The following is a 243,793-nucleotide window of genomic DNA, read 5'->3' on the forward strand; positions in this document are numbered from 1 at the left end:
GAGGCCTAGTGGAAGGAGTGACCGCAGACAGGCATCGAAGGCCTAAAATAATAACACATGGCTGTAGGCAATTTTAAATTGGTTCCAGGGGTACACGGGCAGCAGTGGTGTGGTCAGTGGAGGCCTAGTGGAAGGAGTGACCGCAGACAGGCATCGAAGGCCTAAAATAATAACACATGGCTGTAGGCAATTTTAAATTGGTTACAGGGGTACACGGGCAGCAGTGGTGTGGTCAGTGGAGGCCTAGTGGAAGGAGTGACCGCAGACAGGCATCGAAGGCCTAAAATAATAACACATGGCTGTAGGCAATTTTAAATTGGTTCCAGGGGTACACGGGCAGCAGTGGTGTGGTCAGTGGAGGCCTAGTGGAAGGAGTGACCGCAGACAGGCATCGAAGGCCTAAAATAATAACACATGGCTGTAGGCAATTTTAAATTGGTTCCAGGGGTACACGGGCAGCAGTGGTGTGGTCAGTGGAGGCCTACTGGAAGGAGTCACCGCAGACAGGCATCGAAGGCCTAAAATAATAACACATGGCTGTAGGCAATTTTAAATTGGTTCCAGGGGTACACGGGCAGCAGTGGTGTGGTCAGTGGAGGCCTAGTGGAAGGAGTGACCGCAGACAGGCATCGAAGGCCTAAAATAATAACACATGGCTGTAGGCAATTTTAAATTGGTTCCAGGGGTACACGGGCAGCAGTGGTGTGGTCAGTGGAGGCCTAGTGGAAGGAGTGACCGCAGACAGGCATCGAAGGCCTAAAATAATAACACATGGCTGTAGGCAATTTTAAATTGGTTCCAGGGGTACACGGGCAGCAGTGGTGTGGTCAGTGGAGGCCTAGTGGAAGGAGTGACCGCAGACAGGCATCGAAGGCCTAAAATAATAACACATGGCTGTAGGCAATTTTAAATTGGTTCCAGGGGCACACGGGCAGCAGTGGTGTGGTCAGTGGAGGCCTAGTGGAAGGAGTGACCGCAGACAGGCATCGAAGGCCTAAAATAATAACACATGGCTGTAGGCAATTTTAAATTGGTTCCAGGGGTACACGGGCAGCAGTGGTGTGGTCAGTGGAGGCCTAGTGGAAGGAGTGACCGCAGACAGGCATCGAAGGCCTAAAATAATAACACATGGCTGTAGGCAATTTTAAATTGGTTCCAGGGGTACACGGGCAGCAGTGGTGTGGTCAGTGGAGGCCTAGTGGAAGGAGTCACCGCAGACAGGCATCGAAGGCCTAAAATAATAACACATGGCTGTAGGCAATTTTAAATTGGTTCCAGGGGTACACGGGCAGCAGTGGTGTGGTCAGTGGAGGCCTAATGGAAGGAGTGACCGCAGACAGGCATCGAAGGCCTAAAATAATAACACATGGCTGTAGGCAATTTTAAATTGGTTCCAGGGGTACACGGGCAGCAGTGGTGTGGTCAGTGGAGGCCTAGTGGAAGGAGTGACCGCAGACAGGCATCGAAGGCCTAAAATAATAACACATGGCTGTAGGCAATTTTAAATTGGTTCCAGGGGTACACGGGCAGCAGTGGTGTGGTCAGTGGAGGCCTAGTGGAAGGAGTGACCGCAGACAGGCATCGAAGGCCTAAAATAATAACACATGGCTGTAGGCAATTTTAAATTGGTTCCAGGGGTACACGGGCAGCAGTGGTGTGGTCAGTGGAGGCCTAGTGGAAGGAGTGACCGCAGACAGGCATCGAAGGCCTAAAATAATAACACATGGCTGTAGGCAATTTTAAATTGGTTACAGGGGTACACGGGCAGCAGTGGTGTGGTCAGTGGAGGCCTACTGGAAGGAGTCACCGCAGACAGGCATCGAAGGCCTAAAATAATAACACATGGCTGTAGGCAATTTTAAATTGGTTCCAGGGGTACACGGGCAGCAGTGGTGTGGTCAGTGGAGGCCTACTGGAAGGAGTGACCGCAGACAGGCATCGAAGGCCTAAAATAATAACACATGGCTGTAGGCAATTTTAAATTGGTTCCAGGGGTACACGGGCAGCAGTGGTGTGGTCAGTGGAGGCCTAGTGGAAGGAGTGACCGCAGACAGGCATCGAAGGCCTAAAATAATAACACATGGCTGTAGGCAATTTTAAATTGGTTCCAGGGGTACACGGGCAGCAGTGGTGTGGTCAGTGGAGGCCTAGTGGAAGGAGTGACCACAGACAGGCATCAAAGGCCTAACATAACAAAAATGTCAATACAATGGTATTGTCAGTGGCAGGCATTGAAGGATGTCAGCGCATAGACTAAACATTGGTGGAGCTGTGAGATAATTTTGCAAGTGGTAGAGCACTGTTTGAGCTGGGGTGGGGGGAAACTGTCTTGTGGCCGGCGGTACAGGCCCAGGGCCCCTCATATTACAACGGTGTGTCTGACGTTGGGTGCGCACCACCACCGCCAGAGACACTTTATTGTACTAGGAGGGACCCAGTGGCAGTGCCGTCGACCAAAAGCGGGCTCACCCACCTCTTCAGACAAACTGCACTCTCACGGGTGCTGTCGCCAAGTGTCGATACCACGGCCCCGTGTGGGGAGTTTGGCCATTTAGTGAGGTGTAAACATGTCGTATGCTGGACAATCAGGTGCAGAAAATTACGAGATTGGAAAAGGCATTCAGAATAGTCCACAGGCAAGACCTTTTCATAGGAAAGCTAGGTGTCAGCCGGGCAAGGTGGGGCAAAAGATTTCGAAATCCAGTTGTGGTTCATTTTAATGAAGGTTAGATCATCTACATTTTGGGTAGCCAGACGAGTCCTTTTTTCTGTTAGTATTGAACCTGCAGCACTGAATACTATTTCTGATAGGACACTAGCTGCCGGGCAAGCAAGCTCCTGCAATGCATATTCTGCCAATTCTGGCCAGGTGTCTAATTTGGATGCCCAGTAATCAAATGGGAATGACGGTTGAGGGAGAACATCGATAAGGGATGAAAAATAGTTTGTAACCATACTGGACAAATGTTGTCTCCTGTCACTTTGAATTGATGCTGCAGTACCTGTCCTGTCTGCGGTCATAGCAAAATCACTCCACAACCTGGTCAGAAAACCCCTCTGGCCAACGCCACTATAGGCTGGACCACGGTGAGTCATTGGACGTGGTATATCTTGATTTTTCCAAAGCGTTTGATACCGTGCCGCACAAGAGGTTGGTACACAAAATGAGAATGCTTGGTCTGGGGGAAAATGTGTGTAAATGGGTTAGTAACTGGCTTAGTGATAGAAAGCAGAGGGTGGTTATAAATGGTATAGTCTCTAACTGGGTCGCTGTGACCAGTGGGGTACCGCAGGGGTCAGTATTGGGACCTGTTCTCTTCAACATATTCATTAATGATCTGGTAGAAGGTTTACACAGTAAAATATCGATATTTGCAGATGATACAAAACTATGTAAAGCAGTTAATACAAGAGAAGATAGTATTCTGCTACAGATGGATCTGGATAAGTTGGAAACTTGGGCTGAAAGGTGGCAGATGAGGTTTAACAATGATAAATGTAAGGTTATACACATGGGAAGAGGGAATCAATATCACCATTACACACTGAACGGGAAACCACTGGGTAAATCTGACAGGGAGAAGGACTTGGGGATCCTAGTTAATGATAAACTTACCTGGAGCAGCCAGTGCCAGGCAGCAGCTGCCAAGGCAAACAGGATCATGGGGTGCATTAAAAGAGGTCTGGATACACATGATGAGAGCATTATACTGCCTCTGTACAAATCCCTAGTTAGACCGCACATGGAGTACTGTGTCCAGTTTTGGGCACCGGTGCTCAGGAAGGATATAATGGAACTAGAGAGAGTACAAAGGAGGGCAACAAAATTAATAAAGGGGATGGGAGAACTACAATACCCAGATAGATTAGCGAAATTAGGATTATTTAGTCTAGAAAAAAGACGACTGAGGGGCGATCTAATAACCATGTATAAGTATATAAGGGGACAATACAAATATCTCGCTGAGGATCTGTTTATACCAAGGAAGGTGACGGGCACAAGGGGGCATTCTTTGCGTCTGGAGGAGAGAAGGTTTTTCCACCAACATAGAAGAGGATTCTTTACTGTTAGGGCAGTGAGAATCTGGAATTGCTTGCCTGAGGAGGTGGTGATGGCGAACTCAGTCGAGGGGTTCAAGAGAGGCCTGGATGTCTTCCTGGAGCAGAACAATATTGTATCATACAATTATTAGGTTCTGTAGAAGGACGTAGATCTGGGTATTTATTTATTATGATGGAATATAGGCTGAACTGGATGGACAAATGTCTTTTTTCGGCCTTACTAACTATGTTACTATATGTTACTATGTTACTTCTGATTTCTGCCCCTCTAACTCCTCTGGTCTGCTGGCCCCTGCAGCTCGTGTGAGAACGATCACGGGCGCTGTGTGCAGGGAATGCCAGAAGCAAACGGTCAACAAGAGTTGATTGTTTGGTTGCTAATATTAGTTCCAAGTTCTCATGTGGCATTATATTTTGCAATTTGCCTTTATAGCGAGGATCAAGGAGGCAGGCCAACCAGTAATCGTCATCATTCATCATTTTAGTTATGCGCGTGTCCCTTTTGAGGATACGTAAGGCATAATCCGCCATGTGGGCCAAAGTTCCAGTTCTCAAATCTGCGGTTGTGCTTGGTTGAGGGGCAGTTTCAGGCAAATCCACGTCACTTGTGTCCCTCAAAAAACCAGAACCCGGCCTTGCCGCGCCACCAATTTCCAGTGGCCCCGGAAAAGCTTCCTCATTAAAAATATAATCATCCCCATCATCCTCCTCGTCCTCCTCCTCCTCTTCGCCCGCTACCTCGTCCTGTACACTGCCCTGGCCAGACAATGGCTGACTGTCATCAAGGCTTTCCTCTTCCTCAGCTGCAGACGCCTGATCCTTTATGTGCGTCAAACTTTGCATCAGCAGACGCATTAGGGGGATGCTCATGCTTATTATGGCGTTGTCTGCACTAACCAGCCGTGTGCATTCCTCAAAACACTGAAGGACTTGACACATGTCTTGAATCTTCGACCACTGCACACCTGACAACTCCATGTCTGCCATCCTACTGCCTGCCCGTGTATGTGTATCCTCCCACAAAAACATAACAGCCCGCCTCTGTTCACACAGTCTCTGAAGCATGTGCAGTGTTGAGTTCCACCTTGTTGCAACGTCTATGATTAGGCGATGCTGGGGAAGGTTCAAAGAACGCTGATAGGTCTGCATATGGCTGGAGTGTACGGGCGAACGGCGGATATGTGAGCAAAGTCCACGCACTTTGAGGAGCAGGTCGGATAACCCCGGATAACTTTTCAGGAAGCACTGCACCACCAGGTTTAAGGTGTGAGCCAGGCAAGGAATGTGTTTCAGTTGGGAAAGGGAGATGGCAGCCATGAAATTCCTTCCGTTATCACTCACTACCTTGCCTGCCTCAAGATCTACAGTGCCCAGCCACGACTGCGTTTCTTTCTGCAAGAACTCGGACAGAACTTCCGCGGTGTGTCTGTTGTCGCCCAAACACTTCATAGCCAATACAGCCTGCTGACGTTTGCCAGTAGCTGCCCCATAATGGGAGACCTGGTGTGCAACAGTGGCAGCTGCGGATGGAGTGGTTGTGCGACTGCGGTCTGTGGACGAGCTCTCGCTTCTGCAGGAGGACGAAGAGGAGGAGGAGGGGGTGCGAACGGCTACAGCCAATTGTTTCCTAGACCGTGGGCTAGGCAGAACTGTCCCAAACTTGCTGTCCCCTGTGGACCCTGCATCCACCACATTTACCCAGTGTGCCGTGATGGACACGTAACGTCCCTGGCCATGCCTACTGGTCCATGCATCTGTTGTCAGGTGCACCTTTGTGCTCACAGATTGCCTGAGTGCATGGACGATGCGCTCTTTAACATGCTGGTGGAGGGCTGGGATGGCTTTTCTGGAAAAAAAGTGTCGACTGGGTAGCTCGTAGCGTGGTACAGCGTAGTCCATCAGGGCTTTGAAAGCTTCGCTTTCAACTAACCGGTAGGGCATCATCTCTAACGAGATTAGTCTAGCTATGTGTGCGTTCAAACCCTGTGTACGCGGATGCGAGGCTAAGTACTTCCTTTTTTTAACCATAGTCTCATGTAGGGTGAGCTGGACTGGAGAGCTGGAGATCGTGGAACTAGCGGGGGTGCCGGTGGACATGGCAGACTGAGAGACGGTGGGAGATGGTATTGTTGCCACTGGTGCCCTAGATGCAGTGTTTCCTACTACGAAACTAGTGATTCCCTGACCCTGACTGCTTTGGCCTGGCAAAGAAACCTGCACAGATACTGCAGGTGGTGCGGAAAATGGTGGCCCTACACTGCCGGAAGGGATGTTGCGTTGCTGACTAGCTTCATTGGCCGAGGGTGCTACAACCTTAAGGGACGTTTGGTAGTTAGTCCAGGCTTGCAAATGCATGGTGGTTAAATGTCTATGCATGCAACTTGTATTGAGACTTTTCAGATTCTGTCCTCTGCTTAAGGTAGTTGAACATTTTTGACAGATGACTTTGCGCTGATCAATTGGATGTTGTTTAAAAAAATGCCAGACTGCACTCTTTCTAGCATCGGATACCTTTTCAGGCATTGCAGACTGAGCTTTAACCGGATGGCCACGCTGTCCTCCAACAGGTTTTAGCTTTGCCACGCGTTTTGGGCAAGATACGGGCCCGGCAGATGGAACCTGTTGCGATGTTGATGCCTGCTGCGGCCCCTCCTCCTCCGCTTCAGAACTGCTGCCGCCTGCACCCTGTTCCCCCAATGGCTGCCAATCGGGGTCAAGAACTGGGTCATCTATTACCTCTTCTTGTAGCTCGTGTGCAACTTCGTCTGTGTCACCGTGTCGGTCGGTGGTATAGCGTTCGTGATGGGGCAACATAGTCTCATCAGGATCTGATTCTTGATCAGCACCCTGCGAGGGCAATGTTGTGGTCTGAGTCAAAGGACCAGCATAGTAGTCTGGCTGTGGCTGTGCATCAGTGCACTCCATGTCAGATTCAACTTGTAATGGGCATGGACTGTTAACTGCTTCACTTTCTAAGCCAGGGACGGTATGTGTAAAGAGCTCCATGGAGTAACCCGTTGTGTCGCCTGCTGCATTCTTCTCTGTTGTTGTTTTTGCTGAAGAGGACAAGGAAGCGACTTGTCCCTGACCGTGAACATCCACTAACGACGCGCTGCTTTGACATTTACCAGTTTCACGAGAGGAGGCAAAAGAGCTAGAGGCTGAGTCAGCAAGATAAGCCAAAACTTGCTCTTGCTGCTCCGGCTTTAAAAGCGGTTTTCCTACTCCCAGAAAAGGGAGCGTTCGAGGCCTTGTGTAGCCAGACGACGAACCTGGCTCCACAGCTCCAGACTTAGGTGGAATATTTTTTTTCCCACGACCAGCTGATGCTCCACCACTACCACTACCCTCATTACCAGCTGACAATGAACGCCCCCGGCCACGACCTCTTCCACCATACTTCCTCATTGTTTTAAAAACGTAAACAAACTAACGGTATTTGTTGCTGTCACACAAATTACACGGTGAGCTATAACTTCAGTATGATTTAGCTACCCCTTTACAGGTGAGTGAGACCACAACGAAAATCAGGCACAATGTTACACACTCTGTTGTTGGTGGCAACAAATGAGAGAGATGCCACACACGCAGGACTGTCACTGAAGCACAAATGTAAATATTAATCTCCCACTGATTTGATTTTTTTTTTTTTTTTCAGGGAGAATTTAGAAAACAAATAAAACAAAAAAAGGCTTTCTATGGCCCACTGAGTGAGAGATGACGCACACAGGAGTCAGGAGTGGCACACAAGCCCAGAGGCCAATATTTATCTCCCACTGATTGATGTAGTGATTTTTTCAGGTAGATTTTGGAACCCAAATCAAGCTAAAAAAAATAATAGGCTTTCTATGGCCCACAATTGGAGAGAGAGAGAGAGATGGCACACCCAGGAGTCAAGACTGGCACACAAGCAGAAAGGGCAATATTAATCTCCCACTGATTTTTTTTTTTTTTTCAGGGAGACTTTAGGAAAAAAAAAAATAGAATAAAATGATTTTTTCAGGAAGAATTTAGAAACTAAATAAAATAAAATGATTTTTTCAGGGAGAATTTAGAAAACAAATAAAACAAAAAAAGGCTTTCTATGGCCCACTGAGTGAGAGATGACGCACACAGGAGTCAGGAGTGGCACACAAGCCCAGAGGCCAATATTTATCTCCCACTTTTTTTTTTTTGTTCCAGGGAAAATTTATAAACCCAATAAAAAAAATAATAAATAGGCTTTCTATGGCCCACTATCTGAGAGACAGAGAGAGATGGCACGCTTAGGACTGGCACACAAGCCCAAAGGCCAATATTAATCTCCCACTGATTGATTTATTGATTTTTTCAGGTAGAATTTAGAACCCAAATAAAGCAAAAAAATAAAAATAAAAAGGGCTTTCTATGGCCCACTGAGTGAGTGATGATGCACACAGGAGTCAGGAGTGGCACACAAGCCCTGAGGCCAATATTTTTCTCCCACTGATTGATGTAGTGATTTTTTCAGGTAGATTTTAGAACCAAAATCAAGCAAAAAAATAAATAGGCTTTCCATGGCCCACTGAGTGAGTGATGATGCACACAGGAGTCAAGAGTGGCACACAAGCCCTGAGGCCAATATTTTTCTCCTACTGATTGATGTAGTGATTTTTTCAGGTAGATTTTATAACCCAAATCAAGCAAAAAAATAAATAGGCTTTCTATGGCCCACTGAGTGCGAGATGACACAGACAGGGATGGCACTCTAGCAGAAATGTCAATCTTAATCTCCCACAAAAAAAAAAAAAAAACAGGGAGTGTCCTTCAATTACTATCTCCCTGCAGTAATCTCAGCCAGGTATGGCAGGCAGCAATAAGGAGTGGACTGATGCACAAATTAAATAAAAAGTGTGTACAAACCAAAAAGATAGCTGTGCAGAAAGGAAGGAACAAGAGGATTTGTGCTTTGAAAAAAGCAGTTGGTTTGCACAGCGGCGTACACACAGCAATGCAGCTATCAGGGAGCCTTCTAGGGCAGCCCAATGAGCTACAGCGCTGAGGGGAAAAAAAAAAAAATGTAGCTTCCACTGTCCCTGCACACCGAAGGTGGTGTTGGGCAGTGGAAATCGCTACAGCACAAGCGGTTTGGTGGTTAATGGACCCTGCCTAACGCTATCCCTGCTTCTGAAGAAGCGGCAGCAACCTCTCCCTAAGCTCAGATCAGCAGCAGTAACATGGCGGTCGGCGGGAACGCCCCTTTATAGCCCCTGTGACGCCGCAGACAGCAAGCCAATCACTGCAATGCCCTTCTCTAAGATGGTGGGGACCAGGACCTATGTCATCACGCTGCCCACACTCTGCGTTTACCTTCATTGGCTGAGAAATGGCGCTTTTCGCGTCATTGAAACGCAACTTTGGCGCGAAAGTCGCGTACCGCATGGCCGACCCCGCACAGGGGTCGGATCGGGTTTCATGAAACCCGACTTTGCCAAAAGTCGGCGACTTTTGAAAATGAACGACCCGTTTCGCTCAACCCTAGTGGTGACTTCTTTCCGACTATTTAAAAGGGTAGATATGAGAGCCTCTGAAAACCCTCTTCTCCTCAATAACTCCCTCTCAAATTCCACGCCGTCAGATGCAGGGATTCCACATTGGGGTAACTGAATGGACCCTGAGAAAGAAGCTCCGGGCTGGTCGGCAGTACCCAGGGGTCGGACACAGACATTGCCCTGAGTAACGAGAACCATGCCCTCCTGGGCCAAAAGGGGGCAATCAGGATCACTCTCGCCCTGTCCTCCCTGATCTTCCTGAGGACTAACGGGATCAGACACATTGGAGGGAACGCGTAAGCTAGAGGAAAATTCCAGTGTATTTGAAGGGAGTCTATTATACAGGGCTTGTCCGCCACCCGAAGAGAAGCGAACTTCCTGGTCTGCCTGTTCTCTCTCGTTGCGAATAGATCGATTACTGGCAATCCCCACAGGTCCACTATTTGTCTGAACACCCGTCGATCTAGAACCCATTCTCCCTGACGTAGAGAATGACGGCTGAGGTAATCTGCCTCTGTGTTGAGCTCTCCCCGAATGTGCACAGCTGATAGAGAACGAAAGTGGGCTTCGGCTATTTCTAGTATGTCTGTGGCGGTGTTCATTAGGGATCTTGACCTTGTACCCCCTTGATGGTTGAGATACGCCACTACTGTTGTGTTGTCTGTCTGGATTCTTACATGTGAATCCAGCAGAGATGGAAGCAACCTGAGTAAGGCTTTCTTTACTGCCGTGAGCTCCTTCCAGTTTGAGGACTCTTGAGCCTCTAAGAGAGACCATTGCCCTTGAGTCCAGACATCTCCTATGTGAGCTCCCCAACCTATAGGACTAGCATCGGTTGTGACCGTGTTGTCTGGTACTATACTCCAGCGTACTCCTTTTCCTAAATGTCTTCTGTTCAACCACCATCTCAGACTGTGTAGAGTGGCGGTGGACAGCCTGAGTTTTCCGCCTAATTGCCCTTGAAGACTCCTTTCTGTATCCAAGACTTGGGCCTGCAACACTCGAGTGTGGAATTGAGCCCACTGGACGGCTGGTATGCAGGACGTTAGGGATCCCAGAAGGGACATAGCGTCTCTTAAAGTCAGATCTGGCTTCTTTGTTACCGTACTGACTTTGTGCACAATCCTCTGCTTTTTCTCTTCCGGAAGGAAACACTGTTGCACTTCCGAATCCAGCAGAATACCTAGGAAAGTCTGAGTCGTTGATGGTTCGAGTCTTGACTTTTCCATATTGACTATCCAACCCAAGTCCTGTAAGGAAGATATTACATGATTTAGGCGAGTACTACACTGGCAAAAAGAATTTCTCACTACCAGGAAGTCATCCAAGTAGGGTATAATTAACGTATCCTGTTCTCTGACATAGGCCATTACTTCTGCCATGACTTTAGTAAACACCCTCGGTGCCATAGATAGACCAAAGGGCATTGCAGCAAACTGAAAGTGTCTGACCTGGTCGTTTAAGCGCACCGCCATTCTGAGGAATTGTTGATGATCCTGGTGAATGGGCAGATGGTAATACGCATCTTTTAAATCCAGGACTGTCATATAACATCTGGGAAAGAGAAGTTTAGTTGCCGTTTTAATCGACTCCATCTTAAAGGCATGATACTCTAGATGTTTGTTCAATCTCCGTAAGTTTATGATGGTTCGAAAGGATCCATCTGGCTTGGAGATTAAAAATAAAGGGGAATAGAACCCTTTTCCCTGCTGATGTTTTGGAACCTCCACTATGACTTTCTTCCGTCTTAACATTTGGACCTCTTTTTCAAGGGCCTTTTGTTGGTCTAAGGAATCAGGGGCAGTCAAGATATAAAATTCAGAAGGTCTTTCCCGGAACTCTAATTTTAACCCTGAATTAATTATACCCAGAACCCAATTGCTCGAAGTTATTTTGGCCCACTGAGCATAGAAGTAATTTAATCTGCCCCCTACTGGAAGATCATTATTAACGATAATTCCTTCTTCTTCTTGAGGAAGATGTTGAAGCATTAAAGTCCGAACCTTTCTTTTTCGGGTCTGATGGTTCCCAGTCTCGGTTTTGGTAGGGTCTTCTGTATTGGAAGCGTCTCCTGAAGGTATTCCTAAAGGTAGGATTGAAAGCTTTAGGAAAACCTTTCTTCCTATCCTCAGCCTTAGCCAGGATATCATCCAATGCCAAACAGGTACTCACCCCTACACGGTATTGTACACAGTTTAGCTTTCGCCTGGGCATCCCCTTTCCAGGTCTTAAGCCATAAGGCACGGCGAGCAGCATTTGAGAGACCTGCTGATCTTGCCGCCAATTTTAATGAATCCACTGATGCGTCCGCTAAATACGCCACCCCTTCACGTATTTGCGAAAGGGAATTCAGCATCTTGTCTCTGGGCACCTTGGACTTCAGCTGTTCTTCCAGTTGGGATATCCACACCATGACGGATCTAGCTGTACATGTGCTAGAGATAGCAGGTTTGAACGCCCCGGCAGTTGACTCCCATGTTTTTCTCAAAAACATGTCCGCCTTCCTATCTGACGGGTCTTTCAAAAGGCCCACGTCCTCCAGCGGCAAAGTACCGGCTTTAGATGTTGACGCCACCGCTGCATCCACTTTCGGGACTTTCATCCACTCCGCCAGCTCATTGTCATCAAAGGGATACCTTCTTTTGGCTGATGACGGAAGGAAACCTTTGTCTTGCTTATCCCATTCTCTCTTTATAAGAGTCTTGACCGTATCCACCACCGGAAAAGCCTTACGACTCCTCTGGCACAAGTCCGCAAACATTATGTCCTGTGCGGACCTTGGTTCTTTGCTCTCTGCAACACCCATGGTAGCTCGGACTCCTTTAACTAACATGTCCATGTTGTCTACCGAGAAACAAGGCCTTCCCTCTTCATCTGAGGAGGATGGGGATGAAGATCTGGAACATTCCCCTTCTTGCAGGGACAGACTAGATCCTGGCGATATGTCCCTGCCCGACCTTTCCTGGCGGCTGCCTCTAAGGGAATAGCTTATTTCCTCCCTGATGACCGTTCTAAGGTCTGATGACCGAAGGGGAGCTTCCTCTTCTAAGGTCTGAGATATGCAAGCCTGACACAGCCTTTTGGTGTAACTGTCAGGCATTGGAGTCATGCATAGAGCACATTGCTTGTGCTTAGACTTAGTGGTCTTTTTCCCCTAAAACAAAGCACAAATAACAGACCATATCAGCACCAGGTGTCTGATTTAACACTCACCATAAGGCTGACTCCGTGAATACCGGTTCTGGAGGAGTAGGATCCAAATGTGACGCTGAGGCGCTTGCACGCTGCTGCCCCCGTACCACGCTGCTGCTGCTTCTCCCTGAGCGACTACCATTCTTACTGTGCTGTTCCGTTCCCTCTCCATGAGGGTGCTCGGCGTCCCCTACTGAGGACATGGTTGCGCGCCTCCTACCATCAGCGTCGCTCTTTTACAGCGCTCCTCCCCCGGCTTACCCCGGAAGCGTATCAACTACTTCCGGGTTCACCAGCGCCGGTGTGGACGCTGCACACCGCGCTTCACCGCGGACCAGGACGGCACTGCCCGACTCCTGGGACGCGCTCCTCACGGCCAGACGAGGGGGGGTCTGCACGCAGGACACCCCCGACGCTGCTTCCGAGCCCCTGATTCCGCCATTCCTAACAGACACCGCGCGGAGGCATGGAGGCCCGGGTAAGACTGCTGCTGCAGGCTCCCGCCGTCCGGACAGGAACCCAAACTGGAGTGGTGAGGGGGACCGCCCCTTTATATTCTGTAGGTTCCTGTCCGGAAGGTGGGCGGATCCCCTCTCTCGTAGGGGTGCTGTCGTGGCGATAGGAAAATGCTGCATTACTTCTACGCCAGATGTAATGAGACGTACACCTGCTAAAAAGTTCAACTTTTGTCTCATCAGTCCACAGAGTATTCTCCCAAAACTCTTGGAGATCATCAAGGTTTTTTCTGGCAAAACTGAGACAAGTCTTTATGTTACTATTGCTCAGCAGTGGTTTTTGTCTTGATACTATGCCAGGCAGGCCATTTTTGCCCGATCTCTTTCTTATGGTGTTATGAACATGCATCTTAACTGAGGCAAGTGAGGTCTGCAGTTCTTTGGATGTTGTTGTGGAGTCTTTTGTGACATCTTGGATGAGATGTTGCTACATTCTTGGGGTAATTTTGGTCGGCCTGCCATTTCCTGGGAAGTTTCACCACTGTTCCATGTTTCCACCATTTGACTAACGGCTCTCACTCTGGTTTGCTGGAGTCCTAAATATTTAGAAGTGGTTTTATAACCTTTTCCAGACTGATAAATCTCAATTACGTTGTTTCTCATTTGTTCCAAAATTTCTTTGTATCGAGGTATGATGGTTAGCTTTTGAGGATATTTTGGTCTACTTCACCTGGTGAGGCAGCTCCTATTTAAGTGATTTCTTGATTGAGAACAGGTGTGGCAGTCAGTCATGGGTTGGGCTAGGGAATTGTATCTCAGCTCCCAAAGAAGTGATAAACCAGCTGAAGAGTTGAAACAGCGGCCCACGGGCCGCCTCATGGCCCGCCCAACCGTGGCCGCCTGCTGTTACCACTCTATGCATCCTCAGGATATCTGTGGTGAATACATTGGTGACTCCATCTTCCAAACACCGTGTGAGACAGCAGACATGATGACATTACATCGCGTCAGCTGTGCACTGCGGACAGTCAGTGGATCAGAGAGAGCAGATAACGGTGTAACTGGAGCGAGGGGAGTACATGTGGTAGTTTTTTCATGTGTATGCGAGGGCACATACTGTATATAGGATGCTATGTGGGGCTCATACTGTATACAAAAGGCTATGTGGGGGGATCATACTATATAAAGGAGGACATGTGGGGCTCATACTATACATAGGACCCATGTGGGGCTCATACTGTATATAGGCGGCCATGTGGGGGCTCATACTATACATAGGTCCCATGTAGGGACTCATACTGTATATAAGAGGCTATGTGGGGGCATACAGTATATAGATGGCAATGTAGGGGCTCAATGTATATAAGAGGCAATGTTGGGGGCTCATCCTGTATACAGGCCATGTGGAGACCCATACTGCATATAGGAAACTATGTGGGCACTCATACTAAATATAGGCCATGTAGAGACTCAAACTGCATATAGGAGGCCATGTGGGGGCACATACTGTTTATAGGATGCTATATGGGGTCTCGTACTGTATATTGGAGGCAGTATGAGGGCTCATACTGCTTATAGGAGGCTATGTAGGGGCTCATACAGCATGTAGGCTATGTGCGGGATCATGCTGCATATAGGAGGTTATGTTGGGGCTCATATTGTATGTAGGAGGCTATGTGAGTGCTCATACTGCATTTAGGAGGCTATGTGGGAGCCAATATTGTATATAGGTGGTCATGTATGGGCTCATAGGAGGCTCATACTGTATATAGGAGGCTATGTGGGGGCTCAGACTGCATATAGGAAGCAATGTCGGGGTATATACTGTATAGAGGCAACGCATGGACAGTGTATAGAGGAGGCAATGTGGGAGCTCATACTGCATATAGAAGGCTATGCGAGGGCTCAATCTGCATACAGGAGGATATATGGGGGCTCATGCAGTATATAAGGGTTGTCAGCATACATAATTCTGCTCAATATTAAGTGATACAATTATTAATATAATTAATATGTTAATATTAAACAGATGAATTAATTTCAGCCTATTGGTTCGGCCCTCCACAACAGTCACGGTGTCTCATGTGGCCCCTCAGGAAAATTAATTTCTCACCCCTGGTCTAGGGTATAAGTGCTACCTGATGATCTACGGCAGTGGGCACAACATTTTTTTGGTCCAAGGGCCACATTGACATACTGAACCAATCCCAAGGGCCACATAAAAATTTAAAGGGATAATTACATGAATACATCACCAGAACAACCGTTAGTACATTAATACACACCCAGAACCAAGTGTGTATTTAAGAAGGATTTTGAGAGTTTCTGCTAAAAAACAAAATCAGTGTAAACACACGCTAACTTAAACTGAGTTTTTGGAGCAGAAGTCAAATCCTATTCATAATACAGGAAACACAGTTCTGAGACGCAGACAGGATCACATATTATCATACAAGTACTTTATAGGCGACTTCTGTTCTCATTTAAGTCGCTCCTTTTTTCTTCTCCATTTTATCCAAACACCATGATGAGATTTCATGCCCAAAGCTTGTATCTGCAGAATTCCCTCTTCTCTCTCTCTTCAGCAGCACTTCACGATACGGTGCTCTTAAAAAAAAAAAAAAGAAAAAAAAATGTATCATTATACTGCCCCATAAATATCTCCTATACTGCACCCCTGAATAATGATTACTCCTCATTGTGCTTCTTGCACAAAATATCCCCCCAAACTGCCCCTCTATAATATCCTCACACTGACTCTCTCTATAATAGACTCCAACACTACCACTCTCCATAATATACCCTAACACTGCCCCTCTCCATAATAAACTCCCACACTGCCACCCTATAATATACCCCCACACAACCACTCTCCATAATATACCCTTACACTGCCCCTCTCCATAATAAACTCCCACACTGCCACCCTATAATATACCCCCACACAACCACTCTCCATAATATACCCTTACACTGCCCCTCTCCATAATAAACTCCCACACTGCCTCCCTATAATATACCCCCACACAACCACTCCATAATATACCCTTACACTGCCCCTCTCCATAATAAACTCCCACACTGCCCCCCTATAATATACCCCACACAACCTCTCCATAATATACCCTTACACTGCCCCTCTCCATAATAAACTCCCACACTGCCACCCTATAATATACCCCCACACAACCACTTTCCATAATATACCCTTACACTGCCCCTCTCCATAATAAACCCCCATATTGCTCTTCTACATAATATAACCCTATCCATAATAAAAACTCCACATTGCCTCTCTCCATAATATACCCCAACACTGCCCCTCTATTATATACTCCAAAACTGCCCCGTCTCCATAATATACCTTTACACTGCCCCGTCTCCATAAAATACGCCCACCCTGCCTCTCTTTATAACATACCCCCATACTGCCCCTCTCCATAATGTTCACCCTCACAGCCCCACTCCATAATAAACCCCCCACTCCATAATAAATCCCCCACACTGCCCCTCTATAACATACCCCTACACTATACCTCTCCGTAATATACACCCAGACTGCCTCTCTCAGATCGTATATATAACAAAACAACCACAATGCCCCTCTACATATTGTCCCCACAGCCCCTCACTATACTATACACCCTTTCACAATCTGCCAATTGCCAAATAATGTCCTCTGCTTCCCATTTATGTGCCCTCCCCCTGGACCACTCATCTAAAATAAAATCACATTTCTTCAGCTCCTCTATGGAGCATTTACCAGCACGACATCTCTTCAGCTTGCCCAGCCCCGGCAACAGTATGATGATGTCACCGGTGTGCTGACCTCATCACGCTGCCGCATATCGGCTTCCCGACGCGCGCTGCTCTGTCTAGGTCTCGGCAATGAAGTGTCCAAATGTATTTGAGTCTGAAAGAATATATGTTTCCGGACAGCACAGCAGACCACACAACATCGCTTGGACGTATGCGACCCACGGGCCATAGTTTGCATAGGCCTGATCTAGAGTATAAGTGTGGGGTAATTCTTGGTATTCTTTAATATAAATTAAAACAACCAAAACCTGGCAGTCGAAGGAAGAAAATATTTTTTTGTTTTTTTAAACACTGGCGGTCTAGTGGTTTACCCAATTCCACCAGGGCCTCTTCTGGCATAAGATCTGTGGATATGACATTGTCTGTACCGGTAAATTTACATAATTTAGTAAAAACAGAATGTAATAGTCCAAAAGAAATATACAGTGAGTACGGAAATTATTCAGACCCCTTTAAATTTTTTACTCTGTTTCATAGCAGCCATTTGGTAAATTCAAAAAAGTTAAAAATTCTCATTAATGTACACTCTGCACCCCATCTTGACTGGAAAAAAATCAGAAATGTAGAATTTTTTGCAAATTTAATAGACCTCACAGCTCACAGTGCATGTCAGACCAAATGAGAATCATGAGGTCAAAGGAACTGGCCAAGGAGCTCAGAGACAGAATTGTGGCAAGGCAGAGATCTGGCAACGGTTACAAAAGAATTTCTGCAGTACTCAAGGTTCTTAAGAGCACAGTGGCCTCCATAATCCTTAAATGGAAGAAGTTTGGGACCACCAGAAGTCTTCCTAGACCTGGCCGTCCAGCCAAACTGAGCAATCGTGGGAGAAGAGCCTTGGTGAGAGAGGTAAGGAAGAACCCCAAGATCACTGTGGCTGAGCTCCAGAGATACAGTAGGGAGATGGGAGAAAGTTCCACAAAGTCAACTATCACTGCAGCCTCCACCAGTCAGGCCTTTATGGCAAAGTAGCTCGACGGAAGCCTCTCCTCAGTGCAAGACATATGAAAGCTGCATAGAGTTTGCTAAAAAACACATGAAGGACTCCCAGACTATGAGAAATAAGATTCTCTGGTCTGATGAGACGAAGATAGACCTTTTTGGTGATAATTCTAAGCGGTATGTGTGGAGAAAACCAGACACTGCTCATCACTTGCCCAATACAATCCCAACAGTGAAACATGGTGGAGGCAGCATAATGCTATGGGGGTGTTTTTCAGCTGCAGGGACAGGATGACTGGTTGTCAGTGAAGGAAACATGAATGCGGCCAAGTACAGAGATATCCTGGATGAAAACCTCTTCCAGAGTGCTCTGGAACTCAGACTTGGCCGAAGGTTCACCTTCCAACAAGACAATGACCCTAAGCACACAGCTAAAATAGCAAAGAAGCGGCTTCAGGACAACTCTGTGACCATTCTTGACTGGCCCAGCCAGAGCCCTGACCTAAACCCAACTGAGCATCTCTGGAGAGACCTGAAAATGGCGTCCACCAACGTTCACCATCCAACCTGACGGAACCGGAGAGGATCTGCAAGGAAGAATGGCCGAGGATCCCCAAATCCAGGTGTGAAAAACTTGTTGCATCATTCCCAAGAAGACTCATGGCTGTGCTAGGTCAAACGGTCAAAGGGTGCTTCTCCTCAATACTGAGAAAAGGGGCTGAAGACTTATGACCATGTGATAATTCAGTTTTTCATTTTTAATAAATTTGCAACAATTTCTACATTTCTGTTTTTTCAGTCAAGATGGGGTGCAGAGTGCACATTAATGAGAAAAAAAATGAAGTTTTTTGAATTTACCAAATGGCTGCAATGAAACAAAGTGAAAAATTTAAAGGGGTCTGAATACTTTCCGTACCCACTGTATATATATATATATATATATATATATATATATATATATATATATCAAAAAGTAATATGAATCAAATAATCAGTACAAAGCCTTATTTTAGAAAAATGAAAGCCGACTTTTATTTTCTTAACAGCCATCCGTTTGACATAAACATGCATACGTAATTCTGTTACGCACACATCACATTATTTTATGTTAGTCATCAAAGATTAAACACACAACATACGTCCTTACAAAAATTAGTCAAAATGCAACCTAAAAACATTTTCTTTTTTTCTTTCCTCAAGGTCAAAAAAATCATTGTGCTGGGTACCAACATATTTTTTTTTTTTTACAACAGTTAATTTAAACACATTCGCTCTTTTTTTTTTTTATTCTTGGCTGCACATGGAGAAAAAAAAAAGCTGAAAATGAAAAAAAAAAATCCAGTTGTATGTTTACATATAATTTTTTTTTTTTTTTTTACAGCAGAAAAAGGCAGATCCGCCATGCAGTTTAAGCAATATTAAATATTAGTATATTTTCTGGGATGGGGGAGGGGAAATAAAATAAAGTTTAAAAATATTTAGTTCAAGTCACAAAATTTTCCCCACATTCAGGGGGGGGGAAAAAAAAAAAAAAAAAATCGAATGCGATGCATAAATAGCTGCCACTGAAACGGCCATTGTAAAACTGTTTACACCGCCTTCCCAGGCTTCAATCCCATTGATTTTGGCACAAAAAAATAAGACGACATCAGAGCTTACTTAAGAACAAGAACACAGTTTAAAAAAAAAAAAAAAAGTTAAAGAAAGGGAAAGTGATCGAGAACCGGAGCGAGGAAATAAAACAGTAGAGAGGGGAAGCCGGGCAGAAATAGTCATTGCAATCACTAAAATCCTGTAAAGTCTCAGTCATTGCAGAATACTGTCTTGTGTCCACAGCAGATATGACCCGACGGTACTGTTATTGCAGCATTGCCTTGATTTGCTTCGAGGTAGTCTCATCATTCAAATGTTTCGTTGTGTACCTGGGGAAAGCAGAGAGCGATCACTAGTTACATCCTGTATTATACCCCAGAGCTGCACTCACTATTCTGCTGGTGCAATCACTGTGTACATACATTACATTACTGATCCTGAGTTACATCCTGTATTATACCCCAGAGCTGCACTCACTATTCTGCTGGTGCAGTCACTGTGTACATACATTACATTACTGATCCTGAGTTACATCCTGTATTATACCCCAGAGCTGCACTCACTATTCTGCTGGTGGAGTCACTGTGTACACACATTACATTACTGATCCTGTACTGATCCTGTATTATACTCCAGAGCTGCACTCACTATTCTGCCGGTGCAGTCACTGTGTACATACATTACATTACTGATCCTGAGTTACATCCTGTATTATACCCCAGAGCTGCACTCACTATTCTGCTGGTGCAGTCACTGTGTACATACATTACATTACTGATTCTGAGTTACATCCTGTATTATACCCCAGAGCTGCACTCACTATTCTGCTGGTGGAGTCACTGTGTACACACATTACATTACTGATCCTGTACTGATCCTGTATTATACCCCAGAGCTGCACTCACTATTCTGCCGGTGCAGTCACTGTGTACATACATTACTGATCCTGAGTTACATCCTGTATTATACTCCAGAGCTGCACTCACTATTCTGCTGGTGCAGTCACTGTGTACATACATTACATTACTGATCCCGAGTGTCATCCTGTATTATACTCCAGAGCTGCACTCACTATTCTGCTGGTGCAGTCACTGTACATACATTACATTACTGATCCTGAGTTACATCCTGTATTATACTCCAGAGCTGCACTCACTATTCTGCTGGTGGAGTCACTGTGTACACACATTATATTACTGATCCTGTACTGATCCTGTATTATACTCCAGAGCTGCACTCACTATTCTGCCGGTGCAGTCACTGTGTACATACATTACATTACTGATCCTGAGTTACATCCTGTATTATACCCCAGAGCTGCACTCACTATTCTGCTGATGCAGTCACTGTGTACATACATTACATTACTGATCCTGAGTTACATCCTGTATTATACCCCAGAGCTGCACTCACTATTCTGCTGGTGCAGTCACTATGTACATACATTACATTACTGATCCTGAGTTACATCCTGTATTATACCCCAGAGCCGCACTCACTATTCTGCTGGTGCAGTCACTGTGTACATACATTACATTACTGATCCTGAGTTACATCCTGTATTATACCCCAGAGCTGTACTCACTATTCTGCTGGCGCAGTCACTGTGTACATACATTACATTACTGATTCTGAGTTACATCCTGTATTATACCCCAGAGCTGCACTCACTATGCTGCTGGTGCAGTCACTGTGTACATACATTACTGACCCTGAGTTACATCCTGTATTATACTCCAGAACTGCACTCACTATTCTGCTGGTGCAGTCACTATGTACATACATTACATTACTGATCCTGACTTACATCCTGTATTATACTCCAGAGCTGCACTCACTATTCTGCTGGTGCAGTCACTGTGTACATACATTACATTACTGATCCTGAGTTACCTCCTGTATTATACCCCAGAGCTGCACTCACTATTCTGCTGGTGCAGTCACTGTGTACATACATTACATTACTGATCCTGAGTTACATCCTGTATTATACTCCAGAGCTGCACTCACTATTCTGCTGGTGCAGTCACGGCGTACATACATTACATTACTGATCCTGAGTTACATCCTGTATTATGCTCCAGAGCTGCACTCACTATTCTGCTGGTGCAGTCACTGCGTACATACATTACATTACTGATCCTGAGTTACATGCTGTATTATACCCCAGAGCTGCACTCACTATTCTGCTGGTGCAGTCACTGCGTACATACATTACATTACTGATCCGGAGTTACATCCTGTATTATACCCCAGAGCTGCACTCACTATTCTGCTGGTGCAGTCACTGCGTACATACATTACATTACTGATTCTGAGTTACATCCTGTATTATACTCCAGAGCTGCACTCACTATTCTGCTGGTGCAGTCACTGTGTACGTACATTACATTACTGATCCAGAGTTACATCCTGTATTATACCCCAGAGCTGCACTCACTATTCTGCTGGTGCAGTCACTGTGTACATACATTACTGTTCCTGAGTTACATCCTGTATTATACTCCAGAGCTGCACTCACTATTCTGCTGGTGCAGTCACTGTGTACATACATTACATTACTGATGCTGAGTTACATCCTGTTTTATACCCCAGAGCTGCACTCACTATTCTGCTGGTGCAGTCACTGTGTACATACATTACATTACTAATCCTGAGTTACATCCTGTATTATACTCCAGAGCTGCACTCACTATTCTGCTGGTGCAGTCGCTGTGTACATACATTACTAATCCTGAGTTACATCCTGTATTATACTCCAAAGCTGCACTCACTATTCTGCTGGTGCAGTCACTGTGTACATACATTACATTACTGATCCTGAGTTACATCCTGTATTATACTCCAGAGCTGCACTCACTATTCTGCTGGTGCAGTCACTGTGTACATACATTACATTACTGATCCTGAGTTACATCCTGTATTATACTCCAGAGCTGCACTCACTATTCTGCTGGTGCAGTCACTGTGTACATACATTACATTACTGATCCTGAGTTACATCCTGTATTATACTCCAGAGCTGCACTCACTATTCTGCTGGTGCAGTCACTGTGTACATACATTACATTACTGATCCTGAGTTACATCCTGTATTATACTCCAGAGCTGCACTCACTATTCTGCTGGTGCAGTCACATTACCCACATAATAAGAGGCGGCTCTCCACCTCTATGCTTCCATTAATAGGGTCACCATTTCTCTAGGATAAAGCTTATCTGGCCACTAGATGGCGCTCAGGAGCAGACTGATATGGTTATACATTGCATATTAGCTCCCTCTAGTGGCAGCACAGAATGTTACTGCAGAGGATTATCTCGGCTCAGAAATCTCAGCTCAGGCGGCTGTAAATGATGAGGATCTGTTCGGGAAGGTTTCAGCACAGAATGTTGGTCCTTAATACGATATGATGATGAAAGAACAATATAAGAAATGGTTAACATTGGCTACACAGACCGGCAGTGACGATGCTGACAAGCTGTAAATAAGCTTTTGTACTCGGTCTGTGCTCTCCGCTATGGATCCACGCTCCATTACCTCTGAGCTCTTCACTAAGCAGATGCTTCACATCTAGAGCGGAGGTGGTGTTGGGAAAAAACAAATGAGACAGTCAGGAGACTGCGGCGCCTCCCACAGAGCGCTGGGAAATGAGACGGTCACAGGCGGCTGGCGCTATAACTCACAACTCGCCCTATGGAAATCAGTGACCAAATCCTGACTCCTTCATGGCGGGTGGGTCGCTGCTGGGAAGTCCGTACCTGAGAGCGTTTAGGAGACCTTCTACACTGTTGGGGGGCTGTTCTTTGAGGACTTTAATGCAGCCTTTCATCTGAAACCAGAAAATAACAGCGGGGTTAATACAGTACGGCCCTAGTACCCCAACGTCCGTTCATTGCCATAGATGCATAACGACCTGAAAGTAAATAAATCATAGCAAAACGAGTCTTCGGATGCCAAAACAGCGCCACCCCTGTCCGTGGCTGTGTCTGGTATTACAGCTCAGCCTCATTGACTTGCCTGCTATGTATTGTCACTGTTCTAAGGGTTAAAAAAAATCCTGGACAATCCTTTTAAATATGACCCTCCCCTTCCACAGTCCAGTCAATTAAAAGAGGGTGAGGTTACATTTTAAAGGTACATTCCCTATAAAGTGATGGTTATCAATACCCCATTATAAAAGGGGTGACATAAAACGCATGCTGTTTTCACCCATTTTGATTCATGGGTTTTGTTGGATAGAGCTTATAAATAGAAGCAGTTTTGCAATTTTCTGCTTAGTAAAATTTTGAGCCGTTCTCGAGATACTAACACTTTTCTTTTGTTTACAGCTTGTTGTCTTGGAAACCGACCACCGCTGCTAAACAGAATATGAGCAGTGCTTACAAGCACTTTTCTATTGAGCTTGTAAACGCTGTTTTGAAGATGGCCAGAATCGCTGGAGCGAGCCGCCAACTCCTAATCTCGGCCAGATTCAGCGCTGCGCTTGCACGCTAGACAGCAGCGATGGTCGGTCTCCTAGACAACGAACTGCAATCAAAAGAAAAAGTGTTAATAACTCAAGAACGCCTGAAAATTTTAAGCTGTAAATTGCAAAAGCGTTTGTTTTTCAAAGTCGTATCCAACAATATATCCATCTAAGATGATGTGAATCACCCTTTAAGGTCTTTCACCCCCTCATTAATCTAATCGCAGGTGATAATTGTGAGACTAATTTGCATATACAGTCAGAACCTAATAGTGAGAACGGTGCAGCACCAGGGCGAAACGTCTGCCAGCTTCTTATGAACTCTGGGGGCTTTCCAGGCTAGCCCACCCATGCTGCTCTGCATCTGTAGCCGTCCTTCCTGGGGATACACTGACACCTGTAATCTTTGCATCTTGAGGACAACTAGAAATATTTTGGGGACCTTCCTACTAAAGAGAAAGTTGTGACGCGATATGAGAGAGCCGTAGATAAGAAGTACGTGTCGCCCGTTTCGACCTCACTTTGCCAATGTCGGCCTCAGTATACACAGTGCCTGAGCGGAGGTCTATCCTTTCAATGGAATCGCACCACAATTATCTACACTAATGTCTCCACGTATTTGTTACACCATACTGATTTGGTGAAGGGAAAGGAATTGCATAAAAGCAAAAAAGGAATATTATTTATAAGGTATTTTAAGGGGAATTTGTCATTTTATTTTTTTTATGCAACTATCCATATAAAAATTGTAATATATTAGATTGGCCACTGGAGCAGACACAATTGTTAGAGATTTCCTGTTTTCATCTCATCAGCTTTGCTGTATAGACTGGGGCAGCAGGACCAGAGTAGTCTCCTTTGAGGTAGATTGGGGCAGCATCATCTCATTTGCTGTATAGACTGGGGCAGTAGGTGCAGTGTCATCTCATTTGCTGTATAGACAGGCAGTAGGAGCAGGGTCATCTCATTTGCTGCATAGACTAAGGAAGTAGGAGTAGGGTCATATCTACTGTATAGACTGAGGCAGTAGGAGCAGGGTCATCTCATTTGCTGCATAGACTAAGGAAGTAGGAGCAGGGTCATCTCATCTACTGTATAGACTGAGGCAGTAGGAGCAGGGTGATCTCATTTGCTGTATAGACTGGGGCAGTAGGAGCAGGGTCATCTCATTTGCTGTATAGACTGGGGCAGTAGGAGCAGGGTCATCTCATTTGCTGTATAGACTGGGATAGTAGGGGCAGGGTCATCTCATTTGCTGTATAGACTGGGATAGTAGGGGCAGGGTCATCTCATTTGCTGCATAAACTAAGAGTAGGAGCAGGGTCATCTCATCTACTGTATAGACTGAGGTAGTAGGAGCAGGGTCATCTCATTTGCTGTACAGACTAAAGAAGTAGGAGCAGGGTCATCTCATCTGCTGTATAGACTGAGGCAGTAGGAGCAGGGTCATCTCATTTGCTGTATAGACTAAGGAAGTAGGAGCAGGGTCATCTCATTTACTGTATAGACTAAGGAAGTAGGAGCAGGGTCATCTCTGCTGTATAGACTGAGGAAGTAGGAGCAGGGTCATCTCATCTGCTGTATAGACAAAGACATAGGAGTATGGTCATCTCATCTGCTGTATAGACTGAGCAGTAGGATCAGGGTCATATAATTTGCTGTATAGACTAAGGAAGTAGGAGCAAGGTCATCTCATCTACTGTAAAGACTGCGGCAGTAGGAGCAGGGTCATCTCATCTGCGGTATAGACTGAGGAAGTAGGAGCAGGGTCATCTCATCTACTGTATAGACTGAGGCAGAAGGAGCAGGGTCATCTAATTTGCTGTATAGATTGCGGCAGTAGGAGCAGGGTCATCTTATTTACTGCATACACTTTGATCAGATGACTCTGCTCCTACTGCCCTATCAAGGAGTAGGAGATTTATTCACATGTCTATTTTATGGATGGAGGTCTATATTAGGCAGGACTGTAGCACTATGCACATATGCCCCCCATTGAGGAAGCCAGTCAGGCGAAACGGGGGGGTAGCTGTGGCGCAGCTCTACCCAGGATATGTACTATTATATACTATATGTACATTTTCTTCCATGATGTTATGGACAGCAGACTGCAGTAAGGCACTTTGCACTTTACAAATAGGATATCTAAAGCACCTTAAGATTTCTCAGGGTTTCTAATGGGTGTGGTACCACGGAATCCAATGTATCAGTCTATTTGAGAATTATGCAGTATACTTACATATGTGACATATATAAGTATGTGGATAATGGTCTCTGCTGTTATAAACATATATAAATCTGATTGATTTTTTTCCGGCTTTTGTTATTGCTCCCGGTTGTATGTATTTAGAGAACTCCCCTGTTGTATGTCACTTGTTTTAAATTATTATTACAATTATGCTTTTAATGAAATAACATCGCCTATGCCTTTTTTTGTCCCTGATGGACACATAAGGGATTTTTTTCTAATATGAGTATTTTGAGGTGTGCAAAAAACTTTGGACATTTGATAAAATTGCAGCACTATAAAGCTTTGTATGCTGCTCCCCGTCACTCCCTGATCTCTGGGTGAAGAGTCTATATCCCATCACTCTTGACACAGTAATAATTAAAGAGGATTATCGGGCCATTCATTTCAGCAGCCATAATGCAGATACCCTATTCCGCATTTTCCAAATAGACAATACAGGAAAGTTTAGTCCCGGATATGGCCATCTCAGAAAATAATTAAAAAAAAATTATATATATATTTTTTTATTTATTTTCCCTACCATTTTTTATTTCAATATACAGTCATGGCCAGAAGTGTTGGCACACTTAACATTGTTCCAGAAAATGAAGTATTTCTCTCAGAAAATGTAATTACACACTTTAGTATACACATTTATTTCCTTTGTGTTTGAGAAAAATAAAGGCAAATTGGACATAAATTCACACAAAACCCTCAAAATTGCGAGTAAACAACTTTGTTTCAAGCATGTGATGCTTGTTCAAACTCTCCTGTGGCAAGTAACAGGTGTGGACAATATGTAAATAACACCTGAAACTGGATAAAAAGGGAGAAGTTGACTCAATCTTTGCATTGTGTATCTGCCACACTAAGCATGGAGAACAGAAAGAGGAGAAGAGAACGGTCTGAGTACTTGAGAACCAAAATTGTTGAACAATACTAACAATCTCGACGTTACAAGTCCATCTCCAGAGATCTTGATGTTTCTTTGTGCTCAACAAAATAAATAAGTTAACAACCCATAGTACTGTAGCTAATCTTCCTGGACGTGGATGGCAAAAAAAAAATAAAAACATTGATGAAAGCTTGCAATGCAGGATAGTACGGATGGTGGATAAGCAGCCCCAATCAAGTTCCACAGAAATTCAAGCTCTTCTGCAGATGCATCAGAGTCAGCGTGATCTACCCATTGACATGTGAATAAAATTAAATGCTGTCAGGAAACCCAGGAGGACCCCACTGCTGATACAGAGACAAACTACACTGCAGTTTGCCAAAATGTACGTAAGCCAGAATCCTTCTGGGAAAGCGTCTTTGGACAGATGAGACCAAGATCGAGCTTTTGGGGAAAGCACATCATTCTAATGTTTACCGAAAACGCAATGAGGCCTATAAGGGAAAAAATACAGTACCTACAGTCAAATATGGTGGAAGTCCAGAGATATTTTGAGGCTGCTTTGCTGCCTCTGGCCCTGGGAGCCTTGACTGTGTGCAAAGCACCATCAAATATGAGAGACCTGGAGCAGTTTCCGAAACAAGAGTGGTCACAAATTCCAGTTGAGGGGTGTAAGCAGCTTGTTGATGGTTATAGGAAGCGATTGATTGCAGTTATTTATTCCAAAGAGTGCGCAACCAAATATTAAATTGAGGGTGCCAACAATTTTATCCGGCCAATTTTTAGGGTTTCGTGTGAAATTATGTCCAATTTGCCTTTTTTCTGTTTTTTTTTTTATCGTGCTGTTACTGTATATTAACACACAAAGGAAATAAACAAGTGTATAACAAAACATGTGCAATTGCAATAGTTTTCTGGGAAGGAAAATAGGGATTTTTGTGTGTACTCACCGTAAAATCCTTTTCTCCGAGCCACTCATTGGGGGACACAGGACCATGGGTTATGCTGCTGTCACTAGGAGGCTGACACTAAGCTGAGACAAAAAAAGGTTAGCTCCTCCCCTGCAGTATACACCCTCGTACTGGCTTCCAGATACCCAGTTTAGTGCAAAAGCAGTAGGATATTAACAATATAACAAGTAACATTAGAATATAACATGTCAAACAAACAGTCAAGATCAAAAAACAAGGTCACGAGCCGAAAGGCTACCAGGGTGGGTGCTGTGTCCCCCAATGAGTGGCTCGGAGAAAAGGATTTTACGGTGAGTACACACAAAAATCCCTATTTCTCCTTCGCCTCATTGGGGGACACAGGACCATGGGACGTCCCAAAGCAGTCCCTGGGAGGGAAACAATACAACCAAATAACTCCGTGTACCATCTGACTACAAATGCGCAACGGCCGCCTGCAGGATACGCCTGCCAAGGGCCGCGTCCGCAGAGGAGTGAATGTGAACATTGTAATGCTTTGTGAAAGTATGCAGGCTGGACCACGTTGCGGCCTTGCAAACCTGCTCCGCTGTTGCCTGGTGCCGGATGGCCCAGGAAGCACCCATCGACCGAGTGGAGTGAGCTCTAATCCCCGCCGGGATAGGACTGCCCCTGACCCGATAGGATTCCTGGATAGCAGATCGGATCCATCTGGCTATCGTGGATTTAGACGCAGCCAAACCCTTTCTGTGACCTTCCGGGAGCACGAAAAGGGAGTCCGATTTTCTGAAATGAGCCGTTCTGGAAATGTACCTCCTGAGGGCCCTTACCACGTCCAGGGTATGGAGGGCCTTCTCGACCCTATGTTTGGGCTGCGGGCAAAAGGAGGGAAGAATGATGTCCTCATTGAGGTGGAAAGATGAGACCACCTTCGGGAGAAATGCCGGAGAAGGACGTAGGACTACCTTGTCCTGATGAAAGGCAAGGAAAGGAGCCCGGCAGGATAAAGCGGCGAGCTCTGAAACCCTTCTGATGGACGTCACCGCTACCAGGAAGGAAACCTTCCAAGAGAGGACAGAGAGCGGAACGTCTTGAAGGGGTTCGAACGGAGGTTCCTGAAGAACCCCGAGGACCAAGTTGAGATCCCAGGTCTCTAGCGGCATCCTGTAGGGAGGAACCACATGGGAGACTCCCTGGATGAAAGTCCTGACTTGAAGGTTGGTGGCGATCCTACGCTGGAAAAGCACGGATAACGCTGAGATCTGACCTTTGAGGGAACTCAGGGCCAAACCGGAGTCCAGACCCGACTGAAGGAAATTCAAGATGCAAGGGATAGAGAAAACGAGCGGAGGGTGACCCCGGAGCCTGCACCATGAGAAGAAGGTTTTCCATACGCGGTGGTAAATGGAGGCGGAAGACGCCTTGCGAGCACTTAACATGGTGGGGATGACCTGCTGAGAGAAACCGGCACGAGTTAGAATCCAGGTTTCAACAGCCACGCCGTTAAACGTAGGGCCCCTGAGCTCTGATGGTAGATCGGTCCTTGGCGAAGCAGGTCTGGGCGGTCTGGCAACCGCAAGGGAACGTCGGCTACGAGCTGAACGAGCTCCGCGTACCAAGCGCGACGAGGCCAGTCTGGGGCGACCAGGATGACTGGAACTCCCTCCGTCTTGATCTTTCGGATCACCTTCGGCAGTAAGGGAAGGGGAGGGAAGACATATGGGAGCTGAAATTGATGCCACGGAGAGATCAGCGCATCCACTCCAATGGCCTGGGGATCCCGAGATCGAGCAATTAAGTTGTGGACTTTGGCGTTCAATCTGGACGCCATCAGATCCACGTCCGGGGTCCCCCAGCGAAGACAGATCTGGTGAAAAACCTCTGGGTGGAGTTCCCACTCCCCCGAAACAAGGCCCTGGCGGCTCAAGAAGTCCGCCGCCCAGTTCTCGACTCCCGGAATGTGCACCGCAGAGATGATGGAATGGTTGGTTTCGGCCCAACGAAGGATGAGGGAGACTTCCTGCATCGCCGCCCTGCTGCGGGTACCCCCCTGGTGGTTGATGTAAGCCACCGCCGTGACGTTGTCCGATTGGACACGTACTGGGTGACCCGCGAGCAGGGCGTGAAAGCGACTCAGAGCAAGTCTGATAGCACGAATCTCCAGGATGTTGATGGGGAGTTTGGATTCCCGAACTGTCCAGCGGCCCTGGGCAGAGTGGTGGAGGAACACCGCCCCCCAGCCAAGAAGACTGGCGTCGGTAGTTACCACTAACCAGCGGATCGGGAGGAAGGACTTCCCCTGGAGAAGAGATGGGCCCAGGGTCCACCATACGAGAGATTGTCTGACCCGCGGGGACAGGGGACAAGGGCGGTCGAGAGATGAGATACTCCTGTCCCAGCTGTCCAGCAAAGCCTGTTGCAAGGGACGGAGATGGAGTTGAGCAAAAGAAACTGCTTCGATTGTGGCAACCATCTTTCCCAGAATCTTCATGGCGAACCGAATGGTTCGCGGGCGGGGATGACAGAGCGTTCGGGCTCCCTTCTGAAGTGCTAGGGCCTTGGACCGAGGAAGCAAGACCAGTCCCCTTGAAGTGTCCAGGATCATTCCCAGAAAGGAGATCCGACGGGCCGGAACGGGAGCGGATTTGTCCCAGTTGATCAACCAACCTAGGCGCGAAAGAGAATCCAGGGTAATGTGGACGCTTAACTCGCAGGCTTGAAAAGACGGGCCCTTTATGAGGAGATCGTCTAAGTAAGGTAACACGACGACTCCTCGAGAATGAAGAATGGCCATGACAGCCGCCATGACCTTGGTAAATACCCTGGGCGCAGTGGCGAGACCGAAGGGTAAGGCCGTGAACTGGAAGTGGTCCTCCCGAATGGCAAAGCGGAGGAACCTTTGATGAGGCGGGAAAATCGGGATGTGAAGATAGGCATCCTTGATGTCTATCGAGGCCAGAAATTCCCCTCTTTCCATCGAAGAGATGACCGATCTGAGCGATTCCATCCTGAAATGCCGGACTCTTACGCACTTGTTCAGGAGCTTCAGATCCAAAATGGGCCGCACTTTTCCGTCCTTCTTTGGCACGACGAAGAGGTTTGAGTAGAAACCTTTGAACCTCTCGTGTTCCGGGACCGGGACAATGACCCCGCTCTGGCGGAGGGTGTGAATGGCGCAAAGAAGGGCGCGAGACTGAGCTGCCGAGCTGGGAAGACGAGAGGGGAAAAACCGAGTTGGGGGAGGAGAGGAGAACTCTATCTTGTAGCCTGACGATACCAGATCCCTGACCCATTCGTCGTGCACGACGGAGAGCCAGGCTTGCTGAAAAAGGAGCAGGCGTCCGCCTACTCTGAAGGTATCGACTGGCGTCGTTCCCGAGTCATTGAGACGGGAATCTGGGAGGTCTGGACCCTCGGGATCTGGGTTGTCTCGGTTTCCCGCGCCAGGAAGGAATAGGCCTGAAGGAGGGACGAGCGTCTCTGTCTGTGCGAGCGGCTCGGTCCGATCTTGGAAGACCGGTAGGATTGGACCAGGCTGGGCTGGTACGAAAGGGCCGAAAGCGAAAGTAAGGCTGGCGTTGGAAGGCCGCCTTGGGCCTCTGTTGGGGAAGGAACTTGCTCTTTCCCCCTGTGGCGTCGGAAATAAGCTGGTCAAGCTTTTCGCCGAAAAGACGCCCGCTTTGAAAAGGGAGGGAGATCAGAGATTTCTTAGAGGAGGAATCTGCGCGCCAATCTCTGAGCCAAAGAGCCCTTCTGATAGCGATGGCGTTGGAAGCCGCGGAAGCTGCGCAATTCGCCGCGTCGAGGGATGCGAACATCACATAATCGCTAGCCATGGCTAACTGCTTGGCTTGGTCTGCCATATCAGACGGGAGGTCCTGTTCGTTAATGGATTTCGCTAGAGCATCCGCCCAGGAAACCATAGCCTTGGACACCCAAGCCGCTGCGAAGGAGGGGGACAGGGAAGAGCCAGAGGCTTCATACACCGAACGAGCTAGCGAGTCTATCTGGCGTTCGGTGGGGCTCTTAATTGACGCGCCTTCCGGAACTGAGAGAAGCGTTTTAGAAGCTAGGCGCGAGACCGGCGGATCTACTAAGGGAGGATCCGTCCAGTCTTTCACGAGATCCGCTGAGAAGGGGTACTTTGATAGCAGATTCTTCTTACCCGTAAACCGCTTATCTGGATGCTCCCTGTGACGCCTGACTATATCCAGAAAGGCTGGATGAGAGGCAAAGGATTTGTGGGAACGTTTGGATCTGGTAAAAGAGACCGCGTGTTCCGGAGCGGAATTAGCGTCATCCTCCACTTTAAGAGCGTGATTGACTGCTACAATGAGGGAGTCGACCGTAGCTCTGAACTCCGGAGCCTCCGGGTCCAATGATACCTCGGACTCATGTTCAGAGTCGGGAACGCTGTGAGCCCCCAAAGAGGGTGAGCGAGAGGGGGAGCTGCCAGATTCTGAACGGTGAGGAGAGCGTTCAGGAGAGGTAGGGCGGATCCGCTTTCGGGATGACCGAGCCTCTTTATGGAGAGAGCGGCCCCTGCTGACCGACGATTCCCCTGCTATGGAGGGATCTCTTAACGCCTGTAACGGGTTGCCTCGTTCCCCGGGAGGATTTTGAATGGATTTGATGGCGTTGGCTAAAAAATCCACGGATTGAGAGAGAGAAGCGACCCACGGGGGGGGGACTAGGTACGCCAGAGTCGGAGGCGGTGGAGGGCTCCTGGGCACATGGGGCATCGCAGGCAGAACAGAGAGGGGAACTTTGAGGCCTAGGAAGAGGGGCCTGACAGGTGGTACACGCAGAAAAAAAGGTCGTATGCACCTTAGAGGATTTTTTAGATCTAGTCTGCGACATGACTCTAATGCACAAAAACCACAGGGGCTATAATCTGGCCTGGGAAGCAGAGGGCGGCGCTGCAGAGGAGAAGCTGACGATGTCTCCTTACCCCGGTCCTGTGTCCCGCTGTCCAGGAGAGCCGAGCTGTGAATCCAGAGAACTGAGCTGCCGAGCTAGAGCTGCACGTGGGCGCTGTGCCTCCGTGATGCGGCAGAGCTGGAGCTGCGGCGTGTATGTGTGGACCAAGATGGCCGCCGAGATCAGAGGAGAGATCTCGGCGGCTGCGAGAAGCGCCAGGGACCGGGGGGCGGCGCCGCCGATGACGCGCAGGAGTGGGCGGAGCCTATCGGCAGCGACCAGCGGCCAGGCCGAAGCCGGGGGCTAAATTTGCGGCCCCGGGCCGGCGCGCGGCCGCAAAAGGCCGACGTCTCGGCCCACCATACTGCGCTGCAGCCCGCCAATGTGCCAGATGAGGAGGAGCCCTCCGACCGCTGTGACCCCCCCATCCCCCACGGAACACTTACCCTATGGAGGTGAGAGGAACCTTAGGATGGCTGGGACGGTGCAGGGAATGGGAAGCCTCAATCCACCAGCCCCTGAGAGAGAGGGGGGTGGAGAGGAACCTTCCACCACCTGAGTCACACAGAACATTGGTGATGCAGTGTGGTCTGCACGGACGCCACGGGGATAGGGCCACTGTACAGCCGAGGGTAGAACCTGGTGGACAGGGCATATGTCCGGCATAAAAAAGGCCTGGCTGCAGAGGAGGATACTGGAGGAAAACCCAGTGCTCGTCTGTATAAAAAAGGGGAGATCGGGGCCCTATTAGGGGAGAAACCGTCGCCCAAAAAATGTCAGCTCAGGCAGTGGCTCCCACGTCGCAGGAGAGGATACGGAGAGGTAAAACTCCCGTGCTCGCCTGTTGTTGGTTCGGGGGAGATCGGACCTAGAAAGGACCCGTCGCCCCCTTCGTCCGGAATAGATTAAAAGGAAAAAATTCGTGAAAATAAAAATCAGTGTGCCTCCTACGGACACTAAGCTTAAACTGGGTATCTGGAAGCCAGTACGAGGGTGTATACTGCAGGGGAGGAGCTAACCTTTTTTTGTCTCAGCTTAGTGTCAGCCTCCTAGTGACAGCAGCATAACCCATGGTCCTGTGTCCCCCAATGAGGCGAAGGAGAAAATAATTTTCTGGAACAATTTCAAGGAGGCCAACACTTTCGGCCATGACTGTATGTATGTATTATATACACACACATTATATACAGATACATAATATAGATAGATATAAATATATAGATATATAGAAACATTTAAAAAACTAAAACGGTATTATTAAAAAAAGTAAGAACGTGTAGTATAAGAACCTGACCTCACCAATGTATTGTGTGAATAAATAAGACACGTTCCCTTTACACAGGGTGTGAGTTGGTGTTCAGGGTGATAAGTTCAGGGCCGACTGACGTGATAATGGAGGTTGTGATTAAAAATTTTTTTTTTTTTCCAGAGCAGCTTGAACATTTAAAAAAAAAAATAAAATAAAAATTTGCTGTCCTGGCTTTCCTATCATCAAACCGTCAATTTCAGATGAGCATTTCCTAAAAGTGTTTAGTAGCCGCGGTCACGGAGGGGGTGACCCTGAGCCGGCGGTCGGTGTGCCCGCCAGAGCGCCAGCTTAGTCTGTCATTTTTGATCAGGTCTCTTGACACCAGCGCGTCTTTGAGAACTTTCCTGCTGACTCTGTGTTGTGCTAATGGATACAGCGCGCGGACCTGCGGTGCTAATGCACTTCCTGATCCTGGCGAGGACGCGCCGCTCTTTAATATTCAAAGAGAACAAACATACATCAATCTTTGACATTTTGGCGAAGGCTCCCACGGGATGCACGTGGTCGTACAGGATGATGACTCCCACCATCACTCTCAGACAGAAGGACACGGTCTCTTCATTTGTAAACCGACTCCTGTATTCTCTGCAATGAGTAAGAGACGCAACCAGATAATTACTGTACAATCAAAATAAATACCGTATATCGACACATTCACATCTCTCAAAGTGAATCTCCATGTCATTTTTTAAAATATTTTTTCAGAACGGTTATAGCTTCATTTTTTTCTCATACAGACGCATTTAAAGGGAACCTGTCACCAAGTCAAAAGTGGCCGATTTTTGCGCTTATTTTATTTCCGCTGCTCCCGTTGAGTATTCCGCTTTTTGTTTTTTTTAAATCCGCCATACGGTTCCAGAGATATGGGTCTTTTACTCATTCAGTGCTGATTTTACGGCCCCTTACCAGGGGGTGTGTCTGACAAAATTCTACAGGGGCGTGTCTTTAGGCTGATCTGCATAATGACCGTGTGAGCTCCGCCCCCCTCCTAAAGACCATAAGCACTAGCGCTAACTAAAAAGGCCCATATCTCTGGATCCGTGAGAAGAATTTTAAAAAAACAAAAAATGTTAAACTCAGGGGAACAATGGGAATAAAGAGTTAATTAGTCGTCACTTCTGACCTGGTGACAGGTCTGCTTTAAATAATAAAAAAGGATTTTCCTGCTGTCACCACAATTGAGAATCTTAGGAGCTTACTGTATAGTCACTTTAAAGGAGCTGTCCACCTTTGGTAACCTTATTTTTTTTTTTGTTCAATGTATATATTTGGGGCTAAAATTCAAAAAAACAGCGAAATTGCAAAAAAAAAAGGTAAATTTCACAATTTTTTATTAATTTGTTTACCATGTTCACCAAATGCTAAAACTAACCTGCCATTATGATTCTCCAGCTCATTACGAGTTCGTAGATACCAAACATGTCTAGGATCGTTATTATTTAAGCGGTAAAAAAAAAGAAAAAAGTTTGTATAAATTTTTTTTTTTTAAAAAAGCGTCATTTTCCGAGACCCGTAGGTTGATCTGGGGTTGGGTGTGGTCTTATTTTTTACGCGCCGAGCTGACGATTTTATCAATACCATTTTGGAGTAGATATGATCATTTGATCGCCCATTATTGCATTTTATTGTAATGCTGTGGCGACCAAAAAAATCTAACATAATTCCAGGGTTTTTATTTTTTTTTCCCCTTACGCCATTTACTGATTGGATTGGTTCTTTTTATATCTTGATAGATCGGGCGTCTCTGAACGCAGCGATACCAATTACACGTAATTTTTAAAAAAAAATATTGCTTTATTTTGAATGGGGCAAAACGGAGGTGATTACAACTTTTATATTTTTTTTATAACTTTTAAAACATTTTTTTTTACACTTTTTAATTGCTTCAATAAAGTTGTGATCATCCAATCACCTCTGCTACAGACCTCGGTCACTGGGTGGCGCTCATAGCAGAGCGGCAATGACAACCACATGGGTCTCCTGCAGACCCTGGGTTGTCATGCCAACTCAACGGTACCCCCCAAATAATGTGACAGGGGCGCGGATGGGCGGGGTTAGTGACACACTTTCAGCACGGCCATGTTAAATGTCAATGTCAGACATTGACAGTGCCATTTACCATGTTAACAGTTGTGGGTGGATCATGAATCCACCCGCGGCTGTTAGGGGCACATGTCAGCTGATGAAATGAATTGTCTTGTGCAGGAAAACATGTGGCCTCAGCACCAGAGTCCACATGGATGCAGTGACATGACCGATGACGTATGTATACGTCATAGGTCCTGAAGAGGTTAATTAACTAATAGTACATATAATACAGTAGAAAAAAAAACACTAAAGAAAAATTTAATAATATAAAGAACTTACGGAGTTTCCAGCATTACCCGACACACACTGGCCATGGTGCTTAGACAATCAGTGGTATTTTCTATAGGTAGGTTCTTGTTCTATGAAGGGGGAGGAAAAGCCGAAAATCCAATGCAAGAGAAAAAAAATAATTAAACTGATGCAAAAAAATGTAAACATATAAAATGTGATCATAAGAAATTATCTCGCCATGTTGATGTCCCATTAGGGCAACCTTATAGGTGTTTTAAGGGGAGAATGGGTTCTCCTGACATTTGATCGTTTAATTTCCTGCTTTTTGCTCAAATCCAATTTAACATTTTTTTTTAAAGAAGCTATACATAGTTATACTTATTTTTAACTTAAGTTTACATAAAATTTTTCAAGGGTTTTTGTATGTAGTAATTTTTATTATCCTTGACCTAACCCTAAACCTAACCCTAGTCCTAAGTCCAAAATCTTACCTTAACCCTAACCATAACCCGAAATCTAACCTTAACCCTATGACTAGACCTAACCGTAGCCCTAACCCACGCTCTAACCCACGCTCTAACCCACGCTCTAACCCAAGCCCTAACCCAAGCCCTAACCCAAGCCATAACCCAAGCCATAACCCACGCTCTAACCCACGCTCTAACCCACGCCCTAACCCACGCCCTAACCCAAGCCCTAACCCAAGCCATAACCCAAGCCATAACCCAAACCCCAACTCAAGCCCTAACCCACGCTCTAACCCAAGCCTTAACCCAATCCATAACCCAAACCCCAACCCTAACCCAAGTCCTAACCCACGCTCTAACCCAAGCCTTAACCCAATCCATAACCCAAGCCTAAACCCAAGCCCTAGGCCAAGCAATAACCCTTACAACTGGCGAGCGCCAAAAAGGTTGTTCTCTCCAGTCAAAAATTTGAGTAACATTTCTTACGCAAATTACACCACATCCTTCGATGATTGAGTTGTCACGCGCCACACTGCCACCAACTACGCCCACTTTGGCAGAACTGGCATACAAACGAAAAAAGTTGCAAAAATATTGCGCAACTTCATGTTGCTCAAAAATATTGCACCATATGAAGGCGTTTTATAACAGTATTCTGGCAAAAACACGTTCATGAATTGGACCCTTAAAGTAGTAATATAATGTTTTATTTTTTTTGTTTTGACTTACAGGTGGACCTCTTTTTTTTTTTTTTTTTTTTTGTATTTAGGACAGCACCCTCACCCCACCGCCGGGTCTATGTCTCTACTTCCACAAAATTACAAGCGAGAGGAAAGGTTAGGAACTTTGGCAGAGCTCAGTGCAACATTTGTAACCTCTGTTGCTGACTATGCAGAGCGCAGCAGTCAAGATGAGTTTTGTCACTGGCTGCTGTGCTCTGCATAGGAGACGACCGAGATGACAAAGTTCATTTCACCAACCTATGAGCGCCGCAAAGGAACCTGGAAACCAGAAAATGCCCTCGGCCCCTTCTCTTACCTCTGATACAAACTTAGTTGTGGCATCGCTTAACGTTTTGAGCATGGGCGTGGCCTCAGCGTAGAATAGTGACATCCTATTGGCCAGTTCATTATTTACTTCGTTTTCTCCCTCTGCCTAGAATTAGAAGTGTGGAAGTGGGAATAAACATCATGTATATCCCGGAGATTCATCACATTACTCCTAAACACCGATTCATTACCCCGCCCTGAACAAGAAGGGGCTACATCGGAGACCTGCACTGAATCCGGGGGATGGAAAGGTCATTACTGGAGACATCTGGTCCCCTAATGAATCATCATCAAACTGAGAATCACTGATTAACCAAAGTCAGAAAAAAAAAAAACCCAAAAAAATATAAACACAAATTTAAAATTTTTAGCATTTTATGCCATAATTTTGTGATAATTGCAGCACAAAAAAAAAAAAAAAAACAGCATAGTGCAGCAGTTGTGAGCAAGGAGGAATTGAATGCTAAAAATCCTCAAGGCAGAAAATGAAAAAAAAAAAAAAAAAAAAAAAAGGAATAAAAATAATGGAAAAAAAGATGAGAAGATGATGACCAATAAAAATTGGAAAAAAAAAAATTATATATATATATATATATATATATATAATAAAATGTCATACAAGAGAAAAAAATAATTAGGATGATCATAACAATATCAAATGCTAAATATTAGAATAAAAAAGGTATTTACAGGTTCCTACCAAACCTAAAACCTTTATAAAAAAAAAAAAAAAAAAAAAAAACAGAACAGAAGAAATATTAATTTTTTTGAAACCACAAATTAAGTACCTATTTGAAACACTTTTTTCTTTTAAACACGACTGTTGACCCGGCTTTCATAAGAAAAAAAATAAAAAATTGACAATTGTTCTTTTTTTTACTTAAGCACATTAAAAAGGATTTCTCCACTTTTTGCTTTTTAACCAAAAGGTGGAGAGTCCCTTTAATATTTTCATTATTGGTATAAAAAAAAAAAATAAAAGTGAAGAACCCCCTTATACTTTTGGCATTATCCTGTAAGGTTTTTTTTCTCTTGACTCTGGTTTAGAAGAAAAAAAAAGTGGAGACCCTCCTTATATTTTTTGAAATATCCTGTAATATTTTTTTTTTTTTTAAATTAAAACGCAACTTTTGATCCAGAAGGGAAAAAAAACATATATAATAAAGATTTTAAAAAAAGGAAAAATAAAACATTACAAGACATGCCAAAAGTATAAGGAGGTTCTGCCTTTTTTTTTTGTATTTTTCAAATAATGTAAATATCAAAAGGGTTCTCCACCCTTTGGTTAAAAAACAAAAAAGAAGCAGAGAAATCCTTTAACGTCTCTATAAGTGATGCCTGAACGTGCTGGGATAAGGTGTTATCTGAGCATGCTCGGGTGCTAATCGAGTGACTTTGGCGTGCTCGAATAATATTTTTGAGTCCTGGCGGCTGTTCAGCAGCTGCGACACATGCAGGGATTGCCTAACAAACGAACTTTCGGACAGCCGCAACACATGCAGCCGCGGGACCTGAGCATGCCTAGATAACACCTTAGCCCAGAACGCTCGCTCATCACCAGTCTTTTAGCTAAAAAAAAAAAAAAGCAAATAATAAAGGGGTTCTCCACTTTTTTTTGCCATATTACATCACGGTGCCACCAGGGGGTCGCATGAAACCGTAATACGGTCGTGTGCAGGAGAAGAGAAGTGAGTGATGGCGGCATCTACTAGAAGGACGGCCCGCGCACAGCGTACCTACCGGGACATTGTTAATCCGCATGCGGCTCAGGGTTCGTCTGTAATAGCTGAAATCGTTCTGTATAGCGGGATTTGTCATCTAGGAGGAAGGAAAAGCGACATCAATCATTAAATGAACACAATACACGATAACTATAGCACACGAGAAAGAATGACATACAAGATGGCGGTGTGACAGCTGGCACAGTGCGGGGAGAACAACGTAGGGTGGAAACAGGTGGCCCCTCTGGCCGTGGCCACTAGAGAGGGTTTGTGGTCATTGCTCAGCCCCCCAATATCTTGGGCTTACTGGCAGTGGAGCACAGCATTCTTTATACTGCTTAGTCTGAGAAGAGCATGATGTAGGGGCAGAGAGCCTGATTCCGGAGAGGTGTCATTTTCTGGGCTGCTTGTTGTAGTTTTGATAATTTCCTGCAGATAAAACAGTGATTTGATCACTAGAAGTCTACTTGGCCTGCTGCCAGTGAGTCCAGCCAGGGCCCTCACCACTGATTAGCAGCTTTCTGCCTATGCAGATACCATTGGTGTGGGCGGGCTTATCCAGAGCCTCGGGCACTCCAAAGCCATCGGGGCACTCCAGAGCCATCGGGGGCACTCCAGAGCCATCGGGGGCACTCCAGAGCCATCGGGGCACTCCAGAGCCATCGGGGGCACTCCAGAGCCATCGGGGGCACTCCAGAGCCATCGGGGCACTCCAGAGCCATCGGGGGCACTCCAGAGCCATCGGGGGCACTCCAGAGCCATCGGGGGCACTCCAGAGCCATCGGGGCACTCCAGAGCATCGGGGCACTCCAGAGCCATCGGGGCACTCCAGAGCCATCGGGGGCACTCCAGAGCCATCGGGGCACTCCAGAGCCCTGCTAGATCTGCAGCAGAGACAATAGGTATTTTATCCAAACTGCAGCAAGCAGCCCAGTAATTGATACATTGCTGGAATCTGGGTCTCTGCTCCTACATCATGATGTTCTGAGATTACATATCAAAAAACGGTTGATCGTAAAATCAAAGGTTATAGGTGCAAAAAACTAATTTATTAATAAATGAGGACTGATTGTGGCGCTGCCCTCGTCATCGGTCAGGCACATTACGCAAATTGTCTTTTTCGTATCAGCTGAATATTAGATATTTTACCTTAAGCTCATCAAAACGGAGTGTGAAGTGAAGGATTTCGGCAAACTGTTTGGCAAGAGCCTGCTCTCGCTCCAGGTGCTGTGTTGGGGAGTAGGGAGTGCTGGTGAGGGCCCCCAGGAGCCCCCGTAATGCCGCCTCTAAACACACAACCGAAAAATACTGTAAGACATCACACAACTGTATAAGGCACAGATACCATAACTCATAACGGAAAACAAGAGGGTCCGGCCAAACCCGCGTAACACTCAATATTCCCTCGAGACTCTGGGATTTATGGAAGAAGCTGGCCGCGGTGCTCGGCATTCTGGGAGTACCCCCGTACACAGTCAATACGTACCTAGTCTTTGAGAAAATTCATAAAACTTTTTTAGTTTGCCGACTAGCGGCACCACGGCCCCCCAGGCTTTCTCCTGTAGTTTCTCATCAGTAGCATGCTGTATGGCCTGCAGGGCAAGAGAACAAGGCGATGAGCAGTATATCAGAGAGAGTCATAGTACGGGGGGATATTGGCCACCATTAAGTTTTAAGTTCTCCCACACAGCATGCAAAATTGAGGGGAAATTTCCCCCGATGCATAGGAAGTGACAGGCCGACAGTAAGACCGTTACCGCTGTTGGGCTGGACTAGAGCAGACCCGGGCACAGTGCGGCCCACATAGGAATAGCCAAAGGGTCAGACACAGTGGTCTTCTGCACCATGCGGCCACCCGACATTTCACCACTGACGGCATCCTCAGAACACAGACACACAAGGGGCCGCCGGCTCCACAAGTCATCATTTATCCTGTTGTGTGATGGAGTCTCAGCGGTCCTGATGACTTTACCAAAACGCGTGGCCTGTGCGGAGACTCCGTACACAGCGGAGCAGCACATCGCAGGGAATGGGGGAAGGGAGTAGTTGTATTTTGTGTTAATTATCAGTCAGTACTTGTGGGGGCTATAATACTATGTGAGGGGCTTTGGGGACATCTTACTATGAGGGCTTCATACTGCACGCGGGGGACCGTGGGGACATCATACTATGTGAGGGCATCATGCTGTGTGTGGGGGACTGAGGGGACATCATACTATGGAAGCAGGGCAGTGGAGGCATCAAAATGTATGTCAGGAGGCTGTGGGGACATCATACTGTGTATGGGGGACTGTGGGGACATCCTACTGTGTATGGGGGACTGTGGGGACATCATACTATGGGAGGGAATTAGGGGAATCATATGAGGGCATCATACCGTGTGGGGAAGACTGTGGGGTCATACTGTGTCAGGGCATCATACTGTGTGTGGGGGACTGTGGGGACATCATACTGTGTATGGGGGACTGTGGGGACATCATACTGTGTATGGGGGACTGTGGGGACATCATACTGTGTATGGGGGACTGTGGGGACATCATACTGTGTATGGGGGACTGTGGGGACATCATACTGTGTATGGGGGACTGTGGGGACATCATACTGTGTATGGGGGACTGTGGGGACATCATACTGTGTATGGGGGACTGTGGGGACATCATACTGTGTATGGGGGACTGTGGGGACATCATACTGTGTATGGGGGACTGTGGGGACATCATACTGTGTATGGGGGACTGTGGGGACATCATACTATGGGAGGGCTTCATACTGCGTGCGGGGGACCGTGGGGACATCATACTATGGAAGCAGGGCAGTGGAGGCATCAAAATGTATGTCAGGAGGCTGTGGGGACATCATACTTTGTGAGGGCATCATACAGTGTGGGGGGACTGTGGGGACATCCTACTGTGTAGGGAACTGTGGAGACATCATACTGTGTATGGGGGACTTTGGGGACATCATACTATGGGAGGGAATTAGGGGAATCATATGAGGGCATCATACCGTGTGGGGAAGACTGTGGGGTCATACTGTGTCAGGGCATCATACTGTGTGTGGGGGACTGTGGGGACATCACACTGTGTGGGAGACTGTAGGGACATCATACTGTGGAGGGACTGTGGAGACATTATACTGTGTGGGGGACTTTGGGGACATCATAATGTGTGTGGGGACTGTAGAGACATTATACTATGGGAGGAGGGCAGTGGAGGCATCATAATGTATCTCAGGAGGCTGTTGGGACATTATACTTTGCGAGGGCATCATACAGTGTGTGTGGGGGGGTACTGTGGGGACATCATACTGTGTAGGGAACTGTGGAGACATCATACTGTGTATGGGGGACTGTGGGGACATCATACTGTGTATGGGGGACTGTGGGGACATCATATTGTGTATGGGGGACTGTGGAGACATCATACTGTGTAGGGAACTGTGGAGACATCATACTGTGTAGGGAAATGTGGAGACATCATACTGTGTAGGGAACTGTGGAGACATCATACTGTGTAGGGAACTGTGGAGACATCATACTGTGTAGGGAACTGTGGAGACATGATACTGTGTAGGGAACTTTAGGGACATCATACTGTGTAGGGAACTGTGGAGACATCATACTGTGTATGGGGGACTGTGGGGACATCATACTGTGTATGGGGGACTGTGGGGACATCATACTATGGGAGGGAATCATATGAGGGCATCATACTGTGTGGGGAAGACTGGGGTCATACTGTGTCAGGGCATCATACTGTGTGTGGGGGACTGTGGGGACATCATACTGTGTGTGGGGGACTGTGGGGACATCACACTGTGTGGGGGACTGTAGGGACATTATACTGAGTGTGGAGGACTGTGGAGACATTATACTGTGTGGGGGACATCATACTGTGTGTTGGGACTGTAGAGACATCATGCTATGGGAGGAGGGCAGTGGAGGCATCATAATGTATCTCAGGAGGCTGTGGGAACATCACACTGTGTAAGGGCACCATACTGTGTATGGGGGACTGTGGGGACATCATACTGTGTATGGGGGACTGTGGGGACATCATACTGTGTATGGGGGACTGTGGGGACATCATACTGTGTATGGGGGACTGTGGGGACATCATACTGTGTATGGGGGACTGTGGGGACATCATACTGTGTATGGGGGACTGTGGGGACATCATACTGTGTATGGGGGACTGTGGGGACATCATACTGTGTATGGGGGACTGTGGGGACATCATATTGTGTATGGGGGACTGTGGAGACATCATACTGTGTAGGGAACTGTGGAGACATCATACTGTGTAGGGAACTGTGGAGACATCATACTGTGTAGGGAAATGTGGAGACATCATACTGTGTAGGGAACTGTGGAGACATCATACTGTGTAGGGAACCGTGGAGACATCATACTGTGTAGGGAACTGTGGAGACATGATACTGTGTAGGGAACTTTAGGGACATCATACTGTGTAGGGAACTGTGGAGACATCATACTGTGTATGGGGGACTGTGGGGACATCATACTGTGTATGGGGGACTGTGGGGACATCATACTATGGGAGGGAATCATATGAGGGCATCATACTGTGTGGGGAAGACTGGGGTCATACTGTGTCAGGGCATCATACTGTGTGTGGGGGACTGTGGGGACATCACACTGTGTGGGGGACTGTAGGGACATTATACTGAGTGTGGAGGACTGTGGAGACATTATACTGTGTGGGGGACATCATACTGTGTGTTGGGACTGTAGAGACATCATGCTATGGGAGGAGGGCAGTGGAGGCATCATAATGTATCTCAGGAGGCTGTGGGAACATCACACTGTGTAAGGGCACCATACGGTGTGTGGGGGACTGTGGGGATATCATACTGTGTGAGCGTATCAAATGGTGTGTGGGGACATCATACTGTGTGTGGGGGACTGTGGGGACATCATACCGTGCGTGGGTAACTCCACCCATCTCCTCCTCGTCCCATCATACATACATACTTCCCATGGGAGGAGGGTAGTGGAGGCATTATAATGTATCTAAGTAGGCTGTGGGGACATCATACTGTGTGCAGGTTTCTGAATGCAGCTATAGGAAATATGTGTATTTTTTATTGTTGTATTTTCAATGGGGCAAAAGGGGGGCAATTTGAACTTTCATATTTTTTAAAAACTTTTTTTTTTTTTAAACACTTTTTACTGGCTTCAATAGTCTCCATAAGAGACTTGAAGCTGCGATCATGCGATCGCTGTGTAGCAAAAATGATTATCGTCTATTGGAGATCTACAATGACAGGCACGGATCTGTCATGCCAACCCATCGGCAGCCATCACACAATGGTGGAGTTTCTGACGCATCTAAGACTGCACAGGTTACAACATGTCCTATGGTAATATGTATTAGCAGTAGCTGCTGCTCAACGTACATAATTCTGCTCAATATTAAGTGATGCAAGTATGAAATTATAATACACAGGAATCTGTCAGAAGTTTTTTTGCCATGTAATACTGATAGCAGCATGATGTAGGGGCAGACACCCCGATTCCAGTGATGTGTCACTTATTAGGCTGTGTTTTGCTGTTTTGATCAAATCAGTGTTTTATCAGCAGGAGATTATCACTACAGGACTAGGGGTCTCGTGCCTCCTAGTCCAACCACACCCCAACCACTGATTAGCAGTTTTCTGTCAATGTACACAGAAAGCTGCTAGTGGTGTGGGCAGGGCTATACACCGAAATCTGCCAATCAGTGATGTGGGCGGAGTTATACACAAAAATTTGCCAGTGTTGTGGGTGGGGCTATACACCGCTCAGCACTCTGAGCTCTGTTAGATCTGCAGCAGATAAAACAGGGATTTTATCAAAACGACATCAAGCAGTCGGGTAACTGACATCACTGGAATCAGGCTCTCAGCCCCTACATCATGCTGTCCTCAGATTACATAGCAAACACCTGTGGATAAATCAGTTGGTTTGACCTCTACAACAGTAAGGGTCTTTTACGTTGCCACTTGGGAAAATTAATTGCCCACCCCTGGACTAGAGTATAAAATACAACACAACCGTAAAAGTAATACCAAATAAATGAGTCATTATAAAATATTAGAAATGAGCCATTTACCTCTCTGATCTCCAGCCCTGCTCCGCGGTACGACTGTAGATCATCCAGGATTCCTTCCGCGTCCTTTAATACTACATTCACCTGATTATAAATATCTTTCTCGGATTCTGTAGGTTGAGCATCTAGACGGCATGAAATCATAACGACTGTTACCATCGATATCAGGATCCCCGACAACAGGGGCAACAACGGGGAGAAGGAGAAGCAGGCAACCCTGACGGGAATCTCATTACTTCAGCATACTGATTACTTAAAGGGATTGTCCACATTGGACCCGTCATGTCCATCTGCTGGGTAATTGTCCAGCAAGAATCACATGGAGCCAATAGTTACCAATGGGCACCCTGAAATGTGGGAGCACTGAAGACCCTCTGGAACAAGAGGTGACCTTAATAGAGGTGGGTCCCAATAAAAAGGCAGCCCCTGCTATAACTACCGCATAAAAAGGGAGATTCAAGGTGGACAACCCTTTAGGTTGTGTGGGTAGGACTTCATTTTGGGGATGACCCCGGTCACGATACTGGAATGGACCCTAAAAGGCTACGTCCATCTTTGGGCCATGAACAAAAACTCTACCCCAACCTTCTAATGGGCTAGAAAGCTTTTAGGAAGGACTACAATCTAATGTGATCTACCCAAGAGTCCCTACGCTGGCCCCTGCCCTAGCTGCTCGGGTCCCTGCGCTGGCCCCTGCCCCGGCTGCTCGGGTCACTGTGCTGGCACCTGCAGCTTGGGTCCCTGCGCTGGCCCCTGTCTGGGCTGCTCGGGTCCCTGCGCTGGCCCCTGCCCCGGCTGCTCGGGTCCCTGCGCTGACCCCTGCCCCGGCTGCTCGGGTCCCTGCGCTGACCCCTGCCCCGGCTACTCGGGTCCCTGCGCTGGCCCCTGCCCCGGCTGCTCGGGTCCCTGCGCTGGCCCCTGCCCCGGCTGCTCGGGTCCCTGCGCTGACCCCTGCCCCGGCTGCTCAGGTCCCTGCGCTGACCCCTGCCCCGGCTGCTCGGGTCCCTGCGCTGGCCCCTGCCCCGGCTGCTCGGGTCCCTGCGCTGGCCCCTGCCCCGGCTGCTCGGGTCCCTGCGCTGGCCCCTGCCCCGGCTGCTCGGGTCCCTGCTACACTCCGGTCCCTACGCCAGTCCTGCCTGCTCATCCGTCCCTACACTGGCTATGCTGTATAATCTACAGTCCATCACCAGGTACAGTCCATCCCTACACTGGACCCGTGGAGTCCGGCACATACTGGCGCAGATTTCCCAAGGTGTACACACATTTTGGGGCATAATGTTGTTTTGACTTTTTAGGTGTCAATCAGCAAAGATACAGCCCTAGAGGAGCCCACAACAGGAACGGGGCTGTGGCTGAGAAGGCGGGACAGGGCTTCAATGTGATAACATTTACCACAATTTTCATGTAAAATGAGACAGAAATTCACCAATTTATCATCCAGAGGAAACCAATGGGATAAATTTGGCGCAGTCTTAGGGTAAGTTCACACAGGGCGTTTTTTTGCTGCTTTTTTAATGCTAATTTTCAGCTGCTTTTACAATACCAGCAAAGCCTATGAGATTTCAGAAATCTCATGCACACACATTGGTTTTTTGTTTGATCAGTATTTTGTGCTTTGCTGCGTTTTTTGGACATAGATCACGTCACTTCTTTCAGCGTTTTTGCTGCGTTTTTTCACTCATTGACTTGAATGGGTGTTGAGAAAAACGCAGCAAAAATGCAGGTATCATTATTTGCTGCTGAAAATCCAAGGACGTTAGCATGGACAAAGAAAAAAATGCACACAAAAAACGCACCAAACACGCAACAAAAAAACGCACCTAAACCTGCGTTTTTGACGCAGCTTCTTTCCTGCCAAGAAGATCAGGTTTTGCTGCAGAAAAAGTAAAAAGCAGCAAAAACGCCATGTGTGAACTTACCCTTAGACCGTCATGTCTCAGTAGTGGGCAGAGGTAATAAATCTGTCCCAGCATGTCCTAAAGTCACTTCAACAATATTACATTATGAATTCCCAAGCAGGATATGCTCTCATATTGTGTCCTAGGGGTCCTCATAACAGTCCTTGTTCTAATACTATCTACTCTGGAGTTCCTAAGCAGGCTATCCTTCGGGGTCCCTATAACAGTCCCTTATATAGTCCATATTCTTATACTATCTACACATGAGTTCCTAAGCAGGCTATCCTCCGGGGTCCCTATAACAGTCCCTTATATAGTCCATATTCTAATACTATCTACTCAGGAGTTCCTAACCAGGCTATCCTCCGGGGTCCCTATAACAGTCCCTTATATAGTCCATATTCTAATACTATCTACTCAGGAGTTCCTAACCAGGCTATCCTCCTGGGTCCCTATAACAGTCCCTTACACAGTCCATGCTCTAATATTATCTACTTGTGGGTTCCTATCAAGGCTATCCGCTGGGGTCCCTATAACAGTCCCTTTCACAGTCCATGCTCTAATATTATCTACTTATGGGTTCCAATCAAGGCTATCCTCCGGGGTCCCTATAACAGTCCCTTTCACAGTCCATGCTCTAATATTATCTACTTATGGGTTCCAATCAAGGCTATCCTCCGGGGTCCCTATAACAGTCCCTTACACAGTCCATGCTCTAATATTATCTACTTGTGGGTTCCTATCAAGGCTATCCTCCGGGGTCCCTATAACAGTCCCTTACATGGTCCATGCTCTAATATTATCTACTTGTGGGTTCCTATCAAGGCTATCCTCCGGGGTCCCTATAACAGTCCCTTACATGGTCCATGCTCTAATATTATCTACTTGTGGGTTCCTATCAAGGCTATCCTCTGGGGTCCCTATAACAGTCCCTTACACAGGCCATGTGCTAATATTACCTCCTTATGAGCCTCTACACAGGCTATGCTGTAACACTGTAGGGCGTCCCTATGACACCCATACCCCAATACTATCACTGAGGGCGCCCTTACACAGACTACATTTTAGCACTATCTACCCACTAGTGCCCCCAGTGGACCCTCTGTATAATTACGTCCATCGTGAATTACTGGGAACGGAGTGGTAATTCTCCAGGTGAGAGCCATGGTGAGCAATAAGATGGACACATGAATGATTCTGCTCAGTGGTCCGGGTTATGAGGGTCTACGCATAATTCTATTATTAAGGGTCCGTCCCTGTGACCCTCGCATGTGGCTAATGCCACCCAGTGATATGTGAAGTGTAGGTCCTTTGTGTTCACAGATGTAAAATGCTTAATAGACGCTGACTAGAATTGAGAGGCCATCGCTTAAAGGGATGAGGGGGGAATTTGTAAGCTGCAGAAGACTGCTGTGCGGAGGACAGAAGCGGGTAAGATGGTACAGTCAGGAGCCACTGGTCATCAGCCCACGTCATGCACCGCACGATGCCCATCAGAGTCAGATCAGTCACATCATCAAGACTTGTTCTACCCCGGCAACAATGGCTGCAAACGCTGAGCCAAAAGGTCCAGCAAAGAGTGTCAGAATAGTATAACTGCGCGCCCATCAGATGCGGAATACAGGCTGCCACATGTGGGTATGTACACTGTGTGAGGAATACAGGCGGCCACATGTGGGTATGTACACTGTGTGAGGAATACAGGCTGCCACATGTGGGTATGTACACTGTGTGAGGAATACAGGCTGCCACATGTGGGTATGTACACTGTGCGAGGAATACAGGCTGCCACATGTGGGTATGTACACTGTGTGAGGAATACAGGCTGCCACATGTGGGTATGTACACTGTGTGAGGAATACAGGCTGCCACATGTGGGTATGTACACTGTGTGAGGAATACAGGCTGCCACATGTGGGTATGTACACTGTGCGAGGAATACAGGCTGCCACATGTGGGTATGTACACTGTGTGAGGAATACAGGCGGCCACATGTGGGTATGTACACTGTGCGAGGAATACAGGCGGCCACATGTGGGTATGTACACTGTGCGAGGAATACAGGCTGCCACATGTGGGTATGTACACTGTGTGAGGAATACAGGCTGCCACATGTGGGTATGTACACTGTGCGAGGAATACAGGCGGCCACATGTGGGTATGTACACTGTGCGAGGAATACAGGCTGCCACATGTGGGTATGTACACTGTGTGAGGAATACAGGCTGCCACATGTGGGTATGTACACTGTATGAGGAATACAGGCTGCCACATGTGGGTATGTACACTGTATGAGGAATACAGGCGGCCACATGTGGGTATGTACACTGTATGAGGAATACAGGCTGCCACATGTGGGTATGTACACTGTGCGAGGAATACAGGCGGCCACATGTGGGTATGTACACTGTGCGAGGAATACAGGCTGCCACATGTGGGTATGTACACTGTATGAGGAATACAGGCTGCCACATGTGGGTATGTACACTGTATGAGGAATACAGGCTGCCACATGTGGGTATGTACACTGTGTGAGGAATACAGGCTGCCACATGTGGGTATGTACACTGTATGAGGAATACAGGCTGCCACATGTGGGTATGTACACTGTATGAGGAATACAGGCTGCCATATGTGGGTATGTACACTGTATGCAGAACACAGGCTGCCACATGTGGGTATGTACACTGTATGAGGAATACAAGCTGCCACATGTGGGTATGTACACTGTATGAGGAATACAGGCTGCCACATGTGGGTATGTACACTGTATGAGGAATACAGGCTGCCACATGTGGGTATGTACACTGTGTGAGGAATACAGGCTGCCACATGTGGGTATGTAAACTGTATGAGGAATACAGGCTGCCACATGTGGGTATGTACACTGTATGCAGAACACAGGCTGCCACATGTGGGTATGTACACTGTATGAGGAATACAGGCTGCCACATGTGGGTATGTACACTGTATGAGGAATACAGGCTGCCACATGTGGGTATGTACACTGTGTGAGGAATACAGGCTGCCACATGTGGGTATGTAAACTGTGTGAGGAATACAGGCTGCCACATGTGGGTATGTACACTGTATGCAGAACACAGGCTGCCACATGTGGGTATGTACACTGTATGAGGAATACAGGCTGCCACATGTGGGTATGTAAACTGTATGAGGAATACAGGCTGCCACATGTGGGTATGTACACTGTGTGAGGAATACAAGCTGCCACATGTGGGTATGTAAACTGTATGAGGAATACAGGCTGCCACATGTGGGTATGTACACTGTGTGAGGAATACAGGCTGCCACATGTGGGTATGTAAACTGTATGAGGAATACAGGCTGCCACATGTGGGTATGTACACTGTATGCAGAACACAGGCTGCCACATGTGGGTATGTACACTGTATGAGGAATACAGGCTGCCACATGTGGGTATGTAAACTGTATGAGGAATACAGGCTGCCACATGTGGGTATGTACACTGTGTGAGGAATACAAGCTGCCACATGTGGGTATGTAAACTGTATGAGGAATACAGGCTGCCACATGTGGGAATGTACACTGTATGCAGAACACAGGCTGCCACATGTGGGTATGTACACTGTATGAGGAATACAGGCTGCCACATGTGGGTATGTACACTGTATGAGGAATACAGGCTGCCACATGTGGGTATGTACACTGTGTGAGGAATACAGGCTGCAACGTGTGTCTGCGCTTTTGCATGCAGATTACAGGCTGCCACATGTGTGTCTGGAACTCTCTATGAGGAATACAGGTTGCCACGTGTGTGTCTCTGTATGCAGAACACATGGTGCTGTAAATGCGACTTCTGCTTCATATGCAAAACACAAGATAACAAGTGTCTGCTGCTCTGTATACAGAATACAGGCTGCTACATACATGGCTGCTGCTCTGTATACAGAGTAAAGGCTGTACATACATGTCTGCTGCTCTGTATACAGAATACAGGCTGCTACATACATGGCTGCTGCTCTGTATACAGAGTAAAGGCTGTACATACATGTCTGCTGCTCTGTATACAGAATAAAGGCTGCTACATACATGGCTGCTGCTCTGTATACAGAGTACAGGCTGCTACATCCACGACTGCTGCTCTGTATACAGAATACAGGCTGCTACATACATGACTGCTGCTCTGTATACAGAATACAGGCTGCTACATACATGACTGCTGCTCTGTATACAGAATACAGGCTGCTACATACATGACTGCTGCTCTGTATACAGAATACAGGCTGCTACATACATGACTGCTGCTCTGTATACAGAATACAGGCTGCTACATACATGACTGCTGCTCTGTATACAGAATACAGGCTGCTACATACATGACTGCTGCTCTGTATACAGAATACAGGCTGCTACATACATGACTGCTGCTCTGTATACAGAGTACAGGCTGCTACATACACGACTACTGCTCTGTATACAGAATACAGGCTGCTACATACACAACTACTGCTCTGTATACAGAATACAGGCTGCTACATACATGGCTGCTGCTCTGTATACAGAGTAAAGGCTGTACATACATGACTGCTGCTCTCTATACAGAGTACAGGCTGCTACATCCACGACTGCTGCTCTGTATACAGAATACAGGCTGCTACTTACACGACTGCTGCTCTGTATACAGAGTACCCTGCTTTATTACGTTCCTGACGTGTCCTGTTTGACTACAGATGAGTATGATATAACACTGATTGTCAGAGGGCAGATTTCTACCAGAAAGTAGTCAGGATTCTTCATTTCATAAATGCAGCATCAATCGCATACGGGGAAAACAAGTCTTGATTCACAACTGTCTAAAATAAAAGTACGATACCAAAATCCCATAGAGATAAAAGGGAGAAAAAAGGAATAAAATATAATAGAAAGAGGTGGAAAAAAAGAGCGAGTAATTACAGGATGGAGGAAGAAATAAGCGCTCGCACATTGCCCCATAGAACGAGGAGTTGCAGGTGGACGCACAGACAAGAGACGAGACACAATGCGACAAGCAAAGGGCTTCCCAGGTTTATCCGCCATCATATTTTATTATTTAAAGGGACAGTAACATGGTTTAACAAGATTAGGGAGGATTTAGATAGGAAAAAGGGGGGAAAACTACAGCCTCCTCCGTGTTCCAATCTGAACTGAAGGTGGTGGCTTTATGTCCACGGTCGCGGTAATCATCCATTTAAGGAACAGCCGAGGATACGTCGTCTGTAGTGGCATCTATAAGATCACGGCTGAGCATGCCGAATAGAAGATGGTCTTTTTTCCTAAAAAGATAGGACTTAAAGGGGTATTCCAATTCCCTTAATTCGCTGGGAGAGGGGGAAAACTACTGCAAAGAAAAGACAGAGGAAAAACAAGGGAAGCCCAAAATAGCCAATTACAGAACTCAAATCCATCCATCTAATCAGTGATCGGCACCAAACCACCGAGTCTACAAGAAGTGCGCTAACATGGAGTCAGCTCCCCCTGCAGGCACTAGGAGGTAACAGCGGCCATGCAGAACACTGGACGTAAACTTGCAACATCTTTACCATAGACTTTGTGTTGGGAGGACTGTAGAAATCTTCCACTGACACTATGGCTACATCAGAGGTCTACAATCCCCTGTTATCTAGCTGGGGGGACTACAGCACTCAGCATGCCATGAAAGCAGTAGACTGTCAGGTCACGGTGAGCGTCATATCCTCATGATATACTGTGGTCCAGCAAAAAGTAATGCTGTGCTAAGTCGTCACCGGTCTTCACAGGGTTTTGTAATTTGGATGTAATTCCTGAATGTTTCCATTCATTGAAAGCAAGCGGAGGTTTTCAAAACAGAAGAAATTAGGTACAGTGGCATGTAAAAGTTTGTGCACCCCTGGTCAACGTTACTGTTATGCTGAATGGTTAAGCAAGTTGAAGATAAACTTACAGTATCTCAAAAAAGCTTAAAGTTACAGATGACATTTCCTTTGTATTTTAGGCAAAACATATATACTTGTGCTCAAAAGTTTACATACCCCGGCAGAATTTTTGCTTTCTTGGCTTTTTTCAGAGAATATGAATGATAACATCAAAACTTTTTCTCCACTCATGGTTAGTGGTTGGGTGAAGCCATTTATTGTCAGGCTACTGTGTTTTCTCTTTTTAAATTTTAATGACAACCCAAAATATCCAAATGACCCTGATCAAAAGTTCACATGGTGATTTTGGCCTGATAACATGCACAGAAGTTGACACAAATAGGGCTGAATGGCTACTAAAGGTAACATCCTCACCTCTGACCTGTTTGCTTGTAATCAATGTGTGTGCATAAAAGCGGAGTGAGCTTCTGGGATCCAGACAGACTCTTGCATCTTTCATCCAGCCACTGATGTTTCTGGATTGTGAGTCATGGGGAAAACAAAAGAATTGTCAATGGATCTACAGGAAAAGGTAGTTGAACTGTATTAAACAGGAAAGGGATACAAAAAGATATCCAAGGAATTGATGGTGCCAGTCAGCAGCGTTCACACTGTGATTAACAAATGGAAAATCAGGGGCTCTGTAAAAACAAAACCAGGTCAGGTAGACCAACAAAAATGTCATTCACAACGGCCAGGAAAATTGTTCAAGATACTAAGAAAAACCCACAAATAACATCAGATGAAATACAGGACTGTCTGAAAACTAGCGGTGTGGCTGTTTCAAGATGCACAATAAGGAGGCACTTGAAGAAAAATGGGCTGCATGGTCGAGTCGCCAGAAGAAAGCCAATACTGCGCAAATGCCACAAAGTATCTGGCTAACAATACACAGAACAGCACAGAGACAAGAATCAAAACTTCTGGAATAAGGTAATTTGGAGTGATGAGACCAAAATTGAACTTTTTGGCCACAACCATAAATGTTACATTTGGAGAGAGGTCAACAAGACCTATGATGAAAGGAACACCATTCCTACTGTAAAGCATGGAGGTGGCTCACTGATGTTTTGGGGATGTGTGAGCTACAAAGGCACAGGAAACTTGGTCAAAGTTGAAGGAAAGATGAACGCAGCACGTTATCAGCAAATACTGGAGGCAAATTTGCAATCATCAGCCCGGAGGCATGGGACGTAGTTGGATGTTCCAACATGACAACGATCCAAAACACAAGACCAAGTCGACCTGTCATTGCCTACAGCAGAATAAAGTGATGGTTCTGGAGTTGCCATCTCAGTCTCCTGACCTCAATATCATTGAGCCACTCTGGGAAGATCTCAAGCGCGCAGTTCATGCTAGACAGCCCAGAAACTTACAGGAACTGGAGGTTTTTTGCCAACAAGAGTGGGCAGCTTTACCATCTGAAAAAATAAAGAACCTCATCCACAACTACCACAAAAGACTTCAAGCTGTCATTGATGTTAGAGAGGGAAATACATGGTATTAAGAAATGGGGTATGAGAACTTTTGATCAGGGTCATTTGGATATTTTGGGTTATCATTATGATTTAAAAAGAGAAAATACAGTAGTTTCACAATAAATGGCTTCACCCAACAACTAACCGTGAGTGGAGAAAAAGCTTTGGTGTTCTCATTAATATTCTCTGAAAAAAGCCCAAGAAAGCAAAATTCTGCAGGGGTTTGTAAACTTTTAAGCACAACTGTATATATAAACACGCACACACACATTTTCATCTTTTACATTTTAAAAATTACAAAAAGGAAAATGGGTTGATGCAAAAGTCTGGGCACCCTGCATGGTTAGTACCTAGTAAAACCCCCTTTTGCAGGTATCAAAGCTTGTAAATGCTTTTTGTAGTCAGACAAGAGTCTTTCAATTCTTATCTGAAGGATTTTCATCCATTATTACTTGGAAAATTCCTCCAGTTCTGTGAGATTCCTGGGTCGTCTTGCATCCTCTGCTATTTTGAGGTCTAGCCACAGATTTTCAATGATGTTCAGATCAGAGGACTGTGAGGGCCATTGCAAAACCTTCAGCTTGCGCCTTTTGAGGTTGTCTGTTGTAGATTTTAATATGTGTTTAGGATCGTAGAAGCCATCCTCTTCTCACTTTCAGCTTTTTTACAGATGGTGTTATGTTTGGATCAAGAATTTGTTTAAATTTAATTGAATCCATTCTTCTCTGTACCCGTTAAATATTACCCATGCCAATTGTATACAACAGAACCCCAAAGCATGACTGATCCATCCCCATACTTAATGGTTGGAGAGATGTTCTTTCCTGAAATTCTGCACCCTTTTTTCTCCACACATACCTCAATACATTATCATTGTGGCCAAAGAGCTCTATTTCAACCTCATCAGTCCACAGGAAATGCATCAGGCTTCTGATGCTGAATTTATGGTGAGGATCTAGGAGAGGTTTTCTTCTGATGACTCTTCCACGAAGGACATTTGTGCAGGTGTCCCTTTACTGTATAACAATGAGCCACAACTCCAGAGTTTGCTAAATCTTTCTGAAGTTCTCTTGCAGTCAAGCAGGGGTTCTGATTTTCCCTTCTAGCAATCCTACAAGTAGATCTCACTGAAATTTTGCTTGATCTTCCAGACCTTATCTTGACCTCCACTGTTCCTGATAACTGTCATTTCTTAATTACATTTTGAAATGAGGAAAAGGCAACTTGAATACGCTTTGCTATCTTCTTGTAGCCTTCTCCTGCTTTGTGGGCCTCCACCATTTTCAGGGCGCTCAGCAACTGCTTAGAAGAACTCATGGCAGCGGTTTGTGGCAAAAGGTTAGAGGAGGCTGGGTTTTTAGAATGCTGGGAAATTTGCATCACCTGGCCTTTCCTGACAATGATCGTGAACAAGCCATAACCCTAACAGGCTAACTATGGGCTGAAACCTTGGTCAAAGTTATCTGAAAACACAAATCTCCAATCAGGGCCGGCTCTAGGTTTTCATGGTCCCCGGGCAAAAGAGTCTCAGTGAGCCCCTTTAACACATACCACTATTCATGATGAACAGATACAGCAGAGAAATACAGGTATAGTACAATGCCAAAGATTTCACTTTTTACATTACATGAGTGATATTAATAGCTCAGAAACCAGACAGTATAGTTCTCCGTACAGTATAATGGGCCCCATATAATGCTCCATACAGAATAATGGACCCCATATAATGTGCCATGCAGAATAATGGACTCCATATAATGCTCCATACAGAATAAGGAGCCCCATATAACACTCCATACAGTATAATGGCCCCATATAATGCTCCATACAGAATAATGGACCCCATATAATGCTCCATACAGAATAAGGAGCCCCATATAACACTCCATACAGTATAATGGCCCCATATAATGTTCCATACAGAATAATGGACCCCATATAATGTGCCATGCAGAATAATGGACCCCATATAATGCTCCATACAGAATAATGGACCCCATATAATGCTCCATACAGAACAATGAGCCCCAAATAATGCTCCATACAGAATAATGGACCCCATATAATGCTCCATACAGAACAATGAGCCCCAAATAATGCTCCATACAGAATAATGGACCCCATATAATGCTCCATACAGAACAATGAGCCCCAAATAATGCTCCATACAGAGTAATGGACCCCATATATCGCTCCATACAGTATAATGGGCCGGGCCCCCATAGCTTGCCGGTGTCCCCGCCTGCGCACTTACCTGGATGCGGACTCCGGCCCAGTCTCCATTGATGCCCAAACTTTTGCATGAGCCCATTTTCCTTTTTGTAATTTTTACAATGTAAAAGATGCAAATATATATATATTTTATTGCCTAAATACAAAGGAAATGTGCCATCTGTAACTTTGGGCCTTTTTAGGGGCATTCTTTGCGTCTGGAGGAGAAAAGGTTTTTCCACCAACATAGAAGAGGATTCTTTACTGTTAGGGCAGTGAGAATCTGGAATTGCTTGCCTGAGGAGGTGGTGATGGCGAACTCAGTCGAGGGGTTCAAGAGAGGCCTGGATGTCTTCCTGGAGCAGAACAATATTGTATCATACAATTATTAGGTTCTGTAGAAGGACGTAGATCTGGGGATTTATTATGATGGAATATAGGCTGAACTGGATGGACAAATGTCTTTTTTCGGCCTTACTAACTATGTATATGTTAGAGATCACAAATCTTCACAATAACAGTAATTTTGACCAGGAGCGCCCAAACTTTTACATGCCACTGTTTGATGGAACCAACTTTTACCTTAAATCTCCTCTGAAACTGCAAAAGCCGCCTATAAAAAAGAGGAGTAAAACTGATGATAACTGTATATAGCTTGAGCCGAGTCAGTGTTCACATACAGTCATGGCCAAAAGTTTTGAGACTTATACAAAGTTTGCTTTTTCGCTCTTTTGGTTGGATATTTCCATGGTTACAATTATCAGAAGTTTATACATTCTTATTGGAAAACGCTGTAAAGTCTCAATATTTCCAGTGCCCTTATTTCTCCAGTTTCGCCCCGGCAGTTGGATATCATTTTCTAGGCAGATCATGATTGATGGCCGCCAGTTCGCGTCTCATCAGTGCTTGGAGTTTATCACAATTTCTGGGGTTTTATTTGTCCTCCGATTTCTGAGGATGGACCACAGGTTGTCAATGGGAAGGTTCCTGCTCAATAATGCCATTGTTTTGCCCACTGAGCCACTTTAGTTATCACTTTTGCAGTGCGACCGCGTCTCTATTGTGCTGGAAAAAGTATCATCGCCACATTATTGAAGACGTTGCCTTTGGAGGAGATGAGGATCCTTTTCTTTATTTATGGTCATGTTCTCAGGCTTCATTACAGAAAATAACTTTACCCCGTCCTCTGCAGTCCGATCCCTGCACCATGTCAGTCTGTCCTTGATGGGGTTTCTTTGCTGCCCTTGTTGTCACCAGGCCGCCACCAAAAAGCCTTCTCCTCACTGCCCGCTGCCATCTTGGAGCAAGCTCTGCACTGGTGCCATTAATCCTCTTTATTTAGGAGACGTCCTGGCACTTGCTGGACTTTCCCGGGAGCCCTGCAGTCGCCTTCTCAGCCACTGAACCTCGCTCTTACAATGGGGCTTTAGTGATTACAGTAAGTTCATTTTCATGGCAAGGAATGTGTTTTGACATTCATCTGATCACTCGTCACAATCTAAAGTTTACGCAAATTACAACAGCATCAGTAAACAGAACGAATACCAAAATTTGTGTCAGTCTCAAAATATATCGCCATGCCTGTAGACCGTAATATACCGTAATTGCAATATCCCGGTATTACAGCCAAAAAACTGACACTAAAATGCATCACAATTATGGTTGACCAACTCTGCTAAGAGCTATCATTACACATGAGTACTCCAGAGCTGCACTCACTATTCTGCTGGTGCAGTCACTGTGTACATACATTACATTACTGATCCTGAGTTACACCCTGTATTATACTCCAGAGCTGCACTCACTATTCTGCTGGTGCAGTCACTGTGTACATACATTACATTACTGATCCTAAGTTACATCCAGTATTATACCCCAGAGCTGCACTCACTATTCTGCTGGTGCAGTCACCGTGCACATACATTACATTACTGATCCTGAGTTACATCCTGTATTATACTCCAGAGCTGTACTCACTATTCTGCTGGTGCAGTCACTGTGTACATAGATTACATTACTGATCCTGAGTTACATCCAGTATTATACCCCAGAGCTGCACTCACTATTCTGCTGGTGCAGTCACCGTGCACATACATTACATTACTGATCCTGAGTTACATCCTGTATTATACTCCAGAGCTGTACTCACTATTCTGCTGGTGCAGTCACTGTGTACATACATTACTGATCCTGAGTTACATCCTGTATTATACTCCAGAGCTGCACTCACTATTCTGCTGGTGCAGTCACTGTGTACATACATTACTGATCCTGAGTTACATCCTGTATTATACTCCAGAGCTGCACTCACTATTCTGCTGGTGCAGTCACTGTGCACATACATTACATTACTGATCCTGAGTTACATCCTGTATTATACCCCAGAGCTGCACTCACTATTCTGCTGGTGGAGACACTGTGTACATACATTACTGATCCTGAGTTATATCCTGTATTATACCCCAGAGCTGCACTCACTATTCTGCTGATGAAGTTACGGTGCTAGTTTTTGTACACTATTAGCTGGTTCTATCCAGTGGAAGATTTCTTGGTCTCCATAGCCACACAGACAAGTAGGAGCGGACAGACACCGAGTGCAGACGGACAGACACCGAGTGCAGACGGACAGACACCGAGTGCAGACGGACAGACACCGAGTGCAGACGGACAGACACAGAGTGCAGACGGACAGACACAGAGTGCAGACGGACAGACACAGAGTGCAGACGGACAGACAGACGCAGTCTACGGCAGGCAGAGAGAAGTAGATATATAAAATCATATTCTCACTTTCAAAATCAAGGAAAAAATTTGGCCCCTGCTCAAGATCTGTGCATGTCAAAACTTTAAGAAGGTTCCCCATGTTAAGATACCTGTCGAGACAAGAATGAGAAAAGACAAAGCATGTCTCCATCAGACAGAACACCCGATATACACAAGGAGAAAATGATTATGGAAGAGGAGGACGAGGCTTGGCACACGTGGCGGCCGTCCGCTCCTTGGAGAACCTGAGGAACAGACACTGAGGACATCACAGAGATTTTCACCCATTAGTTCCTTGGCAGGTCAGCAGTGGTGCCCCGTGGTCTTCTAACCTCCTTACGGGAGGGTGCAAGGCCACCAGAACCTCATCGGACGGCACAATGGGCAAGGCAATCTTCTCATACAGGTGAGGAATGGTGGCCCAAGCCTAGAAGACACTGCGGGCATCACTGCTGACTACACGCCTGTATTAATACAGAAGGGAATTGATCACAAAGGACCCTCAATGGCCTCGGGAAAAAAAATGAAAAAAACTAACCAAGGGTCGGCAAGCAATGGAGATGTGTCCACCAACTCCAAAGGGTCGGTCACATTGCGCTGGCCCATCCTTGGTGTTTTGGATGATGTAAATGTCCTCCCTGACAGCGACATGCCATGCACCCTCTTTCTTTTTTTTTTTGGGGGGGGGGGTGGGTTTTGTAACCTACAACAGTTCCCACCGGGTGGTGAATAATGAGAGGACCCCAGTGGGTTACCGGCCCCAGCTGTGGAGGAAGCGGCTGCGAGACTTACTTTCAAAATCCAAGAAAAAATGAGCGGCATTGTGGTCTAAGTCTCTGGTTAGCACCTTAATGAGATTACCCATGCCAGCCAAACCTAAAAATAAAAAATGGCAGTGTCATTTCCAGTAACAGAGAGACATGAAAGCCGGGTGTCAGTTACAGCTTCCTCCTCTTGTGGTTTCCTACGTGAGTGAGTGCACGTGGATGGAGACCAAGGCTGGTAGCTCCCTGGAGGAGTCTGGGCTAATCGTGTCCTCAGGAAGAAGAAAAAGTCATTACACAATATCTGACACAGGAACGGCAGAAGTCATGGACCCAGATGTCCGAGCCCCCTGGACCACTAAGGCCCTGTTCACACCTAGTGATTGCCGAGCATAAAAAAACATTAACCATGGATGCAGATTTCATATCTAAAGTGGAAACGGAAAGTATTCAGACCCCTTGAAACGTTTCACTCTTTGTTTCTTTGAGGCCATTTGGTAAATTAAAAAAAGTTCTTTTTTTCTCATTATTGTACACTCTGCACCCCATCTCGACTGAAAAAACACAGAAATGTAGACATTTTTGCAAATTTATTAAAAAAGAAAAACTGAAATATCACATGGTCAGAAGTATTCAGACCCTTTGCTCAGACACTCATATTTGTCACCTGCTGTCCATTTCCTTGTGATCCTCCTTGAGATGGTTCTACTCCTTCATTGGAGTCCAGCTGTGTTTAATTAAACTGATAGGACTTGATTTGGAAAGGAGCACACCTGTCTATATAAGACCTCACAGCTCACAGTGCATGTCAGACCAAATGAGAATCATGAGGTCAAAGGAACTGGCCAAGGAGCTCAGAGACAGAATTGTGGCAAGGCAAAGATCTGGCCAAGGGTACAACAGAATTTCTGCAGCACTCAAGGTTCCTAAGAGCACAGTGGCCTCCATAATCCTTAAATGGAAGAAGTTTTTTGACCATCAGAAGTCTTCCTAGACCTGGCCGTCCAGCCAAAATGAGCAATCGTAGGAGAAGAGCCTTGGTGAGAGACGTAAAGAAGAACCCCAAGATCCCTATGGCTGAGCTCCAGAGATGCAGTAGGGAGATGGGAGAAAGTTCCACAAAGTCACCTATCACTGCAGCCCTCCACCAGTCAGGCCTTTATGGCAGAGTGGCCCGACAGAAGCCTCTCCTCAGTGCAAGACATATGAAAGCCCTCATAGAGTTTGCTAAAAAACACATGAAGGACTCCCAGACTATGAGAAATAAGATTCTCTGGTCTGATGAGATGAAGATAGACCTCTTTTGGTGATAATTCTTAGCGGTATGTGTGGAGAAAACCAGGCACTGCTCATCACCTGCCCAATACAATCCCAACAGTGAAACATGGTGGAGGCAGCATCATGCTATGGGGATGTTGTACAGCTGCAGGGACAGGATGACTGGTTGTCATTGAAGGAAACATGAATGCGGCCAAGTACAGAGATATCCTGGATGAAAACCTCTTCCAGAGAGCTCTGGACCTCAGACTTGGCCGAAGGTTCACCTTCCAACAAGACAATTACAGCTAAAATAAAGGAGCGGCTTCAGAACAACTCTGTGACCATTCTTGACCGGCCCAGCCAGAGCCCTGACCTAAATCCAACTGATCATCTCTGTAGAGACCCGAAAATGGCGTCCACCAACGTTCACCCTCCAACCTGACAGAACTGGAGAAGATCTGCAAGGAAGAATGGCCGAGGATCCCCAAATCCAGGTGTGAAAAACTTGTTGCATCATTCCCAAGAAGACTCATGGCTGTACTAACTCAAAATGTGCTTCTACTCGATACTGAGCAAAGGGTCTGAATACTTATGACCATGTGATATTTCAGTTTTTCATATTGCAGCCGGTGCCACAACTAACTGCAGCCAGAGCTATAAGTGCAGTTTCTGGCTTGTGAAGGCGGGGGGCGCTCTGCTTTGCATCAGATGGAGAACCACAGTTTGGCGTCCATGGTCCTAAAACATGTCCTGGTTACACAAGCAACCACTGCAGGGGGGTGACCCAGAACAATGGAGGAAATCCCATCCATGGTAATAATCCCAACAATCTGTGCATGGTGAACAGGCAAAAGATACCGTGAACTCTTGGCACAATAGTTTGGAGGTTCACTGGGTATTGTTTTGTGATGACTGTTCTAATTACATGGAAACCATCAGCAGGCTGCTCTTGACTGATCTCCTATTCCAGCCATGTCTGTACAATGCCTTTTTGGGTATGCCCGGTAGCCTGCCCCCTAGTGGCCATGTGCAAGTGCTGATAAATAATGAGATGGGTCAGCTGCAGCATCATCTGCTTGTTGATGGTTTCCAGATTTTTTTCCCCCTGATCACTCCACAGATTAAATATATTGGAAATGCACCTTTCGATAATCTGGCACCTGGGGGAAGGGGACAATTGACTTTTACACCAAAATGTGGACTCGTTTCTCTGTGAACGAGGAAGACTTTTTTTTTTTTAAACAGTGGATGTTATAAAAATATCAGCGCCGTGAGAACTGCAGCACATACAGGGGGCTTTGATGTCACCATGCACTGTTATAGCACCTGCCATCCCCCCTAATATTCACACTGTCTGTATATTAGGACACCTGCCGGAGCTGCCTCCTGATAGCATCTCCCGTCACTACAGCGTGGCTGCGTGGTTATATAAGAATGGGTTAATAGGTCAGTGAAGGATGGCGCCTTATTACTGGTAGGGGTACACAGGCAAACTGGCATTTTTGGTTAAAAAAATAAATGAATTGTATTAGCAAAAAAATTGCTAAGGCGCTGCCCGCGGTCACCACTAGGGGGAGCTCACTGCATACAGAACTTTACCGCTCCCATTGAACAGAACAGTAAACCCATGCTCCCTCTAGTGGTGGAAAAAACAATTGCACCATTTACCCAACAGAGAAAGAGATCTAACCTGCTGCACTAATCTCTCCTGTTCTGATCGTTTGCTACAATGTGTCAGTCCAGGCACTTTCCACATTGGATAGAACTGCAGCAATTCCTGCAAATACTTGTAAACTTCTAGGTTTCCATTCACTGAAAGCAAGCAAGGAGAAACGGAGCTGAGCTTGTGTGGTGTCTGGTGCAGTCACGGCCGACATATTGACTATTGTCTGACTTTCAAAGAAATTGGAACGGTTTGATAAGACTGCGTAACTTTTTTTTTTTTTTTTTTTTAAAGGGAATACCCCTTTAACAACTTTTTAGAGGGGGTCTTCCAATCTAAAAAGTAACGGGGATAATCCGTCGCTTTATGATCAGTGGAGGCAGCACTGGGGTGGGGTTATACTGCAGTTCCCTGGAGAGCCTGGTGGCCGAGGGGGGCGCTAAGCAGTAAATCAATCAGACCAGACCCCCACTGATCATAAAGTGATGCCATAAATGCCCCCTTTAAGACTGAATATCAGGGGAGGGTTGAAATAGGCACCAGATGACCTTTAGTATGTTGAGGGTCTGTGGTCAGTCGGGGGTCTTCTTCAGCAGAGTAGCAGGTTGTGGGAACGTGACCCGCCGCCATTCAAGGACACCGTGATAAACTTGACCTACTTCTCCGGAGTAAGACTTGCGGCCCGCCGCGTCCTATTAGCATCACAAGCCCCGCCGCAGCCTTATGGGGATGGATGACGACGGGCTCCATGTCAGGACCGGACAGGCGGAAAGCAGATACGCCATCGGAAAACAAGCCTTGCACGCATGCCCTTCACGCTGCCAACATCCCAGCGTGATACCGGAGGGGGGGACTGCGAGGATTCGTCAGGGGCTTCACCGCCGCCGTGGAGCGAGATGCCCGGGGGTCAACTGGGCGTGAAATACCATAACAAGAGGGGAAACTGAGCCCTGGTGGCCGGAGGGTCCGCAAAGGCAACGAGCCGGGCAGGGAGCAAGTGGTTAACTAGAGGCTGCAGCATGGTTACGGGGGCAGCAGAGCCCCTCCGCACCCGCAACACAAGATGGTGCACCGTCACCCCTCCCAAAATCTTAATAGTCCAGTGTTTTAGCCATAACAGCATTAAAATAATCGGTACACGTGCATCTGGTCTTCATAAAGGGGTGGTCTGCACAAGGAGGTGGTCTTTGGAGAGGATTCAATGTACGCTGTGTAGAAAAGGTGTAAAACTGATACAGCTACGGCAAGCTGTGCTGGGTCCCACAGGGGGCAGCGACATGCCACCAGACGGCGGATGAAGCCCCCCATGAGAACGGTGGTGGAGGAACGCTGACATCTAGTGGCGAGAAAAGAGAAGGCGGCACGTGTGTGCGGCAAGTGTGAACGGTGTAACAGAAGTTGCAGACTACTGGACGCTGCGGCTGTATGTTCTGCGGACGTAAAGGCAACGTATCATCATTTTTACTTATTAAAACTAAAAAACAAAACATACTGGTACTATTATAAGGAGCCCTGGTGGTCTAGAGCAATGAAAGGGTTAACGTAAGGAGCCCTGGAGCAGTGAAGGGGTTATTGTAATGAATTTTGGTGGTCTAGAGCAGTGAAGGGGTTAATCTATGGAGCACTGATGGTCTGGAGCAGTGAAATGGTTAATGTAAGGAGCCCTGGTGGTCTAGAGTAGTTAAGGGGTTAACGTAAGGAGCCTTGGTGGTCTAGAGCAGTTAAGGGGTTAACGTAAGGAGCCCTGGTGGTCTGGAGCAGTTAAGGGGTTAACGTAAGGAGCCCTGGTGGTCTAGAGTAGTTAAGGGGTTAACGTAAGGAGCCCTGGTGGTCTGGAGCAGTTAAGGGGTTAACGTAAGGAGCCTTGGTGGTCTAGAGTAGTTAAGGGGTTAACGTAAGGAGCCCTGGTGGTCTGGAGCAGTTAAGGGGTTAACGTAAGGAGCCTTGGTGGTCTAGAGTAGTTAAGGGGTTAACGTAAGGAGCCCTGGTGGTCTGGAGCAGTTAAGGGGTTAACGTAAGGAGCCTTGGTGGTCTAGAGTAGTTAAGGAGTTAATGTAAGGACCTGGTGGTCTAATACAAGTAATGTAGAGACCTATGGAAGTCTAGGAGTAGTGAAGAGGTTAATTTAAAGCTCTCTGGTGGTCTAGAGCAGGGGTCCCCAACTCCAGTCCTCAAGGCCCACCAACAGGTCATGTTTTCAGGATTTCCTTTGCATTGCACAGGTGATGCAATTATTATCTGGGCAAGACTAAGGAAATCCTGAAAACATGACATGTTGGTGGGCCTTGAGGACTGGAGTTGGGGACCACTGGTCTAGAGAAGTAGAGAGATTAATGTAAGGAGCCCTGGTGATCTAAAATGATAACAAAAAGTTAAAGTAATGACATAAAAGCTTTAATGAAAGCATCTCTATTGGTGTAGCGTAATAAATGGGGTAATGATGGTACTCGTGGTGGTACTGACTGGTCATAGGGGTTAATTTAAGGATCTCTGATGGTCTAGAGCAGTAAAGGGATAAATTTAAGAATGTAAGGACCCCCTGATGGTCTACAGTAATAAGGGTTAATGTAAAGATCCCTTGTGGTATGGAGCAGTAAAAAATTTAATATAAGGACCACCTTGTGATGAGCAAAAAATGGAGTTTATGTAAGTATCCTTGTTCATCTGTGGGAATAAGACGCTTACTGTACGGACCCCCTGTGGTCTCAGGCAGTACAGAGGTTAACAAGGATCCCTGGTTGTCAAGAGTATTAATGGGGTTAATGTAAGAACTTTTGGTGGACTAAGGCAGTAAAGAAGTTAATGTAAAGATCCTGCTGGACTAGGGTGTTACAGGGATTAATGTAAGGACCCCTGAGGTGCTAGGGCAGTAAAGAGGTAAATGTAAGGCTCCCTGGTGGTCTAGGGTAGTAAGCAGGTTAATTAAAGAAAATCCTGGTGGCCTAGAGAGAAAAAAACCAAGGTGAATTAATCTAAGGTTTCCTGGTGGTATTGACCAAGGAAGAGGTAAAAGAGGAATTCCAGCCTTATACGTTCATTGATTTATGGCAAAGCCTTCCAATGGGACCAGTATCTATCTAAAACAGAGCGGTGAGGAACATCATTGCCTTCGGAGAGGTGGGCGGAAAATCATTGCTATGGTAAATCTGAATACTACTCTATTGAGAACAGAGTGCAGCAGAGTCCGGCATTAGAGATGGATGAGGGTCCCAATGGTGGAACACGGGTCTAATACACAGTCATGGGAAAATGTGTGGAGATGTGATAAAGGAACAAGATGGGACTCACTCTTCAATGTAAAGAAAGATCCTTAGAATTTTAAGGCAGTAATGGAGTAATGTAATGATTCCTGGTGATGTAGGGCAGTAATGGAGTAATGTAATGATCCCTGGTGGTGTAGGGCAGTAATGGAGTAATGTAATGATCCCTGGTGGTGTAGAGCAGTAATGGAGTAATGTAATGATCCCTGGTGGTGTAGGGCAGTAATGGAGTAATGTAATGATCCCTGGTGGTGTAGAGCAGTAATGGAGTAATGTAATGATCCCTGGTGGTGTAGGGCAGTAATGGAGTAATGTAATGATCCCTGGTGGTGTAGAGCAGTAATGGAGTAATGTAATGATCCCTGGTGGTGTAGAGCAGTAATGGAGTAATGTAATGATTCCTGGTGGTGTAGAGCAGTAATGGAGTAATGTAATGATCCCTGGTGGTGTAGGGCAGTAATGGAGTAATGTAATGATCCCTGGTAGTGTAGAGCAGTAATGGAGTAATGTAATGATCCCTGGTGGTGTAGAGCAGTAATGGAGTAATGTAATGATCCCTGGTGGTGTAGAGCAGTAATGGAGTAATGTAATGATCCCTGGTGGTGTAGGGCAGTAATGGAGTAATGTAATGATCCCTGGTGGTGTAGAGTAGTAATGGAGTAATGTAATGATCCCTGGTGGTGTAGAGCAGTAATGGAGTAATGTAATGATCCCTGGTGGTGTAGAGCAGTAATGGAGTAATGTAATGATCCCTGGTGGTGTAGAGCAGTAATGGAGTAATGTAATGATTCCTGGTGGTGTAGAGCAGTAATGGAGTAATGTAATGATTCCTGGTGGTGTAGAGCAGTAATGGAGTAATGTAATGATCCCTGGTGATGTAGAGCAGTAATGGAGTAATGTAATGATTCCTGGTGGTGTAGAGCAGTAATGGAGTAATGTAATGATCCCTGGTGGTGTAGAGCAGTAATGGAGTAATGTAATGATCTCTGGTGGTGTAGAGCAGTAATGGAGTAATGTAATGATCCCTGGTGGTGTAGGGCAGTAATGGAGTAATGTAATGATCTCTGGTAGTGTAGAGCAGTAATGGAGTAATGTAATGATCCCTGGTGGTGTAGGGCAGTAATGGAGTAATGTAATGATCCCTGGTAGTGTAGAGCAGTAATGGAGTAATGTAATGATCCCTGGTGATGTAGAGCAGTAATGGAGTAATGTAATGATTCCTGGTGGTGTAGAGCAGTAATGGAGTAATGTAATGATCCCTGGTGGTGTAGAGCAGTAATGGAGTAATGTAATGATCCCTGGTAGTGTAGAGCAGTAATGGAGTAATGTAATGATCTCTGGTGGTGTAGAGCAGTAATGGAGTAATGTAATGATCCCTGGTAGTGTAGAGCAGTAATGGAGTAATGTAATGATCCCTGGTAGTGTAGAGCAGTAATGGAGTAATGTAATGATCCCTGGTGATGTAGAGCAGTAATGGAGTAATGTAATGATCCCTGGTAGTGTAGAGCAGTAATGGAGTAATGTAATGATCCCTGGTGATGTAGAGCAGTAATGGAGTAATGTAATGATCCCTGGTGATGTAGAGCAGTAATGGAGTAATGTAATGATCCCTGGTGGTGTAGGGCAGTAATGGAGTAATGTAATGATCCCTGGTAGTGTAGAGCAGTAATGGAGTAATGTAATGATCCCTGGTGGTGTAGAGCAGTAATGGAGTAATGTAATGATCCCTGGTGATGTAGAGCAGTAATGGAGTAATGTAATGATTCCTGGTGGTGTAGAGCAGTAATGGAGTAATGTAATGATCCCTGGTGGTGTAGAGCAGTAATGGAGTAATGTAATGATCCCTGGTGGTGTAGAGCAGTAATGGAGTAATGTAATGATCCCTGGTGGTGTAGAGCAGTAATGGAGTAATGTAATGATTCCTGGTGATGTAGAGCAGTAATGGAGTAATGTAATGATTCCTGGTGGTGTAGAGCAGTAATGGAGTAATGTAATGATTCCTGGTGGTGTAGAGCAGTAATGGAGTAATGTAATGATCTCTGGTGGTGTAGAGCAGTAATGGAGTAATGTAATGATCTCTGGTGATGTAGAGCAGTAATGGAGTAATGTAATGATCCCTGGTGGTGTAGGGCAGTAATGGAGTAATGTAATGATCCCTGGTAGTGTAGAGCAGTAATGGAGTAATGTAATGATCCCTGGTGGTGTAGAGCAGTAATGGAGTAATGTAATGATCCCTGGTGATGTAGAGCAGTAATGGAGTAATGTAATGATTCCTGGTGGTGTAGAGCAGTAATGGAGTAATGTAATGATCCCTGGTGATGTAGAGCAGTAATGTAATGATTCCTGGTGGTGTAGAGCAGTAATGGAGTAATGTAATGATCCCTGGTGGTGTAGAGCAGTAATGGAGTAATGTAATGATTCCTGGTGGTGTAGAGCAGTAATGGAGTAATGTAATGATCCCTGGTGATGTAGAGCAGTAATGTAATGATTCCTGGTGGTGTAGAGCAGTAATGGAGTAATGTAATGATCCCTGGTGATGTAGAGCAGTAATGGAGTAATGTAATGATTCCTGGTGGTGTAGAGCAGTAATGGAGTAATGTAATGATTCCTGGTGGTGTAGAGCAGTAATGGAGTAATGTAATGATCTCTGGTGGTGTAGAGCAGTAATGGAGTAATGTAATGATTCCTGGTGGTGTAGAACAGTAATGGAGTAATGTAATGATTCCTGGTGGTGTAGAGCAGTAATGGAGTAATGTAATGATCTCTGGTGGTGTAGAGCAGTAATGGAGTAATGTAATGATTCCTGGTGGTGTAGGGCAGTAATGGAGTAATGTAATGATTCCTGGTGGTGTAGGGCAGTAATGGAGTAATGTAATGATTCCTGGTGGTGTAGAGCAGTAATGGAGTAATGTAATGATTCCTGGTGGTGTAGAGCAGTAATGGAGTAATGTAATGATCCCTGGTGATGTAGAGCAGTAATGGAGTAATGTAATGATTCCTGGTGATGTATAGTAGTAATGGAGTAATGTAATGATTCCTGGTGGTGTAGAGCAGTAATGGAGTAATGTAATGATTCCTGGTGGTGTAGAACAGTAATGGAGTAATGTAATGATTCCTGGTGGTGTAGAGCAGTAATGGAGTAATGTAATGATCTCTGGTGGTGTAGAGCAGTAATGGAGTAATGTAATGATCTCTGGTGGTGTAGAGCAGTAATGGAGTAATGTAATGATCCCTGGTGGTGTAGAGCAGTAATGGAGTAATGTAATGATCCCTGGTGATGTAGAGCAGTAATGGAGTAATGTAATGATCTCTGGTGGTGTAGAGCGTAATGGAGCAATGTAATGATCCCTGGTGGTGTAGAGCAGTAATGGAGTAATGTAATGATCCCTGGTGGTGTAGAACAGTAATGGAGTAATGTAATGATTCCTGGTGGTGTAGAGCAGTAATGGAGTAATGTAATGATCCCTGGTGATGTAGAGCAGTAATGGAGTAATGTAATGATCTCTGGTGGTGTAGAGCAGTAATGGAGTAATGTAATGATCCCTGGTGGTGTAGAACAGTAATGGAGTAATGTAATGATTCCTGGTGGTGTAGAGCAGTAATGTAGTAATGTAATGATCCCTGGTGGTGTAGGGCAGTAATGTAATGATCCCTGGTGGTGTAGAGCAGTAATGGAGTAATGTAATGATCTCTGGTGGTGTAGAGCAGTAATGGAGTAATGTAATGATCTCTGGTGGTGTAGAGCAGTAATGGAGTAATGTAATGATCCCTGGTGGTGTAGAGCAGTAATGGAGTAATGTAATGATCCCTGGTGATGTAGAGCAGTAATGGAGTAATGTAATGATCTCTGGTGGTGTAGAGCGTAATGGAGTAATGTAATGATCCCTGGTGGTGTAGAGCGTAATGGAGTAATGTAATGATTCCTGGTGGTGTAGAGCAGTAATGGAGTAATGTAATGATTCCTGGTGGTGTAGAGCAGTAATGGAGTAATGTAATGATCCCTGGTGGTGTAGAGCAGTAATGGAGTAATGTAATGATCACTGGTGGTGTAGAGCAGTAATGGAGTAATGTAATGATCCCTGGTGGTGTAGAACAGTAACGGAGTAATGTAATGATCTCTGGTGGTGTAGGGCAGTAATGTAATGATCCCTGGTGGTGTAGAGCGTAATGGAGTAATGTAATGATTCCTGGTGGTGTAGAGCAGTAATGGAGTAATGTAATGATTCCTGGTGGTGTAGAGCAGTAATGGAGTAATGTAATGATCCCTGGTGGTGTAGAACAGTAACGGAGTAATGTAATGATCTCTGGTGGTGTAGAGCAGTAATGTAATGATCCCTGGTGGTGTAGGGCAGTAATGGAGTAATGTAATGATCCCTGGTGGTGTAGAGCAGTAATGGAGTAATGTAATGATCCCTGGTGGTGTAGAGCAGTAATGGAGTAATGCAATGATCCCTGGTGGTGTAGAACAGTAATGGAGTAATGTAATGATCCCTGGTGGTGTAGAGCAGTAATGGAGTAATGTAATGATTCCTGGTGGTGTAGAGCAGTAATGGAGTAATATAATGATCCCTGGTGGTGTAGAGCAGTAATGGAGTAATGTAATGATCCCTGGTGGTGTAGAGCAGCAATGGAGTAATGTAATGATTCCTGGTGGTGTAGAGCAGTAATGGAGTAATGTAATGATCTCTGGTGGTGTAGGGCAGTAATGGAGTAATGTAATGATCCCTGGTGGTGTAGAGCAGTAATGGAGTAATGTAATGATCTCTGGTGGTGTAGAGCAGTAATGGAGTAATGTAATGATCTCTGGTGGTGTAGAGCAGTAATGGAGTAATGTAATGATCCCTGGTGGTGTAGAGCAGTAATGGAGTAATGTAATGATCCCTGGTGGTGTAGAGCAGTAATGGAGTAATGTAATGATCCCTGGTGGTGTAGAGCAGTAATGGAGTAATGTAATGATCCCTGGTGGTGTAGAGCAGTAATGGAGTAATGTAATGATCCCTGGTGGTGTAGAGCAGTAATGGAGTAATGTAATGATCCCTGGTGGTGTAGAGCAGTAATGGAGTAATGTAATGATCCCTGGTGGTGTAGAGCAGTAATGGAGTAATGTAATGATCTCTGGTGGTGTAGAGCAGTAATGGAGTAATGTAATGATCCCTGGTGGTATATAGTAGTAATGGAGTAATGTAATGATCCCTGGTGGTGTAGGGCAGTAATGGAGTAATGTAATGATCCCTGGTGGTGTAGAGCAGTAATGGAGTAATGTAATGATCCCTGGTGGTGTAGAGCAGTAATGGAGTAATGTAATGATCCCTGGTGGTGTAGAGCAGTAATGGAGTAATGTAATGATCACTGGTGGTGTAGAGCAGTAATGGAGTAATGTAATGATCTCTGGTGGTGTAGAGCAGTAATGGAGTAATGTAATGATCCCTGGTGGTATATAGTAGTAATGGAGTAATGTAATGATCCCTGGTGGTGTAGGGCAGTAATGGAGTAATGTAATGATCCCTGGTGGTGTAGGGCAGTAATGGAGTAATGTAATGATCCCTGGTGGTGTAGAGCAGTAATGGAGTAATGCAATGATCCCTGGTGATGTAGAGCAGTAATGGAGTAATGTAATGATCCCTGGTGGTGTAGGGCAGTAATGGAGTAATGTAATGATCCCTGGTGGTATATAGTAGTAATGGAGTAATGTAATGATCCCTGGTGGTGTAGAGCAGTAATGGAGTAATGTAATGATCCCTGGTGGTATATAGTAGTAATGGAGTAATGTAATGATTCATGGTGGTGTAGAGCAGTAATGGAGTAATGTAATGATCCCTGGTGAAGTAGGGCAGTAATGGAGTAATGTAATGATCCCTGGTGGTGTAGAGCAGTAATGGAGTAATGTAATGATCCCTGGTGGTATATAGTAGTAATGGAGTAATGTAATGATTCATGGTGGTGTAGAGCAGTAATGGAGTAATGTAATGATCCCTGGTGATGTAGAGCAGTAATGGAGTAATGTAATGATCCCTGGTGGTGTAGAGCAGTAATGGAGTAATGTAATGATCCCTGGTGATGTAGAGCAGTAATGGAGTAATGTAATGATCCCTGGTGGTGTAGAGCAGTAATGGAGTAATGTAATGATCCCTGGTGATGTAGAGCAGTAATGGAGTAATGTAATGATCCCTGGTGGTGTAGGGCAGTAATGGAGTAATGTAATGATCCCTGGTGGTGTAGGGCAGTAATGGAGTAATGTAATGATCCCTGGTGGTGTAGGGCAGTAATGGAGTAATGTAATGTTCCCTGGTGGTATATAGTAGTAATGGAGTAATGTAATGATCCCTGGTGGTGTAGGGCAGTAATGGAGTAATGTAATGTTCCCTGGTGGTATATAGTAGTAATGGAGTAATGTAATGATTCCTGGTGGTGTAGGGCAGTAATGGAGTAATGTAATGATCCCTGGTGGTGTAGGGCAGTAATGGAGTAATGTAATGATCCCTGGTGGTGTAGGGCAGTAATGGAGTAATGTAATGATCCCTGGTGGTATATAGTAGTAATGGAGTAATGTAATGATCTCTGGTGATGTAGAGCAGTAATGGAGTAATGTAATGATCTCTGGTGGTGTAGGGCAGTAATGGAGTAATGTAATGATCCCTGGTGGTGTAGAGCAGTAATGGAGTAATGTAATGATCCCTGGTGGTGTAGGGCAGTAATGGAGTAATGTAATGATCTCTGGTGGTGTAGGGCAGTAATGGAGTAATGTAATGATCCCTGGTGGTGTAGGGCAGTAATGGAGTAATGTAATGATCCCTGGTGGTGTAGAGCAGTAATGGAGTAATGTAATGATTCCTGGTGGTGTAGAGCAGTAATGGAGTAATGTAATGATCCCTGGTGGTGTAGAGCAGTAATGGAGTAATGTAATGATTCCTGGTGGTGTAGGGCAGTAATGGAGTAATGTAATGATCCCTGGTGGTGTAGGGCAGTAATGGAGTAATGTAATGATCCCTGGTGGTGTGGAGCAGTAATGGAGTAATGTAATGATCCCTGGTGGTGTAGAACAGTAATGGAGTAATGTAATGATCCCTGGTGGTGTAGGGCAGTAATGGAGTAATGTAATGATCTTTGGTGGTGTAGGGCAGTAATGGAGTAATGTAATGATCCCTGGTGGTGTAGAGCAGTAATGGAGTAATGTAATGATCCCTGGTGATGTAGGGCAGTAATGGAGTAATGTAATGATTCCTGGTGGTGTAGAGCAGTAATGGAGTAATGTAATGATTCCTGGTGGTGTAGAGCAGTAATGGAGTAATGTAATGATCCCTGGTGGTGTAGAGCAGTAATGGAGTAATGTAATGATCCCTGGTGGTGTAGAGCAGTAATGGAGTAATGTAATGATCCCTGGTGGTGTAGAGCAGTAATGGAGTAATGTAATGATCTCTGGTGGTGTAGGGCAGTAATGGAGTAATGTAATGATCCCTGGTGGTGTAGGGCAGTAATGGAGTAATGTAATGATCCCTGGTGATGTAGAGCAGTAATGGAGTAATGTAATGATCCCTGGTGGTGTAGGGCAGTAATGGAGTAATGTAATGATCCCTGGTGGTGTAGGGCAGTAATGGAGTAATGTAATGATCCCTGGTGGTGTAGAACAGTATCGGAGTAATGTAATGATCCCTGGTGGTGTAGAACAGTAATGTAATGATCCCTGGTGATGTAAAGCAGTAATGGAGTAATGTAATGATTCCTGGTGGTGTAGAGCAGTAATGGAGTAATGTAATGATCCCTGGTGGTGTAGAACAGTATCGGAGTAATGTAATGATCCCTGGTGGTGTAGAGCAGTAATGTAATGATCCCTGGTGGTGTAGAGCAGTATCGGAGTAATGTAATGATCCCTGGTGGTGTAGGGCAGTAATGGAGTAATGTAATGATCCCTGGTGGTGTGGAGCAGTAATGGAGTAATGTAATGATCCCTGGTGGTGTAGAGCAGTAATGTAGTAATGTAATGATCCCTGGTGGTGTAGGGCAGTAATGGAGTAATGTAATGATCCCTGGTGGTGTAGGGCAGTAATGGAGTAATGTAATGATCCCTGGTGGTGTAGAGCAGTAATGGAGTAATGTAATGATCCCTGGTGGTGTAGAGCAGTAATGGAGTAATGTAATGATCCCTGGTGGTGTAGAGCAGTAATGGAGTAATGTAATGATCACTGGTGATGTAGAGCAGTAATGGAGTAATGTAATGATCCCTGGTGGTGTAGGGCAGTAATGGAGTAATGTAATGATCCCTGGTGGTGTAGGGCAGTAATGGAGTAACGTAATGATCCCTGGTGGTGTAGAGCAGTAATGGAGTAATGTAATGATCCCTGGTGGTGTAGGGCAGTAATGGAGTAATGTAATGATCCCTGGTGGTGTAGAGCAGTAATGGAGTAATGTAATGATTCCTGGTGGTGTAGGGCAGTAATGGAGTAATGTAATGATCCCTGGTGGTGTAGAGCAGTAATGGAGTAATGTAATGATTCCTGGTGGTGTAGGGCAGTAATGGAGTAATGTAATGATCCCTGGTGGTGTAGAGCAGTAATGGAGTAATGTAATGATCCCTGGTGGTGTAGAGCAGTAATGGAGTAATGACCCCTGGTGGTGTAGAGCAGTAATGGAGTAATGTAATGATCCCTGGTGGTGTAGAACAGTAATGGAGTAATGTAATGATCCCTGGTGGTGTAGGGCAGTAATGGAGTAATGTAATGATCCCTGGTGGTATATAGCAGTAATGGAGTAATGTAATGATCCCTGGTGGTATATAGCAGTAATGGAGTAATGTAATGATCCCTGGTGGTGTAGAGCAGTAATGGAGTAATGTAATGATCCCTGGTGGTGTAGAGCAGTAATGGAGTAATGTAATGATCCCTGGTGGTGTAGAGCAGTAATGGAGTAATGTAATGATCCCTGGTGATGTAGAGCAGTAATGGAGTAATGTAATGATCCCTGGTGGTGTAGAGCAGTAATGGAGTAATGTAATGATCCCTGGTGGTGTAGAGCAGTAATGGAGTAATGTAATGATCCCTGGTGGTGTAGAGCAGTAATGGAGTAATGTAATGATCCCTGGTGGTATATAGCAGTAATGGAGTAATGTAATGATCCCTGGTGGTGTAGAGCAGTAATGGAGTAATGTAATGATCCCTGGTGGTGTAGAGCAGTAATGGAGTAATGTAATGATCCCTGGTGATGTAGAGCAGTAATGGAGTAATGTAATGATCCCTGGTGGTGTAGAGCAGTAATGGAGTAATGTAATGATCCCTGGTGGTGTAGAGCAGTAATGGAGTAATGTAATGATCCCTGGTGGTGTAGAGCAGTAATGGAGTAATGTAATGATCCCTGGTGGTGTAGGGCAGTAATGGAGTAATGTAATGATCCCTGGGGGTGTAGGGCAGTAATGGAGTAATGTAATGATCCCTGGTGGTGTAGAGCAGTAATGGAGTAATGTAATGATCCCTGGTGGTGTAGAACAGTAATGGAGTAATGTAATGATCCCTGGTGGTGTAGAACAGTAATGGAGTAATGTAATGATCCCTGGTGGTGTAGAGCAGTAATGGAGTAATGTAATGATTCCTGGTGATGTAGAGCAGTAATGGAGTAATGTAATGATCCCTGGTGGTGTAGAGCAGTAATGGAGTAATGTAATGATCCCTGGTGGTGTAGGGCAGTAATGGAGCAATGTAATGATCCCTGGTGATGTAGAGCAGTAATGGAGTAATGTAATGATCCCTGGTGATGTAGAGCAGTAATGGAGTAATGTAATGATCCCTGGTGGTGTAGGGCAGTAATGGAGTAATGTAATGATCCCTGGTGATGTAGAGCAGTAATGGAGTAATGTAATGATTCCTGGTGGTGTAGGGCAGTAATGGAGTAATGTAATGATCCCTGGTGGTGTAGAACAGTAATGGAGTAATGTAATGATCCCTGGTGGTGTAGAGCAGTAATGTAATGATCCCTGGTGGTGTAGAACAGTAATGGAGTAATGTAATGATCCCTGGTGGTGTAGAGCAGTAATGTAATGATCCCTGGTGGTGTAGAACAGTAATGGAGTAATGTAATGATCCCTGGTGGTGTAGAACAGTAATGGAGTAATGTAATGATCCCTGGTGGTGTAGAGCAGTAATGGAGTAATGTAATGATCCCTGGTGGTGTAGAGCAGTAATGGAGTAATGTAATGATCCCTGGTGGTGTAGAGCAGTAATGGAGTAATGTAATGATCCCTGGTGATGTAGAGCAGTAATGGAGTACTGTAATGATCCCTGGTGGTGTAGAGCAGTAATGGAGTAATGTAATGATCCCCGGTGGTGTAGAGCAGTAATGGAGTACTGTAATGATCCCTGGTGGTGTAGAGCAGTAATGGAGTAATGTAATGATCTCTGGTGGTGTAGGGCAGTAATGGAGTAATGTAATGATTCCTGGTGATGTAGAGCAGTAATGGAGTAATGTAATGATCCCTGGTGATGTAGAGCAGTAATGGAGTAATGTAATGATCCCTGGTGGTGTAGAGCAGTAATGGAGTAATGTAATGATCCCTGGTGGTGTAGAGCAGTAATGGAGTAATGTAATGATCTCTGGTGATGTAGAGCAGTAATGGAGTAATGTAATGATCCCTGGTGGTGTAGAGCAGTAATGGAGTACTGTAATGATCCCTGGTGGTGTAGAGCAGTAATGGAGTAATGTAATGATCCCTGGTGGTGTAGAGCAGTAATGGAGTAATGTAATGATCCCTGGTGATGTGGAGCAGTAATGGAGTAATGTAATGATCCCTGGTGATGTAGAGCAGTAATGGAGTAATGTAATGATCCCTGGTGGTGTAGAGCAGTAATTTAATGATCCCTGGTGGTGTAGAGCAGTAATGTAATGATACCTGGTGATGTAGAGCAGTAATGGAGTAATGTAATGATCCCTGGTGGTGTAGGGCAGTAATGTAATGATCCCTGGTGGTGTAGAGCAGTAATGGAGTAATGTAATGATCCCTGGTGGTGTAGAGCAGTAATGGAGTAATGTAATGATCCCTGGTGGTGTAGAGCAGTAATGGAGTAATGTAATGTTCCCTGGTGGTGTACAGCAGTAATGGAGTAATGTAATGATCCCTGGTGGTGTAGAGCAGTAATGGAGTACTGTAATGATCCCTGGTGGTGTAGAGCAGTAATGTAATGATCCCTGGTGATGTAGAGCAGTAATGGAGTAATGTAATGATCCCTGGTGGTGTAGAGCAGTAATGGAGTAATGTAATGATCCCTGGTGGTGTAGGGCAGTAATGGAGTAATGTAATGATCCCTGGTGGTGTAGAGCAGTAATGGAGTAATGTAATGATCCCTGGTGCTGTAGAGCAGTATTGGAGTAATGTAATGATTCCTGGTGATGTAGAGCAGTAATGGAGTAATGTAATGATCCCTGGTGATGTAGAGCAGTAATGTAATGATCCCTGGTGGTGTAGAGCAGTAATGGAGTAATGTAATGATCCCTGGTGGTGTAGAACAGTAATGGAGTAATGTAATGATCCCTGGTGGAGTAGAGCAGTAATGGAGTAATGTAATGATCCCTGGTGGAGTAGAGCAGTAATGGAGTAATGTAATGATCCCTGGTGATGTAGAGCATTAATGTAATGATCCCTGGTGGTGTAGAGCAGTAATGGAGTAATGTAATGATCCCTGGTGGTGTAGAGCAGTAATGGAGTAATGTAATGATCCCTGGTGGTGTAGAGCAGTAATGGAGTAATGTAATGATCCCTGGTGGTGTAGAGCAGTAATGGAGTAATGTAATGATTCCTGGTGGTGTAGAGCAGTAATGGAGTAATGTAATGATCTCTGGTGGTGTAGAGCAGTAATGGAGTAATGTAATGATCCCTGGTGGTGTAGAGCAGTAATGGAGTAATGTAATGATTCCTGGTGGTGTAGAGCAGTAATGGAGTAATGTAATGATCCCTGGTGGTGTAGAGCAGTAATGGAGTAATGTAATGATCACTGGTGGTGTAGAGCAGTAATGTAATGATCCCTGGTGATGTAGGGCAGTAATGGAGTAATGTAATGATTCCTGGTGGTGTAGAGCAGTAATGGAGTAATGTAATGATCCCTGGTGGTGTAGAGCAGTAATGGAGTAATGTAATGATCCCTGGTGGTGTAGGGCAGTAATGGAGTAATGTAATGATCCCTGGTGGTGTAGAGCAGTAATGGAGTAATGTAATGATCCCTGGTGGTGTAGAGCAGTAATGGAGTAATGTAATGATCCCTGGTGGTGTAGAGCAGTAATGGAGTAATGTAATGATCCCTGGTGGTGTAGAGCAGTAATGGAGTAATGTAATGATCCCTGGTGATGTAGAGCAGTAATGGAGTAATGTAATGATCCCTGGTGGTGTAGAGCAGTAATGGAGTAATGTAATGATCCCTGGTGGTGTAGAGCAGTAATGGAGTAATGTAATGATTCCTGGTGGAGTAGAGCAGTAATGGAGTAATGTAATGATCCCTGGTGATGTAGAGCAGTAATGGAGTAATGTAATGATCCCTGGTGGTGTAGCGCAGTAATGGAGTAATGTAATGATCCCTGGTGGTGTAGGGCAGTAATGGAGTAATGTAATGATTCCTGGTGGTGTAGAGCAGTAATGGAGTAATGTAATGATCCCTGGTGGTGTAGAGCAGTAATGGAGTAATGTAATGATCCCTGGTGATGTAGAGCAGTAATGTAATGATCCCTGGTGGTGTAGAGCAGTAATGGAGTAATGTAATGATCCCTGGTGGTGTAGGGCAGTAATGGAGTAATGTAATGATCCCTGGTGGTGTAGAGCAGTAATGGAGTAATGTAATGATCCCTGGTGGTGTAGAGCAGTAATGGAGTAATGTAATGATCCCTGGTGATGTAGAGCAGTAATGGAGTAATGTAATGATCCCTGGTGGTGTAGAGCAGTAATGGAGTAATGTAATGATCCCTGGTGGTGTAGAGCAGTAATGGAGTAATGTAATGATCCCTGGTGATGTAGAGCAGTAATGGAGTAATGTAATGATCCCTGGTGGTGTAGGGCAGTAATGGAGTAATGTAATGATCCCTGGTGGTGTAGGGCAGTAATGGAGTAATGTAATGATCCCTGGTGATGTAGAGCAGTAATGGAGTAATGTAATGATCCCTGGTGGTGTAGAGCAGTAATGGAGTAATGTAATGATTCCTGGTGGTGTAGAGCAGTAATGGAGTAATGTAATGATCCCTGGTGATGTAGAGCAGTAATGTAATGATCCCTGTTGGTGTAGGGCAGTAATGGAGTAATGTAATGATCCCTGGTGGTGTAGAGCAGTAATGGAGTAATGTAATGATCCCTGGTGGTGTAGGGCAGTAATGGAGTAATGTAATGATTCCTGGTGGTGTAGGGCAGTAATGGAGTAATGTAATGACCCCTGGTGGTGTAGAGCAGTAATGGAGTAATGTAATGATCCCTGGTGATGTAGAGCAGTAATGGAGTAATGTAATGATCCCTGGTGGTATATAGCAGTAATGGAGTAATGTAATGATCCCTGGTGGTGTAGAGCAGTAATGGAGTAATGTAATGATCCCTGGTGGTGTAGAGCAGTAATGGAGTAATGTAATGATCCCTGGTGGTGTAGAGCAGTAATGGAGTAATGTAATGATCCCCGGTGGGGTAGGGCAGTAATGGAGTAATGTAATGATCCCCGGTGGGGTAGGGCAGTAATGGAGTAATGTAATGATCCCTGGTGGTGTAGAGCAGTAATGGAGTAATGTAATGATCCCTGGTGGTGTAGAGCAGTAATGGAGTAATGTAATGATCCCTGGTGGTGTAGAGCAGTAATGGAGTAATGTAATGATCCCTGGTGATGTAGAGCAGTAATGTAATGATCCCTGGTGGTGTAGAGCAGTAATGGAGTAATGTAATGATCCCTGGTGATGTAGAGCAGTAATGTAATGATCCCTGGTGGTGTAGAGCAGTAATGGAGTAATGTAATGATCCCTGGTGGTGTAGGGCAGTAATGGAGTAATGTAATGATCCCTGGTGGTGTAGAGCAGTAATGGAGTAATGTAATGATCCCTGGTGGTGTAGGGCAGTAATGGAGTAATGTAATGATCCCTGGTGGTGTAGAGCAGTAATGGAGTAATGTAATGATCCCTGGTGGAGTAGAGCAGTAATGGAGTAATGTAATGATCCCTGGTGGTGTGGAGCAGTAATGGAGTAATGTAATGATCTCTGGTGGTGTAGAGCAGTAATGGAGTAATGTAATGATCCCTGGTGGTATATAGTAGTAATGGAGTAATGTAATGATCTCTGGTGATGTAGAGCAGTAATGGAGAAATGTAATGATCCCTGGTGGTATATAGTAGTAATGGAGTAATGTAATGATCTCTGGTGGTGTAGAGCAGTAATGGAGTAATGTAATGATCTCTGGTGGTGTAGAGCAGTAATGGAGTAATGTAATGATCCCTGGTGGTGTAGGGCAGTAATGGAGTAATGTAATGATTCCTGCTGATGTAGAGCAGTAATGGAGTAATGTAATGATCCCTGGTGGTGTAGGGCAGTAATGGAGTAATGTAATGATCCCTGGTGATGTAGAACAGTAATGGAGTAATGTAATGATCTCTGGTGGTGTAGAGCAGTAATGGAGTAATGTAATGATCTCTGGTGGTGTAGAGCAGTAATGGAGTAATGTAATGATCCCTGGTGGTGTAGAGCAGTAATGGAGTAATGTAATGATCCCTGGTGATGTAGAACAGTAATGGAGTAATGTAATGATCCCTGGTGGTGTAGAGCAGTAATGGAGTAATGTAATGATCCCTGGTGGTGTAGGGCAGTAATGGAGTAATGTAATGATCCCTGGTGGAGTAGAGCAGTAATGGAGAAATGTAATGATCCCTGGTGGTGTAGGGCAGTAATGGAGTAATGTAATGATCCCTGGTGGTGTAGAACAGTAATGTAATGATCCCTGGTGGTGTAGAGCAGTAATGTAATGATTCCTGGTGGTGTAGAGCAGTAATGGAGTAATGTAATGATCCCTGGTGGTGTAGGGCAGTAATGGAGTAATGTAATGATCCCTGGTGGTGTAGGGCAGTAATGGAGTAATGTAATGATCCCTGGTGATGTAGAACAGTAATGGAGTAATGTAATGATCCCTGGTGGTGTAGAACAGTAATGGAGTAATGTAATGATCCCTGGTGGTGTAGAACAGTAATGGAGTAATGTAATGATCTCTGGTGGTGTAGGGCAGTAATGGAGTAATGTAATGATTCCTGGTGGTGTAGAGCAGTAATGGAGTAATGTAATGATCCCTGGTGGTGTAGGGCAGTAATGGAGTAATGTAATGATTCCTGGTGGTGTAGAGCAGTAATGGAGTAATGTAATGATCCCTGGTGGTGTAGGGCAGTAATGGAGTAATGTAATGATCCCTGGTGGTGTGGAGCAGTAATGGAGTAATGTAATGATCCCTGGTGGTGTAGAGCAGTAATGGAGTAATGTAATGATCCCTGGTGGTGTAGAGCAGTAATGGAGTAATGTAATGATCCCTCGTGGTGTAGAGCAGTAATGGAGTAATGTAATGATCCCTGGTGGTGTAGAACAGTAATGGAGTAATGTAATGATCTCTGGTGGTGTAGAGCAGTAATGTAATGATTCCTGGTGGTGTAGAGCAGTAATGGAGTAATGTAATGATCCCTGGTGGTGTAGGGCAGTAATGGAGTAATGTAATGATCCCTGGTGGTGTGGAGCAGTAATGGAGTAATGTAATGATCCCTGGTGGTGTAGAACAGTAATGGAGTAATGTAATGATCTCTGGTGATGTAGAGCAGTAATGGAGTAATGTAATGATCCCTGGTGGTGTAGAGCAGTAATGGAGTAATGTAATGATCCCTGGTGGTGTAGAGCAGTAATGGAGTAATGTAATGATCTCTGGTGGTGTAGAGCAGTAATGGAGTAATGTAATGATCCCTGGTGGTGTAGAGCAGTAATGGAGTAATGCAATGATCCCTGGTGATGTAGAACAGTAATGGAGTAATGTAATGATCTCTGGTGGTGTAGAACAGTAATGGAGTAATGTAATGATCTCTGGTGATGTAGAGCAGTAATGTAATGATCTCTGGTGGTGTAGAGCAGTAATGGAGTAATGTAATGATCTCTGGTGGTGTAGAGCAGTAATGGAGTAATGCAATGATCCCTGGTGATGTAGAACAGTAATGGAGTAATGTAATGATCTCTGGTGGTGTAGAACAGTAATGGAGTAATGTAATGATCTCTGGTGATGTAGAGCAGTAATGGAGTAATGTAATGATCCCTGGTGGTGTAGAGCAGTAATGGAGTAATGTAATGATCCCTGGTGGTGTAGAGCAGTAATGGAGTAATGTAATGATCTCTGGTGGTGTAGAGCAGTAATGGAGTAATGTAATGATCCCTGGTGGTGTAGAGCAGTAATGGAGTAATGTAATGATCCCTGGTGGTGTAGAGCAGTAATGGAGTAATGTAATGATCTCTGGTGGTGTAGAGCAGTAATGGAGTAATGTAATGATCCCTGGTGGTGTAGAGCAGTAATGTAATGATCTCTGGTGATGTAGAACAGTAATGGAGTAATGTAATGATCCCTGGTGGTGTAGAGCAGTAATGGAGTAATGTAATGATCTCTGGTGGTGTAGAACAGTAATGGAGTAATGTAATGATCTCTGGTGATGTAGAGCAGTAATGGAGTAATGTAATGATCCCTGGTGGTGTAGAGCAGTAATGGAGTAATGTAATGATCCCTGGTGGTGTAGAGCAGTAATGGAGTAATGTAATGATCTCTGGTGGTGTAGAGCAGTAATGGAGTAATGTAATGATCCCTGGTGGTGTAGAGCAGTAATGGAGTAATGTAATGATCCCTGGTGGTGTAGAGCAGTAATGGAGTAATGTAATGATCTCTGGTGGTGTAGAGCAGTAATGGAGCAATGTAATGATCCCTGGTGGTGTAGAGCAGTAATGGAGTAATGTAATGATCCCTGGTGATGTAGAGCAGTAATGGAGTAATGTAATGATCCCTGGTGGTGTAGAGCAGTAATGGAGTAATGCAATGATCCCTGGTGATGTAGAACAGTAATGGAGTAATGTAATGATCTCTGGTGGTGTAGAACAGTAATGGAGTAATGTAATGATCTCTGGTGATGTAGAGCAGTAATGGAGTAATGTAATGATCCCTGGTGGTGTAGAGCAGTAATGGAGTAATGTAATGATCCCTGGTGGTGTAGAGCAGTAATGGAGTAATGTAATGATCTCTGGTGGTGTAGAGCAGTAATGGAGTAATGTAATGATCCCTGGTGGTGTAGAGCAGTAATGGAGTAATGTAATGATCCCTGGTGATGTAGAGCAGTAATGGAGTAATGTAATGATCCCTGGTGGTGTAGAGCAGTAATGGAGTAATGCAATGATCCCTGGTGATGTAGAACAGTAATGGAGTAATGTAATGATCTCTGGTGGTGTAGAGCAGTAATGGAGTAATGTAATGATCCCTGGTGGTGTAGAACAGTAATGGAGTAATGTAATGATCTCTGGTGGTGTAGAGCAGTAATGGAGTAATGTAATGATCCCTGGTGATGTAGAACAGTAATGGAGTAATGTAATGATCCCTGGTGGTGTAGAGCAGTAATGGAGTAATGTAATGATCCCTGGTGATGTAGAGCAGTAATGGAGTAATGTAATGATCTCTGGTGGTGTAGAGCAGTAATGGAGTAATGCAATGATCCCTGGTGATGTAGAACAGTAATGGAGTAATGTAATGATCTCTGGTGGTGTAGAGCAGTAATGGAGTAATGTAATGATCTCTGGTGGTGTAGAGCAGTAATGGAGTAATGTAATGATTCCTGGTGGTGTAGAGCAGTAATGGAGTAATGCAATGATCCCTGGTGATGTAGAACAGTAATGGAGTAATGTAATGATCTCTGGTGGTGTAGAGCAGTAATGGAGTAATGCAATGATCCCTGGTGATGTAGAAAAGTAATGGAGTAATGTAATGATCCCTGGTGGTGTAGGGCAGTAATGGAGTAATGTAATGATCCCTGGTGGTGTAGAACAGTAATGGAGTAATGTAATGATCTCTGGTGGTGTAGAACAGTAATGGAGTAATGTAATGATCCCTGGTGGTGTAGAACAGTAATGGAGTAATGTAATGATCTCTGGTGGTGTAGAGCAGTAATGGAGTAATGCAATGATCCCTGGTGATGTAGAACAGTAATGGAGTAATGTAATGATCCCTGGTGGTGTAGGGCAGTAATGGAGTAATGTAATGATCCCTGGTGGTGTAGGGCAGTAATGGAGTAATGTAATGATCCCTGGTGGTGTAGAGCAGTAATGGAGTAATGTAATGATCTCTGGTGGTGTAGAGCAGTAATGGAGTAATGTAATGATCTCTGGTGGTGTAGAACAGTAATGGAGTAATGTAATGATCTCTGGTGGTGTAGAACAGTAATGGAGTAATGTAATGATCCCTGGTGATGTAGAGCAGTAATGGAGTAATGTAATGATCCCTGGTGGTGTAGGGCAGTAATGGAGTAATGTAATGATCTCTGGTGATGGAGAGCAGTAATGTAATGATCCCTGGTGGTGTAGAGCAGTAATGGAGTAATGTAATGATTCCTGGTGGTGTAAAGCAGTAATGGAGTAATGTAATGATCTCTGGTGGTGTAGAACAGTAATGGAGTAATGTAATGATCTCTGGTGGTGTAGGGCAGTAATGGAGTAATGTAATGATCCCTGGTGGTGTAGAACAGTAATGGAGTAATGTAATGATCTCTGGTGGTGTAGAACAGTAATGGAGTAATGTAATGATCCCTGGTGGTGTAGAGCAGTAATGGAGTAATGTAATGATTCCTGGTGGTGTAAAGCAGTAATGTAATGATCCCTGGTGATGTAGAGCAGTAATGGAGTAATGTAATGATCCCTGGTGGTGTAGGGCAGTAATGGAGTAATGTAATGATCCCTTGTGGTGTAGAGCAGTAATGGAGTAATGTAATGATCCCTTGTGGTGTAGGGCAGTAATGGAGTAATGTAATGATTCCTGGTGATGTAGAGCAGTAATGGAGTAATGTAATGATCCCTGGTGATGTAGAGCAGTAATGGAGTAATGTAATGATCCCTGGTGGTGTAGAGCAGTAATGGAGTAATGTAATGATCCCTGGTGGTGTAGAGCAGTAATGGAGTAATGTAATGATCCCTGGTGATGTAGAGCAGTAATGGAGTAATGTAATGATCCCTGGTGGTGTAGAGCAGTAATGGAGTAATGTAATGATCCCTGGTGGTGTAGGGCAGTAATGGAGTAATGTAATGATCTCTGGTGATATATAGTAGTAATGGAGTAATGCAATGATCCCTTGTGGTGTAGAACAGTAATGGAGTAATGTAATGATCCCTGGTGATGTAGAGCAGTAATGGAGTAATGTAATGATCCCTGGTGGTGTAGAACAGTAATGGAGTAATGTAATGATCTCTGGTGATGGAGAGCAGTAATGGAATAATGTAATGATCCCTGGTGGTGTAGAGCAGTAATGGAGTAATGTAATGATCCCTGGTGATGTAGAACAGTAATGGAGTAATGTAATGATCCCTGGTGATGTAGAGCAGTAATGGAGTAATGTAATGATCCCTGGTGGTGTAGGGCAGTAATGGAGTAATGTAATGATCCCTGGTGGTGTAGAGCAGTAATGGAGTAATGTAATGATTCCTGGTGGTGTAGAGCAGTAATGGAGTAATGCAATGATCCCTGGTGGTGTAGGGCAGTAATGGAGTAATGTAATGATCCCTGGTGGTGTAGAGCAGTAATGGAGTAATGCAATGATCCCTTGTGGTGTAGAACAGTAATGGAGTAATGTAATGATCCCTGGTGATGTAGAGCAGTAACGGAGTAATGTAATGATCCCTGGTGGTGTAGGGCAGTAATGGAGTAATGTAATGATCCCTGGTGGTGTAGAGCAGTAATGGAGTAATGTAATGATCCCTGGTGGTGTAGAGGAGTAATGTAATGATCCCTGGTGGTGTAGAGCAGTAATGTAATGATCCCTGGTGGTGTAGAGCAGTAATGGAGTAATGTAATGATCCCTGGTGGTGTAGAGCAGTAATGGAGTAATGTAATGATCCCTGGTGGTGTAGAGCAGTAATGGAGTAATGTAATGATCCCTGGTGGTGTAGGGCAGTAATGGAGTAATGTAATGATCCCTGGTGGTGTAGAGCAGTAATGGAGTAATGTAATGATCCCTGGTGGTGTAGAGGAGTAATGTAATGATCCCTGGTGGTGTAGAGCAGTAATGGAGTAATGTAATGATCCCTGGTGGTGTAGAGCAGTAATGGAGTAATGTAATGATCCCTGGTGGTGTAGAGGAGTAATGTAATGATCCCTGGTGGTGTAGAGCAGTAATGGAGTAATGTAATGATTCCTGGTGGTGTAGAGCAGTAATGGAGTAATGTAATGATCCCTGGTGGTGTAGAGCAGTAATGGAGTAATGTAATGATCCCTGGTGGTGTAGGGCAGTAATGGAGTAATGTAATGATCCCTGGTGGTGTAGAGCAGTAATGGAGTAATGTAATGATCCCTGGTGGTGTAGAGCAGTAATGGAGTAATGTAATGACCCCTGGTGGTGTAGAGGAGTAATGTAGTAATGTAATGATCCCTGGTGGTGTAGAGCAGTAATGTAATGATCCCTGGTGATGTAGAGCAGTAATGGAGTAATGTAATGATCCCTGGTGATGTAGAGCAGTAATGGAGTAATGTAATGATCCCTGGTGGTGTAGAGCAGTAATGGAGTAATGTAATGATCCCTGGTGGTGTAGAGCAGTAATGGAGTAATGTAATGATTCCTGGTGGTGTAGAGCAGTAATGGAGTAATGTAATGATCCCTGGTGGTGTAGAGCAGTAATGGAGTAATGTAATGATCCCTGGTGGTGTAGAGCAGTAATGGAGTAATGTAATGATCCCTGGTGGTGTAGAGCAGTAATGGAGTAATGTAATGATCCCTGGTGGTGTAGAGCAGTAATGGAGTAATGTAATGATCACTGGTGGTGTAGAGCAGTAATGTAATGATCCCTGGTGATGTAGGGCAGTAATGGAGTAATGTAATGATTCCTGGTGGTGTAGAGCAGTAATGGAGTAATGTAATGATCCCTGGTGGTGTAGAGCAGTAATGGAGTAATGTAATGATCCCTGGTGGTGTAGAGCAGTAATGGAGTAATGTAATGATCCCTGGTGGTGTAGAGCAGTAATGGAGTAATGTAATGATCCCTGGTGGTGTAGAGCAGTAATGGAGTAATGTAATGATCCCTGGTGGTGTAGAGCAGTAATGGAGTAATGTAATGATCCCTGGTGGTGTAGAGCAGTAATGGAGTAATGTAATGATCCCTGGTGGTGTAGAGCAGTAATGGAGTAATGTAATGATCCCTGGTGGTGTAGAGCAGTAATGGAGTAATGTAATGACCCCTGGTGGTGTAGAGGAGTAATGTAGTAATGTAATGATCCCTGGTGGTATATAGTAGTAATGGAGTAATGTAATGATCCCTGGTGGTATATAGTAGTAATGGAGTAATGTAATGATCCCTGGTGATGTAGAGCAGTAATGGAGTAATGTAATGATCCCTGGTGGTGTAGAGCAGTAATGGAGTAATGTAATGATCCCTGGTGGTGTAGAGCAGTAATGGAGTAATGTAATGATCACTGGTGGTGTAGAGCAGTAATGTAATGATCCCTGGTGATGTAGGGCAGTAATGGAGTAATGTAATGATTCCTGGTGGTGTAGAGCAGTAATGGAGTAATGTAATGATCCCTGGTGGTGTAGAGCAGTAATGGAGTAATGTAATGATCCCTGGTGGTGTAGAGCAGTAATGGAGTAATGTAATGATCCCTGGTGGTGTAGAGCAGTAATGTAATGATCCCTGGTGATGTAGGGCAGTAATGGAGTAATGTAATGATTCCTGGTGGTGTAGAGCAGTAATGGAGTAATGTAATGATTCCTGGTGATGTAGAGCAGTAATGGAGTAATGTAATGATTCCTGGTGATGTAGGGCAGTAATGGAGTAATGTAATGATCACTGGTGGTGTAGAGCAGTAATGTAATGATCCCTGGTGATGTAGGGCAGTAATGGAGTAATGTAATGATTCCTGGTGGTGTAGAGCAGTAATGGAGTAATGTAATGATTCCTGGTGGAGTAGAGCAGTAATGGAGTAATGTAATGATCCCTGGTGGTGTAGGGCAGTAATGGAGTAATGTAATGATCCCTGGTGGTGTAGAGCAGTAATGGAGTAATGTAATGATCCCTGGTGGTGTAGAGCAGTAATGGAGTAATGTAATGATTCCTGGTGGTGTAGGGCAGTAATGGAGTAATGTAATGATCCCTGGTGGTGTAGAGCAGTAATGGAGTAATGTAATGATCCCTGGTGGTGTAGAGGAGTAATGTAATGATCCCTGGTGGTGTAGAGCAGTAATGGAGTAATGTAATGATCCCTGGTGGTGTAGAGCAGTAATGGAGTAATGTAATGATCCCTGGTGGTGTAGAGCAGTAATGGAGTAATGTAATGATCCCTGGTGGTGTAGAGCAGTAATGGAGTAATGTAATAATCCCTGGTGGTGTAGAGCAGTAATGGAGTAATGTAATGATCCCTGGTGGTGTAGGGCAGTAATGGAGTAATGTAATGATCCCTGGTGGTGTAGAGCAGTAATGGAGTAATGTAATGATCCCTGGTGGTGTAGGGCAGTAATGGAGTAATGTAATGATCCCTGGTGGTGTAGGGCAGTAATGGAGTAATGTAATGATCCCTGGTGGTATATAGTAGTAGTGGAGTAATGTAATGATCCCTGGTGGTATATAGTAGTAATGGAGTAATGTAATGATCCCTGGTGATATATAGTAGTAATGGAGTAATGTAATGATCCCTGGTGGTGTAGGGCAGTAATGGAGTAATGTAATGATCCCTGGTGGTGTAGAGCAGTAATGGAGTAATGTAATGATCCCTGGTGGTGTAGAGCAGTAATGGAGTAATGTAATGATCCCTGGTGGTGTAGAGCAGTAATGGAGTAATGTAATGATCCCTGGTGGTGTAGAGCAGTAATGGAGTAATGCAATGATCCCTGGTGGTGTAGGGCAGTAATGGAGTAATGTAATGATCCCTGGTGGTGTAGGGCAGTAATGGAGTAATGTAATGATCCCTGGTGGTGTAGAGCAGTAATGTAGTAATGTAATGATCCCTGGTGGTGTAGAGCAGTAATGGAGTAATGCAATGATCCCTGGTGGTGTAGGGCAGTAATGGAGTAATGTAATGATCCCTGGTGGTGTAGAGCAGTAATGGAGTAATGTAATGATCCCTGGTGGTGTAGAGCAGTAATGGAGTAATGTAATGATCCCTGGTGGTATATAGTAGTAATGGAGTAATGTAATGATCCCTGGTGGTGTAGGGCAGTAATGGAGTAATGTAATGATCCCTGGTGGTGTAGGGCAGTAATGGAGTAATTTAATGATCCCTGGTGGTGTAGAGCAGTAATGGAGTAATGTAATGATCCCTGGTGGTGTAGGGCAGTAATGGAGTAATGTAATGATCCCTGGTGGTGTAGAGCAGTAATGGAGTAATGTAATGATCCCTGGTGGTGTAGGGCAGTAATGGAGTAATGTAATGATCCCTGGTGGTGTAGAGCAGTAATGGAGTAATGTAATGATCCCTGGTGGTATATAGTAGTAATGGAGTAATGTAATGATCCCTGGTGGTGTAGGGCAGTAATGGAGTAATGTAATGATCCCTGGTGGTATATAGTAGTAATGGAGTAATGTAATGATCCCTGGTGGTGTAGGGCAGTAATGGAGTAATGTAATGATCCCTGGTGATGTAGGGCAGTAATGGAGTAATGTAATGATCCCTGGTGGTATATAGTAGTAATGGAGTAATGTAATGATCCCTGGTGGTGTAGGGCAGTAATGGAGTAATGTAATGATCCCTGGTGGTATATAGTAGTAATGGAGTAATGTAATGATCCCTGGTGGTGTAGAGCAGTAATGGAGTAATGTAATGATCCCTGGTGGTGTAGAGCAGTAATGGAGTAATGTAATGATTCCTGGTGGTGTAGAGCAGTAATGGAGTAATGTAATGATCCCTGGTGGTGTAGAGCAGTAATGTAATGATCCCTGGTGGTATATAGTAGTAATGGAGTAATGTAATGATCCCTGGTGGTGTAGAACAGTAATGGAGTAATGTAATGATCCCTGGTGGTGTAGGGCAGTAATGGAGTAATGTAATGATCCCTGGTGGTATATAGTAGTAATGGAGTAATGTAATGATCCCTGGTGGTGTAGAGCAGTAATGGAGTAATGTAATGATCCCTGGTGGTGTAGAGCAGTAATGGAGTAATGTAATGATCCCTGGTGGTATATAGTAGTAATGGAGTAATGTAATGATCCCTGGTGGTGTAGGGCAGTAATGGAGTAATGTAATGATCCCTGGTGGTGTAGAGCAGTAATGGAGTAATGTAATGATCCCTGGTGGTATATAGTAGTAATGGAGTAATGTAATGATCCCTGGTGGTATATAGTAGTAATGGAGTAATGTAATGATCCCTGGTGGTATATAGTAGTAATGGAGTAATGTAATGATCCCTGGTGGTATAGAGCAGTAATGGAGTAATGTAATGATTCCTGGTGGTGTAGGGCAGTAATGGAGTAATGTAATGATCCCTGGTGGTATATAGTAGTAATGGAGTAATGTAATGATCCCTGGTGGTATATAGTAGTAATGGAGTAATGTAATGATCTCTGGTGATATATAGTAGTAATGGAGTAATGTAATGATCCCTGGTGGTGTAGGGCAGTAATGGAGTAATGTAATGATCCCTGGTGGTGTAGAGCAGTAATGGAGTAATGTAATGATCCCTGGTGGTGTAGAGCAGTAATGGAGTAATGTAATGATTCCTGGTGGTGTAGGGCAGTAATGGAGTAATGTAATGATCCCTGGTGGTATATAGTAGTAATGGAGTAATGTAATGATCCCTGGTGGTATATAGTAGTAATGGAGTAATGTAATGATCCCTGGTGATATATAGTAGTAATGGAGTAATGTAATGATCCCTGGTGGTGTAGGGCAGTAATGGAGTAATGTAATGATCCCTGGTGGTGTAGAGCAGTAATGGAGTAATGTAATGATCCCTGGTGGTGTAGAGCAGTAATGGAGTAATGTAATGATCCCTGGTGGTGTAGAGCAGTAATGGAGTAATGCAATGATCCCTGGTGGTGTAGGGCAGTAATGGAGTAATGTAATGATCCCTGGTGGTGTAGGGCAGTAATGGAGTAATGTAATGATCCCTGGTGGTGTAGAGCAGTAATGGAGTAATGTAATGATCCCTGGTGGTGTAGGGCAGTAATGGAGTAATGTAATGATCCCTGGTGGTGTAGAGCAGTAATGTAGTAATGTAATGATCCCTGGTGGTGTAGAGCAGTAATGGAGTAATGCAATGATCCCTGGTGGTGTAGGGCAGTAATGGAGTAATGTAATGATCCCTGGTGGTGTAGAGCAGTAATGGAGTAATGTAATGATCCCTGGTGGTGTAGAGCAGTAATGGAGTAATGTAATGATCCCTGGTGGTATATAGTAGTAATGGAGTAATGTAATGATCCCTGGTGGTGTAGGGCAGTAATGGAGTAATGTAATGATCCCTGGTGGTATATAGTAGTAATGGAGTAATGTAATGATCCCTGGTGGTGTAGGGCAGTAATGGAGTAATGTAATGATCCCTGGTGGTATATAGTAGTAATGGAGTAATGTAATGATCCCTGGTGGTGTAGGGCAGTAATGGAGTAATTTAATGATCCCTGGTGGTGTAGAGCAGTAATGGAGTAATGTAATGATCCCTGGTGGTGTAGGGCAGTAATGGAGTAATGTAATGATCCCTGGTGGTGTAGAGCAGTAATGGAGTAATGTAATGATCCCTGGTGGTGTAGGGCAGTAATGGAGTAATGTAATGATCCCTGGTGGTGTAGAGCAGTAATGGAGTAATGTAATGATCCCTGGTGGTATATAGTAGTAATGGAGTAATGTAATGATCCCTGGTGGTGTAGGGCAGTAATGGAGTAATGTAATGATCCCTGGTGGTATATAGTAGTAATGGAGTAATGTAATGATCCCTGGTGGTGTAGGGCAGTAATGGAGTAATGTAATGATCCCTGGTGGTATATAGTAGTAATGGAGTAATGTAATGATCCCTGGTGGTGTAGGGCAGTAATGGAGTAATGTAATGATCCCTGGTGGTATATAGTAGTAATGGAGTAATGTAATGATCCCTGGTGGTGTAGAACAGTAATGGAGTAATGTAATGATCCCTGGTGGTGTAGGGCAGTAATGGAGTAATGTAATGATCCCTGGTGGTATATAGTAGTAATGGAGTAATGTAATGATCCCTGGTGGTGTAGAGCAGTAATGGAGTAATGTAATGATCCCTGGTGGTGTAGAGCAGTAATGGAGTAATGTAATGATCCCTGGTGGTATATAGTAGTAATGGAGTAATGTAATGATCCCTGGTGGTGTAGGGCAGTAATGGAGTAATGTAATGATCTCTGGTGGTGTAGGGCAGTAATGGAGTAATGTAATGATCCCTGGTGGTGTAGAGCAGTAATGGAGTAATGTAATGATCCCTGGTGGTGTGGAGCAGTAATGGAGTAATGTAATGATCCCTGGTGGTATATAGTAGTAATGGAGTAATGTAATGATCCCTGGTGGTGTAGAGCAGTAATGGAGTAATGTAATGATTCCTGGTGGTGTAGGGCAGTAATGGAGTAATGTAATGATCCCTGGTGGTATATAGTAGTAATGGAGTAATGTAATGATCCCTGGTGGTATATAGTAGTAATGGAGTAATGTAATGATCCCTGGTGATATATAGTAGTAATGGAGTAATGTAATGATCCCTGGTGGTGTAGGGCAGTAATGGAGTAATGCAATGATCCCTGGTGGTGTAGGGCAGTAATGGAGTAATGTAATGATCCCTGGTGGTGTAGGGCAGTAATGGAGTAATGTAATGATCCCTGGTGGTGTAGAGCAGTAATGGAGTAATGTAATGATCCCTGGTGATGTAGAGCAGTAATGGAGTAATGTAATGATCCCTGGTGGTGTAGAGCAGTAATGGAGTAATGTAATGATCCCTGGTGATGTAGAGCAGTAATGGAGTAATGTAATGATCCCTGGTGGTGTAGAGCAGTAATGGAGTAATGTAATGATCCCTGGTGATGTAGAGCAGTAATGGAGTAATGTAATGATCCCTGGTGCTGTAGAGCAGTAATGGAGTAATGTAATGATCTCTGGTGATGTAGAGCAGTAATGAAGTAATGTAATGATCCCTGGTGGTGTAGAGCAGTAATGGAGTAATGTAATGATCCCTGGTGGTGTAGAGCAGTAATGTAGTAATGTAATGATCCCTGGTGGTGTAGAGCAGTAATGTAGTAATGTAATGATCCCTGGTGGTGTAGAGCAGTAATGGAGTAATGTAATGATCCCTGGTGGTGTAGAGCAGTAATGGAGTAATGTAATGATCCCTGGTGGTGTAGAGCAGTAATGTAGTAATGTAATGATCCCTGGTGGTGTAGAGCAGTAATGGAGTAATGCAATGATCCCTGGTGGTGTAGGGCAGTAATGGAGTAATGTAATGATCCCTGGTGGTGTAGAGCAGTAATGGAGTAATGTAATGATCCCTGGTGGTGTAGAGCAGTAATGGAGTAATGTAATGATCCCTGGTGGTGTAGAGCAGTAATGTAGTAATGTAATGATCCCTGGTGGTGTAGAGCAGTAATGGAGTAATGCAATGATCCCTGGTGGTGTAGGGCAGTAATGGAGTAATGTAATGATCCCTGGTGGTGTAGAGCAGTAATGGAGTAATGTAATGATCCCTGGTGGTGTAGGGCAGTAATGGAGTAATGTAATGATCCCTGGTGGTGTAGAGCAGTAATGGAGTAATGTAATGATCCCTGGTGGTATATAGTAGTAATGGAGTAATGTAATGATCCCTGGTGGTGTAGAGCAGTAATGGAGTAATGTAATGATCCCTGGTGGTGTAGAGCAGTAATGGAGTAATGTAATGATCCCTGGTGGTGTAGAGCAGTAATGGAGTAATGTAATGATCACTGGTGATGTAGAGCAGTAATGTAATGATCCCTGGTGGTATATAGTAGTAATGGAGTAATGTAATGATCCCTGGTGATGTAGAACAGTAATGGAGTAATGTAATGATCCCTGGTGGTATATAGTAGTAATGGAGTAATGTAATGATCCCTGGTGATGTAGAGCAGTAATGTAGTAATGTAATGATCCCTGGTGGTATATAGTAGTAATGGAGTAATGTAATGATCCCTGGTGGTATATAGTAGTAATGGAGTAATGTAATGATCCCTGGTGGTATATAGTAGTAATGGAGTAATGTAATGATCCCTGGTGGTGTAGAGCAGTAATGGAGTAATGTAATGATCCCTGGTGGTGTAGGGTAGTAATGGAGTAATGTAATGATCCCTGGTGGTGTAGGGCAGTAATGGAGTAATGTAATGATCCCTGGTGGTGTAGAGCAGTAATGGAGTAATGTAATGATCCCTGGTGGTGTAGGGCAGTAATGGAGTAATGTAATGATCCCTGGTGGTGTAGAGCAGTAATGGAGTAATGTAATGATCCCTGGTGATGTAGAGCAGTAATGGAGTAATGTAATGATCCCTGGTGGTGTAGAGCAGTAATGGAGGAATGTAATGATCCCTGGTGGTGTAGAGCAGTAATGGAGTAATGTAATGATCCCTGGTGATGTAGAGCAGTAATGGAGTAATGTAATGATCCCTGGTGATGTAGAGCAGTAATGGAGGAATGTAATGATCCCTGGTGGTGTAGAGCAGTAATGGAGTAATGTAATGATCCCTGGTGGTGTGGAGCAGTAATGGAGTAATGTAATGATCCCTGGTGATGTAGAGCAGTAATGGAGTAATGTAATGATCCCTGGTGGTGTAGAGCAGTAATGTAATGATCCCTGGTGGTGTAGAGCAGTAATGGAGTAATGTAATGATCCCTGGTGGTGTAGAGCAGTAATGGAGTAATGTAATGATTCCTGGTGGTGCAGGGCAGTAATGGAGTAATGTAATGATCCCTGGTGGTGTAGAACAGTAATGGAGTAATGTAATGATCCCTGGTGGTGTAGAGCAGTAATGGAGTAATGTAATGATCCCTGGTGGTGTAGAGCAGTAATGGAGTAATGTAATGATCTCTGGTGGTGTAGGGCAGTAATGGAGTAATGTAATGATCCCTGGTGGTGTAGAGCAGTAATGGAGTAATGTAATGATCCCTGGTGGTATATAGTAGTAATGGAGTAATGTAATGATCCCTGGTGGTGTAGGGCAGTAATGGAGTCATGTAATGATTCCTGGTGGTGTAGAGCAGTAATGGAGTCATGTAATGATCCCTGGTGGTGTAGGGCAGTAATGGAGTAATGTAATGATCCCTGGTGATGTATAGTAGTAATGGAGTAATGTAATGATCCCTGGTGGTGTAGAGCAGTAATGGAGTAATGTAATGATCCCTGGTGGTGTAGAGCAGTAATGGAGTAATGTAATGATCCCTGGTGGTGTAGGGCAGTAATGGAGTAATGTAATGATCCCTGGTGGTGTAGGGCAGTAATGGAGTAATGTAATGATCCCTGGTGGTGTAGGGCAGTAATGGAGTAATGTAATGATCTCTGGTGGTGTAGGGCAGTAATGGAGTAATGTAATGATCCCTGGTGATGTAGGGCAGTAATGGAGTAATGTAATGATCTCTGGTGATGGAGAGCAGTAATGGAGTAATGTAATGATCTCTGGTGGTGTAGAGCAGTAATGGAGTAATGTAATGATCCCTGGTGGGGTAGAGCAGTAATGGAGTAATGTAATGATCACTGGTGGGGTAGAGCAGTAATGGAGTAATGTAATGATCCCTGGTGGTGTAGAGCAGTAATGGAGTAATGTAATGATCACTGGTGGGGTAGAGCAGTAATGGAGTAATGTAATGATCCCTGGTGGTGTAGAGCAGTAATGGAGTAATGTAATGATCTCTGGTGGTGTAGAGCAGTAATGGAGTAATGTAATGATCTCTGGTGGTGTAGAGCAGTAATGGAGTAATGTAATGATCCCTGGTGATGTAGAGCAGTAATGGAGTAATGTAATGATCTCTGGTGATGTAGAGCAGTAATGGAGTAATGTAATGATCTCTGGTGGTGTAGAACAGTAATGGAGTAATGTAATGATCTCTGGTGGTGTAGAGCAGTAATGGAGTAATGTAATGATCTCTGGTGGTGTAGAGCAGTAATGGAGTAATGTAATGATCACTGGTGGGGTAGAGCAGTAATGGAGTAATGTAATGATCCCTGGTGGTGTAGAGCAGTAATGGAGTAATGTAATGATCTCTGGTGGTGTAGGGCAGTAATGGAGTAATGTAATGATCTCTGGTGGTGTAGAGCAGTAATGGAGTAATGTAATGATCCCTGGTGGTGTAGAGCAGTAATGGAGTAATGTAATGATCTCTGGTGGTGTAGAGCAGTAATGGAGTAATGTAATGATCTCTGGTGGTGTAGAGCAGTAATGGAGTAATGTAATGATCTCTGGTGGTGTAGGGCAGTAATGGAGTAATGTAATGATCTCTGGTGGTGTAGAGCAGTAATGGAGTAATGTAATGATCCCTGGTGATGTAGAACAGTAATGGAGTAATGTAATGATCTCTGGTGGTGTAGGGCAGTAATGGAGTAATGTAATGATCCCTGGTGGTGTAGAGCAGTAATGGAGTAATGTAATGATCTCTGGTGGTGTAGAGCAGTAATGGAGTAATGTAATGATCTCTGGTGGTGTAGAGCAGTAATGGAGTAATGTAATGATCCCTGGTGGTGTAGAGCAGTAATGGAGTAATGTAATGATCCCTGGTGGTGTAGAGCAGTAATGGAGTAATGTAATGATCTCTGGTGGTGTAGGGCAGTAATGGAGTAATGTAATGATCACTGGTGGTGTAGAGCAGTAATGGAGTAATGTAATGATCCCCTGTGGTGTAGAGCAGTAATGGAGTAATGTAATGATCCCTGGTGGTGTAGAGCAGTAATGGAGTAATGTAATGATCCCTGGTGGTGTAGGGCAGTAATGGAGTAATGTAATGATCACTGGTGATGTAGAGCAGTAATGTAATGATCCCTGGTGATGTAGAGCAGTAATGGAGTAATGTAATGATCCCTGGTGGTGTAGGGCAGTAATGGAGTAATGTAATGATCCCTGGTGGTATATAGTAGTAATGGAGTAATGTAATGATCCCTGGTGGTGTAGGGCAGTAATGGAGTAATGTAATGATCCCTGGTGGTATATAGTAGTAATGGAGTAATGTAATGATCCCTGGTGGTGTAGAACAGTAATGGAGTAATGTAATGATCCCTGGTGGTGTAGGGCAGTAATGGAGTAATGTAATGATCCCTGGTGGTATATAGTAGTAATGGAGTAATGTAATGATCCCTGGTGGTGTAGAGCAGTAATGGAGTAATGTAATGATCCCTGGTGGTGTAGAGCAGTAATGGAGTAATGTAATGATCCCTGGTGGTATATAGTAGTAATGGAGTAATGTAATGATCCCTGGTGGTGTAGGGCAGTAATGGAGTAATGTAATGATCTCTGGTGGTGTAGGGCAGTAATGGAGTAATGTAATGATCCCTGGTGGTGTAGAGCAGTAATGGAGTAATGTAATGATCCCTGGTGGTGTGGAGCAGTAATGGAGTAATGTAATGATCCCTGGTGGTATATAGTAGTAATGGAGTAATGTAATGATCCCTGGTGGTGTAGAGCAGTAATGGAGTAATGTAATGATTCCTGGTGGTGTAGGGCAGTAATGGAGTAATGTAATGATCCCTGGTGGTATATAGTAGTAATGGAGTAATGTAATGATCCCTGGTGGTATATAGTAGTAATGGAGTAATGTAATGATCCCTGGTGATATATAGTAGTAATGGAGTAATGTAATGATCCCTGGTGGTGTAGGGCAGTAATGGAGTAATGCAATGATCCCTGGTGGTGTAGGGCAGTAATGGAGTAATGTAATGATCCCTGGTGGTGTAGGGCAGTAATGGAGTAATGTAATGATCCCTGGTGGTGTAGAGCAGTAATGGAGTAATGTAATGATCCCTGGTGATGTAGAGCAGTAATGGAGTAATGTAATGATCCCTGGTGGTGTAGAGCAGTAATGGAGTAATGTAATGATCCCTGGTGATGTAGAGCAGTAATGGAGTAATGTAATGATCCCTGGTGGTGTAGAGCAGTAATGGAGTAATGTAATGATCCCTGGTGATGTAGAGCAGTAATGGAGTAATGTAATGATCCCTGGTGCTGTAGAGCAGTAATGGAGTAATGTAATGATCTCTGGTGATGTAGAGCAGTAATGAAGTAATGTAATGATCCCTGGTGGTGTAGAGCAGTAATGGAGTAATGTAATGATCCCTGGTGGTGTAGAGCAGTAATGTAGTAATGTAATGATCCCTGGTGGTGTAGAGCAGTAATGTAGTAATGTAATGATCCCTGGTGGTGTAGAGCAGTAATGGAGTAATGTAATGATCCCTGGTGGTGTAGAGCAGTAATGGAGTAATGTAATGATCCCTGGTGGTGTAGAGCAGTAATGTAGTAATGTAATGATCCCTGGTGGTGTAGAGCAGTAATGGAGTAATGCAATGATCCCTGGTGGTGTAGGGCAGTAATGGAGTAATGTAATGATCCCTGGTGGTGTAGAGCAGTAATGGAGTAATGTAATGATCCCTGGTGGTGTAGAGCAGTAATGGAGTAATGTAATGATCCCTGGTGGTGTAGAGCAGTAATGTAGTAATGTAATGATCCCTGGTGGTGTAGAGCAGTAATGGAGTAATGCAATGATCCCTGGTGGTGTAGAGCAGTAATGGAGTAATGTAATGATCCCTGGTGGTGTAGAGCAGTAATGGAGTAATGTAATGATCCCTGGTGGTGTAGGGCAGTAATGGAGTAATGTAATGATCCCTGGTGGTGTAGAGCAGTAATGGAGTAATGTAATGATCCCTGGTGGTATATAGTAGTAATGGAGTAATGTAATGATCCCTGGTGGTGTAGAGCAGTAATGGAGTAATGTAATGATCCCTGGTGGTGTAGAGCAGTAATGGAGTAATGTAATGATCCCTGGTGGTGTAGAGCAGTAATGGAGTAATGTAATGATCACTGGTGATGTAGAGCAGTAATGTAATGATCCCTGGTGGTATATAGTAGTAATGGAGTAATGTAATGATCCCTGGTGATGTAGAACAGTAATGGAGTAATGTAATGATCCCTGGTGGTATATAGTAGTAATGGAGTAATGTAATGATCCCTGGTGATGTAGAGCAGTAATGTAGTAATGTAATGATCCCTGGTGGTATATAGTAGTAATGGAGTAATGTAATGATCCCTGGTGGTATATAGTAGTAATGGAGTAATGTAATGATCCCTGGTGGTATATAGTAGTAATGGAGTAATGTAATGATCCCTGGTGGTGTAGAGCAGTAATGGAGTAATGTAATGATCCCTGGTGGTGTAGGGTAGTAATGGAGTAATGTAATGATCCCTGGTGGTGTAGGGCAGTAATGGAGTAATGTAATGATCCCTGGTGGTGTAGAGCAGTAATGGAGTAATGTAATGATCCCTGGTGGTGTAGGGCAGTAATGGAGTAATGTAATGATCCCTGGTGGTGTAGAGCAGTAATGGAGTAATGTAATGATCCCTGGTGATGTAGAGCAGTAATGGAGTAATGTAATGATCCCTGGTGGTGTAGAGCAGTAATGGAGGAATGTAATGATCCCTGGTGGTGTAGAGCAGTAATGGAGTAATGTAATGATCCCTGGTGATGTAGAGCAGTAATGGAGTAATGTAATGATCCCTGGTGATGTAGAGCAGTAATGGAGGAATGTAATGATCCCTGGTGGTGTAGAGCAGTAATGGAGTAATGTAATGATCCCTGGTGGTGTGGAGCAGTAATGGAGTAATGTAATGATCCCTGGTGATGTAGAGCAGTAATGGAGTAATGTAATGATCCCTGGTGGTGTAGAGCAGTAATGTAATGATCCCTGGTGGTGTAGAGCAGTAATGGAGTAATGTAATGATCCCTGGTGGTGTAGAGCAGTAATGGAGTAATGTAATGATTCCTGGTGGTGCAGGGCAGTAATGGAGTAATGTAATGATCCCTGGTGGTGTAGAACAGTAATGGAGTAATGTAATGATCCCTGGTGGTGTAGAGCAGTAATGGAGTAATGTAATGATCCCTGGTGGTGTAGAGCAGTAATGGAGTAATGTAATGATCTCTGGTGGTGTAGGGCAGTAATGGAGTAATGTAATGATCCCTGGTGGTGTAGAGCAGTAATGGAGTAATGTAATGATCCCTGGTGGTATATAGTAGTAATGGAGTAATGTAATGATCCCTGGTGGTGTAGGGCAGTAATGGAGTCATGTAATGATTCCTGGTGGTGTAGAGCAGTAATGGAGTCATGTAATGATCCCTGGTGGTGTAGGGCAGTAATGGAGTAATGTAATGATCCCTGGTGATGTATAGTAGTAATGGAGTAATGTAATGATCCCTGGTGGTGTAGAGCAGTAATGGAGTAATGTAATGATCCCTGGTGGTGTAGAGCAGTAATGGAGTAATGTAATGATCCCTGGTGGTGTAGGGCAGTAATGGAGTAATGTAATGATCCCTGGTGGTGTAGGGCAGTAATGGAGTAATGTAATGATCCCTGGTGGTGTAGGGCAGTAATGGAGTAATGTAATGATCCCTGGTGATGTAGGGCAGTAATGGAGTAATGTAATGATCTCTGGTGATGGAGAGCAGTAATGGAGTAATGTAATGATCTCTGGTGGTGTAGAGCAGTAATGGAGTAATGTAATGATCCCTGGTGGGGTAGAGCAGTAATGGAGTAATGTAATGATCACTGGTGGGGTAGAGCAGTAATGGAGTAATGTAATGATCCCTGGTGGTGTAGAGCAGTAATGGAGTAATGTAATGATCACTGGTGGGGTAGAGCAGTAATGGAGTAATGTAATGATCCCTGGTGGTGTAGAGCAGTAATGGAGTAATGTAATGATCTCTGGTGGTGTAGAGCAGTAATGGAGTAATGTAATGATCTCTGGTGGTGTAGAGCAGTAATGGAGTAATGTAATGATCCCTGGTGATGTAGAGCAGTAATGGAGTAATGTAATGATCTCTGGTGATGTAGAGCAGTAATGGAGTAATGTAATGATCTCTGGTGGTGTAGAACAGTAATGGAGTAATGTAATGATCTCTGGTGGTGTAGAGCAGTAATGGAGTAATGTAATGATCTCTGGTGGTGTAGAGCAGTAATGGAGTAATGTAATGATCACTGGTGGGGTAGAGCAGTAATGGAGTAATGTAATGATCCCTGGTGGTGTAGAGCAGTAATGGAGTAATGTAATGATCTCTGGTGGTGTAGGGCAGTAATGGAGTAATGTAATGATCTCTGGTGGTGTAGAGCAGTAATGGAGTAATGTAATGATCCCTGGTGGTGTAGAGCAGTAATGGAGTAATGTAATGATCTCTGGTGGTGTAGAGCAGTAATGGAGTAATGTAATGATCTCTGGTGGTGTAGAGCAGTAATGGAGTAATGTAATGATCTCTGGTGGTGTAGGGCAGTAATGGAGTAATGTAATGATCTCTGGTGGTGTAGAGCAGTAATGGAGTAATGTAATGATCCCTGGTGATGTAGAACAGTAATGGAGTAATGTAATGATCTCTGGTGGTGTAGGGCAGTAATGGAGTAATGTAATGATCCCTGGTGGTGTAGAGCAGTAATGGAGTAATGTAATGATCTCTGGTGGTGTAGAGCAGTAATGGAGTAATGTAATGATCTCTGGTGGTGTAGAGCAGTAATGGAGTAATGTAATGATCTCTGGTGGTGTAGAGCAGTAATGGAGTAATGTAATGATCCCTGGTGGTGTAGGGCAGTAATGGAGTAATGTAATGATCCCTGGTGGTGTAGAGCAGTAATGGAGTAATGTAATGATCACTGGTGGTGTAGAGCAGTAATGGAGTAATGTAATGATCCCTGGTGATGTAGAGCAGTAATGGAGTAATGTAATGATCCCTGGTGGTGTAGAGCAGTAATGGAGTAATGTAATGATCTCTGGTGGTGTAGGGCAGTAATGGAGTAATGTAATGATCACTGGTGGTGTAGAGCAGTAATGGAGTAATGTAATGATCCCCTGTGGTGTAGAGCAGTAATGGAGTAATGTAATGATCCCTGGTGGTGTAGAGCAGTAATGGAGTAATGTAATGATCCCTGGTGGTGTAGGGCAGTAATGGAGTAATGTAATGATCACTGGTGATGTAGAGCAGTAATGTAATGATCCCTGGTGATGTAGAGCAGTAATGGAGTAATGTAATGATCCCTGGTGGTGTAGAGCAGTAATGGAGTAATGTGTGAGTTCCCTCTCACATTAATAAGCTGATCGCTTTTCTATATAATGGGGCTGTGGTCGGCAGATTAGATTGTCAGCTTCTGGGGACAGAGACTATCGGGGCAGAGCAGTTTAAAAAAACAAAACACAAACTCACCGAACGCCTAATACCCCGAAGCCAACGTGTCCTGCAACAAAAATAAAATGTCCGCCGAGAAGATAATCCATAATGTTCCTTGATGATCCTCATGACTTTGAGAGCAGTCGCTCATGTGACTGCTCTCAATCACAGCCGGCGATACACTGTCAGGAGGTAACATCGTTATTAAGGTTGAAGGAAGACTTTAAGTCCATCTAGTTCAACCCATAGCCTAACCTAACTTGCCCTAACGTGTTGATCCAGAGGAAGGCAAAAAAAACCCATGTGGCAAATAGTAAGCTCCACATTGGGGAAAAAAATTCCTTCCTGACTCCACATACGGCAATCAGACTAGTTCCCTGGATCAACTCCCTATCAAGGCATCTAGTGTATATACCCTGTAACATTATACTTTTCCAGAAATGTATCCAGTCCCCTCTTAAATTTAAGTAATGAATCACTCATTACAACATCACACGGCAGAGAGTTCCATAGTCTCACTGCTCTTACAGTAAAGAATCGACGTCTGTTATTATGCTTAAACCTTTTTTCCTCCAGACGTAGAGGATGCCCCCTTGTCCCTGTCTCAGGTCTATGATTAAAAGATCATCAGAAAGGTCTTTGTACTGTCCCCTCATATATTTATACATTAACATAAGATCACCCCTTAGTCTTCGTTTTTCCAAACTAAATAGCCCCCAGTGTAATAAGCTATCTTGGTATTGCAGACCCCCCAGTCCTCTAATAACCTTGGTCGCTCTTCTCTGCACCCGCTTTAGTTCAGCTATGTCTTTCTTATACACCGGAGACCAGAACTGTGCACAGTATTCTAAGTGTGGTCGAACAAGTGACTTGTACAGAGGTAAAATTATGTTCTCCTCATGAGCATCTATGCCTCTTTTAATGCATCCCATTATTTTATTTGCCTTTGTAGCAGCTGCCTGACACTGGCCCCTGAATATGAGTTTGTCATCCACCCATACACCCAGGTCTTTTTCATTGACGGTTTTGCCCAGAGTTTTAGAATTAAGCACATAATTATACATCTTATTACTTCTACCCAAGGTCATGACCTTACATTTATCCCCATTAAAGCTCATTTGCCATTTATCAGCCCAAGCTTCTAGTTTACATAAATCATCCTGTAATATAAAATTGTCCTCCTCTGTATTAATTACCCTGCAGAGTTTAGTGTCATCTGCAAATATTGAAATTCTACTCTGAATGCCCCCTACAAGGTCATTAATAAATATGTTAAAAAGAAGAGGGCCCAATACTGACCCCTGTGGTACCCCACTGCTAACCGCTACCCAGTCCGAGTGTGCTCCATTAATAACCACCCTTTGTTTCCTATCCCTGAGCCAGCTCTCAACCCACTTGCACATATTTTCCCCTATCCCCATTATTCTCATTTTATGTATCAACCTTTTGTGTGGCACCGTATCAAAAGCTTTTGAACAGTCCATATACACTACATCTACTGGGTTCCCTTGGTCCAGTCCGGAACTTACCTCTTCATAGAAACTGATCAGATTAGTCTGACATGAACGGTCCCTAGTAAACCCGTGCTGATACTGGGTCATGAGGTTATTCCTCTTCAGATACTCCAGTATAGCGTCCCTTAGAATGCCCTCCAGGATTTTACCCACAGTAGAGGTTAAGCTTACTGGCCTATAATTTCCAAGTTCAGTTTTTGTCCTCTTTTTGAATATTGGCACCACATTTGCTATACACCAGTCCTGTGGTACAGACCCTGTTATTATGGAGGCTTTAATCGCTCCCGCAGTGTATCACTGAGGTGCTGTGAGAGAGTTCTCACGCAGCGGTGCTGTAAGTGAGAGCATTGGAGCTGATGAACTCTGGTGACCTCTCTCACGGCAGCTCAGTGATACACTGCGGGAGCGATTACCTCCTGTCAGTGTATTGCCGGAGGGCGGGTAGAGCGGTCACATCTCCCGATATGACTGTTCTACACGTGAGATGGCATAAGGATTCCATAGCGTTTTTGGCCCATTTCCACACAAAAAAAAAAAAAAACATAGCATCAAAAACGCACTGTGTGCACATGGCCTTAATGTAGTTTCAAAGAGGAATTGTGCAATGCATTTGTCATTCGGATCCTCCACGTAATTATTAGAAGGTCCTGAACAGGGGACCCTTGAAATAAACCTGAAACTCCAAGAGAATTAATATAAAAAAAAAAAACATTTTTCCGTGTGAGATAAAGGCCTGGAGCCACACACTGCTATAAAGCCTCCGGAGCAGCGCTCACCTGAACCCACACATCTAGCTGCTGACAGTGAATGGAAACACTAATATTTATTTACAGATCCGGAGACTCAGAGCCAAAACAGATCTATAAAAATTAATAATATTTTTAATCACTACCTTTGAGTCACTTCGTACCTTATTAGGTAACTTTTTGTAAGCATCCATGATTGAAGTGCTAATTATGTGCCTATAAAAAACATTTGGATTATGTGATTAATTACTGATCCTGAGTCACATCGTGTGAATTAATTTAATGAAATGCATACTTCAGAGCTGAAATCATCCTGCTTTTAAATTTCCTATTGGTTTATTCTGGAAAGTGATGTCTTTACATGAGACATTATTCACTAACAAATCTGATGACCATTTCTAATAACCGGAAGTAAAATAATGAGTGCAGCTCTGGAGTATTTCTGTAGATTATTCTGTATATGACCCGCATTATGGTTGTGGGCAGAGGTGGTCGGCGGTGGTCACACTCCTCACACAAGGATATATACACAGCACACAGATTGTAGATGGACAGGTCGCTCACTTACTCCCAGTGTTGTAGTTGATATATCGGCTCCCAACCTGCAAAACACAAAACATGACGTCAGCTTTAAGACAGAAAAACATGATGGTGGTAACAAGCAGAAACTGAAGTGTAGCAGAGGTACAGGGGACGGACGCCTGGACCCCGCGCTCCGAGGGGCCCAACCCTGAGCTACTGCCACCATTACTACAAATCCCTGCACTATCATCGTCTGCTCTGCTGCTCTGTAGACCGGGGAGCACATGAGCAGATGCCCCCACCGGACGCTGACTGCCAGCACCGGACCTCTGTGGCTGTGCCCGCAGCAGAGACATCACCACGCAGAGCACCTTCCTGCCAGAGATGAGCAGGACAGGACACAGGATGGTGCTGTGCATAGTAGAGCATGAGGACACAGGATGGTGCTGTACATAGGAGCGCATGAGGACACAGGATGGTACTGTACATAGGTGCGCATGTGGACACAGGATGGTGCTGTACATAGGAGTGCATGAGGACGCAGGATGGTGCTGTACATAGGAGAGCATGAGGACACAGGATGGTGCTGTACATAGGAGCACATGAGGACACAGGATGGTGCTGTACATAGGAGAGCATGAGGACACAGGATGGTGCTGTACATAGGAGAGCATGAGGACACAGGATGGTGCTGTACATAGGAGAGCATGAGGACACAGGATGGTGCTGTACATAGAAGCGCATGAGGACACAGGATGGTGCTGTACATAGAAGCGCATGAGGACACAGGATGGTGCTGTACATAGGAGAGCATGAGGACACAGGATGGTGCTGTACATAGGAGAGCATGAGGACACAGGATGGTGCTGTACATAGGAGAGCATGAGGACACAGGATGGTGCTGTACATAGGAGAGCATGAGGACACAGGATGGTGCTGTACATAGGAGAGCATGAGGACACAGGATGGTGCTGTACATAGGAGCGCATGAGGACACAGGATGGTGCTGTACATAGGAGCGCATGAGGACACAGGATGGTGCTGTACATAGGAGCGCATGAGGACACAGGATGGTGCTGTACATAGGAGAGCATGAGGACACAGGATGGTGCTGTACATAGAAGCGCATGAGGACACAGGATGGTGCTGTACATAGAAGCGCATGAGGACACAGGATGGTGCTGTACATAGGAGAGCATGAGGACACAGGATGGTGCTGTACATAGGAGAGCATGAGGACACAGGATGGTGCTGTACATAGGAGAGCATGAGGACACAGGATGGTGCTGTACATAGGAGAGCATGAGGACACAGGATGGTGCTGTACATAGAAGCGCATGAGAACACAGGATGGTGCTGTACATAGAAGCGCATAAGGACACAGGATGGTGCTGTACATAGAGCATGAGGACACAGGATGATGCTGTACATAGGAGCACATGAGGAAACAGGACGGTGCTGAACATAGGAGCACATGAGGAAACAGGACGGTGCTGAATATAGGAGCACATGAGGAAACAGGACGGTGCTGAACATAGGAGCACATGAGGACACAGGATGGTGCTGTACATAGGAGAGCATGAGGAAACAGGATGGTGCTGTACATAGGAGCACATGAGGACACAGGACAGTGCTGAACATAGGAGCGCATGAGGAAACAGGACGGTGCTGTACATAGGAGCACATGAGGACACAGGACGGTGTTGTACATAGGAGCACATGAGGACACAGGACGGTGCTGTACATAGGAGCACATGAGGACACAGGACGGTGCTGAACATAGGAGCGCATGAGGACACAGGACGGTGCTGAACATAGGAGCACATGAGGAAACAGGACCTTCTATAAACAAAACATCCCCAGAGAGTTGTGGATGAATGAATATAATAAAGAGTCAAATAGAAGCCAATATACACAGCCAGCAGGTGCTAATGATTGGCGTCATTATACAGTGGGAGCTAATGCAGGGGCCATTATACAGTATGGGAGCTAATGCGGGGGCCATTATACAGTATGGGAGCTAATGCGGGGGCCATTATACAGTATGGGAGCTAATGCGGGGGTCATTATACAGTGTGGGAGCTAATGCGGGGGTCATTATACAGTGTGGGAGCTAATGCTTGGCATCATTATACAGTGTGGGAGCGAATGCTTGGCATCATTATACAGTGTGGGAGCGAATGCTTGGCATCATTATACAGTGTGGGAGCGAATGCTTGGCATCATTATACAGTGTGGGAGCGAATGCTTGGCATCATTATACAGTGTGGGAGCAAATGCTTGGCGTCATTATACAGTGTGGGAGCTAATGCTTGGCGTCATTATACAGTGTGGGAGCTAATGCGGGGGTCATTATACAGTGTGGGAGCTAATGCTTGGCATCATTATACAGTGGGAGCTAATGCAGGGGCCATTATACAGTATGGGAGCTAATGCAGGGGCCATTATACAGTATGGGAGCTAATGCAGGGGTCATTATATAGTGTGGGAGCTAATGCTTGGCGTCATTATACAGTGTGGGAGCTAATGCTTGGCGTCATTATACAGTGTGGGAGCTAATGCTTGGCGTCATTATACAGTGTGGGAGCTAATGCGGGGCCATTATACAGTATGGGAGCTAATGCAGGGGTCATTATATAGTGTGGGAGCTAATGCTTGGAATCATTATACAATATGGGAGCTAATGCAGGGGCCATTATACAGTATGGGAGCTAATGTAGGGGCCATTATACAGTATGGGAGCTAATGCAGGGGCCATTATACAGTATGGGAGCTAATGCAGGGGCCATTATACAGTATGGGAGCTAATGCAGGGGCCATTATACAGTGGGAGCTAATGCAGGGGCCATTATACAGTATGGGAGCTAATGCAGGGGCCATTATACAGTATGGGAGCTAATGCAGGGGTCATTATATAGTGTGGGAGCTAATGCTTGGCGTCATTATACAGTGTGGGAGCTAATGCTTGGCGTCATTATACAGTGTGGGAGCTAATGCTTGGCGTCATTATACAGTGTGGGAGCTAATGCGGGGCCATTATACAGTATGGGAGCTAATGCAGGGGTCATTATATAGTGTGGGAGCTAATGCTTGGAATCATTATACAATATGGGAGCTAATGCAGGGGCCATTATACAGTATGGGAGCTAATGTAGGGGCCATTATACAGTATGGGAGCTAATGCAGGGGCCATTATACAGTATGGGAGCTAATGCAGGGGCCATTATACAGTATGGGAGCTAATGCAGGGGCCATTATACAGTATGGGAGCTAATGCAGGGGCCATTATACAGTATGGGAGCTAATGCTTGGAATCATAATACAGTATGGGAGCTAATGCGGGGCCATTATACAGTATGGGAGCGAATGCAGGGGCCATTATACAGTATGGGAGCTAATGCAGGGGCCATTATACAGTATGGGAGCTAATGCAGGGGTCATTATATAGTGTGGGAGCTAATGCATGGAATCATAATACAGTATGGGAGCTAATGCGGGGCCATTATACAGTATGGGAGCGAATGCAGGGGCCATTATACAGTATGGGAGCTAATGCGGGGGCCATTATACAGTATGGGAGCTAATGCAGGGGCCATTATACAGTATGGGAGCTAATGCTAGGGTCATTATACAGTGTGGGAGCTAATGCAGGGGTCATTATACAGTATGGGAGCTAATGCTGGGGTCATTATACAGTATGGGAGCTAATGCTGGGGTCATTATACAGTGTGGGAGCTAATGCGGGGGTCATTATACAGTGTGGGAGCTAATGCTTGGAATCATTATACAGTACGGGAGCTAATGCGGGGCCATTATACAGTATGGCAGCTAATGCAGGGGCCATTATACAGTATGGGAGCTAATGCGGGGGCCATTATACAGTGTGGTAGCTAATGTGGGGGTCATTATACAGTATGGGAGCTAATGCAGGGGCCATTATACAGTATGGGAGCTAATGCAGGGGCCATTATACAGTATGGGAGCTAATGCAGGGGCCATTATACAGTATGGGAGCTAATGCGGGGGCCATTATACAGTGTGGGAGCTAATGCGGGGCCATTATACAGTATGGGAGCTAATGCAGGGGTCATTATACAGTATGGGAGCTAATGCTGGGGTCATTATACAGTGTGGGAGCTAATGCGGGGGTCATTATACAGTATGGGAGCTAATGCGGGCCATTATACAGTATGGGAGCTAATGCTGGGGTCATTATACAGTGTGGGAGCTAATGCGGGGGTCATTATACAGTGTGGGAGCTAATGCGGGGGCTATTATACAGTATGGCAGCTAATGCGGGGGCTATTATACAGTATGGCAGCTAATGCGGGGGCCATTATACAGTGTGGGAACTAATGTGGGTGCCATTATACAGTATGAGAGCTAATGCGGGGCCATTATACAGTATGGGAGCTAATGCATGGAATCATTATACAGTATGGGAGATAATGCAGGGGCCATTATACAGTATGGGAGCTAATGCAGGGGCCATTATACAGTATGGGAGCTAATGCTGGGGTCATTATACAGTATGGGAGCTAATGCAGGGGTCATTATACAGTATGGGAGCTAATGCGGGGCCATTATACAGTATGGGAGCTAACACAGGGTCATTATACAGTTTGAAGGTTACTGTGCGGACAATTATAGTGTGGGGGCTGCTTTGATGTCACAAAGGAGGCGTTATTACTATACAAGGGGCACAGTGGTGGCCATTATTATGTGGGGCGGTAGGAGGATCCCTGCTTTGTACCACACAGCAGGTGCAGTAATAGGGCTACATAGGGCAGCTGTGGCTCAGTATTGGGGTATCAGCAGGATGAGCAGTTTGGTCATCTGCTAAGGTTCCCCCACACCAACTTTTAGGGTGCGCCAGCTTATTTGTAATGAGGGTTAGGGGCCCACTCACATATTTCTCCCCTCCTGATCTGAAGCCCTAGCTGTACCTCTGAGCAGAACTCAGAATGGAGCTCCGTTAACATGTCTATATCTTACGCTCCACAGCAGCATTCACAATTCTGCCAGTAGAGACCTAATCAGTCAAAAGGTTTTTTTATACAATGTTTACATTATGGCAACTAGTTCTAAACATGTAGTAACCCAAAAAGACCACCAGGTGGCAGCAGAACACCAATAGACAACTCCATGGACCTGCAGTATTTGTATGGGTGTACAAGAAAGCGAGAATTCGAGCGAGCGGCTGTGTCAGCACAATGCCAGACTGCGCTGCAATCAGACGGCGCTATATCCCAGGATGCAGCAGTGCCCTTTACAGAAAAGGCAACCTTAAAATAGGGCAAATCATTATAACATCTCACCAAAATCAACACTTTTTTCTTATTTTTGGTGCGTAATTTGGGATTTTGGAACCAAATTTTCCAGTTTTCCATTAAGTAATTATTGTACTTGGTAAAATATTTATCTCAAGTGTTAACAGAGATCCAGTTCCACAGATCAGATGCGGCCGGCGTGTGGGACAGTCAGGTCACCATCAATCCCATTCACACGGTGCAGTACCGCACACTGACACCAGAGGGCAGTGTAAGACCACATGTGGCACAGCATACTGAGGAGAGGACAGAGGCGACCAGACAGGTGAGGAGCACAGGATAGGCTTAGATACACCGCAGAGAGTCACAGCATAGGCTTAGATACACCGCAGAGAGTCACAGCATAGGCTTAGATACACCGCAGTGTCACAGCCTAGGCTTAGATACACCGCAGAGAGTCACAGCATAGGCTTAGATACACCGCAGAGAGTCACAGCATAGGCTTAGATACACCGCAGAGAGTCACAGCATAGGCTTAGATACACCGCAGTGTCACAGCCTAGGCTTAGATACACCGCAGAGAGTCACAGCATAGGCTTAGATACACCGCAGAGAGTCACAGCATAGGCTTAGATACACCGCAGAGAGTCACAGCCTAGGCTTAGATACACCGCAGAGAGTCACAGCATAGGCTTAGATACACCGCAGTGTCACAGCATAGGCTTAGATACACCGCAGAGAGTCACAGCATAGGCTTAGATACACCGCAGTGTCACAGCATAGGCTTAGATACACCGCAGAGAGTCACAGCATAGGCTTAGATACACCGCAGTGTCACAGCATAGGCTTAGATACACCGCAGAGAGTCACAGCATAGGCTTAGATACACCGCAGAGAGTCACAGCATAGGCTTAGATACACCGCAGAGAGTCACAGCATAGGCTTAGATACACCGCAGAGAGTCACAGCCTAGGCTTAGATACACCGCAGAGAGTCACAGCATAGGCTTAGATACACCGCAGAGTGTCACAGCATAGGCTTAGATACACCGCAGAGAGTCACAGCATAGGCTTAGATACACCGCAGAGAGTCACAGCATAGGCTTAGATACACCGCAGTGTCACAGCCTAGGCTTAGATACACCGCAGAGAGTCACAGCCTAGGCTTAGATACACCGCAGAGTCACAGCATAGGCTTAGATACACCGCAGAGAGTCACAGCATAGGTTTAGATACACCGCAGAGTCACAGCATAGGCTTAGATACACCGCAGAGTGTCACAGCCTAGGCTTAGATACACCGCAGAGTCACAGCATAGGCTTAGATACACCGCAGAGAGTCACAGCATAGGTTTAGATACACCGCAGAGTCACAGCATAGGCTTAGATACACCGCAGAGAGTCACAGGATAGGCTTAGATACACCGCAGAGTCACAGCATAGGCTTAGATACACCGCAGAGAGTCACAGGATAGGCTTAGATACACCGCAGAGTCACAGCATAGGCTTAGATACACCGCAGAGAGTCACAGCATAGGCTTAGATACACCGCAGAGAGTCACAGCATAGGCTTAGATACACCGCAGAGAGTCACAGCCTAGGCTTAGATACACCGCAGTGTCACAGCATAGGCTTAGATACACCGCAGAGAGTCACAGGATAGGCTTAGATACACCGCAGAGTCACAGCATAGGCTTAGATACACCGCAGAGAGTCACAGCATAGGCTTAGATACACCGCAGAGAGTCACAGCATAGGTTTAGATACACCGCAGAGTCACAGCGTAGGCTTAGATACACCGCAGAGTCACAGCATAGGCTTAGATACACCGCAGAGAGTGTCACAGCATATGCTTAGATACACCGCAGAGAGTCACAGCATAGGTTTAGATACACCGCAGAGTCACAGCTTAGGCTTAGATACACCGCAGTGTCACAGCATAGGCTTAGATACACCGCAGAGAGTGTCACAGCATAGGCTTAGATACACCACAGAGAGTCACAGCCTAGGCTTAGATACACCGCAGAGAGTCACAGCATAGGCTTAGATACACCGCAGAGAGTGTCACAGCATAGGCTTAGATACACCGCAGAGTGTCACAGCATAGGCTTAGATACACCGCAGAGAGTGTCACAGCATAGGCTTAGATACACCGCAGAGAGTCACAGCATAGGCTTAGATACACCGCAGAGAGTCACAGCATAGGCTTAGATACACCGCAGAGTGTCACAGCATAGGCTTAGATACACCGCAGAGAGTGTCACAGCCTAGGCTTAGATACACCGCAGAGAGTCACAGCATAGGCTTAGATACACCGCAGAGAGTCACAGCATAGGCTTAGATACACCAGAGTGTCACAGCATAGGCTTAGATACACCGCAGAGTCACAGCATAGGCTTAGATACACCGCAGAGTCACAGCATAGGCTTAGATACACCGCAGAGTCACAGGATAGGCTTAGATACACCGCAGAGAGTCACAGCATAGGCTTAGATACACAGCAGAGAGTCACCGCACAGGCTTAGATACACAGCAGAGAGTCACCGTATAGGCTTAGATACACTGCAGAGTGTTACAGCATAGGCTTAGATACACCGCAGTGTCACAGCATAGGCTTAGATACACCACAGAGTGTCACAGTATAGGCTTAGATACACCGCAGAGTGTTACAGCATAGACTTAGATACACCGCAGAGAGTCACAGCATAGGCTTAGATACACCGCAGAGAGTCACAGCATAGGCTTAGATACACCGCAGAGTCACAGCGTAGGCTTAGATACACCGCAGAGAGTCACAGCATAGGCTTAGATACACCGCAGAGAGTCACAGCATAGGCTTAGATACACCGCAGAGTCACAGCGTAGGCTTAGATACACAGCAGAGAGTCACCGTATAGGCTTAGATACACTGCAGAGTGTTACAGCATAGGCTTAGATACACCGCAGTGTCACAGCATAGGCTTAGATACACCACAGAGTGTCACAGTATAGGCTTAGATACACCGCAGAGTGTTACAGCATAGGCTTAGATACACCGCAGAGAGTCACAGCATAGGCTTAGATACACCGCAGAGAGTGTCACAGCATAGGCTTAGATACACCGCAGAGAGTCACAGCATAGGCTTAGATACACCGCAGAGAGTCACAGCATAGGCTTAGATACACCGCAGAGAGTGTCACAGCATAGGCTTAGATACACCGCAGAGAGTCACAGCATAGGCTTAGATACACCGCAGAGAGTCACAGCATAGGCTTAGATACACCGCAGAGAGTCACAGCATAGGCTTAGATACACCGCAGAGAGTCACAGCATAGGCTTAGATACACCGCAGAGGGTCACAGCCTAGGCTTAGATACACCGCAGAGTCACAGCCTAGGCTTAGATACACCGCAGACGGTCACAGCCTAGGCTTAGATACACCGCAGAGAGTCACATCATAGGCTTAGATACACCGCAGAGAGTGTCACAGCATAGGCTTAGATACACCGCAGAGAGTCACAGCATAGGCTTAGATACACCGCAGAGGGTCACAGCCTAGGCTTAGATACACCGCAGAGAGTGTCACAGCATAGGCTTAGATACACCGCAGAGTCACAGCCTAGGCTTAGATACACCGCAGACGGTCACAGCCTAGGCTTAGATACACCGCAGAGAGTCACAGCATAGGCTTAGATACACCGCAGAGAGTCACAGCATAGGCTTAGATACACCGCAGAGAGTGTCACAGGATAGGCTTAGATACACCGCAGAGTCACAGCATAGGCTTAGATACACCGCAGAGGGTCACAGCATAGGCTTAGATACACCGCAGAGTCACAGCCTAGGCTTAGATACACCGCAGAGAGTGTCACAGCATAGGCTTAGATACACCGCAGAGAGTCACAGCATAGGCTTAGATACACCGCAGAGAGTCACAGCATAGGCTTAGATACACCGCAGAGAGTGTCACAGGATAGGCTTAGATACACCGCAGAGTCACAGCATAGGCTTAGATACACCGCAGAGGGTCACAGCATAGGCTTAGATACACCGCAGAGAGTGTCACAGCATAGGCTTAGATACACCGCAGAGAGTGTCACAGCATAGGCTTAGATACATCGCAGAGGGTCACAGCATAGGCTTAGATACACCGCAGAGTGTGTCACAGCATAGGCTTAGATACACCGCAGAGAGTCACAGCATAGGCTTAGATACACAGCAGAGAGTGTCACAGCATAGGCTTAGATACACCGCAGAGCATCACAGCATAGGCTTAGATACAACGCAGATAGGCTTAGATACACCGTAGAGTATCACAGAATAGGCTTAGATACACCGCAGAGTATCATAGCATAGGCTTAGATACACAGAACCACAGAGTATCGCAGGACAGGCTTAGATACACAGCTCAGCAGACCGTATCTCACTCCATTAGCTTGGATGCACACCCTGAATGGCCTGCAGCGGGGGAGGGGACCGTACACCCCTGTAATAAGAGACGATGAATCAGTGATGGAGGTTTTCTTTTCTCCACAATCGCTGCCGATCACCGCGTGCCGCACATTGTCAGTACCGCAAGGCACCGCTGCCACAGATCGAACTAGTCAGCCGCCGGCGCCAGTTACCATGAATTACACGGACGCGCTCGGCACAGCTGAGGGTTCGCTGCAGTTTTATCCTGTGCAGACAATGTATCAGTGCAGATCAGATGCATCAGTCGCAGACCGCAGGGGATACAATGGTAGGAAACACTGAACAGTCACTGCATTCACTGACAGGAGGCAGAGATCCTGACAATGGTGAGGAAGATGCACACAAATACACTGGAAAGCTGCAGAACTTATTTGCTTACTAATGGTTAAGGTTTAATTATTAAAAGTGGACAACCCCTTTAACTAGGGGGTCTCCTACAGGGGCGGAGGGGCGGGTCATACCCCCTTGAAATACATTTCCACATTCGTCACCCGCATCGGGTATATTTACTTCTCCCCCTACAGACGGGAGGGAGCAGCTCCGCAGCCAGGGAGCACGTAGAGTGGACAAGTCCCATCCTGCCGTTCTCGGTACGCAGCCCCACTTCTGAAGAGGGGACAGCTGAGCAAATATTTACCAGCAGATGAGAGGCTCCTCACACGTCTCCGAGAATCGCCTGTACGCCAGGCTCCGAGGTGCGGCAGCTCGCTCCTGAGGGTCTGGAAAGAACAAAACCAAAAGAATCGTTACTCCCCCCCACCAAAGCAAAACATTCCCAATAGGAAAATACCAAACATCAAACCGGAAAAAGAGCAGTGGAAGTTTACGGAGAGGAGCAGCGTGAGAAAGACACTCACAGATTATGCTGCTGCGTTCTGGTGTTTTATCTTAAGCATAGTGCTGGATTCACAGCTACACTGTTCACTACGGCTGTATGATGTCCTGCATGCTGCTACTGCTTCATGGTGTCTTATCTCATGCTACTGTTGCATTCACCGCTACACCACTCAATACAATTATATGATATCCTGCATGCTGCTACTGCTTTATGGTAACTTATCTCTTTCTAGTATTGGATTTACAGCTACACCACTCATTACAATTGTATGATATCCCCCACTCTTCTGCTTCATGGTTTTATTTCAGTCTAGTGCTGTATTCACAGATACACCACTCAGTACAATTATACAATATGCTCCATGCTACTACTGCTCTATGGTTGTCTTATTCCAGTGCTGGAATAACAGCTACACCACTCAGTACAATGGTATGATATCCCCCACTTTTCTGCTGCTACTTTATGGTTTTATCTCATTCTAGTGCTGGATTCATAGGTACATCGCTCAGTACCACTGTATGATTTCCTCCATTCTTCTGCTGCTACTTTATGGTTTTATCTCACCGTAGTGCTGGATTCACAGCTACACCACTCAATACTGCTGTAGAATACTCTCCATACTGCCACATTCTGGTCTTTTATCTCATCCTAGTGTTTGATTCACCGCTTCATCACTCAATACTGCTGTGGTATATTCTCCATTCTGTTAGTTTATGGTGTTTTATCCAATTTTAGTTCTTGATTCACAGCTACACCATTTAGTACTACTGTGTGACACCCTCCATGTTGCGGCTTCCTAGTGTTTTATCTCATCCTAGTGCTGGTGCACAACTACACAAAATCAGTACTTCTATATGATATCCTTGATTCTGTTGTTGCTTTGTATTAAGTGTTTATTTCTTCCCAGAGCTGGATTCACAGTTACACCTCTCATTACTGCTGTGTAATATTCACCATGCTGCAGCGGTTGTTGAAAGTTAGGGTACAAGCCATAAATACTATTATTCCTCATGCTTCTTAGAAACAACAGAATATTCTGAGAAGTCACACCGATTAATAAATGATATCAGCAACTTTACAGCAATACACATTACTTTGTTACTAATAGTGAATTCTTGAGAGCACCCATCACAGCATGTAGCTGACATCTGAGCTTGATCTTTAAAAGAAGAAAAAAAACAAAAAAACTTTTTTTTCATCCTGGACATCCCCTTTAAGGCCTGGGTTACAGGAGACCCTTTGCAGTGGTGCAATTTGGTCTTATAGTATTTCATTTTCTCCGCAGCGGATATCTGAAAAGGGTTTGATAAAATGTCACAAGTTCTGCTCTACCGGACAGCGCAAAATAGGTTAAAAAAAAAAAAAAAAATTATTGTCAGATTTAGTTTTTACCCTTTTTTTTTTTTTTTTTTTTTTTTTAACTCCACGTTGTAATTCGCCCTACAGTAAGAAGCCAGATGACAGCTCCAGCAGGATAACCCGAGGATACAAAGAAATTGGAGAAAGTCATCCCAGTTATGAGGAAGAACCAGTTTGTCTGTACGGCCTCCTCCCGCCACTCCCAAATTTTAGCTGCAGGGGTCTGTTCTCAGCAACGACAAGGACGACACTGGAGGTATTTACCGGGGGGAAAAGTCATACTGAACTTGCCACGGCCATGATCCACGAGCCTCCTTACACCGTAGTATCTAATTATCCAACATGCTACAGTCATCGTGGTCAAAAGTTTTGGGACTGCCACAAATTTTGGTTCTTGCAAAGCTTCACCGCTTCGGTTTTTATAGCAGCAATTTGCATTAATTCCAGATTGCTAGGAACAGTAATTGTAAAAGATCATTTCAGTGGTTAGCGCGGGAGAAAGTGTCAACGAGGACGAGGCAGCAGATATCACTGTCACGCAGATTAACTCCAAGGAAACATGTGCATTCATTATGGCTTTACAGGCAAGGACATTGCTGCTTGTAAGATTGCGCCTAAATCAACTAATTATCAGATCATCAAGAACTTTAAAAGGGATCAGGTTCAATTGCTTTGAAAAAGGCTTGAAGGCACCCAAAAAAAAAAAGCCCAGCAAGTGCAAAGACCGTCTCCTAAAATGGATTCAGGTATGGGATCGGTTCATCGTGAACGCAGAGCTTGCCTTGAGATGGAAGCAGGCAGGCGTCAGGGAGGAGAAGGCTTTTGGAGGAGGCCTGGTGACAAGAACGGCAGCAAAGAAGACACTTTTCTCCAAGGAAAACATCAAGGACAGAATGACAGAGGACGGGGTGTAAAGTTATTTTCTCTCATGAAGCCCCTTCCAACAGGAAGAATGATTGGAGAAGAAAAGGTCCTGTGTCTTAACAGTAAAGCCTCCTGAGATCATCCATGGAGGGGCTCACTCACAATTCTCCCCAGCAACACGACCATGAATAAAGAATGGGATCCAACCCTCCTCCAAGAACAACTTCTCCCATCATCCAGGAGCAATGTGGTGATGACTGCTTTTACCGCATGATGGATACCAAGTGATAGCTAAGTGGCTCGGTGAACAAAACATTTACATTTTGGGATTATAGGCCGGCATCTTCCCATCAGAGGGGTAGCAGGACCTCTAGTGCAGATGGGAGAGCAGACGTGGGCCCCCCTCTCCAGTGGACCCCAACATCAGCCAGGTGTAGCAACACTAACCCTTGACGTTCCCTTAAACACCGATTCAAACACTTATCTGATCCCATGCCCTCTTAACCATCTGTCCACCCGGCAGGTATGGCCCAAGGGGCATGTCCTGCCATTAGTATCAACTCAAAACCAGAGGGCTCCGGATAAGTAACAGGAGCAGCGGGGATCGGCCACATAAGCATTACATCTTTTCTTTTGGTCAGAGCAGGAGAATTCCTTTAAAAAGTGATGCTCCGTGAGACGCCAATGCGGGCGCCCCTGCTCGGTTCCCTTTCCTCCTCCTACTTTCGGTTTCTCTGTGAACGCCGCACTTCCCGGTGGCGCACCTAGCGCCTGTGCCCCTGCTAAGATGCAAATAGGCGGGAGGCACCTTGCATGAAAGGTGGGAACTCCCCAATAGGGAGCTGCCAAGCAACGTGTATTCATTAGTTTGTTAGGTCCCCTGGTCCGTGTGTGGCCAGTGCTTGACCCTCGTTCCCTGGTCCGTGTGTGGCCAGAGCCTGAACCTCGTCCCCTGGTCCGTGTGTGGCCAGTGCCTGAACCTCGTCCCCTGGTCCGTGTGTGGCCAGTGCCTGAACCTCGTCCCCTGGTCCATGTGTGGCCAGTGCCTGAACCTCATCCGATGGTCTGTGTGTGGCTAGTGTCTGAACCTCGTCCCCTGGTCCATGTGTGGCCATTGTCTGAACCTCGTCCCCTGGTCCGTGTGTGGCCAGTGCCTGCACCTCGTCCCCTGGTCCGTGTGTGGCCAGTGCCTGAACCTCATCCGATGGTCTGTGTGTGGCCAGTGTCTGAACCTCATCCCCTGGTCCGTGTGTGGCCAGTGTCTGAACCTCGTCCCCTGGTCCGTGTGTGGCCAGTGCCTGCACCTCGTCCCCTGGTCCGTGTGTGGCCAGTGCCTGCACCTCGTCCCCTGGTCCGTGTGTGGCCAGTGCCTGAACCTCGGCCCCTGGTCCGTGTGTGGCCAGTGCCTGAACCTCGGCCCCTGGTCTGTGTGTGGCCAGTGCCTGAACCTCATCCGATGGTCCGTGTGTGGCTAGTGCCTGAACCTCGTCCCCTGGTCCGTGTGTGGCCAGTGCCTGCACCTCGTCCCCTGGTCCGTGTGTGGCCAGTGCCTGAACCTCATCCGATGGTCCGTGTGTGGCCAGTGCCTGAACCTCATCCGATGGTCCGTGTGTGGCCAGTGCCTGAACCTCATCCGATGGTCCGTGTGTGGCCAGTTCCTGAACCTCGTCCCCTGGTCCGTGTGTGGCCAGTGCCTGCACCTCGTCCCCTGGTCTGTGTGTGGCCAGTGCCTGCACCTCGTCCCCTGGTCTGTGTGTGGCCAGTGCCTGCACCTCGTCCCCTGGTCTGTGTGTGGCCAGTGCCTGAACCTCGTTCAATGGTCCTTGTGTGGCCAGTGTCTGAACCTCATCCCCTGGTCCGTGTGTGGCCAGTGTCTGAACCTCATCCCCTGGTCTGTGTGTGGCCAGTGCCTGAACCTCGGCCCCTCGTCCATGTGTGACCAATGGATGAATGTAAATGACGTATATCCAGACTGCTGAAACCAGTGTGAATCCAGCCCTGTCTGTGCCTCGGTGTCAGTATCCGTCCTGCCTGAGTAGTGTGAACGGAGCCCAAGTCTGTGTCTGCGAATCTGACCCCTGGGGTCAGCAGCTGCAGGATCGGGGGCTGCCTAGGAGGCTACCTGGTGGCCACCTGCCACACAAGCCTGACTCCACCATCAGGAGCTGCAGTGAGCACAAGGTGGCCGCTTACCTACACCCCTCCTAGGTAAGCCCGAATATTGGGTCCACGAGCCATGTGCGCCACCAGCGGTCGTGGCTCCCCATAACCAAAACACATAAATGTACGATCGCTGGGGGTCCTAACGTCCCGTGTGTGAGTGATCCGCCCCTCCATCACTCCCATGGGTGCGGTACTGACCGTGTAACACCACTGCTCCCATACAGTAAATGGAGCACAGCGGGGGTCCCAGCGGTCCGACCCTCACCAATCACACATTTAAATAGGGGCTAAAAACTGTACCCCCCAGTAGAACATAGTAACATAGTAACATAGTTAGTAAGGCCGAAAAAAGACATTTGTCCATCCAGTTCAGCCTATATTCCATCATAATAAATCCCCAGATCTACGTCCTTCTACAGAACCTAATTGTATGATACAATATTGTTCTGCTCCAGGAAGACATCCAGGCCTCTCTTGAACCCCTCGACTGAGTTCGCCATCACCACCTCCTCAGGCAAGCAATTCCAGATTCTCACTGCCCTAACAGTAAAGAATCCTCTTCTATGTTGGTGGAAAAACCTTCTCTCCTCCAGACGCAAAGAATGCCCCCTTGTGCCCGTCACCTTCCTTGGTATAAACAGATCCTCAGCGAGATATTTGTATTGTCCCCTTATATACTTATACATGGTTATTAGATCGCCCCTCAGTCGTCTTTTTTCTAGACTAAATAATCCTAAATTCGCTAATCTATCTGGGTATTGTAGTTCTCCCATCCCCTTTATTAATTTTGTTGCCCTCCTTTGTACTCTCTCTAGTTCCATTATATCCTTCCTGAGCACCGGTGCCCAAAACTGGACACAGTACTCCATGTGCGGTCTAACTAGGGATTTGTACAGAGGCAGTATAATGCTCTCATCATGTGTATCCAGACCTCTTTTAATGCACCCCATGATCCTGTTTGCCTTGGCAGCTGCTGCCTGGCACTGGCTGCTCCAGGTAAGTTTATCATTAACTAGGATCCCCAAGTCCTTCTCCCTGTCAGATTTACCCAGTGGTTTCCCATTCAGTGTGTAATGGTGACATTGATTCCCTCTTCCCATGTGTATAACCTTACATTTATCATTGTTAAACCTCATCTGCCACCTTTCAGCCCAAGTTTCCAACTTATCCAGATCCATCTGTAGCAGAATACTATCTTCTCTTGTATTAACTGCTTTACATAGTTTTGTATCATCTGCAAATATCGATATTTTACTGTGTAAACCTTCTACCAGATCATTAATGAATATGTTGAAGAGAACAGGTCCCAATACTGACCCCTGCGGTACCCCACTGGTCACAGCGACCCAGTTAGAGACTATACCATTTATAACCACCCTCTGCTTTCTATCACTAAGCCAGTTACTAACCCAGTGACAATATAGATCAGCAAGTGGCATCCTGGCAGGTTTCAGTGGTCGATAAGTGGCGTGGCACGCTGGGATGTGTAGTTCCTCTATGGAGACTTCCGTATTCTGAACTGTCATACGTAGTGTAATCTCGGAGAAAGGGGAAGCCGGGAGCGACGGGTGAGGAAGCGCCAGCACAACGCCTTCCTCTAAATGCCGTGCAATTCGCTCGTGTCCCGTCCTGCACGTCTGCGCGAAGCTGCCGGCAGGGAAAGGGTTACGAGAATGTGCATTAATGCACAGGGATACTATGCAAAATAACCAGCGGGGACAGAAAACAGCACCACGCCGGCAGAAAACCGCACCACGCCGGCAGAAGACAGCACCACGCCGGCAGAAAACAGCACCACGCCGGCAGAAAACAGCACCACGCCGGCAGAAGACAGCACCACGCCGGCAGAAGACAGCACCACGCCGGCAGAAAACAGCACCACGCCGGCAGAAGACAGCACCACGCCGGCAGAAGACAGCACCACGCCGGCAGAAAACAGCACCACGCCGGCACACCGCGGCTCAACTAGGATTTCAGCTCTGGAGTTCTGAGCAAGTTCTTGAAATCGTGAAGCCAAATGCTCAAGGAAGACCCGAGACCTTGGCTTCACAAAGTCCGCAGCCTGCCGTGAGCGACGAACCGCGGCCGTGTAGCCCTTAAAGGTGAAGTGCAGACATAATTAAAGGGGATTCTTCTAGCTTTACGAAAATAAGGCTAATAGGATTCCTAAACACTTTCGCCGTCTTATCTGACAAGGGGGTGTGGTAGAAAAGCGGGAAAAGGGGGTCCCTCACAGAGATTTGTCCGGACCGGATACACAGCTGTGTGACGTCCATTGGGCCGCTAACATTTTACCTTTTTCAGCCGAGGACGATGCAATTTTCCTTGGAAAGAAGTTAATTTTCATGCACAGAGGGTTAAAAAATAAATAAAATAAAAAACTGGGAACAGAAATCCCGTCCCACTGGCTGCCCCCCCCGATTCGTCAGCACACGGGGTCTCTGGTGTTTAATTAGCCGTGTCCTCGGGGGCAGCTCGGCGCGCTCGCTGCTCATTAAGGCCGACTTCAAGGAGATGAAGCTCGTCAGCGATGGTAAATTCAATAAGCGCATGCATTAATGTCTTCCCTTTCATGCCCGATGCAGGAGGACATTTCTGAAGGTAACGCTATTGTGGTCATGATGTCGGGGTCACTGGGGAGGTAATGGAGACCGCAGACAGATCTGCACGGTAGCGGCGGCGTCCCCACAGAGCGCGGGGGCGTCACCACAGAGCGCGGGGACGTCACCACAGAGCGCGGGGGCGTCACCACAGAGCGCGGGGGCGTCACCACAGAGCGCGGGGGCGTCACCACAGAGCGCGGGGGCGTCACCACAGAGCGCGGGGGGCGTCACCACAGAGCGCGGGGGCGTCACCACAGAGCGCGGGGGCGTCACCACAGAGCGCGGGGGCGTCACCACAGAGCGCGGGGGCGTCACCACAGAGCGCGGGGGCGTCACCACAGAGCGCGGGGGCGTCACCACAGAGCGCGGGGGCGTCACCACAGAGCGCGGGGACGTCACCACAGAGCGCGGGGACGTCACCACAGAGCGCGGGGACGTCACCACAGAGCGCGGGGACGTCACCACAGAGCGCGGGGACGTCACCACAGAGCGCGGGGACGTCACCACAGAGCGCGGGGACGTCACCACAGAGCGCGGGGACGTCACCAGAGAGCGCGGGGACGTCCGGCTCCTGTGCTCTGTATGATTTCTCATCAGATGGACGTTTCCTCTGAGATCCCTCCCTGCGCCCTTTACCTTCATCTCGACTCAAGATGGTTTTTTCATGTCTGGCGAATATCATTCTACAACTGCAGTGAAGACTGGCACAAAAGGAAGAAAACGGCACTGCAAAACAAGGCCGACTGGTAGACAGCAGGGTGTGTGAAAAGCTGGGTGATGACCCCGATGAACCTGCGCTTTCCATCGTGGAGACTTCTCAATAATAAAGAATAATTGAAATCTCCATAGAATAGAGCAGGGGCCGGGGGCCGCACTCAGCACTTGTTGCTTTCTAGGACTGACGAGCGGAGGTTTTCCGGGGAAGCGAAAGAGCCAAAAAGAATAACGTCAGCGAGCAGAACATCGGCCTCCAGACATCAGCGTGCTGCGGTCCACCACCGACCTGCACGAGCAGAGACCCCGGCACTGAGAGATCACCCCCGGCACTGAGAGATCACCCCAGATCAGGCCTCTGCTATTCGCACACAGCTGGCACACTGTACAACGAGCCAAGCTACCCCCACACCCTGAATGAGGAGCAAAGCTACCCCCACACCGAAAGAAGGAAAGAAGGAAGGGAGTAAAAAGAAGATAAAAGAGGAAAAGGGAGGAAAAAGGAAGGGAGGAAAAGGAAGGGAGGAAAAGGAAGGGAGGAAAAGGAAGGGAGGAAAAGGAAGGGAGGAAAAGGAAGGGAGGAAAAGGAAGGGAGGAAAAGGAAGGGAGGAAAAGGAAGGGAGGAAAAGGAAGGGAGGAAAAGGAAGGGAGGAAAAGGAAGGGAGGAAAAGGAAGGGAGGAAAAGGAAGGGAGGAAAAGGAAGGGAGGAAAAGGAAGGGAGGAAAAGGAAGGGAGGAAAAGGAAGGGAGGATAAGGAAGGGAGGATAAGGAAGGGAGGAAAAGGAAGGGAGGAAAAGGAAGGGAGGAAAAGGAAGGGAGGAAAAGGAAGGGAGGATAAGGAAAGGAGGATAAGGAAAGGAGGATAAGGAAGGGAGGATAAGGAAGGGAGGAAAAGGAAGGGAGGAAAAGGAAGGGAGGAAAAGGAAAGGAGGAAAAGGAAGGGAGGAAGGAAAAAAGGAAGGGAGGAAGGAAAAAAGGAAGGGAGGAAGGAAAAAAGGAAGGGAGGAAAAAGAAGAAAGGGAGGAAAAGAAGGAAAGGGAGGAAAAAGGAAGGAAGGGAGGAAAAAGAAGGAAGGGAGAAGGAGAGGATGGATGGGTAGACAGAGTTGGGTGCATTGCTGTGGTGTTTCAGGGCACGGGGAGGACCGGCTGCCATAAGTGATGTACAAAATTTATAAAAACAAACACAGCAGAGAATTAAAATTCCAGAAGAGGAATGCAAAAAAAAAAGTAAAGGTTACCGCACAGAGGAGCATGGAAAATGGAGAAGTGAAGTAATTGCCTTCTGCTACGGTCAGTGAATGTAACCGCAGCTGTCAGACGGGGGCCGGGAACATCCCAGAGAAAGGGGCCGCGGACCCCGCACATACACCACAGTGTCAGGACCTTCACAGACCTGATGGTGGGGAGTCGCACCGGTATCGGATAAGTAACCCACAATGCTGGGCAGCAGGACACCACAAATAACCAAGAACAGCACCACACTTCTCTGTGGCATTGTCAGGTATTGCAGCATTCAGCAATCGATCGTATGGGATAACTTTTGGGATTAATCCTTTAAAGTCAGTCCTGTCCCTGGACACAACTCCACATATGTGGCGAGAGGGTGCGGCAGAGAGAAAAAGCACCCAAGCAAAAACCACTGCCGAATTCTGAATGCAGCTCTGGAGATGAGAAAACGTCAAGATGACAACAGGCAAAAAAAAAAAAAAATTCTACATTACAGACCACACTTAGAAAGTGATCCCAGCCCCCCAAGTCCTCCTCTGTGACCGATGCTCTGGATAAGTCTGGGCACTGCCACAACAGAGAGGGAGCAGCAGACAGTACCCGACCGATCCTGCCCTGATATGACCTCTTCCCATGCAGTGTATCAGCGGCACTAACACGTGGCTGACCCAATTAATCCCCCGCTCGTTATACACATCACTATCAATATACTGCACCAGGGACGGACGCCAGAGGCTGCGGGCCACTCCCGATCACCCGCAGCACACAAAGGGTTACACTGATCAATAGTGCAACCCCGGAAGGCAACAGTGGCACATGTACTGGGGTCAGCAATGTAACTATGTGTACACCGCACGCTACAGAGTGCAACTCAGGAAACTGCTGAAAGGAAAAAGGCAATGTGTCCCATAACTCAAAATATTGCATTTTTCATAACGATATCCATGAATTTGTTTGAATCGACCATTCCAACATACGTAAAGAATCCGTAGTCTCACGTCTCACTGCTCTTACAGAAAAGAATCCGTAGTCTCACTGCTCTTACAGAAAGGAATCCATAGTCTCACTGTTCTTACAGAAAAGAATCCGTAGTCTTACTGCTCTTACAGAAAAGAATCCGTAGTCTCACTGCTCTTACAGAAAAGAATCCGTAGTCTCACTGCTCTTACAGAAAAGAATCCATAGTCTCACTGCTCTTACAGAAAAGAATCCGTAGTCTCACTGCTCTTACAGAAAATAATCCGTAGTCTCACTGCTCTTACAGAAAATAATCCGTAGTCTCACTGCTCTTACAGAAAGGAATCCATAGTCTCACTGCTCTTACAGAAAAGAATCCGCTCTTAGGCTACGTGCACACGTATTCTGGTCTACTGCGGATTTTTCCGCGGCAGATTTCAGGAGATTTAATAAATCCGCAGTGGAAAACCGCTGCGGATTTATCACGGTTTTTCTGCGGTTTTACAACTGCGGAATTCTATTGGAGCAGTTGTAAAACCGCTGCAGAATCCGCAGAAAGTGACATGCTGAAGATTGTAAACCTCTGCGTTTCCGCGTGTTTTTTTCCGCAGCATGTGCACAGCGTTTTTTGTTTCCCATAGGTTTACAACGTACTGTAAACTCATGGGGAACTGCTGCGGATCCGCAGCAAAATCCGCGTCGTGTGCACATACCCTCACAGTAAAGAATCCATAGTCTCACCGCTCTTACAGTAAAGAATCCATAGTCTCACCGCTCTTACAGTAAAGAATCCATAGTCTCACCGCTCTTACAGTAAAGAATCCATAGTCTCACCGCTCTTACAGTAAAGAATCCATATTCTTACTGCTCTTATAGTAAAGATTACATAGCCACACTGCTGTTAAGTCCGTTGGTCACTGTTGAAAGCCTAGATGAAAGCACAGCTCATTATACAGATCTCTGTATTGTTTCTTTATAATGCACAATTATTAGATCGTCCCTTTAAGTCTCAGTCTTTCCAATCTGAAGAAACCCAAGTTTGGTTCTGCAGTCCTCCCACCCCCTTAAAGGGAATCTGTCATCAGGTTTTTGCTATGTAATCTGAGAGCATCATGATGTAGGGAGATCCTGATTCCAGTGATGAGTCACTTTCTGAGCTGCTTGCTGCAGTTCTGATTAAAATCCATTCTTTTTTTTTCTCTGCTGTAGATTTAGCAGAGCTGAAATGCTTAGCTCTGTAGAATCCCAACCCCACACCACTAATAGGCTGCTTCTGTGCACATTCAATCAGTGCTGGGGGGCGTGGATGGACCAGGAGGCACAACGCACCTAGTCCTGTAGTGATAATCTCCTGCTGATAAAAAGTGATTTTTATTAAAAAAAAAACTGCAGGAAGAAGCACAGTAAGTGACACATTGCTGGAATCAGGGTCTCAGCCCCTACATCATGCTGCTCTCACATTTCATAGCAAAACCTGCTGACTTATCACCTAAAAACACCTGCAAAAAAGTGGGGGGGAAGGGAGGGTTATCCTGCAGCCCACCGAGTACAAATCCAGCATAACTCCGGTTTATAGACATTTCTGACAACCAAGATGACAGGCAGGAGACTTCGCACAGTGGTAGTCAGCCTGCTGGTGACGCTGTCAGATGTAGCAGTGCTGGTGCGGTTCTCACCTAACCACAATGAATGCAGAAGCAACAGGGATGAGGGGCCAACAAACTCAGCTCTGCTACATCAGGAGAATCAGCTGTGGTGTGTATAATGACACTCCCTGTCCGGCAGCACGGAGCCCGTGTCCAGCGAGGACCCTGCACTAATCCATTTACCTAAGCAGAATTAAAACGATCCGAGTCAGAAGTGACACAATGTGGTGGTGATAATGATCGCGGGGGAACACCACGGCAAAAACAGGATGAGAGAGCGCTGTGGACACCATGATCAATAATGGGAGGGAGCGCTCCGCGCCGAATGCGCCGCACGAGGAAGAGGAGCGCTCAACGCCGACTATGCTGCACGAGGAAGAGGAGCGCTCCACGCCAACTATGCTGCACGAGGAAGAGGAGCGCTCCACGCCGACTATGCTGCACGAGGAAGAGGAGCGCTCCACGCCAACTATGCTGTACGAGGAAGCGGAGCGCTCCACGCCAACTATGCTGTACGAGGAAGAGGAGCGCTCCACGCCAACTATGCTGCACGAAGAAGGGGAACGCTCCACGCCGACTATGCTGTACGAGGAAGAGGAGCGCTCCACGCCAACTATGCTGTACGAGGAAGAGGAGCGCTCCACGCCAACTATGCTGCAAGAGGAAGAGGAGCGCTCCACGCCGACTATGCTGCACGAGGAAAGGGAACGCTCCACGCCAGCTATGCTGCACGAGGAAGAGGAGCGCTCCACGCCGACTATGCTGCACGAGGAAGAGGAGCGCTCCACGCCAACTATGCTGTACGAGGAAGAGGAGCGCTCCACACCGACTATGCTGCACGAAGAAGGGGAGCGCTCCTCGCCAACTATGCTGCACGAGGAAGAGGAGCGCTCCACGCCAACTATGCTGCACGAAGAAGGGGAGGGCTCCTCGCCAACTATGCTGTACGAGGAAGAGGAGCGCTCCACACCGACTATGCTGTACGAGGAAGAGGAGCGCTCCACACCGACTATGCTGTACGAGGAAGAGGAGCGCTCCACACCGACTATGCTGTACGAAGAGGAGCGCTCCACGCCAACTATGCTGCACGAGGAAGAGGAGCGCTCAACACCGACTATCCTGTACGAGGAAGAGGAGCGCTCCACACCGTCTATGCTGTACGAGGAAGAGGAGCGCTCCACACCGTCTATGCTGTACGAGGAAGAGGAGCGCTCCACGCCGACTATGCTGCACGAGGAAAGGGAGAGCTCCACGCCAACTATGCTGCATGAGGAAGAGGAGCGCTCCACGCCGACTATGCTGCACGAGGAAGAGGAGCGCTCCACGCCAACTATGCTGAACGAGGAAGAGGAGCGCTCCACACCAACTATGCTGAACGAGGAAGAGGTGCGCTCCGCGCCAAATATGCTGAACGAGGAAGAGGAGCGCTTCACGCCAACTATGCTGAACGAGGAAGAGGAGAGCTCCACACCAACTATGCTGAACGAGGAAGAGGAGCACTCCACGCCAACTATGCTGAACGAGGAAGAGGAGCGCTACACGCCAACTATGCTGCACGAGGAAGAGGAGCGCTACACGCTGACTATGCTGCACGAGGAAGAGGAGCGCTACACGCTGACTATGCTGCACAAGGAAGAGGAGCGCTACACGCCAACTATGCTGCACGAGGAAGAGGAGCGCTACACGCTGACTATGCTGTACGAGGAAGAGGAGCGCTCCACGCCAACTACAGTTGTGGCCAAAAGTATTGACACCTCTGCAATTCTGTCAGATAATACTCAGTTTCTTCCTGAAATGATTGCAAACACAAATTATTTGTTATTATTATCTTCATTTAATTTGTCTTAAATGAAAAAACACAAAAGAGAATGAAGCAAAAAGCAAAACATTGATCATTTCACACAAAACTCCAAAAATGGGCCAGACAAAAGTGTTGGCACCCTCAGCCTAATACTTGGTTGCACAACCTTTAGCCAAAATAACTGCGACCAACCGCTTCCGGTAACCATCAATGAGTTTCTTACAATGCTCTGCTGGAATTTTAGACCATTCTTCTTTGGCAAACTGCTCCAGGTCCCTGATATTTGAAGGGCGCCTTCTCCAAACTGCCATTTTTAGATCTCTCCACAGGTGTTCTATGGGATTCAGGTCTGGACTCATTGCTGGCCACCTTAGAAGTTGCCAGTGCTTTCTCTCTAACCATTTTCTAGTGCTTTTGGAAGTGCGTTTTGGGTCATTGTCCTGCTGGAAGACCCATGACCTCTGAGGGAGACCCAGCTTTCTCACACTGGGCCCTACATTATGCTGCAAAACTTGTTGGTAGCCTTCAGACTTCATAATGCCATGCACACTGTCAAGCAGTCCAGTGCCAGAGGCAGCAAAGCAACCCCAAAACATCAGGGAACCTCCGCCATGTTTGACTGTAGGGACCGTGTTCTTTTCTTTGAATGCCTCTTTTTTTCTACTGTAAACTCTATGTTGATGCCTTTGCCCCAAAAGCTCTACTTTTGTCTCATCTGACCAGAGAACATTCTTCCAAAACATTTTAGGCTTTTTCAGGTAAGTTTTGGCAAACTCCAGCCTGGCTTTTTTATGTCTCGGGTAAGAAGTGGGGTATTCCTGGGTCTCCTACCATACAGTCCCTTTCATTCAGATGCTGACGGATAGTATGGGTTGACACTGTTGTACCCTCGGACTGCAGGGCAGCTTGAACTTGTTTGGATGTTAGTCGAGGTTCTTTATCCAACATCCGCACAATCTTGCGTTGAAATCTCTTGTCAATTTTTCTTTTCCGTCCACATCTAGGGAGGTTAGCCACAGTGCCATGGGCTTTACACTTCTTGATGACACTGCGCACGGTAGGCACAGGAACATTCAGGTCTTTGGAGATGGACTTGTAGCCTTGAGATTGCTCATGCTTCCTCACAATTTGGTTTCTCAAGTCCTCAGACAGTTCTTTGGTCTTCTTTCTTTTCTCCATGCTCAATGTGGTACACACAAGGACACAGGACAGAGGTTGAGTCAACTTTAATCCATGTCAACTGGCTGCAAGTGTAATTTAGTTATTGCCAACACCTGTTAGGTGCCACAGGTAAGTTACAGGTGCTGTTAATTACACTAATTAGAGAAGCATCACATGATTTTTCGAACGGTGCCAATACTTTTGTCCATCCCCTTTTTTATGTTTGGTGTGGAATTATATCCAATTTGGCTTTAGGACAATTCTTTTTGTGTTTTTTCATCTAAGACAAAATAAATGAAGATTATAATACCAAAGAATTTGTGATTGCAATCATTTTCAGGAAGAAACTGAGTATTATCTGACAGAATTGCAGGGGTGTCAATACTTTTGGCCAAAACTGCATGCTGCAGGAGGAAGGGGAGCGCTCCACGCCAACTATGCTGAACGAGGAAGAGGAGCGCTCAGCACCGACTATGCTGCACGAGGATTGAGAGCGCTCCACGCCAACTATGCTGAACGAGGAAGAGGAGCGCTCCACGCCGACTATGCTGCACGAGGATTGAGAGCGCTCCACGCCAACTATGCTGAACGAGGAAGAGGAGCGCTCCACGCCGACTATGCTGCACGAGGATTGAGAGCGCTCCACGCCAACTATGCTGCACGAGGAAGGGGAGCGCTCCACGCCAACTATACTGCACGAGGAAGAGGAGCGCTCCTCGCCAACTATACTGCACGAGAAAGAGGAGCGCTCCTCGCCAACTATGCTGAACGAGGAAGAGGAGCGCTCCACGCCGACTATGCAGCACGAGGAAGAGGAGCGCTCCGCGCCAACTATGCTGAACGAGGAAGAGGAGCGCTCCACGCCGACTATGCTGCACGAGGATTGAGAGCGCTCCACGCCAACTATGCTGCACGAGGAAGGGGAGCGCTCCACGCCAACTATACTGCACGAGGAAGAGGAGCGCTCCTCGCCAACTATACTGCACGAGGAAGAGGAGCGCTCCTCGCCAACTATGCTGCACGAAGAAGGGGAGCGCTCCACGCCGACTATGCTGCACGAGGAAGAGGAGCGCTCCACGCCAACTATGCTGCACAAGGAAGAGGAGTGCTCCACGCCAACTATGCTGCACGAGGAAGGGGAGCGCTCCTCGCCAACTATGCTGCACGAGGAAGGGGAGCGCTCCACGCCAACTATGCTGCACAAGGAAGAGGAGCGCTCCTCGCCAACTATGCTGCACGAGGAAGGGGAGCGCTCCACGCCGACTATGCTGCACGAGGAAGAGGAGCGCCCAACGCCAACTATGCTGCACAAGGAAGAGGAGCGCTCCACGCCAACTATACTGCACGAGGAAGAGGAGCGCTCCTCGCCAACTATGCTGCACGAGGAAGGGGAGCGCTCCACGCCGACTATGCTGCACAAGGAAGAGGAGCGCCCCACGCCAACTATGCTGCACAAGGAAGAGGAGCGCTCCACGCCAACTATGCTGAACGAGGAAGAGGAGCGCTCCACGCCAACTATGCTGTACGACGAAGAGGAGCGCTCCTCGCCAACTATGCTGTACGAGGAAGAGGAGCGCTCCACGCCGACTATGCTGTACGAGGAAGAGGAGCGCTCCACGCCGACTATGCTGTACGAGGAGGAGGAGCGCTCCACGCCGACTATGCTGCACGAGGAAGAGGAGCGCTCCACGCCAACTATGCTGAACGAGGAAGAGGAGCGCTCCACGCCAACTATGCTGAACGAGAAAGAGGAGCGCTCCACGCCAACTATGCTGCACGAGGAAGAGGAGCGCTCCACGCCAACTATGCTGCACGAGGAAGAGGAGCGCTCCACGCCAACTATGCTGCACGAGGAAGAGGAGCGCTCCACCTCACACCCGATCTGTGGCGCCACATTGACAACATAGGATTTGTTTGGTAACAGATCTTCAACAACTTTCTATACTGTTGAGACAAACGTGTGACAATAATCCTCCAGCTTCTACCTGGAACCCGTCCACGAGCTGCCGCTATATAAACAGGTCAACACATTTTTGCAGTCAGCGGTAGAACCAGATTCGTCTCTGTAATGGAGCCGCTTCGGGCACCGGGTCTTCCCATTCAACAGAAAGGAAATGTCAGGAGGAAAAGCTGGATGACAACATGGCTCGGTCGGGGTTAATGGCTCAGCTCCTCTGTTATATAATCACCACTTTCACATTATACAGATCCGGCACATATAAGTCACAGACTATGTGCAGCCAGTGCAGAGGTCCACAAAGGGTTAAACAAAGCAGATTAGCGATCTACATCTAAGATAGGATTGCGATTGTGGCTACACCGTGCAGCAGCCGGGGAGTAGCCGTAACCATACCTTCCATTCACACCGAGGCTTTCCATTAGTATTCATGGCACAGGCTCAGACAGCGGCAGCCTGGCATTATCTGCCCAACATGTAATAGGGTAATAAGGCGCCACGCACACCAACATCACACGGTGGGTGGCCGAGCCTGGCATCACCGGAGGAAACTGCTAACCAGCGCCAGGGAAAGAACGGACCAGGAGACATTACTGCTGCCATGTCAGATAATGGAGACGATACAGGGGTGATGGTGCATAGGGACATAGAACAAGACCGCACACAGGGGAAAGTACAGGGAAATACTGCCCCTATACACAATAATATAACTACTATAATACTGCCCCTATACACAAGAAAATAACTACTATAATACTGCACCTATGTGCAAGAATATAACTACTATAATACTGCACCTATGTACAAGAATATAACTACTATAATACTGCCCCTATGTACAAGAATATAACTACTATAATACTGCCCCTATGTACAAGAATATAACTACTATAATACTGCCCCTATACACAAGAAAATAACTACTATAATACTGCACCTATGTGCAAGAATATAACTACTATAATACTGCCCCTATACACAATAATATAACTACTATAATACTGCCCCTATACACAAGAAAATAACTACTATAATACTGCTCCCTATGTACAAGAATATAACTACTATAATACTGCCCCTATACACAAGAAAATAACTACTATAATACTGCACCTATGTGCAAGAATATAACTACTATAATACTGCACCTATGTACAAGAATATAACTACTATAATACTGCCCCTATGTACAAGAATATAACTACTATAATACTGCCCCTATGTACAAGAATATAACTACTATAATACTGCCCCTATACACAAGAAAATAACTACTATAATACTGCACCTATGTGCAAGAATATAACTACTATAATACTGCCCCTATACACAATAATATAACTACTATAATACTGCCCCTATACACAAGAAAATAACTACTATAATACTGCTCCCTATGTACAAGAATATAACTACTATAATACTGCCCCTATACACAAGAAAATAACTACTATAATACTGCTCCCTATGTACAAGAATATAACTACTATAATACTGCCCCTATACACAAGAAAATAACTACTATAATACTGCTCCCTATGTACAAGAATATAACTACTATAATACTGCCCCTATACACAATAATATAACTACTATAATACTGCCCCTATACACAATAATATAACTACTATAATACTGCCCCTATACACAAGAAAATAACTACTATAATACTGCTCCCTATGTACAAGAATATAACTACTATAATACTGCTCCTATGTACAAGAAAATAACTACTATAATACTGCCCCATATGTACAAGAATATAACTACTATAATACTGCTCCTATGTACAAGAATATAACTACTATAATACTGCCCTAATGTACAAGAATATAACTACTATAATACGGCTCCTATGTACAAGAATATAACTACTATAATACTGCTCCTATGTACAAGAATATAACTACTATAATACTGCTCCTATGTACAAGAATATAACTACTATAATACTGTCCCTATGTACAAGAATATAACTACTATAATACGGCTCCTATGTACAAGAATATAACTACTATAATACTGCCCCTATGTACAAGAATATAACTACTATAATACTGCTCCTATGTACAAGAATATAACTACTATAATACTGTCCCTATGTACAAGAATATAACTACTATAATACTGTCCCTATGTACAAGAATATAACTACTATAATACTGTCCCTATGTACAAGAATATAACTACTATAATACTGCCCTAATGTACAAGAATATAACTACTATAATACGGCTCCTATGTACAAGAATATAACTACTATAATACTGCTCCTATGTACAAGAATATAACTACTATAATACTGCTCCTATGTACAAGAATATAACTACTATAATACTGTCCCTATGTACAAGAATATAACTACTATAATACGGCTCCTATGTACAAGAATATAACTACTATAATACGGCTCCTATGTACAAGAATATAACTACTATAATACTGCTCCTATGTACAAGAATATAACTACTATAATACTGCTCCTATGTACAAGAATATAACTACTATAATACTGCTCCTATGTACAAGAATATAACTACTATAATACTGTCCCTATGTACAAGAATATAACTACTATAATACGGCTCCTATGTACAAGAATATAACTACTATAATACTGCCCCTATGTACAAGAATATAACTACTATAATACTGCTCCTATGTACAAGAATATAACTACTATAATACTGCCCCATATGTACAAGAATATAACTACTATAATACTGCCCCCTATGTACAAGAATATAACTACTATATTACTGCTCCTATGTACAAGAATATAACTACTATAATACTGATCCTATATACAAGAATATAAATACTATAATACTGCCCCTATGTACAAGAATTTAAGTACTATAATACTGCTCCTATGTACAAGAACATACCGTAACTGCTATAATACTGTCCCTATGTACAAGAATATAACTACTATAATACGGCTCCTATGTACAAGAATATAACTACTATAATACTGCTCCTATGTACAAGAATATAACTACTATAATACTGTCCCTATGTACAAGAATATAACTACTATAATACGGCTCCTATGTACAAGAATATAACTACTATAATACTGCCCCTATGTACAAGAATATAACTACTATAATACTGCTCCTATGTACAAGAATATAACTACTATAATACTGTCCCTATGTACAAGAATATAACTACTATAATACTGCCCTAATGTACAAGAATATAACTACTATAATACGGCTCCTATGTACAAGAATATAACTACTATAATACTGCTCCTATGTACAAGAATATAACTACTATAATACTGCTCCTATGTACAAGAATATAACTACTATAATACTGTCCCTATGTACAAGAATATAACTACTATAATACGGCTCCTATGTACAAGAATATAACTACTATAATACGGCTACTATGTACAAGAATATAACTACTATAATACTGCTCCTATGTACAAGAATATAACTACTATAATACTGCTCCTATGTACAAGAATATAACTACTATAATACTGCCCCTATGTACAAGAATATAACTACTATAATACTGCTCCTATGTACAAGAATATAACTACTATAATACTGTCCCTATGTACAAGAATATAACTACTATAATACTGTCCCTATGTACAAGAATATAACTACTATAATACTGTCCCTATGTACAAGAATATAACTACTATAATACTGCCCTAATGTACAAGAATATAACTACTATAATACGGCTCCTATGTACAAGAATATAACTACTATAATACTGCTCCTATGTACAAGAATATAACTACTATAATACTGCTCCTATGTACAAGAATATAACTACTATAATACTGTCCCTATGTACAAGAATATAACTACTATAATACGGCTCCTATGTACAAGAATATAACTACTATTATACGGCTCCTATGTACAAGAATATAACTACTATAATACTGCTCCTATGTACAAGAATATAACTACTATAATACTGCTCCTATGTACAAGAATATAACTACTATAATACTGCTCCTATGTACAAGAATATAACTACTATAATACTGTCCCTATGTACAAGAATATAACTACTATAATACGGCTCCTATGTACAAGAATATAACTACTATAATACTGCCCCTATGTACAAGAATATAACTACTATAATACTGCTCCTATGTACAAGAATATAACTACTATAATACTGCCCCATATGTACAAGAATATAACTACTATAATACTGCTCCTATGTACAAGAATATAACTACTATAATACTGACCCAATGTACAAGAATATAACTACTATAATACTGCCCCCTATGTACAAGAATATAACTACTATATTACTGCTCCTATGTACAAGAATATAACTACTATAATACTGATCCTATATACAAGAATATAACTACTATAATACTGCCCCTATGTACAAGAATTTAAGTACTATAATACTGCTCCTATGTACAAGAATATAACTACTATAATACTGCTCCTATGTACAAGAATATAACTACTATATTACTGCTCCTATGTACAAGAATATAACTACTATAATACTGCCCCTATGTACAAGAATATAACTACTATATTACTGATCCTATATACAAGAATATAACTACTATAATACTGCCCCTATGTACAAGAATATAACTACTATAATACTGCTCCTATGTACAAGAATATAACTACTATAATACTGTCCCTATGTACAAGAATATAACTACTATAATACTGCCCTAATGTACAAGAATATAACTACTATAATACGGCTCCTATGTACAAGAATATAACTACTATAATACTGCTCCTATGTACAAGAATATAACTACTATAATACTGCTCCTATGTACAAGAATATAACTACTATAATACTGTCCCTATGTACAAGAATATAACTACTATAATACGGCTCCTATGTACAAGAATATAACTACTATAATACGGCTCCTATGTACAAGAATATAACTACTATAATACTGCTCCTATGTACAAGAATATAACTACTATAATACTGCTCCTATGTACAAGAATATAACTACTATAATACTGTCCCTATGTACAAGAATATAACTACTATAATACTGTCCCTATGTACAAGAATATAACTACTATAATACTGCCCCTATGTACAAGAATATAACTACTATAATACTGCCCCTATGTACAAGAATATAACTACTATAATACTGCTCCTATGTACAAGAATATAACTACTATAATACTGTCCCTATGTACAAGAATATAACTACTATAATACTGTCCCTATGTACAAGAATATAACTACTATAATACTGTCCCTATGTACAAGAATATAACTACTATAATACTGCCCTAATGTACAAGAATATAACTACTATAATACGGCTCCTATGTACAAGAATATAACTACTATAATACTGCTCCTATGTACAAGAATATAACTACTATAATACTGCTGCTATGTACAAGAATATAACTACTATAATACTGTCCCTATGTACAAGAATATAACTACTATAATACGGCTCCTATGTACAAGAATATAACTACTATAATACGGCTCCTATGTACAAGAATATAACTACTATAATACTGCTCCTATGTACAAGAATATAACTACTATAATACTGCTCCTATGTACAAGAATATAACTACTATAATACTGTCCCTATGTACAAGAATATAACTACTATAATACTGTCCCTATGTACAAGAATATAACTACTATAATACGGCTCCTATGTACAAGAATATAACTACTATAATACTGCCCCTATGTACAAGAATATAACTACTATAATACTGCTCCTATGTACAAGAATATAACTACTATAATACTGCCCCATATGTACAAGAATATAACTACTATAATACTGCTCCTATGTACAAGAATATAACTACTATAATACTGACCCAATGTACAAGAATATAACTACTATAATACTGCCCCCTATGTACAAGAATATAACTACTATATTACTGCTCCTATGTACAAGAATATAACTACTATAATACTGATCCTATATACAAGAATATAACTACTATAATACTGCCCCTATGTACAAGAATTTAAGTACTATAATACTGCTCCTATGTACAAGAATATAACTACTATAATACTGCTCCTATGTACAAGAATATAACTACTATATTACTGCTCCTATGTACAAGAATATAACTACTATAATACTGATCCTATATACAAGAATATAACTACTATAATACTGCCCCTATGTACAAGAATATAACTACTATAATACTGCTCCTATGTACAAGAATATAACTACTATAATACTGTCCCTATGTACAAGAATATAACTACTATAATACTGCCCTAATGTACAAGAATATAACTACTATAATACGGCTCCTATGTACAAGAATATAACTACTATAATACTGCTCCTTTGTACAAGAATATAACTACTATAATACTGCTCCTATGTACAAGAATATAACTACTATAATACTGTCCCTATGTACAAGAATATAACTACTATAATACGGCTCCTATGTACAAGAATATAACTACTATAATACGGCTCCTATGTACAAGAATATAACTACTATAATACTGCTCCTATGTACAAGAATATAACTACTATAATACTGCTCCTATGTACAAGAATATAACTACTATAATACTGTCCCTATGTACAAGAATATAACTACTATAATACTGCCCCTATGTACAAGAATATAACTACTATAATACTGCCCCTATGTACAAGAATATAACTACTATAATACTGCTCCTATGTACAAGAATATAACTACTATAATACTGTCCCTATGTACAAGAATATAACTACTATAATACTGTCCCTATGTACAAGAATATAACTACTATAATACTGTCCCTATGTACAAGAATATAACTACTATAATACTGCCCTAATGTACAAGAATATAACTACTATAAAACGGCTCCTATGTACAAGAATATAACTACTATAATACTGCTCCTATGTACAAGAATATAACTACTATAATACTGCTATGTACAAGAATATAACTACTATAATACTGTCCCTATGTACAAGAATATAACTACTATAATACGGCTCCTATGTACAAGAATATAACTACTATAATACGGCTCCTATGTACAAGAATATAACTACTATAATACTGCTCCTATGTACAAGAATATAACTACTATAATACTGCTCCTATGTACAAGAATATAACTACTATAATACTGTCCCTATGTACAAGAATATAACTACTATAATACGGCTCCTATGTACAAGAATATAACTACTATAATACGGCTCCTATGTACAAGAATATAACTACTATAATACTGCTCCTATGTACAAGAATATAACTACTATAATACTGCTCCTATGTACAAGAATATAACTACTATAATACTGTCCCTATGTACAAGAATATAACTACTATAATACGGCTCCTATGTACAAGAATATAACTACTATAATACTGCCCCTATGTACAAGAATATAACTACTATAATACTGCTCCTATGTACAAGAATATAACTACTATAATACTGCCCCATATGTACAAGAATATAACTACTATAATACTGCCCCCTATGTACAAGAATATAACTACTATATTACTGCTCCTATGTACAAGAATATAACTACTATAATACTGATCCTATATACAAGAATATAAATACTATAATACTGCCCCTATGTACAAGAATTTAAGTACTATAATACTGCTCCTATGTACAAGAACATACCGTAACTGCTATAATACTGTCCCTATGTACAAGAATATAACTACTATAATACGGCTCCTATGTACAAGAATATAACTACTATAATACTGATCCTATATACAAGAATATAACTACTGTAATACTGCCCCTATGTACAAGAATTTAAGTACTATAATACTGCTCCTATGTACAAGAATATAACTACTATAATACTGTCCCTATGTACAAGAATATAACTACTATAATACGGCTCCTATGTACAAGAATATAACTACTATAATACTGCTCCTATGTACAAGAATATAACTACTATAATACTGTCCCTATGTACAAGAATATAACTACTATAATACGGCTCCTATGTACAAGAATATAACTACTATAATACTGCCCCTATGTACAAGAATATAACTACTATAATACTGCTCCTATGTACAAGAATATAACTACTATAATACTGTCCCTATGTACAAGAATATAACTACTATAATACTGCCCTAATGTACAAGAATATAACTACTATAATACGGCTCCTATGTACAAGAATATAACTACTATAATACTGCTCCTATGTACAAGAATATAACTACTATAATACTGCTCCTATGTACAAGAATATAACTACTATAATACTGTCCCTATGTACAAGAATATAACTACTATAATACGGCTCCTATGTACAAGAATATAACTACTATAATACTGCTCCTATGTACAAGAATATAACTACTATAATACTGCTCCTATGTACAAGAATATAACTACTATAATACTGTCCCTATGTACAAGAATATAACTACTATAATACTGCCCCTATGTACAAGAATATAACTACTATAATACTGCCCCTATGTACAAGAATATAACTACTATAATACTGCTCCTATGTACAAGAATATAACTACTATAATACTGTCCCTATGTACAAGAATATAACTACTATAATACTGTCCCTATGTACAAGAATATAACTACTATAATACTGTCCCTATGTACAAGAATATAACTACTATAATACTGCCCTAATGTACAAGAATATAACTACTATAATACGGCTCCTATGTACAAGAATATAACTACTATAATACTGCTCCTATGTACAAGAATATAACTACTATAATACTGCTCCTATGTACAAGAATATAACTACTATAATACGGCTCCTATGTACAAGAATATAACTACTATAATACGGCTCCTATGTACAAGAATATAACTACTATAATACGGCTCCTATGTACAAGAATATAACTACTATAATACTGCTCCTATGTACAAGAATATAACTACTATAATACTGCTCCTATGTACAAGAATATAACTACTATAATACTGTCCCTATGTACAAGAATATAACTACTATAATACGGCTCCTATGTACAAGAATATAACTACTATAATACGGCTCCTATGTACAAGAATATAACTACTATAATACTGCTCCTATGTACAAGAATATAACTACTATAATACTGCTCCTATGTACAAGAATATAACTACTATAATACTGCCCCTATGTACAAGAATATAACTACTATAATACTGCCCCTATGTACAAGAATATAACTACTATAATACTGCTCCTATGTACAAGAATATAACTACTATAATACTGTCCCTATGTACAAGAATATAACTACTATAATACTGTCCCTATGTACAAGAATATAACTACTATAATACTGCCCTAATGTACAAGAATATAACTACTATAATACGGCTCCTATGTACAAGAATATAACTACTATAATACTGCTCCTATGTACAAGAATATAACTACTATAATACTGCTCCTATGTACAAGAATATAACTACTATAATACTGTCCCTATGTACAAGAATATAACTACTATAATACGGCTCCTATGTACAAGAATATAACTACTATAATACGGCTCCTATGTACAAGAATATAACTACTATAATACTGCTCCTATGTACAAGAATATAACTACTATAATACTGCTCCTATGTACAAGAATATAACTACTATAATACTGTCCCTATGTACAAGAATATAACTACTATAATACGGCTCCTATGTACAAGAATATAACTACTATAATACTGCCCCTATGTACAAGAATATAACTACTATAATACTGCTCCTATGTACAAGAATATAACTACTATAATACTGCCCCATATGTACAAGAATATAACTACTATAATACTGCTCCTATGTACAAGAATATAACTACTATAATACTGACCCAATGTACAAGAATATAACTACTATAATACTGCCCCCTATGTACAAGAATATAACTACTATATTACTGCTCCTATGTACAAGAATATAACTACTATAATACTGATCCTATATACAAGAATATAACTACTATAATACTGCCCCTATGTACAAGAATTTAAGTACTATAATACTGCTCCTATGTACAAGAACATACCGTAACTGCTATAATACTGTCCCTATGTACAAGAATATAACTACTATAATACGGCTCCTATGTACAAGAATATAACTACTATAATACTGATCCTATATACAAGAATATAACTACTGTAATACTGCCCCTATGTACAAGAATTTAAGTACTATAATACTGCTCCCTATGTACAAGAATATAACTACTATATTACTGCTCCTATGTACAAGAATATAACTACTATAATACTGTCCCTATGTACAAGAATATAACTACTATAATACGGCTCCTATGTACAAGAATATAACTACTATAATACTGCTCCTATGTACAAGAATATAACTACTATAATACTGTCCCTATGTACAAGAATATAACTACTATAATACGGCTCCTATGTACAAGAATATAACTACTATAATACTGCTCCTATGTACAAGAATATAACTACTATAATACTGTCCCTATGTACAAGAATATAACTACTATAATACTGCTCCTATGTACAAGAATATAACTACTATAATACGGCTCCTATGTACAAGAATATAACTACTATAATACTGCTCCTATGTACAAGAATATAACTACTATAATACTGCTCCTATGTACAAGAATATAACTACTATAATACTGTCCCTATGTACAAGAATATAACTACTATAATACGGCTCCTATGTACAAGAATATAACTACTATAATACTGCTCCTATGTACAAGAATAACTACTATAATACTGTCCCTATGTACAAGAATATAACTACTGTAATACGCTCCTATGTACAGGTGTATACACAGTGATGTATACAAGCGTATTACAGTACAGTAATATAGACCATGAGTTACGGTAGCTCCCACTTCAGTATATATCCCTTGGTCCCGTATCTCAGCATGACTATGAAAATCCACATATCAGGAGGCACAATACGCCCGGTACCCTTTCCCGCGGGACCTGTGACATCAGCGACACTTTGCCAGCTTTCCCAAGCACTGAACCTGTTATTGTAGGGTAGAGTTCAGCACAAATATACGGTATCACAGAGTGGTATGATATGGCGGTGCTTAGGATGGAGAAGGCATTCTGTGGGGGCTCAGCTCCTAACAAGGGGCAGATAAGTTGTGGTCAGAGTAGGTTGGCACATCAACAAGAGGCGGCAGCTGGGCATGATCTTGTGAGAAAATTTATGGTGAAAGTGGCATAGGGGCTGCTCTGACAGATGCCACAGGACTGTTGAGGGATAAGTCAGGTCCAAGGGCTAGAAGAGATGGCATCATTGGGATTGGGGGGTGAAGTTGGCACTAGAGGCAATATACGAAGAGTTGTACCCACAGAGTATGACCGAATGGTAACAATGACAGTGGCTGGAGAGGCAACATGGCACGAAGCCCACGAGGCACAGGCAAGGCCAGGTGGGAACACTGGAATCCGAGAAGAAAGCCAGTGGTGGCATGGCGGGATCAGGGTGACTGGTGAACGGAGGCTGGTGATAAACCAATGAGTGGTAGGTTGGCATAGAGGACAACATCAGGGAAATGACACCAGCCCGGATGGCACATAAGGAGGGGGGACTTTGACACTGGACTGGATAGCAAGCAGGGGGATGGGATGGAATATGGAGTTGGAAGGGAATGATGCCGGCGGGACGGCGCACGGAAAGAGGACAGGCGGGGGCAGGACGGCGCACGAAGGAGGACCGGCGGGGGCAGGACGGCGCACGAAGGAGGACGGAAGGAGGAGTGGCGGGGGCAGGACGGCGCACGGAAGGAGGAGTGGCGGGGGCAGGACGGCGCACGGAAGGAGGAGTGGCGGGGGCAGGACGGCGCACGGAAGGAGGACCGGCGGGGGCAGGACGGCGCACGGAAGGAGGACCGGCAGGGCCAGGACGGCGCACGGAAGGAGGACCGCCGGGGGCAGGACGGCGCACGGAAGGAGGACCGGTGGGGCCAGGACGGCGCACGGAAGGAGGACCGGCGGGGCCAGGACGGCGCACGGAAGGAGGACCGGTGGGGCCAGGACGGCGCACGGAAGGAGGACCGCCGGGGGCAGGACGGCGCACGGAAGGAGGACTTCCAGGGCAGGACGGCGCACGGAAAGAGGACCACTGGGGCAGGACGGCGCACGGAAGGAGGACGGCTGGGCAGGACGGCGCACAAGGAGAACAGTAAATAGGCTGGGTGACCAGTAGATAGAAAGAGAGGCAAATTGACAGAGATTAAGGCTGTGTGCACACGCTGCGGATTTTGCTGCGGATCCGCAGCGGATTAGACCGCTGCGGATCCGTAGCAGTTTTCCCAAAGTTTACAGTACCATGTAAACCTAAGGGAAAAAAACGCTGTGCACATGCTGCGGAAAATGCCACGCGGAAAATGCCACGCGGAAACGCTGCGGATTATTTTCCGCAGCATGTCAACTGTTTGTGCGGATTCCGCAGCGGCTTGCAACCAGCACCAATAGGAAATTGCTGGTGAAAACCCGCAGAAGAAACTGCAAGAAAATCCGCAGTGAAAACCGCAGTGGTTTTGCACTGCGGATTTTCCAAATCCGCTGCGGAAAAATCCGCAGGAAAATCCGCAGCGTGGGCACATACCCTTAAAGTGTAAAGTGGCTGAGAAGTGGATGATGGGCAGAGAAGTGACAGAACAGTGGCCAGAGGCTGCACCCAGGTGTCATCACAGGTGAGGTGACAATCAGCAAAGATGTAGAGGGAATGTTGTGTAGGCTGGCACATGTGGAGTGGTGGGCACGCTGGCACAGAGATGGAATGAGAGGTATGCTAATACATAGGGGGGCTGATGGAGACAGACAGCACGGTGCGCAGTCAGAGAGCTGACACCAACAGGCAACCTGGCACAAGGAGAGAGGCGGACAGCGACGTGCAACCTGGCATGCAGTCGGGGGCAGACAGCGTCGGGCAGCTTGTCACAAGGGGGGGCGGCGACAGGCAGCTTGGCACAATGTGGGGGCGGACAGCGACGGGCAACCTGTCACAAGGGGAGAGGCGGACGGCGACGGGCAGCCTGGCCAAGGGGGGGCTGATGGCGACGGGCAGCCTGGCATGCAGTCGGGGGCAAACAGCGACTGGCAGCTTGTAACAAGGAAGGGGGGGGGGGGGCGGTGGACGTTGACAGGCAGCCTGGCACAAGGGGGGGCAGACGGCGATAGGCAGCCTGACATGCAGTCGGGGGCTGACAGCGACGGGCAGCCTGGCACAAGGGGGGACGGCGACAGGCAGCCTGGCACAAGGGGGGACGGCGACAGGCAGCCTGGCACAAGGAAGGTGGGCGGACGGCAACTGGCAGCCTGGCACAAAGGAGGGGTGGATGGAGATAGGCAGCCTGGCACAAGGGGGGGGAATGACGTCACCCCCCATTTGAGCCAGGCTGCCCGTTGCCGTCCGCCCACCTTCCCTGTACCATGCTGCCCATCGCCGTCCGCCCCCTCCCCTTATGCCAGGCTGCCTGTCACCGACGGGCAGCATGGCACATGGGAGATGACAGCTGCGGGCGGCGTGGCACATTGGGGTGGGGGCTGACGGCGGCGGGCAGCCAGGCACAAGGGGTGATGACTGTGACGGGCTGCCTGGCACAAGGAGGGATGACGGCGACGGGCAGCATGGCACAAGGAGGGATGACGGTGACGGGCAGCATGGCACAAGGGGGGATGACGGCGACGGGCAGCATGGCACAAAGAAGGATAACGGCGACGGGCAGCCTGGCACATGGGGGTGGAGGCTGACGGCGACGGGCAGCATGGCACAAGGGGGGATAATGGTGACGGGCAGCATGGCACAAAGAAGGATAACGGCGACGGGCAGCCTGGCACATAGGGGTGGAGGCTGACGGCGGCGGGCAGCCTGGTACATGGGGGTGGGGATTGACGGCGGCGGGCAGCCTGGCACAAGGGGGATTACGGCGACGGGCAGCCTGGCACAAGGGGGATGACGGCGACGGGAAGCATGGCACAAGGGGGGATGACGGCGACGGGCAGCATGGCACAAGGGGGGATGACGGCGACGGGCAGCATGGCACAAGGGGGGATGACGGCGACGGGCAGCATGGCACAAGGGGGGATGACGGCGACGGGCAGCATAGCACAAGGGGGGATGACGGCGACGGGCAGCATGGCACAAGGGGGGATGACGGCGACGGGCAGCATGGCACAAGGGGGGATGACGGCGACGGGCAGCATGGCACAAGGGGGGATGACGGGGACGGGCAGCATGGCACAAGGGGGGATGACAGCAACGGGTAGCATGGCACAAGGGGAGATGACAGCGATGGACTGACTGGCACAAGAGGGGATGAAGGTGGCAGGCTGACTGGCACAAAAAGAGGAGGACAGCGACAGGCAGCATGGCACAAGGGGGGATGAAGGTGACAGGCTGACTGGCACAAGGGGGGATGACGGCGACGTGATGACTGGCACAAGGGGGGGATGACGGAGACGGGCAGCCTGGCACAAGTGGGGGATGACGGCGACAGGCTGACTGGCACAAGGGGGGGGGGGGGGGTGACGGCGACGGGCAGCCTGGCACAAGGGGGTAACTAGTAACTGGCAGACTTGCACATGGGGTTGACAACACAGCAGCAGGAATACATAGGTGGCTGATAAGCAGGTGGCACACTGTACCAGGCTGCTGCCCCCTCTTCCTGGTCTGAAGGTCCTCACCTGCTGTAGCTGGGGCAGGGACACGACAGGGAAGGACGCTCCTCGGGCCTACAGTCCCCGCTGCCGCATCTCCATTCACTGCTTCCTCCTCATTGAAGCTCCCGGCTCTGACACACACTGCTGCAGCAGCGGCGGGGGCCGACACCACTCTAGTCCCCGCCTACTCCTCCGCCTGCCGGGGACAGCGGCTTCACACAGGAGCCCCAAGATGGCGTAAGACTCATGACCATTTCCGGTCACCTTCAGATATCGCCCCGCCCCCTCCTCTGGCTCCTTCACATGAGAGCACAAAGATGGCGCCAGCCTGTGACGTCTCCTGTCAATCGCCATACTGTGACTGGCGAACGTCAAATTAAGCGCTGGATGGCAAATTAAAAGGGTCACTGCTAATGAGCAATTATTATAACTCAGAACAGTGAGGCCCATTAGTTGTATATCAGAGAATAGAAACATAATACATTATATTATATTTAACCTTTGAAATGCCCTACCTGACTTTAGTTTAGTTTTTTCCCACACTAGAAAATATTTTTATAATGATAGTCTAATAGCAACGGAGGATCCTGTGATATCTACTGTATATAGAGGTGTTATCAGTCATTGTACAGGAGGAGGTGAGCTGTGATATCACCTATTGTGAATGGTGGATCCTGGGTTATCTACTGTATATAGAGGGGTTATCAGTCATTGTACAGGAGGAGGAGGTGAGCTGTGACATCACCTATTGTGAATGGTGCATCCTGTGTTATATACTGTATATAGAGGTGTTATCAGTCATTGTACAGGAGGAGGAGGTGAGCTGTGACATCACCTATTGTGAATGGTGGATCCTGTGTTATCTACTGTATATAGAGGTGTTATCAGTCATTGTACAGGAGGAGGAGGAGGTGAGCTGTGACATCACCTATTGTGAATGGTGGATCCTGTGTTATATACTATATATAGAGATGTTATCAGTCATTGTACAGGAGGAGGAGGTGAGCTGTGACATCACCTATTGTGAATGGTGGATCCTGTGTTATATACTATATATAGAGATGTTATCAGTCATTGTACAGGAGGAGGAGGTGAGCTGTGACATCACCTATTGTGAATGGTGGATCCTGTGTTATATACTGTATATAGAGGTGTTATCAGTCATTGTACAGGAGGAGGAGGTGAGCTGTGACATCACCTATTGTGAATGGTGGATCCTGTGTTATATACTGTATATAGAGGTGTTATCAGTCATTGTACAGGAGGAGGTGAGCTGTGATATCACCTATTGTGAATGGTGGATCCTGTGTTATCTACTGTATATAGAGGTGTTATCAGTCATTGTACAGGAGGAGGAGGTGAGCTGTGACATCACCTATTGTGAATGGTGGATCCTGTGTTATCTACTGTATATAGAGGTGTTATCAGTCATTGTACAGGAGGAGGAGGAGGTGAGCTGTGACATCACCTATTGTGAATGGTGGATCCTGTGTTATCTACTGTATATAGAGGTGTTATCAGTCATTGTACAGGAGGAGGAGGAGGTGAGCTGTGACATCATCTATTGTGAATGGTGATCCTGTGTTATCTACTGTATATAGAGGTGTTATTAGTCATTGTACAGGAGGAGGAGGTGTGTTGTGAATTCTGTGGCTGAGTTCACTTCTGTGGTCACAAGTGGTATTGCAGTCTCTGGGCTTCCTCCCTCAGGTGTTTTGGTGAGCTCGTTGGCTGCCTTGCTATTTAGCTCCACCTGAGTCTGTCTTCCTTGCTCCTTGTCAATGTTCCAGTGTTGGATCTGAGCTACTGCATCTTTCCTTGGGCCTGCTGCTCTGCTAGATAAGTGCTTCTAGTTTGTTTTCTGTTTTTTCTGTCCAGCTTGCTATTATCTTTTGCTGGAAGCTCTGAGAAGCAAAGGGGTGCACCGCCGTGCTGTTAGTTCGGCACGGTGGGTCTTTTTGCCCCTTTGCGTGGTTTTCGTTTTAGGGTTTTTTGTAGACTGCATAGTTCTCTTTGCTATCATCGCTCTGTCTAGAATATCGGGCCTCACTTTGCTGAATCTATTTCATTCCTACGTTTGTCTTTTCATCTTGCTAACAGTCATTATATGTGGGGGGCTGCCTATTCCTTTGGGGTATTTCTCTGAGGTAAGTCAGGCTTGTATTTCTATCTTCAGGCTAGTCAGCTCCTCAGGCAGTGCCGAGTTGCATAGGTAGTTGATAGGCGCAATCCACTGCTGCTTATAGTTGTGTGAGGATAGATCAGGTACTGCAGTCTACAGAGATTCCACGTCTCAGAGCTCGTCCTATTGTTTTTGGTTATTGCCAGATCTCTGTATGTGCGCTGATTACTGCACGCTGTGTTGCCTGATTGCCAGCCATAACAGAGGTGAGCTGTGACATCACCTATTGTGAATGGTGGGTCCTGTGTTATATACTGTATATAGAGGTGTTATCAGTCATTGTACAGGAGGAGGAGGTGAGCTGTGACATCACCTATTGTGAATGGTGGATCCTGTGTTATCTACTGTATATAGAGGTGCTATCAGTCATTGTACAGGAGGAGGAGGTGAGCTGTGACATCACCTATTGTGAATGGTGGATCCTGTGTTATCTAGTGTATATAGAGGTGTTATCAGTCATTGTACAGGAGGAGGAGGTGAGCTGTGACATTATCTATTGTGAATGGTGATCCTGTGTTATCTACTGTATATAGAGGTGTTATCAGTCATTGTACAGGAGGAGGAGGTGAGCTGTGACATCATCTATTGTGAATGGTGATCCTGTGTTATCTACTGTATATAGAGGTATTATCAGTCATTGTACAGGAGGAGGAGGTGAGCTGTGACATCACCTATTGTGAATGGTGGATCCTGTGTTATCTACTGTATGTAGAGGTGTTATCAGTCATTGTACAGGAGGAGGAGGTGAGCTGTGACATCAACTATTGTGAATGATGGATCCTGTGTTATCTACTGTATATAGAGGTGTTATCAGTCATTGTACAGGAGGAGGAGGTGAGCTGTGATATCACCTATTGTGAATGGTGGATCCTGTTCTCTACTGTATATAGAGGTATTATCAGTCATTGTACAGGAGGAGGAGGTGAGCTGTGACATCACCTATTGTGAATGGTGGATCCTGTGTTATCTACTGTATGTAGAGGTGTTATCAGTCATTGTACAGGAGGAGGAGGTGAGCTGTGACATCACGTATTGTGAATGGTTGATCCTGTGTTATCTACTGTATATAGAGGTGTTATCAGTCATTGTACAGGAGGAGGAGGTGAGCTGTGACATCACCTATTGTGAATGGTGGATCCTGTGTTATCTACTGTATATAGAGGTGTTATCAGTCATTGTACAGGAGGAGAAGGAGGTGAGCTGTGATGTCACCTATTGTGAATGGTGGATCCTGTGTTATCTACTGTATATAGACGTGTTATCAGTCATTGTACAGGAGGAGGAGGTGAGCTGTGACATCAACTATTGTGAATGGTGGATCCTGTGTTATCTACTGTATATAGAGGTGTTATCAGTCATTGTACAGGAGGAGGAGGAGGTGAGCTGTGACATCACCTATTGTGAATGGTGGATCCTGTGTTATCTACTGTATATAGAGATGTTATCGGTCATTGTACAGGAAGAGGAGGTGAGCTGTGACATCATCTGTTGTGAATGGTGGATCCTGTGTTATCTACTGTATATAGAGGTGTTATCAGTCATTGTACAGGAGGAGGAGGTGAGCTGTGACATCATCTATTGTGAATGGTGGATCCTGTGTTATCTCTTGTATATAGAGTAGTTATCAGCCATTGTACAGGAGGAGGTGAGCTGTGACATCAGTTATTGTAAATGGTGGATCCTGTGTTATCTAACATACATTTGTTATTAAAGCCTTTCTAAATCAAGGTGTCATTTGTCTGATGACACTTTCTTTTTAAAGGATAGTTCAGGCTTGCATTATCGTGGGGGAGGGGGGTTACATTTTATATAAAGGGAATCTGTCAGCAGGACCAACCCTCCTAAGCCATCAATATGGCCATGTACTGTAGGTCATAGGAAGCTGAATAAAATGATACATTGATATCTTTGATCTGATGTCTTATTCCAGAGAAATCCATGTTTTTGATAACATGTAAATGAGCTGTTAAGATCTATGGTCCGGACACAGATCTCCCTGAGAGTCTGCCTTCGGAGCTTATTGTAAATATAAGGGGCATTACCAGTGTGAGATATGTAGATCAGGAGAGCATACTGTTAGTCATGACATGTCTCACATCGGTAATGACGCCCTAGATTTACAATAAGCTCTGGAGGCGGAGTCTCGAGGAGATCTACGTCCAGCCCATAGATCTTAACAGCTCATTTACATATTAACAAAAATGTGGATTTCTCTGGAATAAGACATCGGATCACAGACATCAAGGTATCATTGTATTCAGTTTCCTGTGACCTAGATGTCTATAAACGGCTTAGGAGGGGTGATCCTACTGATAGATTCTCTTTATAGGATTCATTTACAGGCTCAGTCTGAAGTCTGTTAGTTTCGGTGTTTGTCTCGGGTCTCTATGTATTCAGGAGTCTAAATTCATTTTAGGGTCTGGATTTATTTTGGAGTTTGTGATTTGCAATTTGAATGAGGAAGATGGAGGAACCAGAGGCCGACCTAGACAAAGTGCTGCAAGTTCTCATGAAACAACTGTAAGGCCATGTTCACACAGTGCGTTTTTTACCGCGGAACCGCGGCGGTTTTGCCGCTGCGGTTCCGCAGCTGTTTTCCATGCAGGGTACAGTACACTGTACCCTATGGAAAACAGGACACACTGTGCACATGGTCCGGAAATTGTAAAAAAAAAGCCGCGCTGAATAGCTCCCGGAAAAAAGAAGGAGCATGTCAATTCTTCTTCCTGAACCGCAGCGGTTCTGCACCCATAGACCTCCATTGTGAGGTCAAAATCGCAGTAAAACCCGCAGATCAAAAATATATCTGCGGGTTTTACTGCGATTTGATGTGCAGAACCGCTGCAGCAGGAAGTGCGGGGGAGCGGGCGGAAGTGCGTGGGCGGAGTGTGGCTGCCCCCCCGTGCTCCGATCCCGCCCCCCCGTGCTCCGATGCCCCCCCCCCCCGTGCTCCGATGCCCCCCCCCAGTGCTCCGATGCCCCCCCCGTGCCCTAATCTCCCCCCCTTATACTTACCCGGCGTCCCGGTGTCCGTCCGGCCGTCTTCTCCCTGGGCGCCGCCATCTTGCAAAATGGCGGGCGCATGCGCAGTGCGCCCGCCGAATCTGCCGGCCGGCAGATTCGCTCCAAAGTGCATTTTGATCACTGAGATATAACCTATCTCAGTGATCAAAATAAAAAAATAGTAAATGACACCCCCCCCACTTTGTCACCCCCATTGGTAGGGACAATAAAAAAATTAAGATTTTTTTTTTTTTTTTTTTTTCACTAAGGTTAGAATAGGGTTAGGGGTAGGGTTAGGGGTAGGGTTAGGGTTAGGGGTAGGGTTAGGGTTAGGGTTAGGGGTAGGGTTAGGGGTAGGGTTAGGGGTAGGGTTAGGGGTAGGGGTAGGGTTAGGGGTAGGGGTAGGGTTAGGGGTAGGGTTAGGGTTAGGGGTAGGGTTAGGGTATTTTCAGCCATTTTAGCCCTAAAAAGCTTCCTAGGAAACACACAGTAAAAAAAGGATAAAAAAACGCATCAAAAAACGCATCAAAAAACGCATCAAAAACGCATCAAAAAAGGACAAAAAAAGGACCTGCGTTTTCTGCCAAGAGCTGCAGTTTTTTAAAAAAACTGTCCTGAAAAAAAAAGGATGGAAATCCTGAACGTGTGAACATACCCTAACAGTTCTCCATAGAACTGTATGAGCACCAACTGTCATCTCCTATCAGAGTAATGGGAAAATCTGTAGTCAATGAAGACACATTTTCCCATTATTGAGATAGGAGATGACAATTGGTGCTTATACAATTCTATGGAAAAAGGAGGAACTAGAAGCAGACACACTTTGCTGCAAGTTCTCCTGATACCACAGTTACAGATCTCCATAGAACTTTATGAGCACCAACTGTCATCTCCTATCTAAGTAATAGGAATATCTGTATTCACTCTGCAGGATCCCTCATGTTTGTGGAACTTAAAAGGGGAAACTATTGAACTTTCTCGTCCCATTTTGTTGGCAGATGAAATCTTGGGTAACACCAAATAATGTTATTCCTTATCACCAGGACCTCAGCAGACATCTCCCCATATCTCAGCTTCCTGGACCATGTGGGAGTGTGAGATTAGGGGCTTTAAACATCCTCTAATATTCCAGAAATCTCATCTCAGAACAAAGTGATATTACAGTAAAATCTATAAAACAAGAAGTAGAGAACGACCAAAAAATCCCCCCTCCGTGCTGCAGCTTTCTATTCCCTTGCACTTCCCCGACCTGTGAAATGTTTATATACGGTCACCAGTAATAAAAGCAGAAGATGTGACTCTTATTAAAGTTCTGGGGAAGCGGCCGTCACGGCTCCCTGCTCCCCTCTAATCTGTATCACAGAAGCAGCCTCCATGGAAGATGGATATCGTAATAATCCAACACCAGAAAACAACATCCAGACCAGCAACAAAATTAAAAAAACCATAATAAACAGATAAAAGTTTTATAATACATTGACTAAAAGGGGATATCCATCAGAAGGACATCTGTTAAGGCAGTTCCTCATTTGCGTTTTCTTTGGGGGGGTTTCTAATCACTTTTCCTTTTTTCATCTTGTGGTTTTCACTGACTTTTTTTGTGCCAAATTGTTGAAAAATAAAAAATGATCATTATTTTCACCTTTAACTTTTTACAGATATAAAATACGATGAATAAACTAATACATTCAGACTGGTATAGAGGAAAGATAACTCTGCCTTCGGGGTCTTACAGTCTACAGGATAATGGGGAAGGAGACAGTGATTTGCGAGGTTACGGCAGCTCCGGGGATGGTGAGGTGGCAGCTCCCGTGGTGGTGAGGTGGCAGCTCCAGTGGTGGTGAGGTGGCAACTCTGGTGGTGGGTGAGGTGGCAGCTCCCATGGTGGTGGGTGAGGTGGCAGCTCCGGGGGTGGTGAGGTGGCAGCTCTGGTGGTGGGTGAGGTGGCAGCTCCCGTGGTGGTGGGTGAGGTGGCAGCTCCGGTGGTGGTGAGGTGGCAGCTCTGGTGGTGGGTGAGGTGGCAGCTCCCGTGGTGGTGGGTGAGGAGGCAGCTCCGGTGGTGGTGAGGTGGCAGCTCTCGTGGTGGTGGGTGAGGAGGCAGCTCCGATGGTGGTGAGGTGGTAGCTCCAATGGTGTGTGAGGAGGCAGCTCCGGTGGTTGTAATGTGGCCGCTTCGGTGGTGGGTGAGGTGCCAGCTCCGTTGGTGGGTTAGGAGGCAGCTCCGGTGGTGGGTCAGGTGGCAACTCCCGTGGTGGGTGAGGAGGCAGCTTTGGTGGTGGGTGAGGTGGCAGCTCCCATGGTGGGTGAGGAGGCAGCTCTGGTGGTGGGTGAGGTGGCAGCTCCGGTGGTGGGTGACGAGACAGCTCCGGTGCTGGGTTAGGTGGTCACTCTGGTGGTGGGTGAGGTGGCATTTCCAGTGGTAGGTGAGGTGGCAGCGTGGTCTTTACATGCGATAGCTTTCTTGAAGAGATGGGTTTTCAAGTTCCATCTGAAGGTTCCAATTGTGTTGGATAATCAGACGTGTTGGGGCACAGAATTCCTGAGAATGGGGGACACTCGGGAGAAGTCTTGGAGTTGATTGGGTAAGGAGTGTATGAGTATGGTGGAGGCGAGGAGGTCTTAAGGTACCGTCACACATAACGATATCGTTAACGATATTGTTGCAACGTCACGCTTTTGGTGACGTAGCAACGATCCCGCTAACGATCTCGTTATGTGTGACAGCGACCAACGATCAGGCCCCTGCTGGGAGATCGTTGGTCGTTGGGGAATGATCAGGACCATTTTTTGGTCGCTGATCACCCGCTGTCATCGCTGGATCGGCGCGCCGATCCAGCGATGTGTTCACTTGTAACCAGGGTAAATATCGGGTTACTAAGTGCAGGGCCGCGCTTAGTAACCCGATATTTACCCTGGTTACCATTGTAAAAGTAAAAAAAAAACACTACATACTCACATTCTGATGTCTGTCACGTCCCCCGGCGTCCACTGTGTCGTCACCGCTGTGCTCTGCTTTACGGCCGGCGCTGACACAGTCAGTGCAGGGAAACTCTCAGCAGCAGCGCGTGCATTAGCAGCGCTCTTGCCGAAAGCAGTTGTAACCCTGTGGACGCCGGCGGGGGACGTGACAGTCATCGGAATGTGAGTATGTAGTGTTTTTTTTTTTACTTTTACAATGGTAACCAGGGTAAATATCGGGTTACTAAGCGCGGCCCTGCACTTAGTAACCCGATGTTTACCCTGGTTACCCGGGGACTTCGGCATCGTTGAAGACAGTTTCAACGATGCCGAAGTCGTTCCCCTGATCGCTGGTCGCTGGAGAGAGCTGTCTGTGTGACAGCTCCCCAGCGACCACACAACGACTTACCAACGATCACGGCCAGGTCGTATCGCTGGTCGTGATCGTTGGAAAGTTCAGTGTGGTAGGTACCTTTTGGAGGACCAGAAATTACTTGCCTGGAGATATCAGGAGATTAGTTCAGAGATATACGGAGGAGACAGATTATGGACGACTTTGTAGGTCAGTATTAGTAGTTTGATCTTTATACGTTGAGGAAGGTTGGGGAGGTAGACTAGTCGGACAGCATAGTGAAGGAGAGGTGCAGGAGTTTTAGCAGGGAGGTAACAAGGGGGGATATTGCAGTAGTCGAGGTGGGAGATGATGAGGACATGCGCTAACATTCTAGTAGATTCATGGATGAGGATAGGCCAGATTCTGGAAACATTTTTCATTTGCAGGCAGCAGGAGGTAGCGAGAGCTTGGATTTGAAGGATCGGGCAGAGTAGAGGCAGCTGAGCTTTAGAAAGCAAGAGGAGAAAAAGGAGGATATTGCTGGTAGACATCCTTGGATTCTGTACAGCAGAGAACTAGATTCTGCATATTTGCAGTGTATAGGTGGTACTGAAAGCCATGGGATAAGTTGTCCAAGGCCAAAGATATAGATAAAAAATAGTAGGCGTCCTAAGGCAGAGACTTGATGGACACCAACAGAGAGAGGGTGGGATGAGGAGGTAGTGTTGGAGTGGGAGACGCTAAATGTGCGGTTGGAAAGGTACGAGGAGATCCAGGATAGGGTGAGGTCTTTGACACCAAAGGAGGAGAGGATCTGTAGGAGGAGGCAGTGGTCAACTGTGTGGAAAGTAGAGGACAGGTCTAGAAGGAGGAGTATAGAGAATTGTCTGTTAGCTTTGACAGTAAGTCATTAGTAATTTTGGTCAGGGCAGTTTCGGTGGAATGGTGGGGACGGAAGCCAGATTGTAGAGCTGAATGAGAGGAGGAAGTTCAGCATAGACATGATGTTCGAGAAGCTTAGAGGCGAATGACAGCAGCGATATGGGGTGATTGCTGGATGCAGAGGTCGAGGGATGGTTTCTTCAGGATTGGTGTGATTGTGGCATGTTTGGAAGCAGAAGGGAAAGTACCAGAAGTTAGTGAGATGGGTTGGGGCTGGGATAAGCGTGTTGGTGAGGTTGGAGAGGAGGTGGGATGGGGTCGAGTGCACAGGTGGTGAGGTGAGCTTTGGAGAGGAGATGAGTAAGCTCTCCTCCAGTGATCCTTTCCGTATATTGTGCGTTGCTGATAAGCTAAATGTAGGTTAGCGAAAAGTATGCATGAGGACTGCAGGATCAGACTACAGAGGGTTTGTTTGTAGTCTGTAACCATAGAGACACATGGGTCTGTAAAAGAGCTGCAGACACAAAACAGTAAAATATTTTTCATCAAAACCATTTGCAAAGTTGCTTCATTTTTTATTTTAGATTCATGGAAGCAATACAAGAAGAAGAAGATATATTTCTTTACAGCCATATAACGGTATACCTGAATACTAATGCCGCTGTGACTGGCAGAAGTCCAGGATCAGATCACAATCCGAAGGCTTTACACAGATGTGAGGATATCCCCGAGCTCCAGTGTCATAAAAAGAGGATCTGGAAGAACAAGGAAAGATTAAATGCTCAGCTGCAAATACCTTCATTATAAGAGCAGAGTTAGAAGAACAGGACAGAAAAGATATAGTATGGAGAAAAGAGAAAGAGTGAGAGGGCTCATGAGTCCAAGTGTATTCAGTCTACGTCCATGCGGCCTACTGAGCAGTGTGAGATCTCCACAGCAGGGAGGAAGGACGTTGAGATGCTGTCAATCAGGCGAGGTGGGCGGAGATTCAGCAGCAGGGAGGAGGGACACTGAGAACTGTCAGTCAGACTAGGTGGGTGGAGATTCAGCAGCAGGAAGGAGGGACACAGAACTGTCAGTCAGACTAGGTGGGTGGAGATTCAGCAGCAGGGAGGAGGGACACTGAGAACTGTCAGTCAGACTAGGTGGGTGGAGATTCTGCAGCACGAAGGAGAGACACTGAGAACTGTCAGTCAGACTAGGTGGGTGGAGATTCAGCAGCAGGGAGGAGGAACATTGAGGAGCTGTCAATCAGACTAGGTGGGTGGAGATTCAGCACCAGGGAGGAGGGGCACTGAGACCTTATCAATAAGGCTAGGTGTGCGAAGATTCAGCAGCAGGGAGGAGGGACACTGAGAACTGTCAACAAGGCTAGGTGTGCGGAGATTCAGCAGCAGGGAGGAGGGACACTGAGAACTGTCAATAAGGCTAGGTGTGCGGAGATTCAGCAGCAGGGAGGAGGGACACTGAGACCTATCAATCAGGCGAGGTGGGCGGAGATTCAGCAGCAGTGAGGAGGGACTCTGACAACTGTCAATCAGGATAGGTGGGTGGAGATTCAGCAGAAGGGAGGAGGGACACTGAAACTGTCAATCAGGATAGGGGGGTGGAGATTCTGCAGAAGGGAGGAGGGACACTGAGAACTGTCAATCAGGATAGGTGGGTGGAGATTCTGCAGCAGGGTGGAGGGGACACTGAGAACTGTCAATCAGGCTAGGTGGGTGGAGATTCTGCAGCAGGAAGGAGGGACACTGAGAACTGTCAGTCAGACTAGGTGGGTGGAGATTCAGCAGCAGGAAGGAGGAACATTGAGGAGCTGTCAATCAGACTTGGTGGGTGGAGATTCAGCACCAGGGAGGAGGGGCACTGAGACCTTATCAATAAGGCTAGGTGTGCGGAGATTCAGCAGCAGGGAGGAGGAACACTGAGAACTGTCAATAAGGCTAGGTGTGCGGAGATTCAGCAGCAGGGAGGAGTGACACTGAGACCTATCAATCAGGCGAGGTGGGCGGAGATTCAGAAGCAGGGAGGAGGGACACTGACAACTGTCAATCAGGATAGGTGGGTGGAGATTCAGCAGAAGGGAGGAGGGACACTGAGAACTGTCAATCAGGCTAGGTGGGCGGAGATTCAGTAGCATGGAGGAGGGAGATTCAGTAGCATGGAGGAGGGACACTGAGAACTGTCAATCAGGCTAGGTGGGCAGAGATTCAGTAGCAGGGAGGAGGGACACTGAGAACTGTCAATAAGGCTAGGTGTGCGGAGATTCAGCAGCAGGGAGGAGGGACACTGACAACTGTCAATCAGGATAGGTGGGTGGAGATTCAGCAGAAGGGAGGAGGGACACTGAGAACTGTCAATCAGGATAGGTGGGTGGAGATTCTGCAGAAGGGAGGAGGGACACTGAGAACTGTCAATCAGGATAGGTGGGTGGAGATTCTGCAGCAGGGTGGAGGGGACACTGAGAACTGTCAATCAGGCTAGGTGGGTGGAGATTCTGCAGCAGGAAGGAGGGACACTGAGAACTGTCAGTCAGACTAGGTGGGTGGAGATTCAGCAGCAGGGAGGAGGAACATTGAGGAGCTGTCAATCAGACTAGGTGGGTGGAGATTCAGCACCAGGGAGGAGGGGCACTGAGACCTTATCAATAAGGCTAGGTGTGCGGAGATTCAGCAGCAGGGAGGAGGAACACTGAGAACTGTCAATAAGGCTAGGTGTGCGGAGATTCAGCAGCAGGGAGGAGTGACACTGAGACCTATCAATCAGGCAAGGTGGGCGGAGATTCAGCAGCAGGGAGGAGGGATACTGACAACTGTCAATCAGGATAGGTGGGTGGAGATTCAGCAGAAGGGAGGGACACTGAGAACTGTCAATCAGGCTAGGTGTGCGGAGATTCAGCAGCAGGGAGGAGTGACACTGAGACCTATCAATCAGGCAAGGTGGGCGGAGATTCAGCAGCAGGGAGGAGGGATACTGACAACTGTCAATCAGGCTAGGTGGGCAGAGATTCAGTAGCAGGGAGGAGGGACACTGAGAACTGTCAATCAGGCTAGGTGGGCAGAGATTCAGTAGCAGGGAGGAGGGACACTGAGGTGCAGTTAATCAGACTAGGTGAATGGATATTAAGTTTGAACATTTAGAAAACAGGATTATACAGCCATTCTGACATGCATTTCCAAAGAAAGTACATCGGCCTCGCCATGTCTATCTGTCTAATAATGACTGCAATTTATATTGTGAAACCTGGAGACAGATCAGTATTAAAATACCCCATAAAGTGCAGCTCCAATCAAAAATAAAGACCCAGCCCAAGACTCCCTAGTAACTGAGTGCAGATCCTCAGCTATGGGACCCTCCTTGCTTCAGGGTTTAGTACTGGCCAGTTTAGCTCACCTAGAGGATCTCTCCCCTCCCTGTCTGAGCTCCTCCTGGTCATTATTTATGGGGAGCCCTTTTCCCCCCACTGCTATTCTGTTCTAATGTCCGGGACTGAAGCAAAAACATCAAAAGTAACAAAATCTTGCGCAAAAATTTGTGACTTTTCTATCCCAATTTTCTGTCATAAAGTGATGAATTGTGCAGGATTTGACACAAACAAGACTCGTTACCACCAAACACAGCGCCGCTCCTGCGCACAGGTGATGTGTGGCATTGCAGTTCAGCTCCTTTCACTTCGATGGACTCGAGTTGCATTATCAAACACAATCTAGAGAAGAAACAGCGCCACTCCTCCCTTAGTCTGTGTGTGGTATTGCAGCATTCTAGTTTAACTACTATTTGTATTCCAGTTGCAATACCAGTTGCAGCCTATTCAGAAAAGTGGCACTGTTTCTGGAGAAAAAAAAAAACTTGCTTCCTTTTCCCAAAAACTCCGCCCATATGACCGAAAACCGGTCCCGCCAAATTCAGGTGACAGGTTCCCTTTAACACCAGAATACCGGGAAAATCCTATAGAGTCCCGTATATACAGTAGGGGCGGCGGAGTCCCCCCTTGTAGGACCGTCTCTGTATATATTACCAGTCACTAGTAACAATAATCCGCACCCCAGACCTGCGCTACGAGTGTTTAGCTCATTTTATTCATTTTAGCAGACGAGTTAATTGTGTCGAGGCAACAGACAGAGCGCGGCGGCCGTGCGTGGGAGCCGCCATCCATTCCCTCTGGAGCATCAGCACATACACAAGGAGCCGCAGTCTCGTTATTTCCCCGAGAAATGTCAGCAATGCGAATCTGCAGAATCATGGAAGACTTGTGACACAGCCCAGATTATCCACCGAGGCGCAGATTATTCCAGAAACATTTATCATAGCGGAAAATCATCTATGAATCTGAAGGAAATAAACTCCACCGGTCTCCTCCTAGTGCGGCTCACACCCTATACCACACTGATAACACATACCAGCACCTGGCCAAAAAGATCAGCCTTTCTACCTTGATCAACAGACCCCCCTCCACAGTATGATGAGCCCACAGCCACTCCAAACAGTATTATGCCCTCAAAGCCCCCAACATAGTATGATGGTCCTCACAGCCCCCAACATAGTAAAATGGCCCCTATAGTGGCCAACACATAGTATGTTGTCCTTACAGTAGTATGATGGCCCCCATAGCTTCCCACATACAGTATGATGTCCTACTAGTAGTATGATGGCCCCCATAGCTTCCCACATACAGTATGATGTCCTACAAGTAGTATGATGGCCCCATAGCTTCCCACACACAGTATGATGTCCTACTAGTAGTACGATGGCCCCCATAGCTTCCCACATACAGTATGATGTCCTACTAGTAGTATGATGGCCCCATAGCTTTCCACATACAGTATGATCTCCTACTAGTAGTAAGATGGCCCCCATAGCTTCCCACATACAGTATGATGTCCTAATAATAGTATGATGGCCCCCATAGCTTCCCACACACAGTATGATGTCCTACTAGTAGTATGATGGCCCCATAGCTTCCCACACACAGTATGATGTCCTACTAGTAGTATGATGGCCCCCATAGCTTCCCACATACAGTATGATGTCCTACTAGTAATGTGATGGCCCCATAGCTTCCCACATACAGTATGATCTCCTACTAGTAGTAAGATGGCCCCCATAGCTTCCCACATACAGTATGATGTCCTACTAGTAGTATGATGGCCCCCATAGGTCACCACACACAGTATGATGTCCTACTAGTAGTATGATGGCCCCCATAGCTCACCACACACAGTATGATGTCCTACTAGTAATATGATGGCCACCATAGCTTCCCACACACAGTAAGAGGTTCTTACAGTAGTATGATGGCCGTCCTAGCTCTCCTCACAGAATGAAGTCCTTACAGTAGTCTGATGACACTCCTCACTCCCCTCGCACAGTATGAAGTCCTTACATTAGTATGATGTCCTTACAGTAATATGATGGCCCCCATAGCTCCCCACATACAGTATGAGGTTCTTACATTTGTATGATGGCCCCCATAGCTACCCGCATACAGTATGAGGTCCTTACAGCAGCGTGAGGTTCTTACTGTAGGATGATAGAAGTAGAAAATCTGGAGAGCAAATAAAGCGCAAATAAAGTTTTAACTGGTTAAAAACATGGGGTGCACCCGGGAGAGATACGCTCACCTTGCTTTGTTGCAATTAAGCAATAAGTGAAAAGCATGGATCAGCTGCTGCAGAGAGCCAGGATAATGGTAAACTGGGTGTATGTGTCCAACTCTGCGCCGCTGATAAAGATGAACGGCGGACGAAATTCGAGGTCATGCAGGACCTCTTTCTCAGGACAAAACCTTACAAGTCTCGAGGAAGAGGTCCTGCATGACCTCAACACGCGTTGACTATTAACCTGTTTGAAATAAAGCTTTGAAGAATTTTGTCAGCCCATATCTCTCCACATACAGTATGATGTCCTTACAGTATGATGACCCAATAGCTTCCAAGACACAGAATGATATCCTAGTGGTGATGACCCCATTAGCTCCCCACACATACTATGATGTCCTTACAGTTGCACAATGGCTCCCACAGCTCCCCACGCAAAGTATGATGGCCTCACAGCCTCCCACACATTATGATGGTCCAGACAGCCAACATAGTATGATGAACCCCACAGCTCCTCACACAGTATGATTCCCTCACAGTCCCCAACACAATATGATATCCCCCACACAGAATGATGACCTCACAGCCCCCAAAAATTATGTCATCACAGTCCCCCAAACAATATGATGGTCCTCACAGCCTCCAACATAGTATGATGACCCCCATCGCTCCCTACACAAAGTACGATGTCCTCACAACTCTCACTATTTCCAGTCCTTCAGCAGTAATGGTTCGCAGGCCAGAAAGGAACAGCTAAAGGGTCAGATTTAGCACTTTTTGACCAGATCTGGTATAAGGGCAGACTTTGCATCACCTTGTGTCAATAAGAGAGGTAACCAAGATTCAGTATATGGGATTTTAACATTCCTAATGCTTTGGCCACCTTTCATGCTTATCTTCCAGTTGTACAGAGCTCACCATAAGTGAGTACACCCCCTCTGAATAGTAATAGAAATGCAGCAGATGTGTGTTTTAGATCACTGTCATGTTGGAAATGTGCTCGTCTACCAAGGGCACTGATTTCTCTCACAATAGAGCAGCACATCTGTGACTTCATGAAACCATCACTGAAATGTAGCTCCCGACACCAGCAGGTCATGAAGCACCACATTAGGACATGGCCACCACCATGTTTCACTGTAGGCACCAGACATTATTCTTTGCACTGATCATGTTTGTGACGCCATACAATTTTAAAGCCATCAGTTCTGGGAAAATTTCTCTTAGTCTCATCACTTCAGAGTATAGTCCTAATAGTCTCCACATGGGCCCTTGCAAATTGTAGGCAGGTGTTTTTGCACATGGGCTTCAGGAACCGCTTCCTTTGTGGACGACACCCATGCATGCCATTCCTCTGCTGCATACGCCGTACTGTGCCACAGGAAAAACTCACCCCGGTTTGGCTTTCTACTTCTTCTTTAGCTAACTGCATTGAAATTGTATCTCCATTTTCTTCAACCCTTCTTTCCTTCTGTTCAGGTTTTAATGTCCATGTTCGACCTGGACATCTGTGTGAGATGGTGGCAATTCCATCTTTGTTATATTTTTATGTCACTTTTGCTCCAGGATCTAAATGATAAGTACATTTTTGCTGATCTTCTTGTAGCCGTCACCTTTCTTGAGTTAAAAAATAATATTCTCTTTCAGGTGACATTTCTCTTCCATGTGGTGCCATTGCTGACAGCATTTCATGGGAAGGGGTTTTCTTTGTAAAGTAACGGGCTTTTATAGTCGCCTGTCTGCTGGACACCTGTGTAATGAATGATTAGACTTAACTGTGGTCGAATTTTTGTTAGAATTTTGTACTCTAAATTTTAGCATTGCTCCTAAGACTTTCATTGGGGTGTACTCATTTTGGACATATGGTCTTAAAGGGACACTGTCACCTGAATTTGGAGGGAACAATCTTCAGCCATGGAGGCGGGGTTTTTGGGTGTTTGATTCACCCTTTCCTTACCCGCTGGCTGCATGCTGGCTGCAAAATTGGATTGAAGTTCATTCTCTGTCCTCCATAGTACACGCCTGCACAAGGTAATCTTGCCTTGCGCAGGCGTGTACTATGGAGGAAAGAGAATGAACTTCAATCCAATATTGCAGCCAGCATGCAGCCAGCGGGTAAGGAAAGGGTGAATCAAAAACCCCAAAACCCCGCCTCCATGGCTGAAGATTGTTCCCTCCAAATTCAGGCGACAGTGTCCCTTTAAATAAATTTGTTCGAAAAATTACTTTTTTGGGTGCGAAGAGAAACAAACCAAACCTTGTTTGCAATCAATGACTCATTTGTGGGAGTATTGTGTAGTATGGTATGCATAGAAAATGTGCATTCAAAAAAGGAAACTAAAGATTTCTGACAAATTTAAGCAGCATCACTGGGTTAAACCATCATTATTCAGGCTCTATGATTCATCTACTCGGATGTGGCAGAGTTGAGCTGCTAGTCATTGTGCCTCAATGACAAATAATGACTTTCCTACAAGGTTTTCATGTATTGTAAGAAAATCCTCTGTAACCAATTGTCGTGATTTGTTAGCAATTTTCCATGGTCAGCGCTGCAGCATATAATCTATATATATAATTGTCTAAGGGGTACTTCCGTCTGTTTGTCTGTCTGTCTGTAACGGAAATCCCGCGTCGCCGATTAGTCGCGGCCGGCCGGCTGGGCGCGGCCAATCAGCGACAGGCTTAGTCCAGCCGCGAATTGGCCTCTCCCTACTCCCCTCCAGTCAGCGCCAGTGTGTCGCCCCATCCCAGACCAACTTTTTACTATTGATGCTGCCTATAACACAGTGGTACATAGGGGCAGTATTATAGTACCGTATATACTCGAGTATAAGCCGACCCGAGTATAAGCCGACCCCCTTAATTTTGCCACAAAAAACTGGGAAAACTTAATGACTCGAGTATAAGCCTAGGGTGGAAAATGCAGCAGCTACCGGTAAATGTCAAAAGTAAAAATAGATACCAATAAAAGTAAAATTAATTGAGACATCAGTAGGTTAAGTGTTTTTGAATATCCATATTGAATCAGGAGCCCCATGTAATGCTCCATACAGTTCATGATGGGCCCCATAAGATGCTTCATATTAAAATATGCCCCATATAATCCTGCATAAAGGTTAATAATGGCCCCATAAGATGCTCCATAGACACATTTGCCCAATATACAGTAATACTGCACAAATGCTGATTATGGCCCCATAAGATGCTCCATAAAGATATTTGCCCCATATAGTGCTGCACAAACCTTGATTATGGCCCTATAAGATGCTCCATACAGACACTTGCCACATATAATGCTCCACAAACGTTAATTATGGCCCCATACAGACATTTTCCCCATATAGTGCTGCACAAATGTTATGGCCCCATATAGTGCTGCACAAACGTTATGGCCCCATATAGTGCTGCACAAATGTTATGGCCCCATATAGTGCTGCACAAACGTTATGGCCCCATATAGTGCTGCACAAATGTTATGGCCCCATATAGTGCTGCACAAACGTTATGGCCCCATATAGTGCTGCACAAATGTTATGGCCCCATACAGTGCTGCACAAATGTTATGGCCCCATATAGTGCTGCACAAACGTTATGGCCCCATATAGTGCTGCACAAACATTATGGCCCCATATAGTGCTGCACAAACGTTATGGCCCCATATAGTGCTGCACAAATGTTATGGCCCCATATAGTGCTGCACAAACGTTATGGCCTCATATAGTGCTGCACAAATGTTATGGCCCCATATAGTGCTGCACAAACGTTATGGCCCCATATAGTGCTGCACAAATATGGCCCCATATAGTGCTGCACAAACATTATGGCCCCATATAGTGCTGCACAAATGTTATGGCCCCATATAGTGCTGCATAAACATTATGGCCCCATATAGTGCTGCACAAACGTTATGGCCCAATATAGTGCTGCACAAATGTTATGGCCCCATATAGTGCTGCATAAACATTATGGCCCCATATAGTGCTGCACAAACGTTATGGCCCAATATAGTGCTGCACAAATGTTATGGCCCCATATAGTGCTGCACAAACATTATGGCCCCATATAGTGCTGCACAAACCTTATGGCCCCATATAGTACTGCACAAACGTTATGGCCCCATATAGTGCTGCACAAACGTTATGGCCCCATATAGTACTGCACAAATGTTATGGCCCCATATAGTGCCGCACAAACGTTATGGCCCCATATAGTGCTGCACAAATGTTATGGCCCCATATAGCGCTGCACAAACCTTATGGCCTCATATAGTGCTGCACAAATGTTATGGCCCCATATAGTGCTGCACAAACGTTATGGCCCCATATAGTGCTGCACAAATATTATGGCCCCATATAGTGCTGCACAAACATTATGGCCCCATATAGTGCTGCACAAATGTTATGGCCCCATATAGTGCTGCATAAACATTATGGCCCCATATAGTGCTGCACAAACCTTATGGCCCCATATAGTACTGCACAAACGTTATGGCCCAATATAGTGCTGCACAAATGTTATGGCCCCATATAGTGCTGCACAAACATTATGGCCCCATATAGTGCTGCACAAACCTTATGGCCCCATATAGTACTCCACAAACGTTATGGCCCCATATAGTGCTGCACAAACGTTATGGCCCCATATAGTACTGCACAAATGTTATGGCCCCATATAGTGCCGCACAAACGTTATGGCCCCATATAGTGCTGCACAAATGTTATGGCCCCATATAGCGCTGCACAAACCTTATGGCCCCATAGATGCTCCATACAGACACTTGCCCCATTTGCTGCGATAAAAAAAAAAAAATCACATACTCACCTCTCCGTCGCTCAGGCCCCCGGCACTTTCAATAGTCACCTGCTCCTTGTTCCGGCGCCGCTCCATCTTCAGCGTTTTCTGCACTGACGTTCAGGCTGAGGGCGCGCACTAACTACGTCACCGCTGAAGACAGAGCAACGCCCGGAACGAGGAAAGGTGACTATCGAGCAGCGCAGCGCTCTCCCTCCCCGTATACTCACCTGCTTCTGGCGCGGTGCAGTCCCTGCTTCCCCGACGCCGCAGCTTCATCCTGTACTGAGCGGTCACCGTTACTGCTCATTACAGCAATGAATATGCGGCTCCACCTCTATGGGAGGTGGAGCCGTATATTCATTACTGTAATGAGCGGTGCCATGTGACCGCTCAGTACAGGAAGAATCTGCTGCTGCCGGCGCCGGGGAAGCCAGGGACCTGCAGGGACCGCGCCAGGAGTAGGTGAGTATAATTTCACAGCCCCCGCTCCCCCTCACCTGCCGACCCTGCGTATGACTCGAGTATAAGCCGAGAGGGGGACTTTCAGCCCAAAAAAGTGGGCTGAAAATCTCGGCTTATACTCGAGTATATATGGTAGTTATATTCTTGTACATAGGAGCAGTATTATAATAGTTATATTCTTGTACATAGGAGCAGTATTATAGTAGTTATATTCTTGTACATAGGAGCAGTATTATAGTAGTTATATTCTTGTACATAGGAGCAGTATTATAATAGTTATATTCTTGTACATAGGAGCAGTATTATAGTAGTTATATTCTTGTACATAGGAGCAGTATAATAGTAGTTATATTCTTGCACATCGGAGCAGTATTATAGTAGTTATATTTTTGTACATAGGGGCAGTATTATAGTAGTTATATTCATGTGCATAGGAGCAGTATTATAGTAGTTATATTCTTGTACATAGGGGCAGTATTATAGTAGTTATATTCTTGTACATAGGGGCAGTATTATAGTAGTTATATTCTTGTACATAGGGGCAGTATTATAGTAGTTATATTCTTGTACATAGGAGCAGTATAATAGTAGTTATATTCTTGCACATTGGAGCAGTATTATAGTAGTTATATTTTTGTACATGGGGCAGTATTATAGTAGTTATATTCTTGTACATTGGGGCAGTATTATAGTAGTTATATTCTTGTACATAGGGGCAGTATTATAGTAGTTATATTCTTGTACATAGGAGCAGTATTATAGTAGTTATATTCTTGTATATAGGAGCAGTATTATAGTAGTTATATTCTTGTACATAGGAGCAGTATAATAGTAGTTATATTCTTGCACATCGGAGCAGTATTATAGTAGTTATATTTTTGTACATAGGGGCAGTATTATAGTAGTTATATTCTTGTATATAGGGGTAGTATTATAGTAGTTATATTCTTGTATATAGGGGCAGTATTATAGTAGTAATATTCTTGAACATAGGGGCAGTATTATACTAGCTATAGTCTTGTACATAGGGGGCAGTAAACAAAACGTAGAGAAAGAATGATCACAAACAGAATTCCAACATTATTGCAGAATGACATCAAGTTAAGTTAATCTGAAAATCTGAATGAAGAATGCAAATAATAAATGAAGCACAACTTTTATACATGGGCTGTCACGGGTTTACCACGACAGAAAGGAGCCAGAAGACCGCAGCATCTGATTTCTCCTACTCCTGCACTGATTAGAAACACTTCACCTTCATATTTAAAAAAGCCGGTTTCAGATAGCAGCGAGAGCTTCTAGTGCTTTCCCGAGTTGATGGTCTCACTCTCAGCTGTTCAGTGTTGGCCACTCCCCTCAATATACTACTCGCCTCTGGCTATTAGGGATGGCAATGTTAGTTTCACACTGCCTGGCTCTGGAGTTGGAGCTATTGGTTGTTTGAGGAGGTGTTTAAAGTGTTTATCTAAAGACTGCTGCTTGGTTATTTGGTGTGTGCATTTCCTCATCTTCTCCTAATTGTTTTTTTTTTCCTTCCTTCACTCTCCAATGTTCCACTCTGTTGTCTGTGAGCGTACATTTGTGAGATTGGAATTTTCATTTATCCCTGTATATCCTCCCTTGTTCGTCTTGTTTCTGTATTTTCATACACTACTAATCTCCTCTTCATTGGATGGCAGAGGGGGACAGATATAGGGCAGATTCAGGAGCTCGCAAGGTACGTGGCCCCGGTGTCTTCACCATCAGAAGTAATCCGGGAAACATGGATAGCTACGGCGTCTTTAGCTTTAGGGACAGGGAAGGAGCCGCTGGCCCTGGGACACCCAACAACAAACTTGTGACATGGACTACTACATTAAAAATTATGATAATGCAACCCAATAACAACCCTATAAGACGTGACCTTTTCGATAAAATGTGTTATGAAGAAAAACGTTTTGAAAATCAAGTCATTTCATGGCAATGAATTCTTCATATTTTCAATTTTTACGTTTGCTGCCATTTATTGGAATCTTTATTATCTTCCACCTTAATGATATTGATATTAAATAATGTTCTTAATGGTAAAGAGACTGAAGTTCTGACAAAGATTTCAATAGACAAAAATGTTTGTGAAAGTTCTGACAAGTCCATTGATTGACTCCGCGCCTGCGATCAATGTGTTTATTCAGTACATGTACTTTAAGCACAGCGAATATCCCTGTTTGCTGGGTGCGTTTGGCACTAAGCTGAGCCTGCAAGCTCCTCTTAATTATTCATGTACAGCTCGGCTTCAATAAGCTTCCATGACCCTCTCTGCTTTCTAATGATCTCTGCGAAAATCAATTTCTCTAGTCAAGAAAAAAGCCAGAAAACAGACAGGGCACCCGATCCGCTTAAAGAGACAGCTACTTCATAAAAGCGGCATTAAAGGAAACCTCTGCTTCATTATAATACAGATTATGTTTAAAAAAAAAGCTTCATTATCATCCAATTAAAAGTTCTGCAAAGCCCTAAATGTGTTTGCTTACTTCCACTCTTAGTGACGAAGCTAATTTTCACTTTAATGACCAGGACAAATTTTTTAAATCTGACCAGCGTCACTTTATGGGGTCATAATCCTGAAAAACTTCAACGAATCCCACTGATTCTGAAATTGCTTTTCCGTGACATATTGTGCTTACTTTTTTTTTTTTTCACCAAAATTTTACTTTAGCCCCAATTTTTTTTTACTTTCAAAAGGGTATCATGACAAAATGGACCCCAAAATTTGTTGTGCAATTTCATCTGGGTACGTTAATACCCCATATGTGGGGGGGAAACTACTATTTTGGCACATGGCAGGGCTTGGAAAGGAAGCAGCAGCAGCGCTTGAGTTTTTTAAAGCAATGGACGCCATATATGCCCTATAAACATAATTTGCATTAAGTTAGCATCAATAGCCACATGTCGATTCAACATTAATATTTTCAGCAAATTTCATTAACCCCTTCATTACCCAGCCTATTTTGACCTTAAAGACCTTGCCGTTTTTGGCAATTCTGACCAGTGTCCCTTTATGAGGTAATAACTCAGGAACGCTTTAATGGATCCTAGCGGTTCTGAGATTGTTTTTTCGTGACATATTGGGCTTCGTGTTAGTGGTAAATTTAGGTCAATAAATTCTGTGTTTATTTGTGATAAAAATGGAAATTTGGCGAAAATTTTGAAAATTTCGCAATTTTCACATTTTGAATTTTTATTCTGTTAAACCAGAGAGTTATGTGACACAAAATAGTTAATAAATAACATTTCCCACACGTCTACTTTACATCAGCACAATTTTGGAAACAAAATTTTTTTTTGCTAGGAAGTTATAAGGGTTAAAATTTGACCAGCGATTTCTCATTTTTACAACGAAATTTACAAAACCATTTTTTTGAGGGACCACCTCACATTTGAAGTCAGTTTGAGAGGTCTATATGGCTGAAAATACCCAAAAGTGACACCATTCTAAAAACTGCACCCCTCAAGGTGCACAAAACCACATTCAAGAAGTTTATTAACCCTTCAGGTGCTTCACAGCAGCAGAAGCAACATGGAAGGAAAAAATGAACATTTCACTTTTTAGTCACAAAAATGATTTTTCAGCAACAATTTTTTTATTTTCCCAATAGTAAAAAGAGAAACTGAACAACGAAAGTTGTTGTCCAATTTGTCCTGAGTACGCTGATACCTCATATGTGGGGGTAAACCACTGTTTGGGCGCACGGAAGGGCTTGGAAGGGAAGGAGCGCCATTTGACTTTTTGAATGAAAAATTGGCTGCACTCTTTAGCGGACACCATGTCACGTTTGGAGAGACTCTGTGTGCCTAAACATTGGAGCTCCCCCACAAGTGACCCCATTTTGGAAACTAGACGCCCCAAGGAACTTACCTAGATGCATAGTGAGCCCTTTAAACCCCCAGGTGCTTCACAAATTGATCCGTAAAAATGAAAAAGTACTTTTTTTTCACAATAAAATTCTTTTAGCCTCAATTTTTTGATTTTCACATGGACAACAGGATAAAATGGATCCTAAAATTTGTTGGGCAATTTCTCCTGAGTACACCGATACCTCACATGTGGGGGTAAACCACTGTTTGGGCACATGGTAAGGCTCGGAAGGGAAGGAGCGCCATTTGACTTTTTGAATGAAAAATTATCTCCATCGTTAGCGGACACCATGTCGCGTTTGGAGAGACCCTGTGTGCCTAAACATTGGAGCTCCCCCACAAGTGACCCCATTTTGGAAACTGGACCCCCCAAGGAACTTATCTAGATGCCTAGTGAGCCCTTTAAACCCTCAGGTGCTTCACAAATTGATCCGTAAAAATGAAAAAGTACTTTTTTTTCACAAAAAAATTTTTTTCGCCTCAATTTTTTCATTTTCACATGGGCAATCGGATAAAATGGATCCTAAAATTTGTTGAGCAATTTCTCCCGAGTACGCCGATACCTCACATGTGGGGGTAAACCACTGTTTGGGCACACGGCAGGGCTCGGAAGGGAAGGCGCGCCTTTTGACTTTTTGAATGGAAAATTAGCTCCAATTGTTAGCGGACACCATGTCGCGTTTGGAGAGCCCCTGTGTGCCTAAACATTGGAGCTCCCCCACAAGTGACCCCATGTTGGAAACTAGACCCCCCAAGGAACTTATCTAGATGCATACTGAGCACTTTAAACCCCCAGGTGCTTCACAGAAGTTTATAACGCAGAGCCATGAAAATAAAAAATAATTTTTCTTTTCTCAAAAATGATTTTTTTGCCTGGAATTTCCTATTTTGCCAATGGTAATAGGAGAAATTGGACCACAAATGTTGTTGTCCAGTTTGTCCTGAGTACGCAGATACCCCATATGTGGGGGTAAACCACTGTTTGGGCGCACGGCAGGACTCAGAAGGGAAGGCACGCCATTTGGCTTTTTAAATGGAAAATTAGCTCCAATCATTAGCGGACACCATGTCGCGTTTGGAGAGCCCCTGTGTGCCTAAGCATTGGAGATCCCCCACAAATGACCCCATTTTGGAAACTAGACCCCCAAAGGAACTAATCTAGATATGTGGTTAGCACTTTGAACCCTCAAGTGCTTCACAGAAGTTTATAACGCAGAGCCATGAAAATAAAAAAAAAAATTCTTTTCTCAAAAATGATTTTTTTAGCCCGCAATTTTTTATTTTCCCAAGGGTAACAGGAGAAATTTGACCCCAAAAGTTGTTGTCCAGTTTCTCCTGAGTACGCTGATACCCCATATGTGGGGGTAAACCACTGTTTAAGCACATGCTGGGGCTCGGAAGTGAAGTAGTGACGTTTTGAAATGCAGACTTTGATGGAATGCTCTGCGGGCGTCACGTTGCGTTTGCAGAGCCCCTGGTGTGCCTAAACAGTAGAAACCCCCCACAAGTGACCCCATTTTGGAAACTAGACCCCCCAAGGAACTTATCCAGATGTGAGGTGAGCACTTTGAACCCCCAAGTGCTTCACAGAAGTTTAGAACGCAGAGCCGTGAAAATAATAAATACGTTTTCTTTCCTCAAAAATAATTTTTTAGCCCAGAATTTTTTATTTTCCCAAGGGTTACAGGAGATATTGGACCACAAAAGTTGTTGTCCAGTTTCTCCTGAGTAAGCTGATACCCCATGTGTGGGGGTAAACCACTGTTTGGGCACACGTCGGGGCTCAGAAGGGAAGTAGTGACTTTTGAAATGCAGACTTTGATGGAATGGTCTGCGGGTGTCACGTTGCGTTTGCAGAGCCCCTGGTGTGCCTAAACAGTAGAAACCCCCCACAAGTGACCCCATTTTGGAAACTAGACCCCCAAAGGAACTTATCTAAATATGTGGTGAGCACTTTCAACCCCCAAGTGCTTTACAGAAGTTTATAACGCAGAGCCGTGAAAATAATAAATACGTTTTCTTTCCTCAAAAATAATTTTTTAGCCCAGAATTTTTTATTTTCCCAAGGGTTACAGGAGAAATTGGACCCCCAAAGTTGTTATCCAGTTTCTCCTGAGTACGCTGATACCCCATGTGTGGGGTAAACCACTGTTTGGGCACACGTCGGGGCTCAGAAGGGAAGTAGTGACTTTTGAAATGCAGACTTTGATGGAATGGTCTGCGGCATCACGTTGCGTTTGCAGAGCCCCGGTGTGCCTAAACAGTAGAAACCCCCCACAAGTGACCCCATTTTGGAAACTAGACCCCCCCAAGGAACTTATCTAGATATGTGGGGAGCACTTTGAACCCCCAAGTGCTTCACAGACGTTTACAACGCAGAGCCGTGAAAATAAAAAATCATTTTTCTTTCCTCAAAAATGATGTTTTAGCAAGCAATTTTTTATTTTCTCAAGGGTAACAGGAGAAATTGGACCCCAATAATTGTTGCGCAGTTTGTCCTGAGTATGCTGGTACCCCATATGTGGGGGTAAACCACTGTTTGGGCGCACGTCGGGGCTCGGAAGTGAGGGAGCACCATTTGACCTTTTGAATACAAGATTGGCTGGAATCAATGGTGGCGCCATGTTGCGTTTGGAGACCCGTTGATGTGCCTAAACAGTGGAAACCCCTCAATTCTAACTCCAACACTCCCCTAACCCTTATCCCAACTGTAGCCGTAACCATAATCACAACCCTAACCCCAACACACCCCTAACCACAACCCTAACCCCAACACACCCCTAACCCTAACCACAACCCTAATTCCAACCCTAACCCTTAGGCTATGTGCCAACGTTGCGGATTCGTATGAGATTTTTCAGCACCATTTTTGAAAAATCCGCGGGTAAAAGGCAATGCGTTTTACCTGCGGATTTACCGCGGATTGCCAGTATTTTTTGTGCGGATTTCACCTGCGGATTCCTATTGAGGAACAGGTGTAAAACGCTGCGGAATCCGCACAAAGAATTGACATGCTGCGGGAAATACAACGCAGCGTTTCCGCGCGGTATTTTCCGCACCATGGGCACAGTGGATTTGGTTTTCCATATGTTTACATGGTACTGTAAACCTGATGGAACACTGCTGCGGATCCGCAGCCAAATCCACACCGTGTGCACATAGCCTAATTCTAAAGGTATGTGCACACGCTGCGGAAAACCGCAGCAGTTTCCCATGAGTTTACAGTTCAATGTAAACCTATGGGAAACAAAAATCGCTGTGCACATGCTGCGGAAAAACTGCACGGAAACGCAGGGGTTTACATTCCGCAGCATGTCTCTTCTTTCTGCGGATTCCCCAGCGGTTTTACAACTGCTCCAATAGAAAATCGCAGTTGTAAAACCGCAGTGAAATGCACAGAAAAACCGCGGTAAATCCGCGATAAATCCACAGCGGTTTAGCACTGCGGATTTATCAAATCCGCTGCGGAAAAATCCGCAGAGGACCAGAATACGTGTGCACATTCCTAACCCTAACCCTAGCCCTAACCCTACCCATAACCCTAACCCTAACCCTACCCCTAACCTTACCCCTAACCCTACCCCTAACCCTACCCCTAACCCTAGTTCTTTATTTTTTTTTATTGTCCCTACCTATGGGGGTGACAAAGAGGGGGGGGGGGGGCATTTACAATTTTTTTTTATTTTGATCACTGAGATAGGTTATATCTCAGTGATCAAAACTCACTTTGGAACGAATCTGCCGGCCGGCAGATTCGGCGGGCGCACTGCACATGCGCCCGCCATTTTGGAAGATGGCGGCGCCCAGGAAAGAAGACGGACGGACCCCGGGAGGCTAGGTAAGTATAAGGGGGGGAGATCAGGGCACGGGTGGGGGCGTCGGAGCACGGGGGGTGGATCGGAACACGGGGGGTGGATTGGAGCACGGGGGGGTGGATCGGAACACGGGGTGGGGGATTGGAGCACGGGGTGGGGGATCGCTGTGCAGGGGCTGGATCGGAGCACGGGGGGGGATCGCTTTGCGGGGGGGATCGGAGTGCGGGGGGGTTTGATTGGAGCACGGGGGGGGTGATTGGAGCACGGGGGAGCGGACAGGAGGACGGGAGAGCGGAGCACAGAACGGAGGGGAGCGTGTTGTGAATTCTGTGGCTGAATTCACTCCTGTGGTCACAAGTGGTACTGCAGCTTCTGAGCTTCCTCCCTCAGGTGTTCTGGTGAGCTCGTTAACTGCTTCATTACTTAACTCCGCCTGATGCTGCTATCCTTGCTCCTTGTCAATGTTTCAGTGTTGGATCTGAGCTTCTCCTGATTGTTCCTGTGACCTGCTGCTCTGTATAGCTAAGTGCTTTTTGCTTTTTTGTTGCTTTTTTTCTGTCCAGCTTGTCTTTTGTTTTGCTGGAAGCTCTGAGACGTAAAGGGTGTACCGCCGTGCCGTTAGTTCGGCACGGTGGGTTTTTTTTGCCCCCTTTGCGTGGTTTTGCTTTAGGGTTTTTTGTAGACTGCAAAGTTCGCTTTACTGTCCTCGCTCTGTCCTAGAATATCGGGCCCCACTTTGCTGAATCTATTTCATCCCTACGTTTTGTCTTTTCATCTTACTCACAGTCATTATATGTGGGGGGCTGCCTTTTCCTTTGGGGAATTTCTCTGGGGCAAGTCAGGCCTATTTTTCTATCTTCAGGCTAGCTAGTTTCTTAGGCTGTGCCGAGTTGCCTAGGTAGTTGTTAGGCGCAATCCACAGCCGCTTTTAGTTGTGTTTAGGATAGGATCAGGTGTGCAGTCTACAGAGTTTCCACGTCTCAGAGCTCGTTCTTGTATTTTTGGGTATTTGTCAGATCACTGTGTGCGCTCTGATCGCTAAGCACACTGTGTTTCTGGATTGCCTTCATAACACCTGTCATTAGCAAACATAACAGTACAAGGAGCCAACTAATGATTCTCAATAGAGGGAAAGAAAAAGTTCTGACATCATTTTTTTTTTTTTTTTTCTGCTCTGTGTTCACTTTTTTTTTTTCCCCTAGACATTTGGGTGATTCTGGACACAGGTGTGGACATGGATATTCAGGGTCTGTGCTCTTCAATGGATAATCTCGTTATAAATGTACAAAAAATTCAAGATACTATTGATCAGAAATCTATGTTAGAACCAAGAAATCCTATTCCTGATTTGTTTTTTGGAGATAGAACTAAGTTTCTAAGTTTCAAAAATAATTGTAAGCTATTTCTGGCCTTGAAACCTCATTCTTCTGGTAATCCTATTCAACAGGTTTTGATTATTATTTCTTTTTTGCGCGGCGACCCTCAAGACTGGGCATTTTCTCTTGCGCCAGGAGACCCTGCATTGAGTAGTATCGATGCGTTTTTCCTGGCGCTCGGATTGCTGTACGACGAGCCTAATTCAGTGGATCAGGCTGAGAAAAATTTGCTGGCTTTGTGCCAGGGTCAGGATGATATAGAAGTATATTGTCAGAAATTTAGGAAATGGTCAGTACTCACTCAGTGGAATGAATCTGCGCTGGCAGCTTTGTTCAGAAAGGGTCTCTCTGAGGCTCTTAAGGATGTCATGGTGGGATTTCCTATGCCTGCTGGTTTGAATGAGTCTTTGTCTTTGGCCATTCAGATCGGTCGACGCTTGCGCGAGCGTAAATTTGTGCACCATTTGGCGGTACTGCATGAGGTTAAACCTGAGCCTATGCAGTGCGATAGGACTATGACTAGAGTTGAACGGCAGGAATACAGACGTCTGAATGGTCTGTGTTTCTACTGTGGTGATTCCACTCATGCTATTTCTGATTGTCCTAAGCGCACTAAGCGGTCCGCTAGGTCTGCCGTCATTGGTACTGTACAGTCCAAATTCCTTCTGTCCATTACCTTGATATGCTCTTTGTCGTCGTTTTCTGTCATGGCGTTTGTGGATTCGGGCGCTGCCCTGAATCTGATGGATTTGGATTATGCTAAACGTTGTGGGTTTTTCTTGGAGCCTTTGCGGTGTCCTATTCCATTGAGAGGAATTGATGCTACACCTTTGGCCAAGAATAAACCTCAATACTGGGCCCAGCTGACCATGTGCATGGCTCCTGCACATCAGGAAGTTATTCGCTTTCTGGTGTTGCATAATCTGCATGACGTGGTCGTGTTGGGGTTGCCATGGCTACAAACCCATAATCCAGTATTGGATTGGAATTCCATGTCGGTATCCAGCTGGGGTTGTCAGGGGGTACATGGTGATGTTCCATTTTTGTCGATTTCGTCATCCACCCCTTCTGAGGTCCCAGAGTTCTTGTCTGATTATCAGGATGTATTTGAAGAGCCCAAGTCCGATGCTCTACCTCCGCATAGGGATTGTGATTGTGCTATCAATTTGATTCCTGGTAGTAAATTCCCTAAAGGTTGATTATTTAATTTATCCGTGCCCGAACACGCCGCTATGCGCAGTTATGTGAAGGAATCCCTGGAGAAGGGACATATTCGCCCATCGTCATCACCACTGGGAGCAGGGTTCTTCTTTGTAGCCAAGAAGGATGGTTCGCTGAGACCGTGTATTGATTACCGCCTTCTTAATAAGATGACTGTTAAATTTCAGTATCCCTTGCCATTGTTATCTGACTTGTTTGCTCGGATTAAGGGGGCTAGTTGGTTCACTAAGATAGATCTTCGTGGTGCGTATAATCTGGTGAGAATCAGGCAAGGAGATGAATGGAAAACTGCATTCAATACGCCCGAGGGTCATTTTGAGTATCTAGTGATGCCGTTCGGACTTGCCAATGCTCCATCTGTGTTTCAGTCTTTTATGCATGACATCTTCCGTGAGTATCTGGATAAATTCCTGATTGTTTACTTGGATGACATTTTGATCTTTTCAGATGATTGGAAGTCTCATGTGAAGCAGGTCAGAATGGTTTTTCAGGTCCTGCGTGCTAACTCTTTGTTTGTGAAGGGATCAAAGTGTCTCTTCGGTGTGCAGAAAGTTTCATTTTTGGGGTTCATCTTTACCCCTTCTACTATCGAGATGGATCCAGTTAAGGTCCAAGCCATCCAGGATTGGATTCAGCCGACATCTCTGAAAAGTCTGCAAAAGTTCCTGGGCTTTGCTAATTTTTATCGTCGCTTCATCTGTAATTTTTCAAGCATTGCCAAACCATTGACCGATTTGACCAAGAAGGGTGCTGATTTGGTTAATTGGTCCTCTGCTGCTGTGGAAGCTTTTCAGGAGTTGAAGCGTCGTTTTTGTTCTGCCCCTGTGTTGTGTCAGCCAGATGTTTCTCTTCCGTTCCAGGTCGAGGTTGATGCTTCTGAGATTGGAGCAGGGGCGGTTTTGTCACAGAGAGGTTCTGATTGCTCAGTGATGAAACCATGTGCTTTCTTTTCCAGGAAGTTTTCGCCCGCTGAGCGTAATTATGATGTGGGCAATCGAGAGTTGCTGGCCATGAAGTGGGCATTCGAGGAGTGGCGTCATTGGCTTGAAGGAGCTAAGCATCGCGTGGTGGTATTGACTGATCATAAGAACTTGACTTATCTCGAGTCTGCCAAGCGCTTGAATCCTAGACAGGCCCGTTGGTCGTTATTTTTTGCCCGCTTCGACTTTGTGATTTCGTACCTTCCGGGCTCTAAAAATGTGAAGGTGGATGCTCTGTCTAGGAGTTTTGTGCCCGACTCTCCGGGTTTATCTGAGCCAGCGGGTATCCTCAAGGAAGGAGTCATTGTGTCTGCCATCTCCCCTGATTTGCGGCGGGTGCTGCAAAAATTTCAGGCGAATAAACCTGATCGTTGTCCAGCAGAGAAACTGTTCGTCCCTGATAGGTGGACTAATAAACTTATCTCTGAACTTCATTGTTCGGTGTTGGCTGGTCATCCTGGAATCTTTGGTACCAGAGAGTTAGTGGCTAGATCCTTCTGGTGGCCATCTCTGTCACGGGATGTACGTACTTTTGTGCAGTCCTGTGGGATTTGTGCTAGGGCTAAGCCCTGCTGTTCTCGTGCCAGTGGGTTGCTTTTGCCCTTGCCGGTCCCAAAGAGGCCTTGGACACATATTTCGATGGATTTCATTTCTGACCTTCCCGTTTCTCAAAAGATGTCAGTCATTTGGGTGGTCTGTGATCGCTTTTCTAAAATGGTCCATCTGGTGCCCTTGGCTAAATTGCCTTCCTCCTCTGATTTGGTACCTTTGTTCTTTCAGCATGTGGTTCGGTTGCATGGCATTCCTGAGAATATTGTTTCTGACAGAGGTTCCCAGTTTGTTTCAAGGTTTTGGCGAGCCTTTTGTGGTAGGATGGGCATTGACCTATCCTTTTCCTCGGCTTTCCATCCTCAGACTAATGGCCAGACCGAACGAACCAATCAGACCTTGGAAACATATCTGAGATGTTTTGTTTCTGCAGACCAGGATGATTGGGTGTCCTTTTTGCCGTTGGCTGAGTTCGCCCTTAATAATCGGGCCAGCTCGGCTACCTTGGTTTCTCCATTTTTTTGCAATTCTGGGTTCCATCCTCGTTTCTCTTCAGGACAGGTTGAGTCTTCGGATTGTCCTGGTGTGGATTCTGTGGTGGATAGGTTGCAGCAGATCTGGACTCAGGTAGTGGACAATTTGATCTTGTCCCAGGAGAAAGCTCAACTTTTCGCTAATCGCAGACGCCGTGTGGGTCCCCGACTTCGTGTTGGGGATCTGGTTTGGTTATCTTCTCGTCATATTCCTATGAAGGTTTCCTCTCCTAAATTTAAACCTCGTTTTATTGGTCCGTATAGGATTTCTGAGGTTCTCAATCCTGTGTCTTTTCGTTTGACCCTCCCAGACTCCTTTTCCATACATAATGTATTCCATAGGTCGTTGTTGCGGAGATACGTGGCACCTATGGTTCCATCTGTTGAGCCTCCTGCCCCGGTTTTGGTGGAGGGGGAATTGGAGTATATTGTGGAGAAGATTTTGGATTCTCGTGTTTCTAGACGGAAACTCCAGTATCTGGTTAAATGGAAGGGTTATGCTCAGGAAGATAATTCCTGGGTTATTGCCTCTGATGTTCATGCTTCCGATCTTGTTCGTGCCTTTCATGCGGCTCATCCTGGTCGGCCTGGGGGCTCTGGTGAGGGTTCGGTGACCCCTCCTCAAGGGGGGGGTACTGTTGTGAATTCTGTGGCTGAATTCACTCCTGTGGTCACAAGTGGTACTGCAGCTTCAGAGCTTCCTCCCTCAGGTGTTCTGGTGAGCTCGTTAACTGCTTCATTACTTAACTCCGCCTGATGCTGCTATCCTTGCTCCTTGTCAATGTTTCAGTGTTGGATCTGAGCTTCTCCTGATTGTTCCTGTGACCTGCTGCTCTGTATAGCTAAGTGCTTTTTGCTTTTTTGTTGCTTTTTTTCTGTCCAGCTTGTCTTTTGTTTTGCTGGAAGCTCTGAGACGCAAAGGGTGTACCGCCGTGCCGTTAGTTCGGCACGGTGGGTTTTTTTTGCCCCCTTTGCGTGGTTTTGCTTTAGGGTTTTTTGTAGACTGCAAAGTTCGCTTTACTGTCCTCGCTCTGTCCTAGAATATCGGGCCCCACTTTGCTGAATCTATTTCATCCCTACGTTTTGTCTTTTCATCTTACTCACAGTCATTATATGTGGGGGGCTGCCTTTTCCTTTGGGGAATTTCTCTGGGGCAAGTCAGGCCTATTTTTCTATCTTCAGGCTAGCTAGTTTCTTAGGCTGTGCCGAGTTGCCTAGGTAGTTGTTAGGCGCAATCCACAGCCGCTTTTAGTTGTGTTTAGGATAGGATCAGGTGTGCAGTCTACAGAGTTTCCACGTCTCAGAGCTCGTTCTTGTATTTTTGGGTATTTGTCAGATCACTGTGTGCGCTCTGATCGCTAAGCACACTGTGTTTCTGGATTGCCTTCATAACACCTGTCATTAGCAAACATAACAGGAGCGGACCACAGATCGGGGGGCTGGGGGGGCGATCGGTGGGGTGGGGTGGGTGCACATAAGTGTTTCCAGCCATGGCCGATGATATTGCAGCATCGGCCATGGCTGGATTGTAATATTTCACCAGTTTTTTAGGTGAAATATTACAAATCGCTCTGATTGGCAGTTTCACTTTCAACAGCCAATCAGAGCGATCGTAGCCACGGGGGGGTGAAGCCACCCCCCCTGGGCTAAACTACCACTCCCCCTGTCCCTGCAGATCGGGTGAAATGGGAGTTAACCCTTTCACCCGATCTGCGGGGACGCGATCTTTCTGTGACACAGCATATGCGTCACAGGTCGGATTGGCACCGACTTTCATGACGCATACGCTGTGTCACAGGTCGGGAAGGGGTTAAAGAGTACCTAAACTTTTTTTTCTATTATTATTCTCTAAACATTGATTGAAAAGTTAGGAATCCTTGTCATATACTTCATTACATTATTTTAATTCCCTCTCTCCTAAACAAAATGATGAGAGTTCTGTTTTAACGGCCTTGTTATTGTCCTTTTAGATGCTGCTTTGAACTGCAGCTCTAACAAGAACGCGTATTACAAACATTCTGTCTGAGCAAGAAGGAGGGGATGAGAAATGCTCACACGGAGGCAGCGTTTGTAAATAGTGTTTGAGTTCACATTCTTGCCAGAGCTGCAGTTCAAAGCAGCGACTAAAGTAGCACAAACATGGCAGATAAACCAGCATTTTAAGCATGGTGTTTGGGAGAGAAAAAAAAAAAAGATAATGGAAGATATTACAAAGATTCATAACTTTGCAAAAGCTGATCAGTAAGCAAATTAAAAGAAAAATGTTTTTTTTTCTTTAGTAAAAGCCTCTACAGGGTACAATTTATATTACAATCACTGGATGCTGATATAAGATTACCTCTAGCATAAACCACCTTTAATTGAGTATGGTGAAATCAGTTTTTACTTCCAAAGCCATTCATCTCGGCGCCACTCTTCTAAGGTAAAGAAGGACACATGTGCATCATTCACGTAGCATCGAGACGTCTACAAGCTGTACCAGTCTACATATCCAGCCTGCAGGAGTCCTTTGTCCTAGCAGCCATCATGTTCTTATTTCTCATTGAATGAAATTTCCTCGTAGATACAAAACATTTCGCTTTTATATTCTTCTTATAAAACCATTCTGAGTTCACGCTGAGAATCCTTCAAAGCTTCGTGTCCGCTGCGGCTGCTCTCGCATTAACATAATATTACATCAGTCGGAGTGACCTGGATTTGATAGCGAGAATCAAGTTCTACTGAAGAAAAATGAAGGATTCAAGACCGTGTTCACACCAAGATCTCCATGAACTGACGCATGAGTGTGAGTTATAAAACAGCGGCTGATCTGGAGATCACTTGGTCTTATAGGCATGCTCTTATGTATTTGAAAAATTCTGCCCTGGCCAATTAGAGCCAAGATTCCCATGGAGGGTCTACAGGGCATAAGGCACTTATAGGACTATTGAGATTTTACCATGCGTTGAGGATGTCTAGACCGTTACTGAATTTGTCATTTACGATGCTTACATAACAAAGGGTTGTATCCTATCTCACTGCGGAAACTAAGAAGACTCAAAACATCCAACTCAATTACAATCAGTTCCCAAGGACCCAACAGATCCAACTCAATTACAAAAGGTCCTCGAGGACAAAATGCACGCAACTCAATTACAATCGGTTCCCGGGTACCCAACAGATTCAACTTAATTACAATAGATTCTCGAGGACCCAACTCAATTAGAATCGGTTCCCGAGGACCCAACAGGCACAACTCAATTACAAATCGATTGCCGAGGATCCAACAGACACAACTCAATTACAATCTGCTTTTGAGGATCCAACAGACCCATCTCAAATACAATCGGTTCCAGGGGACCCAATAGATCCAATTCAATTACAATCGGTTACCCAGGACTCAACAGACGCAACTCAATTTCAATCGGTTCCCAACAGATCCAACTCAATTACAATTGGTTCCCGAATACCCAACAGATCCAACTCAATTACAATCGGTTCCCAACGACCCAACAAATCCAACTCAATTGTAAAAGGTCCTTGAGGACGCAATACACAACTCAATTACAATTGGTTCCCAAGGACCCAACAGATCCAACTCAATTACAATCGTTCTTCGAGGACCCAACTCAATTACAATCGGTTCCTGAGGATCCAACAGACGCAACTCAGTTACAAATTGATTGCCGAGGATCCAACAGACGCAACTCAATTACAATCTATTTTCGAGGATCTAACAGACCCATCTCAATTACAATCGGTTCCAGGGGACCCAACAGGTCCAACTCAACTACAATTAGTTCCCGAGGACCCAGCCAGCAGACACAACTCAATTACAAATCGATGGATGAGGATGCAACAGACGCAACTCAATTACAATCTGTTTTCGAGGATCTAACAGACCCATCAATTACAATCGGTTCTACAGTACTCAACAGATCCAACACAATTGCAATTGGATCATACTGATGTGTCCAAGACTTTATAAGCAACACCTATCAAAGGCTCTATTGAGTCATTCCATTTCAACAGATCCAAATTTGACCTCTTACCTCACATCTTAGGATATTTATTTTCTTTGGTGGTTTTTGAAGTGCTACTTTAATTAATTAAAAATAATACATTTTGAGTTTTTATCTTCATTACTTTATTGTTCGGACTGTAAGACGCACTTTTTCCTCCAACATTTTGAAGGAAAATGGGGGGTGCGTCTTATAGTCCAGATGTACCTGCTGTGGATGAGGGGAGGAGCGGCCCTGGTGGACAAGAGGGTTACAGGGAGCAGGAGCTGCTGCTGCAGATAAAACTGTGCCCGCTGTTAAAGAAAATTAATATTCACTGCTCCCCACGCCCATAATCCTGCCCACCTCTATGCACTGAAGCACAGAGAGGTGGGAGGGACTATGGGTGAGGAGAGCAGTGAATATTCATCTTCTTTAATAGTGGGCACACTGTTAGCTACAGCCGCTGGCTCCTCCGGCGGCTGGGTGATCGCGTGTGCCTGCTAATAAAGAGAATGAATATTCATTACTCTCCATGCCCATGGGAGTGATCCCATGATGGTGATCTTCCACAATTGTTTGTCAAATTTTCATCACATTTTTATTAATTTGGAAGGTTGATTGTAATTACAATAAAAAAAACAACAACAACAACATATGTGAAAGATTGAACAACTCCTTGAGAAAGAAAAAAAAAAATCACTGGAGGCAAACATGACCTTCCCCAACGATGTCGGCCATCAGACTGATTCAGAAGGATTCCGCGAATATTCACCTAGCGATGAAAGGCTGCACTACAATCGCCCCGTCCTCCTGTTTCTATTGTGTACCCCCTTCATTCATATAAGTGAAAAATATAACGACAGAGGCCAAAAACATTGCAGTGGCCTCAAATGCACACCATGCATGATGATAAAAAAAGAGGAAAATCCTAAGCTAAAATATGAAGTATTAAGTGAGAACACTGAAAAGGAAACCGGGTAAAAAGCGTGAAGCAATACTGCTGGATAATACAGATAGCAAGGGGACCAAGCAAAATCCCAGATTAAACAAGCACGCCTATCTATCATAGTCAAAAACATACGAGATCCAGCTCACTTGTGTTTCGCTTTTATGCTTCATCTGGGGATCGAACTAGCACCGTCTCTAAAGATATTTAAGCCATAGCAGATAAAATCAAGGCTGATGTCATAAATACAAAGAATGTGACGGAAAGTCCTCCCGTATCAGACATGTGCAAAATAAATACGCCAGTCTGATATGGAGGTAAAGAACCAGTAAGTATGTGTAAAAGATGTGTTAATACTACATATAATAATGTAACAAATGTCAGCAAAAGCCACAAAATCGAAGATCGTGTAAATATATAAAAAGAAACATATATGGTGATCGGACACAAATTACACATGATAACAAGCACCATAAGGGAAACAATAAGTGCTTAACTTGGATCAATCCAATTATACATAAAAAAGTAAAAACATAAAATAAACACTATAAATAAGTGTATAATTTATGTATACTGAAAAAAAGGAAGGACAGAAATTGGAGCTTGAAGTACGAGTTTAAAACTAATAATTATGTTAAAAAAAATACAATGAAAAACAGCAGTATGAATAAGTGAATTTGATATGAACGAATGTGAGTTGCAGCAAATAATTATGTATAAAACAAAGTGTGAACGGGTGCATGTGAATGAGTATTTGGGTGCACATGGATATTTTATAAGACAGAATCTGCAATGGAGGATGTAGGGCTATTGTTCTAGTCCAAATGATGAAACATTTGTCGGAATAAGTCAATGGGTTCCCCACGCACTGGGGGTGTCAATCATGCAACAGGACCCATCAGAGTAATATAACTTCCAGTATGATTGGAAGACACAATGAAAAAGTGTGCGAAGAATAACTCTGAGGCAAGGGTCCCAAGGGTTTCTAGTGAGTTAGGCATCCTCCACTTTCAGCATGTCTTCTGTAAATGTCCATATGCTCATCATGAGTCATCTATTACGTCTGGTTCAAAACAGTAAATAGAAAAAAAAGGGGGAAGAGGGGTATGCAGCTGCAGTTGTCACTCCATCCCAGTGTATAGGAGGTGAAAAGCATTAGTGGGTGTAACACAAATGCTGGCGTCCCTGCATCCTCTGTGCAGGGACGTAGACATACTCACCGGCCCGGCCGCGTTGTGACATCCAAGCCTACTGCTTTCCTGCTCTCAAGCTTCCTGTGCACTCACCTCTTCTTAAAGGGATAGCGCGCATACTGTGAAAATGCCCCTAGACAATGGCCGGGAGGCATTTAGTATGAAAGGCACAGTCCCCAGTAGGGAGGCGCTTGAGCAATGTTTTCCCATTAGTTTTTGTGCAACTACCGAGTTGCCAGGTCCCAGCCCCTGTACCTGAATCTTCTGGCCCTTGTGTGGCCAAAGCCTGAATCCGAACCCCTGGTCTTTATGTGGCCAGTGTTATGATTAGGTAATTCAGAACCACAATGGACCTTGAAGTTCAGAGCACACAAAGTGACCTGACAATAACCAAAAGACATAGGACGAGCTCTGAGATGTGGGGACTCTGCTGACCGCAATCCCTAATCCTCTCCAACCACACTAGAGGCAGCCGTGGATTGCGCCTAACGCTCCCTATGCAACTCGGCACAGCCTGAGAAACTAGCTAGGCCTAAGATAGAAAAATAAGCCTACCTTGCCTCAGAGAAATACCCCAAAGGAAAAGGCAGCCCCCCACATATAATGACTGTGAGTAGAGATGAAAATACAAACGCAGAGATGAAATAGATTTAGCAAAGTGAGGCCCAACTTACTGAACAGACCGAAGATAGGAAAGATAACTTTGTGGTCAACACAAAACCCTACAAACAACCACGCAGAGGGGGCAAAAAGACCCTCCGCACCGACTAACGGTACGGAGGTGCTCTCTCTGCGTCCCAGAGCTTCCAGCAAGCCAGAAAAACCAATAAAGCAAGCTGGACAGAAAAAATAGCAAACAAAAATAGCACAAGCAAAACTTAGCTTATGCAGAGCAGACAGGCCACAGGAACGATCCAGGAGGAAGCAAGACCAATACTAGAACATTGACTGGAGGCCAGGAGCAAAGCACTAGGTGGAGTTAAATAGAGCAGCACCTAACGACTTCACCACATCACCTGAGGAAGGAAACTCAGAAGCCGCAGTACCACTTGTGACCACAGGAGGGAGCTCTGCCACAGAATTCACAACAGGCCAGGGCCTGAACCTGAAATCGCATCCGGCGGTACCTGACCCCTGAAGCTGCAACGGTGGTACCGGAATCCGGTAACCACATCCAGCGGTACTTGAACCTTTAAGTCGCACCAGCGGAATCTGAACCTGTAACCATTCCATCAGTACTATGACATGCACCTGGGTCAGTCCTGGTTACAGTTCCAGAGTCGGTACTGTCGGAGGCTGTTCTAGGATCCGAATCCAACCCTCTCTGTGACTCCGTGTTAGTATCCGTTCCGTCTGAGGATCCAGAATCTGTGCAGTCTGAACAGAGTCCGTATCCTGTCTTGCCAAGTTACTCTGAGCCTTGTCTGTGTCTGCGAGTCAAGACGGTCCAAAATATGGAGATTCTGGCTGTAGAACATCTTTGTGTTCTTGTGATGTCATACAATTCCATACGTTAACGTCTTATGGGATTCCTGCTTGAAATTTCCCATCTACTGGCCTGAGCACTGTTAGATCTGGATGTGTCGCATATCATCTGACGCCATTGCTGGGAATCCTTATGTCTAGTGACAACTTCTGCTGATTATCACAATTGTTTGCGAGGGGTTTCACATGGATTGTGTACCCATGAACAACAGCGCTGCTATTAGGACTACACTAAATACTATTTTTGCATGTATGATGTATGATGTTGGTGGCACTGTACATCATTGTTAGACAACTATAAGAACCTGTTTATGTGTCCAACATGGGCCAATGTGATTTTGGTCACCATACAGGTTGGCATTTACCAGGGCTGTGGAGTCTGTGTCCATTTTGATGGAGTCAGAATAAAATGGACCAACTCAGACCTATAAAATATATAATAAATTGGGTACAGTGGTACAATGCATGATGTGCTGTAAATTTTTCCATAATAATTTGGGAATGTTCTGAAATGTCTTATAAATGTTTGTTCTGTTCTTCATTTAAGGATCTCGGCATTTAGTTGAAGGGAATCTGTGCTGCACTTTATGTGCATGCTCAATAGTGACCAGTGCTGTGGAGTCGTAGATGAGATGAATCTGTGCTGCACTTTATGTGCATGCCCAGTAGTGACCAGTGCTGTGGAGTCGTAGATGAGATGAATCTGTGCTGCACTTTATGCACATGCCCAGTAGTGACCAGTGCTGTGGAGTCGTAAATGAGATGAATCTGTGCTGCACTTTATGGACATGCTCAGTAGTGACCAGTGCTGTGGAGTCGTAGATGAGATGAATCTGTGCTGCACTTTATGCACATGCTCAGTAGTAACCAGTGCTGTGGAATCGTAGATGAGATGAATCTGTGATGCACTTTATGCACATGCTCAGTAGTGACCAGGGCTGTGGAGTCGTAGATGAGATGAATCTGTGATGCACTTTATGCACATGCTCAGTAGTGATCAGTGCTGTAGAGTCGTAGATGAGATGAATTTGTGCTGCACTTTATGCACATGCTCAGTAGTGACCAGTGCTGTTGAGTCGTAGATGAGATGAATCTGTGCTGCACTTTATGCACATGCTCAGTAGTGACCAGTGCTGTGGAGTCGGAATCAGGAGTCAGGAAAATTGAGGAGTCAGAGGTTTGGCTTACCAACTCCACAGCCCTGGCGTTTACGAGTAACAAATTTTTTATACAAAATGTGATTATGCCAACCCAATACACGCAAGTCCAGCCCCTGATAGGTCATCAAAAAAAAGTTTTAGAAGACCAAAAGTATTCATCGTGACACTAAGACAGTGACAATCCAAGAAAACGAAGGATAAATCGCCGAATGTACATCAAGACCATTTTGGCCACTGATCTACAATTGTTCTTCAAGAGACGAGTTATTGAAGTTTTATCATCCTTAGAAGAAGAAAGAGCATTTTCGTCTGACAGAAGACTAGTTCTTTAGATGGGAGAAACGTAAATCTTATCTTACGGCTATAGAGGACTCCAGTCATGTACATTGTGCTCTCTTTTATAAGCCCTGTTAAGAGATGCATCACAGATCTTTGCTCTTCATGGATCTGAGCTCTATCCAGCTCATTCTCCTCTAGGCTTGGGATCGGGGCTAAAAACACTTTCCTATTGTCCTAATATACAAAGCAGGAACAAAAAAAAAGACATAATAGGCAGCAGAACTTTGCCAAGCGCATCACATGGATTCAGCGGGGATGAACGCTCGCGGGTGCTGAGCAGAACTGAATAATGCTTCCCTATCACAATGTACAGTACAACAATATGGGAATGATAGAATGGAGGTTGTTTCAGGGCATAGGAAAGGTACAGGGGAGCGGAGACTGGACTAGCGGCAAATAGGCGATATGCTATTCAGAGCAGCACTCAGTGCCCTGATGAAAAATTCCCACTAAAATACACAATCCATCAGACAATGTCATTCATTTATTGCCCACTTCAGCTAAAATTAATTTGTGGGAACCTATATGGTCACCGCCACCGCTCCTCGGCACACCACCTTTCCTGTCCCAAACTATAGACATTAGGATGGTTTTTTTAGGTCAGTTAAAATTAGTTTCTAGGAACCTATATAGTCACCTTTTCAGACCCAAACCATACACTTTTGGCCATGAAAAAATGCATTGAGCGCATTGAAATCTCAAGATGAAGCAAAGGGGGCATCTACCACATCAAGAAATGTTGGAGCCAATAGTTGCCAGTAGCTTTGGTGCGAAAATAAGGATTGGATGGAAATGGTCATAATTTTGGGGGTAACAGTTTAGTATTCATCAAAGAAGCATGTATGAAGATATTTTTGGAGAGCACAATGTATGGGGATATATTGCGGGCAATGTATGGTGCTATCTCCTAAGTAGGGAGATGCTGGGCCTTTGAGGAGAAGAGAAATAAACCAGATCACCCGTGATGCATTAGTTGAACTTCGGGAGCACGGACCCGCTGTGTCCAAACGTGTAAGGTCCAAAAGAAGAAAAATGTCCAGCTCCACCGAATCCGTGAAGATAAAAATTCTTTATTCACAAACTTGTAACATAGAGGGTACAAACTTCAGCACAAACCATATGGTTGTGAATCTCAACGCGTTTCTGGAGACTAAGCTCCCTTAATCAAGAGCGTAGTCTTCAGAAACGCGTTGAGATTCACACCAATATGGTTTGTGCTGAAGGTTGTACCCTCTATGTTACAAGTTCGCGAATAAAGAATTTTTATCTTCACGGATTCGGTGGAGCTGGACATTTTTCTTCTATTAGATGCTGGACCTGCATAGTCAGTGTGACTGTAAACTGATTGAGCTGAGATTTACTGCAATAACAGCACCTCAATGATCCTTTTTTTAATGCTTCACACACTGCAAACAAGGAGGGCAGTATTAAGCCTCTCAGTGCTAATTTTGCCACTAAATCAAAATCCTGAAACCAAGTCTTGTGTATCACATACATTGTGCTTCCTGCATTGTAAGACAAGCTAGCCATTTTTTTTAAGCCAAAAATCTCCATAAACTAGATATTTAAAAACAACTGTCTACCTTACAAAATGTGCTCATTGATGCTTAGCATCTGGTTTACCTAGTATTTGCTTTAAAAGGCTCAAAAGGGTTCAAAACAGTCCTAGTAGACATCAAAGTGTTTTAGACATATTTTCCAGTCAACTAGAGGCTTTGCAGGAAAAAAATTGGCAAAACCGGCAAATTTCAATTTCAAATGATCTTCCCAACTTTCTTTGTAAGCATCTATATTGGATAAGTTTCAAAGCTTCATATGTTACTATTTTCTAGGGGTATGAGGCACAAAAAAATAATTATTTGGGTAACAAGTAGAAAAGAAACGTATTGAGATGCAGAAGTAGACACTCCAGAAAATAATTGCTGATATTACAGGACAACAGCAGAACAGGGTAAACATTGGATACGGTAAAAATGTATTTAATACTGAAAAGTGGGGAGATTCGGGTTCTTGTAGCCGCAGTTTCGACAACTCGGAACGACCTAACTTGTCAACTTTTTGAAACTCCTGAGTCCTGGTGGACGAACTTAATAAATAAGAGTTTGGTGGGAGTTTGTGTACAAAGACACCGATACTAATATGGAGGAGCCACCATGTTTCTCCAAACGGATACGCAATACAAAGATTACCAAGTCAAGGAATGAAGAGGCTTGAAGCGACAAAAAGTGGCCTCTTCGTTCTAGAAATCATACAGAATCACACCAAGGCCTATCAATAACGTCTTTTGTCATGAACCTCTTTAAATCGATGAGAAGTCCTGGATAAAGAAAGGTCTTGAAGCCAAGACTTTTCATTGCCAAATATTAACGTTTGTCATATTTTAGAGCACTTTTTATGCCAATTATTGCCCAATTTTTCACCAGAATTTCCTTCAATGATCAGCTTTTTAAAGGATGACTGGACAACGTGACATGTAAATCATGGAGACCCACAATTAGCAACTTAAGTCCAATGTTTTGATGCTCCATTTCCTATAATTCCTTCATCGTTTTCATAAGCAGTTCTACAAAAGCCGCCATGTCGCTTGTATAATGAGCAACCACTGTTCCGTTACATAATTCCCATCCAAGACTCATGGACGGGTTCCAAGCTCTTATCTTGATATCATTACCATAGATTTGCTGCTGCCCAGTTTTCATCAAAGAAAAACAATCAACTAACGGGAACATATCATCATTTACCTCTTGGAACTCTATTTGTATTTATTGCTCAAAAGGTTGTTAAAGTGATTTTTGCATATTTTTTCACTTAAAAAAATGGCAGCAACTTTCAATATTTTTAACCAAATAATTGCATTTTTTATAGCTATTTTTTTTATAGCAAATGTTATTTTCCCTTGCATTCAAACTAATTTTTAATAAACTTAAATAAAAACCTTATTTATGGTTTTGGTTGGAGGAGAGAGGCAGAGACACACACTGTGCTTTTTCTTTAGTAAGAGTTTCTCACCTCAGTGCTGGATTCGCAACTACACTGCTCAGTACTGCAGTGTAATATCCTAAATGCTGCTGCTTCTTGACAGGTGATAAATAATGACAGGAGAGCAGCAATCCCTGATGTCTGTGGGTATGGGAGATGTTATAGCAGCTACTCTCCATCCAGTAGCTCAGAGTCAACTGAAAATTAGAGTGAAGAGCCTGCAGATGGGAACACTGGTGACAAATGCAGGATACAAGTCATATAATGATCAGAATTAGTATTTTTGCATATTATTGGTGTTTTCTTTTTACATTTATTATGAATTCTTTTTACTTTTATTTCTATTATTAGAATCTTCTCAAAAAAGTCAGAAATTAACTTTCGACAACTCGATTTTGTTTACCGGTAATTTTTGCTTTCTTGCCATAGCAGCCCAAGGTATGGAGAAACGTAACCCTCAAATGTGACAACTGAAATGGCTACATGATCACTGGAACTAATGGAGGAATTGGCAGCTTCTTCTGCCGTTTTCAGAAGTTTGATAAAAGCGAATAGAGAGAGATGCGCATGCGCGGCGGCTGCAAATGGTTTGGCGAAAGCACGGGAGTCTGTTTACTTCTGTGAATGTTCCAAAAATGGGTGGTTGGATCCATTATATCAGACATTTATAGAATATACAGTACAGTGGACATGTTAAGAACATCTGAGGTTGAAAAAAATTGTCAGAGGAAGAATACATCGAAATAGATGCAGAGCCCACAACAGGCAAAAATAATAGAGAAAAAAAATCAAGCTTTAGGATTATTGTAAAAAAAAAAAAAAATAAAGAGTAAGTCGTGGATCTTCACAAATGGTGAGTTTTGGCATTCCCCGGAAGATGTACATTCTCTACAGTTGTGGCATTCGCGGTATGAGACGTCAGATATTGGGGCATCCAAAGAACTGGGGTGCAAAACAAACAGAATGTAAATGCACAAAGGCGGCACCGGACACTTAATCAAAAGCTTTGGAAAATAAGGAGTAAATTCTTTCTATTTCATCCAGAAATAAGAGCGTGGATGGCGCTCCTTGGTACAAACGTACAACTGCTCTCAGCAGCATGACCAGTCCAGCTGTTTATCAGCGTGATACAAGATTCAGGCGCCGATAAGCTTTTGGTGATTCTGTTTTCTCTAAAAATCTAGAACAAAATGGTAATGTCTCATGCTGGAAGAAATGGTCGATCTCTTGTTATGTTTCTGTAAAATAGAGTTTACTAACAAAAAAATTGTAGAAATATTTGGCCACTGGAAGGTTGGCATCCAATGAAGAGCGAACCGGCAAGAAATAAAGTGAGGCGTTAACTTTTGTATCATGAGGGTGGTATATTAGTCGGAAAAAGAGTTAGCTCATCTAATATATAAAGCTGAATGTGTGTGTGTATGTGTGTGTATGTATGTGTGTATGTCCGGGATTAGTATCTGCACCGTCGCAGCTACAGCCACAAAATTTTGCACAGTCACACGTCTGGACCCCGAGAGCGTCATAGGCTATGTTGTGAGGTGAAATTTTAACCCCGCGCTTTCCAATTCACCAAACAATTTTGCCCCTATCTACATAATAGGGAAAAAGTGAAAGGAAAAGTGTTGGAGGCAAATTGACAGCTGCCAGATGTGAACAAGGGGGACTTAAAGAATGAGTGCGATGGCGCCAAAGAGTATATACCGTACAGTTGCTAAGGTGGGGCCCTGACATGGGATACTCACCACACACGGGGATATGAACACACACAGAAAATGCGCCACACACTACCACGTGCTTGAACACATATTACCCTCAGCACACATTTCACCACACATACACCAACCTCGCCACATAAAAGTCGAAACACAAAAGTTGCCGCTCAAAACTCGCCACGCGCAAAACTCGCCACATGCAAAAACTAGGCTCACGCAAAACTCGCCACACGTGCAAAACTCACTTCATGGAAAACTCGCCACACACAAAACTTGCACCAGCGGAAAAATTGCCACATGCACAAAAGTTGCAACACATGCAAAAGTTGCCTCACACAAAACTTGCACATACTCAAAACGCACCACACATAAAACTCGCCACGCGCAAAACTCTCCATGCGCAAAACTTGCTGCACACAACTTGCTACACTAACCTGTCACATGCAACTCGACACAAAAAAAAGTTGCTACACGCATGTTGCCACACAAAACTCATCTCACAAAAGTCGCTACATGCATGTCGCCACACGCAACTCAACACACACAACTTGACACATGAAACTCGCCCTAAAACACACAAGTCTGGTATTATCCTTCAAAAATAAAAATCTGATTAATAAGCAGACAAACTACAAGAGCAGCAAATGTACCATATAGGAAATACGGCAACTGTCAGTCAAATGACCTGTTTATTATGTGTATGTGTGAGCTAATATATACTGCCAGGGGAAGGGCTTCCTGTTGACTGGGGATTTATCAGGCTGCCAATTTATCTTACAAATACTGAGGTAAAAATACTGACCAAATAACGTGTGAAAGAGGTCTAATACAGGAGGAGATGACACACAGGTATATACTATATACAGGAGGAGATGACACACAGATATAAACTATATACAGGAGGAGATGACCCACTGGTATATAATATATACAGGGGAGATGACATACAGGTACATACTATATACAGGAGGAGATGACACACTGGTATATACTATATACAGGGGAGATTACATACAGGTACATACTATATACAGGGGAGATGACACACAGGTATATGCTATATACAAGGGAGATGACACACAGGTATATACTATATACAGGGGAGATGACACACAGGTATAAACTATATACAGGAGGAGATGACAGACAGGTATATACTATATACAGGAGGAGATGAAACACTGGTATATACTATATACAGGGGAGATGACATACAGGTACATACTATATACAGGGGAGATGACACACAGGTATATACTATATACAGGGGAGATGACACACAGGTATATACTATATACAGGGGAGATGACACACAGGTATATACTATATACAGGAGGAGATGACACACAGGTATACACTATATACAGGGGAGATGACACACACATATATACTATATACAGGGGAGATGACACACAGATATATACTATATACAGGAGAAGATGACACACAGGTATATACTATATACAGGAGGAGATGACACAGATATATACGGTACTATATACAGGAGCAGATGACACACAGGTATATACTAGATACAGGAGGAGATGACATACAGGTACATACTATATACAGGAGGAGATGACACACATGTATATACTATATACAGGAGGAGATGACACACATATATACTATATACAGGAGGAGATGACATACAGGTATATACTATATAAAAGATGAGATGACACATAGGTCTATAGAGGAGGAGATGACATACAGCATTTATATACTATATACAGGGGAGATGACATACAGGTATATACTATATACAGGAGATGACATACAGGTATATACTATTTATAGGAGGAGATGACATACAGATATATAGTATATACAGAAGAGATGATATACAGGTATAAACTATATACAGGAGGAGATGACACATAGGTATATACAATATACAGAAGGAGATGACATACAGCAGGTATATACTATTTACACGGGAGATGATACAGGTATATACTATACACAGGATATGTCATACAGGTGTATACTATATATAAGGGAGATGACAAACATGTATATAGTGAGGGGAAAATGAGAGGTGCGAGATGAAAATGAGGGGTGTGAGGTGAAAATGAAAAGGTGTGAGTGCAAAATGAGAGGAGTGAGGGAAAATAGTGGAGTGATCGGTAAATGACAGATGTGAGGTCGAAATGACAAGTGTTAGGGGGGAATGAGAGGAGTGAGGGGGAAAATAAGAGGAGTGAGGGAAAAATGAGAGGCGTGATGGGAAAATAAGAGAAGTGAGGTGCTATAACTAACCACAGATATTTACTATGCCCAGGCAACGCCGGGCTCTTCAGCTAGTTATTGTATAAAGCTTGGTAAATTCATGATGGTTAAACTGGTTAAATGTGCCAATTATTAGAGACAAGTCATAGAAAATACACAAAAGTCTAAAAATGATCCGTCCTTAACAACTTATTCAGCCAAAACTGATAAAATTAAATAATTATTCATAGGTGACCAAAGAGATCAACTATCACCTTTTACATGTACATCTGTGTCTGGCTGTAAGGCAACTCCCTCCAGCAGGAGCTCTTCAATATTGTTCTGTGTCCACCGGGAGGTCACACAAAGTGAATCCCACCTTTTTGGAGATGTCCATCACTTCAGTTGTTTGCAAGCTAAAAATTATAAGTCTATGTGTGTTCCAAAAGCTTAGATGTTGCCTCTCTGCCAACGAATCTGTCAATGGCTCTGGCTGCAGCAGATACATAGATATATTTTCAGTGTGCCAATGCGGTGATCAGGGGATATTTGCGACTTGTAGGGCGTTCTTTTGCAACTGTCTTGCATGGAAGGAGATAACGTTATGTTCAACTTTGCATACTAGTAGCCACAGATTGAGGAAAAGATTTGAGAACACACGTGCCTGAACACTAATGTTTTGATGGGTCCATGCGATGCAGAGGTAAAAAGTAGAAAAGATTATGATGTGTTACACATCTTATATCCGATGCAAGACAAATGCATAGGACATTGCATTGTTATACTTCCATTGAGACCTTTAATCTTTTCATGGGAGCATGGACGGTCCCAGAGAGGTGGTGGTGAGTTGTCCTTCAATGGAAGTCTTCCAACAGAGGCTGGACAGACATCTGTCTGAGATGGGTTAGTGAATCCTGCATTGAGCAGGGAGTTGGACACGATGACCCCGGAGGTCCCTTCCAACTCTAACATTCTATGATTCTAGGAGAGTGAACTCTCAGGTCGCAATTCCATAAATGTTCTCCAGTAGCTGATCCTAGGAAAAATTGTAATTTGACAAGCAGAAGATCTGGACCGGTGGAGTCTCGCCAGATATGGGTAGATGAAGACAATGTTAGGCATCGGTCACTCTTAAACCAATATGTGCTTCGTTTAACGGATATATTGCGAGATACATCATGATGTACTCATTAAATGGATATCATTATAGCCTATGGTAGTCGAATGCCACTGTTATACTCTTGTGGACCAAAGCTAGAAAAGAGCAACACTAAGAAAGACTGAGCCAGACCTTCTGATTTCTCCAGTAAACAACCCTAGGAGTGAATCAGTGGTTAGCACAGCAGGCTTGCAGAGCTGGGGTCCTGGGCTCATATCCCACCAAGGACGACATTTGCGAGGAGTCTGTATGTTCTCCCTGTGTTTGCGTGGGTTTCCTCCGGGCACTCCGGCTTCTTCAAACACTCCAAAGACATACTGATGGGGACAGTAATGATAATGTCTTCAAAGCACTGCAAAATATGATGGTGCCTTTTATGCAATACGTAATAATATATAGGAGTAGATAATGAAGACGACTTGATGACCTGGATAACTAGTTGTTACAGAATCCAAACACTTCGAAGAGAATTGCCAGCATCCATAAAACTTCACCTTATTGCCACTGTTTAATTCATATGGATCAACATACACAACCTTTCCCATCGTATCTATGTAATGGTTCCAATAACTTGAATTTCTAGTAATTCTCTTTCTCCACTTGATTTGAGTCTAGAATAAAAACTGGACTTGATGGCTCATTAATCTGTCAAAGTACTGTTGCGCCAACGCTGCTCATTTTCACAAGTGTCGGTCATTACAGAATGTGCATTCTCTAGTTTTGCTCTTCTAGATCCTGAAAGCCTTGACTACGACTGTCTCGTTGGTTGTTCTTTTTTCCTATCGCTTCTTCAATCCGTACTGGTCTTCTCCAATGTTTGTCAATTCAGCCTAAAAATATGATTTGGACGTTAAACTTTCAGATTTAGAAGCCAAAAGACCAAATATTTTCTTTAGACTTAAAACTCTGGAATAAGCTTGGTCTGTCCAAAATGTGTTAAAATTTCCATCTGGTTCCGAGAAGAAGTTCTTGATTTCTTGTAGATCCCCATCTTGCTCAATACTCCCAAAAATCCAAGAGTCATCAATATATTATTCCATCGATGTCCAACACTCACTGCCCAACCCATGCCGCAGCTTTGCATAAAGTGGCTGCAAAATATGCTTTAAATATGTAACCACCGTTTTCCACATTCACCTGTTCGACTTCACATCCAGTTCCGTAACAAGTCGAGAACAACGACGTCTACAGCGGCCGGTATTTACGCTGCCAGAAAAAGGGATTATAAATATTCATGAACTGTTTCTCCAGCAAATCCATAAAGCCGGCGAGGAGTCATGTTTAAATCATGCTGCTTGTATTCTGCGACTCATCAGCTATAGATTACAAAACTATCAGCCTGGCCAGAACGTAAGAAAATGATACTGGATACACATCAAGGCATCGAGCAACCGGCCAGAAGATTAATCTGCTTGATAAATACCCCTCGGCATCCTGGTTTTCAAGAGCGTTCTTCTTTCACAAGACGGTAATTACCGGCTAGTAAATAATCATACAGGATCTGGATGTAGTAAAAACACCGAATAATAATATTTGCAGGTGGAAGAAGGTCTATCAGGATGATGTTTGGTGCCATTTTTGCTTTAAGAACCCGACCTTGCATTTACTTAGAACATTCATACTGATATCAGGAGATGGAGCAACAAGATACTCCACTTACTTGTCCAACACCACCCGAGCTGCCGCCTCACCACCACCTGAGCTGCCGCCTCACCACCACCCGAGCTGCTGTCTCACCACCACCAGAGCTGCTACCTCACCACCACCAGAGCTGCCGCACCCCCGACCTTCTGTCTCTTCCCCATGAATGTAAGTCCGCAAGGACAGGGTCCTCTCCCCTCTGTACCAGTCTGTCATTATAAATTTGTTTACTGTAAACGATATCTATAACTCTGTACGTAACCCCTTTCTCATGTACAGCACCATGGAATTAATAAAATAAATAATAATAATAATAAATTTGTAACCGTCAAAGAAATAGCCTCATCCACCATAATGGTGCCAAAATGGCTAGGAGATCAATCAGTCTATGTCTCACCTGGTAAAGTGGATCCTCGAGCCACTAGTCCAGAGAAGTATCTCTAAGGCTACGTTCACATTTGCGTTGTTGGGCGCAGCATCGGCGACGCGATGCGACGCAACCAACGCATGTGCACAACGCTGCGTTTTGCGATGCATGCGTTGTCATAAGAAAGCACAGAGCAGGAATTTCGGCGCAGAAAAAACGCTACAAGTAGCGTCCTCTGCGCCCTGTCTGTGCGTCTATATGACGCATGCATCGTAAAACGCAGTACAACGCATACCGGCGCATGTCCATGCGCCCCACATGTTAAAGATAGGGGCGCATGATGCATGCGTCGGTATGCGTCGACGACGCTGCGCCCAAAGGTGCAAATGTGAACATAGCCTTAGGTAGCATGGACAGATGGTGTTGTGCAGCAGGGTGAGCCAGCTGGAACAAAAGAGGCAGATGTAGCCATGCTGGACAGTGACAGAATGAAGTTGACTGACTTGTTAATGAAGAACCAGTTGACTGACACAGGAGAATTTGAAGCAAAAAGATCTATTGGTATTGAAGGTGTTGTGAATTCTGTGGCTGAATTCACTCCTGTGGTCACAAGTGGTATTGCAGCCTCTGGGCTTCCTCCCTCAGGTGTTTTGGTGAGCTCGTTGGCTGCCTTGCTATTTAACTCCACCTGAGTCTGTCTTCCTTGCTCCTTGTCAATGTTCCAGTGTTGGATCTGAGCTACTGCATCTTTCCTGTGGCCTGCTGCTCTGCTAGATAAGTGTTACTTTGTTTTTGTTTCCGTTTTTTCTGTCCAGCTGTGCTATTTTCTTTTGCTGGAAGCTCTGAGACGCAAAGGGTGCACCGCCGTCCTGTTAGTTCGGCACGGTGGGTCTTTTTGCCCCCCTTTGCGTGGTTCTGCTTTAGGGTTTTTTGTAGACTGCATAGTTCTCTTTGCTATCCTCGCTCTGTCTAGAATATCGGGCCTCACTTTGCTGAATCTATTTCATTCCTACGTTTTGTCTTTTCATCTTGCTAACAGTCATTATATGTGGGGGGCTGCCTATTCCTTTGGGGTATTTCTCTGAGGCAAGTCAGGCTTGTATTTCTATCTTCAGGCTAGTCAGCTCCTCAGGCAGTGCCGAGTTGCATAGGTAGTGTTAGGCGCAATCCACTGCTGCTTTTAGTTGTGTGAGGATAGGTTCAGGTATTGCAGTCTGCAGAGATTCCACGTCTCAGAGCTTGTTCTATTGTTTTTGGGTTATTGCCATATCACTGTATGTGCGCTGATTACTGCACACTGTGTTGCCTGATAGCACAGCATAACAGTACAAGGAGCCAAACCAATGATTCTCAATAGAGGGAAAAAAGAAGTCCTGACATCATTTTTTTTTCCTCAGCTCTGTCTTCAGTTTTTTTTTTTTTTTTTTCCCCTAGACATTAGAGTGCTTCAGGACACAGCTGTGGACATAGATATTCAGGCTCTGTGCTCCTCAATGGATAATCTCGTTATAAATGTACAAAAGATTCAAGATACAATTGATCAGAAATCTATGCTAGAACCAAGAATTCCTATTCCTGATTTATTTTTTGGAGATAGAACTAAGTTCCTGAGCTTCAAAAATAATTGTAAGCTATTTCTGGCCTTGAAACCTCATTCTTCTGGTAATCCTATTCAACAGGTTTTGATTATTATTTCTTTTTTGCGCGGCGACCCACAGGACTGGGCGTTTTCTCTTGCGCCAGGAGACCCTGCATTGAGTAATGTTGATGCGTTTTTCCAGGCGCTTGGATTGCTTTACGATGAGCCTAATTCAGTGGATCAGGCTGAGAAAAATTTGCTGGCTTTATGCCAGGGTCAGGATGATGTAGAAGTATATTGTCAGAAATTTAGGAAGTGGTCAGTACTCACTCTGTGGAATGAATCTGCACTGGCGGCTTGGTTCAGAAAGGGTCTCTCTGAAGCTCTTAAGGATGTCATGGTGGGATTTCCTATGCCTGCTGGTTTGAATGAGTCTATGTCCTTGGCCATTCAGATCGGTCGTCGCTTGCGCGAGCGTAAATCTGTGCACCATCTGGCGGTATTGTCTGAGAGTAAACCTGAGCCTATGCAGTGCGACAGGACTATGACTAAAGTTGAACGGCAAGAACACAGACGTCTGAACAGGCTGTGTTTCTACTGTGGTGATTCCACTCATGCTATTTCTAATTGTCCTAAGCGCACTAGGCGGTTCGATAGCTCTGCCGTCATTGGTACTGTACAGTCCAAATTCCTTCTGTCCATTACCTTGATATGCTCTTTGTCATCGTATTCTGTCATGGCGTTTGTGGATTCAGGCGCTGCCCTGAATCTGATGGATTTGGATTATGCTAAACGTTGTGGATTTTTCTTGGAGCCTTTGCGGTGTCCTATTCCGTTGAGAGGAATTGATGCTACACCTTTGGCCAAGAATAAGCCTCAGTACTGGGCCCAGCTGACCATGTGCATGGCTCCTGCACATCAGGAAGTTATTCGCTTTCTGGTACTGCATAATCTGCATGATGTGGTCGTGTTGGGGTTGCCATGGCTACAAACCCATAATCCAGTATTAGATTGGAACTCTATGTCGGTAACCAGCTGGGGTTGTCAGGGAGTACATGGTGATGTTCCATTTTTGTCTATTTCGTCATCCATTCCTTCTGACATCCCAGAGTTCTTGTCTGACTTTCAAGATGTATTTGAAGAGCCCAAGTCTGATGCCCTACCTCCGCATAGGAATTGTGATTGTGCTATCAATTTGATTCCTGGTAGTAAATTCCCTAAGGGTCGTTTATTTAATTTAATTAAGGGGGCTAGTTGGTTTACTAAGATTGATCTTCGTGGTGCGTATAATCTGGTGAGAATCAGGCAGGGAGATGAATGGAAAACGGCATTTAATACGCCCGAGGGTCATTTTGAGTATCTGGTGATGCCGTTCGGACTTGCCAATGCTCCATCTGTTTTTCAGTCTTTTATGCATGACATTTTCCGTGAGTATCTGGATAAATTCCTGATTGTTTACTTGGATGACATTTTGATCTTCTCTGATGATTGGGAGTCTCATGTGAAGCAAGTCAGAATGGTTTTCCAGGTACTGCGTGCTAATTCCTTGTTCGTGAAGGGATCAAAGTGTCTCTTCGGTGTGCAGAAAGTTTCATTTTTGGGGTTCATCTTTTCCCCTTCTACTATCGAGATGGATCCGGTTAAGGTCCAGGCCATCCAGGATTGGACTCAGCCGACATCTCTGAAAAGTCTGCAGAAATTCCTGGGCTTTGCTAATTTTTATCGTCGCTTCATCTGTAATTTTTCTAGCATTGCCACACCATTGACCGATTTGACCAAGAAGGGTGCTGATTTGGTTAATTGGTCTTCTGCTGCCGTGGAAGCTTTTCAGAAGTTGAAGCGTCGTTTTTGTTCTGCCCCTGTGTTGTGTCAACCAGATGTTTCTCTTCCGTTCCAGGTCGAGGTTGATGCTTCTGAGATTGGAGCAGGGGCGGTTTTGTCACAGAGAGGTTCTGGTTGCTCAGTGTTGAAACCATGTGCTTTCTTTTCCAGGAAATTTTCTGCTGCTGAGCGTAATTATGATGTGGGCAACCGAGAGTTGCTGGCCATGAAGTGGGCATTCGAGGAGTGGCGTCATTGGCTTGAGGGAGCTAAGCATCGCGTGGTGGTATTGACTGATCATAAGAATCTTACTTATCTCGAGTCTGCCAAGCGCTTGAATCCTAGACAGGCCCGTTGGTCGTTATTTTTTGCTCGTTTTGATTTTGTGATTTCGTACCTTCCGGGCTCTAAAAATGTGAAGGCGGATGCTCTGTCTAGGAGTTTTGTGCCCGACTCTCCGGGGTTATCTGAGCCGGCGAGTATCCTCAAGGAAGGAGTCATTGTGTCTGCCATCTCTCCTGATTTGCGGAGAGTGTTGCAGAAATTTCAGGCTAATAAACCTGATCGTTGTCCGGCCGAGAAACTGTTCGTCCCTGATAGGTGGACTAGTAAAGTTATCTCTGAACTTCATTGTTCGGTGCTGGCTGGTCATCCAGGAATCTTTGGTACCAGAGAGTTAGTGGCTAGATCCTTCTGGTGGCCATCTCTGTCACGGGATGTGCGTGCTTTTGTGCAGTCCTGTGGGATTTGTGCTAGGGCTAAGCCCTGCTGTTCACGTGCCAGTGGGTTGCTTTTGCCCTTGCCGGTCCCGAAGAGGCCTTGGACACATATTTCGATGGATTTCATTTCTGACCTTCCCGTTTCTCAAAAGATGTCGGTCATTTGGGTGGTCTGTGATCGCTTTTCTAAAATGGTCCATCTGGTGCCCTTGGTTAAATTGCCTTCCTCCTCTGATTTGGTGCCTTTGTTCTTCCAGCATGTGGTTCGTTTGCATGGCATTCCTGAGAATATTGTTTCTGACAGAGGTTCCCAGTTTGTCTCGAGGTTCTGGCGAGCCTTTTGAGGTAGGATGGGCATTGACCTATCTTTTTCCTCGGCCTTCCATCCTCAGACTAATGGCCAGACCGAACGAACCAATCAGACCTTTGAAACATATCTGAGATGTTTTGTTTCTGCTGACCAGGATGATTGGGTGTCATTTTTGCCGTTGGCTGAGTTCGCCCTTAATAATCGGGCCAGCTCGGCTACCTTGGTCTCTCCATTTTTCTGCAATTCTGGGTTCCATCCTCATTTCTCTTCAGGACAGGTTGAGTCTTCGGACTGTCCTGGTGTGGATTCTGTGGTGGACAGGTTGCAGCAGATCTGGACTCAGGTAGTGGACAATTTGACCTTGTCCCAGGAGAAGGCTCAGCTTTTCGCTAATCGTAGACGCCGTGTGGGTCCCCGACTTCGTGTTGGGGATCTGGTTTGGTTATCTTCTCGTCATATTCCTATGAAGGTTTCCTCTCCTAAATTTAAACCTCGTTTTATTGGTCCGTATAGGATTTCTGAGATTCTCAATCCGGTGTCTTTTCGTCTGACCCTCCCAGACTCCTTTTCCATACATAATGTATTCCATAGGTCGTTGTTGAGAAGATACGTGGCACCTATGGTTCCATCTGTGGAGCCTCCTGCCCCTGTTTTGGTGGAGGGGGAATTGGAGTATATTGTGGAGAAAATTTTGGATTCTCGTGTCTCTAGACGGAAACTCCAGTATCTGGTCAAATGGAAGGGTTATGCTCAGGAGGATAATTCCTGGGTTTTTGCCTCTGATGTCCATGCCCCAGATCTTGTTCGTGCCTTTCATGTGGCTCATCCTGGTCGGCCTGGGGGTTCTGGTGAGGGTTCAGTGACCCCTCCTCAAGGGGGGGGTACTGTTGTGAATTCTGTGGCTGAATTCACTCCTGTGGTCACAAGTGGTATTGCAGCCTCTGGGCTTCCTCCCTCAGGTGTTTTGGTGAGCTCGTTGGCTGCCTTGTTATTTAACTCCACCTGAGTCTGTCTTCCTTGCTCCTTGTCAATGTTCCAGTGTTGGATCTGAGCTACTGCATCTTTCCTGTGGCCTGCTGCTCTGCTAGATAAGTGTTACTTTGTTTTTGTTTCCGTTTTTTCTGTCCAGCTGTGCTATTTTCTTTTGCTGGAAGCTCTGAGACGCAAAGGGTGCACCGCCGTGCCGTTAGTTCGGCACGGTGGGTCTTTTTGCCCCCCTTTGCGTGGTTCTGCTTTAGGGTTTTTTGTAGACTGCATAGTTCTCTTTGCTATCCTCGCTCTGTCTAGAATATCGGGCCTCACTTTGCTGAATCTATTTCATTCCTACGTTTTGTCTTTTCATCTTGCTAACAGTCATTATATGTGGGGGGCTGCCTATTCCTTTGGGGTATTTCTCTGAGGCAAGTCAGGCTTGTATTTCTATCTTCAGGCTAGTCAGCTCCTCAGGCAGTGCCGAGTTGCATAGGTAGTGTTAGGCGCAATCCACTGCTGCTTTTAGTTGTGTGAGGATAGGTTCAGGTATTGCAGTCTGCAGAGATTCCACGTCTCAGAGCTTGTTCTATTGTTTTTGGGTTATTGCCATATCACTGTATGTGCGCTGATTACTGCACACTGTGTTGCCTGATAGCACAGCATAACATGAAGGGTTTATTCAGTAAACTTGCAGAGCTGAGTTTGTCACAGAGTCAAAAGCAGTGATGGTCCTGTTTGGTAAGATTACTCGGTGACATAGCAGATCTGGCTTTGCCACAAACTGTCGGCAGAACTATCTAAAGATGTACCAGTAGCTGGCGAAAAAGCACAGCTTGTTTTGCCACAGAGTCCAAGAACTAAGAAACAGTCTCCGGTAAAGGCTTGTATGCCAAGTACCTGAATACTGAGGCGGTGTGACATCACAGGACGTGGATGGCCATGTTACCCCGACGTGTAGAAAAGAAGAGAGAGATGACCAAAAGTAGGGGTGTGATCCAGAGCTCAGTGCTGGAGCCAGGATAGGCGAGCATCAGTGATCAGTGATGCCCAACATCACTGCAGAGGCAAAATCTGCACATAACGATGTGACAATAAAAGGATTTTAAGTCTCAATTTGTTCCCGTACCTATAAAGGCCTTATTGCAGATTGCCAATGAGACAAAGAATACAACTGTCCTAAAAGGGCTAAGATCACTGAAATTTGTCACGAACGTTACTCAATTCATAAAAAAAGTATTAAAACCTTCGTGTATTAGTAGGTTACACAAATAATTAATATGCTTCCGGTCTTAAAGGTACCCTTCAGCTTTATCTTTAAGCATAGGTCCTTAGTACTAGTAGGTCAGCTCCCAACTTGTTCCTGGCACTGTACAGGGTTTTGTGTGTTGAGCATGTCATCAGTGCCGTGTGTGAAGGAAGCTGGCTGACTCATTTCAAAAGCTAAGCTAACCATCACCTGTGGCAAAGAAGGCGGGCGATGATACATACAATTGTCCAGAGTATCCCGGGCTTCACTTCCTTCCCCTTTGTCCACTGCCCATAGTTGTGCTCCACAGCAGGTTTTTGCCAGTTACCCAGCATGAATCAATGTCATCATCTACCAAGATCTATTTAAGGCCAACTGACACAAATAACTGTAATTTGGAATTGAGACTCCAGACTTCTATGTTTGGTGTACTCCACCTTCTGTGCATAGTGAGCTTTTGCTTTCTTTCTTCTCTGCCGGGTTCTACTTCCTCCATTCTTCTGCTCCAGAGATTCCTGTGTGGGCTAAGTCATTGATGTCCACATGACTTCCTGCACCAATGCCCAGGGTAAGGGCCCACCCGGACCTGAGGCTTAGAGGATCCACCTCACCTGGAGACCCTAAGGGCTCATACTCACTTGCGAGAAACTCGGATGAGTCTCGCATGTTAATACCCGATGCTGCTGCCGGCACTCAGATCGGAGCGTGCGGCTGCATAGGAATACATGCAGCCGCATGCTCCGCTCCTCTGTGCCAGGTGCAGTGCCGGGTATTGCCGTGCGAGACTCATCCGAGTTTCGCGCAATTGAGTATGAGCCCTAACGGGAAGGCTCAGCTAATATTAACTGGTTAGCCCATTTACACATAGCACTGATGACCTGTCCTGTGCCTGACAAAAGCTGAAAGGGAACTTGCCAGGACCCAGGGTCGTTGCTGATAACCGAAAATGTTGTCACTTTTAAGATATGAAAAGTTTTTTGTAAGTTATATATTTTACTAATTTAAGAAGACTTAAGCATTATTTTTTAGAACTGGACAACCCCTTTACAATGTTAGATTGTTAGTGGTCCAACCACTGGCATCACCAATGATCTGTTCCCTAGTTTGGCAAAGAGCAGTTTTTTTTCAAGTGATAGAAACAATCAAAATCATAGCAATTCCCTATGATCTAACCCCTATTTAGTGAAAACATGATAATGGATTGTAGCTGGAATACTACTTTAACATGTCAAGTAACTTCTAATTTAAATATTAGCTTCATGCGTCTGGATTCAAACCCTTGAGCCTGTGCTTTGTGGTTGGCTTCTCTGTCCGCCAAGCCACAGCAGATACACCTTTTCTCTGGGTGTTTAGTTTCTGATATCCTTGTTTCAGTCTTTTTAGGGTAACAGGTGTTTTCATTTACTCATTTGTCTGCTCTATTACCTTTCAGGTGCGGCTTTATGTACTTTCCTCCTGCTGGTATTTCCTGTTGGTGATAATCACATTTGGATGTATAAGTATAAGCTAGTCAGTGAAAGACCAGCTAGGGTTTATCTCTTTGCTGTTTATGTTCTTTACCCTTCACCTTTTTTCTGTTTCCTTATAGGAAGAAGGTGAAAATTTTCTAACATAATGTACTTAACCCCTTCATGACCTTGGGATTTTCCGTTTTTCCGTGTTCGTTTTTCGCTCCCCTCCTTCCCAGAGCCATAACTTTTTTATTTTTCTGTCAATATGGCCATGTGAGGGCTTATTTTTTGTTGTACTTTTGAACGACATCATTGGTTTTACCATGTTGTGTACTAGAAAACGGGAAAAAAATTCCAAGTGCGGTGAAATTGCAAAAAAAGTGCAATCCCACACTTGTTTTTTGTTTGGCTTTTTTGCTAGGTTCACTACATGCCAAAACTGACCTGTCATTATGATTCTCCAGGTCATTACAAGTTTATAGACATGACTAGGTTATTTTTTATCTAAGTGGTGAAAAAAAATTCCAAACTTTGCAGAAAAAAAAAAAAATTGTGCCATTTTCCGATACTCGTAGCGTCTCCATTTTTCGTGATCTGGGGTCGGGTGAGGGCTTATTTTTTGCGTGCCGAGCTGGCGTTTTTAATGATAGCATTTTGGTGCAGATACATTCTTTTGATCGCCCGTTATTGCATTTTAATTCAATGTCGCGGCGACCAAAAAAACGTAATTCTGGCGTTTTGAATTTTTTTCTCGCTATGCCGTTTAGCAATCAGGTTAATGCTTTCTTTTTATTGATAGATCGGGCGATTCTGAACGCGGCGATACCAAATATATGTAGGTTCGATTTTTTTTTTTATTGATTTATTTTGAATGGGGCGAAAGGGGGGTGATTTAAACTTTTATATTTTTTTTTATTTTTTTCACATTTTTTTTAACTTTTTATTTTTATTTTTGCCATGCTTCAATAGCCTCCATGGGAGGCTAGAGGCAGGCACAAGTCGATCACCTCTGCTATGTATCAGAAATGCAGGTGTGCTGTGAGCGCCGACCACAGGGTGGCGCTCACAGCTACCGGCGATGAGTAACCATAGAGGTCTCAAGGACCTCTATGGTTACTATTCAGAAGCATCGCCGACCTCCAATCATGTGACGGGGGTCGGCGATGCGATCATTTCTGGCCGCCCGGCCGAAAGCGGTGGTTAAATGCCGCTGTCTGCGTTTGACAGCGGCATTTAACTAGTTAATAGGTGCAGGCAGATCGCGATTCTGCCCGCGCCTACTACGGGCACATGTCAGCTGTTCAAAACAGCTGACATGTCCTGGCTTTGATGCGGGCTCACCGCGGAGCCCTACATCAAAGCAGGGGATCTAACCTCGGACGTTCTATCCCGTCTGAGGTCAGAAAGGGGTTAATAAATTATTTTGCATAGCGTGGTTTGCTTTACTCACTCTGGGATCTTTTTCTATTTTAGCACACTTTCCCCTCTGTAGGGAATTTACACTCTGCTCTACCCTCCTTCTTTAGGAGAAACGTGAAGCGCTCGACGGCCTCTCAGGTAGCATAGGTCCGAGTTGCCATCGTCTAGTCTGTGGTTAGGGCTATTTCCGCTCACGCAGGACTCAAGGGTCGCTAGTCTGCGCAGGGACCAATAGGGTCACTGTAGTTTGTATTGTGCTACCTATTTTCCCGACTGAGTTGCAACACTATCACAGCAATTAGAAGATAATCTAGGGTGTATTTTGTTAGTTTTGTATACAATAAATATATATATATATCAATCTATAAAGCTTTTAGGCCACATGGGCATCCAGTGGATCCTGCTTTTATGAGAGAGGGGGCCACTGCAAAAAGAGACTTATGCTCTAAGTATTAAACATCTGTCCATTTATCTTCATTCCTCATCACAATATTGGGCTGTGCCATAAATAAAAAATCTTAAAATTTTTTGTTTTCAATTTGTTCTCAATTTAAATCTTAATTTTCATGATATCACTAAACAACTAAAAAAATACAACATAATTCAAATCTTTAAAGGGTTTATTTCTTCATCGGATGATGCTTGTAAGTATAAGCAATTTACTCCTTATTAAAATTTTCACCCATTCTTAAGATATTGACACTTTGCTTTTGTTTACAGTTCGCTGTCTTGGAGACCGACCATCCCTGATAGAAAGCAGAACATGTGCAGTGTTTACAAGCTCTTTTAAGCTTGGAAGCGCTGATTTGGACCTAGCCAGGCTTGCTGGAGTGCACTGTTACCTCCTAATCCCAGCCAGCTTCAGTGCAGCATTTACCATCTACACAGCAGCGGTGGTCGGTCGGCAAGGTAACAAGCTGTAAACAAAAGAAAAGTATTAATATCTCAAGAATGGATGCAAATTTTACAAAGCAGTAAATTGCAAAAGCCCTTGTTTTTACAAGCACTGTCGAAAATACTCATCCATGATGATGGAAATAATCTTAAATGACAACTTCTTCTACGAAAAGATAAACTTTCCATATGTCACCACTTTGTCATTTCTCCACTATACATCCTAGTACTTCCACACAAGACACCAAAATAGCAACTTGTCTAAAAGAAGTCATATAGAAATTTAAATTAAAAGTAGTAAAAAACAAGTGATAAAAAAAGAATATTCCAAGAAGCATAATATACTCCAAGTCCGAGTCCTGCCAGAATAGATAAATTACCAAGGACTGCACAGACAATGAGCCGTGATAATCCCCTGTCCATTATTAAGGTAATCCTCTTTACTAGCGGAGATTTAGTAAGTGAGAAATTAACTTCGCGATGAAGAAGGAGGTGATGTGTCTGTAAAGGAAAAATCTATTCAATTTCTACTAAAAAACTATGTGGAAAAAATTTCAATGAAAGGTTTTTTAAGTAAAACATTAAGTTTCATGTGATTTGCAGCTCTCTCGCCCTCTCTCGCAGCAGAAAGTCCCAGCAAAGCCTCATGTACCAGCAGCTTAATTTCAGCCAGCCACAAAGCTACGTGCAAACATGCGAGCATTGGAAAGTATCACGCCAATATCTATCAGCATTACCTGTTTGACATATCAGGGTCCCACAGGAAAATTAAGTCAAAATGGTAAGTACAACAGTTAGTTATGTTTTGCATGTTATAGACCTATTTTTTTCATTTTCTTACCGACATTGAAACTTATATAATACTGCTCCTATGTACAAGAATATAACTACTATAATACTGCTTCTATGTACAAGAATATAACTACTATAATACTGCTCCTATGTACAAGAATATAACTACTATAATACTGCCCCCTATTTTTAACAATATAACTACTATAATATTGCCCCTATGTACAAGAATATAACTACTATAATACTGCTCCTATGTACAAGAATATAACTAGTATAATACTGCCCCTATGTACAAGAATATAACTTCTATAATACTGCTCCTATATACAAGAATATAACTACTATAATACTGCCCCTATGTACAAGAATATAACTACTATAATATTGCCCCTATGTACAAGAATATAACTACTATAATACTGCTCCTATGTACAAGAATATAACTACTATAATACTGCCCCTATGTACAAGAATATAACTACTATAATACTGCCCCTATGTACAAGAATATAACTACTATAATACTGCCCCTATGTACAAGAATATAACTACTATAATACTGCTCCTATGTACAAGAATATAACTACTATAATATTGCTCCTACAGTGGGGCAAAAAAGTATTTAGTCAGTCAGCAATAGTGCAAGTTCCACCACTTAAAAAGATGAGGGGCGTCTGTAATTTACATCATAGGTAGACCTCAACTATGGGAGACAAACTGAGAAAAAAAAATCCAGAAAATCACATTGTCTGTTTTTTTATCATTTTATTTGCATATTATGGTGGAAAATAAGTATTTGGTCAGAAACAAACAATCAAGATTTCTGGCTCTCACAGACCTGTAACTTCTTCTTTAAGAGTCTCCTCTTTCCTCCACTCATTACCTGTAGTAATGGCACCTGTTTAAACTTGTTTTCAGTATAAAAAGACACCTGTGCACACCCTCAAACAGTCTGACTCCAAACTCCACTATGGTGAAGACCAAAGAGTTGTCAAAGGACACCAGAAACAAAATTGTAGCCCTGCACCAGGCTGGGAAGACTGAATCTGCAATAGCCAACCAGCTTGGAGTGAAGAAATCAACAGTGGGAGCAATAATTAGAAAATGGAAGACATACAAGACCACTGATAATCTCCCTCGATCTGGGGCTCCACGCAAAATCCCACCCCGTGGGGTCAGAATGATCACAAGAACGGTGAGCAAAAATCCCAGAACCACGCGGGGGGACCTAGTGAATGAACTGCAGAGAGCTGGGACCAATGTAACAAGGCCTACCATAAGTAACACACTACGCCACCATGAACTCAGATCCTGCAGTGCCAGACGTGTCCCACTGCTTAAGCCAGTACATGTCCGGGCCCGTCTGAAGTTTGCGAGAGAGCATTTGGATGATCCAGAGGAGTTTTGGGAGAATGTCCTATGGTCTGATGAAACCAAACTGGAACTGTTTGGTAGAAACACAACTTGTCGTGTTTGGAGGAAAAAGAATACTGAGTTGCATCCATCAAACACCATACCTACTGTAAAGCATGGTGGTGGAAACATCATGCTTTGGGGCTGTTTCTCTGCAAAGGGGCCAGGACGACAGATCCGGGTACATGAAAGAATGAATGGGGCCATGTATCGTGAGATTTTGAGTGCAAACCTCCTTCCATCAGCAAGGGCATTGAAGATGAAACGTGGTTGGGTCTTTCAACATGACAATGATCCAAAGCACACCGCCAGGGCAACGAAGGAGTGGCTTCGTAAGAAGCATTTCAAGGTCCTGGAGTGGCCTAGCCAGTCTCCAGATCTCAACCCTATAGAAAACCTTTGGAGGGAGTTGAAAGTCCGTGTTGCCAAGCGAAAAGCCAAAAACATCACTGCTCTAGAGGAGATCTGCATGGAGGAATGGGCCAACATACCAACAACAGTGTGTGGCAACCTTGTGAAGACTTACAGAAAACGTTTGACCTCTGTCATTGCCAACAAAGGATATATTACAAAGTATTGAGATGAAATTTTGTTTCTGACCAAATACTTATTTTCCACCATAATATGCAAATAAAATGATAAAAAAAACAGACAATGTGATTTTCTGGATTTTTTTTTCTCAGTTTGTCTCCCATAGTTGAGGTCTACCTATGATGTAAATTACAGACGCCTCTCATCTTTTTAAGTGGTGGAACTTGCACTATTGCTGACTGACTAAATACTTTTTTGCCCCACTGTATGTACAAGAATATAACTACTATAATACTGCCCTCTATGTACAAGAATATAACTACTATAATACTGCCCCCTATGCACAAGAATATAACTGCTATAATACTGCCTCCTATGTACAAGAGTATAACTACTATAATACTGCCCCTATGTACAAGAATATAACTACTATAATACTGCCCCTATGTACAACAATATAACTTCTATAATACTGCTCCTATGTACAAGAATATAACTACTATAATACTGCCCCTATGTACAAGAATATAACTACTATAATACTGCTCCTATGTACAAGAATATAACTACTATAATATTGCCTCCTATGTACAAGAATATAACTACTATAATACTGCTCCTATGTACAAGAATATAACTACTATAATACTGCCCTCTATGTACAAGAATATAACTACTATAATACTGCCCCCTATGCACAAGAATATAACTGCTATAATACTGCCTCCTATGTACAAGAGTATAACTACTATAATACTGCCCCTATGTACAAGAATATAAGTACTATAATACTGCCCCTATGTACAAGAATATAACTTCTATAATACTGCTCCTATGTACAAGAATATAACTACTATAATACTGCCCTCTATGTACAAGAATATAACTACTATAATACTGCCCCCTATGCACAAGAATATAACTGCTATAATACTGCCTCCTATGTACAAGAGTATAACTACTATAATACTGCTCCTATGTACAAGAATATAACTACTAAATACTGCCCCAATGTACAAGAATATAACTTCTATAATACTGCCCTCTATGTACAAGAATATAACTACTATAATACTGCCCCTATGTACAAGAATAGAACTACTATAATACTGCTCCTATGTACAAGAATATAACTACTATAATACTGCCCCTATGTACAAGAATATAACTACTATAATACTGCTCCTATGTACAAGAATATAACTACTATAATATTGCCTCCTATGTACAAGAATATAACTACTATAATACTGCTCCTATGTACAAGAATATAACTACTATAATACTGCCCTCTATGTACAAGAATATAACTACTATAATACTGCCCCCTATGCACAAGAATATAACTGCTATAATACTGCCTCCTATGTACAAGAGTATAACTACTATAATACTGCCCCTATGTACAAGAATATAACTACTATAATACTGCCCCTATGTACAAGAATATAACTTCTATAATACTGCTCCTATGTACAAGAATATAACTACTATAATACTGCCCTCTATGTACAAGAATATAACTACTATAATACTGCCCCCTATGCACAAGAATATAACTGCTATAATACTGCCTCCTATGTACAAGAGTATAACTACTATAATACTGCTCCTATGTACAAGAATATAACTACTATAATACTGCCCCTATGTACAAGAATATAACTTCTATAATACTGCCCTCTATGTACAAGAATATAACTACTATAATACTGCCCCCTATGAACAAGAATATAACTGCTATAATACTGCCTCCTATGTACAAGAGTATAACTACTATAATACTGCTCCTATGTACAAGAATATAACTACTATAATACTGCTCCTATGTACAAGAATATAACTACTATAATACTGCCCTCTATGTACAAGAATATAACTACTATAATACTGCCCCTATGCACAAGAATATAACTGCTATAATACTGCTCCTATGTACAAGAATATAACTACTATAATACTGCCCTCTATGTACAAGAATATAACTACTATAATACTGCCCCCTATGCACAAGAATATAACTGCTATAATACTGCCTCCTATGTACAAGAGTATAACTACTATAATACTGCCCCTATGTACAAGAATATAACTTCTATAATACTGCCCTCTATGTACAAGAATATAACTACTATAATACTGCCCCCTATGAACAAGAATATAACTGCTATAATACTGCCTCCTATGTACAAGAGTATAACTACTATAATACTGCTCCTATGTACAAGACTATAACTACTATAATACTGCTCCTATGTACAAGAATATAACTACTATAATACTGCCCTCTATGTACAAGAATATAACTACTATAATACTGCCCCTATGCACAAGAATATAACTGCTATAATACTGCTCCTATGTACAAGAATATAACTACTATAATACTGCCCTCTATGTACAAGAATATAACTACTATAATACTGCTCCTATGTACAAGAATATAACTGCTATAATACTGCCCCTATGTACAAGAGTATAACTACTATAATACTGCTCCTATGTACAAGAATATAACTACTATAATACTGCTCCTATGTACAAGAATATAACTACTATAATACTGCTCCTATGTACAAGAATATAACTACTATAATACTGCTCCTATGTACAAGAATATAACTACTATAATACTGCTCCTATGTACAAGAATATAACTACTATAATACTGCCCCTATGTACAAGAATATAACTAGTATAATACTGCCGCTATGTATAATAACTATTGATTCAGCAGAATTAACTCCTTCTTCACCATTAAAAACTATCAGACACTTGCCGTATCTTTACCAAGTCATTTAGATGGAATTATCTAGTGGGTTGAGGCCTAATTCCAGGACTTTTTGTAACCTCTTGTATTGAATACTGACACGAGAAATATCCGATCAGCTGTATAAATCATTTATGTGCAGCTTTCAGGTAGAATTGTCATTTACAGACATGTAAAAGGGGAAGTGACTGGTTGTGACTTCCTCTTGTGTTGTTCTCTCGGCTCAACAACAGTCAAATATCACGTATTTTAGAGAAGCTGTCAAAGAAGTTTCCATCTTGTCTGAAACATTGAAATATGTTCAAATAAAGTAATTCACAAGCAAGAGATAACAATAACATAAAAATGTCAGTAGTGTTTATCTCTAAGGGAAGCTATCATCAGAAAATGGCCTTTTTGTTATTTGTATATGTTAAATTAAAAAAAAAATGGGATTTTTTTCCATATCACTATCTTTATAAAAAATAAATAAATAAAAGCATTAAGATTAATCTTCCAATTTTCACCCTACCCACTAATGCTGTATTACACCCATACTTCAGAAAGAGTTTTCAGCAGGTTCGATTGGATAAAAGGCTGGATTATCATGACTGATGACACCTCTATGGACAGCAGGTAACACATTATCCACCAATCACAATAGGTAACGGCACAGCTCACCTCGTCCCCCTCCATTCACAATGACATTTGCAAGCGCTTATTAGACACTGCAATACAAAAGATAGTGTCGGGGATCTAACTATTGTGGCTATGTACATGTGTTGTTTCCTGAAACAGGAAGTTAGGGTCTAAAAAAGCTGTAGATGCCAATATGAAAATTTTAATTTTTTTTTATTATTAATACAGATTGCGATATGTAAAAAACAGATATTGCCAAATAATTGTAAAAAAATAAATGTAATAAAAATAATAATAATAGGTAATTTTCTGATGATCGCTTCCCTTTAAGGCGCCATACGTGTTGCTGAATGGAGCGGATGTGCACATGCTCAGCCTCCTTCCTTTCCATTCATTATCAATGTGACTCCCAGAAAGAGGGGAGCATTGTGCTTGGGTTTCTATTAGTAGTTCCATAAACAATGAATGGAGTAAAGGGTGACATATGCTCGTCCGCCCCATTCTCTGCATAGCGCCGTTCTCGGAATCATTGCAGTGTCTCCAACGATCAGCAAGTTATCCTCCATCAAATGGACTGGAAATAAACATGTTTTGCTAAAATTGCAAGTTAAGTATGTGGGATGTAAGCCAAGTCTATGCAGCAAGCTGAGTAAGTCTATTCTATAGCAGAAAAAATGTCCCGTGATTCCGGCTATGATCAAGTGGTGGTGACATTTGGGATCAGCAAGTGAAATGTACCGTAGTTTTCCCCCATTTACTGCAAGTCTGCGACTCGTGCAGAGCGTCTCTCTTTGCTGAAATCTCGTAAGTAAATGGACAGGGCTTGGGTGGCAACTGAGACCCCCGAAAACAAGAACTTAAAAAGCAATATTCATGATGAGGAAAAATTGGACATTATTGTCCTTACAAAAACAGGTTCTGCCGCATGCATGGCTTGTTTCTTGTTTCTTTGGTTCTTTTTTTATTTTCAGAGTATTAGCTTTGCTCCTTTATTCTTATTGCATTGTCTATTGAAGTCTCAGGGAAGTTAAAAAACCCTCCTCCACATTCCCTTCTTCTTGATTTTACACTGGAGCCCTTCTTATTTAGTTTGGCTCCTGTGTACACAAGTTCAGCAGGAAACCAGGAAGAAGGCCGGACCGGGGCAAGACTGGAAACTACCAGCAACCGAACTATCAATGACAACTGATTATCGCATATCTTGGGAAGTATATGAGCACAAACGATGGCGGAGTCTTCAGTGGGGGGGGGAGCGCTGAGCAACAATGCAAAAGTCTGGCGCCTGATCCCTTCGGCCAGTGATTGGCAGCAGTGGTCACAAGGTGAATGCGAGTAAACAAACTAGATCAAGTGGGGATAGAAGAGGTCGGCATTGTTTATTTCTTTCTTCTATTACATTTTTAACTCTTTTTACATATTTTTGGGGGATACAAATTAAATATTGTAGCGACTCTGAGTAGTCCCAAAGACAATGAATACAGAGGTGGCGTGCACACGCAGGGACCACCTTATTCCGACAAGCCATTCAGAACCCCTTCTTACGATCGGTTGGGGTCTCTGTGGTTGAACCCCCAATGATCAGCGAATGTTCACCTCTCCGGAGAAGATTGCTCGGCCAGCACTTAGGACATATTCGGTTAGCACCTTCCACGCCCCGTCCCAACGTCAGCACATTTCCTAATCTATGTCCAGCATGTGCAATGACCTCCCATTGACATAACATCATGGTGTCCTGCCGGAGATATTACAACACCCAGCAGTGTGCAATGTCTGGTGTGCGCTGCACGGGCGACACAGGCAGGACCTGACCAGTCATTCTGGGCAGCCTTACCCCACACATCCTGCCCACCAGAGACCACCGACACCTCCAGCGCGGCTCTGTAGTGTCACATCTCACAAGGTACGAGGAAGTTCCTCTATCAGCACACACCTCGCTAATGAGGAAGAGCGCCGGAGTAACCCTTCACCTCCTGCAGGCAAATAACATGACTTATACTACTGTAAGAACAACGTGAAAACGTTACCCACATCTACAGGCGCTTCTCACAAAATTAGAATATCATCAAAAAGTTCATTTATTTCAGTTCTTCAATATAAAAAGTGAAACTCATATATTATATAGAGTCATCACACACAGACTGATCTATTTCAAGTGTTTATTTCTGCTAATGTTGATGATTATGACTTACAGCCAATGAAAACCCAAAAGTCATTATCTCAGTAAATTAGAATAACACCAGCTTGAAAAATGATTTTAATATCCGAAATGTTGGCCTCCTGAAATGTATGTTCAGTAAATGCTCAATACTTGGTCGGGCTCCTTTACATCAATTACTGCATCAATGCGGCGTGTGGAGGAGATCAGCCTGTGGCACTGCTGAGGGGTTATAGAAGCCCAGGTTGCTTTGATAGCAGCCTTCAGCTCGTCTGCATTGTTGGGTCTGGTGTCTCTCATCTTCCTCCTGACAATATCCCATAGATTCTCTATAGGGTTAAGGTCAGGCGAATTTGCTGCCAATCAAGCACAGTGATACTTTGTTTGTAAACCAGGTATTGGTACTTTTGTCAGTGTGGACAGGGGCCAAGTCCTGCTGGAGAATGACATTTCCATCTCCAAAAGCTTGCCAGCAGAGGAAAGCATGAAGTGCTCTAAAATGTCCTGGTAGATGGCTGCGCTGACTTTGGTCTTGATAAAACACAGTGGACCTACACCAGCAGATGACATGGCTCCCCAAACCATCACTGATTGTGGAGACTTCACACTAGACCTTCAGCAGCTTGGATTGTGGCCTCTCCACTCTTCCTCCAGACTCTGGGACCTTGATTTCCAAATGAAATGCAAAATTTACTTTCCTCTGAACACAACACCTTGGACCACTGACAACAGTCCAGTTCTTTTCCTTCTTGGCCCAGGTAAGACGCTTCTGGCGTTGCCTATTGGTCATGAGTGGCCGGACACAAGGAATGTGACACTTGTAGCCCATGTCCTGGATACGTCTGTGTGTGGAGGCTCTTGAAGCAATGACTCCAGCAGCAGTCCACTCCTTGTGAATCTCCCCCAAATTTTTGAATGGTCTTTTCTTAACAATCCTTTCAAGGCTGCGATTATCCCGGTTGCTAGTGCACCTTTTTCTACCACACTTTTTCCTTCCACTCCACTTTCCATTAATATTCTTGGATACAGCACTCTGATCAACCACTTCTTTCGCAATGACCTTTTGTGGATTCCCCTCATTGTGGAGTGTGTCAGTGACTGACTTCTGGACATCTGTCAGGTCAGCAGTCTTCCCCATGATGTGGAGCTATTGAAACAGACTAAGGGATGTTTATAAATGCTTAGGAAGCCTTTGCAGGTGTTAATTATTCTAATTTACTGAGATAATGACTTTTGGGTATTGGCTGTAAGCCATAATCATCAACAATAACAGAAATAAACTTGTGAAATAGATCACTCTGTGTGTGATGACTCTTTATAATATATGAGTTTCACTTTTTGTATTGAAGAACTGAAATAAATTAACTATTTGATGATATTCTAATTCTGTGAGAAGCATTTGTATTTCACTAATAACTTCATATTGTGCAGTTTATATAGGATTGGGCAACATAAAATCTACCCTACTGATCCTGAGTTACATCCTGTATTATACCCCAGAGCTGTACTCACTATTCTGCTGGTGCAGTCACTGTCTGCATACATTACATTACTGATCCTGAGTTACATCCTGTATTATATCCCAGAGCTGCACTCACTATTCTGCTGGTGCAGTCACTGTGTACATGCATTACATTACTGATCCTGAGTTACATCCTGTATTATACTCCAGAGCTGTACTCACTATTCTGCTGGTGCAGTCACTGTGTGCATACATTACATTACTGATCCTGAGTTACATCTTGTATTATACTCCAGAGCTGTACTCACTATTCTGCTGGTGCAGTCACTGTGTATATACATTACATTACTGATCCTGAGTTACATCCTGTATTATACCTGTTATGGCTGGTAATTCAGTACCACAATGGACATAGAGGTCAGTGCACATACAGTGACCTGGCAATAACCCAAAAAATAAGAACGAGCTCTGAGACGTGGGAACTCTGTTGACCGCAATCCCTAATCCTCTCCAACACAACTAGAGGCAGCCGTGGATTGCGCCTAACGCTACCTATGCAACTCGGCACGGCCTGAGAAACTAGCTAGCCTGAAGATGAAAAATAAGCCTACCTTGCCTCAGAGAAATACCCCAAAGGAAAAGGCAGCCCCCACATATAATGACTGTGAGTCAAGATGAAAAGACAAACGTAGAGATGAAATAGATTTAGCAAAGTGAGGCCCAACTTCCTGAACAGAGCGAGGATAGAAAAGGCAACTTTGCGGTCAACACAAAACCCTACAAAATCCACGCAAAGGGGGCAAAAAGACCCTCCGTACCGAACTAACGGCACGGAGGTACACCCTCTGCGTCCCAGAGCTTTCAGCTAGCAGAAAAAACAAATTGACAAGCTGGAATAGAAAAAACAGCAAACAAATAGCAAGAGGAACTTAGCTATGCAGATCAGCAGGCCACAGGAACACTCCAGGAGGAAACAGGTCCAACACTAGAACATTGACTGGAAGCAAGGATCCAAGCACCAGGTGGAGTTAAATAGGGTAGCACCTAACGACTTCACCACATCACCTGAGGAAGGAAACTCAGAAGCCGCAGTACCACTTTTCTCCACCAACGGAAGATCACAGAGAGAATCAGCCGAAGTACCACTTGTGACCACAAGAGGGAGCTCTGCCACAGAATTCACAACAGTACCCCCCCTTGAGGAGGGGTCACCGAACCCTCACCAGAGCTCCCAGGACGACCAGGATGAGCCATATGAAAGGCACGAACAAGATTGGGAGCATGGACATCAGAGGCAAAGACCCAGGAATTATCTTCCTGAGCATAGCCCTTCCACTTAACCAGATACTGGAGTTTCCGTCTAGAAACACGAGAATCCAAAATCTTCTCCACAATATACTCCAACTCCCCCTCCACCAAAACCGGGGCAGGAGGATCAACAGATGGAACCAAGGGTGCCACGTATCTCCGCAACAATGACCTATGGAATACGTTATGTATGGAAAAAGAATCTGGAAGGGTCAGACGAAAAGACACAGGATTAAGGACCTCAGAAATCCTATACGGACCAATAAAACGAGGTTTAAACTTAGGAGAGGAGACCTTCATAGGAATATGACGAGAAGATAACCAAACCAAGTCCCCAACCCGAAGTCGGGGACCCACACAGCGTCTGCGATTAGCGAAACGTTGAGCCTTCTCCTGGGACAAGGTCAAATTGTCCACTACATGAGTCCAAATCTGCTGCAACCTGTCCACCACAGTATCCACACCAGGACAGTCCGAAGACTCAACCTGCCCTGAAGAGAAACGAGGATGGAACCCAGAGTTGCAGAAAAACGGTGAAACCAAGGTAGCCGAGCTGGCCCGATTATTAAGGGCGAACTCAGCCAAAGGCAAAAAGGACACCCAGTCATCCTGATCAGCAGAAACAAAGCATCTCAGATATGTCTCCAAGGTCTGATTGGTTCGTTCGGTCTGGCCATTAGTCTGAGGATGGAAAGCCGAGGAAAAAGACAAGTCAATGCCCATCCTACCACAAAAGGCTCGCCAAAACCTCGAAACAAACTGGGAACCTCTGTCAGAAACGATATTCTCTGGAATGCCATGTAAACGAACCACATGCTGGAAGAACAATGGCACCAAATCAGAGGAAGGTAATTTAGACAAGGGTACCAAATGGACCATCTTAGAGAAGCGATCACAGACCACCCAAATGACTGACATCTTTTGAAAGACGGGAAGATCTGAAATAAAATCCATAGAGATATGTGTCCAAGGCCTCTTCGGGACCGGCAAGGGCAAAAGCAACCCACTGGCACGAGAACAGCAGGGCTTAGCCCGAGCACAAATCCCACAGGACTGCACAAAAGTACGCACATCCCGCGACAGAGATGGCCACCAAAAGGATCTAGCCACTAACTCTCTGGTACCAAAGATTCCAGGATGACCAGCCAACACCGAACAATGAACCTCAGAGATGACTTTATTCGTCCACCTATCAGGGACAAACAGTCTCTCCGCTGGGCAACGATCAGGTTTATTAGCCTGAAATTTCTGCAGCACCCGCCGCAAATTAGGGGAGATGGCAGACACAATTACTCCCTCTTTGAGGATACCCGCCAGCTCAGATACACCCGGAGAGTCGGGCACAAAACTCCTAGACAGAGCATCCGCCTTCACATTTTTAGAGCCCGGAGGTATGAAATAACAAAGTCAAAACGGGCAAAAAACAACGACCAACGAGCTTGTCTAGGATTCAACCGCTTGGCGGACTCGAGATAAGTCAAGTTCTTATGATCAGTCAAGACCACCACGCGATGCTTAGCTCCTTCAAGCCAATGACGCCATTCCTCGAATGCCCACTTCATGGCCAGCAACTCTCGATTGCCTACATCATAATTTCGGTCAGCAGGCGAAAACTTCCTGGAAAAGAAGGCACATGGTTTCATCACCGAGCAATCAGAACTTCTCTGCGACAAAACAGCCCCCGCTCCAATCTCAGAAGCATCAACCTCGACCTGGAACGGAAGCGAAACATCTGGCTGACACAACACAGGGGCAGAAGAAAAACGACGCTTCTACTCTTGAAAAGCTTCCACAGCAGCAGAAGACCAATTGACCACATCAGCACCTTTCTTGGTCAAATCGGTCAATGGTTTAGCAATACTAGAAAAATTGCAGATGAAGCGACGATAAAAATTAGCAAAGCCCAGGAACTTTTGCAGACTTTTCAGAGATGTCGGCTGAGTCCAATTATGGATGGCTTGGACCTTAACAGGGTCCATCTCGATAGCAGAAGGGGAAAAAATGAACCCCAAAAATGAAACCTTCTGAACACCAAAGAGACACTTTGATCCCTTTACAAACAAAGAATTAGCACGCAGGACCTGAAACACCGTTCTGACCTGCTTCACATGAGACTCCCAATCATCCGAGAAGATCAAAATGTCATCTAAGTACACAATCAGGAATTTATCCAGGTACTCTCGGAAGATGTCATGCATAAAGGACTGAAACACTGATGGAGCATTGGCAAGTCCGAATGGCATTACTAGATACTCAAAATGGCCCTCGGGCGTATTAAATGCAGTTTTCCACTCATCGCCTCGCTTAATACGCACAAGATTATACGCACCACGAAGATCTATCTTGGTGAACCAACTAGCCCCCTTAATCCGAGCAAACAAATCAGAAAACAATGGCAAGGGGTACTGAAATTTAACCGTGATCTTATTCAGAAGGCGGTAATCTATACAAGGTCTCAGTGAACCATCCTTCTTGGCTACAAAAAAAGAACCCTGCTCCCAATGGCGACGATGACGGGCGAATATGCCCCTTCTCCAAAGACTCCTTCACATAACTCCGCATAGCGGCGTGCTCAGGCACAGATAAATTAAACAGTCGACCTTTTGGGAATTTACTACCAGGAATCAAATCGATAGCACAATCACAATCCCTATGCGGAGGTAGGGTATCGGACTTGGGCTCATCAAATAGATCCCGGTAATCAGACAAAAACTCAGGAACCTCGGAAGGGGTGGATGAAGAAATAGTCAGAAATGGGACATCACCATGTACCCCCTGACAACCCCAGCTGGACACAGACATGGATTTCCAATCTAATACTGGATTATGGACTTGTAGCCATGGCAACCCCAACACGACCACATCATGCAGATTATGCAACACCAGAAAGCGAATAACCTCCTGATGTGCAGGAGCCATGCACATGGTCAGCTGGGTCCAGTACTGAGGCTTATTCTTGGCCAAAGGCGTAGCATCAATACCTCTCAATGGAATAGGACACTGCAAGGGCTCCAAGACAAACCCACAACGCCTAGCATACTCCAAGTCCATCAAATTCAAAGCAGCGCCTGAGTCCACAAATGCCATGACAGAATACGATGACAAAGAGCAGATCAAGGTAACGGACAGAAGAAATTTTGACTGTACCGTACCAATGGTGGCAGACCTAGCGAACCGCTTAGTGCGCTTAGGACAATCAGAGATAGCATGAGTGGAATCACCACAGTAGAAACACAGCCCATTCAGACGTCTGTGTTCTTGCCGTTCAACTCTGGTCAAAGTCCTATCGCACTGCATAGGCTCAGGTTTAAGCTCAGGTACTACCGCCAAATGGTGCACAGATTTACGCTCGCGCAAGCGTCGACCGATCTGAATGGCCAAAGACATAGACTCATTCAGACCAGCAGGCATAGGAAATCCCACCATGACATCCTTAACCCCTTAGTGACAGAGCCAATTTGGTACTTAATGACCAAGCCAATTTTTGCAATTCTGACCACTGTCACTTTATGAGGTTATAACTCTGGAACGCTTCAACGGATCCCGCTGATTCTGAGAATGTTTTTTTCGTGACATATTGTACTTCATGTTAGTGGTAACATTTCTTCGATATTACTTCCGATTATTTATGAAAAAAACTGAAATATAGATAGATAGATAGATAGATAGATTTTTATGCCCTTAAATCAGAGAGATATGTCACGAAAAATAGTTAATAAATAACATTTCCCACATGTCTACTTTACATCAGCACAATTTTGGAAACAAAATTTTTTTTTGTTAGGGAGTTATAAGGGTTAAAAGTTGACCAGCAATTTCTCATTTTTACAACACCATTTTTTTTTAGGGACCACATCACATTTGAAGTCATTTTGAGGGGTCTATATGATAGAAAATAATGAAGTGTGACACCATTCTAAAAACTACACCCCTCAAGGTTCTCAAAACCACATTCAAGAAGTTTATTAACCCTTTACGTGCTTCACAGGAACTGAAACAATGTGGAAGGAAAAAATGAACATTTAACTTTTTTTTGCAAACATCTTCAGAACCATTTTTTTTATTTTCACAAGTGTAAAAACAGAAATGTAACCATAAATTTTGTTATGCAATTTCTCCTGAATACGCCAATACCCCATATGTGGGGGTAAACCACTGTTAGGGCGCACCGCAGAACTTAGCAGTGAAGGAGCGCCGTTTGACTTTTTCAATGCAGAATTGGCTGGAATTGAGATCGGACGCCATGTCACGTTTAGAGAGCCCCTGATGTGCCTAAACAGTGGAAACTCCCCACAAGTGACACCATTTTGGAAACTAGACCCCTTAAGGAACTTATCTAGATGTGTGGTGATTACTTTGAACCCCCAAGTGCTTCACAGAAGTTTATAACGTAGAGCCGTGAAAATAAAAAATCGCTTTTGTTTACACAAAAATGATCTTTTCGCCCACAAATTCTTATTTTCACAAGGGTAACAGGAGAAATTAGACCACAAAAGTTGTTGTGCGATTTCTCCTGAATACGTCGGTACCCCATATGTGAGGGTAAACCACTGTTTGGGCGCACCGCAGAGCTTGGAAGTGAAGGAGCACCGTTTTACTTTTTCAATGTAGAATTGGCTGGAATTGAGATTGGACGCCATGTCGCGTTTGGAGAGCCCCTGATGTGCCTAAACAGTAGAAATCCCCCACAAGTGACACCATTTTGGAAACTAGACCCCATAAGGAACTTATCTAGATGTGTGGCGAGCACTTTGAACCCCCATGTGCTTCACAGAAGTTTATAACGTAGAGCCGTGAAAAAAAAAAAATCGCATTTTTTTCTACAAAAATGATCTTTTTGCCCACAAATTTTTATTTTCACATGGGTAACAGGAGAAATTAGACCGCAAAAGTTGTTGTGCAATTTCTCCTGAGTACGCTGATACCCAATATGTGGGGGTAAACTACTGTTAGGGCGCACCGCAGTGCTTGGAAGGGAAGGAGTGCCGTTTTACTTTTTCAATGTAGAATTGGCTGGAATTGAGATTGGACGCCATGTCACGTTTGGAGAGCCCCTGATGTGCCTAAACAGTAGAAATCCCCCACAAGTGACCCATTTTGGAAACTAGACCCCTTAAGGAACTTATCTAGATGTGTGGCGAGCACTTTGAACCCCCATGTGCTTCACAGAAGTTTATAACGTAGAGCCGTGAAAAAAAAAATTGCATTTTTTCTACAAAAATGATCTTTTTGCCCACAAATTTTTATTTTCACAAGGGTAACAGGAGAAATTGGACTGCAATAGTTGTTGTCCAATTTATCCCGAGTACGCTGATGCGCCATATGTGGGGGTAAACCACTGTTTGGGCGCACGGCAGAGCTCTGAAGGGAAGGAGCGCCTTTTTGGAATGCAGACTTTGATAGAATGGTCTGTGGGCATTATGTTGCGATTGCAGAGCCCCTGATATACCTAAACTGTAGTAACCCCCCACAAGTGACCCCATTTTGGAAACTAGACCCCCCAAGGAACTTATATAGATGTGTGGTGAGAACTTTGAATGCCCAAGTGCTTCACAGAAGTTTAGAATGCAGAGTCGTGAAAATAAAAAATATTTTTTTTTTCACAAAAAAGATTTTGTAGCCCCCAAGTTTTTATTTTCACAAGGGTAACAAGAGAAATTGGACCCCAGAAGTTGTTGTCCAATTTATCCCGAGTACGCTGATGCCCCATATGTGGGGGTAACCCACTGTTTGGCCGCACGGCAGAGCTCAGAAGGGAGGGAGCACCATTTGACTTTTTGAGCGCAAAATTGGCTGTCGTGTTTGGAGACCCCCTGATGTACCTAAACAGTGGAAACCCCCCAATTCTAGCTCCAACCCTAACCCCAACACACCCCTAACCCTAATCCCAACCTGATCCATAATCCTAATCACTAACCCTAACCATAATCACAACCCTTACCCCAAAACAACCCTAATGTCAACCCTAACCATAACCCTAATTAAAACCCTAAATCCAACACACCCCTAATCCTAATCTCAACCCTAGCCTCAAACCTAACCCTAATCCCAATACACCCCTAATCACAACCCTAACCTTAACCCTAATCCTAAACCTAACCCTAATCCCAAGCGTAACCCTAATGCCAACCCTAACCCTAATACCAACCCTAATCCAAACCCTAACCCTAATCCCAGCTCTAACCCTAACTTTAGCCCCAACCCTAGCCCTAACTTTAGCCCCAACCCTAACCCTAGCCCTAAGGCTACTTTCACACTTGCGTCGTTTGGCATTCCGTCGCAATCCGTCGTTTTGGACAAGAAACGGATCCTGCAAATATGCCCGCAGGATGCGTTTTTTGCCCATAGACTTGTATTGCCGACGGATCGTGACGGATGGCCACACGTCGCGTCCGTCGTGCACTGGATCAGTTGTGTTTTGGCGGAGCGTCGGCACAAAAAAAGTTCAATGAAACTTTTTTTGTACGTCGCATCCGCCATTTCTGACCGCGCATGCGTGGCCGTAACTCCGCCCCCTCCTCCCCAGGACATAGATTGGGCAGCGGATGCGTTGAAAAACTACAGCTGCTGCCCACGTTGTGCACAATTTTCACAACGTGCGTCGGTATGTCGGGCCGACGCATTGCAACGGCCCCGTACCGACGTAAGTGTGAAAGAAGCCTAACCCTAAATTTAGCCCCAACCCTAACCCTAAATTTAGCCCCAACCCTAGCCCTACCCCTAACCATAGCCCTATCCCTAACCCTACCCCTAACCCTACCCCTACCCCTAACCCTACCCCTAACCCTACCCCTACCCCTACCCCTAACCCTAACCCTACCCCTAACCCTACCCCTAACCCTACCCCTAACCCTAACCCTAATTTTAGCCCCAACTGCTGTTCTCCTGCCGGCCGGCAGATGGAGACAGATGGCGGGCGCACTGGGCATGCGTCCGCCATGTTCTTCTGCCGGCGGCCAGGAGGAGCAGCAAGAGGATCCAGGGACCTAGGTGAGTATGCTAGGGTCCCCGAATCCCCCTATTTCTCTGTCCTCTGATGTGCGATCACATCAGAGGACAGAGAATTACACTTTACCTTTTTTTTTTTTTTTTTTTTTGCGGTCGCCGGTAAACAGTTAATTACCGGCGATCGCAAAACAGGGGTCGGTAATACCGACCCCGATCATGCTCTTTGGGGTCTCGGCTACCCCCGGCAGCCGAGACCCCAAAGATTCTCCCGGTGCCGGCCGGCGGGCGCACTGCGCATGCACCCGCCATTTTGAAGATGGCGGCGCCCACCGGGAGACACGAGGAGCATCGGGGGAGCTAGGTGAGTATTGGGGGGCCACCTGGGACCCCTTTTCTCTGTCCTCCGATGTGCGATCACATCGGAGGACAGAGAAATTAAAAAGAGATCGCTTTTTTTTTTTTTTTTGCGATCGCCGGTAAACGGTTAATTACCGGCGATCGCAAATGCGGGGTGGGTTAAAAAACCCCCAAATCATGTTCTCTGGGGTCTCGGCTACCCCCGGCAGCCGAGACCCCGGAGAAAATCGGCCTCTGGGGGGCGCTATGGACTTTTTCCACAGCGCCGTTAATTAACGGCGCTGTGGTTTAAGTACCCTTAGCGGCCGCCGTTAAAAGGCGTATCGGCGGTCGCTAAGGGGTTAAGGGCTTCAGAGAGACCTTTTCTGAAAATAGCTGCGAGCGCACCTTCATTCCACTGAGTGAGTACGGACCACTTTCTAAATTTCTGACAGTATACCTCTATTTCATCCTGACCCTGACACAGAGCCAGCAAATTCTTCTCTGCCTGATCCACAGAATTAGGCTCATCGTACAGCAATCCGAGCGCCAGGAAAAACGCATCAATATTACATAATGCAGCATCTCCTGACGCAAGAGAAAATGCCCAGTCCTGAGGGTCGCCACGCAAAAAAGAAATAACGATCCTAACTTGTTGACCTGGGTCACCAGAGGAGCGAGGTTTCAAAGCCAGAAATAGTTTGCAATTATTTTTGAAACTCAGAAATTTGGTTCTATCTCCAAAAAACAAATCAGGAATAGGAATTCTCGGTTCTAACATAGAATTCTGAACCACAAAGTCTTGAATACTTTGTACTCTTGCCGTGAGCTGATCCACACATGATGACAGACCTTTAATGTCCATTGCTACACCTGTGTCCTGAACCACCCAAATGTCTAGGGGAAAAAAAAAAGACAAAACACAGTGCAAAGAAAAAAAATGGTCTCAGAACTTCTTTTTTCCCTCTATTGAGAATCATTAGTACTTTTGGCTTCCAGTACTGTTATGGCTGGTAATTCAGTACCACAATGGACATAGAGGTCAGTGCACATACAGTGACCTGGCAATAACCCAAAAAATAAGAACGAGCTCTGAGACGTGGGAACTCTGTTGACCGCAATCCCTAATCCTCTCCAACACAACTAGAGGCAGCCGTGGATTGCGCCTAACGCTACCTATGCAACTCGGCACGGCCTGAGAAACTAGCTAGCCTGAAGATGAAAAATAAGCCTACCTTGCCTCAGAGAAATACCCCAAAGGAAAAGGCAGCCCCCACATATAATGACTGTGAGTCAAGATGAAAAGACAAACGTAGAGATGAAATAGATTTAGCAAAGTGAGGCCCAACTTCCTGAACAGAGCGAGGATAGAAAAGGCAACTTTGCGGTCAACACAAAACCCTACAAAATCCACGCAAAGGGGGCAAAAAGACCCTCCGTACCGAACTAACGGCACGGAGGTACACCCTCTGCGTCCCAGAGCTTCCAGCTAGCAGAAAAAAACAAATTGACAAGCTGGAATAGAAAAAACAGCAAACAAATAGCAAGAGGAACTTAGCTATGCAGATCAGCAGGCCACAGGAACGATCCTCCAGGAGGAAACAGGTCCAATACTAGAACATTGACTGGAAGCAAGGATCCAAGCACCAGGTGGAGTTAAATAGGGTAGCACCTAACGACTTCACCACATCACCTGAGGAAGGAAACTCAGAAGCCGCAGTACCACTTTTCTCCACCAACGGAAGATCACAGAGAGAATCAGCCGAAGTACCACTTGTGACCACAAGAGGGAGCTCTGCCACAGAATTCACAACATATACCCCAGAGCTGCACTCACTATTCTGCTGGTGCAGTCACTGTGTACATACATTACTGATCCTGAGTAATATCTTGTATTATACTCCAGAGCTGCACTCACTATTCTGCTGGTGCAGTCACTGTGTACATACATTACATTACTGATCCTGAGTTACATCCTGTATTATACCCCAGAGCTGCACTCACTATTCTGCTGGTGCAGTCACTGTGTACATACATTACATTTCTGATCCTGAGTTACCTCCTGTATTATACTTCAGAGCTGCACTCACTGTTCTGCATGCTTTAGAAGTGAAACCAGCCTGCAAGCGATGTAAACACTGATCATGCAGCGGTGCTCACACAGCCTATCAGCGGAGTGCTAAGAATTCCCTCTAATGTAATATTGATGGCTTCATTTAGGGATAAGCTGTCAATTTTAGAAGGCTAGAAACCCGCATTAAACAGCCACATTGTCCCCCCCCTCCGGTGCTGCAGTCCTATGACTCTTCTGATTTTGCTGTGGTGAGATATCAGGCAGATTACACAGAGATCAGTTGTAATTTTTGGGGAAATATAAATTGTTCCAAGATCTCTAGAGCGCCACCACAGGAGATATGAAGCATTACACAGTGTCCATTCACATTGGCGGGTTGTCAGTATAAGGCAGGACAAGCCGGGTCCTCCAGAGAGAGACACTTTGCAGCCGGTCTCCGCTCTGGGCAGGACACGAGGACAAGGACAAGGACGCCCTCTGTAATATCTCCGCGTTAACTAATCGGATATATGATACTTTTTCCAAACATGAAAACCCCTTTAAATGACACAGGTAGTGTAGAGACGAGAAATATGGAGGCGACATGTTAGTTCATCCCTGAGCCGGGAGGTGATGAGATCTCTGTTACATAAGACGTCTCTGCTGCATTTTATTGCATGAAATAAGTATTTGATACAATAGAAAAATAGAACTTAATATTTGGTGCAGAAACCTTTGTTTGCAATTACAGAGGTCAGACGTTTTCTACATTAGCAAACACCTCCAATTAGAAATGTAGTATAGTTCTTCTGATTAGCTACGTCGCTTAGCCCATGTGCAGGGAATTGCAGTAGCTTAGGTATCCACTCATACAGTGACAGTTAGTTGGCTGTTAGTGTTACTATGGATACCTAAGCTACTTCGTTCCCTGCACATAGGCTAAGCGACATAGCTAATCAGAAGAACTATACTACATTTCTCATTGGAGGTATTGGCTAATATTATTATTATCATATCAAATACATATTGGGATAGGATCTTGGAGATGGCAATACCCTTTTAACTTTTTATTCTTCCGCATGAGATCTTTTTTTTTTTCTGAAGCGAGTTGTAGTTTTGAATGACACCATTTACTTTACCATGTAATATAGTGGAAGATAGAAAAAGAATCCAAGTGGGATGGAAATGTGAAAAAAGTGGAATTCTGCCGTGGGGTTTATGTGTTTTTTTTTTAACCAGGCCCTAGGCCACAGAACATGGGCAGTTAGTATGATAACTGAGACTAGTAGGCGAGGGATCATCGTCATTGACCCTCTAGAAGAAATCCCATATACTGTGATATATATATATATATATATAATATAGTGCAAAGGTTGCACGTGTTTGTGGGCCCCAAAATATGAGAGGCCCCATGATTTCGTAAAGCCATAGCACTGCATGTGATGGCATATTATAAAAATGCATAATAATATAATAAGTGTATTTTTCCTCTTGCTAAGGAAATATATACTGTATATACGATAGCTCATACACAGACCGAAGTAAAGTTTTAGCACCGTGGCTCGGAGCCTTAAACTACTCCTTAGGCTCCAAATATTTCCTCAAAGACGCTTTTCCTCCATGTTTAAAGAAAACAGTATTTCTAAAGAGTGACTCCAATTGTTGTTTGAAGGGACAGGATAGTTTGAAAATACCATGGGTTAGGATCCAAAATCTGTGAACTCCAGCAGGGACCTGACTAGGAAAAGAAGAATGATGTTTCTCTGGTCAGTTTGGGATTTCTGCAGAAGAAAATGGATTTTTAAAGAGTGACTCCTCCTGTTGTTCAAAGGGACTGGATAGTCTGAAAATACCATGGGAATGGACCCTAAATGGGAAGCCCAGCAGTGACCTCACCCAGAAAATGGGGGATGTTTCTCTGGTCAGTGTTGGAACCTTTCCGCTTAGGTTTCGCAAGCAAGGGATCACTGAGAGCAGAAGAAAATGGATTTTTAAAGGGTGACTCCTCATGTTGTTCGAAGGGATATAATAGTCTGAAAATACCATGGGTATGGATCCAAAATCTGGGAAACTTAGCAGTGACCTCACCAAGAAATGGGGAGGATGTTTGTCTGGTCAGTTTTGGTTCCTTTCCGCTTAGGTTTCTCAAGCAATGGATCACTGAGAGCAGAAGAAAATGGATTTTTAAAGAGTGACTCCTACTGTTTTTCGATGGGACAGGACAGTCTGAAAATACCATGGGTATGGATCCAAAATTTGGGAAGCCCAGCAGTGACCTCACCAGGTAAGGGGGCGGGGTGTTTCTTTGGTCAGTTTTGGATCCCTGCCGCTTACGTCCTGCAAGCAAGGGATCACTGGAGATCTATGTAAGCAAGCTGATGTCCAGATTGTGAAGCCCTGTCAGAATGATACATCGCGCAGTCATTCCAAAAAAACAGTGTCTACAGGCAACCCATTATCTAGAGATCATGTGATCGCTTCCAACCAATAAATATATCAGTAATTAGTACACACTATATGGGGATAGGCATTAAAGGGTTATTTCTATCAGCCAATTACTAAATTTTGCTTGGATTGCCCTGCATTAGCTAGCATGAAAAATCAGTAGGAATGGTAATTCCTGCACACATATCACACATCCATTATATAACTTATCCCTGGCTCCTGCAGAACATACAATGGACGCAACACAATATAGGCAAAGGACACCTTACTACAGTACTGGAGGATGATTAGCAAACCAGCGTCTAAACAGTTAATAATTAAGACACTTAGCAAGTGATGATAAACGACAAAGGACAATTCAGTGATTATTACGGTATTTGCCAATTCCAGCTACGGTGCCGAAACCAAACAGGAAACAATCAGCATGTTCAATGTCACAGAGGTCAACGAGATATCATGTGTGGCCCTATACAAACCCATCAGAGGCCAACAAAAAAAGCCACCATTTCAATTTGCTAGTGCTGAAAAAAATTGGGCCATCGCTGAGGAAAGTTGTGATTTAATGTGATCTGATACAAATATATCAGAGGTCACGAAAAGAAAAGCAATAATGTAACAAAGAAATGAAATCAATAATTGCAACAATGTATCACAGGCTACAGACATGGGATATCACGGTGTGATACTGTTACATTGTATCCATCAGCTGACACATACCATACACACATGTTCCCCCGCCGCACGTATCAGAGGTACCTCCCCAAATCCTCTTATTTTACAGTTCCAGTGGTCGTGAACAGAGCGAGAGGAAACAAGAACCAGACACCAGAGGGGTGAAGAGAAGGAGCGAAACACAAAGAACATCACAGAAAATACTAATTGTTTGGGCCACAATTATCAGCTTCTGAGCCAGGATCTAGCTGTCGGGAGTGTACAGTGGCAGGTAAAAGTTTGGGCACCCCTGCTGAAAATTACTCCCATTATGAACAGTTATTCAAGTTGAAGATGTAATGATCTCTAAAAGGCCTAACATTGCAGATGACACATTTCCTATGTATTTTAGGCAAATATATATATATATATATATATATATATTTATTTATTTTTTTTCTCCATCTTTTACATTTTAAGAATTACAAAAAGAAAAATGGGCTGATGCAAAAGTTTGATTCCAGTTCTGTGAGATTCCTGGGTCATCTTGCATCCTCTGCTATTTTGATGTCTAGCAACAAATTTTCAATGATGTTCAGATCAGGGGACTGTGAGGGCCATTGTAAAACCTTCAGCTTGCGCCATTTGTGGTCGTCTATTGTGGATTTTGACGTGTGTTTAGGATCATTATCCATTTGTAGAAGCCATTCTCTTTTTAACGTCAGCTTTTCTTACAGATGGTGTTATGTTTACATCAAGAATTTGTTTAAATGTAATTGAATCCATTCTTCCCTGTACCCATGAAATGTTCCCTGTGCCATTGGCTGCAACACAATCCCAAGGCATGATTCATTCACCCCCATGCTTAATGGTCGGAGAGATGTTCTTTTCCTCAAATTCTGCGCCCTTTTTTCTCCAATCATTGTGGCCAAAGAGCTCTATTTTAACCTCCATCGGTCCACAGGACTTGTTTTCAAAATGCATCAGGCTTGCTTAGAAGTTTTTCATACTTGTGACGCAGAATTTTATGGTGAGAACACAGGAGAGGTTTTCTTCTGATGACTGTTCCATGAAGGCCATATTGGTGCAGGTGTCGCTGAACAGTAGAACAATGTACCACAACTCCAGAGTCTAATAAATCTTTCTGAAGGTCTTTTGCAATCAAACAGGGGTTCTGATTTTTTTTCTCTAGCAATACTATGATGAGCTCTCACTGATACTTAGCTTGGTCTTCCAGGCCTTATCTTAACCTCCACTGTTCCTGGTTAACCACCATTGCTTAATTACATTTTGAACTGAGGAAAGGACAACTTGAAAACGCTTTGCTATATTCTTATAGCTTCTCCTGCTTTGTGGCCTCCACCATTTTCATTTTCAGAGTGCTAGGCTGCTGCTTAGAAGAACCAATGGCTGCTGTTTTTTTTTGGCGCAAGGTTAGAGGAGGCTGGGTTTTTATAAAGCTGGGAAATTTGCATCACCTGACCTTTCCTAATGATGATAGTGGACAAGCCATAACCCTAACAAGATAATTAAGGTCTGAAACCTTGGTCAAAGGTAATTGAGCACACAAATCTCCTAGGGTGCCCAAACTTTTGCATCGACCCAGTTTTCTTTTTGTAAAAACTGACTAAATAAATATTTTTTTTTGCCTAAAATACAAAGGAAATGTGTCATCTTTTACTTTAGGCCTTTTTTAGATCATTTCATCTTCATCTTGCTTAACTGTTCACAATAACAGTAATTTTAACCAGGGGTGCACAAACTTTTACATGCCACTGTATGTTGGTGTGTATGTGTAGTTGTGTGTGCATGTATCTGTGAATATTAATGTGTATGTTTAACTGTATGTATATGAATGCATTTATGTGTCTGCATGTATTCATCCAGCTGCGTTTATCTATTATGTGTGTATGTACACAAGTGGTCAAAATTGTTGGTCCCCCTCGTTTAATGACAGAAAAACCCACAATGGTCACAGAAATATCTTGAATCTGACAAAAGTCATAATAAATTAAAAATCTATGAAAATGAACAAATAAAAGTCAGACATTGCTTTTCAACCATGCTTCCACAAAATAAAAAAAATAAATAAAACTCCTGAAATCGGCCTGGACAGAAATGATGGGACCCCTGAAAATAATGTGACAAAAGGGACATGATAAATCCCGGTGTGTCCACTAACTACCATCACAGGTGTCTACGGTCCTGGAATCAGTGAGTGGCCGGTATATAGGGCTACAGATACTCACTGTGCTGTGTGGTGACATGGTGAGTATCACACTCAGCATGGACCAGAGGAAGCGAAGGAAAGAGTTGTCTCAGATTAGAAAGAAAATTATAGACAAACATGTTAAAGTTAAAAGTTATAAGACCATCTCCAAGCAGCTTGATGTTCCTGTGACTACAGCTGCACATATTATTCAGAAATGTAAGATCCATGGGACTGTAGCCGACCTCCCTGGCCGTGGCCGCAGGAGGAACATTGATGAATAATCAAAGAGACGGATAATACGAATGGTAACAAAAGAGCCCAGAAAACCATCTAAACAGATTCAATGTGAACTTCAAGCTCAAGGAACATCAGTGTCAGATCGCACCATCCGTCATTGTATGAGCCAAAGTGGACTTCATGGGAGACGACAAAGGAGGACACCGTTGTTGAAAAAAAATCATAAAAAAAACAGACTGGAATTTGCCAAACTACATGTTGACAAGCCACAAAGCTTCTGAGAAAATATCCTATGGACAGATGAGACATAAATGGAACTTTTTGGCAAGGCACATCAGCTCTATGTTCACAGATGGAAAAATGAAGCATATCGAGAAAAGAACACTGTCCCTACTGTGAAACATGGAGGAGGCTCTGTTATGTTCTGGGGCTGCTTTGCTGCATCTGGCACAGGGTGACTAGGATCTGTGCAGGGTACAATAAAATCTCAAGATTATCAAGGGATTCTAGAGAGAAATGTGCTGCCCAGTGTCAGAAAGCGTGGTATCAGTCCTGGGTCTTGCAACAAGATAACGACCCAAATCACACAGCTAAAAACACCCAAGAATGTCTAAGAGGAAAACACTGGACTATTCTTAAGTGGCCTTCTATGAGCCCTGACCTAAATCCTATTGAGCATCTTTGGAAAGAGCTGAAACATGGCGTCTGGAAAAGGCAACCTTCAAACAGGAGACAACTGGAGCAGTTTGCTCTTGAGGAGTGGGCCAAAATACCTGCGGAGAGGAGCAGAAATCTCATTGACAGTACAGGAATCGTATGATTGCAGTGATTGCCTCAAAAGGTCGTGCAACAAAATATGAAGTTCAGGGTCCCATCATTTCTGTCCAGGCCGATTTCATCAGTTTTATTTTTTTTTATTCCATGGAAACATGGTTGAAAAGCAATGTCTGACTTCCATTTGCTCATTTTCATAGATCTTTAATTTATTACTACTTTTGTCAGATTCAAGTTATTTCTGTGACCATTGTGGGGTTTTCTGTCATCAAATGAGGGGTACCAATAATTTTGACCATGTGTGTAAGCTGCATTTATGTATTTATTTAGGTGTGTATCTTCTGTGTGTATATATATATATATATATATATATATATATATATATATATATATATATATATATATATATACACAAACATCTAGGTGTATGTGCGCGAGAGAGAGTGTTTGTATGAATGAATGTAAGCATACAGATGTGTGTGCGCTTGTATGAAGGATTCAATGCATAAAGCTTTACGTATGTATGAGTATAATAATCCAGCTTTGAGTTTATTTTTATGTATATATGAGCCGGTTAGCTGTGTGGGTCAGGGATGTAGCTAGCATTGTGACTGTCTATGTATGTAGAGTAAATCTATTTCTAATAGTGTTATTGACATGAAGTTCTTACCAGATGTCGGTAACAGCTCATCCAATCCACACAAAGAAATCACCACAGATGTCCATAAATTAAGCGTACTAATGAGAAATGACAAAGGGAAAAAGTATTGAACACATGAAGAAAGAGGTTCAAAAAGCCATGGAAAGTCACAGCTGAGATCAACCAGTAATTAGAAAGCAATCCAACCTATAAGTGACAAATAATATCAGCTGATGGCTTATAAAAAGATGTCTCATTACCAAGGTGTCACATAAGAAACATCTCATAATGGGTAAAACCAGTGAGATGTCTCAAGACCTTCACAACCTTATTGTTGCAAAACATATTGATGGCATTGGTTACAAAAAAATTTCTACACAACTGAAGGTTTTAGTGAGCACTGTTGGGGCCATAATCTGGAAGTGGAAAGAATATAATTTCACCATAAGACACGACTAGGTACTCCCCGCAAAATTTGCAAGATGCAAGAGTGTTAAGAATTATCAGAAGAGTTGTCCAAGAGCCAAGGATCACCTATGGAGAGCTACTGAAAGACCTGGAATCAGAAGGTGCAGTTGTTTCAATGAAAACTATAAGTAATGCACTCAACCTCCACGTGGCCTGTATGTACGCTCACCACGCAATAATCCATTCCTGAACAAAAAGCATGTTCAAGCGTGTTAACAGTTTGGTCAACAACGTTTAGACAAGCCTGTGAAATAATGGGAGAATACAATCTGGTCAGATGAGACCAATATTAAACTGCTTGGATGCCATAATACACATTATGTTTGGAGGCCAGAAGGCACTGCAAATCATCCCTAAAACACCACACCAACAGTGAAGTGTGGAGGTGGGAACATCATGGTGTGGGGCTGTTTTTCGGCATGTAGCACTGACAAACTTCATATAATTGAAGGAAGGATGAATGGACAAATGTACAGAGACCCTTTTGATAAAAATCTGCTGCAATCTACCAGTATGATGAAGAGGAAATGAGGGTGGAAATTTCAGCAAAACAATGATCCCAAATACACAGTCAATGAAACTCTCAATTAATTTCAGAAAAAGAGAATACAACTGCAAGAATGGCCAAGCAGATCACCGGACCTGAATCCTATAGAAAATGTTTGGAAGGAACTAAAGCTCAGAGTTCATAGAAGGAGCCCACAGAAGCTTCAGGATATGAAGAGTGTTTGTGTGGAAGAATGAGCCAAAATCACACCTGAGTAATGTCTGCGACTACTTTCTCTAAACAAGAAACGTCTTGAAGCTTCATCACCCACAAAGGCTTTTATAAAAAGTATTACATAAATTTCAGTAAGCGTGTTCAATACATTTTCTTGCTGTCATTTCTCATTATTACACATAATTTATGGACATCTATGGTTTGATTTGTTTGCCTGTGAGGATTGGATGGATTGTTGCCGCCATCTGGTGAAAATTTCATGTCAATAACACCTTTAGAAATATATTTTATTAGAAATTTAGTGACGTGTTCAATACTGTTTTCATCTGTTGTACGTAGTGTATTGTATAACCAGGTGTGTATATACTGTATGTACTGTATGTGTATATACGTACTGTATATGTGTATGTAGGTGTATATATGTACTATATATGTGTATGTAGGTGTATATATGTAATGTGTGTATATATGTACTGTATGTGTATGTAGGTATATATATATGTCCTATATATGTGTATGTAGGTGTATATATGTACTGTATATGTGTATGTAGGTGTATATATGTACTGTATGTAGGTGTATATATGTACTGTATGTGTATGTACCTGCTGTATGTGTATGTAGGTGTATATATGTACTGTATGTAGGTGTATATATGTACTGTATGTGTATGTACCTGCTGTATGTGTATGTAGGTGTATATATGTACTGTATGTGTGCATGTAGGTGTATATATGTACTGTATGTAGGTGTATATATGTACTGTATGTGTATGTACCTGCTGTATGTGTATGTAGGTGTATATATGTAATGTGTGTATATATGTACTGTATGTGTATGTAGGTATATATATATATGTCCTATATATGTGTATGTAGGTGTATATATGTACTGTATATGTGTATGTAGGTGTATATATGTACTGTATATGTGTATGTAGGTGTATATATGTACTGTATGTAGGTGTATATATGTACTGTATGTGTATGTACCTGCTGTATGTGTATGTAGGTGTATATATGTACTGTATGTAGGTGTATATATGTACTGTATGTGTATGTACCTGCTGTATGTGTATGTAGGTGTATATATGTACTGTATGTAGGTGTATATATGTACTGTATGTGTGTATGTAGGTGTATATATGTACTGTATGTAGGTGTATATATGTACTGTATGTGTATGTACCTGCTGTATGTGTATGTAGGTGTATATATGTACTGTATATGTGTATGTAGGTGTATATATGTACTGTATGTGTGCATGTAGGTGTATATATGTACTGTATGTAGGTGTATATATGTACTGTATGTGTATGTACCTGCTGTATGTGTATGTAGGTGTATATATGTAATGTGTGTATATATGTACTGTATGTGTATGTAGGTATATATATATGTCCTATATATGTGTATGTAGGTGTATATATGTACTGTATATGTGTATGTAGGTGTATATATGTACTGTATATGTGTATGTAGGTGTATATATGTACTGTATATGTGTATGTAGGTGTATATATGTACTGTATGTAGGTGTATATATGTACTGTATGTGTATGTACCTGCTGTATGTGTATGTAGGTGTATATATGTACTGTATGTGTATGTAGGTGTATATATGTACTGTATGTGTGTATGTAGGTGTATATATGTACTGTATGTAGGTGTATATATGTACTGTATGTGTATGTACCTGCTGTATGTGTATGTAGGTGTATATATGTACTGTATGTGTGTATGTAGGTGTATATATGTACTGTATGTAGGTGTATATATGTACTGTATGTGTATGTACCTGCTGTATGTGTATGTAGGTGTATATATGTACTGTATATGTGTATGTAGGTGTATATATGTACTGTATATGTGTATGTAGGTGTATATATGTACTGTATGTAGGTGTATATATGTACTGTATGTGTATGTACCTGCTGTATGTGTATGTAGGTGTATATATGTACTGTATGTGTGTATGTAGGTGTATATATGTACTGTATGTGTATGTAGGTGTATATATGTACTGTATGTAGGTGTATATATGTACTGTATGTGTGTATGTAGGTGTATATATGTACTGTATGTGTATGTAGGTGTATATATGTACTGTATGTGTGTATGTAGGTGTATATATGTACTGTATGTGTATGTAGGTGTATATATGTACTGTATGTAGGTGTATATATGTACTGTATGTGTGTATGTAGGTGTATATATGTACTGTATGTAGGTGTATATATGTACTGTATGTGTATGTAGGTATATATATGTCCTATATATGTGTATGTAGGTGTATATATGTACTGTATGTGTATGTACCTGCTGTATGTGTATGTAGGTGTATATATGTACTGTATGTGTGTATGTAGGTGTATATATGTACTGTATATATGTACTGTATGTGTATGTACCTGCTGTATGTGAATGTAAGTGTATATATGTACTGTATATGTGTGTAGATGTTGCATATTCTGGCTTTCTGGTGTGACATGTGATAGGCGAGGTGCAGACACTGATATATATATATATATATATATATATATATATATATATATATATATATATATATATATATATATATATTTATATATTTGCACACAGATTGCGTCACTGAGATGCTTCCTGCCATCCACCCAGCACAGTCACATCTCACACAGCAGGTGCCATATTCCTGCACCCTCTGTATACACTATATACCCTCTGTATACACTATATACCCTCTGTATACACTATATACCCTCTGTATACACTATATACCCTCTGTATACACTATATACCCTCTGTATACACTATATACCCTCTGTATACACTATATACCCTCTGTATACACTATATACCCTCTGTATACACTATACACCCTCTGTATACACTATATACCCTCTGTATACACTATATACCCTCTGTATACACTATATACCCTCTGTATACACTATATACCCTCTGTATACACTATATACCCTCTGTATACACTATATACCCTCTGTATACACTATATACCCTCTGTATACACTATATACCCTCTGTATACACTATACACCCTCTGTATACACTATATACCCTCTGTATACTCTGCCCCCATCTGCTGCCCTCCCCCTCATCAGTGCATTGCTGGATGCAGGGGTGATGTACCTGTGTGCCGGACCCTCAGTGCCGGACCCTCGGGGGGCTGCAGGCTGCTCTCAGCGTCTCCTTCTTCTGATTTCTGCTGTCAGGAGCTTCCGGGTCGGTGAATCTGAGCGTCAGAGGCTGAGATCTGCTGAGGAGAAATATCTCTATAAAAGGAAGAGACACATGATGGAGGAAGAGGAAGCTCACCTTCCCCAGCCTCACCCTCCCTGCTGCCGGACACGCAGGGGTTACCGCTGGCCTGGACAGGTGGGCACCGTGCTGCAGGAAGAGGGCAGACAATTGCATACATAGCAATTCCCCAATGTGTCCCCAGTGTCAGCAATGGATGACTTACTGATCGGGCATCTCCAAAGGGCCAGAGCTGTACAGCATAGCCAGTTCTCCAGGGACATGGGGAGATTCTGAAGAGAGAGGTGTCATGGGCATTGCTCAAAGTATGACACTGCCTGAAGCATTTGTATAACAAGTAATGCATGTGAGCCCCCGACACAAAAATCACTGTACAGAATACACCCAGTCCTCAGACCTGAACCCTGAACAACTACAGATGAAAACTAAACCAACCAAAGCCAATCCAGACCCCAGATCAGATGACACACTGATAAAGACCCCAAAAGAAACCCCCTAAGCTAATGCAAACCTCAGATCAGATCCCGAAGCAAAGACAGACCCCAAACCAATCATCCAAAACTACTGTAAATAGACTCCAAACCAGTCCCCCAAGAGGAGTACAGACCCCAGATCAGACCTGTAAACTAGACAGACCGAATACAGGCTCATTCATCTAATACAGGCTCATTCATCTAATACAGGCTCATTCATCTAATACAGGCTCATTCATCTAATACAAGCTCATACAGACCGGAGGCCGGAGTCACACTGACCGTGCGAAGAGACCGTCCGAGTCTCCTGCCGAGAGTCAACGAGTGTCATGCGAGTATTCACACCTAGCGTCCGATTTACATCCGAGTGCAGTGCGATTTTAGCATACAGCAGTTCTCTATGTCATTTATACATCGTTTTCAAAGGAAATATTCATCCAAACACACACACACACACATCTACTATATAATTGTGTAAGGGTCACTTCCGTCTGTCCTTTCTTTCTTTCTGTCACGGATATTAATTCCCTGATTGGTCTCGCCAGCTGCCTGTCATGGCTGTCGCGACCAATCAGCGACGGCCACAGTCCAATTAGTTCCTCCCTACTCCCCTGCAGTCAGTGCCTGGCACCGCTCCATACTCCCCGCAGTCACCGCTCACACAGGGTTAATGCCAGCGGTAACGGACCGCGCTATGCCGCGGGTAACTCACTCCGTTACCGCCGCTATTAACCCTGTGTGACCAAGTTTTTACTATTGACGCTGCCTATGCAGTGGCTAGGCCACTCCATGACCTTAATGTGCTTCTTTTTGAGGCACTCCTTTGTTGCTTTGACTTTATGTTTTGGTCATTGTCTTGCTGGAAGACCCAGCCATGACCCATTTTTAAAGTCCTGGCGGAGGGAAGGAAGTTATCACTCAGGATTTTACAGTACATGGCTCCATCCATTCTTCCATTGATGCAGTGAAGTAGTCCTGTGACCTTAGGAGAGAAACAAGCCAAAAACATAATGTTTCCACCTCCATGCTTGACAGTGGGGATGGTGTTCTTTGGGTCATAGGCAGCATTTCTCTTCCTCCAAACACGGCGAGTTGAGTTAATGCCAAAGAGCTCAATTTTTGTCTCATCCGACCACAGCACCTTCTCCCAATCACTCACAGAATCATCCAGGTGTTCATTG

At 44.5% G+C, this 243,793-nt stretch overlaps 1 protein-coding gene across 25 annotated transcripts; it reads right to left on the bottom strand.

Moving 5' to 3' along the window:
* Positions 1-18,984: 18,984 nt before the first annotated feature.
* Positions 18,985-242,441, bottom strand: CYRIB (CYFIP related Rac1 interactor B). 25 transcript variants are annotated; one of them, XM_069731900.1, is made up of 18 exons: positions 242,011-242,094; positions 237,724-237,791; positions 158,181-158,290; positions 116,855-116,936; positions 106,543-106,576; positions 61,042-61,125; positions 60,277-60,359; positions 58,069-58,099; positions 54,173-54,273; positions 45,991-46,112; positions 41,364-41,469; positions 41,027-41,163; positions 39,897-39,974; positions 38,146-38,262; positions 36,689-36,768; positions 34,780-34,906; positions 23,332-23,402; positions 19,336-19,902 (listed from the first exon to the last, which is right to left on the bottom strand). In XM_069731900.1, exons 7-18 carry the CDS (start codon positions 60,347-60,349, stop codon positions 19,839-19,841), a joined length of 1,107 nt encoding a protein of 368 aa, XP_069588001.1. In that variant the 5' UTR covers positions 60,350-60,359; positions 61,042-61,125; positions 106,543-106,576; positions 116,855-116,936; positions 158,181-158,290; positions 237,724-237,791; positions 242,011-242,094; the 3' UTR covers positions 19,336-19,838. The 25 variants fall into 25 exon arrangements, with proteins under 25 accessions (XP_069588005.1, XP_069588006.1, XP_069588014.1 ...); XM_069731908.1 differs by lacking the exons at positions 54,173-54,273; positions 58,069-58,099 and adding an exon at positions 242,345-242,377 and having other exon boundaries at positions 242,011-242,134; XM_069731898.1 differs by lacking the exon at positions 237,724-237,791 and having other exon boundaries at positions 242,011-242,132.
* Between the last annotated feature and the right edge of the window lie 1,352 nt (positions 242,442-243,793).

This window comes from Ranitomeya imitator, chromosome 6, assembly GCF_032444005.1.
Source record: "Ranitomeya imitator isolate aRanImi1 chromosome 6, aRanImi1.pri, whole genome shotgun sequence".
In the NCBI taxonomy this organism is placed as follows: Eukaryota; Metazoa; Chordata; class Amphibia; order Anura; family Dendrobatidae; genus Ranitomeya; species Ranitomeya imitator.

Coding starts and splice junctions, on each gene's coding strand:
- CYRIB (XM_069731899.1), bottom strand. CDS start 60,349: ATGGGGAACCTTCTTAAAGTTTTGACATGCACAGATCTTGAGCAGGGG. Junction 41,470..45,990: donor CAGGGCTGGAGATCAGAGAG/GTAAATGGCTCA, acceptor CTTGCCCTGCAG/GCCATACAGCATGCTACTGA. Junction 23,403..34,779: donor CCAAAATGTCAAAGATTGAT/GTATGTTTGTTC, acceptor TTCTGGTTTCAG/ATGAAAGGCTGCATTAAAGT.